The 221,134-nt window shown below is 41.1% G+C and overlaps 5 protein-coding genes across 21 annotated transcripts; 3 read left to right on the top strand and 2 right to left on the bottom strand.

Annotated features, from left to right (window-relative positions):
• Window positions 1–3,036: 3,036 nt before the first annotated feature.
• On the bottom strand, window positions 3,037–36,967 carry LOC110989609 (GRAM domain-containing protein 4-like). 2 transcript variants are annotated; one of them, XM_087135861.1, is made up of 17 exons: window positions 36,797–36,967; window positions 35,884–36,146; window positions 34,230–34,401; window positions 33,683–33,818; window positions 32,720–32,808; window positions 31,681–31,828; window positions 25,992–26,017; window positions 24,355–24,446; window positions 23,778–23,869; window positions 20,838–20,886; window positions 20,398–20,516; window positions 18,957–19,066; window positions 17,704–17,858; window positions 15,430–15,529; window positions 13,698–13,782; window positions 12,852–12,939; window positions 3,037–11,137 (listed from the first exon to the last, which is right to left on the bottom strand). In XM_087135861.1, exons 2-17 carry the CDS (start codon window positions 36,133–36,135, stop codon window positions 10,898–10,900), a joined length of 1,953 nt encoding a protein of 650 aa, XP_086991987.1. In that variant the 5' UTR covers window positions 36,136–36,146; window positions 36,797–36,967; the 3' UTR covers window positions 3,037–10,897. The 2 variants fall into 2 exon arrangements, with proteins under 2 accessions (XP_086991987.1, XP_086991986.1); XM_087135860.1 differs by having other exon boundaries at window positions 36,791–36,967.
• A 2,279-nt stretch (window positions 36,968–39,246) lies between these two features.
• Window positions 39,247–82,346, top strand: LOC110988869 (inosine-5'-monophosphate dehydrogenase 2-like). 10 transcript variants are annotated; one of them, XM_087135679.1, is made up of 17 exons: window positions 39,247–39,540; window positions 40,400–40,498; window positions 43,123–43,171; window positions 46,081–46,182; window positions 50,542–50,616; window positions 51,491–51,587; window positions 53,731–53,769; window positions 55,821–56,018; window positions 57,292–57,491; window positions 58,988–59,078; window positions 60,484–60,579; window positions 67,711–67,776; window positions 72,261–72,404; window positions 74,363–74,507; window positions 74,630–74,773; window positions 76,168–76,251; window positions 80,464–82,346. In XM_087135679.1, the coding sequence occupies exons 1-17, from the start codon at window positions 39,362–39,364 to the stop codon at window positions 80,588–80,590; spliced, it is 1,935 nt and encodes a 644-aa protein (XP_086991805.1). In that variant the 5' UTR covers window positions 39,247–39,361; the 3' UTR covers window positions 80,591–82,346. The 10 variants fall into 10 exon arrangements, with proteins under 10 accessions (XP_086991805.1, XP_086991806.1, XP_086991809.1 ...); XM_087135680.1 differs by having other exon boundaries at window positions 39,255–39,540; window positions 67,717–67,776; XM_087135683.1 differs by having other exon boundaries at window positions 39,266–39,540; window positions 78,242–82,346.
• A 2,693-nt stretch (window positions 82,347–85,039) lies between these two features.
• LOC110988872 (testin-like) lies at window positions 85,040–128,959 on the top strand. Of its 2 annotated transcripts, none has more exons than XM_022252791.2 (8): window positions 85,040–85,498; window positions 99,524–99,609; window positions 101,101–101,344; window positions 114,471–114,677; window positions 118,215–118,409; window positions 120,476–120,691; window positions 122,056–122,214; window positions 123,484–128,959. In XM_022252791.2, exons 1-8 carry the CDS (start codon window positions 85,460–85,462, stop codon window positions 123,676–123,678), a joined length of 1,341 nt encoding a protein of 446 aa, XP_022108483.1. In that variant the 5' UTR covers window positions 85,040–85,459; the 3' UTR covers window positions 123,679–128,959. The 2 variants fall into 2 exon arrangements, with proteins under 2 accessions (XP_022108483.1, XP_022108482.1); XM_022252790.2 differs by lacking the exon at window positions 85,040–85,498 and adding an exon at window positions 91,627–91,968.
• Window positions 128,960–132,316: 3,357 nt separating this feature from the next.
• Window positions 132,317–194,235, top strand: LOC110988870 (calcium-dependent secretion activator 1-like). 5 transcript variants are annotated; one of them, XM_022252782.2, is made up of 26 exons: window positions 132,317–133,299; window positions 151,396–151,476; window positions 152,874–153,028; window positions 154,435–154,528; window positions 154,950–155,071; window positions 155,677–155,788; window positions 158,037–158,173; window positions 160,892–160,958; window positions 163,566–163,674; window positions 164,204–164,407; window positions 165,536–165,672; window positions 166,328–166,515; window positions 167,465–167,566; window positions 167,976–168,039; window positions 168,789–168,912; window positions 169,820–169,849; window positions 171,545–171,654; window positions 174,531–174,554; window positions 179,753–179,909; window positions 181,019–181,160; window positions 181,782–181,937; window positions 182,937–183,087; window positions 183,862–184,020; window positions 185,581–185,688; window positions 186,420–186,524; window positions 187,780–194,235. In XM_022252782.2, the coding sequence occupies exons 1-26, from the start codon at window positions 132,496–132,498 to the stop codon at window positions 187,954–187,956; spliced, it is 3,819 nt and encodes a 1,272-aa protein (XP_022108474.1). In that variant the 5' UTR covers window positions 132,317–132,495; the 3' UTR covers window positions 187,957–194,235. The 5 variants fall into 5 exon arrangements, with proteins under 5 accessions (XP_022108474.1, XP_022108475.1, XP_022108476.1 ...); XM_022252783.2 differs by having other exon boundaries at window positions 169,823–169,849; XM_022252784.2 differs by lacking the exon at window positions 174,531–174,554.
• A 176-nt stretch (window positions 194,236–194,411) lies between these two features.
• On the bottom strand, window positions 194,412–214,332 carry LOC110988871 (uncharacterized). Of its 2 annotated transcripts, none has more exons than XM_022252788.2 (14): window positions 214,238–214,332; window positions 211,190–211,319; window positions 210,650–210,760; window positions 209,861–209,980; window positions 208,878–209,119; window positions 208,059–208,254; window positions 206,964–207,107; window positions 205,749–205,949; window positions 205,026–205,142; window positions 204,303–204,419; window positions 203,842–203,958; window positions 203,143–203,256; window positions 201,204–201,383; window positions 194,412–199,949 (listed from the first exon to the last, which is right to left on the bottom strand). In XM_022252788.2, the coding sequence occupies exons 2-14, from the start codon at window positions 211,251–211,253 to the stop codon at window positions 199,447–199,449; spliced, it is 2,226 nt and encodes a 741-aa protein (XP_022108480.2). In that variant the 5' UTR covers window positions 211,254–211,319; window positions 214,238–214,332; the 3' UTR covers window positions 194,412–199,446. The 2 variants fall into 2 exon arrangements, with proteins under 2 accessions (XP_022108480.2, XP_022108481.2); XM_022252789.2 differs by having other exon boundaries at window positions 214,147–214,283.
• Window positions 214,333–221,134: the final 6,802 nt, after the last annotated feature.

Here is a 221,134-nt window from a genome sequence, read left to right on the forward strand (position 1 = left end):
AATACACTGAAACCTAAAACCGGTACTTTTTTCTCGGTTGAATAATAATATCAGACATCGTTTTTGACGATTAAACTTATCAGTTTTAGAAACCAGTAAGTACTGTTATCAGTTTAATCAATGGAAATGCATGTTGTGTTAAACTTGGTGTTCATTTAAAAGATTTAAGTTTTAAATACAAATTAATGAATTTCACAGACAAAAATGGGTCAAATTCGGAAGTTTTTTCTTCTATCAGACGTCTTGGAACCGTGTACGTTCTGCTTTACCTTAGATTTACAGTCTGTGAATTCGCTGGGAATTCTTCGTACGCTTCATTCATACAGGGTTACTGTTACAAATGAGAATGAATGGGCAAAGTAAGCCCAATGGGTTTGGTGAACATTTTAGTATTAGGGATCATCAGAAAAGGTTATTAACGGTTTGCTCTCCACCGATGTATTGAGGAGTAACATGCCTACGTGGGCTTTGCTCAACGTTTGGCGGCACAACACCGTGTGAAGCAGCGAACGTTAGCCATGAGTCCCACTTCGTTTTACCCGTGTTTCGGGGCTTCTTTGTTTTCGAATGCTGATTGAGTTTCCACAATCATGAGCAAAACAGTGGTATCATCTTCTGCTGAATTTTTACATTCTTTCAGGGTTTCACTGTCGAAATACATCAAGTTATAGGAATTCAGAAAAAAAAGGAAATTTCAATACGACAAACCATTAATCTTTTTGTTTTGTCCTTAAACAAGCTAATAGAACCCTCTTGCGGATCCGCGTCTGTTTCAAGGGCTGTTGCAAGAGGATGTTAAACTTGCAATGCAAGTTTGCGGTGATATGAAAAAGCCCATTTAATTGCACGTTTTTGGGTGAAGAAAAATTGATAATCATTGAAGCTTGTTTCTTGTCGTAAGCACCTGGTATTAAGGCCAAATAAGGTGATATTATACTTGTTTCGGCGCCTCTTTTCCAGTGCCCAGGTCAGGTTTGAGATTTGAGGGTTTTGGGTTGGGTTGTCTTCACCGCATGCCTTGTCTTCTTATCGTGACGTCAAAATCTTCTGGGTGCGTTGCTGTCAAGACCCCTTGTGTAGTGTAGACTGTACAAATAACAAACCCTTCCACAGCATTAAAACCGCCACCGAACTGTAATACTGGCAGCGAAAGATTGGGGTTTTACCAAGTTTCCTAAATTCACAGCAAAATGTCTGTACAGTATTCAACAGCCTGATGCGAACATTGTATACAGTGTACTTGCAGTCAATTTGGGTTTATTGATTATTTGCCAGCGCACCACGGCCAGCTAAAATAGCCATCCACGATGCACAAGGCTGAATCGCGTGTTGGACAAACACCATTTTCAACTTGACTAGCTTTCACGTACACGTAGGTTACAATCCATTTGGCTAACAGTGTTGAAATTCACGCTTCTCTGCAAGTCAATTAACGGTATCGGACTGTTGATGTTTGGCTCAGCCAATATCGCCAACGGGCACCCTGAAGGCCAGAAAAGCATGTATTATACAAGAATAAAGGGTAGAGATAAGGTTGAACAACCACGTCTTCAGAGAGATACAGTAGCGACAGAAATTAACGGGAAATTTGTATTGGAAGAGGATTTCTCTAGATTTCTTTCTCACGAAAACCTTACCTTTTGCTTAGCTGTTAAAAACCAAGTTTTACACGGCTACAATATATTATTTCTCTTTTCAACATTCGTGGTTGTACTACACAGTTTAGTAAACTGGTCTGACAAGAAAGCGTTAACACATCAGTAAGCTGTCAAAACCGGTCAATGAGGTTGCTAAGCGACAGCCAAGGGTGATGAGCTAGCTTTCAACCAGTACCGATAGAGAGATAAGTCTTGGTCAAGTTGTATCACAATGAAATCAACCCACCGTCGCTCGGGAAACAGCAATATTGCATGTCACAGCCCAAAAATAATCGGATTTTAAAGAAGGAAGAAAGAAAATCAGTATTCTTCGACGAGCATAATATAAAACCCTGAAGGTCAGATTTTATTGCTGAGCATAATGGCAAAGCCTTTTAGACCAAACTGCTGGTGAAACTGGACTAAATCAAGAAGATAGGAATGTGCCACGATGATTTTTACCAGCACCTGGACAATTTATACGCCTACGGATTCTCTGTGAGCTGGGTGCAATCAAACTTTCTACCGAAGGCCGCGGCTTCGTTGGTTATTTCTGCTTCTACAAGCACAATAAAAATGTTAGAATTAAAGGGTCTCTACGAGAAGCGTTGGATTTATGCCGTTTAAAACAATCATGAAATATTTAAACACTAAATTTATGGCAGCAGCGGGATTTCTGATACAACATCCCCGAAGCCTTCGCTGCTAAAGGGACCTTGAATATTTACGGGAAGCAATTTTTTTTTTACACAACACAAACATGTCTATACAGGAAAATGCAACAAAATAGATTACAGCGTCAAAATACACCCGCAGTGAAAAAAATTCAACCAGCTGGCAAGTTACGTTGGTACAGTAAAAACTTTCGTCTTCCACCACGACTCAAACTCGAATCTCAACTAGGCCGACGAGTGGATTCGATTTAAGTCCCCGCATACCCTCGCTTTCTACGTCATAATCGCAGTTTCTGCCTACGAGGTTGAAAACTGTGTCTGACCTCCAATATAGGCCTACAAAAGCAAAAGGATGATTCACAAAAGTGTAAAATTTTTACACAGCTACCAGAACAGCATACCTCTGATTACAAAATAAAAACACTTCCCTCTCCAACACGAATGCGACAAGGGTGCATTTTCCAGGCAGAACTATAAGCAAGGATGGACAGTTCTCACATTTTGGCCACTCTTTCAAAATAGGAAACATAAAAAGAGTTTACACGTGATTCTGAATCTGAACTCTTAGTCTGAACATTTCATAGAAAAAGCTCTCTCAATTCTGGCAGCTTTCAAAGCAGAAGCAATCACCATTTTTCTGACGCCCGTGGAAAAAAAAGAATTGTTAATTTGCATTTCAAGGATCTCATTAAAAGAAATTAAATGCTACAATACAAGACACAGCATTTCAATTGAACAGTATTTAATATCCTTTCCGTTGGTGTACATACTCCAACGATAAACTGAAACAAAACTAACATGGTACATTAATGGAATCTAATTCAATCTCAGAGTCATTATATGACTTTCTTATCAATCACGGTTAATCTTACAGGACATTAATATTTGAATTTTACAAAATACTGCTATTAAATGTACAGAAATAAAAACGGTTCCAAGAAACGAATAAAGTAATTCGATAACTAAGATTAGAAGCCGTTACTGCAATGGCACACTGCTCGTGGACGGGTGGTACGCGCGCGTTACTTGCCTCTTTAACCCATACGTTGTCGTGATTTGCCAAATACACGCGCGCGTCAGGCTGAAGAAGGTAACTGTGAGTGCGGTGTCACCGCAGTTATGGCGTCTATACAATGAATTAAGAATTCTTTTCAAATACAAATAGCATAAAATAGCAATTGTCTCACGTTGAAAATCGAAGTTGAAAATGATTAGTCCAACACAGAGTACAAATTATTATGTAAATATATAAATATATTCCATATATACTCCTACAAAATACTGATGTGCAGCAAAAATATACAAATGACAGAAATGAGCATTACACATAAACATTAAACGGTCCAAAAACAGACTACCGCCGAATAGTCCAGCATATTCAAATATCCCGCTGAATGAACACTAATTGTTTGACAGGTTGTAACCACAACTTGGTTGCACTCAATGTACACGTAAGAATACCAAGCCTTGGTATGGTGAACGGGGATGCCCGACAGTATTCTGCAGCTGAGACTCCTGGCTCAGGCATAATTATGGTCGTGCTTCTCTAATCACCACTTAAAACATAATCATGACAATGCCACTTGATTCCGTTTTAATAAAATGCTGCCGGGGAAATGTAATTTGAAAATTGTGAGATTTGAATCATAATTGTGACACTGGCACCCCATTTGAATTACCAGACTTTATCGTAAGAGAAAGTAGAACGAATTCCAAAATCAAGGATGTTTATAACTCAAAGCCGTGGTGCGCAAAATAATAGACAGAGAGAAAATGTGAGTGGCTATATCAAATATAAGCGTCTGGGATTATACTGTGATCTAATAGAAAACCTTGAATAATCGTCACGTCAAATTCACACAAGTATTCGTATGTATGGGAGATGGGATTCAATTCTGAGCTTTTTCATGACGTTCAAGCGCGGGTGTAGGGCGGAAATGGATATACGATGGCACAGGCGACAAAGAGAGGCTAATTTGTATTCGTCGAGGAATTGAAATGGGCTTAACACAAACAATTACTGGATGCGCTGTAAAATGCTAAAGGCACGTGCTCAATGGTCCTTTCTCCCCTTCCCCCCGTCACTGTTGTTTTTCTCTCCCACTCCCTTGCTCAAGTGTCGAATGTTTATTTAGATCGGTGCACGCAAACCAATCTCGTTTTGAATTGATCAAGAGGACAAATATACGGCTGCCTCATATTTGCCTCCACTCCGGGCATAAAATTAGACTCCGGGGAGACGGTGGGTCGGATCCGCAACCTTGGCGACTTATCCTGTTGTGGACTTGCTAAGCATCCATACTGTGCGGGTAAATCCAGCACTGTTATCAAAGGGTCCCAACTGGCCCGGTCATCCAAGATACTTTGGCGTACAATTATTATTTTTCCAGTCCCAAGACTCTCGGTGACCCCGTGTACAGTGAAATAATGACGTGAATTCTTAGACTGGCTCCGCTTATTACATCCGAAGTAAACATAAAAAACAAGAGTTCTGCACAAAAGACTTTTTTTTCATGTTTGCCGCCACCGATGCCGCTGGGAGCCTATTCAATATAGACTCGCCAATATAATTATGAACTGTGGCAAGGTTGTTCGATTTTCTTTTAAAAACGAGCATACATTTTTCAGATCTAATCAATTAAGCTGTGTGTATAAGTTGCATGTATGTTGGTGTAAATAAACTATGGCGACCTCAACCCTAAACCTGACATTTTATTTTTCAAATATTGAACTCCTAAAAACGAAAAAATGAATGTCAAATATGTAACACTCGGGAATCCATTTTGATAAGCGTTAGGTAGCTGCAATACTGTATCTGCAATTTCATGGCGAATAAAGTGAATTTTGTCGAGTTCTTTCATATCTCCACTTTTCAATATTGACACATTTCAACTTGTCGAACTTCCGCTAAATAATGATGCCACCGGGGCAGTACAAATTTCAATTATGGAGCTATTAAAACTTTCAAGTTAAGTAAAATTAACAAGAAGTAATATAACAACCATTGAACGAGTGGGTTTCAAGAGAAACCTTGAAGTCAGTGATGGAGAAGATGGTGTGAATATCTGGAGGCAGTGTGCTCCACACAATGTTGGTCCGCATTAGAGCAGATCTCCCTCTAGAGAATTATGCATCCCACCCAGTCCATTCTGTCGAGTTTTCCCATTGAGTTGAGTTTCGACATTCCCAACTCATAAAACACAGAAGAAACAATGATTTGATCTCAAGGGGCAGCAGACTGTTTTCAAATTCAAACCTAAAGATACTCGATCAGGTGTTATTTGAAAATAAGAAACTGAGAGGGTGGTCAGTTTCTGTAAGAGAGGTCTGGTCAATCCATTCATTCTCCCACGTGCACCCCTATCCACTGGCAGAGAGCTTCCAAGCACGTCAAAGCTTATAGAGCTCTATCTGCACAGTCTCCTAACACAATGGCGCTAATTCATAAGAACTTCCGTCGATACCTGGCTTGACACTGACGTCAAACTAAGCCAATACTTCAGTTAACTGGATCAAAATAAATTTTTGTTCAATTAACCCCAATCCCAAGCTCAACCAAATAAGATTTTGCAGTACGTTTCCTATGAAATGTCAAATGAAATGTTGAAGTGAACTTCCCACGTACAAGCAAAAGAACATCGGGTGCAATCTGATGTATATTTGTTTATCGGCAGCCTCCTCCGCCCCGCAGTCGACACTGAGCCATGTGCATTCGATGTCAAGCGATTTTTTCAAGAGAGTTCACTTTCAGGCTCTGATCGGGTGTTTCAATCCTCAAGTAGAAATTCGCATCCAACTACTTTCCAATATAACACTTCAAAAGATACGCAGTACTATGGTATCTGTTACATTTCCCAGAGTTACCAAAACACTTGACATGTAATAGTCACAGTCAAGCATTTTACCTTGGAATATATTTGCAATTTGTAGATCTTCAGTCGTCGAATTGGCAGAAGTGGACCGGCTATGGAAATCCGTACCACTTCACATTCTCTGCACAGGTATATAAAATACTATTTACCACTTATACTGAAACAACACCATTGTCAAAGTGCATGAACCGTTTCATCTTGTAACAGGGGCTTAGCGGAAGCCTCATCCTGAGTTTTGCAGGCTACACCAGTGTCCCACAACCAGTCCATGGATGGATGGCAAAGACAAGAAAATTAAACGAAACTGGTAAAGGTCTGTACAGGACAAAGGGTCGTCCGTAACAGTCGTTCTTTGATCCCCCCTCCCCATGGCTCCACACACAGCCGAGAAAAACATCACTACGGCCATTAATCCAGATGGCCAAGACTCCCAATGAAAATCAAGCGATGAAGATGGTTACTCCACCAGTGACAATAACAGTCTTCTTATTTTCAGAAATAGTGCATTTCGCGCTCAATCCTGAAACTCCGTATCCACCGCAGCTGTGAAACCTGAATTTTTGTAGGCGGGCTTCAGAGAGGCACAAGCATCCGGGGTGATGGTGGGGCTTTTTTTCTGGCTTCTGTAGGAGTTCATTGATCATGTTGGGGTGGGCACTTTTAGGTACTGATGCAGCAATTTTGCAAAAGGGTGGTCAGGCATAATTTTGCCAAGATGGACAGTTGGATCTACGATGTTTCTGGCCCAAGAAAGTTTGGGGAACACTGAAATTTTCTATACAATGTGCGAGGAAAGCTGCATGTAAAAAACTTCCATTTTTCCCCAACACTTTTTACTTTTACAGCAATACAAGCAAACATAATATACATGGAATGTACATGGAAGAGGGTTTCGGAGCCCCTGGGGACCCCAACCACCTCCTCTTCCCAAGTATGAATTTGAATTTTGGAGAGTACCTGGAAAAATAAAAATGGGTGAGGTGCTTACCAGAGCTATAGAATTGGTGCTGGTGCCTTGGGTGGAGTAGGTCCTACAGAGCAAGTTATTGTTGTATTTGAGTCCATCAAAAGTCCCTGCAAGTACCTGTAAGTCTATTACAAGACAATAACAAGCTATTCAAATGAGGTGTGACAAAAGCATTCTTTGTCATTATTCACCCTGTTACTTGTGACTGGCCTTGTGAAAGGACTTGTGAAGTACTCGAATACAACACTGGAACAAGGGGTCTGGGACCTACGTTACAATTAATCAGACCCTATTTATAGGGACTCTTGATCCTCCCCCGGTAATACATTGCGCTATACAACATAATTGCATATTACAAGCTGTGTGCCGTTGTTGGAAGTTTGAAGCTTTCCCAAGATTGAAAACTGACTAGGGCTGGGTCAATTCGAATAATTCACTATTTGAATATTTGACCTTCAATTTGATCAAATAGCCAAATCTTCGGTCGCACCCACTGGCAGATTGTTGATGAACAAACCATATCAAAAATCAGTTGCAATGACGTACCCAATTGTACATTATAATCAATATAATAGCTTCTCACATCTAGCCGTATCTCCAGCCACAATTTAGAAAGATTTAAGAGATGAACAATCTTCATGCCCTGTTGAAAATTTCTATTCCTTTTAAATTGTTTAATGAATAATTTACTTTTGAATCGTAAGATTTCTGTCGCTTTTCATTTGAATCTGCTCGAAACAAGCCTCCACAGTGCAATTTTTTTCATTTAAAACAAAAGAAAATTGTCCATTCTTTTTCATGAATTTTGAATTCAAATATTCAAATTCTGAAAATATTTGAATATTCGATAATCGATCTAATATTCGGTTATTCATATATTCAGCACAGCCCTAAAACTGAAGGAGGGACACTTTAACACTTAAAAAGCCAAGCTTTCATGTGAGTGGTTGGCACAGGCACGAAAGTTGTACGGCATACTGGTATTTTCGCAGGCCATGAAATTTTTCGTAGGATAGGCATAGTACCTGCTACACCTATTGGACAATCAGGCACATTCCCAAAGACTGCTAGCCTTGTGGATAGGATAAACTGTACATACAAAATGCCCAAATGGCTGCTGCACACTCACTTTCAATTTAGAAACATTGCTTCTGCCCACTGAGAAAACTACCGGTAGACCATTTAATTATGTGAAAGCAACAACTATTATGAAGCCGGAAGATCAAAGGCGCATTAGCAAAGACCAATAAGCCATTTGTGAGTTAAATTTGAATAAAATCTGGTACACTGAGCTCTTTAAATTCACGTGAACATAACAACTTGAATTCTCCATACTAACACCACTGTTGCTATACCTCATGATTTGGGGCATGCTTTTGCATAGTGACCACCATCTCTGGAATAGACTGGTTCCTTTGTGCCATTCTTATCCATTGAGAACAGAGTATTGTTGCAAGGCTCAATATGTAACTAAGCAAAAGCAACAGTGTCTTTAGTCTGGAGAATTCAAATCGTTATGTTTCTATGTTATCAGATAACACAGCGTACCAGATTTTATTCAAATTTAACTCACAAGTGGCTTATTAGCTGTATGCCGATTCACATCTCGTACAAGTAACTGGCATCACATTCAAACAGTGTGGGCTTATAACTTGACAGGGAATGAATTCCCTGTGACCAGCCACGTAATGATCAACTGGATTTCTAGCAAGAGGATCGGGCCGTTGTAAGCTTCCCTTTGCAGGCTTGTCATCATTAATACCTGTAGGCGCGCTCAAAATTTGCACACTAAGCCGAGGACATGTTTGCATTATGCACCACGGGCTTGCTCGCACAAAGCTAACGAACTCTGTCAACCCCCCAAACGTGCCTCTCACTATATTTCAGGCCCAAGGCCAAGGTACTGCGAAATACTGATATCTCTACTTAAGAAATGCTGTAATTTGCAATTTGTTTTCAAATTTGATATTTCTGCCTGAAAAACACGCTAAAATTAGACACTCCACATAAACTCACATAAAAAGTTTCTTTTTCAACATTTTTTTCCTAAACTTTCAAATCATCTCATCTCTTATCAGAATGAACGACACTTGTGTTACAAATAGAATGACTAAAGATGTTGATCTTCAACACTGATTTTTAAAAAGTTCCACAGCAAACTATTGCATTGAACATTTCTGAGCTGACAGTAAGTACAAAATTGAAATTGATATAAACGACCCAATAGACAAGTCAGTTTGATTTGTCAGTGCAGTCAAGCCCACCTTCTTGGTCAACTCTGTTAGACAAAGAGCACCTGATTGGTCAACTGTAGTGAACAAGTCGACCAGATTGGGCAACTCACTCAGCCGAGGCCACTTGATTGGTTGACTTAATGAGCCAATTCCACGTGATTGGTCAAACTCAATAAGATGCATACACTTGACTAGCCACCTTATTTGAACAAGCTTAGTCCTGACTAGCCGACCGGATGAGACAAGTCTACTGGACCGACGCACTTGGACAAGTCAACATTCCCAGTCAACTCAATTTGGAAAATCAACTCAGGTCATCTGGGCGAATCAACACAGCAGTTCAACTCAATTAGAAAAGTCAATTCAATCAGATGTGCCAACTTGTCCAAACTGACAAATTTTCAGCTGCATGGCATGTACACCTATACAGTCTAGTGTATTTCCTTGAATAACTGCATACGTACAAGTACTGTAACTACAGATGCATTGGCTAGAAACAGTGTCTAGAGACAGCTCAACAATAGCAATCAATGGTAAAAACCCTCAAAATGTGGAGCTCAAAGTACTGCAGGCACATGTATGAATTCCAAAGACAAAAGAATACGTGCAAATACAAAAAAGGCCATCTAATTGACATCGAAAACAACCAGTTGTAGATCAGTACAACACAAGGAAATGTGAGTTCAATACATCTAGTACCCAGTCCCTATCTGAGCATACATTGCATACCCTCAAGAACTTAAGCCACCAGACCAATGAGTGGTTCGTTATAAGTTGTTAAACATCTGCCCACTGATAAAAATCAATATTAACAAATGCCTAAAAAGAAGTTTTTCATCCTACAACTAAGCCAGCAGACTGAATTCTCATGAAGAACTCATCTCAACAAGTGGAGATTTGGAGAAATAGAGGAAAGTTCACTTGCTTTGTTTTCATCTTAGTATCTATAATATGAAAGTCTATCTCTAGATTCAGTGTAGAAACACTGATTTTGTTTTACATGTACACACACAAATGAAATGGCCTTACCCTAACTTATCCCTACATTCCCTCAACACAATCTAACTATTTGTTTGTGTGACCTTTCAGTACAAATTAAAGTCAATAATCGTATTTTGAAGTAATCAAAAATAAATTGAATCCAACAATTTTAGAAGTCACGTATGGTCACCTTTGAGGCGGAATGTCTACATCTTGACCTATTTATCCCCATACATTTATACTCTGTCCAAAAAAACACAAGCTTTTTATGGCAATTTCAGTGTTGACTTTACATGATGGTTTGTCAACCTTCAACAAGAACACGTTTTTTAAAATTCTATTTATTTTGCCCTGTTGACAATTATGATGCATTTTTCCTAACAAAGATTTGACAACCAATATACAGTCTATATTGCTTATTCCCGATATGATTACAAAGCCATCAACACGTATGAATATTTCATGCTAATTTCATGATCAGCATGCCATGTGACTATGGGCACATGAATATTCAATATTTTATGAGTAGCTTTTACTGATCACTGCTAGTGCTGGTACTTGCTATTCTGCTGTCCCTGGCAGTGGGTGTTTCCTTGCGTTTGGCCTTGCCGTTCGTCATTCGCACATCTCGCACGGAACAGACTTGCCTCAGGATGACCGCGTAGACCTCGTCTCTGTTCAGGATGGCACCAAAGACGTACGGCTTCTCCTCCGAGACCAGACGGACTTCAATGGACATCCCCGGGCCCGGGAGAAGAAAGAAAGGCTTCACCTGGACAGGGCGGGATCAAACATGGTTTAAGCACCAACACAGCGCAGAGAGCTTACGGGTCATTCTATAAAGGGTCCAAAATGGGGGCCACAGGCTAAAAATTTGAAAATTGTTTTTCTCCCCTATAGCAAGCTGATTTACATTCAAAGACATGTGAAGATTACACAAATACAAGAAGACTGTGTGTCATTTCTTTTTTTTACATGTAGCAGAAGTGAAACATTTCAAAAACAAATTTTTTACACTGTAACAAATCCATTAGACACACGTCATGCGTAATGATGCACAACTGTGAATGAAGTACTAAATCTGGCTTAATAACTTAGTCGATTCTGCCATTCTACTGAAATTGGAAAGTACCATGTTTTGTGGATAAACAGTGATATGTTTTAATTTACTGCCAATGGTGGTTGAATTTCTATTTTTTTTTTCATCTGACAAACTGGGGTGCAAATAGTGTTCTAGCCACGGTGGGTGGCGCCGCCCAGTACTGTAACTTTCCGCCCGGCTCTTGAGTTCAAATTGGCTGTGCCACCCAGCATGGATTTTCCCAAAATTTAACTGAAATATTGCTGAAAATGTACCAATTTGATCATATTTGAAGCTTACAAAGTCGGAGTTTTGCACTATTTTACAATTTTAAACAAGTACAGACAAGTAACAACCTAAGAAATATATCTCTCATTTTCTTTGTATCATATCAGCCGCTGATTGCAAAAGCATTATTGTAAACATGCCTTCACGATGACGTAGGGGGAAACCTCTTCTTGTATTCCCCTAAAAACGCTGGTATGGGCTGCGACAGCTGCGCTCACTGCGCTAGCTATGCTTGATAATCCACAAAATTTATCCGGCACTAAATTGTCCTAGCTAGAACACTGGGCACAAGTTACCGAGTTCAAGCTAGCAGTTTGACTGGAAAGTCTTCTCAGAGGACTTCTTTAACACATTTGTGAAGGGGGAATAATCAAAGCTAAAGTCTTTTTAGCAAAAACAAATTAATCATTTAAATACCCCTCAATTCAGAAACCTAAAATCTTGGTATTTTGTTCCACTTTTTTCTGTAAAAAAATCACTATGAAAAATATAAATGTGTAGCTTTTTACTACAAGTAATTACAAACTTAACATGTTGACTTTACAGTTTACTAAAACCCTTCAAAGCGTACCACTGTGGGTATTTCCCACTGGACCCCTTAAAAAAGAATAGACCCTTATCCAATGTTTAGTAGTCCTATGTACTGTTGAAGTCATGCTTTGTTTAAAATGTACATTAATGCTTTTCTGTAGAAGCTGGGCAGGGATGATGGATTTGAAGCTCCATAAAGAGATGCGTGAACACAAGATGATGTCATCAGTACATTGGCCTGTAAGTATGAGTTCAAGGGTCAGTTTCCAAGGTGTATGACAGCTGTGATCAATCATAGATTCATTCCTGTATTTTGGATACAGAAAAGTTTTTTGTTCCCTTTCTAACAACATGGCAAAAAGGAAACAATACGTTCAACTTGAAAGTAAGTCTACATTTGACACATTTCCTTTATCAGAGTGATTTTTTTCACTTTCAGGGTAAACCAGTTCCCTATTAGTGAATTCTTTAGTTATAAAAAGGACACTTTTTGGCTTGTTCTCGTTATAGTGAATTAATCCACATGGACCAGAGAAGACAGTCCAAGTTTGTTAAATGCTCTGTACACTTTCACAAACCATCTTACCTTTTCAATGGTGATAATGTCAGCTAGCGGGAGAACGATGTGTTTGTCCACCCGATTCTTCAATCGAGTTCGCTCAAAACAAAGAAAGCTGGAAAAGTAGAAGGAGAAAAAGAAAAATAGATCAACTCAACTTTCACTGCTCTTAAATCATTCATATCTCCTTCTTTTGGACCTTGATTTGCATTAATTGCATTAATGAACATTATTAGTTACTGTTGATTGAGATCATAGACCCTTCAGATCATTTAACCTTGATGTATTTTTGGACTCCTGAAGTTTCAGACTGTTGAATTTGTGAACTATTGTGTGTTAAATTGTCATGATTACCTGTGTCAAGTTCTATGTCCAAACACTCATCTTCTCACTCACTCACTCACTCACTCAAAGAACTTGTCAGTCACGGCATGGCTCTGGCACATGTGGTTTGAATTTTACCTTATCATCTCCTAATGAAATGCACTTGGGGCCTCATAAAAGGACCTAACTACAGATCTGAGCATTAGGTTTCCCTTGGCTTTCACTAACAGGGTAATGCAAGACGCTGTAATGTCTTTTGGGAGACACTTTATCAGGGAGGCAATCTGATTTTGATGTGTCCCTAATGCCTCAGCTCTTAGAAGATCACATTTTTTTTATTTTGTGGGAAAGTTCAGAGTGTAATATAATAAAAGTGGATAACAGTTGCTTCAAGGGGTTTTAGCATTTAGGATTGCCAGGTTGTCAAACTTTGTACACAAGACTATGAATATGCCCCCTAAACGTACCATTTGGGATTAAAATTATTACATTTCATAGCATCTACTGGTATACGGATAAAACTGGCAAAGTGCGAATGTACGTGCATACCTTCTTGTAAGATACAGTCTGCCATTTTTGAAGGAGACCGTTTTATCTCGGACAATCTGTGTGCATCGTTTTCCTGACTGCCATCCTGATCAAGACAAAAAAGGAGGGAACAAAATGTAGGAAAATATCTGTATCAAATACAACTGTGTTTAACAATTGGATTCAATTTATCACAATGGCGTTGGGGAAATTGTGAATTTAATTTTCAATCAAGGAAGATGAGCGAGTAAACCTTGTTGAGACCAAACCAATTTACAATTGATTGAAAAAGGAAATTGCAATTTCTAACATGAATTTTTAAAAGATAGGAGGAGAAATTCATATAAATCTTTAAAAACAATTCCAATGCCCACTTAATAAAAGGCATTTTTTAGGGACCTGTGTTATTTCTAATTACAAAATAGTTTTGACCATCCTATGCAAATGCCAAATAGTGCAGAACACAAAGTTTGATAAATCTGGGTTAGTCCTAAGAATATCACAGCCCAATTTCATAGCACTGCTGATAGGAGTTGTGGGCACTAAAGTATGTGCATATGGACTGGTTATGAGGTCACTAGTGCACGTCTCTGCACCCAAGGGTCTTATTGAGCCTCTTCAGCTCACTCACAAGAGTGGGGGGGGGCACAGATGTGCACAAATGGCTAAATAATGCCTGACTTTTTGTGTTAAACAACACATCTCTGTCCAAAACGTAAAATAAGAAAATGAAATTTTTCAGGGTTTTGTGACTGAACTGTTGCAATACAGGCATTAACTACAATAACAAAATAAAACTAATTCAACAATCAAAGGAATGCTTTTAGTTTTCCCTAGTTTCCATTTTTTCAAATGTTTTTCACTGTTTTCATAATGTGAGGGCACTGTAACCAGTCAACAATTTTTGAGTATTGGCTTGGACCCAAAAAACTGCACCAGTGTTGGCTATAAAGCCAACACCTGTTGAAAAGTACCACCTCCCACAAAAAACATAAACTCCTCAAAATATTCAGTGACTCCCCACCCCCCATCAAAATCTCAATACGAATGAAATTTAACATCAGTTATTTGTAAATGGTGCACGGCACAGTACATTAGCCAACTTGTGTATTTTGCACCATTTGCCAATGTTTACACCAGGAGATGCAAGCGTATGGGGAAAAGTTGTAATAAAGAATTTAACTTCAACAGAAAAACTGGCATTTGACTAGGTCAAAAGCATCTAAGTGCAGGAGGCCCCAGAGAGAGTTAGGTTTGCAGTAGCATAACTGGGGGGAGGGAAGAAATTCGCATGGATGGGGAGACAGAAATCAACACCACCGAGACCCCCTCAATTTTTAAATCTTGATACAGCCTGTATAAAGCCTATGTACAGTTTATATGCTTTCAGTAACCCCTTGAAAAAAATGCATGTAACCCAAGGTGCCCCCTCAGAAATATCATCTAGTTATTATGCCACTGCAAGTTTGACCATATTATAGCTATGATGAAAAGGCTATATAAGAGGATTTTTAACATACTTACATGTATTTTGTCTCTCATATCTTTATTTTCTATCTCTGCATTAACATTTCGAGAGCATTTTTTTAAAATTTCCCTATTCACGAGCAAGTAATAATGCCATCTGCGACACAAGCTTGAGTGCTATGCCTGAAACTGGTATCAAAAGGTTACAAGTCTTTAAAAATTTGGGACACGGTCCAGTTTTGTGATTCTTTTGTCTGGCTTTATCATCGCCGATTCATTGCATTACCTGGCAACGGCAGTTCCTCTGGTGGCAGGGAGAACATCTCCAGAAAGTCCCCTTGACCCTCAGCGGGGGTTGTTTCCGTGGCAACAGCTGGTATGACATACTGGCATCAATGAATAAAGAACTTGATTGTTATTACAGAGAACACAAAGTTACTACATGTACTTCTTTCAGTAGTGTATATAAAGATACAGACTTCAGATCAAAATTTGGAAGTGTCCTCTTTCAGGTACTTTGTAAGGAGATAACCATCACTTTTATAAAATTGAAAACACCACAGCATGAAGGCCTCAATGACATCAGTTTAATAAGGACTGAAACAAAGATAGCCCTTTGCTTTTGCTTGTGTTAATTTCCTGCAAAGAGTCATTCAGTTGTTCAGCGTGCTCAAGTCAAAGCTGTAGTTTCGTCGCTCGGTTGCATGCGAGTATAAAGTCCCGAGAAGCTCAGATCGAGTACAGCTCTCAGTTTCTCACGAGCCAAGTGTTTAAGTCATTAGATTACGGTGAGTGCCACTCTCTGAACTGAATGAATACAAGTATATTCATGCATCAAACGTGACGCATGCAATAAAATAAACAAATAAGACAATGACAAATACATTTTTTTCAGAACTTCAGTAGATCAGCCCGTTAACTACAGCTGTTGAATACCAATAAAGAGGTGAGCTTAGGTGTCCCTGAATGCCATCCTAGTCATGAACAGGCACGTTTGATTTGAGATCTGAGTTTTTGGCAAATGTGCCAGCCGTCTCAACAGGTGAGTTTAATTTATCTCTTACTGGCAGGATGAGACACAGGGTGCACCTGAATCTTGAGTCTACAGCAAGGTTCTGGCTGTTATTTAATGTTTTGAGTAACTAAAGACACCAAAATAATAACATTCTTCCTCTGAATGCTGAAGGTCAAAGGTTAATAACTTGAAAATGGTTATGCATGCTATGACATCATGCATACGTAACAACATTCCCAATTGCTCTTGTACATGTACACATGATATGCACAACTAGTACGGGTGTGTGAACTAATCAGCACTGACTGAGCAGCGTCTGGACAGAGTAAAGCTTCTCTGATAATTCCTGGGGTAGGTTGAGCAAATGGACAACACTGTGTTTTGGATCCAGATTGTGTGTGTGAGCGCCCTCTATCAGCGGTATGTTACTTAGTTCGATGCCTGTGTGCACAGGTCAGCTGGGAACACAGCATGGAAACAGTTCAGGCAGTGGACTAGGTCTAAGTCTTTGACAACTGCACATGTGTGGGCAAATGCTGACAACAGATGTAGTCGCAGCTCTGGAAGTTTATTTCAGATGCAGCCGTATCATGTATTCATTGTTGGTAAATTAAAATGACACTAAAACCCTACGATGGCCACTAAAGTACACCATCTACAAGGTAACCAGGCTGAGGTTCACTGCCTACACTGTCAGCTATCAAAAGCTTTGTGCAGTGTTATACTATTTAACAAATCATATTTGTTATTGGTGCACTTAATGTTTAATGCTCTATGCATGACAGCATATGATGGCGGAAGTACTCAGGCCGTTTCCTGCTTACAATGTAAGTACTTGTGAAGAGGCACAATCACTTCAACACTGAAGAGGTCCTCCACTGATGAAAAGTACAAACAGGAATCACTATGAAATCCAAGAGACTTGAGGAAAGGATGGTGTAAGTATGAGGCCTTAATTCCTGCAGGAAGAGCACACTACACACCATAAAGCAGAGAAGCACATCCATTTCAAGTTATTTTGTGACTTTATATCCTGGTGTATTAAGGGCTCAAAATCCAGCAGTTTGTAACTTGTGTGACCTCGGGCAAGTTGCTTTACCCTTCTTGCCTCTCTCCATCCAGATATGCATTGTACTGATGGGTACCTTTGTGAGTGGAGATAGCACACATGCCCATACATTGGCAGATCGGGGGGGGGACATGGGCCATACCCTCCCCCAGAATTTTTTTTGGGGGGAGGGGTCATTTTGCGAGCAATGAAAGATCTTCTTGATTTTCTTCTATGTGGAGGGACTGTGTCATTTCCTTTTGCTCGAAAAAGTGTGTGCTGGAGAGCCCCAACATTTAGCTTTGTGTTTCAGAAGAGCCATCTAAGGACACCTTCTGCCCAGTCTCATTGGAGTACCGCAATAAGCGGTGTATTACTGAATTCGTACCCCAGTGAAATTTGTACCCCTCTACTTACTGAAGTCTTCCAGAGCAAGTTTGACTATCACAACACATGAAGACAAACACTGCAACTCTTTTGGCCGACAGATTTCTCACCTTTCTTCTTCTTTCCAGAGTGTTCTTCCTCTGTTTCTGGGCGTGAGTGGGTAGTGATTGCCACATGATGTAGGAGGAGTCATACTTAGCTTTCACACGCGGGAACCTGCTGAATATGTTGTCTGTGATGAAAAGCTTCACCCCAAGGAATATTCCTGAATTTTTATCATTTTTTTTTTTTTTAGAGGAAAAAAGGAGAAAAAGATTTGTTGAACCCGACCCTCAATGATGCAATGAAATGGAGGATCGGTTGGAAGCAGCCACACACTGTCAAGGCTGGTGTTTGTGAAGTATCATACTTTGCAGCAAAAAAAAAATGCTGTATATGCTTTTGCTTGTTTGCTGCATTCAGCAGCAGGTTCTGGACCTTTCAGCTTTGTTTGAGTTCTGTTGTATTTGGCAGGCGGCGCAGCCACAAATGTAACTGCAGCATTGTGTGGTAGGGCGCTTGGGGCAATATGGCTCTAGCTCTATTGGGGGCAAGTTGGCCAAAGGTCAGGAGCAAGTGTCATCAAGCAGCACACCAGAGGTTGAGCTTTCATCAGTGATTTATTCTTTCTTGGGGTCAACTCCCGTGTTTCAAAAAGGAAAAATGGTGAGGGAAGCGGCCAGTCGCCAAGACCAGACTACAGGGTACATAAATCTAGCCTCAATTTTTGGGCCAACACAGTGAGCAACTCATGCAGGTAATCCGTGGTGGTCAATATGACCAACACAAATTCACCTTCCTCAAGTGCACGGAGCTCCTTGTACAGCTCCAGTATTCAATCTTGACAACTGTCGCCCCAAGCCTTGTTCCCACTGTCTAGGCTACTTGCACCCTTCCCATTGTCACAAGCTTCAGGGTCCATGTATCAACCCAGAACTTCCCAAAAAACAACTGGGTTATTCCACGAAGTTGAGGAGCGTTGGTGACATTTGGACATGAGTAAAACTCTATTGTTTTTTATGTTTTGTAATGCTTGTAATGATTCTCATAGGTTTAAAAGTATTTTGAAATCATTCAGTTGGACATTTTAAAGAAAAAGTGGATGGGAGAGGGAGTGGACACCACATTATTTTCGTCAAGTTTGGTTAAACTAAAGTTTTTGGCATTAGATTTCACCAAATGACTAGCGCAGACCATAGCTCATCATTCTGAATTTGAATTTTGGAAATTTAATCTGAAGTTTTCCTGTCACTCCATGGGCGCAACCTCCCTTCACCCCCTTTGATTCCGTCAATGACTACAACATGGCCCGATTGACACACACCTGCACCGATGAAGAACCATTCCCCGGGCAGGATCACAGATGCAATAAACGCGCAGAGCAGGCTTGTGTAGAGCTTCTGGGTAGCTTCTGGGTTGCCCCACAAGACAAGACTATAGCAACATGATAAGCAAATTGAAAAAAAAAAAAAAGCTTAATTGTTGCCGGTGAATCAGCGGCATACTTCATCCTCTCTGTAATAGAAACACTGAACATCACTGTTAATGTTAATGAGATTCATGTGGGAGAACTTAATTTAAATATTTGGTTACTTGTCTCTGCGTATGAAATTCATGAAGCACTACGTACTTAGTGTTCGGAACTTGGAGAAAAATTCACTCAGGTGGGACTTGTTGATTTTCTACCTGTCTTTTCCACTTCATATTTGCTTTGTTTGAGGAGGGGGTCTTCGTGTGGTAGGATGGCTCTGTAGAGGTGCTGGTCACCTGTTCCATCTTGCCATTCACTGGCTTTTTAGGCATATTCTTTTTTGCATCTGTCATCTGTTTGTTGTTGTGCCATGTTGATTGTTTTATGTACATGTTTTAACTTCCAATATTTAATTTTTGGTTCAATAGACAGTGGAAAAGTGTTATACAAAAAAATTAAATTAAACCTTGAACCCTTGATCTCCGGCTTCACTATGCAGTTTGAATCCAAACCAAGCAAGCTTGTGGATTTTCTCTTTCACAAGCTTCTTCAGAAATCACTGGGTGAGCAAGCAGTACTTAATCTTTCACATTAGCAATGGGGGAAAAATCAAATAATGTATCAAATTGCTGTTACTTATGTATACTTTGACATCATTTGTTTCAGTGGTCTGGTAAAAAACTGAGGCCTTGCTCTTCAATTTACATCTCCTTTTTGATCTGTGAATTACAGCTACCCAGGTTTATCTGCTTTTCTTGTTGGAAGAGAGCCACAGTAAAAAAGCAGGCCAACCCAGAGCAGACTGGATAACGGCCTTTAAACCAAAGATGATGATGAGCAGAAGCACTCCCTCATTGGTTAAACAGATCCAGGTTGGTCTGTCAGGGGTATTCATTTTGCTGCTAACAATGCAACCACAATGCAATAGTCATTTGTGAACCAGCAAAGTGCAGTTCCAACCAAAGGAGCCTCCGTTGCTAGCCTCCGTTGCTAGGAAAACTTGGTCAAGCTCTGGGCTCATTAAAAATAACGGGTTTCAAAGAGAAGTCCTGCAGTGTTAAGTTTCTTCAACTTCCTCAAGCAGAATGCCAATTTTAGGAAATACTTTCATCCTGAATGTTGTCCTGTAGATTTCTGAAATATTTCTGCACTATTTCTAAAAAGTACTTCAGCAAAATATCTCAACTTTGTCTTTAGCAGTTATCTTCCCCAAAATTTCCAATTTTCAGAATACAAGTTGAGAAAGTTGTCCACAGCCTTTTAGCAGAGGTCTGTCATTGGCTGACATACTCACTTTTGTATTTTTTCTAAGCCGTCTGCCAGCCAACCCAAGTAATTCTGGACTCGTCTTGCAACCAGGAGAACCAGCTGGAACTTGTCCGACAGCCCCAGCTGCTTGTCCATGTCATTATTCTATGGCGGAGAAAAACAAGCTTAATCATCAAATCAGGGCAGAGCAGCAGCATGCATACTTTCTGTCATTTGTTTTGATCACTAATTAAATTCAAGCCAAGATTAATCAAAAGCCTTCACCTGTTGCAGAGGCTGAACAAAACAGTCTTTGCATATGGTCTTCTAAAATCTGGTTTGTATATTTAATAACTGGATTAAGATACGTTTATGTTTTATCACATTCAGATTTAACGATTCTCTGTTTCAAAAAAAATGTGCATGCACTGGTGTTTTAATTTTGGCCAATTTGTTTGGATAATTTGATTGAGTTCAAAACATTACCTCTTCCTCTTCAGAGTAGGGTAACAGTGAAAACTTGATTGCAAAGCCCCTGTGTACAAGGAAAAGAGACAACAAAATAAATAGCTGCCACACACTGCTGAACCAACTGCAATGATGTAAAAAAATACACACCGTTGAGTAACAGGCTTGTCATGTCAATCCTGACAGAATCTTTGCCAAAACAGACATCATATTGACGCATTGCACCACAGATTTTCCACAGAAATTTTGGACTGACCTCAATATCGTTCGACGTGGCACAGAACACAAAAACATGCTTAAACCTACACTGCAACTGGCAGAGTTACAAACATGAACTTTACATCCATGTCTTTGTTTAATTGGTCGGTTACCCTACATTTGTAGCTGGGCAAGGATGACCATAGATGCTCATAAAACAATGGTTGAGGTTTGAATGGAATTAGATGCCATGCTTTGGCACCTGCTCAACTACAGCCTACAGCTACATCACATTGAGGTACTTCTTACTGACAAGACAAGCCATGTACACATGTATTTGCAATGGTAATGTCTTTTACAGCATTCCTTAATCACAGTGCAATACTGGTATTTGGGGACTATGAACAATACACAGCCCTCAAAAAGAATCTTGCTCAAAGAAACTAAGAAACCATCTTCATTTTTACACGGAAAATTTCTGTGCATTAGGATGACAATTTGTTGGTATCTACTGAGCACTTACACTATGTGCATATCTCTCTTTTGTTTTTCTTCTTGGAACAGAATTTGGACAAAGTTCTTGCCTTCTCTTCATTTGTTCCCTTAGCCCTTGTCGTTGGTTCTCTTCCCATCTCCGTCCCATCTCCGTCCCCATCCCATCCATGCCAACCCGTGCCGTTCAGAGTTTGTTTTTCACCAGTGCATAAAATACATACAGGATATTGCCACATCTCCTTATCATTTGTCTTCATGGCAAAGCGTCACTGAGTTTGCTGTATTCAACGATGCCTGTGACAGCTACATCATGTAATAACCCGGCCAAGCTGTGCTCAACAAATATTAAACAATATGAAGAGAAATAAGACTCTCATTGTGATCGCCATACTCAGCGAGTACTTGATGATATTTACCATCGTGACTTCCACTGGTTAAGGTGGATGGATAAGGCAAACACGGATAATCCTAGAACTATTGACTGTTCTTCACATGTTCACTGTGACTGATTACTTCCAGTCAGTGTGTGAGTCCTTCATTGTCAAGCAATTCAGTGTAATCGATGATCTGACGGTGACAAGACTACAAGTAAATGTACGAGGACACTGTCTCCATGCACGGGTCACTGTGCTCTCCATCACAAATTCTAGTTGCGTGTCCAAGACTTCATCTATTTTCCAACCGCACTGTTCTCTTCACATACTGATGCTTTTCATTCCATGCATGGTAGACATGTCCCCTTGAGGTGTGACTGCATGTTGATTATCCATGCATGGGTGATTTCTCATCACCCAGAATGCAGTCTGTGTATTATGGAGAGGGAATGTGTTTTCATTGCTACAGCTGGGTGTCAAACCATCCATAGGCTGTGTTCAGACAGAACAGTATAAGGGCTGGTGTCACCTACACTGAGAGCCAACTGTGGCATTGCTTTGCCCAAGTTAGCCCCATTAGGGAATGGTAAATAATGTCAACTTCTGAAACCCTGGGTGCAAACTCAAGAGAGTATCAGCTGGCTCACCGGTTCCTCCATTACAATTTAGGTATTATCATTTCCAACAGTAATCCAACAGAACCATGACCCAATTGACTTCATGTGCAAACGGCCCAATGCAAAGTTCAATTCAGTGCTGTATGTTATACAGAGAACTTTCAGCTCTAGCTTTCTCTTGCGCCTAGCACTTTGCAAGGTTATGATCCAGACTATTATGACTAGAAGTGCCAAACTGGCAAAAGATGATAGGGGCTGGTAGGGAAGTTTTTAACCTGGCTTGTGCACATGTGAGGACTTTACATTCCAACACCAATTTGGTCCCACATGCTAAGCGCGACCCACCCCAAGCGTGGATGAACCTGTGCGTGCAAACGGTTGGGCATCAAACTCAAATGCCTCTCAACCTCGTACAGCACCCCTGCAGGTCATCAAGGCTCACCATTATATCCCACAATGGCCACTGCCGGCCACAAACGTGACAGAATGCAATGCCGGTGCACTGTGGTAGTGTTACCCATCATCATTCTCTACTGCTTGGCATTACTCATCACTGGGCCTTCAGTCACAGGAAATGGGCCCTATTTATGGTCACTCACTGTTCAATACTAGGGACATACATAATTATAACTTATTCTTAACACAGCATTGTAAATTAAAATCTTTAAAAGATCCAAACTACATAAAAGGAAAAGAATTTGACTTAAAAAATTACATATAACAATTGTTACAAATTATATGCTTTGAAGAAAAAAATGTTTAAAGCTGACTTTTTAATATTTGTGTGAACCTGGTAGTCCATAGTTCCATAGAAAAGACAGACAGGAAGGTAAATGCACAGACACCATAGGCCTCACAAGACTTTGGATGAATTGTAAGATGATGGATGTTGGATGGTCCCAGGTTCGATTCCCCTCTTGGGCCATACAAGAGTCGAGTACTCCATGGCTTCTCTCTTGTGCCATGAGGATTTCTCTCGAGCTTTCCTGGTTCCCTCTCCTCTGCAAAAATCAATACTTTTGATCTCTGGCAATGCTCCATGGTCATAAGAGAGTCGCTTGGTGGTTACTTGAGGCATCTATGCATGCCTCAGGCTTGACCGTATAGTGGCGGCAGCATTCATTATTTAGCCTTGCTGCTGTTAGGACGCTTAATCCCCAAAATTACACAGAATCAAATCCAACCAAATTCACATAAGAACATCTAATTCATGTCACTTTATTCATGTTCCATGTAGTTTCGTGGACATCAATGTGTCATTTCAGCATACTCACTTTGATATCAAGTAGGTCTTGGTAAGGTGCCAGAGAGCTAGTGCCAACATTAATGATACCAGCCAACCTTTCATGACTGCATACATGTAGATCTATGGGTGAAACAGAGATAGCCTCGTTTTAACATTCACCTTATCTTAGCTAGATGGCAAGTGTGCTACTCGTAAATTGAATGAGAAGTGGTCATGTTCGCATCAGCTGAATCTGCTCCGCAAGAAGAAAAATCCATAAATTATGGAGGAGAGATTTTTCTTTAGTTCAACTGATTTTAAGATTTTGGGAAGGTATTAAATTTGCCCGACCCCCTCCCCCCAAAAATGTTGACATTCCCTCTCACTGAACTTGGCCATGACTTTGATCAGCCCAGTACCATTGGTAACAAAAAATTTGCCTTTTGTTATTTTGCAAAAAAATGGGGAGGGGTCATGGCCCCCATGGGCCCCCCTGAATCCAGCCTTAGCCCCCTTCCCTCTCATCTTTAAAAATGACAGATGAGTCACTGACATACAAACGGACATTGCTAAAATAAAAAACACTAAATGTTAACTATGACCCTGAACTGGCTCAACAAACTTACGGTAAATGCAAGGAAGGAGGCGGGTGCTGATTTCCACCCAAACAGGTTACCAACTGCCTTCAGCCACTGGATGATTGGCTGGTAGCCTGCCTCTGACAAAGACCAATCACAAACAATGAATGGCTGGGATTTTCAATGTCTTGCAGCTCATTTGTTGCTGTTACTTTTTAACATTTTCAAATGGCATTTATGTCTGCGGTAAATATTTTGATTGTTTTTGACGTTGGGTCATTCTATAAATTAGGGGTCCACGTTTTTCCATGTCCCTGTCACGCCTGACATGATTTTTGTAAGTTCAAAACGTATTTTCTCATTTTAGGAGTGATGACTTTAATGCAAATTACCTGCCAAATAAATAGAAAAATTTTGAAATCAACTTCAGTGATATTTCCATGTCAAATGACACAGGTCAGGTGTATGCGGGACACAAATATGTCACATTTTTGGGCCCCGAATTTATAGAATGACCCACTGGTAAGTTTTGTATGTGGGACCCAAGTAGAGATATGCTTGTGTAATTAGGTGTAATTAGTATTTGGGGCTCTCCCAGACTAAATCGATTGTCTTTCCCTTTTTATTTCGACTCTATCATTTTTTACAAGCCGTTTTGGTCACTGCTGATCTCATCTCAAATAATAATCACAACACACCTTACATGTAGTTAGCCCCAACTTGCACTCATAAAAAAGAAAGCCACATTTTGAAATTTCTCAAGTCCACTTCAACCAATCTGAAGCCTCTGCATCACAACCCAGCCAAATGCATGACAACAGACTGGTACCACTAACAAACTGACTTGAGATCAGAGCAGTTGCCTGATTGGAAGTCCAGGAGCTAACATTGAAGCAATGTACACTATGCACTACGCACTACCAGCCAGCTACGATTGGTTACTTGTGCTTTCACACTACACTGACACAATGGCCAATGGCACGTAATACAGTCAAGAGAGATCAGATAATAAGTTACCGTTGCATCCACAGTGTTCCTCTGACGGTTTTTTACATTTTACATGCTTTGAGCACTTCACAACCCGTTCTTTATGTGTACCAATGTGGAAGCTACATACATGTAACTGAATTGAGACCAGAGAGTGATGTTTTGAGTTTAAAGGCAGTATCTATTTTAATGTCAAAACTGACCAGTCAAGTTTGGTCCATCCATCGACTGCAAAAGAGGATAACAACTTTTAACAACACAAGTTGGTCTATCCTTTCAGTCAAAGTACAGTGTGGATGCTCATTTTCAAGTGTAAAATGTTTTTTGGCAGGGAAACACTGTCAGTGTGACTGGCCCCTTTACCATGTTTTTGTGTCCAATGAAAAATGTGCCTAGCTCATGAATATGTAACAAGTTTGCCTTTTGTTGGAAGTGGCTGGTTATTATAGCTACTAATACAGATGGTTGTGGCACATACTTCCTCAACCAATCAGCAAGTTCCTCTTTCAAGATGACAAATTTTACATACGTTTCAATTGTTTGCCTGAAAGCAAAGCATTGACTATGGTACAACTTTAAACTTTTTCCCGCAAACATCATTAAGCTTTGATTGCTGCTGTTTTTCAAATTGTGCTGTTCTTTTTCAATTTTTAATCAGAAAAGAGGCTTTAATTCAAAGGTAGTTTTGTTCTACTTACTAAAGCGCTTGATGTTTGTCTTTAATCTGTAAACAAGAAATCAGTAACAAAGTTTCAGAACAGCACTGATGAATATGCAATTTGAACTCTATACACCCATGCCACAACTTCATGGCTTTTACAAAGAGTCCTTTTAAAACTTATTGAACTGCACACATTGTTTATCTTCAGGCAAACTTGAGTTCTTGATTCTGATTGGTTGGTCCATGGCAACAAACAGTGTGACATATAACTGTGTTGTACGAACCATGTCAAACCCTGTGCATTGTGCTGTTATACCTCAATGCACTGTGCTGTTTTTACACAAGAAGCAAATGCATATCTGCATGACTGTAAATTCAAAAGTGGTGAGTTTGCCTGTGCTTATTGTAACATGCGCTTAAATGCACGTACACTCATTACATCATGTTTCTTGGCCCTTTTCAATTATCGGGGGTTGTTTTCTGGATGGTGTACATAAAGAGGACGATTGATAAAGTTACACTAAAATGGCAGAATTGTGGTACATAATAATAATAATAATAATGCAGCATTTATAAGGCGCCTGTATCTGGTGACCATTCAAAGGCGCCGGTCTGATGAAAGAGCCTCGGTCTCAAGAAGGAAAAGCTAGGACATAAAGGTGGGTTTTTAATCTCTGGGCAAAGAGTGTGGGGTTATGTGTTTCGGTTTTTAATCTCTGGGCAAAGAGTGTGGGGTTATGTGTTTCTCTCAGATCTACCGGGAGGGAGTTCCAAAGACGGGGGGCGGCACTTGAAAAGGCCCTGTCACCATAACTGCTCAGGCGGGTTCGAGGAACAAATAGTGACTTTCCTGATGACCTCAAGCCCGACCTGGAGCTGCGAACCTGTAAGAGTGATTGTAGATAGTCTAGGGCGGAACCGTGAAGTGCTTTGAATGTGAGCAAAATGATCTTGTATTGTATTCTATACTGGATAGGCAGCCAGTGAAGGGCTTGAAAAATAGGGGTGATGTGCATGGATTTCTTATGGCCAGTAAGCAGGCGTGCAGCAGCATTCTGAACCAGTTGGAGGCGACGGAGCATGTTATTAGAGAGACCAGAAAGTAAGCTGTTGCAGAAGTCGAGTCTGGAAGTTATGAAAGCACGAATGAGCTGTTCGGCTGTCTGATTTGTAAGCATTCGCCGGATAGTAGCGATGCGCCGGAGATGAGTGTATGATGTTTGACAAATGTGTGAGACGTGTTTCTCGAAGGTGATGTGCTGATCGAACAAAACGCCAAGATTACGTGCATCTGAACACGGTACTACCTGGGCATCACCAACCTGCATGTTTGGAATGTGGAATTTATTTCTGAGCTATGGAGAACAGATAATTAGAAATTTCGTTTTTTGGGAGTTGAACTTCAGGAAGTTTGCAGCCATCCACTCTTGTATATCATGTAAACAAAATGTCATGGAGTGGAGTGCATTACAGTCGTCGCCACTGATAGTCGGGCAAAATGTTGTGTACAATTGTGTGTCGTCGGCGTAGAAATGTGACTGTACACCGTGTTTGCGAGAAATGTGTCCAAGTGGAGAAGTGTAAAGGGTAAAGAGTACAGGACCGAGGACAGAGCCCTGGGGTACGCCATATGGGACACCAGTTTCTGCTGATGATGCTCCCAGAATCTGCACAGCCTGACGGCGATTACTAAGATACGATTGGAGCCAGGTCAAAGCCAATCCCTTTATACCAAAATTAACATTCAATCTTTCAAGAAGTACAGCATGATCGATTGTGTCGAATGCAGCAGAGAGGTCAAGCAGGACGAGCAGCACCGCTTTTTTGGCATCCACAGCACACATGATATCGTTGTGAACACTCACTAGAGCCGTTTCAACACTGTGGAGTTTTCTATAAGCAGATTGTAGGTTCTCCCGTAGGCGATGCTTAGTCAGATGTGCGTTTAACCTGTCCGCCACAGCCCTCTCTACTACCTTCGACACAAAAGAAAGGTTAGATATGGGTCTGTAATTGTTCATGTCGTTACAGTCTAGATTGTCTTTCTTGATGAATGGGGTAACTAGAGCAGCTTTGAAAGAGCTAGGAAACTGCCCGTCTTCAAATGACATGTTGATAAGTCGAGTTATTGGCCCAGCTAGTGTGTCCAAGCAGTTCTTGACCAGTTGTGTTGGAAGAGGGTCCAGTGGGCTTGACTTGGGCGGGGACATCTTGATGGTTTTGATGATTTCCTCTTCGGATGCAGGTGCAAAAGTTGTGAGGGAGGACTGGCACGCGGAGTCATGATGAACTACTGCAGGTGGAAGATTAATTGCCACCGCCTGTAAGTTGTCTCTAATGTTGTGTATTTTGCCGACAAAATGGGCTGAGAAGCGACTAGCTAGTTCCTCGTGGGATGAGCAGGTCGGAAGTTTTGGAGTAGAACTTCGATGCATGAGATGATTTGTTATTTTAAAAAGGGCTTTTTGGTCCCCTGCGCAGCCCTGAATTTTCTTATGGTAGTAGTCAGACTTAGCTTGATGAAACATGAATTTGACTAAGTCTCGTTGTGCCTTGAAATTGTCATGATCTATTTGGTTCTTAGTATTTCGCCATTTCCTTTCCAACTGACGACGTCGGCGTTTTTCTTTGGTAAGGCTTTCATTATACCAAGGGACAGCAGGTCGGTCCGTTATTGCATGTTTCTTGAGGGGTGCATGGTTATTTAGAAGTTGCCCCAGTACTCTATTGTACTGATCGGCTAAGGAATCCAGGGAAGTTGCAGGATTAGTTATCAGGGGGCGATGCAATAAGGTCATGGTGAAATTCACTGAGGTCAATAGACTTCAATTTCCGATAGCTGACTTGTCTTTTTGTGAATTTGGGTTTCTGTAAGTTCAAGATGCAGTGGATGACGCAGTGACCGGAAACAAACTCAGAGGGGTAGACCGATTTCAATAGAGTCTCTGATCGGCTAGTGATAATGAGGTCGATGGTATGGCCAGACTTGTGCGTTTCACAGTCGAACATTTGCTGTAAATTGAATTGTTGGATGACTGCACTGAGGAGTTTGGCTTCAGCTGTGTTTTCATTCCAGTGAACATTGAAGTCTCCAAGCACAATGAGAGTGCCAGTGAACAGCACTTGCTGGTTGAGTAGTTTGGAGAATTTATCAATGAACGGACTGAATGGGACCCGGTGTTTCGGTGAAGGTGGAGGACAATATACCACAATGAGACGGAAGTGCCGATTGTCATGCATAATATCGACTTGGATGTATTCAAAGGATGTGGACAATGGCATCTGGTTGCTAAATGGTTGCTCGGTAGTCAATGACGCCTTAAGTGCCGAATTGTAAACTAATGCAACCCCGCCACCTCTCCGACCCTTTCTGGGGGCGTGGATGAGCTGATATCCATTGGGGGTGGTGGCTGCAACATTATGGTCAGTTTGTGATCGGAACCAGGTCTCGGTGAGGGCTAATATGTCAATTCCATGGTCGAGGATATGATCCCTTATTAAATCAGATTTGTTGCAGGCTGACTGACAATTTATCAAACTGAGTTTCATTGTACTGTTTACAAGGGAAGGGTGCGGCATGTTCTGGGATTGCAGATTACTTGCCTGTTCCTTTTTTCGCTTTCCGGCCCTGCAACCTCTGTGTACGTGGCGCCGTCTACCAATTCCAAGGGACAAGATGTGGTTGAATGTCTCCCTGGGCAGTCTAGGCTGTGGGGATGGGATGCCTATGTGTATTTCTTTAAGACGATCGCTGCTGTACCGCGCCATGTTGCAAGTCTGGATGGCACATTTGGTTGGGCACAAAGAGATGAGTATTGTGCAGATCAATGCAAGCACAAGCAGGCAGTAGCACCAATGATGTATCATGGTGGTCATCACATCGCTGGTGGGGTGATCGAGATCGACATGGAGAATCCGGTTATTCTGGCAAAGTCCGAAATCCGCGGTAGTTATCACTTGCCCAGCTTAATCTTAATCAGAGACCAGGTGTACAGGCTGCTTCAGTTTCCTCATCGAAGATCTTTCCGATGGAAAATTGAGGAATAGCGAAGACCAACTCGCAAGGGGCAGCCATTCAGGCGCACGCCATAGATCGCTGATAGGTGTTACTGTTTTTTCTGTGCAAACATCTGACACCTTTTGTCTTCTTTTTTTTATGTAAAGTGTGTAAAGGTCCCTTTACCATCCTTACTACTACAAATCAAGTTTACGGGACACAGACACACAACATTATTCCATGTTCTACTCACGCTCGTATCATGCCTCTGAAGTACATGTATACAGGTGCATGTTCTTACATGAGCATGGTTGTTATGGTGTCAGATAAAACAGCCAAAATCAGTGAAACAAAAACGATTCCTTGCCAAGGCCTGAAGAACAAACTGTAAAGTTCTGGGGATATTGCTCCATTTGAAATAGCAAGTAGATATCAATGATGCCCTGCGTGTCCAACTACATGCACATGGACTTGAAGTTCAGACAGATTGTACACATGACAGATGTATACACGCTACATAGGGGCGCAGAACAAGTGTTGCATTTAATGGAAAGGCTTTCAAATTGTGAAACCAATTTGTGCGCATGTGCCAAGGAAAAGGGCAAATCTGTAACCACGGTTCAGAGTAGTCAATGGAGCGTGCTAAGGTTCAGGTAGCTATCAATTTGTCTACCTCGATCCTGTCAGGTAAACTCAATTTCCAAAGTTATTGTGGATCTCAATGCACTGGGGTAGCCAATGTAAAGTAACGTTCGAATGTTGTTTCCACAGGAATACTTCTTATTGGAACTCTACGTGTTCCCAGTAGACATTCACTGTATTCCTATTAAGAGAACACACAGTTCCCTAGTCAGTGTGCACAAAGACAACCAGTATTTCCATTCAGGAATATGTGCCAACCTTATACACGCCTAGCGTGGACCCGTGAATGGAAGAGGTTAACATACTTGTACTGCAGGTTGTGCAAACCTTGTGTGGACCAAAGATCGTATAGCACCACTAAGCGGAGCAAGATGGAGAACTTCACCATGAATACACAAAAAACGTTGTTATTGCATAGGCGCCATTTGGGTGGGAATACGCTATGTTAATGCAACAGGTGCAGGCACCGTGACAGGCACACACACCTGGTATGCCTGCGCCAACGTACACACTCAAATGGCGCCCATGATGATAACACCTTTTTGGCAGAGTTCTCCATTTTGCGCCGCGTAGCAGTGCTATACCATTTTTGCTGTGGACAAAGCTACATGTAAATCCATACAGGATAAATCTCCTTTCTGGAAACCAGTTTTAGAGGCTACTTTTAGGGTTGAGTTTTCTGTAGCCAAAAGAAGAACAGTCAAGGAGCCAACTACAGAAATCCAACTTAAAAGAGCGTTCACAGTGCCTGAAAAACGAGTATCTTCACCGACTTTTCATAACACGCCAAAAACAAAGGAATGTCTACACTGGGTGAGTAACATAAACATGCATGCATTGTTCTAAATTGAAATATATAAGCGAGTGTTCCTAATTGGAGTAAGCAGTGTTCTCCAAGGAATATTCTGACTTATAAGATACTTCTTTTATGAGCTGGGAGAAAAGCTTATGGTTGGTTTGTGCAATGCGCAATGCCGGAAACCATTCCCCACTGATTTCAGCCTGGAAACCTGCCCAGCCTAAGGACATTTGAGCCCCCTGTTCAACAGCAAAAAAACCTGGTGATTTCAGTCAAATTTCCACCCACTTCTTGACGGCCAACTCCTCTCCCTCGTCATTCTCGGCTGTCTTCTCGTCCTCCGGATCCTCCGTGAAGTCGGACATCACTTCGTACACTTTATTCACCACCCATTCCTGCACTTGGTACTTCAAGGTGGGCTTCTTCGGTAGCGGCTCTGGAGAAAAAATATCACCAACACAACTGATAATCCGTGGTAGATCCTCAATCACATCAATTACTTATTCATTCTGTAAACACTTCATGCCAGATGACGTCTAAACGCCCAGGGAAAATAAATGCGGTGGATCTTTAAACACGTCCCAGCAAATTCTGTACGTGGTGCCCTGTGACGTCTTCACACTCAAATGATTCCCAATGAGTCTGCACACACACAGATGTTCGAAATAGTCAGTGGCGGTTGAGCACGTGTGGAGCCCTTAACCCCTTCGCTACGGAGGACTGCTACTACCGTACCATTGTGTGAGCATTAGTGCATACCACACATACAGTCTATTCACCATGCAGCTGGTGGTTCAATGGGGCCTGCTGCTGGACAAAGCCCTCCATTCAGGGCATACCACAGCCCAGCAGGCGCAGTCAAAATAATCCCGCCTTGAAGGGGTTAAGCGTCTATGAACCACAGCTTGGCATTGAAGCAACTCTCCCTAGTTGACACAGTCTCAATGTTTTCAGAAGCAACAATGCGGTAAGCAATGTTGCACAAATCTTGAACAAATGACCAACAAGGTGTCAGCATTTACGAAGTTCACAAATTGACTGTGGGTGTTGAAGAAACCTTGTTAAATTGTAAATCAACCCCTAACCATTTGGGGCCCACATAATGTCCATACGTATTTCATCACAAAGTATAACAACTCACTCGGCAGGCTTTTGGTAACACAAACTAAAACAGAATTACATGCGCAAAAAAAACGGCCTTCAGTTCCACTCTAAGGATCCAGTCTCATTTACTTTCTTATCAAAAACAAATTGACTCAGAAAAGCTGCAAATTCACTGACACCATTATGAAGTATTACTACCCAAAGAAACTTGACAGTAACCTACGGATATCAGAGCTTGAAGGCAGGTCCGCAGAATCAGCTTCCACACCAAGTTCAACGGATGAAGGGTGCTCTTCAACACTGTAACTTTTCCTGGAAAATGAGAAAAAAAGTCAAACCATGCCGATACATCTCTGAGGGCATTTATAAAAATAAACATATTTAGCCTTTCGTAGTGTGTCCTCTCTTCAGAGACACAAAAGTTACACACTAAATAATCCAAGAGAATGGAACTTATTTGAAGTTTGCTTGTTGAGTTTGTAATTTTGTTATTGTAATTAGCGTGGTTTAACAGAATTCAAAACCACTGAATTCAAAAATGAAAAACCACTTCCACGGGCAAGTGTGCAAATGGCAGCCAGAACCAAGTATTTGGCCACAAGAAGCCATGTCTTGAGACAACAAGGTTGACTTCATCATGTGGTGAAGTGGCTGACAGAGTTGACAATAAGAGGTTCCAACTCTCAATGTTTAGATTTTCTTTCTGCTTTTGAACTTGAGGACTGTCCTGGTGATGTCCGGAACAGCTACACGGAATTTGGTTCAGTGGAACAAACTATGCTGGGCAAAACAGGCAGCAAATCAGAGAGTTGATGGATCATTCACATTTTAAATATTTGCCACTTCCATCTTTTCCTATGATTAAAAATCAAAACTAAATCCAGGGGGCCTCCAAAAAAAGGAGGGGCGGGGACGCTAAACAAGATGTTTTATTACTTCAGCCTACTGCAGTGTTGTAGTTAAGTCCCTTACAAGGCCCTGCAAGTTACTGCAAGTCCATTTTTAAGCAAAGTAGAGAGCCATCCTGTCTTCAAACTAGATCGCAAACTAATTCAATTCAACTGTGACAGAAGAATTCCTTTTTCATAGTTTGCTTCCTGCCTATGACCGGCCTTATTGATGGACTTGGGAGTGGACTTGAGGCAGGGCTCGCTGTGGAATGCAATGGACTGCTTTCTGTGGGTACCTCTCGATGTTTTCCAGCTGTTGGTGTAGTTCGTCGCATTCCTGGGACAGCTTGGTACACCGGTCCTTCTCTCGGTCCAGCATCTGCAGCACCTGAGTCATGTCACTGTTGGCCTTGAATTTGCCCAGTTCAGATTCTGTGGGTCAAAGAAAGGGGTCAGTGGTCAATGAAAAGGAAGCATAACATCCCCAGTTTGTGAACAATAATATGTTGTCTGATATCAAAAAAATCACATTTGGGTTCACTTTTGCACCAAATATGAACCGGCCTCAAATGGTCCCAGAGGAAACCACTGTGTTACATATTTTTGCATCGTGCGGAATACGGCCGTTTCACAATAGTGCACCACCAAGAGTTTGCAACGCATTGGCCAATCACAATGCGCAAAATTTGTCAACTCAATGTGGGTTTGGAAAGGGTCGACAAATTTTGCGCGTTATGATTGGCCAACGAGTCGCAAACTCTTGGTGGCGCAATACTGTGAATCGCCGGTATTCCATTACGGTGTAAAATAAGCCCGAGACAACAGACTTAAAAGCCTTCCTACGTAGTGTCTGGTTCTGTATCATGGTGTCCACTAGCTGCTCTTGGAGTGTCCTCAACTGCGTCTCATAAATACTCTTCTCATTCTCATCCCATTGGCTTGTCTTGGAGGTGACCGCCCCCGACCTCTGATGGGACTCCTCAGGCTGCCGACCCTGACTGTTTCTTCTCTCCTTCTGGAATGAAGACCAAAATTTAAGAAATTGGAGCTTGAGCAGTGAATTAACTTTGAGCAGTCCAAAATAACTTGGTCCCAGTACAATGTTTGCTGCAAGTTTTAAGTGAGTTCACAGGTTTGTTAACATGGCCTCTCACCAGCCAATGGGGGATATTTGTAAATTTGGCTGTCATTCTCATCAGCTAGCAAGAAGGGGAAGGAAAAAAAAGACGTCTCTTATGCAGACCTTTCAGTTAGTTTTTTACGCATTTTGCAACAACTTTGACAATTGTGATCTGCTCTATGGAGATAATTCACAAGTCACCGATATCACTTTTGAATACGAGTCTTTAAAGTATCTCGCACCCTGGAAACCAATAGGAATAAGTGATATATCAAAACAAAGAGCTAAGCTTGTACTTTCTAATGCAAACTGAAACAATATTTCCCAAGAATTGACCTTATGACTCATTTTCACAGAGCAGGAACAGTTATTAAACATTTGCTGGAACCCAAATGTATTGATTTAAAATTGAGCATTAACGTCTATTCTTGGCATGTACAATACTAAGAGTCCTATACTCTTAGAGAACTCTAACTCTGGGTCATTCTATGACCCAATTTTTGTGACGGTGTCAATTGTTACATGGGTTCTGAAAAAATGAACAGCTATTTCCCTGCATGTGGATTCCAAAATGACATTGTTATACATCTTGCAAGGCTGCATACAGAGGTGTGTGTTATTTTTACAGAGTAAATGACCTGCTCTACAGGTCATGACAGGTGGTAAAAGTTTTGGATGTGACAAGGACACCGTCACAAATTGTGCCCCAGCCTCAATGAATGACCCAGTTAACACCAAGGGAAATGCTGACATAAGGAGGAACTTGATGGACGGATTCACGCATGACATAAATCTTGCGGAGTACACTGACATGGCACACTTCAACATTTCCCTTAACTTTCCTCATGCATCTTTGAAAAAACCTCTTTGTTGAACCTTCATGAACAATTTCAGTGCCATGAAATTTCTTGTGAAATTCGAAAAAATGTGGCATCAAGAAATTAGGCACAAATTCAGCTATCAAAGTGTGATCTAAATGCGCAATTAGAAATACCAAAACCATTACCATTAAAGAAATTCTTCGAAAATAAATTGATAAATCATTATTACCTCCACTCACATACCTACCGACGAGTTTGAAAGAAAGTTACTTTCTTATTTTTTGGCACATTTTAAAAGAGTTCATTGTGCAGTTAAAAAATATTGGAAAATCAGGTGAAAATAAAATTTCATTGGAAGTTTGTGGCAGGTTCATTAACTCAAAATTTATGAACAAGAATGTTGAGAACTTGATGAAATTTCGGACACATTGAAAAACTTGAGGTAAAAATATTGCTCTCGCAGGGCACTGGAGGCAAAAAATCAGACTGCACCACCTACCACGTAGGGGCTGTGCTACATTAGGGTACATAAACAATCATTTTGGATTAGGCCTACCTTCCTCTTGGTTCCTGGTGATGAAGGGTCCCCGGATGCCCCTTCTCTGTCATACTTTTTCCTGCTGGCTGATGGCGACCCTCCCTCTGCTGCATGATCGCTCAGTGACTGCTCTTCCGTACTGGAATTGATGTCGTCCGACCCCGAGGAGGCGAGAACCTCGGACGAGGTGGAGCCCCGCTTCTGGAGGGCTCCCTCGGTGGGAGGAGCCTGCTTCTGGAAACGACTGCGGAGGTGGGCCCTTAATGACATGGCCCTGATAACTGCTCAGTTGCATGTTTAAAAAAATGGAAATGTAGGTGGGTGAACTCAAGGGTCATCACAGACACATGATCAACAGGTGATCAGGATACATCTTGGCTCTAATCTCATTTGGGTAGCTTGGACCCGACAAATCATTAAAAATTCTAACGTATAGGCCTACAAGTATTAAAATGATCTAAAATTCTAATGAGGGTGACAGTGACATGAGGGTCACACAGCAAGTTACTGCTTTTCAACAAAAGTAGGGCTGTATTCAAATAGGCCTATTTCTTTCCAAATTCAAATATTCGAAGACACAACAGCGTAGGCCTCTCTATGGCCTCTCTCAAAATCAAACTGCAAAATCAGGTCAAAATAGAATTTCATTAGAACTTTGAAGTGCTAGTAGTAGTACTGCCAGGCAGGCCTGCATAACCCAAAATTTATTAGGCTTAATGAAATGTCACTTATTGTGAGATTTGAGGTTAAAATATTGCTCTCAGTGTAGAAATAACATCATGCGGCCACGGCTAGGCTGGGTAAGCCACCTGACGCGCGTTCATGCCTGAGTGACGTCCTGACATGCCACTTTTGCCAGATTACAGGCCTTATAAGTTACGTTAATCATTGCTAATAATTTGAGAAATTGAGGCACTAGACACACCCAAACCTGGCAAGTTACAGTCGGAACTAGTTTATCTTTCTGGTTCCGAGAGAGAAGCCTCATCAAGAATGTCCGCAAGGTGCTAGTGTAGGGCGGGTAGGGGCCACTTGTATGTAAACATGTTTTGGTACTTATATTGTACAAGTACAGTACATGCGATGCGTTTTACGTTTGACCAGTAATGCTAAGTTTTAATAGCGCCACCCAGAGTGGCATAGGGACAGGACGTGATCGTGACGTTATCGTGTATTTTTGGAATGTCTCAAACATGGGTGTTGGCAGCTTATTACCGGGATCCAAAGCACTTTGTTAAGGTAGACAAAGGTCCAGGGCAAAGAACTCACCTGCAGAAGACTGATGAAAGCGAATTGGTGACAACCCGCATGGTCCCTTTCGTTTGGTTTTTCAATATTTTCCGGGGGACGCGGGCCTTGCCCCCCTCCTCGCAACCCAAATGGTCTCAAGTTACTTTTCCTTTATTACCCGCCCGGCCGGTTCCAGGTTTATAAAGTTGAGCATAGCACTTTTACCTCAACGTGGATAACTTATTTGAAGTTCAGTAGTTATTTTCAATATCCTGCAATATGAACAATTTTGAAGGTTATTAAAACAAAGTGCTATTGCGGTTTCACTTTCTCACTCCGAGTCTGAACTGAGAAACGGTGACCGTGTTCCAAGTCCAGTGAACATGTCATGGCGTGCGACACATTCTCACGAATAGGTATTTTTGAAAGAAGCCTTCAACTATAATTACATTTCCGAACAACAACTGTCTCCACACAGGATTAGTTAATAATTTTATGCACATGTTTATATACTGCATGGAACTGCAGGGACGGAGAAAACAGGAGCAGGTTTCAGATCCATGAACGAAACTTACAAAGACGTCACAGTCAGTCTTTTCGACCACATTGATTTACTGTGTATTAATTGCTTCACTTTTTATGCCTTATTCAAATGGCAGAACGCATATCAGCAACGTTTCGTCCCCCTGTCCGTTTCTTTCAGTTCTTTTATGCATTTTTAATGTCCATATAGCAAACTGATATTCACCGTGGTTGGGGCCAGTGTACCGAGATCGCAAGACAAATGCTGTGATTCTAAATTCTTAAAGTGGCACTTGATACCAATATCCTCTACTCTGTGTATACAGAAAATAGAAAAGTTCTTGGGAGGCAGCGTAAAATTAAAATGTAGCATTTCAGCGGTCAATATTTCCCTCGAAAAATATGATCTGAACTCAATTTTTTAAATTATTATTATCTATACATTCTCCTAAATCGAGAACCTATAAAAAGTCAGTATCATTTTTATATATGTTTATTCTTTTGCACAGAATGTAACTGCCATCCCCCTAAACAAAACAAAGGAAAGGAAAGGAAAGGAAAGGAAAGGAAAGGAAAGGAAAGGAAAGGAAAGGAAAGGTAAGGAAAAAGGAAAGGAAAGGAAAGGAAAGGAAAGGAAAGGAAAGGAAAGGAAAGGAAAGGAAAGGAAAGGAAAGGAAAGGAAAGGAAAGGAAAGGAAAGGAAAGGAAAGGAAAGGAAAGGAAAGGAAAGGAAAGGAAAGGAAAGGAAAGGAAAGGTGAGAAATATAATACATCTATACACAGTGGCGTAGCCACGGGGTGGGGGGCTGGGGCACGTGCCCCCACAAATTCCCAAGGTCAGAGTGTCCGGTGGCCCCTCCCCCACAAAAATAAAATCCTGGCTACGCACCAGACCGTCAGAGGGCCCTCTGTGGCATGAACTTGCCGTGACATTATTGCTCTGGCCATGTGTATAACTCTTTAACTCGCATAAATAAACCATTGTTCATTAATACAGCCCCTCAGGTTCATTAGTGCCGAATTTAAAGGGGGGAGGAAGGTCACTGCTCCCCGACCAGATCGTTTAGGAGCGAAAAACAAGTTAAAATTGAGCTGTTTGATCCTATAGGACAATGAAACTCCGACCAATCGAAGACGAGTGTCCCATCGAGAAAAGGAGAACGCCTCCCCCTCCCCGGCGTGCGCGTAGCCAGGGTTTTACTTTCCCATTGCAAAATTCGCGTACTCGTTCTTTTCAAGCCATTTTCACCGTCCCAATTTTGCTTCTGAAATCTCCATCCCGTTGCATCCCCCGCTACGCTGCATGCCTAGCCAGGAATCCAGCAATGCGATGTGCTGACGTAGGCTTATCTATAGCTGTGCTCTGAAAAAGAGCAGCATCTTCCCACGTGGCATACAAACCATATAGGAAATTGCCGCGAAATTACATGGAACGATCCATCAATATAATGCAGGGAAGGAAATAAACCCACCCTTGCAACCCTGAACAGGTCTCACCTGACTTGCGTTTGCATCAGGAAAACAATCGGGTGTACATTTAGAGATGTAATTTTTTTCTGTATAAATTGGGGAGGGCCTAGGGAGAGTTAATCTACCACTGTCGTTTTGAGAACACGCGCATCATTTTAAATGAGATGATGACAAGGGCGCGTATATAATAAATGTCCGTCTTTGCGTACTCTGCAACACACAGTGCAGTTGCAAGCTGAGGTGCTGTCATCCGTCCAACGTGCGGCTGCATCATCATGAATGACATGCTAAACGTGTGCATCAGTAGCGGCGACGCGGCCGGTGTTGGCGTTGCGGGAAACGGCCCAGTCGTGCCCTTGTCTACACCAGGTTTACGGGATGGTGAGGCATTGGATGGGAAATCAGTGACGGGAGATGTGGAGACCAACGAAACAGTCCATGCAGACAGAAAGAGGTAGGGTGTGTGTAAAAAAAGAAAAGCAGCTCAACATCATATCACAATGAATCACTGAGGAATTACAGGTTGGAGGAGGAACTCATTTACATGGGACACGCAGGTGTCGTGTGGACTTTGTGCATTCCAGAATTGTCGCATAGGCCTACTCTGAAATACTGCGGGAAAGGGGTAGAAATGCAATCATTCTAAGTAGCTTATGAACGTACCGTCGTCCGATTTGCTATTAAAATCCGCAAAAAGGTTTAACTGGAAATGGTACAGCAGGCCTAATTATATTTTTTGCACCATTAAGAATCTAGACAAAGGCATTATTTGCCTGTGGTCTCCTTCTCAAATTGTAAATAGCACGGATCACAGGAGCCGCTCCCACCACACCCTGTCTTTCTAGAGCAGCTTTGTCCGATTTATACATTTATTTTTTTTCCCCAAGAATAAAAGATTTGCCACATCACAGTTATCTTTGTGGTTCAGTGTGCCCGGTGTGTGGTACATCAACATGTACGCAAATTTCCCAACGTCCTCAAGCGAGCACAGTATCGACTACTCAAAACCTTGAAATCTGTCTTTGTATTCGGTTTTCGAAATGTGCGCCGAGTAAGCTAATGAGTGATTGTGCGGTACTGGACTATCGATCGCGATCGTTACTTTACCCGCTCTTTTCGTGGCGCGAAATGCGCAGGCGCTTGTTTTCTCACAGTCCAGCCAGGCCTATAGCCTGCGCCTGTTAACGTACTGCATGCGACGTCGCGTAACACATCACAGCACGTGTCAAATGGCCTCGAATGTTACCATTTGTTTTTAGTCTTGCGAACGCCTAAAAAATCGTCTTTTTTCGTTTTCTCTTATATTAAATTAGAAAAATGGCTGACTACGTTGGTGAAACGCCACATCCCGCCATCGACGATGGACTCCCAGGATCAACGCTATTTGCATCGGGTGATGGACTGACATACAAGTAAGAAAGAATCACGCCACATGTAATGTACATGTATGATGTAGGCCTACTATAGCATACATGTAGGCCATGTACATGTACGTGGCACACTTCAACTTTCACTTGACTTTCCTCTCACAGCATTGCCAAACCTTTTCGCTGAAAAACTCAAAAAGTCATTTGGTTGAATGCTCGTACTATTACCCTCATGATACATGGTGTTGAATCTCTGTTAACAATTCCAGTGTCATGAAGTTTCGGCTGAAATCCAAAAATCTCAGCGTCCGGAAATTGGGCATGTTGGGCTCACATTCAGCTGAGTGTTCCGTCATGTGGCCCACTTGGAAAAATCTCAGAAAATTCTACACAAACACTTTTGAATTTCTTTAAAGTTGATAAATTCTTGTAGAGCAACATTCCGCCCACTCATGTACCCATGCACAAGTTTGTCAGAAAATTAGTTTTGTACTTTTGAACAGTTTTGTGCACATCTTGAAATAATGAAAGCCTTCATGTTGCCATCGAAACAATAGGAAAATCGGGGCGAAAATAAAAATTTCATCAAAATTTTGTAGCATGTATATAAATCAAGATTTTGGAAGTAGAAATTAGAACTTTGATAGTTCGATGAAGATTCATTTATTGTGGAATTTGAGCTAAAAATAGGCCTATTGCTCCAGTCAGACACAAGAGGCAAAAAATGAAAATGCGCCACATTTGGGGCCGTGCCATGTAAGGGTACATCAACTATACAATGTAGGACCTACATCTGTTAAGCTCAATCTGGTGCATATTTTTTGTTTTCCATCCTGAGTTGCTTTGCCTTTGAATAACATCCATTCATAGGATAATCAACTCAGATGGAGTACAATAAATTTGAAAAAGGTTAAAGATTGCGCTTAACACCTCCATGGAATGAACTGCAACTAGGCGCACCACACACAGTGGGCCCGTGGTCTGGAAACGACACACCGCTACACATGTAAATCCCCATTCATAAAAATGTACGCGCAGGGAAACTTTCCATGCAAGACATTTGTCTCAATACGCTTTTGCGATTGGAAAATCAGCCTGAAATATCCAAAGCTTTCAAACAAACGCTGTCTCCTTCCTCCGTGCAGCTGTTACTATGGTGAAGTGCAAGGAAAGAGTTCCATATACAGACATCACTTGACACCCTGTGCACAAACCCTATGAGATTGGTCTTAAAAATTCCAATTCTAGTTAACCACTCTTAGGGGAAAGTACATGTAGTGATGTGCGTATATGGAACTCTGATCGGTTAATCAGCTCAGGAAGGAGTAGAGTAAATTTGCACAATTGTCAAGATTGCGCTTGACACAGCTATTGACTAATTTTTTTTTTGTTTTCCTTAGGCCCTATTTTTCAATTGATTCCATCATTTAATTACAGAGTCTTACATTTTCTTTTTCTGATTCGTGGCTCTGGAAGAACCGGTCCTCAATTCTGTTTGAAAATTTGCTAGCATGGCACTGAACATGCACATGTGTTTTGTCAGACTTTAACATTAAGGAGACAAATCTCCATTAACCTGGGGTCAAAATGTGCAAGGCATTATCCCCTCCTCTGTCTCAGAATAATTTAGATGGCCTTACACATATGTATGGGTGTGTACAATCAGGATAAGGATCTGTGTAGGAACTGCCTGGCCAAGATATATGTCGGGCACAGTGAGAGACTTTGATATGCTTGATGGCGGCAAACATACAGGTCCCACACGGCCAGTCCACTTGTGTTTACAGTGTGCTTTAACCCCTTCGCGCCGGGACGCAGCTAGAAATGCCGTAAAAATTGAGATCCTCAGCCCGCTTTTCAGCTATTATTCTCGGCTCACGCTCGAGCGAACTCGGTGAAAGAAGGCAGACCCTGGCTCTTTGTATATATGGTAATTGGCCTTTGTGTGTGGCCCAGAAATGAAAAGAACGAATTTGCATCATAATCACCAGCTTCACAATAGTCCCCACTTTGAAAAGAGGCAACGGGAATGTGGAAGCGTGAGTAGAGCTGCCGAACAATCAGCCTTTTCAGCGTGTAATTCAAAGCGTGCAGAGCACGCAGGGTCACAAACTGAGAATTTGCGGTTTGGCAGGTGGCCTTCGTGGCCAAGCAAGGCTGGAATTCTTGGAGTCGGCTTTCGGGAAGAAATTCCCAGCGCGAAGGGGTTAATTGATGCACTTGCTCAAAATGGTTGTGTGTACACTAATCATACATTGCTGCCGGTACTTTTCGGTCTTGTTAAAAAAACTAGCAATTCAGCTGTCATCAGTCTATCACCCTTTTTTTCTGATTTACAGCTGAAGAAGTTTGTGTTGAAATGATGTGACAGGCAGCAGCAAGTTAGAGATTCTTCAAGGATTGTTACCGTTACAGGCGGCTTGTGTCACATGCATATGTACATGTAGAATAGTGCAATTAAGCAAGAGCACATGTCTACCAATTGAGCCCAACCAAATATGGCAGGGATGTACATGTACTTGTATGGTTCTAAATGGAGCCACCAAGATACACTTTGTACCGTACTGCAAACCATTTAAGTAGCATTGCTGTCCACTCAGATCAGCCTACAGTCCTGATAAGTTTGTTAATGGTTCTCACACATTTGTTGGTATGTGCTTTTTCCCCAGTGACTTTCTGATCTTACCAGGGTATATTGACTTCACAGCAGATGAAGTGGTAAGTACTAAAAAAGCAGCAACCTCAATGTTCACTTACATGTATGCGTTGTCCCATGGCCTGCAGCTCCAGCCATCGGACTTTATCCTCCTTAAAATCCTTTTTTCAAGGGGGGGGAGAATTTATGTTTTTGAGCTTCAAAAATACAAACAAAATGAGGAAAGGTGGTTCAGGACCTGGTGGGGAGGTTCTAAAATGTAGGAGAACTATATATAACGGGTTTGCCCTTACCCAACGTATATTTATAAGCACTGTATGCTCAGTGCTTGTCCGAGAGCTTGCGAAAAAACCTCACAAGCTTACTCGGGTGGGACTCGAACCTCCGACCTCCTGCTTACGAGTCCCACCCGAGTAAGCTTGTGAGGTTTTTTCGCAAGCTCTCGGACAAGCACTGAGCATACAGTGCTTATAAATATACGTTGGGTAAGGGCAAACCCGTTATATATAATTAACATCTCCCCAACGCAAAAAAAAAAAATACATCTTGATAAATGTAGGAGAATGTTGAAACAAAAAAGTAGGGTAAAGGTGTTGATGTTACTGGCACTCATAAATTGGGATGGTCCGATATGGAATTCTTGGCCTTTTCTATTGTTTCTGTGTACATAACTCTGTACATTTTGGCCAATCTTAAGCTCTTGAATTAGCATAGAATTTCTGTTCTATCACCTTGGGCAAGTACAGAATGCTGTAATTAGGCAACGCTTTTATTTTTCAGGTGAAAGATTTTTTTCTTCTAAAGGAAACAGTATTGGAGAAGAGAGGAAATGTAAAAAACAAAATTCACCTGACACAGTATTTTTCAGTTTTTGCTCTCAGCAAAATCTTTCAGATGTAGGGGAAGTAAAAACATGAGGACATATTTTAAAGCCACATGCAGTAAGATAAAAACCAGCTGGGAAAAAATTATTTCACTGTCTTGCACTTGTGCTGATGGAATTCAGACTTCCATGTAATTTCTCTTCTGGTACCTTTCTCATGTGAAACAACATGAAGCACATGTGAAGACAAAGGCAAAAACCATCTGATCTTGAAGCCTGTCATGAGTTGGCTCAAATATCCCACTCCACAATGCCTCAACGCTAACTTCCACTGCTTGTCCAATAATGCTACCTACATGTACATACATGTACATGCAGATGTGCATACTGTGATCCGCTCCAGGAAAAGGTGATATACAAGTCGCACCGTGCATTTATGAGCAATGACCCTCTCAACGTTGGATTCAAAAATTCCTTTTTCCGACAAAGTCATTGAAAATACTAATTCCTTAGTCCTTGTGCGATTTTTGAAGGTGGTTGTAACACAAGAACATGTTGGTTGCTAAGTAAGATTTAAATGCCTACAACCCACATCAGAGCCAGATATTTCAAAGCCTGTTTCCTCGGTTTTGCAATGTCAATTGCCTAGAACTAATTGATATGCAAATGTGTCATAACTCCGGAACGGGAAAGGCTACTGAGCTCTATCATATATCAAATGGAAGCTTACAACGTGGGCTTTCCATTCATGTAAATAACTTTTTACATTTTTTTTTTGCAACTTACATCACCTTTTTCTGGAGCGGGTCACAGTACATGTATGTGAAGTGATGCTTACACACATGGCTATTGGAATTGGTTTCATCCCAAGCTAGTGCCAAGATTAATTTTCATTTGCACAAGCTCAGTTCTGTGCCATATTGCTACATGTAGCCTCTCATGTTGTCCACACCACAGCTACGGGGAGGGGGGGTACAGGTATACAGTGTATTGTTTATTTGTAATGAAACAAGGACAGTATGTGGCCTGAGGAGCTCCAGAGCATCTGCCTCTTGTAATATTTTGCTTGCCTGGTTGTATTTTAAATTTTACTTGTTAAATATTTTTGGACAGTGCAGTAAGATCACTGGTTTGGCAGAAATGCACGGAGAAAAAAAGAAATTGTGAGCAAGGAAGTTTTTTTTTTAATTTTGCAATTCAAAGCAACAAATTCAAAAGTCCAACAGTAAAACAAAACAATTCATGGCCCTGTCAGGGCTCTTTATATACATGTACATACGTGTACCTGTATGTGTACTGTACTACCAACCTCCATGTACATGTAGACGTATGGGAGATGTTGTAACTTTCATGCTGTCTGCAGAAATTTTGAGCCGTTCCCTGTGAAGTTGATTAGTTGCCGTGGCACCAAACTGGCAGCATTTACAGCCATGTACAGTCATGTTGCATGGTACTGTATGGCATTTTCAGTTGTCGATGATGTACCTAGGCAAGTGAAATTCATTGAGCAGTCATAAAAGCCACACACTCTTCTCACTCGAAAGCCTTACTTTGTGGCTCTTCGTTGTATTGGTTTTTCAAATTTTCATTTGATTAATGAAATGGCAGTCAGTGTAGAGGCCACAAATATTCAGCAACTGGCCACTGAAAAGAGTTGCTCTTTTGAAAAAAGATATTGTCTTTGAACAGGTACAAAAGAGATAATTAGATCTGGTCTAAACGCGTGCATGCATGTAAAGTCCATGGGGATTTGTCAATGCCGATCCTGCTGAAAAGTCATTTTGAAAACCCACAAAGATTGGCTCAGTCTATTTCACTCAAATCAGCTTCAGGAAGGTATAACCAAAGAGTTTCTTAATGCATTTCTAAAGGGCATTAAAGCTTGACACAAGGGAATACTTGCATGTGTTATGTGAGATAAATGGTCATACATGTACATGTAAGTGTGCATGTACATGTATGCATTTCAAGATTTAATTCACGTGTATTCCACATTTTCTTAATTCATACATTCATAATTCATTATCCTCAGTGCATTTCTCCATTAAAATGTACTTGTCTAGAACACTAGGTGATGACAATTTTCTAATGGTTTGCATGCTATCTGTAATTATAAAGAGAGTAAATTATATCTGAACTTTGTTGTAGGATCTGACCTCAGCGCTGACCAAAAAGATCATCTTGAAAGCTCCCCTTGTGTCCTCGCCCATGGATACAGTGACGGAGTCTTCGATGGCCATTGCAATGGCGGTAAGCATGCATGATATGTACATTGAGCACGTGTTCTGCAAATTTACATATTAACTCCAGTAACCAGTATTTCAGGGGGAAGCGACCTGGCTTTTATACAAATTCAGTGGTTGAGAGGTCCGTATAGGCATGCCTCGGCATTTTCAGCATACCATAACTACAGCTTGCATGTATTTTAAAAGTACAATCGCCCATTTGTCATTTATGCATCATGTTCCTTTGAGGCAACAGCATTTTAGTCAAAATCTTAAGAGGGTGCCTATCGCAGGAACGAACCTGGTGAAGTTTCAGCTCGGTTAATGCTGTATATTCCGGGAAAAACAGTATTCTAAGATTTTGATTTCAGATCAAAAGTTGATGAGACATGTTGTGAATTTCACCTGAGTGTAGTGTCTCAGACACATTCTCATGTTCAAAGGCAGCAATGTGATGTTGTGCACTGAACCAACGAATGATAGTTTTTGCACACACGTGTGTCATGTCAAAACTTGCGCGTGCATTTAACAGCAATTTTCAGAATGTGGTGCCCTCAAACATACATGCATTGTTGGAAACGGTCTTTTGTTGTTTTCTTCAAAATGACAGCTTGCCAGAAAGAATAATTTCATTGGGAGTTTAGTCCCATAACCATCTTTAAACAAATTATGCTTTTCAACAATAATTTCGTCAGTTACTTATTGGATAACAGCCAAGGATGGACTGTACTGTACCACTAATGGTTTTTGGGTCCAATTTTGACAAGGATGGACAGGACCATTAATGCATTTTTGTCCAATATATACTGTAGTATTTAAGCAGCTTAAATAAAACCTGCACTTGCCTTCCTTCATACGTGTACATAAATTACGTAAAAGATGCATGCAGCGTGCGCGTGTGTGTGTACATGTAGCTCTGGTACACTACATGTACATGTACTTTTGTCTGATACTGGTTGGCAGAGTAGTCCATTGTCACACTGATTATGCCATAAAATATGCTCAACTCTAAATGAGCCGTCACGTACAGTAGATGCACGTAAACCATATGAACAGAGTCCTTTTGATACTACACAAAGAAGTGTTTCATGTACATTGTACATATCTTCATATGTATGTATTATGCATGTACACAAGTTTAAATACAGTATTCCCCATCTTTAAGGTTGAATGCGGTGTAATTTGTGCATTGAATTAATTAATGCATCTTATTTATGAAGGTACTCTTCACACGGCTTTATGTCAATTCGCAGAAATGATGAGCGCAAGAACTGGTAACAGTTCTGTGGAACATGCAACTTTTATACACCCTAGTGGCATGTGACACCTTGGGAAAAGCCAAAGGTCTGATGCGTCCTTAAGGGGGTGAGAAAAAGGCCACGCACATGTGCAGTGTAAAGCAGTTTGGCAATTGTTAACACCACGGTAGTTAAAGAGATAGGGGTTTGGCTTAGTTGGCCAGAAACTACCGGTGCATGCAAGGGTGACCTTTACATTTAGTTCCTGTCAACTTTCCTGCAAAACATGATGAGATACAGAGATTGAAGAAATGTTCCTTTGTGCCGGGAATCGTGTAGCACCCGCACACTGAGCTCAACAACTCAGGCTGTGCCGTGGTGATTTTATCAAGTGATACAAGGCCCCGTGTGATTGAATAATGTGCATGTAAATGATACAAATGTGCCAATTTCCCATGTGATCATTTAAGCCTGTTCTATATGATGATATTTGACGATATTTCGATATGATGTTGATATTGTATTGTTCGTAAAAACACGTAGCGGGATATCGTGTAAATCGATATGCCGAAAATTATCGCGATAAGCTCCAAATGATGTTCTGGTACTGTACATGACCATAGGGAAGTCAGTGCACCTTGTGTTGAGCCCTGCATTACTGCATTTGGGCCACACGAATGCTCCACTGAAAACCTCAAACCACAAAGTCACTGTTGGCCCCAATCACCTGCAAGGGTCTCACAAATATTAGCAGGCCCTTCGATTTTTTTTTTTACCTTGCCTGATTGGGCAGGCCATGCCATAAATTTGCTTGCCCCAATTAGATCAACACTTGCCCAAGATTTCTCGGAATCCACGATTATTATGGTTAATTAACTTAGGCTTACTGCATGCATGCAGTCTTTTATTAGGTCCCCAAAATAGTTGTGCTTCCAATTACATGCCTCTTAGAATAGGGTCGGTATGTTGGAATTTTATTTTTTTTGTGTGAATTTTTTTGGTCCTGATTGAATGGCATTAACGGACACGACAGCTTCCAAAATTATCTCAAAAAGTAATGAACACCAGTCTTAATCTATGTAAAAATTTCTACAAGCGACAATTCACAAGAATTATGGGCAATTCACACAGTGTGACTCAGGCAATCACAACGGCAAACTGGCCAACAATGTATCGTGTGGTAAGCATACGTGAGGCATCCAGACCAGTGGGCGAAAAACCTTGTGCTGCAGGAGGAAATTTGTTGAAAGACGCTCGCTTCAAGTACGAGCAAAACAAACTCAAATTAAACTCATGAACACAGAAAATACACACATAAATAAGAGAAGGAACTTATAGAAAACCCCTTGCAACATCGATTTTTTTTAACCTGTGGCTTTAGGGTTGCGTGCATGTATGGCCGATGTAGAGTAATCAACCGGAACATACAGTACATATGTAGACTGGTTCTGGTTGCTACTTTTTTTTGCATGGGCGCGGCGCAGCGAACCAGAGCAGCTTCGTTGAATGCATTGAGCTGTGGGCACATGTTTTCACCACAGCGACAGTGAAACGTGAATGAGAACTTGTGAAAAAACAGAAGTTTCTTTCCAAAAATTGCAAACATAAGTACGAAAACATACAAAACAAGCATTTTAATGTGAGAAAAAGTTATTGAAAGATATTTTGTCAAGACAGAAAAGACATCAGCTCTTCTGGACTTGCCCGAACGGGCATACCTAGTAAGAATTTTAATTGCCCGAATGAGAATTTGATTGCCCCGGGCTATCGGACAGGCGATTCGTCGCAGGTTGAATATAAGGGGGCAGAACCAAACTAAGACTGTATGCACGTGTAATGTACTGTACAGTAAACTCCGGCTAAGTCGGCTCTCTCGCTCGGGACCCGAGATAGTGTGCAATGGTTAAGTTATTCAATAAGGCGACCCCCAAAATCGACAGCGCATGCGTGTAGCACTAGAGGGGTCACTGGTATTGATGTGCTCAACCACTTGCTGTTAATAAACAGACATCAGTCAAGCAGTGTGGGGCGGGGCTTGTCACTTGACGCTTCTTGGCAACCGTGGGGAAGGAAAGCAATACCGAAGCGCAATTTTTTTTAATGCCGACTTATCACGAAGGATTTTATTGTGGTCTTGTTGAAAAGGGACCGAGTGAAACATGCCAACTTATGAGAAATGAATGACGACTTAGAAATGCTGACTCAGAAATGAGGTGTGGGTATCAATCCAAGTAGCCCCTCTAGTAGCATGCATGTGCTCCGTCCATTTTGGGGGGTTGCCTTATTGAGCGACCTTTACCGCTAATGTATGCGTGGAATGGCTTTTTCTGTACGGTGCCAAGATATGATATGATAATTTAATGTTCACAATTTTTATGTGGAAATTCACTTCCCACCATCATTAGAGTCATAACTATAGAGATAATATCGATAAATATACATGCTTTTTTCCTGGCTCTCAAGACATACATGTAGTGGTGATTTCAGTCATGTTTATTTTATGAATGGAAAATGACATCATCACGATAATATCGGATATCACGATATTTTTTCATGATATTGCGATATAAGAAATGAGTATCAAACAGGCATGGTCATTTCACTCCAATGAAGCAGAACCTCCGGTTTGTGAAACCTGTCTTCTGTAGAGCAGGTGTTATGTTTGCAGCAGCTGGCCTGTAATAAATTGGTTTCTTCCAAAAAAAATCATGTAGTGGTACATTCTTCAGTGTATTGTTTCAAACATCTGACATGCATCTTGGCACATGCTTAAATTATATACATGTATTGTTCTTGCCATCAGACATGTACGGGTACTAGTATTCCATCCATGAAACCATGTGTGAAAGAGAACACTGGTCAGAAATAATGATGTGTCAAATATGTGATCTGCGGAAGCCATTGTGATGTTATATGTATTGAAATGCCCCTGTGCTGCATTGCGATAATTAATCACCACATTTACGTCACTCCTGTCAGTTCAGTCCAGTTGAATCATTTGTAGTTCCTACTGTTTGAGTCGCTTAAAAAAAAATTCATGTTTTACTTGCATTGAACATTCAGTTTTGTGCCCAAGCGGTGTTCATTTTTTATTGTGAATAATTTGGTTACTTTTTTTTTAATTACACGTATTCTTTTCCCTGTAGTTATGCGGCGGTATTGGTTTAATACACCATAACTGCACTCCAGAATTTCAAGCCAATGAAGTCCGCAAAGTGAAGGTGAGTGTATAGTATAATGGTGATGTAAGATTGTTGTGAGTAGCAATGGACTCTCACACAGATTAGGATTCATGTAGTCTTTACAAATAACTTTATGAGTAAACGGCAGATATTTAGCCATCGCCAGCAGATTGAACTAAACGATATCAAATTACCACCAGATTCCTAGTATTATCTATGGTGTAATGGATATAAGCGTATCTTGACATCACATGATACTCTCCCAGCTTGGGTCGATCCCAGCTGTTTTTTTTCTCCCCTCCCACCCCCCCCAAATTAAGAATATTCATCTTTTGGTATGTTTGTATTGACTCAAACATGTGCATTTCATTTTTTGATTTGTGGCCCTGGGTTTATTTTTTTAGGGGAAAAATGACCCAGATTGTAAAATGGTCTCATTCCTACCTTGTGAATACGAAGTCACGACTACATTGTATGTTGATGCAGAACAAGACTAAGATATTAAATTAGATTTGCCAGCAATGGCTAAAAATCCACTGCCTTATGAATGGGATTTAACACACAGATACAGCGAAGTATTAAAGCAGTGAAGTGAATACATTTTATGTAGGCCTGTGCACATTCTACATGCTGACTGTAGACAAGAGTGCAAAGCAACCACATAGGGCTCATGATTGTCCTCAAGTGCAAAGCCATGTCCAGAAGTACAGGTAGTCCTCTAACCTACAGAATGTTTGTCAACACGTTGGGAAAGCTGATCAGGAAGCTGTGAACATGACTGTTTGCGCATTGGTATAAGAGAAGGTGTGATAAAAAGGGGCCAGTCGTGGTTGATTGCCGATACATCTAAACCTGTTTGAAGGAGTACAGATAGTGGTTGATGTCCCGCGGGCTTTTCTGTGCTCGTTTCTAGAAATACGAACAGGGCTTCATCATGGATCCTGTCTGCATGGGGCCAGACGACACTGTGGGCTGCGTCTTCTCTGCCAAGGTGACCCACGGCTTCTCTGGTAAGATGTTGATCTCTTGGTTTTCATATTCCTTTGTTAGACACAAACACCGAATGTGAACAGATTCCTGGTTCTTTGACTCAGTCACTCTGACAGGGATTAGATTTTTTTATGTATGGGACAGTCTTTTGTTGAAGGACGTGTGTTAAACGCAGTGATGGTGTAATGGTACAATTTGAATTTCATGTTACTGAAGTCGAGGAAGAACATTCGTCATGGTATTGGTTGACATTGGAAAGTTTACATTCTTTGCCTCGGGGTGCCATGCATCCCCCGGGTGTTCAAAACGTCATGTTCCACACCACAGCAGTCAACAATTGTTTTATAACAGTTCAGAAATTCCATCAGGGTGGCATATCGCTGATTTTCTGTACTGCAGTTATTGTTACATCCTTGAGTCGCGACATCCTTACTGTACAGGTGATATTGTGGACTACAAAATGCATGTGTACATTGTACTTGGCCCAATCGCTCTCTACAGAAGGTGTTTTTAACATACACAAACAGAATAGATAGGCCTGTATACTGCGAATGTACATGCCCTGACCAGCCTCTTGTCAATGGGACAGGTTCTTTTGTCTGGAAATGAAAGACAGAGTTGTTGGAAGAAAAATGTGTCCTCCCTCTAACTATCATTGAACATGTGTGTATTCCCCACAACTAAAGTACCAATAAATACGATTAGGCCTTCCCAAGGGGAACAAATTCTATTGTAAGGGGAAGTCAAACCACGCCGAAGCGACAGAAAGTTGTCCTCATAGGGTTTTGGTCCCCACAGCATCAATTTTTCAACGCATGTGTAGTTCCCACAACCTGGTAACAAATAAATGTGTGTCGGCCTGCCTTGTGATTGAGAAGACAATTTCATTTGTTACACATGTAGGAAAGTCGGAACCATGTTGGAAAAAACTTGCTCCCACAATGTCTATATTTCAACATGGGTGTGATTCCCATAACCCAGTAACAACCACATGTGCGCATACTCTACTTTTTAAAAAAAAGGTAATCCTGAAACAATGGGTTCATTCGGGTACATGTAGGCTGAAGTTATGAGAACAGTGTCGGCGTGGAAATTTATTCATGTTAAAAACTGCTTACCTTTCAAAAGACATGCACGTCTCGGCATCATTTGTTTAAAAGCAAAAGGCACTTCCCCCCCCAAAAAAATAGGCCTCATTTAGTAGTCGCTGTGTGTGCCTGCCCTTTTGCTGCATCGTCCACCAGTGACAATGATACATGTATGGCAGTAGTGTTTCATAAATGTATGGCTCCAGAGAGATTATCATTGAAAGAAAGAGCTCAGCCACTCCAAACCGCACTGAAAGCATACTGTGGGTTTGGCAAGTATTAACCTACATTATTGAGCATACACGCTGCATATTTTTAAGCTATTGTTCAGAGATGAGTGGGTTTTCGGTCATCATGACAGCAGGAATTGGGATAAATTTTTAATGCAGAATTGACAAGCCCTCTTTTTAAAAAAATTTAACACCAGTATTCTTCATCTTCATAGCATATCTGCCAACCGTTCCAATTTAATCAGAATTGTCGCAAGTATTAAGTTTTCAGACCGCAAATAATCAGAACATTCAGGTTTCCGTAAAAAGAAAAAACTTGTGAAAATAATAAGTCTCTGCGAAAGTGGGCGCTATTGCAGAAAAAAGAGGGCGCTATTTGCTATGTCAAAATGGTAGTTGTTACATGTGCATGCGTGAACATGTTTGTAAGAAAATGGCTTCTCTCGCGCAGCTGTTTGTTTTGCTATGGCCTCGGAGAATGGGTTTTCCAGTCCTTTTTTTTTTCTGACTTTTCAGTGTTGGCAGGTGTGTCATACACGTAGGTGTAAGGCACAACTCATTATTTTGGATTACGTTTTATGGTGCGTACAGGGGAACTAGGTAATCCCTTGTCACTCCATACGGTGCAGTGTGAAGTGCCACCAGCTGACAGAAATTGGAGTGCAGTGTTGGTGCGCACATCATGTACATTTTGCTTCACTAGGCAGTGCCGTCATTTGCAGGGATCTAGTCTGGTGCCTCAACAGTTCAAAAAGTTGTCAGTCGTACATACATGTGTGTCTATAGTGGTGCCTTTGTGTTCCAATTAACATAATGTATACACTGATTTTATGCTCTGTTTGCAGATGACGAAAACTCTCAAAAGAAATCCAAATCCATATTTGGTGGGTTATAATCACACACCTCATGAATCTTGGCTTTCTGAGTTTTTTGTACTCGTATTTGGAGTGTTGTTAACAACTCTTCCATCTTCTCGGGTGACTGTGTTAATTCCCTTCATCTGTGTGGCAACCTTGCAAAAAAAACCTCATGCAGTCATATGAGTCTTCTTAAAAGTCATTCTCTTCACGGTTGCTCAGACAAAAATACCAGTAAATTAAAAACTAAATGTACAATCTCCTAATGCTCCCTTTCAGTTCCTTTCCCCCCACCTCGAAGAAATATTTGTTGAATATTTGTTAAGCACTGTTTGTGACATTTATTGTCAAAATTTAAAAAATCATATGTTGACAAGGAAGTCATACAGTACCAGTATGACTCATTTGCCTGTTTCACAAGCTTACTATGGTGATTTTCTGTTTGGAACTTTGTCCAATTAAGTTATCAAGAAATCCAAAAATGTCAAAAGATTCTTTCTTGAGATCTGAGAAAATCCCGCTGTGTGCGTGGAAATGCTTAAAACTCCGTTCTGAAAGCAAAAATGGAAAAAAGTACCTTCTCAGCCACGTGCAATTTATCATTTCATCCTTTGCTTAACATGTATTTTTGTCTATACATGTACATTTATGTTCATCATACCATACTGATAAGTACTTACATGTACATAATGAGTACAGTGTATGTCTTTGGTCTTACATGCAACATAATACGTGTACATGTACCTTTGAATTTGCCTAAATCTCTGATATTCATTAAACTAACCTCATCTGTGTCTTAAGATTGCATAATCATTTTTCAGTTCAAGATACATGTACATGTCAATATAAGACACATGTTATAAGGTTTTTTAATACACGTGTGCTTGCACCCTTGTCAAGTGCTAATGTAGTTTGCTGTGTGCAGTATCAAAAGCACCCTTCAATCTTGGTTCTTGTGTCTATTTAATAGTCTTTGGGGGGTGTTGAACTCACATACATATGCTATGGGCTTTTTATTAACCAAAAGGCAGTTGGATTCTTGTGCAGACAGAGACGCTATTTTTTTGTTGTCATTATCCATTGTGGACAAATTAGATGTGCTTTAACGGGAGTCCTGAGCACAAGACTTAAAGACGGTGGTTCTGCCAGGCTACTTGTATTACATGGTCTTCTGCGGTCTACAGCTATTCCTGGATGCAGCCTTCTCTCAAGGTGTCGACGCACCTTAATGTGAACAATCATACATGCACCTAGCAGCAAGAAATTTTAACCTGGGAATTTAACCTGTTATTATACTTGTGACTGTCTCCTCAAAGAAAGGGGAAAAAGGTCCGTCACAACTTAGCGCTTCTGGGCCAAGTTTCAATTTCACACGTAAAAAAAGTATTGCTTCAGTTTTACAAGTGCAAAATGAAAAGCAGTTGGAAACCAGCTTTTAACAGTGTCAGGTCGAGTAAGTACGTGTAACTTTCTTGGTACTCGTCAAATTTGTGAGCTCAACCAAAAAAAAAAGGAAGGCAGTTCACAGCCTCGGTGGCTTCCTTGGCCTGAAATGTCGGAGATTATTTCTTTTCCCTCCTGGATGGAGTGCTAGTCCATTGCAGCTTGCTCTTTAGCTGACAATGTTGACTTGTAGTCAGGTCCATCCGTACTCCTTTCACCAGTCCATAACAATAGTTCAGTCCCAGGCCATTTCATATGACCAGTCACCAGGGCTCAAAAAGAAATGACTTTGTCACAGTTTATTGTGATTTGGCTCATAAGACTTCATCTATATGACTCATGACAGACTCGTGGTAGGCTCAACTACATCACTGCCAGAGAGTGCTGACACCCATTCACATATACCGGTACATGTACACTCCAAAATGGAAAGGCGTAAGGAAGGTTGTACCGGCTTGCCAAAGCATGCAACACATGAAAAACTGTTTGTCATGTTATGGATTTTAATGTTAAACCATTGTACATGCACATGCACAGGTAGTTGTTGAGCTTTGCAAATACCAAATTTTCCTTGAGACGTGTTCTGTGTAGAATTCTGTTTGACAGTGACAGCTTTCACTCACATCTTATTGCAGGCATACCGATCACAGACACCGGTACATTGGGCGGCAAGCTCCTGGGTATTGTCACCGCCCGCGACATTGACTTCCTGAAGGCAGACTCTTACAGCACCTCCTTGAAGGAGGTGATGACCAAGCGTGACGATCTGGTGGTTGCATCCGCCAACATCACGCTCAGGGAGGCCAACGTCCTGCTGCAGAAATCCAAGAAGGGTAAGTGGAGGAGGGCATGTAGCCATTCCATGGTGGAAGTGGGATAACAGTCACACTCAAAACTGTGTTTATTTTACCTTGGAATGTAGGCCTCACTCCTGGATCCAGGACTACATGCTCTTGCAGAGGATGATCATCTTGTGGGAAAAGTATCCGCCCAAAATCTTAGCCTCCCCCCAAAAAGAAAACTTGAACAGAAGGTCATTGATGGTGCTATAACTTTTGATGTGTGTCTCAAACACCTGACCTCACTTCCAAACATCACCCCCAAACTTCTGATGTTTTGAAACGAGATTGCCCTTAGTTGTTCATCTCAGGCCTACAGCCAGCATCATTGTGCAGGCTATTCCATAAAAAGTTAATTTTAACATGAAAAGTGGCCAACTTTTGCGCCGCTGTAGTACCCCTATGATTAGGCCTCAGAGACGTGCAACAATTCATCTGTGTATTTTACTGGTGCATAAGCTCGAATTTTTACCCTACCAAAAGTAGCAGTGTTACATGTACCGAGGGAGCAACAAAGTTTAGCAATGTTCCACCGCTGCGGTTGGCCCTGTAATCAATAATTTTGTGAGGGAGTCTTCAATCACTCAAGCCTGAGAAGTTGAGAACAGGTGTATTGAGGATGGATGGGATTCATAATTCATGTTGGAAAGGTATTACAAGCATATGTGCACCTGCTCAATTGTGAGGTGTTCTGGTGACTGGTACTGATTCAGCGTAGGACTTAGTAATTTGACTCTTTTTTGTCTTTTGTGGCCTTTTGGTTATGCATGTCGTGAAAACAAATGTAGATGGTGAAATATATTTTGCATTCTTTTTTTGTCATAATGAACATCACTTTTGAAGGACATACAATCTCCCAGCTGTGCTTTTCATCAATAATTTAATTGCAAATGCCATTTCAGTAAATTGGAAGTTGTTACCGTTATTATTACTGCATGTACTGATGTGACTTCAACCGTACAAATGCCCCAAAGGTGTGCAAGATTAAAAGGCACCTGTAAACAGGAAGCACAATGCGAGTATGATGAGAATTTCTTACTGATCATTACTGATCATTGAAGGGCTTATGTTGTTTTTTTTCCCCCCGTCACTTTTAAAGTTGGGAAGTGCACATGTCATTATTATTCACTACGAGGTTTGTCAAGAATTAAGTTGACTTATCAAATAATTCCTCTGAATTTGTAGAGTAAAACTTTCATTGAAGAGACTGTAGGATTAAAGTCACACCTCTCACAGTTTTACCACGTTTTGAATGCGTTCTTCACAGGTAAGCTACCTATCGTCAATGAGAAAGACGAGCTGGTGTCGCTGATCTCACGAACAGATCTGAAGAAGCATCGAGAGTTTCCGCTGGCCTCCAAGGACGCCCACAAACAGCTTCTTGTCGGGGCAGCCATCGGGACGAGAGAGGAGGATAAGGCCAGACTAGAGTTGCTGGCCCAGGCCGGTGTGGATGTGGTTGTCCTGGTGAGCAAGAGAGCCTTTGGAATCGGTGGTTTATGAGTTGGAGATATTGTAGTCTTAGTAAGATATGGTGATGTACTCTGATTAAGCAAGATCAAAATTTGGGGCGGATACAGAGATGAAATGTTTCCAATGTCAATTCCAAATTTTGTTCATGTTTTTTTGTCCAAACCTCTGATTTGCACTCAATTCTTTTTATTGCGGAGTCTCATCTTTTGATTTAAAGTTTGACGAATTTGGCTTAAACGGCTTTGTGCCAGCTGCATTCTGGACGCAACTTGAGTCTGTAATCAGTGCACAGATTACATGATGGATGCACACTGAGCTACGGTTGGATTATAGCTCAGCTGAAAATAAATTGAAGCCTAAACATGTGACCTCCTGCTAGTACAAAGCTTAATGAAAGTCACACATGTTCCCACTTGCCGCACAAATTGCTATAAAAAATCTACCCCAACATTGGCCAGAATTTTAATGTAATGCAGTAGTTCTTATGGCTGATAGTTCATCAGGAAAGATTTCCATGAGGAACTCTCTGAATCTCACTTGGTTACCCTGTTGGCTCATGGGGTTTATAATAGTGTTTTGGTGGTGCTATTTTGAATCACCTCCTTTTATTGGAGTTTGGCTTGTAGGGTGACTTCCCCGTATGGATCTCTTTCTCTTCTTCTTGCTTTTATACTCTTATTTTTATATCTGGATTTTTTTTTTGTAAGTAATGTTGTAATGTAAAGTTTAATTGATATAATTGTTAATCGTAATGTAAATTTGAATTGTTTTTGGCCTTTGGCCACCGTGATTCAAATTTAACAAACCATAATAAATAAGTAAATAGATAAAAAACACATGGGGCTGAATCTGTAAAATCATGTTGTTCAGCACAGAGACTGCCAACAATAGTTTCACAGGCCCACTCTCCAACAATGTATGTACATGTACATACATGCACTTATTGTGTAGATGTTTAGTCCCCAGTGCCTTATATATGCATTCGGAACTGGCTGCAACCCGTACAGTAAGTGCACCGGTCAAATTGTGGAAACTTACAAAGCACTAGGATGAGTGGCTCTGTGTCTGTAGTGAGGTATTGTGAGAGATGAACACTTCGGGAAAACTCTCACTTGCATGAATGTCTGTCAAGGGTATGGTGAAAGATTTTTATCAGATGAAATCTTTTGTTCAACCAAGCGGATCGATTTGTTCACAGAAATTTTTCATTACATTTTCCAAATCAGTTTTCACTGAGAGTGTGTAGTGATGAAAATTATTTTTGCGGTAATATTATGGACATGCATGTACATGCTCAAAGCTTTCTTTGTGCCCAGATGATATCAGTGAAGATTCGTTGCTTTTTTTTCAAAGCAGTTCCATGTTGAAGTGATTTATTCTGCCAACACAACAGTTACGAAAGAACCAGAATCTTGGCCACTTTGGCTTTTTGTTTCTCTTGATGTTCCCAACATGCTTACTTCCATTTCTTCACCTTTTTTGACTGGCAGGATTCTTCACAGGGCAATTCCTCCTTCCAAATCAACATGGTCAAATACATCAAGCAGACCTACCCAGACATCCAAGTTGTAGGAGGCAATGGTACGTACAGTGCTTTAGGGAGGCCAAAGAGTCTACATGAATCCAGTTACATCACTGAACTAGTGGACTTCCTCAGTGGCCCTGTCAAAGGATGAAAAGTATCAACCTTTTGAAGCATGGCAGACACAGTAGGAAGATGGGTTCATTTGGATTTAACACGAGATTTTGTCCCATAGTACCCTCCTATTGTGTCCACCATACTTCAGATACTAGTAGGCTAATTGTTGGGTTTTCGGAGAACTTGCCGCAGAACATTAGCTACATATTCATTGATGTAATGTACTGAAATGTGATGTCATTGCGAACCAGAAAGTGCGTTGCAAACGAATGGAGTATGTGAGCTTAGTGGTTCATGCGCTGGTTCTCTCTCACTAACGCCTTTAACGCATAATTGTGTGCGCGACGTATTCATAGAGCAGGCCTCGCACGTCTGAGTGGAATCTCGGATGCACTTCTTGTTAGGCATGCATTGTGTTGTTGGAATACTGAACCGGCCGATTCACTTTTCTGCTGAAGGTCGGCATCAGGAATGTCTGATCGTGTAACCATGGCTACTGCACTGGCCTGTATCTGTCAGGCATTTTTGCTCAGAAAACTTCCCGGAATTGTCCCATTAACTGAAAAATCCATTGCGCTTAATCCAGTACTGCCAACTTCATAACTGAATAAAATACTAACATGAGGAATCCAAAGGAAAAACAATTGTACAATTGCCAAATCCTTTAATGCTCCTCTGGCCAACTGTTGACAAGAGAAATCAGTGAACTTGTGAAAATTAAATGTTGATGTCCAAAATTAATGGAAAGCAGTCGGTGTAAAGTTGGTTCATGTATCATTCGTAACTGATGCTCAGAAGTTAAAGTAACAGCATTAATTGTTTTGTTTCACCAATATTAGAACATGGGCCATCCATAAAATCTGTAGGCATGTGGGGGGGTTGGCTTATGTTTCTTTGCATGGGAATAGGGAGGTAATAAGAACATATGAAGAAAATTCATTAACAAAACTAAGTCATGAAGAAACAGTCACGGAATGGGGCGGGGGGTGTAATGTGCACACGCAAAGACTACTAATCCCTCTTTAATTATGAAATTAATGCAATTTTTTTTAATGCAGTCTCTCCACATTTCATTTACCAGGACCAGCTTCATACATTACAAATCACAACAAAGACGTGCCTTTCGTCCTACCTTGTAGTATCGCAGCACTCGGTGTAACGAGTCACAGGGAAACATCGCATGTGCATGCCTGGGGGAGGGTCAAAAAGTTGGCGTTTTTGTACTTTTGTTGACCGGCCAGAACGGTCTGATGAATAAGAAATGCCAGGTGAACTTTTACCACAAGAGAAGTGTGTCAGTGTGTCGTCCTGGCCTGTAATGTCCTGTTTTTGTTGATATCAATGCAGTTGTGACGGCGTCCCAAGCACAGAACCTTATAGATGGTGGAGTTGACGCCTTGAGAGTGGGCATGGGTAGCGGCTCCATCTGCATCACGCAGGAAGGTAAGAACAGAGTGGATTTTTGTAATGCCGGGGGAAACCGGCCGGGAGAACTGCACAAGCAGAAATAAAACACCACTTGAGCATGGCTGTTGAGGAGGGGGCGGGGATACACCCTCCCGATTAAAAAAAAACAGAATCCTCAGTTGACGAGAGCTAAAGTAGGGCTATTCCGAATATCTGGATATTCGATCGATTATCAAATACTATTTTCCAAATTTGAATATTTGAATTCAAAATTCATGAAAAGGAGAGGGGAATTTTCTTTGTTTTAACGAGAAAAATTGCACTATGGAGGCTTGTCTCAAGCAGATTGAAATGCAAAATGATTCAAAAAGTAAATTATTCATTAAACAATTTAAAAGGAATAGAAATTTTCAACAGGGCAAGAAGTATTGTTCATCTCTTAAATCTTGCTAAATCGTGGCTGGAGATACTCCTAGACTTGAGAAGTTATTACAGTGATCAAAATGTACCATTGTGTGCATTATTACAACTGATTTTGTATATGGTGTGTTCAACAATCTGCCTGTCTGTACTGCGTTCTTATTCCTCCATGGTACAACCGAATATTCAGATATTCGATCGAATTGAAGGTTGAATATTCGACTGGTGAATTATTCGACTTGACTCGGCCCTAAGCTAAATTGCAGTCACAAAAATTTGAGGCTTTGTATTTTTACTCCAGTGGGCAATGTATGGTAACTAATGACAAAAATATCTTGCTGACTTGTCAGAGCAGACAATAAATTGGCCAATCACAATGCGCAAAATCTGTCGACTCGGTGCACGTTTGGAAAAGGTCGACAAATTTCACACGTTGTGATTGGCCGATGTGTTGCAGACTGTTGGGGGCACACTTTTGTGAATCAACGGTATTTCAATTGGGTAAGTGAAACCACATTTTTTTATACCCCACATTTTTTCAAATCTGAAAATTGGGCCCTTTATATATACATTGACCTGTGGGTGAGCATTCTTGAATTGTCCAAAGCCAGACAAGAATTTCATCCTTACACTTTGATACCTCTGTGCCTGCATAGTAGCCTGGCTTCACTTGAGTCATTACGAATGGTTCATGGGTGTCTTCAGTGTGAAAACATAACCCCTTTGACTTGAAGCATTCAACATGCAATGTAGAGTACCGAAGTGAATGCGTCGCACGCACAGGTATGTATGTGTGTGCAAGAACCAGGACGTGAACCAATGCGTGCGCGTACTCCATTCATTTGCATTACACTTTCTAGTTCAAAATAGCATCACACATCACACCTCACCATATATATATATATATATTTATATACTTGTACATGTGAACCTTGAAACTTTTGAACTTGAAAACTTTTGCTTTTCCTTTGCAACATTATAATTCCCAAAATGACTACCGTCTGGATATCTGTTTGGTTTAGGATGGTTTAAATTCTAGGACTGTTGAGTTCAGTTTGTTTTGCTTGCTTCTTTTGGCTGGTTTTGTCTACAGTTTTTTTTATTTACATGTATTTTATAATTTTGTTTACCGGTATATGTGCTTTATGATTTCATTGTATATTATTTGCTTGTTTGTACAACAAAATTTGGGTTGAAATAATTAAAATGCATGTGTTTATAACTGGCAATCCCTTCATGTCTCCGGAACCATCTGAAGCTCTGTGACTAGAGTTGCTATGATAGATCCAGTGATTTTCCGTTTAAAAAATGGGTATTTTCCGTTTCTCCAAATCCTGAATTCTGCTTCAGAAATTTATTTTCCGTTTCATACCTTAGTAAGCATGAAATAAGAGAGCAAGTTTCAAACTACATGTATGCATGGAAACCATTTGCCCAACCATACATATCGTCCCTCCCCCCAAAAAAGTAACGATTATTGTTTTGAAATACTCTGCAATGTTCCAACTTTTTTATAATTTTCTGCAGTGAATATTTTTTTAAACTCCACCCATAAATATGGCTTCCCCTACCCCTTGATTTCCCACCGGCGTGCAATCGTGCTCGTCTCAAACTTGCTACGCTTAATCAACAGACATTTCATGTGCCAGTCCTCGAGTATAAAATCAGTTTACATTTAAATACATACATGTACAGTGAAGTCATAGAGTAGGTCTTGCATGCAACAGTCGTTGATCAAAATATGTTAATGTTGGACATCGACCCACCTGTTTATTAGGCAGTGGTGCAACAAAATTCAAAAAGTTTACGTTAAATCTGAGCCTTAAAATGTATGTTTGTGGCTGAAAACTTCACTCTCCATCAAGCACTTCCGAGGGCCCATTTAGCTATGGTACACCAAGCTTACTACATGTAGGTTTCATTTAAATTCAAGAAATACGCAATTAGTCTTTCGTTTCACTGCCAAGGTTTTATCTTTTCGCCTTGCGATACTAGCCTTGTCTCAAGGCATGTATATGGATTCACAGACTGAATTCCCCACTTGTGCAATAATCATATGTGTGAGTATGAACCTGTTTGCACCTTGATTTCATTGCTAGTGCAGTGCACGTGTGAACGGCCAATGTGTATACCATACCGCGCAGCTGCACTGTACCGCTTGCTGCTGCACAGTTGGGCCTCACGCACGCCATAGCGCTTGCAAGTATCGGTACCAGGGCGGACGACCACGATCATGTGGTGGAGTGGTGCCATTAAGCATGTTTCCAGCATAATTCATTCATTAAAAGAAACATTTTAAAAGGGTTGGGCAGGCATTTACAGTGTATTTGTAGTACTTTGCAGAAAAGCTTTCTTTACTTCTTAAGCCATTCTTTGTGGGAAATTTTGCAAGTTCCATTACAAGCAGTGGATTCCAAAGTGTTGATTCCGTGAAAACCGTGTGTTTTCCACCATCGCTGAAAATCACTGGCTGTCCTGTGAGTCAAGTAATCAAAACTTCTTGTGTTGATTGATCAAAATGGGTCAACTGGCCAAACAGATTGACTTACTAAAGACAATGCCAGACAAACACCGTAATATTGAATATAGCGTAGATGATGTGCTCCCCTCCCTCCCTCCCCCCCCAGGGGTTTCATCTAGGGTTGAAATACCTGCCGGTCTAAAGTTAAAAAGTGCCTGCCCTCTCCCAGGAGAACTTGTAAAATTGGCACCCCTTCCTGCAGTCTGAGATTATGTTTCCGCTGCACCCAGAATTTTGTAAGGAAATGAAGGCTTGCTCGCCAGTGTTAAAAATTGGTGTTAAAAAAAGGGAGTTTGTAAATTTGACCAAATTTATTTATCTTGATGAGACACTATCCAATATAACATTTGTGGCCCTTACAATATCTGTATTTCACAACAGAACAAATTTTGTGCTTAACATGTCCTTCATTAATTTCCCTCCCCCGGCTGTAAGGTTACCCCCACTGGAACGTCAGTGGTTTTGCTTTCCAATTATGTGTGTTGTTTTCCTTGCATTGTATGGATGCTTTTCTAATGACTTACCCCACCTAGCCATTTTCTGAAAATGTGAAGGCTATTTCGTGGGCAAGTGTTGTAAAAATAGATCTCAACAGAATTCCCCCCCCCAGCTATCAGTAGGGGGGAACGGTTTCAAAATATGTGAACGTCCATGGTAAGGATATAAATTTATGAAATGAACTTTTCAGCTTTGTTAAACTTTATTTATTTCTTTATTCTGGCAAAAAGACAATTTATAATAACAGTCACATTACAAAACACAAAAATACTAAGAATAGTAAAAGGCAGAAGCCAAGAATAGCCCAAGAAAGCTGTAACAAATAGCCTATTTCCATTGGGGTCCTCACAAAAAAGAAAAACATTTATACAATACTAAAAATATTTAAAAATACACAGGTGGTTAACATAGATTTTGTTGAAAATGTGTAAGATTTTGAAAAATAAACCATTTAAAATTTAAATTTTAAAATTCGAATTTTGATGACAGGTATATTAGGGCTGCTTTTTTAAATTTCAGAGAGTATTACAACTTTTTACTTCATTGGAAAGCGAATTTCAAAAGTGTACTCCAGTATAGAAGAAAGTGTTGCATTCAGGCCCCTTTATACAGGGAACAACAACATTGGTTGTACTACTCCTCATGGAACAACTGTGCGTATTTGAAACTCTTGAAATTCTCACAAAGATAGTCTGGTGCCATATCATGAAAAATTTTATGATTCTGATTCAATTCAGCTGTATTACCCGATCATTTACATTTTATAAAAAACTCAACCTAGTCAATGCTGCTTGTCCAATATGAGATCTAGGTACCCCACAAGGCCCGTTTTGATCCTTGGGGGTACTAACACTAACCCTCTAGGGTGTATGTAAAATCGTATCGAAATTGGAGGATTTGGGACTGTTAGGGTTAAAGTGGTACCCCACAAGAATTTCACGAAATAGATATTTTAAATTTACTCAAAAAGGAGGAATTTTCAGAGCCCAATTTTTTTTAGGGGGAGGGGACTGGACCGGACCCTTTGCACGGGACATCACGTTTTTTACTCCTGCTAACCACTGATCTTTCACTTTCGGATTTAAAAACCCTATTGCATCGGGGGGGGGCTAGACAAAAGGGTTTTTAGGGGTGTGGGGTCAGGCACTAAAGTAAAGCCATCCCATTTTGGTTAAAGAGGGGTTTGGGGGAAGGGGGTTAAGGTATACCTTGTGTGTGGTTTCAACCAGTCTGATGCTGAGATTTTAGTAGTGTCCACAAGCCTCTTGAAACCCATCACAGACGGTCGCCATCAGTGGATAAATACACACATGTACAGTCTACATGTCCATACATGTACATGTACACATGGATAGACAAGGATCTGTTTATGCGTATATTCCTACCAGTTTATTTATTTTAATATTCCTGTCGAGACCTTGGTGCTGATGCATTTTACTTTTCCTTGCTTTGACTTAGTGCTGCAGCCAAACCGCCGAACCAAACAAAAATTGTCGAACATGGCACTTCCGAATCGAACTGGTTGGTTTGGATGTTTGGCTTTGATATGGCATGGCATTGACAGCGCACGGAATGCATGCAAGAAAATGTGATAAAAAGCAAAAACAACAAAATATTGATAACGAATTGTGCTGCACCAGCTCTCGGCACATGTGCACATGATTTGGTTGGTGTGGTGGCCCAACTTACCTTTCATTGATCGTGTTTGATCAAAGTACATGAAGTAGTGTGAATACGTTGTAATGGAGTTTTGCCATATCTCTCTGTAAGTGCTACGCAAATCTCAAATAACAAAATGGCGTTATTCGTTCGAAAAAGACTGATGGAAAATCACCCCTTTGGCCTCATGGGCGCCGTCCTGGGAAGGAATGCTGACTTGATACCAAGGTTATTCTAATACATCGAAAGCCATGATTTAGCAGTTGGATTTGTTTCATGAAAAATTACCAAAACAAAATTCACTCAAAATCTAATTCGATATTGTATCTTGTAAAGGAGGAAACTCCCATTTGAGCATGCTGTACGATTGTAGTATGATCGTTAAGTTGAGTCAAGCGTGGTCCATCGCTTTTGGTTGGCAAAACACGGTCGGAAACTGTCACACCTCCAACGGTAACTTTCTGTGGAATTTTAACTTTGTGTGATTTCGGGCAGCCCAGCTATGGATACAAAGCCACAGAGCCTGGTACCGTAAATCCCGGCACCAGGTGGTTAAAGTACATCTACACTGTATCACAAAACCACAAAATATGAACTTACATAGAGAGTTGTCTTCAAAAAGTATTGTACTTGTTTCTCCAGGCCCTGCGAAAAGAAAGACTGAAGCACATTTCCTTCTACGTTACAAAGGAGATTTGTGGAACAGTTTGACTTCCATGAATGGCATAATTTTTCAAACAGCATCATAACGTACCTTTGCATTCACATGCATGTTACTTCTAGTTTTGAATAGATATATTAGCCAGAAGATCCGTACTTGCATTACCTAAAATATACCTGATTGTTTATTGTACATTTTACACATACCATGAGTTACATGTAGCAAATTCTGTCACTATTAAATCCAATTGTCTCATCTCCCAAAAGTGGGTTGTTATGGCAAATGCTCAGTTGAAGGCGTCTGCTATATATCCCAAGAGCGATAAACATGTTGGCCTCACTAAATGCAGTGACAAGTGGAAATGCGATATACGTGTGTGCATGTACATTCTGAAGGGGGGGTTGCATGGGTTATAACTGAAATGTACCTGTTGGTACATGTACATGTACATGTACTTCTGAATTCTTGAAATATGGTCAAGCTGCTTGAAGCAACTTCCCACATAGAGTGCTTGTACTTTTTTCTTCTTTTCTCTTTTGACTACACATGCATGTAGTTACAGCTTTTACTTTCGTGCGGAAAATGTAAAAAAGATGCTATTGTAATTTGTACACATGAAAAAATTGTCTACCATGCAAATTTTGGTTGCATAATTGATTTGGCATTGCTAATTCATTGACTAAGTTTTTACTGATTGCTTGGTCCTCAGTTGTCCAGTTAAAAAGCATCCATGCCAGAATTTAGCAGTGTAGTCTTTGACCTTGCTATGTTCCCTTTTGCAAGTGGCAATCCTCAGTTGTCCAAATGGACAGTGCCACAGTCTGACAGTGACGATGTACTGTCTCTGTCCTTCACAGTGCTTGTGCATTCGGTGTGCAGGTGAACTCAGAAACATTGATATCTTCCTCGTGGCAAAAATATTACATTTAGTACAGGCATATTAAAAAAAGGCCATTTTTCATATTGACAAAGCAGGGGGAAAAAAAATAAATGTTCAGGGATTTGATTTTTTTTTAACCTGAAAATGAGCGGCAGTTTAAAAAGTCTCGATGCCAGAATGCAGAGGAGTGCAATGATATCTCACTGATTTGTATGAGGGCGCTATCTTAGTCTAGTGCACGTGCAGTCTACATGTTTTCCTCAACATCGCAGATACATGCAGGTAGAAAAGAAATTTATACTGTTCGTCCCATTGATGAGCTGTTCATGGACACTTGTACATGAATGACTGTACAGCACTCTAGGTTGTATAGTACAAGTACATGGGTATGTACAAGTGCATTATTTAGAGACACATTTAACGCGTTGAACCAGTGCCAAATCTGGAGAATGCCATTTCAGTAAAAAAAAAAAATGTAAATTTTGAATTTGTCAAATTGACCTAAGTTCATTATTTTGTGGTTTTGAGTTACAGCCATCCCAAGCATCAGCAAAAATCCATTGACCGTTCAGGAGGGCCCTCGGGCCAATGTCTGTAAGTTGTAAATAAAATCAGTGTTGGTCAATGTATCCCACTGCTGCCACCTCTTCTGATGCATTGCACAATACTGGTAGTTACATATGTGCTCTTTTGTGCAAATAGTGTATTTTTGTCCTTGGTTCTGTACACTTAATACAGGCGATTCACAATAGCACACCTCCAAGAGTTTACACCGCATTGGCCAATCACAATGTGCAAAATCTGTCGACCTTTTCCAAATGTGCATTGGGTCGATAGATTTTGAGCATTGTGATTGGTCATCACATCGCGAACTCTCGGAGGCGCGCTATTGTGAAGCGCCCTTTATTGTCATTGTTCTGTGTACTGGTACATGTATAGACTAGTCTGAACAGTTGGCGTCGCTGCGGTTGGCGCTACAATCACACGTACATTTTGGCAAATCATGATGCCCCGTTGGTGTAAGAGGCATGTGATGTTATGCACCCCTTGCTCACCAGCATATTCCTACCACATTTATGGCTTCTAATTCCACTATTCAGATTAGTCTGCATCCATTATCCAACTTTTTATTGGTTTATTTTATTTTGATTATTTTATTTTGATTATTTTATTTTGATTTACCATTTCAATGCATTTTTTCAGAGCTCTGCTTGGATAAAAGTCGAGTCGAACAAACTAGGAGATTTTTGCATGATTTTTGTATTGTGTGTAATTGTTTCTGTATGCGAGCATACATTTATTGGCAGACCTGTTGTCATTACTGTGCTTTTGCCAGATGTGTCCATTTTGATTGTATCTAAAAATTTGTGGAAATATTTTAAAGGCAGTCAGCATGCATATACTATACCATTATGGATGTGCACATGTACATCACTTGACAATTTCCCTCACTTCTTTCTATTCGTATTGTATTTAAGCATACATAAATCTATTTCTTATCAAGCCATGTCACACAGAGCAACAGGCTTCAGTCAGTCCTTGGAAAATGATGTGCCAAATTTTGTTTCTTTCTCTGAGGAATTTTAACTGAATTGTCAGACATACATGTACATGCAGTTCACTCTACCTGAGGGACCCTTCAGCCAGTTGCTGAGCGTTCAGTTGTCGACAAGTTTAAAACTTTTTTTGGTGTGACCTGGACCAAAGCTGAATGTTTCCCTTTTTGTTGATTTTTGCCTGATGTCAAAGCTACACTTGACACAAACAATGTTGTGCGTAACTGTTAGTGTAACATAGCCACAATCAACTTGGAAACTTGCTCTGGCAACACAGGGAATACTTGGGTACGTGTACGGTAGCATGTATCCTCTAACGAGTTGGTCTTCGAGGAATGAATCCCGCAGGTGGCTACAGTTGGTAAAGCATTTGCCTCTCACCATTGTAAACCATGGTTCAATACCCAGCTTGTACCACATGTGAGTAGAGTTGGTGACTACGGGTACCTGAACTTTGGAGGTGGGTCATCTTCAGACTTACCAGGAATGACCAGGAATCAACCTGAGGAACTTGTATTGACGACTAGAAAGAGTCAGTTCCTTGAAATGATACAAAACAAAGCAGAACCAACAAAGGAGTCATTGCCTTTCAAACATCAGAATTTTGTATTTTATTGCAGAGTTGCACAGAAAGCCTAGTGCATTATTTAATGTACATGTAAGCTCAGAACACTATAACAATAACATTAACCGGTGATGTGATTTGAATTTCCAGGCTTGCACTGTAGTCGTAAGTCGGTGCAAAAGTAGATCAACTTTTCAGAGTAATCTGGCTTTATTTTCTGTTTTTTTTTCTATACTTCTTTTTTTATGTTTTTTCAGTCATGTGTATAAGTTGCATTTTTGTTGCTTTGGCATGCACTGTGTTGCACTTTATATGCTGGTACATGGGTTGGTGTAGTATTGATTTGGTGGTGGCATCCTTCCCAACACTTTGTATTATTTCCTTCAACTGTCACATTACTGACATTTCCAGAAAGATCTGCTGGACTGTGTTTGCATGGAGGTCCTTTTCAAATGTCATCGTCGTTGGGGTTTGCATGTTCGGTAAAGTATCATTAAAAACAAGAAGGTTAAAAGACAAGAAGGGGTGCACAAGACACCCAAAGATAACCTCACAAAGACAAGAAGGGGTGCACGAGACACCCAAAGATAACCTCACAAAGACAAGAAGGGGTGCACGAGACACCCAAAGAGAACCTCACAAAGACAAGAAGGGGTGCACGAGACACCCAAAGAGAACCTCACAAAGACAAGAAGGGGTGCACGAGACACCCAAAGAGAACCTCACAAAGACAAGAAGGGGTGCACGAGACACCCAAAGAGAACCTCACAAAGACAAGAAGGGGTGCACGAGACACCCAAAGAGAACCTCACAAGGAGAAGGGGTGCACAAGACACCCAAAGAGAACCTCACAAAGACAAGAAGGGGTGCACAAAACACCCAAAGATAACCTCACAAAGACAAGAAGGGGTGCACGAGACACCCAAAGAGAACCTCACAAGGAGAAGGGGTGCACAAGACACCCAAAGAGAACCTCACAAAGACAAGAAGGGGTGCACGAGACACCCAAAGATAACCTCACAAAGACAAGAAGGGGTGTACGAGACACCCAAAGAGAACCTCACCAAGACAAGAAGGGGTGTACGAGACACCCAAAGAGAACCTCACAAAGACAAGAAGGGGTGCACGAGACACCCAAAGATAACCTCACAAAGACAAGAAGGGGTGTACGAGACACCCAAAGAGAACCTCACCAAGACAAGAAGGGGTGTACGAGACACCCAAAGAGAACCTCACAAAGACAAGAAGGGGTGCACGAGACACCCAAAGATAAGCTCACAAGGGCAATTTTTCACCTGTAGTACATTTGGAAAAGTTATCATGTGCTCAACAAATCGTACATGTGCCAGTATTTGATATACATGTGTATGTACGCAACAGTAGGAAAGGCTTGGCAGTGTTCGTTTTTGGATTTGTGATCTAATCGGGAATATTTGATGCCACGGCAAGTGTACTACATACATGTACATTTGTACATATATGTACAAAGTTTTGAGTAACCTGCTTACATTTGTGTTTGCATGGTTCCACATGTAAACAAAGGAGTTTCACCGACTGCACTGTGCTAGATGTCAACTCTTCATTTGAAAAGTGACCTCAATGAGTCTCAAACCAAACATCGGTTCCAATGCCACAGAGAAAAGTCAGTGATACAGGTTTGGTTCGTGGTTTGATGTTACAGCAAAAGCAGATTGAATTTCATGAAATCAACCTTTGTTTTTGCCGTGTTGTTACATGTAGCTGCCGTCCTGACAGATATGTTCTGCACTCAAATTTGAGGAAATCTGCTTGTGTGCCAGGACAGTTGATGTCAATCGCATAAGGCTATAGCGATGCTGTTACATAGATTTGTATGCAAGGAATTTGTTCAATAGAACATCTGTCTGACAAGTGCCATCAGGGAACTGAGATGGTTTTAGAAATGTTTGTGGCATACTGAGCAGGAGTAGCCAGAGTCTTGTATCCTCTGCCATATCAATACATGTGTACAGTCATGGTTATTCATTAGGGGGAATACACGTACTGAAAGGTATGGTTTTAATTAGGATAGAGAATTCCTGGAATGTCGGGGCAATGCCTGAAATTCAGATGGACATTACGGAGACTGAAATCTTACTGTTCCTTGCATGTTAATCGTGTTTGATTTTAAGCACTTGTTTTTGAAGCATTCCTGGTAGAAGTGTAATTCCAGAAAACTTGATTGCAATACCCTCTGGCAAGCACGATAGGCCCGAAAAACCCCTCGTTTCCGACGTGCTCAGAAATTCTGTATTTTTGAACTTGTTGTAATCCTATCAAAATCGTTCTACAATCTTCAGGGCATTGATGGAAACTTGTGCAGTTTGGTTTAAGAATCAGACCTTTCACTTTCTTGGTGAAATTGACCAGTGTTCATGTTTCGGACAAACCTTCTGTTGATATTGGATGGACAGGTGTACACCTTGGATGTATTTCATTTTATGTGTCTGAAGCCAAGAAATCAGGTCATCTTTTTAATACACCACTCAGATTGAAAATAAAACGAGTTTTAAGCAAAAGATTTACTCATCAACTTTTTAATTATGGGAGTTTTTATTTGTTTCAATCAAGAAAGAACTTCAGCTGGATGGTAAATATGGCAGTTTTGGGAAGCGTATGTCTGAAACTAAAATATGGTATTTTGGTATTTCTAACACATTTTTGAAATTTTATTTCAGAATTACAACTCACTTGGCTTGTTTGCAGTAGTTGCCCCAAAATGCCAGAGTTTTCTCTTCTTTCAAGATCGTTGCAATCTTAAGTCAGTAAGAAAATTAGTGTAAAAAAACACCCACCCCCCCCAATAAAAAGCCCAAGGCTGCTGCGCTTTGAGAGGTAATTGAAAAAGCCATTGGATTTATCAGTCCACCAATCAAATGAGTCCTGGAGCCCTTGGTAATGCCTGTTGACTTATCTTCCAATTATTATCCTTTCTGCAGTGATGGCAGTAGGGCGCCCTCAAGGCACAGCGGTGTACAAGGTATCGGAGTATGCCCGTCACTTCGGCGTACCAGTGATTGCTGATGGTGGCATTACATCAGTGGGTCACATAACGAAGGCCTTGGCACTGGGGGCATCAACAGGTGAGTGTTGCTAGGGAGCAAGACTGGTTTTGTTGATATGCCAGAGGACATGTCAACACAATCAGGCAGTCTGCATTGGCAGGGACGGCCAATGGATGAAACTTCCACGCTTGCCCTGAGTCAGTGCCAGTGGGCATGAGTACACGCAAAGCCCCATTTGTTTTGCACACATACACAAAGTCTGAGAAGTCTGCAGCAGTGCTTTAGCCAGGATATGAAAACTGCGAGTGCAATCTTGTGGGTGAAGCACGCAATATTAGTGCGCGGCGCAAAGTCCCTTACAGCCGGGATCCAGGGCCTACGTAAGGGCCCTGGAAGCTCTGGCTATTTTAGATTCTCTCTGGTGGTCTCTGATGAATTTCTGACATTTTTTCATTAGATTTTTGCCTTTTCGAACAAAAACCAGCTTTTAGAAAAAAATTAAATTGTAAAACCTGTGTGCAATTGTTGCTTTATATAGTGTGATTAAACAGCCCTACAACAAAGAAGCGAACACCTTTGAACAGATCTCTCATTACCACTTTCTTTTGTTTTTGCAAAAATGGTATGCAGGTTATAATGCAGGTCAGTACTTGTCTCAAGTTTCTGTGCCTTTTTGTTTGCAACACATTACATTCAGATTATTACGTGATAAGCAAACAAAAATATAAAGTGAATCCCAGTATTCCTACATGCATGTTTCCTTCGGCAGTTTGGCTCAGAACAAGCAAATTGAGTTCAAGACTTGACTTCAATATGGATGAAAAAATACATGTCGTACATGCATACATGTAGTTCGTGTACATGCACACTGAACACGCACCTACGTACACCACAGGCAGGCCACATGCCCGCGCTCACTTGTGCATGAGTCTGAACATAGCATCGGAAGAGATCAACAGTTTTTTTCCATCGTTAAGGTAGAAGAGCTTTATGCTGATTATTGGCAATAACAAAGATTATGTGTAGGTCAACCCTCAGCTTTGAAAAGAATCTGTTATTTTTCATTTCATTCTGGATGATAGAGTGAGCTAGCAGCGCAAGCCCCGAAATGATTATATGTCAACCTTGTCCCCATGGACTACCTCATGTGATAGTGGGCGCAATATGGTGGCTAACGATCCCCATGGAACGAGGTTGATTACATGTATGATCAATCGCCGGTGAACAAGTATGGCTCCCTGTGTTCATTTTGTTATGAGTTGATAGATATGGTGCTGTGGTTCATTAGTTATAAGTAAGGGAACCTGCCTGCCGGCGTTGATACATGTAAATGTCAAAACCGTATCGTGCAGTTCCAGCATACATTTACTGCAGCGTATTTTCTATTTTGGATTGGTTGAGTGGGGGGGAAGCATGAGGAAAAGACTGAATTTTAGCTCAGATTTTAATTTCACATTCTTCGGGATTTAGATCACACAAGTATTGAACTAAGTAGTGTACGGCTTGATTTGCCCCGCCAGGCCGGGCTTGAAAAAATGGGCCGTGATTTCACAAAACTGGCCGTGCAAAACATGGCTGAACGGTTCACTAGCAAAAACGCTGGTCTGCAGACACACCATATGCTGAAATCGGCAGATGCAACTTTGTGTATATATGCTGAACCTGTAGCAAATATCACGCAATCGTGTCAATGGTGGGGCCCAGAAAGTGTTGCAAAATATGAGATTGGGGTAACAAATAGCTAGAATTACTCTCGATTAGACTGAAAGTGCTTATTTCAAGATTTCAGAAAGGTAAACATTTACCACTCGCACAATGTGACATGAAAATAATGCACCTGCAACATTTTTATGCATCCGCGACTATCATGAATAACACAAGCCAAAACAGCCTTTGTTGGATAGAGTCACAGGTGCACGGTTTCCTCTTGAAATAAGGAGTTGCAAAGGAATATTGGCTGTTAGTGTCAGTTTTTCAAGTTGGCTTGAATCTTATGTTCACTTTTCCTTGGTTCCCCCCCCCCCTCTTCTTTGCAGTAATGATGGGCAGTCTACTAGCGGGCACCAGCGAAGCGCCCGGGGAGTATTTTTTCTCTGACGGAGTGAGGCTGAAGAAGTACCGAGGAATGGGTTCCCTGGACGCCATGGAGTCTAACAAATCCAGCGCACAGAGATACTTCAGGTTAGTTAGACTCAGCCTCAGGGACTGTGAACAGAATTTGACTCTTAAATTAAAGAGTGATGCGTGCTTGATGTTTGTGGAACAGGGAAAAAAATGATCTGTCCTTCTCACTCACCCTACAGCGAGCGAGACAAGCTGAAGGTAGCCCAGGGTGTTTCTGGCAACATCGTGGACAAGGGCTCCATTCACAAGTTTGTCCCGTACCTCATAGCCGGGGTCCAGCACGGCTGCCAGGACATTGGTGCTAGGAGTCTGACACAACTCAGGTTGGTTTGGCAAGGATTCACCTGCTCGCATCCTAAATATTTATGTTACATCGTAAAAAGACACTTTTGAAGCCCCTTAGGGAGACATTTTGAATGTTTCTCTAACACCAAATTAATTTGTATTTTTCATTTAGTGGTTTATTGGGGTTAGGGTTACTGTTCAAGATAAGTCTGCATCCAAGCCTATGCAATGTCTCCCTGAAGGGCAATTCCTGGGAATTGTTACCACCATTATTTGTTCCCAACTGGGAGATCATGTTAGGAGCCCTCAAACACTACACCCTTGCAGATTTTCCTGCTATCAGTTTTCCCCTTCGACGTTGTGCATAAATTAGCCCATAGCAGTGAAATGTGAAACATGTATGCTGTGGAAGAGCTTTCAAGTGCCATTGCCACCATTCGTGCTCACCCAGGGCAGTTATGTCATATTGTGACATATTTGTGCTCATTCTGTTAAAAATTGAAGTAAAATGGTTCACGGAAAGTATAGCACAGTGTGTGCACACAGTGAGCCTTTTGTGAGCATGCCATCAGTGCCATGGTGCCGTCTGTATAGTTTCCATGTACAGCGTGTGGTAAGCGCACATACATGTACATGAAAACCATGAGATGTTCATGTATACTGCTACAGAAAGTGTTGCCTAATACTGGCCAAAGATCGCATAGCGCTGCGAAGCGGCGCAAGATGGCGAACTTTACGTTGAATACACGTAAAACGATGTAATTGCATAGGTACCATTTGAGCAAGCGATACGTCTGCGCAATGCACATGAATGCAAAGGCGCAGGCGCCGCAGCAGGCACGTGCACCCGGTGAGCCTGCGCCCAAGCATTACCGTAAACTGCACAGGTCGTATCGCTTACTCTAATGGCGCTCACAGTAATTACATCTTTTGGGTAGAGTTATCCATCTTGCGCCTTCGGCGCTATACGATCTTCAATACTGGCCTACAACTTGGACAAAGAAAAAGAGGAAATTCCAAACTTTACAAGACTTTGTACAGTGTTTTTCAATTTTCAGTGGTGTGAGTGTTAAGTGAAAAACAAGGAAATCAGCTGATCCGAGAAAAAGTTGCATGCCCGTTTATAGAGCTGTAAATTTGCAAGATGTGCAAAGACATCAAGTCCTGCTGGCCTAGCGTTTAGACAGCACCCCACCCAAATGTATACTGACCTCATTAAACCTTGCAGTGGGCACCGACAGAGGTATAGTTAGGACTGCTTCTGGTACATGATTGGTGCATCAAAAAATTTATGGTGATAGGGTCTTGCCGTTGAAAACGTGCCAAGGCAAGATAGATACGGTCATTATCCATTGCCAACCAGCCCCCACCCCCCGGGCTAGGTGGAGTTGTAGCTGTACTCAAATATGGAATGGACATTTTTTTTGACCAGAGAAAAAATGTATTCGGGGGAGCTGCGGTTCGAAAGAAGAACGACCTCCGCCCAGATCGAAGGGAACGTCCATGGATTGCATTCGTAAGTTGTATCCAAAACTGTAAAATTTCAAAGATTTTGTGGTATCTGCAGTAATGACTTTTGGAGGGGGCACGCAAAGTGGGATAGAAGGTACTTTTTTAGTACAGAAGTTCCCTTTGTCATGGAACATCCTGAATAATCCAGGGAAAATATGTCCTTAAAAGTCGTGGAAAAATCATGGGAAATGAGGTGTCCTGCAAACCTTTTGTCAGAGGAAAAGTCATGGAAATTAAGATTATTGAAGGGTTAATTTTGACAGGCCGCTTTGGACATGATAATGGATTAATGATGAATGTACAGGCTATCCTTGTTAGTCTATACGTGAGGCTCAGCTAGTCTTCCAGTTCATAATACAAAACAACTTTTCTCTGCAAAATCAGGTTGAAATGTTTGTTATAAACCAGTAATAACTGTTAAACGTTCAATGAAATTTGGTTTCTAAAGTTTTCATGAAAAAGAGAAAATATGCAAATGAGTGTAGGGTAATTCCAGAAATTAGGGGTCCAAAAGTGTGACATTTTTTGTCCCTGTTACATCCGACTTTTTATTTGGAAATATCACTGGAATTGATTTCAAACTATTGCTATTTGTTCGGCAGGGAATTTGCATTAATTCATCTCTTTTTGAAATTACAAAATGTGTTCTGAACTTACAAAATCATAAGTCAGATGTGACAGAGACATGAACTCCTAATTTCTGGAATTAGCCTGTAGTGTGTGTTAACTTGTGCCTTAAGCCAGTCTATCTGCAACCAAATATTCTAGCCACCTGCTCCTTTGGACATTCAAGGCCACAACTTTCTAAGGAGGCTAGACCTGGCTATGTTTCAGTCTACTGCATATTATTTAAGACAACATGCTTTCAGTCGTTATAGCTTTTCTAATCTACTGGACATAATTTCATGAAAGTGCACACCTGGGCTCCTTGCCATCATTTCTGTTGTGCTTGTTTCCTAACCGTTCAGATTGCCAATTTCTCATTTAGCCATTGCATTATTTGACTCCCCATGATTGATTTTTTTTTTTTTCTGTACCAAAGTGGGATTCTTGGCGCTTTCCAAGAAAGGAATTTGAACTGAGCTTCCTAGATGGAAGTAATGCTTAGATGTTGTAATGCCTTTTGCGCTGCTTGAGGCATATTCTGAACCAGGGATACACATGCGTTCATGTTGACACTGCCTGAATTTTGGGCAGGGATGTTAAATGGGGAAAACTTGCTGTCATTTACAAAATTTCATTTTAAATAATTCCAATGGTTACCTCTTATCGGCCGAAGTTTTCACTTGAAGTCATACAATGGCATAACAATGTACTTACTTGTCAGAGAAATGGTTCAGGGTTTCTTTGCACCCCTTGGGAAAATAGCTCCTTTTGCACTGCCGTGGGTGGTGGTTTCCTCCAGGGTTGTAAAAAAATGCTATGGATTACACCTCGGTGGCTGCACCAAAGGTGTGACTAAACGATTTGTCACACCTCTGTCTTGAATACTGTTTTTCCATTGGCCCAGAAGGATATGTGACAGGGCAACATAACCACAAGTCCCACTTGCCAATAGACATGACATCAGCTAGTGTTGTGTGATATGACACGCAGGCATGCAGTCACCCCGCGGTGTAAAGGATAATGCAGGGACTGCTGATCACTAATGTGCAAAGATTCCGTTGTTGTTTCAATTTCCCTCGGAAAAACAAGTAAAAACATCAAGGCATAGATATATTACAAAACAATTACTGACTGCAATGATGTGGGATATGACAATTGGAAAACCCAAACAATGCATAGCACCCCAGGCGAAGGGTGCGATGCGTCCCTTCAGTTTTGAAAACAACATATCCCACATCACAGCAGTCAGCGTCAACAATTGTACAGTGAACCCTTTCTGTGAAGAATGCGCACACAAATTGTAGTTGCACAGAGACAGTGTAGTTGCAATGCGCCAGCCGTCTCCACATAGTTCACTTCTTCTTTTTGTCTTGTCATTTTTGTTGCAGATATGAGAAAAGACTTTTCTGAGCTGCAAGCCCCACCCTCCGTGGTCGCTCCTCACTTACCTTTCCACTTTTTCGTTTGGCACACCAATGATTTCCTTCCTTGTCACGCTGTAGTATTTGCACATTTTAGTGCCCTTTTGTTGTTCACTAGTATCGCGTGCTGTACACCGGTCATGAGTCTGTCATGGACAAAACACTTGAAAATCCTGGAGGTGGTGAGTCTTGATGTGCAAAATGTGGCTGATAACTAGTGAACCGAAGAGACTTGTATTGTGTGAATCAACTGGTGACCAGGGGCCAATTTCACAGTGCCACCAAGCAAAAGTATTGCTTAATAACACATTCATGTGCTGAGCAATAGTAGTCAGCAGATGACTAGTCCAAAAATATACGGAACGCGTAGCATTTTGGTTGGTAACTTGCTCTTGCTAGGCTGCAGCCAACTTGACAAAACTTTAGGCAGTGGTGTAACTCCACTTATGCCACAGTTTATTCTGTAAGTTACTCAACAAATTGATTGATTGATTTCATGAAACTTATGTTCTGCGTGAGTCTGCGACTTACCGAACAAATTGATGGTGTGACTCGCGCAGTCATTTTAGGTGGCGTAAGTTGTGCTGGACGAAGCAAAAATGAACAATTTGTCTAGCTTATCAAATTCAGTGAAGCCTCATCATTGCTGAACTTAAGGTTTGTATGAGAAATGCACAGCTCTGTTGTCGAAGGCAATGAGAAACATTTTCGGTTGTGAGAAAACTGCAAGATATTTTTGTCCAGTTCCGATGAAGAAAAGATGAAAACTTTTTCAAAATGGTGAGCAGAAGTGATTCAACGACTGTTTGACGACTGCTGTTGTACTGGAAAAGAACAGCCATCGTAAAAGGCGTTTTTGTCCTGTCCAAGAAATTTGATATTGTTAAAAGTTGGCACAGCTATGCAACTATTCATGAAATCAAACTTGAGTATATCACGCAGCTATGGCATAGATTTGTGGCACAAGGCTTACACATGGTTCAAAGTTGCGCCATGTTTCGTGAAATTGGCTGCAGAAAATTTCTTGGCTAAGCAGATTTCTGTGTTTGGTGACTCAATGAAGCTCGCCCTAGTGAAAAATGCAATCAATAATTGAGACTTAGCGAAGAAGTTAACCGTTACATAGTTCATGCAAGGCAGAATCCTTGCCAATTGATATTGTTCTGAATGCCGAGTTCCAGTCAAGTTGTCACAGGTCAGTACATAAGTCCTTGACTCGCAAGTCGCGTGGCAGGCTTTGAGACAAACTCTGATGGAGGCGTTGTCTGTTATGGTCCATTCACATTATGTATGACCTGGACTGACCAGCACAAATGTCAGTAAAACTTTGCTGCATGTGGAAACCTCAAGTAAACCAAAATACAGTCAACCACCTTTCTATTGGTCATTGTGACTTAACGGATTACCTCCATATAATGGACCTTGTATTATAACTATTGGAAAACAGAATACAGAAACTTGGGGACCTAACATCTATGTTGCTGTAAACAGGATGTTGTATTGTAGCGTCAGAATACTGCAGATTGTGGCCTCTGACAATGTTTGTTTAAAACGGAATACTTTAACTTGGCTCATGTCTTGATGCAGAAAGGACAATTTTTCCAAAATGTCCAAAACATCAGCAGACACCTCTGTAGGACAAATGCAGATTACCATTTGAAATGTTATTGGACCACACACAGCCGGTTCCATGTGTGCCGACACAGGCCAATATTAGCAGTGTTCGCCAGAAGTGGACTGCTTCTGATCTGACTCATGAGCAGCATAGACTGGGTTAAACACTCCGCCTAAAAGAAGAATATAGGGGAAATAAACTCCACACGATTGTTTCAGTATTTGCAGAAATTAGGGCTGTAGTTGAGACATTTGCAAGCCCAGGCAAGACACCAGTCTCAAGGAATAGTTTGAACAGTGACAAGGTCTGCTTTTGTTGCAGTTTATGTGAATTGTTGATGACATAAATTCAGAGAAGAAGCCTTGTAATGGTCTCAAGAGATCCTGACTACAACACCAACAGAAAAAACAATCTGGATGAGCTTTCCAAACAGTTTGGCCACACAAGGAAGGGGTCCCATTCACAGTACTATTTCTGTCTTAGTCATTGTTTAAGTTGCTTGAGCTAAACATGTAAACACCCTGTCATCTAAAAGAGAGGTTGTATTTTTCTATCCTAAACTGCTCATCATCAGACCGGAACACTTTCCAGTAACTCTGGGAGTACTGGCCCTGAACACTATCAACAGAGGGCCTGCCATGCCGATGGTTGGCCAAGACTTCACACACCGGAGGGCACATTGCGTGGACTGCCGAAACTAATTACAGTGCCTGGGGCTCTCTGCCGGGATTGGCTATCGCACAAGGCACAGAATGAGTGGTTGATGGGGGTTTATTCATGTGGACTGATTCTGATATATCCTTGCTCTCCTTGGTTTTGTGGGTGGACTTGCCAGAACTTAATGAAGTTTTTTGAAAATGTTTTTATTTCACCTCTGATGTAATGCTTGTTTTCTGTTTTGTTTCAAGTGGAAACCTCATTATTTTCCTTCAGTACCTTGTCTGCGCACAATCTTTCAAGGTGTACATTAATGAAGACCAACATGAACATTCGCCAAAAGTATTTACAGTCTATGAAGGAAACACGAGGGTTACCTCAGTAGTTTTGTTGAAACTGAAGTATTTTGTATTTTTGAAAAAGTACTATAGTTTGAGTGGGAAACACTGAAATTTCACCATTGGTTGGTCAGACTCTTTGAGGACCTGTATTTACAGTGTACAAGATGCCTTATTCTCGGAATGGGATGCTGGCTTTGTTGAAGGAGCTTCCTAATAAGGATGACTGTTTACTCCAAAGAAATCTAGACGGTATTTCTTTTTTAAATTTGAATTGGGGTGTCAGATTTGTCGACGTTGCAGACTGAATATGAATAGAAGCTTGTAGATTTGAGAAGTGCATTATGTTTTCCATTGAGGAGAAAATCCACCCTTGCTGCATAATTGTCATTTCTTCTGCTTTTCTTGGTATAGTTTTTGTTCCTCATAAGTGTTGCATTGCCCAACTCTTATTGCCCTAAATCTCCAACAGGTAAAAGATTTAGGACCGTAAGGATTAATTTGTGATGCAATAGAATAGACCATTTTTTTTTGTTATATGACCAAGGTCGCAGACTTCTTTGTATCAGATCTTCTCAAGTTATTGTGAAGAACTTACCTTGCTGGTTATTGATTGTGTAACAGCGTAAGAACTGAAACCAGATTAAAATGGCAATGAAAAGACAACTAAATGTCTTTGATCGAAAGAAACAGTTCCGTTAAGTCCAGTGCGGGATATCTTGTTAATAAATTAGTGAGGAGATTGCATTGTCGTCTACAAATGAAGATGATGCAAATTGTATGTTGTTTCAATAGGTTGAGAAGGGTACACGTCAGGTTTTCGCTGATTATCAGTGTGGATGTTTGGGGGCAAAAACGCATGAAAACTCACCTTAATTGTGAGCAGTATTGATAACCGCACAAGGAGGGTCGGTGCAAGTGATTGTTAGCTTGTTTATGAAAAAATGATATTTTTATAGGAAAACGTTTTGGGCTCGTGTCGAAAAAGTGTTTACATTTTCTGTTTTGGTGACGTGGCGTTGCCCATCAGTGAGGCATGTTAGTTAGGTTGGAAATAAAAATTGATGCCTCAACAATGTCGGGAAACAGGTTCTTTTTTTTTTTTTTTTTGGCAAGTAATATCTATGAAGAATTTGTTTAATACAGAAGCGCAAGGCCTTGCCGATATTTCGTAAATATTTATTGTTCCTACACAGAATTGCGATTTCCTTTTCCTAAACGCCACTGAGAAAAAAGAATCGTCGACAGAAACAGATGTAAAAAAAAATAATTTGATTTCTTAGTTTTTGTGTTGCGTGCAGTAAAGGGTACAAATTGTGTTGTTTAAACTTGGTTGTGGACTGGATTAAATCGTCGTTGACTTGTTATGTTAATCGGTATTATTCTGATCGGCACTGTTAGTACTATTAATGCAATCATTGCGTGGTAACACTCCCATAAAACCAAATTCGTCAAAGGAAAAGTGGCTGGGCTCTAGTTATTTTTGTCGTGTTAAAACAGGAAAAGTTATAAATAAACGCGCATTCTACATTCCCCGACATCGTCGAAGGGAAATACAACGCGCAACTGACAATGTCCAATGCCGAGAAGAAACATCAGACATTCACTGTACAAACTAATAGGAATGTCCAATGTCAACAGAAAATCAGACATTCGCTGTACAAACCAATGGGAATGTCCAATATCTAACTTTATACTGTCGTACCTCATACGTGTACTCTGAAAACATGTTCATAATATGACTTGTGTTTTCGGTTTTCACGTAATTCACCTGAGTATTGTCCATATTTGCCTTTTCCAAGGGTCACATTAATTGGGGGAGGGGAGTACATGTACATGAAATACTAGGATAACGTCATGCAGTCTATATGGCCTTATGTGTGAGGTTAAATTTAGTGGCCTTTTACACGCTGTATAGAAAATGAAATGTAGAAGTCCCGCTAACACCCGTATTTCTGCATTTCAAAAAAAGAAGTTCGTGATCGATCATTGGTAGGCCTAATTCCATGAAATGTTGGAAGTGAATTTTGCGTTTACACACCACCAATATATAATACGGCAACACTCCCAAAGAACGATGGATGCAAGTTGTACCACCCTGTCAAAAATGTGGTCACCCCGATTGAAAAGAAATCCACGTTTTCCGGTTATTTTTTCCTGAGGTAGAGGAAATCCGACAGTTCCAGCATCCGCCCCAGATGTGGCCAACTTAAAACCTCCACCTGAAAAAAAAATATGTAATATTTTGAGCCTCCAATTTTAACACTACATTTGACTTCTCAAAAGCCATACAAACTTTTAGCTGGTTGTTTTCAATATTGAAATATCGACGTGGAAAGATTCGTTTCATGCCGCAAGTGGGATTGTAAGAGAAACGGTATTTAAAGTAGAGGCGCACCATTGTAGTCTTAAGGGCGGGTCCTAAAGACAGATTTTTGGTTCATGGAGTATTTATTATTTATTTGATTATCATATTAACTAAACGTTATTTACACTTTATAGTATTTGTCGTGGAACGAACAAAAGCCAACTGGCTTCACTATATTACAACATGTGTAATTGATCTGATTAGTTGAAAATGTTGTAAGTTGGTATCAAGCGTACGCTTGTCTCTCCAAATTTGAATGCCCCTCCTGGTAGTTCAGTTCAGTCAGGGCAAATAAAAGGCACATTTTGGTGAATCTGTAAACTGTATCGTGTCAGCCACCTCTCTGGAACTGCTACTCACCGCGCGCATGATGTTGGACATCCAATAACACGGGCTCCTTAAAGGTAGAGTATAAATGACGCTTATAATGAGTAGTTACGGTACTTAGCACCCCCCCCCATCGGGTAATGTGAGGGCCGGGGCCCACACACGTCGCTCCGTGCACCATGTAAAGCAAGCCTGGTTTCCACATCGACGTGAGAAATGCAGAGAGCAACGCCATCAAGACGCAGACTGCAACGCAGACAAATGGGAACATGTCAAACCGAAGTGTCGCCACAAACGCAAACCAGCCCCAGACGGATCGGAAAAGTTGAGCCCGGTTCAGCTCTGCCGACTGTCTGCGGTGTCAAGTGGGCCGATACAAACACGCATGCTGGCATGACGGGCGTACAACGATGTTTCTCTCGCTTAGTACCTCTCAATTTTGTCAGTTTTTTCCCTATTGCTAGCATATGCAGCCTCAATCGTTAACAAAATAGCTGACCATTAACAAATGACATCAAACTAGAGTATCAGTTTGGCTTCAAGAGGCAACATTGCCACCTAAAGAAAGGCATTTTGAGCGAAATTTTCCGAGTTTCGGGCGCCCTTTTGTTTAATTTTTTGGGTGGAATGACGTCGCACCGCGTCTCTTCCGCGACTGTCTGCGTCTTGACGTCTTGCGAACCGTCTGCGTTACAAAAGACCATGAGGAAACCAGGCTTTACAAAATAAGGCGCGTAGAAAATTAAGGAAAGTTTCTCAAAATGTGTAAATAAAACCCAGGCGTCTGCCATATCTCTCAGCCAGTGGTGTAAGGGGGGGGCATCCACCAGCAGACGTTGTTCATCCGGATGCCCCCATGTAAAATTTTGAAATGTATCCAACCCATACATAAACCATTTTGCTTCTACCAGTTTAACAGTACACCTGGTTGCGCCCTCTGAAAAGTCGCCCTAGTTAACTTACTGCTCTCAGAAAAACTTTTAGGAGACGGGGCGCCAGTCCTCAACTACCCCTTTTTGGGTGGAACCACACTGCATGACACCCCCCATCACTACTTCCAAATGTGGGGAGTGCTCACCGCATCGTGAACAATCTGGCGCTGGAGGAAAAATATGCTATCAAATCGGGCTTCTTGTCTGAAAAGATAGCTTTTCAGTGAGAATAAAAGTTCCCTCCGCAGATGTTAGATACATCAATTCCCTGGAGATTGCTAATTTCCTATGAGGTTCAAAACGCTAGTAATTATCGAGGCTTTTGCTCGCATAATAACACTGCGGCGTTACACACGCTTGATATTTTAATCCTGCGCGGATTGAACCCGCCATTTATAATCGCACAGTGTTTGTCTTTAATTGGTGGAAATGTTTCGCTGACGTCAAAAAATACCCGGTTGTGCTTGTCAAACCAGCGGAAGAGATACCCCCGCGTGTGGGATCCGGGAATACAGGAGGGAAGGTCATAGCGTGCGGTCCCTCCGACATGCGTGCAGCTCGCATGTGAGAAAACATTCCGCGAACGCATTTCGTGTGTATATGCTTCGCGTGGGTTGGCTGTGGCTGTTTCCTACGGCCGAATTAGGAGACAACGGAGGCCTCGCGACTCAAAACACATAGGCCTACAGACCAACATAGTCATCATTCAAAAACCAAAGAAGTGCATGTCGTCATGTATTATTCACGGAGCTTTTGAGCGGTGAGGCGCTCTGGTTTTGAGTTTCCTTGTCACATAGTAGAGGCACTCCTGCTCAGGAAAGGTTGTTGATCACAAACCTGTTCGGATACGTGAAATCAAGAGCGCTGACGAGGGAAGGTCCAAGTCGACTAGCTTAATTCGTTGGCCTTGGAGTTCGGAACCGTGACATAGTTACTAACAACACAAGGATGCCGACGGACAAGGAGGTAGAAAGTGAAGACAGGCAGGTAAGCAGGCGTCAGTTTCAGGTTTGAAATTCCAGCCATTTTAATTCCCCCATTTACGCTGCAGGGAAAAAAAGGAAATATATGACGGTGTAACATCGTGTAATCGGCATTTTTACTTTTAGTGCGGTGGTCTTTGAAATTTGGAAGATGACTTCGTATGTCAAACTGTCATTCATGAAGAGTTGGGGGGGTATGATGAAGGATCATGGAGACAAGGCCTCGTATGTACTGCGCCATTTGAAATAAATCTCTCGTTGACTTCTGCACAAGTCATCAATGCACGTATCTCCCGAAGAACGTAGCTCTGTATATCCTATAGAAAGACTTCATTGATTTTTAATTTTATCGCGAAAAAAGGTGTATGACACACTTATCAAATTGAGTCATGTCCCTAAATTTTAATCGAGTCGCGTGACATTTCATTATTCATCACTTTCATTTCAGCGTTTTGAAAAGAAAGAAAAAAATTTCACTTTCTTATTTTGACAGAAAGACATCCTGCCACCCTCGCTTGGGGTGTAAATGACTGTAGCCCTATGGTCCTATATTCCACTTCCACGATCTGATGAAATTGATGTACCAAAAATGTCATTTGCAGATAAAACTATGAAACTTTCCCATGTGTTGATTTTTGGCGACCAAGTGAATAAAGCACATGCATAGGCCCTATGTGCATCTAAAGGGGTTTGTAAATTAGGTTTAATTTAGGACGGACTATAAAAGATGTCGGCTTGTAGAGTCTAGCACGGGCCTACCCTCACATCAATGTTCATGTAGCCCAAGCTTGATGGCAGCTTGTGGTGGATATCTTTCAACAGGGTAAGTTTCACAATAAGCACTCACCGATGACAAGTTCCTGGATTGAAACTCAATGGCATGATGGCATGATGTAGTGTCACAACCAAAGTCCCAGAAAAATGAAACTGTGAGCTTCAAGCACCGTACCTGTGTCGGTATGTTAATGTTCAGATTAGATAGCAGTATATACATATATGTATGCAGCAACTAGTTTCGCATACTCAGCTGTAACAGTTGTAGTGCAGAAAAGGGACATCCCGGTTTGTATAATGTTACATGAGGTGTCAAAACATATACAATAAACGAATCGTGAGCAAAAATATACAATCAAAATCGAGACTTCAAAATCAAGCACCATCGCACATGCGCCGTGCAGAATGTTGTCATCACTATTGGCCGTTTATTTATCTTTAAATAAAGAATGAGACAAATTCAAACGATGAAAGGCATGTAATAAAATTGTCTAAATGGTGAACAGACCGTTTACATTTCGAAATATTTTAGCTGTCTGGAGTTTGAATAATGTGTCTTCTGTGGACCAGTACCGGTAATAAAAAACGAGAAACTAAGAAAGTTAAGTAATTATCAGAGACGAGTTGACTCGGGCGACATAGCTTCGATCGAATTAAAATGTCTGGAGGGTTCAGAAATCCTTTCGTCCTTACATTTTTCATGTTGTAACAACGCTTAGACAACCTCATCCAGGCTCCATAGGCATTTTAAGACACGTTTTTATATCGCGTGAGCTCTATGTCTCAGCAGTGTAAATCACTGTGGAATAAGTAGACGGTGAATCAGACAAGCTAACGATAGTGACTTGACCTAGACATCTAGCACGCCTGAAGTTTTTTTTGCAAGGTGGGTCATTGATATACATAAGCAGCACGAAAAAGAAGGCTCATTCTCCTCGTGTTTTTGAGAAAATTGCAAAATGTTCTAGTACTGGTCACTGCAGCAGTGGACACAGTTTAACCACATGCTCTTTGTGTTATTTTAATGTGCCATGTTAACGTTGTTCCTCCCTTTAAAATGTTAAAGTTCACTTCTTAAATTAACAGGATCCATAAGTGCGTCAACGAGAGAATTAATTTTACAGTAAAAATCCAGTTTTCCTCGAAATAGAGAATTAATGTAACAGTAATAATCCAGTTTTCCTCGAAATATGAAGAGACGGAAATCGCCAGCGTTCATGAAAAAGTTTGCGCATCCTGCATCAGGATGGAGCTATTCCTTATCACTTCCACGCAAGAGCATGCCGACTGTATTTCTGTGTGGCGGAGATGAGTTTTGTTTCTGATCATTAAAACCACCCAACTTCCATCGGGGAGGAATTTTGGCATGATTACTTTCTCATGCCGTAATCACATAATACGCAAGATGAATTATGTCAACAGAAAGGCAGCCTGGTTTTTATTATGCATCAAGCCAATGGATTTTCACGTTCATTAACCTGATCAGCCTCCTCAGAGATAGGAAGTGATCAATTATTCGTACGTAAGAACGTGTAGAGGAATAACCGGTGTCCTCAAACTTCCTTCAATCTCCGGATAACCCTAGGCCGTTCCGGCAAATGTACACCCACTGATCCCATAGGCCCGAACGCACCTGTGCGTCAGACTGGGCCAAGACCCTAATTGAATTATGCACACAAATTTTATCTACCTGGGTGTTTGTACGTTTAGTATTGAGAATCTGTTTCAGTTGAGCGACAGTTGGTATGGATTTTTTCGAAGAGAGATTAAGGGGGCAGAAAGACACGATCAGATTTTGGATGGCCGAATGCGATGCAAATTGCAATTCTTCGAGGTTGTCCTCTTGCTAGCGGAGCCTGACCTGCCGGACGGTGGTTGGTAACCCCCAGTGGCGTAACTAGGTTTTGAGTCCGGGACTGATAAAATGGTGGTCATTGTTTTATAACTCGTAAAGAATCCTCACCCTCGTGAAGCATGGGTTCTTAAGTAGCCTTTTATCTTGTTCAATCCCTCATAAAAGGGCCTCTTTTCTCTCTGCCCACTCACTATATCCGCCGGACACGCCCATTGGATGATATGATTTCATTTTTAATCATCCGTTGAATTTTGATATAAGGCGCCTTTTTATATGCACCTTTTCTAGTGTTTTGAGCATATACACGATGGGGTTCACTTTCCCGGACACCCACCCACACGTGTGCGTTACGTTTGGCAGTCAAAATCGCCTCGAGAGCGATTTTGGCGGATATAGGCAATGCTTGGCGCAAGTATTGACGCGCATATGGAAGGCGCCTTTAAAGTGAATCAACAACGTTACTTTCCGTTCACTGTTCGTGTACTTACACATTTTTCAACACTTCCTTCTGACTGCAGAATTTTGGTTTATGATAGCTATGGTTTTGGTTAGCAAAAAGGTTTCCCCTCCCAGAAGTGGGGAAATCCGGTGCGTAGCGGATGCGAGTCACGGGAGAGTTCTTTGTTTCAGTGATAGTTGGAGATGGGACTGGGGATGGAGATGGAAGAGGGCGCTGGGAAGGGCTAATGGCCTTGTGCAGATTTTAGTGAAGGAAATACCTCACAGGGGCGTCACAGTTAACGACGCGCAAAGCATTGTGGGTTATTTCTGCCAAGCGCGCGAGCTCGCTCAGTGCGTTAGACAACCGGCGGTTATCAATTCGATATTTTTTTCTGTCTCTTCCTCATTGCAAAAAACATTCTCACTACACTTTATTGGTTCATCCAAAATTGATCAAGATAACTAATGATTTGAAATATATCGCCAAAAGACACGTGATCAGTGAAACTGAGAAGATAAATTACCACATTGTGATGGTACCAAGGTCATGTTTTTATGATATACCGGCTTTTGCCAGTGCCAAAGCATTACCATTGGCGAACGAAAAAAAAAATTAAATAACGCTTCACGAACAGGAAGTGTTAACCTCGCGGTTACAGCCTTCGTGCACAATTTAGCCAATCACAGTGCAAAGCCAGAAGCACTTCCCGGTGCCCTGTTCGGGCGCAGGGCGACGAGCGAACCTGATGTCGTGCCCGACGAATTTTGAACAGCGCCCCCATCGCAAACAGGAAAATTGGCATAGACCAATTGACTTCAGCGCAGCCATGCATTTCGAACTCCAAATGGACTTTTCACGAACAAATTCCTTATTATGAATGCAAGGCATAGCCTAAATAGTCATGGTGGAAAACAGCGTGAGCGACCCATTGAAATGTAACAGTGAATCTGTTCTGCGGCATTTGGCTTATCAGGCCGGTGGTTTATCTGTTAATCCCCTGCATGGTATGAAACAACTGGCTATTCCCCAAACCTGCTGCATGGGTGAGATACCAGTCCATTGCAGGTTTCTCCCTAGCTGATATCGGTACCCATTTATCTTCGTGGATAGGAGCATGGAGCTATTAAACACACATAGCTCCATGATAGGAGAGGGGCAAGCTGGGGTTGAGTGGCTGTCAAAGGCCACAACTTATGGCCAGTAGGTGGATTCGAACCCCTAACCGTCTGGTGAGAAGTCACAAACCTTATATACCACTTGACCACCTGAAATACAGGGTACAGACTTCGTGGTCATTTCCTTCAGATTCTCCAAGTTTCAGTCTTTTCCACTAACTCAGGAAACCAGGCCTGTTTGTTTCACACGGATCTGGATCGCGGTCAGTGATCCCAGAGCTGGTTCGCTCTATCCATTATACGACAGTTGAGGTGTACGACTGATCCCCATCCAGATCCGCGTGAAACACACACGCCCAATACGTTTCCCTACGGCACAATATGGTTAAGTTTTGCTGTAGCAATAATAACAATAATAATAACTTACTTAATAATATTACTGTTTGGTAATTCCGTACTTATAAGGAACATTACTTTCTATTCGGCTTAACACGTCACATTCAGAGAGTAGAAACCAGTCGGAGCGAGGAACGGATTAAAGCCGGGATTTGGGAACAAATTAGCCCTCGATTCAGCTCACGTGAGAATGGTTCATGGTGATGGTGCCCAAAAACGCTAAATTTGTTATCACTGAAGCTCAGGACAAGAGAGCTCTGCTAATTTCTGTCGACCCTGTGCGCTTGGAACGAAAGAAATTTCGTCTTTTTTTTCCCTTTCATATTTGGACATATTATGATAAAGTCAGGCATGCACGTTAATCTGTTGGACCACACGCCTGTTGATCAATAGTTATTTTATACAAAGACAAATGGTGTGCGACTCACCAAATTCCCAAAATCTAGCCCGTCCAACTTTCCTAACAGCGGTAATTGCCTCCTCACGCTACTACTTTGCGTTCGTGAAGGAAAAACTTGGGAGGAGTTTTTCAGTTTTCTCTCGTTGTTGTGTGAACGCTATTAAAGCTGGATTTTTTTCGATAGAACAACTGTTCTTAAATTTTGCGTGGGATAACCCTTACCTCTAAGTGACTCAAAAACTTTTACCAGACAGGATATTAAAGTCGTCATTATGTGAATTTTTATGTGCATTAGGAGAAACTGTTTTTCTCTTGGGTCCAGACTAGGTACGTAAAATGAATTAAAATAAACGTTGAACACAACCTTCCATACCTAGCGGGGAATGTCTGCACAAGGTATTAAAGGGAAGGGTGTGTGGACACGTACGAGTTTACACAATTAACGTCTTCTAACGTTAGAAAGAAGGAATTCTTTTGTGCGGAGGTCCACGCTATGGCATATGCCACACTTTTACTTGTGCACTTATACACTGCCACCTCAACACACTCAGAAACGGCCTGCGTCCGCCACACATAAAGAATGCTGCAATTTTCAAGTTCATCTTTTAAACTCGGCAGGCCTTAGCAAGCCATTTTTTGGTCAAATCAAAATATTGAAGTGTGCATCCTGTCAGCTGATTAGGTTGGTTTTTGATCTTGTTCACAACGTGGTCTTCGGTTTCATGTTGTGGCGTTGTGGGCGGATGAGGCGGCCGTCACGCCCTCAACCCAGACTCGGTCGGGCGCGCCCCACTTTGGACTATTCTTCTTGACATTTTCTAGCTGTCTAGTAATTGGCCTCTAGTTGGGCCTCATAATGCATGTATTACAAAAGGGTCACTGACTAGTATGTAGAAAGCGACGCGCGTCGAGAATAAAATACTACGGTGGCTTGGCGTGTGTGATTGCGCTCATCAAGACTGATGCTGTTGGGAAAACGTCCGAGTCATTTTCCCGTGTAGTTTGAACATGCTTACCATGGTTTTAAATGTTTATGTAGTTTATGCAGCTGGTGGATGTCAATTTGTAGAAATCAAATGAGATGATTTTCTTCTTTGAAGTATGCCTTTTAAGGCTTCTTCGGGCCCCCGTAGTCTAGTTTGACGCGGCGCGGCGGCACGTACGTGATGTTGCGAAGCTGTCCGGTAGCGTGCAGCTGGATCAGCGAGCATACGCAATGTGCTGGCTGGGCGTTGGGACAACTTCCTAAGATAGTTAGGCCTGTAGACAAACTTGTTAATTCATATCGGAAATAACCACTTGAAACCTCTGTCCGGAAGTTTAAACCGCGTTGAGTGATAGCTGGGTTCACGGTAATTCGACTTTAGCAATAAAGTACATCACAGGTCAAGGAGGGAAAAAGAGTTCTCCAGTTAAAATGGGAGAAGTCCAACACGACGCGGGAGATTCACCGTACGAGTCGATAGCAAAGATCGACACCAGCAAGAAAGAGGTTTGCATTAGCAGTTGCAGTTTCATAATTAGGATTATTATTAGCCTGGGTTGGATCGATTGGTCAGATCATGCCCTGCTGTCTGGCAACCCTTACTTTCACTCCTCTGCTTGTAAGTTGTATTTGTTTCTTAAGCTGTTGAATGTAATCATCCTCGTACAAGTTAAAACATTGGCCTTATGTTTGCAGCCTCGGAAGTGTTTTTTTTCTCACATCTGCCAAGGCCTTCCTCTTTGTAAAATGATGCATCCTGACTCCACTTTTCTCATCATATATCATCTCAATAAAAGTCAGTCATTACAGAAATGCTGGAAAGACACGAATTCTGGACTGAGAAACATTTATCGATGTTGTTGGGAAATACTCTTCACTCCCCATAGACTTTGTACACAACTGCTGAAGTGGAGTCAAGATGCAACTTTTTTCCCCAAGTACCAAGTAATGTAAAGAAAAATGTGACATTCTTACCAAGCATGCCAAGGGGTGCCTTCAGTTTCGCAGGAGCACAGCGAATGGCGAACCCCATAATTCTGGGGTAAAAAAAGCAGATTTTCCACTATCGAACTACATACATCATGTTTTATTTTTGAGTGTCATACATGTACATGTAAACAACTTTAGGGGTGCTTGTTAATTTTGGGAGATTTTAGTGAGGATCAGGAAAGGGGGTTCTGTTTAGTACTCAGAGAACTCTGAGTCACTACACGGAGTAGTACCGGTACGTGACAGTTCTCGTTCTTGAAGTACTGTACATTCCTACATGTAACAGTACATGCAACTTGAACCAATGTAAAAGGTAAGGCCAACTTGTTGATGTTTATGACAATCAAAATTTGTCATGGTTTGGCCTGAAAGTCTTTCTGCCATGAACACCTATACCGGTAATCCACATTCACTTGTGATTCAGTGTACAGTGATTGGGTGCAGAGAGATCACGCCATTTCACCATCATGACCGTCCATACATATTACGCCAGATTCTGCATATGGCCCAGATGGAAATATTCACTTTTAGGACACCTCTGCAGTTGTTTCATTCTTTTTAAAGGGTTTACAGATTGCCACTGACATGTGCAATTGGAACTTCCAATTTGCGTGACAGAGTTATGGATTAACACCTGTGCGTGTACAGAACATTTGTATACTACATGCACATGCCACTGACGGTACTGAATACACAGGTGTAATTTTCCTACGAAGATGGGATCCTACATGTGTGATAGAAATCTATGGGAGCAGTATCAAATACACCTTAGAAAGAATGTCAGTTACTGGACTATCACAGTTTTCAAGCATCTTAAACACTGACAACTTTACTTCTCTCTATAAAACTGCTCCCCCAGGGTATGTACTGAACCCACCTTCTTAGTCTAAAACCCTGTAAAATTTTACAGCAAAATTATAACCATGTTGATGTTTATAACACTTGGAAATTACATACATGTAGTATAGTCCAGTAAAAGCAATTCATAAGAAAATTCAATCCCCCTGATTCACTGACAAAATGTGCATGTATAACTTTGATCCTTAATAGCATTCACAGGTCTGTTGTAAGGGCAGAATTGTTTACAGTCTGAGTTGGTGAGGTGTTTAGATACAGAGTTATAATGTTTGACTCCCTGTAGACTTTGTACACAACCAACACATTAGCATTTTAAAAAATATATCACATACCGGTACATGTACGTGTATACAAAGTATAACCCCACTGTTGTGTTGCCTGTGACTTAACAGACAGGCAAAGCACACCTAGGAAAATTGGGGGATTGGCTCGATCATTTCTTTTCCTCTCTTGGGATCTATGAAATCTAAATAACATTCCCTAAATATTTCCCCAATGGAGAATTACAACAAAAGATGGAGCATGCACACCTGTCTGATAATCTTGTCTCCACGATGTCAAGCAAACCCTAACAGTCCACAATCCTTCACCTGTTGGAAGAGGACAGTTACGACTGGTTCTTGCTTTGTGCAAAGCGAACACAACCATTTAACGTGACTTCAAATAAAATATTTTGCAGTGAATTCACAAATGTTGACTGTGAATTTCACCGCAAATGTTCCATGGCATCGCGTTCGCCTCACTAAAACTGCATTTGTCTTAAGTACTAGCCTTTGAGGTGAAAGTACATCTACCTTATATAATTGCTTGTCTTTTCCAATGACTGGATTATGTTCAAGTAAGTGGAACCCTAATTAACGATAAATGTACATAGGGTCCCAGATACCCTGACTAGGATTATTGGCAGGTCAGAGAATGGTGGATAATCTGCCGTTATGTGCATACAATTTACCTCTTAATTATTGTTCAACGTTCCCCGAGGAACGGTTGGTTTCTTCTGGGCATGGGGCCTCGAGAACAACCATACAGGTAGATGTAGACATAAGAAGTTTCTTACACTCGTACATGTATGGCTCCTTGACATTGCAACTTTTAATCATCTTTTCAGGGTTTCAAGTTGACAAGTCAAAAACCTGCATTGCATTGCTGAAAATGATACGAAGTTTGGAAGTATACATGTACATGAATTGGATAGTGTACTGTATTTTTTTCCCACTGGTGTCAATGTATGACTGCAATTGTAGCATTGAATGTACATGTACTAGTATGCAAGAAATTGTGTCATGTATCATTAAAACTTCATCGGATCAAGATTTATAATTTTTTCTTAGCAATTAACAGAGAGAGCTACATGTATGTACATGTGTACTGGGACACCATGAGAACTGAATCATTTCACAAGGACTTGCACAGTGCGCAGGGTGTGTTCAATGCCCATGAATTCCGCGGTAGCATCAGGTGCACAGTTTCCCATCAAGTGTAACAAATATAATGAAATTCTCCCGTGGGCTGTCAGTGGTGGTGGAAGTAGGATTTGGTAGCAAGCTGTTGTGTATGCTCAATACTGTATAGCTTTTCTTGGATAGTCCTGGGCTGTTGAAGGTCAAACTCACTGGGGTAACACAGCTGAACCCAGAGTGAGGAGAATCTAGCATTACATAACCTGATATTATGAACTATCTTGGGCTGATTATTTGTTTTTTTCTCCCCTGACCGTTGGCTGTTCCAAGTACTAAACAGTGATACCAAAACTTCCAAAAGCCACTTTGATATCAACAAACAAATTGTGCATCATGAAACATGACGGCCACTGCCACTCGCATAATTTTGCACGGCATGTCATTTGTACATTTCCAACCTCAATCAAGTCAACATCCATGAAACAAGAATATTCATAATTGCTGTTGCAGAGTGACGTTCATGTAAAACAGACATGACTGAGTCACAGTCACATAGAAATTTATGGAAATTGCCAACACACTGAATTTCAGACAAGTATCCTATTTTTAACTAACCTTTTGCTTTCATTATTCCTTGAGCTTTTCTGTGCTCCCATTCAATTTGGTCAACAAATATGTTATCCATTAGAAACAATTACAGCATTACAGAGAGACAGTTTGCCGGATTGAATCTTCTCCCTGCCTTTACATTAGGTGTTGACATTGTGGTGACTATGGGGACATCAACTGCAACTGTTTGTATGATTGTCCATAATTTCAGGGAATGATAGCAATGAATTTCAAAGCACAAGAAACCTATATTTCCCACTGAATGGAAAATTGTGTCATATGTACATGTACTTTGTCAGCTAGAACTTGTTGACTATCATTTTTCTGTAACAGTTTTGCTGGAGCCTCTAAAGAACTCCCCGATTACTAGATACACATACATGTACATGCAAATACCAGTAAATGCACAAACATGGAATTGAAAAATTGAAGAATTTTAATTCTTCAGTCTGTTTGCAAAATATCGGTATTTGTACTTGGAGTTTCCTCACGAGCGGAATTTCCCATTTCACAAGCAGTGTTAATTTCATTCCGTATGCTAGTGAAGCAGAAAATCATCGGTTCCAGTCACAGAGCAAAGAGCACAAGAGTGCTACAGTATGCATTACTCATGTTTCATGTACTGGTACTCTGTACAAGTGCATGTATGTAAAAATCATGTATTCTACAATGAGCACATGGCGTAAGTTGTGCATACCGGTATGTACCTGCATACATGTACTCAACACATGTACATGTATGTGTTACATTATGATAGCCCCTGCAGGTACTGTATGTACATTGTACCAGTTGATGTACTGCCATGCTCATTGTACATACTATAGTAATGTACAGTACATGTATTGGGTACACATACATGTACAGTACACTGTTGTCACAATGTCCTTTCATTGTAAAGAGAGCTTGTTGTTAATATCAGTTGATGCACAAAAGCCTGAAAGCATCACCTGTCATGTATGCAAATTTAACATCTATTTGCCCACTGGGTCCTGGAATACAAATCTGAATGTATGACCTTGAGAAATCATTTACTTGTATGATCTTTCAAAGGTCTCAGGACATGTTTAACACATCCATGTTACATTATAGTATACTCCCATGGTTTGGGGGGAAATATTGGCTCAATGTCTGGTTTTTCATTTCATATTCCTGGTTCTCCAATTTCTCTTTGAGGAATACTGTAGTAAGATGTCAAGCGCTTTGTAATATATCCACACAGTGTGGGGCATACATGTACATGTACAGTGTACATGTAACGGTATATATACAGTACATGTACATGTACATCATGCACATGCAATGTACATGTACACTGTACTGCATGTACATGTACTGTTGTACAGTATACATGTACACATGTGTCAGAGTGATTCAAATTCATCGTTACTTTTTGTCATATGTATGCATGTACATGTATGTACCGGTATATGTACATGTACATGTATACCACACTTGTACATGTATCATGGTTTGAATTTGTGCTAAACTGTGGGACAATGTCAAATTCAATTTAATTATTTCATTTCATCACAATTAAAAAGACTATAAATGTGAATTTGATTTTCCTGATGTGCACATAAAACTACAGAAAACATCACCCTTACACTGTCCAAATAGATACATGGATGTACATGTACCAGGTATCAATGAACAATAAAAAGAAGTTACATGTACCATAGTTGAATTTAAAATATGATAAATAAAAAAAAACCATAATACAATTTGTGGAAATGGTAATAAAATCACAGTATCATGTCAATGTACTGTAGTTGGCATTGTAAAATCACAGTTGCACAGGTTAGGTAGCGCTGAGTTGCACAGAGGGGAGTGTACATTCATGTACACTGTATGTACAGTATTGTTGAATAAGAGGATGAGTTGAATTAAGAATAATGGGCCCCAACGTCTGAGAGAATAAATGTAACATACTGTCCTTGGGTACATGTACAGTATAGTGTAAACAGTGTAATGCGTGACCATATGCACCACAATGCAACTGATTTTTAGTACTTTATTCACCATTCGTTCTCAATCCTCCAAAATCCACCAGCCTTTAAAATACTATTCATCCTCAATCCTCCAAAATCCTTCAATGTTCAAATCATCATTCATCCAGAATCCTCCAAAACCACCCGGAGGATTTTGGAGGATTGAGATGGGTTAGGATTAAGTTCTTGAACCCATTATATGGTACTCGGCAGTCGATTGGTCTGAGGCGTATACATGTAAAGCGTGCATACTATTTGTCCACGATAGTTGCCACCGCAGTAATGACTTTTAGTTCTTTTGTCAAATTACACTCTGAACTGACGTTTCCCTTGAGAGGATGCTCAGCGTGTAGCCACCTCTTTTCAGGTATAAAAAGGCCATGGCTCACATGAGCTGTGTGTATTGCGATAGACTGATAGTACACATAAATTGGGGTTGGAAACCGTCTGCAGGGTGTAAAAAGTGCCATGTCCAAGTGCCCCCCAACAAGAGTACAGTACAATGTTACATGTACCTGCCACTATGAATTCCCCTCTCAGTTAAAAATAAGGCACAACTTTGCAGTGTGGACATGTAATTCAGACATGTTCTACTCTAGTTTCTTTTTCTTTTTTACTTTTTTTCATGTGATACAATGCAACTCTGTAGTCTGTACCTTTCATGTTCATGTACACTGTATGTCATCGCTAAATTTTTAACTCTGGGTTTTGCCCTTACGCCACCATACACATGTATAAAAAATTCACAAGTTTATTCGGGTGTAACTCAAATCGAATACCTCCTGCTTACTAGTGAAGACATCTAACCACTTGACCACCAAGCTTGCCGAGGTTGGCAGACCAGTCTGAGTCAGTGTAGCAGAGAGTACCATAAACTTGTATTTTGTGTCTGGAGATGGCAAGTTTTAATAACATTTTTTGCCTTCACACTGACACACTGGTATATATACATGTAACCCTGTACGGTATATTCAGTGTTTGTCCAAGAGCTTGCGGAAAACATGTACAAGGTTGGTCACTTGAACTCAAACCCACTATCTCTTGCTTACTAGACATCTAACCACTCGACCACTGAGCTTGCCGCGGTCTGCTGGCCGGTCAAGCAAGTCAGCTGTGTAGCCGAGGGCACTGCAAACTATTACAAGATGTACTTTGCATCGGGGAGATGCACTAAAATTGAAAGAGGAACTTTTGTTAAACATGCATTACATGTCGGCATTAGCATCCGGAAATGAATACTGGTACCCTGAAATTGGAAGTCTTTGGAGGAAGTTTAGTCATGTTAGAACTGTCAATTCTTTACTCACGATTCAAACATGAAGCCATTTGATACAAGCATTCATATACATGTACGACGTACATACACGTAAATAAAAGCAAGAATGACCAAATGAATTGAAATTGATTTGAATGTGCAGTGTACATGTATATGTACATGTATTCATGTACATGCATGGGCACTGAGCAGACCATTCCTACAATCAGTTGTACATACATGTACACGTACCATCTGTAAGCAAAAGTTCACAAACAATGCACATTTTGGGATCAAGTTTTGCGTTTCAAGTTTCATCTTTTTTTGGTTGTCTGTGTACAATGTATACAACAATATTGCATGTATGAACATGAATTTGTGTTGAAAAAATTCTCCTCGCAGGAGTTCCCCCGAACCAATGTCACCCCCGCATTCAGCATACTGGTACACACGTTTACCTTGTGTACAGTATGTGGGTGTGATTTGACAACCTTAGTTCACCAGGGTCAGTCTATGCGGTAGAGGTGGGCTCTATCCACATGCCACTAACTGTTTGGCAGCTTTTGACAGCATACAACGTACATGTACCGGAACATGTACTGCACATGTACGGTACATGGCATATTTGATTTGTTTCTTTGTATATAACCATACAGCAGCCTCAGCGTGTCACACAAGGCCAGAAAAATTGTTCATTTGTTGGAAGAGGGAATGGTGTTTCGTGTTAAGTGTTATCATCTGCCATTGTGTGCTCAGTGTGCTCATAGCATACATACACATCTGTGTCTACCAAGGATAAATATTCTACATATATTGGCATCATCTGTTCTATTGTGTATGTGTTGGGATGAATAATTCATCACACATGATCCTCAATCCACCAATCAGATGATGGGGATTTATTCAGGTGTTAAGGGTGAAGAATAAATGACAGATGCTTTCTTTTGATTTCCATCATGCAGGTGGTCCTTGGACATGAAATAGGGTCGGGGTCAAAGTGCCTGAAGTGTGGCGATGCCTGCACTGGCCTTGAACTTCATTTTTGGAGGTGAGATTACTATTTTTTCAGCTTAATATGGGGCACATGGAATATTGAATTGGACTCATGGAGACCTTAGAATAGTCAGATGCTAATTGAGACCAGAGATTGTATAGCGTCGCATAGCAGAGCAAGATGGAGAACTTCACCGTGAATACACATAAAATGTTGTTGTCGCACAGATGCCATTGGGTGTGAATACGCTATGTTAATCCAACAGGTGCAAGCACCGCCACAGGCACGCACACCTGGTATGCCTGCGCCTTTGCATTAACTTTTACACTCAAATGGCGCCCTGATGATAACACCTTCTTGGCCGAGTTCTCCATCTTGCGCCACTACGCATTAAGATCAACACCTGTGATACCAGTACTGATACCCATACCGTGACATTGCTAAACTTTTACACACAATTGAAAGGAACTTGACATCTTGGCATAAGTTGCACTTTCAGAAGTTCAGTATAACACCCAGTTTCACAGACAGGGTGCTACACACATTATGATAAGATGATCTGGGAAACCTGCATTCAATTTACCTTCTGTCATATGATTAATGCATAATTCTAGGGATTTCCTTGAAGTTTTGAACAGTCAGAAGTTCACTACATGTATAGAGGGATTTCACATTAGCGCCGTCTGCGCATATCTGCATCGAAACCAAGGCTCTCTGTGTTGAACTGCGTCGCGTGCGCCCGCGAAGTCGACAAAGTAATTGTGACTCCACTTCAGTTTTAACCACGCCCACTGCACAAGATACACGGCCATCGCAGGTACGTCAGTTCGCGGTCAGATGTCATTATTTTTCTTTTGATTTTACGTGTCGAGTCATCGTGAATGACTCTTCCATAAAAATTTTCAGCCTGAAAAGTCTGAATTAAACATACCTTTATGTATTTGTGTCTTGACTCCTTACTTTCAATCGTCTGATCGTATTAAGAATTGAAGCTGACACGTACAGCCTCGTTTTCAAACGCAGAAGTGCGCAGATCGACGCTAAAAGCATCATATTGGGATCCCTCTATAAGGCCCAATTTCTTGGACTATGCTGGATGCAGAATTGTAAGGACCTTCCAGATATCCACTGTGTTAGTATGTATCAGGCTCACTGTCATGGCTGTATTGGAATCCTGGAATCGTCCGAAGTTTATCATATGGCTCACCATCACGGCTATAGTTAATGTGGAATTTTGTAACTATCTAGTGCAAAAATTAGACCTACAACCAGTAATGATACATGTACCAGTAGATTTGTGACATTACAGGAAAGCCACCTGCAAACAGGCAATTTGCAATACTTGTGAAGTATTTTGCCATGGAGCAAAAAATTGTCAGAGACATTCATTCAAGATCCCAGTGAATACACTTGATGTACTCTGGTACATTTGACTTGAACTTCAAACTGAAAGAGCAGATGAGTTCTGGTACGCATCCATCTTAAAAAGTCTCTCATAGTGTAGGGGAGCGAGTGCCATTTATGCCGCATCTTCCCAATTCACAGGAGAATCTGTAAGATCTGCAAGTGTTCCCCTGAGGACCATGCTGTCCAGATAAAGGAGCACGAGACGGTGCGCAAGGTAGGCCGGCTCTTTGACTCCACCAATTACAAGAAGTACACGGTGGACAAGATGACCATTGAGCACACCGAGATGATGGCCAAGCCCGAGGCCCCCGTGATTGGCAACGCCGAGCCTTCCAAGAACATCACCTTTGAGTGGATACCACAGGGAGCCACTGAGAAAATGGTGAGCTACATGTACTAATCCAAGTCTGTCCCTTTTGCCCCCGGTTGTGAACACGAAGTAGGATCCAAATGTGCATGAACAAATATGATTGCCAGAGGGAGCATTTCAGATGCCATTTCCTATGGATCACAGTCACCAATGTTATTGAGGATCTGAATGTTGCATGCATTTGACTGATAAAAATATGTTGCTTGTCATCTTAAGGAGTAGTAACTTGTTTTTGAATTAAGGCAAACAAGCCATGTCCTGTAAAAATGAGCTAACAGGTATGTGTGAATGAATATTGTTTTTCGAAATTAAGTTTTGTTCGGTACATGTATATAAATATCCAGTACGCGTCTGTGCGCATGTACATGTGTATGGAGTGACTGGATTGTGTCTTGTAAAAATAGTGCACTAGTTTTGTGTATTTTTGTTGTTACAAATAAGCATTGTGTCACCGTGATCAAGTCTGAATTTGATTCTGGTTGAGTTTTTATATGTGATACAAACATGACAAGTAATTCTTTAAGACAAATTATTTGAAAATCATTTGGCGGCAAAAGGTATAGGTGCGCACATACACTCCTAAAAGGACTGCCTAGAGTGTATAAACTCTCGTGAGAAAAATGCGCCATACTCTCAGCCATTAAGGAATCACCCCCACTGAGAGTGCAATTAGATTCACCCCTGAGGAAACCCAGAATCCATGCCAACCTCAAGGGAGGTAGAGTTGAACCAATCCAATTTTCACATGAGAAATATTCCCCTCCCCCCCAAAAAAGATTGTAATACACTTTATTGGTCAGCAGGGAATTGCCAAAGTATTTGTTCCCCAGGGATGGTAGATTGCCAGAGTTTGCTTAGGTGCATTTCAGCAGCAATTGTGACCTGAAGATTGAGCATCATTGCAGCAGGATGCATTCACAGTGTACACTACATGTAGATTATCCTCTACCGATGCAGTACATGTTTGCTATTTAGCCAAAGAGCCTGTGGGCAACTGAACTCGCCCTCCGACACAGACTTCAACTGACAACAGGTCATGTACAATTTGGATAGGGATGGCCTAGTTCCTTTTGTAATGTGCAGGTGTATGTGGGCATTTCCCTTCAAATCCCAGATTGCCAAGTGAGAACAGAAATGCCCCTGCCAAACACCGACGTCACTTTGTCGGAAGGCTACGAAAGTCTCATCGAACATGCATCATAGGCTTGCTTGTCTGAGTGCACCAGATCAGACATTTGGCGTCACTAAACATTGGTGGGGTTTGCCAGCATGCTCTCAGTTTGAATATTTGCCTTGATGTGATGTGAGAACTTTGACTTCGTGCATTTACACTTAACCAGACCTGTCCTTTCCTGCTTCTCATGTAAGGTCACCTTAAAAACAAAGCTTTATTCAAGTCCAAGGACTCCATTCATATTTTTTCTTCTTGGAAGAAAATAACTCCTCTCCAGTGCATAGCCAGGTCTTGGGTCCCGTGGCAAAATACACCGTAGGATTTTTTTCTCTGAAAAAGTAATCTCATATTTATCCATAAAAGAATCCTCCTGTCCCCCAGGCGGTAGTATTGTTTTTCACATGCCGGTGCATGCAATTCCTTGGAGAAAACTATGGGCAACATGTCTCGGGGGAGGGGGAGGAGGGGAGGGGTATTGAAAGTTGGAAGACAATTTGTTTCCCTCCACCACCACCGCCCCCCTAATGAGTTTGTTTTGCGCTGTCAACTTGTACAGAACATGGGTACGTATGTACATGTATTATGAACAGCATGGAAGTCAAGGTCTTGTACAAATCTTGTCCTCAATCCTCCAATTTAATATATCTGTACGTGGAATTTTACATACACTCAAGGGGTTTACATTTGTGCGTACACACATGTATATGTGCCATACACAAACTCGCTTGTAGTGCAGTGAATTAATTGCAGCTGTACGTGTACAGGTTGCGTACAAGTGACTACCCAGACTGCCACCAATTCAGCCTGACTGAGCACAACTGGCAGAAATGAGATTAGTCGTGTACAAAAGCTGGCGCGATCTGATCACTCTGCCGCTAGCAATCGGTGTAACGCAGCGTGCAGTTTTCCAATCAGCGGGGCCGAAATTTCACGCCTAGAGGAAAATTATTTCTAGTTGCGCTTTTTTTTTTTTCAAGAAAGCCATACTCGTGAGCCACAGGCATCCAGCTTGACTCCAGTGATCGCTGTGTGGTGCTTCTTTGGAGCAGTCGTTGGATTGTTCACACAAGCCTCATGCTTGCATGCCGCACATATGTATTTGTCAATTTGATATGAACTGGTACATGTACCTGTATGAGTGATTTCATTGCATTATACTCGACAGTGTCTTGCTCAAACCATGCACATTATGTTTAAATGCATGCACAGAGAGAACATACGTGTACATCATGTCAACAAACCAAATGAGCCTTTTGTTGACCCTGCCCAATTTATGGGTACATGTATTTCCACACATGCAATGCACACATTATCAATTTTGTCTTGGATGTGGATGCGTCATTTGGTTCAAACGTTATAGAATACAAAACACTGAAATAATTTTTTTAGTTTAAACCATGCCTACTGCACATGCACTGCAGATAGAGTCAATTTTCACCGCGGTCACCGCGGCCATGGCGGTCGGTGCCCTTTCATTTGGCTGGGGTGCCTTGAAAATGGTACTCTGTCCGCGGCCAAAAGTGGCTGTGTGCCCCTTTCATTCCGGCCATGGTGCCCCTGAAACTGTACCTTTTATTTCCCATAAGTTTCCAATCTTAAATCCATGCAAAGAATTAGTTTGGTGGTGCGGCCGAACGACGGACAATCATCTTCGTGCTACAAGCTTCACGAAATTCACTTCACGCAAAGTCGCGTCCATTCCATAACGGACATGCTGTACAGGGCTACGTCTGCATATTGCAATGTACATAATCCAGCCATAGCCGATAAATTCCCAGAAAGCGAAACACAAGAGGGCGCCATGTCATGCAGAGCCAGAGGTGTGCACACGACTCATAAGTAAAGCATGTGAGACAGATAGTATTTATCCAAAGAGGAGGAAATTTTATTTCTTTTGCATTTTAAAACTTGTTTACAGCTTTGCTTTTTTATTCTTTGGTCAGAGGAGATGAGGTGATTCCCCCTCTCCAGATCTGTTCTTGTCACTTCACAGGAGTTTTAAGGCGATTCTTTATTTGAAGGCCCCAACACAGTGTTTGGCCTTGGTGCCTTTCCTTTATCAAAAAAATGGCCTCGTTGCTCATGCTTTTGGCCACGGTGCCCCTTAAAATGTCCACTTACCTGAGGCCAAAATGGCAGTGCCCTAAAATCATTGAAATTCGAGGCCTGGATCACCGTCTACATGGAACCACGGAACCGGAAGTTAACGCGCAACTTCAGCTATCGTCCAATGGCCCTTGGAGTCTGCAAATCATGAGGCATCCAGCTTTGTGACTAAGTCACCTACGAACCGGACAGTGTAAATTATGCATAAATTTGTGCAGGTTCATATGTAAGTTAGTGAATGTGCATATTTAAATGGTCATACATATGTACATGTATTACTGATGTTCTTTGCATCCATTTGATTATTGTACACCTGTACTGGTATATTTGGATTGTGAATTTTACACATGCACCATACCAATACCTGCATCGTATGTGCACTATAAGCAGCATACATGTATGTGCACGCACTGTACATCATGCACATGTACGTACCTGTATCGTGTAGCAATGAACACACTCGCATAAGTACCATACAGTATGTGTGGAGTTCACATGAATAATGTACCATACATGTACTTGTACATACGGTACAGATATGAAGAGGGTGTACACGGGTTTGAATGTGACGCACAGTATGTTACACTCGTGAAGACAACAGCAGCATGTAAATACCTACATGTACATGTATAATATACATGTACACACAGTCTGTTCTATTGTGGAAACAAAGGCACCTGTATACATGTAATCGTCAACTGAGATTATTCACATGCATTGTTGTGTACCTGGTGTACATAATGTACATTACTTGTACATACTGTACCGGCACATGTGCAAATGTATGTTATAGATACACACACACCAAGGTCAACTTGCTTGTAAAAGCTGAATGTTATACATGCAATTCTAGTAGAACTGTACATAAACCTAAATGTACATGTCATATGAGCATAAGTGGAACACAGAATAATGTAGTGTTTCTGTGTCCCGCATACCACGAGGGACAGGGCACAGACTCACTCCATTATTCTGTACATGTTCCGCAAGCGTGATAACAAATTCATATTCAAGCAAACTTGACACGCAGTAAAGATGTTATAGTGGCCTACCTGTATGCACCACCTTTGATTTTACCGTAAATTTCGTAGTTGTGCGGTTTGCTTTCAGCGTAGAAATAGTGCAGTGTATTGAGTTAGAACCTTCTTTGCAGTATTCCGAACTACCTTCTGAAAAGAGAGCGTGATATTTCATCACAGGGAAAGCTGGTTTGCATTCTCTTGCACGAGCATCATCTGTGGTACATGCACCCGTACAGCGCATTGACATGAAGGAAAACATGGCATACAAACGCAATCCTTACAATTTCATGTACATGCCACACCCTTCAGACTGGTTCAGCCTGTGTATAAGTTGTTGGGCTGAAGTTCGTTTGTTTTTGTTGTGGTGTGCACGGTGTACTCGCAGTTACCACCCAAAAACTACAGAATTCAGAAAAGGCACATATTTTCCAGGTCTGAAACTTTCTCAGACGCACCTCTCATGGAGCTCACCTACCGTACATGTACAATGTATGTAAACCTGGTTTCCAAACAAATCTGTCGCCTGACAAAGTTTGGTCAGCTGATACCTACCGTACATGTACATGTACCTACCAATCAACAGCCTTTAGTGAATTTCTGCTCAGAATGACTCTTACTGGTGAGCACACACATTGCCATTTGCATTATTTGAGATTTTGAAATTAACATACATCATTCCATGTCTATCAAACTGCACAATTGTACAATACTACATGTAGCTGTGATAGAAAGCTTTTGTACATGTCAAACAATTGAGGATCCACCTTGTCAGCAGACTTACATGTACCGGTACGTATTGTACGTACATGTATGACAAGTCTACCTCATATCTCCATAAAAATACGCACCTGACATGTAGACAGGAAATTGTCACTTCCTGAATTGGCTATTAAAGTGAAGATACTGCATCACTGCAGGTATTGATACTAGAACACGTAATGACTTTTTAAGACATTTACTGCCCAAACATTTGCCCTGCTGGTTTCCATGAGAGAAACTGCACAAGTTAAGTGCAAGGCTCTGCTAGGAGTGCAGAGAAAACCAATCATACAATACATCCAAATGTAGCTTGGGCATGTTCTAAGTGAGATCAGAAATTGTACAGGTTTTTGAAAGAGGCAGAAAAGCAAAAATTGGGAAATTGAGAAGGTTTTCATATTGAATATTTATGCACATTTTAGATAATGGCAGAAATGCTTTTTTTCTCTGAAAAATGACATGTAGTGTTTGTGTACAAACCTTCAAAAAGTAAATTGCTGAAATAAAGGCCTTTTAAAATTAACTTTATGAACTTAATTAAAAAATCACACAGCTAAAGAAAAATTATGAATAGAGTTGAGTATGGTATCTGTCCATTGGTATTCAATTATTCTGCATACATGTACATGTAACATGCATGTACGGTACGGTACATTGCACGTGCAGACCTTGTCATGTTTTTTTATTGGAAAAAAATTTGTTTGAACGTGTGAAAGGCAGTGTCATACTCTAGTGTATGGTCTCTTGTTTCGCATAGAAAGTTTTAAACAAAATTTCAAAATGGAAGTTAAAAAAGTTTGTACGTAATTATGTCATGCGTGTACATGTACATGTATTTGATTTGAAAGATCCACTGCTGTCCTGCAATATTCAACCAGTGGTGGCTGAGTGCAGGCCACGCACAGCAGATTAACTCAGCTCAATCAGTTTGCTCTGTGCACTAGGCTGGATTTGCTCTGCTTTTATGGTACATGTACTTACACCCTGAGATTAATCATAGTTCCAGATGCTGTGCAGAAATGGCATCATATTTCTTGTGACAGAATCAATTGTCTTTCCTGTCCCATTGCTTACCATACAAAATACTATCTTTCACTATTTTGTACATGTATGTACAATGTACATTGTGTGGGCACATACATTTTAATTTATTTATACATTTAACCTTGGTTTGGTTCAGATATCACATTCCAGTTTTGTCACTTTTGGTTTTTATATCGTACAGTGTTTTAATAGATTGATTTTTTTGAAAGGAAGAAGCCTCAGCTTAATTAATGAAATTAATTAATTAATTTTGAAAAAGTGTCACAAGTGTGGTGATTCTCTTCTGTAATCTGACAACAGCAGCAGTAGTGCCCCCCAAAAAACTACATTTATTCTAAATCCAGGCCTTCAAGAGGTGGAACATTTCCGGCATCCGCCACACCCCACGCATGGCAGACCACAATACATGTATGCGTATTAAATTATTAGGGGGAAGTTTTTGGACTAGTTGTTTTGGTTAGGTTTAGGAAACTTTGGGTCATATTTCTGGGCTGGGCTAGATATCTGATAGGTTCAATTTATTTATGTTTTACCAAGCTCTTATCTGATTTCATTCCACTAATGTTTTGAATCGGTTTGGGCATGGCTAATTTTAAGGCACAACTTCAATAAAAACCAAATAAGGGGTTCCGTTCACCTTGACACATATGCATGTAAGTTTATAAATACATGCATACCAAACCGCAGAAGTTTGAAAAGAATGCTTACATGTAGGTTCGGCTCAAGATTTGCCCAGTTTTTCAACCATGTTGACAGAATTAAAATGCTGGTACCCCATATGCTGTCTGTGTGTATGTGGATGGTGTACATGTAGAGTATGTACATGTATATGTAGGTACTATACAATTAACATGTAATGTATCCTGCGTATGCAGCTGGAAAGTATTTCATCTTTTTGGTGATTGTCACAATGTACACATGTACATAATTTACGCTTACATATACAGGGCCTACTCATAAACAATGAAATATACATGTAAACACCACCAGCAAAAGTGGGTTGGAATAAGCATTATACTAATGATTTGTGTATCTGACAGGTTGGGCACGTGAGATGATTCACAGAATATGCTTTTACAAGAGATCTCTAGAGATTTGAGAATGGATACGAAGCATGATGTTTCCATGATACCTTGCTTTTTTTCAATTTTTCAGAGCGTTTTGTGTTTGTGTGACAAATAGGCAGGTTGGAGATTATTGAGAGATATTTACATTTTGTTTTTCAACATACAAGAGATTAATTAACTGCATGTACATGTACGAGGGGTTGGTATGTACATGTACGATGTACATGAACATTTCGCAGTAGTGCAAAGCATTAAGCATTACATTTATCAATCATGTACATGTAGGTCAGTTTAGAGACCCTTAAATGGGCCCCGGGAAATTTCGGACCACTGACAATTTATTTCATTTGTAAAATGGAGTTTTTATCTTTGAAAATTTTATGTAAGTTTGGAACCATTTTGTTTGTCATTCTCACTTATTCCTGCATAAGAAGAAAGATGTACCAGTAGCGTATATGACAAGCCAATCTGGATTATGTGCATGTGTATTTATCAAATGTAGAAGAAAAGGGGAAGGACAAACCATATGATATCCCCCTCACTTTGATACCTGGAGAGGGGTATACATGTAGGTCACCCCCCCTCCCCCATGGATTTGATACCCCTGTGTACATGGATGCAGATGTTCAGAATGAACCCTGCAATTTCTGCATGTCAGCGCCAACATGTTGTGAACTTGGAGCGATGAGTTCCTCTGCATGGGCCGATTCTATTTGATCAAAACCTTTGAATGGATTCAGCATTCATGCAATTCCCTGGGCTTTGCTGGGATGTTTTTTGTTATCAGGCAGTGGGTTTTGTGATATTCAAGCTACGAAATATTTGTGGAAACCCCAGTGCCATTGTCCGACTGTTTGCATTTACTTGAAAAGCTAGCAAAGCCGATCAATTTAACACCCAAACCCCCCATCACAATACCGATTACTTGACAACTAAACTATTTACCCCCCTCAGAACTCGATTGTCCCAGAACCCCAAAATAGAATTTGTTGGTGATGGTTCAGTCTGTTTTCTCTGAGGCAAATTTACTTTGTATGTGTGAAGTCTGCAGAGAAAGTTCAGGAATTTCATTCCTTCCATTTTCCATGGGGACTTTCCAAGGTCAAGTATGAAAGCCAAACCCAAGGCAACACAGGTCATATGACCCCTCAGTTCAGTTCACTTCAAACTGGTGCAGGTACATGTAGCCATGTGGTCAGTGCACCGTACATTATACTCACCAAAGGACAGGAGGCAAAATCTGATAGGAAGAACAGCACTCTTAAAAAAAGGAAGAATACATTTAGCATCTTTTAGCCAACTTCACAACAAATCTTCACCTTTAATGGGTGGAAATTGGAATTGTACATGTATATCTCATGCATTGTACTCCGTAAATCTGTACAAGCGTGCATTGGGCTATTTTTGATGAAATGGCCGATGGACTTGTAATGGCATACCGGTAGATGTACTGTTATTGGCAGTGCTCGCCCAATATTGGGTATAAATACAAAGAGAGATGAGTTAAGAATATATTTATATGTATTTATGTATTTCCCAAGCATTACACTGCCCAAACCAGATTGGTCTATTGGCAGTAGACTTGTAACATTAATGACCTCATGCTTTGGTTACATGTGTGCTTTCCTATGGCAGTGAGGTGAGAAGCGATCTATCGAGTCCCCATAGGAAAATGCACATGTAAGCAAAGCGCGATGTCATTTTGTTTTAGGTCTTCTTGCAAAGGAGAGAATGGAATAACGGGTACATACTGCTGTTTCTTGGAGTAGTGTTTCAAATAAACCACTACTGACTTGGGAAAGCAGTTCTGTGTTGGAAAAATTGGCATGCTTTTATCTCGCAGTGCATGGGCATCCCTTTGGTGGGTCACCGCATGGGTGCACTGGTTCGTGCATACCTGACACTTGGATTGCACTTGGATTGCGACCAATTTCTGTTATTGTGTACAATCACAGAGCCATGACACACAATACAGGGTACATTCTGTGCACGTTCTTGTCCTGTTGAAAACTTCCCACCAGCCCGTCTTTTCTTTGCCAATCAGTCTCCTCTTTTGGCATTTGTGAAGATTTGTTTTGGGGGGGATAAAATATTCTTACATGCACTGGTATATGTAGATAGGAGAGCGTACCACATCCATAGTGAGGCACTTTTTGCCTCTGGCTCGATGCCAAAGACTACATTGGTCCATGGTGAGATGGAATCCAGACAAGGAATAGGAAAGCAATTACTTTGACCTGGACTGACATTTTTCAGGCATAAAATGTACTGATGTGTGACTTGGTGCACAAAGTTATGTACATGTACCGGTAGGCCTAAATGTACATGTACGTGATATGTACTACATGTATGTACAATACTGAACATGCATGTACATGTATTCATTTACATTATGATCTATGTACATGTAAAAGTAACACTGTATCATGCATGCACAATGTTTGAGGTACAGTAGTTTTTTTTCCCCACGATGAACCAGTTTGGCACTACCGGTACATATGCACACTAACAGTACTTAGAAATTTGTTCACTTCATGTCGTTTATGTAATTTTGCCAGGTACTACATGAGTCTGTGGTTTGGTATGAATACAGGTAAAGAAAACCATGTTGAAACAGTGGCCTGTACTTATGCAAAAATATTTGCAGGTGCCGTTTCGTATACCATAGAAATGGTCTTGGAGGATATTATTCCCTGGTGAACTTATCCCGAGGGTGGTGTTATTTACACCAAAATTTGAACTGCTTAAAGCAAGAAGATACAACTACATGTACAGTGCTTTGCAGTGTTTACAAATGCTGAGCCTCTCGGTGGTCTCACTCAGTTTGGCAAGAATTGTCTGACATTCCTTACTGCATCATTGCTTACATACGTATGTTTCTTACACTACGAGAAAGTGTCACAGAGAAGTATTTGCTACAACGGCCCACGCTGGTACCCGGACACTCTACAACTCATCATCTATGGACTGCCGGTATTTCCAGCCCTGTAATTAAAACACAATGGGAGTCACTCAAACGTTTGGATGATTAAAGTCATCCACGACTGAATACAGGACTGCCTGGATGTGTTTAAACATTTGCCCACGTACCGTGCCGGTATCTGGCTCAAAAAGCCCCTCACTCAGCCTAAAGAGATCAATGAATTTCATTCTGAGTTAAATAGCAACTGGTGCACACTACCTTGTTTGTGACGTGTCAACAAACTAGATTTTTTTTTTTTTTTGCTTACGAACAAAGGGTCAGGCAGAACATTTATCAGAGGGACAACTCATATTGCACCCAAGACACCACTCATCCAGTTCATCAAATTGACCCTTGCTTCTCGATTTCATTCCATTCCTATTTGCACCTCGGGACAAAAAACAGAGTTTATCTTATCGTATCCCAAATACCAAGACCACGGATGCATTCCTTGCGTGCGTACTTGCCAGAAATATCCCTCTTGTTGGGAGTGTCAAGTTAAACTGAATATGAAGCACTCTGAGTTTTCTTGGAGCCTGCGGCAGTTTGTGACAGTCTTTGTTCGAGGTACATGTATGTATGGACCGCATGTGATCCAATGTGCTGTTCTCACCTGCTCTCAGTTTTTGGTCTAAGGTAAGTGTGCACTTGCAACATGTACCGTACATGTACATCTACATCTGCATTTACCGGTACATGTACTTGTGTGTACTGTATTCTTTTGAAGAAAGTGCTGTGAATAGACAGGCTATGGCATGGTGCCAGTACATGTTCCAGTGAATAAAGTTGTGGAGTTTGATTTTGGACTTTCGTTGCCATGTGCACAGAGTCTTGTATATGTTTCACGGTATTCAGTCTCCTTGCGGGATTACGCATGCAATATACAGGTAGATGTACTGATGCTTGGGTAGGCCTTCATGCCACTGAGGGAACAGTTTCTGTTAGGAAAGTCAGGACCTCGTTGTGGGGACCAAATTTGCCCTGATAACAGCTTTGGTTCCCATTGTACATGCAAGGGCATCAGTCCATTTGAAAATTGGGGGGAGGGGGGCATAGCCCTGATCAGAACAAATGCGGAGTATACGGTAGCTGCTCCGTGATGTGATCTGATACAATGTCTGGCTATTTCAGCCAGTTTTTTTTAACAAATGCCTTTGCAAGGTATACATTTTCATTTAGATTTTGGAAAAAAGTGAGGGGGACAATTGATATAGTATCCCCCACTTGGAAAAGTGGGGAGAGGGGACATGTCCCTCCGTCCCCCACCAATTGACGCAAATGTGTACATGTACTGTACAACATGTACTGTGTGTTTCATTATGTGTAGTCCCAACAGCTATGGAACAGCTGTGTACGTGTATGTGAGTGCAAATACGTGCATACATGTGTGTATGTTCAGCTGCCGAAACCAACCCATCCTTAAGTTTCAGTAGTGCTTGTTTTAATTACAGAACATGTGTGCACATGTGTACCTTCTGGTACCTCTACATGTACCAGTTGGTTTCTTTAGCTCATCAATCAAGTACAAGCAGTCCTCAACTTTAAGACGGTCAAAGAGCTGCCCGCTCTCTTGAGTGTGACCGGAGAGGGTTCATCCTGACCTTTGGGCTGTCTCCCTAGGGTCCCCACAATGTCGTCACTTCCTATGAAATCACATCCTGTCTGAATTTCACCCAATTCGCAAGGATCTTCAAGATGTCAGGTTTGCTGCCTTGAGTGATGGTTAGCCCAAGAAATGTCCAGACTTGAACCTTTCACATACATGCACCATTATGTGTGCACCGTAATATTTGTCAGCTTGGACGGACTCAACAAGTGGGTGCGGATGTGTTGAGCATCTTTATTTTCCAGCACCATATGTTTGGAATCAACTACAAATTGGTTGGTTCTCCTAGACTCTTTGTGTGCAAGGCAAAGTTTGGATTCCAAGATGGATTCTTCGTGGGACAGTGTACAGCTTCAGCATCGGATGTCACTAGCCTTGGACAGCGTATTTGGCATGCTACATGCAAGTGTCTTGAATTTCTCCTTTTATATCATTTGTGTTTCAGTATTTCAGAGCCAGGAAAAAAGTTACAGCCGGCTGAGAAGTAAATGACTTCTCATGTACGGAGGTGTCTTAACTGCACAAAATTTTAATTGAGTCTTTGAGTATCACATTACTGTCTGCTCTGTTTTGTCCAGCAATTCATTTGCAGAAACAAATTTGTCGCAAACAGTTTTGCAAAGTATTTTATAAATGCAGTTTTCCTTTTTGTTTAATAGTCCAGTCAGTGTTTGTATGCAGTAGTACAGTGAGATACAGGTGTGTTTAGACCATTCCTGTACTGTAGAGCATCAAGGCAATGTTTGATTTTTGTAAGATGGGATGTGGCTTTTTTTTTTTTTGCACTCCCGAAGGAACATGCTGGTGCAGTATCCCAAGGTGCCAGGCATGCTCATGTGGGTCCCATATGACAGGCACTGTAGCCAACAGTTGCTTTGTTGCGTTGTGCCAGTACATTTACCTGTACCTGCAAAGCCAACACTTAAGATGCGACTTGTGGCAACAATCCTGGCAAAATCATCTTGGGCCCCCCAACCCCGGGCGGCACCATCTGTGCTACAGCTGGAGATGAAAACATTGACCGGGGGAAGCGGAGGGCCTGGGTGGGGAGGGTGTGGCCACTGACACGTGGCCCAACAATTTTGGCCAAGATTTGTAGCTTCCATGTTACTGAACTTTAGTTTAACTTTTAGAATATTTGGCCTATATGTAAGTGGACGAATGGCATCTTTAGCTTTGCCAAGGCCATGGTTGGTCCCCTGAGGTACTGTACTAGTGTACATGCATGAACAAGAAGACGAAGACCACATCACAGCAGGCAGCATTTGTGGAGGGTATAAAGAGGCCAGAGTACAGATTCATCAGTAGGTTTTGCTTGTTTGCCATGCTTTTTTCCCCATTCAATGTCATCCCCTTTCTCTTTTTCATTTCTTCTCACCTTCTCCCCCTTCCCTTCAGGTCAAGCGCTACATGGAGATGATCCCCATTGAGAATCAGCCTGTGGAGGGCACAGAGGGGGCCCAGCGCCGGGCCCAGCAGATGCAGAAGCAGCTGCCGGACCATGACCAGCAGCCCGAGCTGTGCCAGCAGCTCAACACCGAGGAGGCCGAGAGGATGCTAGACTTTGTCAAGGACTACAAGGAGAAGGCCGTGGGCATTGGACAGGTACGGGTGTGTCCATGTTTCCATTTCACTGAAGTGAAACGGGAAGTGAAGAGTTTGGTTGAATCATGCCAATGATCTGGCTTTGGGTAGTTTATAGGGGTCGAGGAGTTGAGTGTTCCGGTTAGGAAGGCTATGAAGATAAACCCTTCCTGTTTACAGTTCGCTTGGCCCCTTGCACATCTTACAGGGCACAGTGGATGGGCTAACATCCTTCAGAAAATTTTGCAAAGGAAGTGCTTTGTTGCAAAGCCTTTTGGGATAAACTTACAACCGACACCTTAATGGGCATACATCCTGCTTTGCAGTAGTGCACGTGGGAGTTTTGACCTATAATATTGTTCTATTGACCTGTACTATAAATTCCATCGAGTGAGGCTTTGAAGAAGTCGCATCACAGAGCTCAAGGAAATTGCCCCATCCCACTAGCACCCTGAAAGGGCAATGGGTTCAAACGAAAATTTGGAGTGGCACTAGAAGGCGCTTTGCAAACAACTGCGTCCTGTGGAACTAACACATGATGCATATACAGTCCTATTTTACTGTGCCAGGGAGGAGAGGACATGATGCTTCCCATTTTTCATGCTGTGTACCTCTCTCCCACAGACTAGGCACAGGCACTAAGTACCGAGGACAAAACTTTGATCACTGAGGACAGGGGAAGGAAACGTGATTGTTATAGTAGGACAGGAAGAACTTACAGCTGTTGCTTTTTAAAAAAGGACAATTACATTCATTTTAAACTTTTTTTAAATCATTAATACGAGTATATTTTCTTCAGTTTGGTTTAAGGTACAGTATTTCTTAGTGTGTAAAAAAGCATGTGTATATGTTGTGTTAATATCTTGGCAAGCGTTATGGTTTATGGTACTGGAATGCTGCCTCTTGAATATACATGTACTTGCCTGACATGCACTGCTCCGTCTTTGTGCATTAGGCAAAGTGGTTTATCTAAGAGCTATTGAGTTACGATACGATGTACATGTATGTAAGCCATTCATGCACAAAGGAAATACGTGCATAACACAGTGCCTGTTTACTCAGTGACAGTTATCGGCTTTTGTGATGGTACTTTGGGAGCGTGCCGGGGTTCAACCGTAATTCCACGAGTCACATAGCTGAAAATCTCCCAGGCCTAGGCACAGTTTGTTTCAAGTGGATCTGGATCACGATCAGTGATCCGTCATTAGTTCGCTGACAACAGAACTTGCCTAATGGATAGAGTGAACCATCGATGGGATCTCTGATCGAGATCGGTTTGAAACAAACAGGCCCTTACGGGTGTACTTCGTGTAATCACAATCAATCAATGCTACGGGGACTTTTTCCCTTTTTTTTCTATCTTTCAATGTTTGCTTTGCTGGGGTACAAGTATTTGTTGCCCTCATAAATTAAGCCCTCACCAACTCAACTCCCAGATGGTCATTTACGTGCATTTTTACTGGCAGTCAATTTCAATTCAACAAGAAAAGTGCCATTGCAGTGTACATTGCATACTCGGAATGCCGTTTGATTCTTGCTAAATAATACATGTCAAAGGTGCATTACCGCGTACTTCACATGTTCATGCAAGACAAATCCCAGGAGATGCCATTACTGTGGGTGCACTAGGTGTACATGTGTACTCCCTAGTGTGTTCTTAGCCCTAAAAGCGTTAACTGGATGGCCCTTTTTCCAATATCAGTGCAGTACATTTTTTTTTCGTGCACTGAGCCTCCAGGAGTTTTTGCAGTCACTTCTTACCGTCATTTTGACTCCAATTCTTTGAAAGTTGGATACGAACCGGTATACCATCTTGGCACAAAAATATGTACTATACCATTGACACGCGAGTGATCTTGAACTTCACACTGCGGTAACATTTATATTGAAAATGAGAGTTTTTTACATGCGTGCCAAACTTGAAAAAGATCAGGTATGAACACGCGAGTTGTGGCTTTCACTCACAGTTTGTTATTTAGTGGAGGAATGCTTTCTAAATGTACTACGTAAATCCATACAGCTAAAGACATATGCATGTACTGGTGCTTGTACATTTGAAGGATTTGGTCTGTGTCTTCGACATGCTACGTGAAGGCTCTGCTAAAAAACAGCTACTATTTTGAATGTACCTTTTCCATGCTTGTGGCACAGGCACAGAGTTTTTGCCGCCACCCAGTGAGCAGAGGATCCTTGGTCACAGTAGGCAGTAAACTCACAACAAAGGTGGTGGCAGTCAGAAATTTGGAGTTCGGACAACATTGGCAACTCATATCACTGAAAACTTAATAGCTTGATGAGTAGTCCTCACCTCTCATGGTCGGTCAACTCTCTTCAAATCCTTCTTTACAGGAGGAACAGTTGTTAGAGGCAGATTATTACTTGCTAATTCTGTCAAATCTGTTTGAAAAGGAAGTGGGGGCTGCAGGTGTAATTGACATATTCAGATAAATCTCAGTTGTAATCTTCTTTAAGCTGCTGTGTATCCATTGTGAAGAACCAACTGACCTGTGGACAGCCGAAGGTTCTCCACCTCAAGAACTGTATTGACAGTTTCTGGAGGCACCTCTAGGAGAGAGATTCCAACTTCAAACAAATGTTCAGATGAAGACAAAATGAAAAGTTCGCTTTGGTTTAATACTTTTAATGATCATTTTTTTGGGCATATTTCTCTGCCCAGTCTACTGAAGTTTCAGACGGATTGATGAATTTTTTTTTTTAATAATTAAGAAAGGATTAAAGTTGAGAGGAAGTCAATTCCTGTAATGGCCCCTGGATAATTTTTAGTTCACCTGACACCTGAACTCTAAGAGTTCCGTCAGGTGCAAGAAGTTTTAGGCCAAATTCAACCATCTCCAACACTAGGAGCATTATGGATTGTGCTTGCAAACGATTGACTACATATGCAGTGTCGTCAAATCTTTTGGAATTTTTTCAACATCAAGTTTGTCTTTCGATAACAATTTCAAAAACCATTAGTCCTCAATGTCTGAGAGTTTCTCCAAGAATTGGTGGTTAAGCCAGTGGTTGAGGTTGAGGAGGCCAAGAGGTGACTGGTTCCAACCTCACCCACGTATGTTCATGCGCTAACTCTCAACTAAGTGGTGCACAAATGCATGGAAGTGAACATATATGCAGCCAACCAAGCTTCTGGAATTTTCCGTCCTTTTTTTGGCGAGCTCTTGGAAAGCACCATAACCATACAGTATTAGAAGTTAATGTAAGTTGGTGAAGAACAAAATCCGGTAGGGAAACTTAACATCACCCGCACAAACGTTCCATCCCAAGTTATTTTGGGGCTAGCCATGTGAGGAGCATTTTATGAATGACTTTCTCCATCAACATGTATAGCATTTCGCTGCAGGGCACCAGTACCGAAAAATATCATGATGACATTCACAGACATTCACCTCCTTCTAGGAGGGAACATTCACAGACTATTAGCACTGTAGGTTTAGTATTTAAGTAAATGCATATTACAAACCAACCTCTGGTCAACTAGTGTTTGAACATGCTTTTGTTTCATAACGAGGCTTGTCTTTCCTTTCACTTCATGCACAGGTGCAGCCTGTGGTCCCCCATAAGGTACCCCAGCTCCAGATGCAGAGTTTGTCCCTGGAGGAGTCCGCTCCTGCACCCCAGGGCCACCCAGGGGCACCAGACGGGGTCCAGGGCATGGATCATGAGCCAGAGAAGACCTCCGTAGGGGTGGGGGAAGACACAGTGCCGCCCAAGGCTGTCGGAGAGGCCAAATGGGTAGGTTGGTCAGCCGCAAGGCCAAGTCATGCCAGGGGGTGAGATTTGTCCGGCTCTTTCCAGATTTCTGGAAAAATAGATGCAGGACTTGTGGATTTTTTCTCCTTGGCATGGCATTGCCAGAACTAGAAGTGGTATTTTCCAAATTTTGCATGATAGTGAATGAAGGACTTGTGCAAGTTGACTTTTTGATAGCACGCGCACTCTTGTGTTGTTACTCCCGCTGGAATGCAATAGAATACTTCTGAATGGGGGACATATGGTATTAAACTGTAAGGACTCGGCACAGCTTTCTAACTCAACCTTGACTCCGTGGGCTGTGTGTGTGAGGCATGGTGGGAACCAATACAGCATGGCACCCATGGACCCATTGGAACGAGGTTGCTTTTAACCATGTTAACTGTACGAGTGCCATGCAGTACTGTACCGGCTGCGCTTACAGAAAACTCAGGTGCCACTTTGTTCATTACTTGTGGTTCTTTATTGTTGCTTTGATTGATCAAAATGGCTCTCCATTCCCCTAAAGTTATCAATCATGGTGATTTTTTCACTTCATAAAGGCTTGAAAAATCCATGGAAATTTTTGCGGCTCGAAAGTCAGGTGGGAAAAAAAGGCTTGGAAGGGGAAGACAAATATAATTGGAAATTAATCGGAAAAATCAACGAGCAAGGATACTGCAGAAGTGCAGGTACATGTGGTGCAAGAAATTGTTGAAATGGAGGATTGAGGGACATACGTAAGGAGGCATTTTTTCGCCAGTTTTTTCAGTTTCCTCAAATCTGACCCCTGGCCATGCTCAGCACAAGAGAAAGCGCAGTATTTTGCGTCAAGAGGCATGCGTTTGCCAGAGTTTGAATGTAATTCCAAAGAAACAAGTCTTACCACATTTCTGGTTTACTGCACAGCTTATATTGCTGGCACTGTAACTTTGAGCATAATCCCTGGCTTCGTGGTGTGCGAGTACTCTGTCAATTCTGACAAGCGCTGCTAGTTCAACAAAGATATGGACAAATAAGAGGAACCACCCACACAGGGCTGGGTAGGAAGTAGAGCATCAGCATGGTGTTCTTGGAGGTAACAAGTCGCTCAACGTCACAGAGGGAAGCTAATATTGACCGTCTGCCTCAAACTGTGCATTGTGTTTTACTACACCTTGATCATTGAGCACAGGAAAATCGGACCAACATTTTGTGTGTGTACTCACAGCACACGTGCTTATTTGACCTACATGTATACATGGATCCTCATATGGGCGCCTGCTAATCGGCAAAAAAGTTAGGACAGACATTTGATGTTGAATGGAGCGGTGAGAATTAAGCTCCTACTCGTGAATATGCATAAGTGTGGTAATGAAGTTTACTCATTACTGGAACAGGGGAAATTGTTACTGTAAGTTCTACATTCCTAACAAATCTTAGCAATTGGCACAATGTGAAACCGTGCCAGCCATAACAAAAAAACCAATAAGTATTGTTGAAATTTAACCAATAGGGTACCAAATATAAATAGACCACTGATCCATATATCAAACTATGACACGACTTACGCTTCCCCTCCCGAGGCCTGATCTGTTTTCAAATTGAAAAGTCAACTGCAAAGCACCCTCATGAAATTCTGAAAGAATAAGTCGGCTAAACACGAATCACTTTAAATAACTTGGGTTGAAATTAATTCAGTTGCAGAGACTCTGAAAGAAATTCCCTTCCAATTATATTTGATCACTGCCTGAAGAGTTGCAGAAATACATGTGACAGAAATTGTTTATGGCATATTAAATAAGATACCCATAGAAATAGAACAATGTGTCAAGTTTGACTTTCAGAGGGAGTGGTTCAAGTCACAGCAGAGCACACATGTCCGCCAACTTCATCTTGGTCGTGGTACTTGTATCTGTCAAGTAATTTCCTAATCAGATCATATTTTGCATATGAGAAGCCCCAAGGGACAGTTTTTTCCCAAGTTCTCTTGACACTCCTTAATTGGATCATTTCCTTCCACTTGTCTTCCATCCTTCCTCTTCCTCCCCACCCTCCTTGCCCTACGGACCCTGACATCTGCCTTGCAGAAGTGTTGCCGCTGCAACCAGGGCATGACAGGCGGTGACGTGGCTGTGTTTGCCGAGCGGGCTGGCAACGACAAGTGCTGGCACCCGGGCTGTTTCCGCTGCCGCACCTGCAACGAGCTGCTGGTGGATCTGATCTACTTTTACAAGGATGACGACATCTTCTGTGGCCGCCACTATGCCGACCTTCTGAAGCCCCGCTGTGCTGCCTGTGATGAGGTACTCACATAGAGAAATCTTCGGGGTGGGTGGCCATGGGGTCCATGGGCTTCCCCCAAGGAGTAAAAATGTGGAACTTCAGTTTCAGAAGATCAGTTTACAGTAATTTTTAAACTGTGTACCTTGATATTCATAATTAAGCTTCAAAAATCGAATTCCTTGTCCGAAAAAAGAGAGAGACGTACTTCAAAATTTTACAGTTGTGATCTCCATTTTACTGAAAGTAGGTCATGGATTTCCATCAGTTGGGGGCCACCAAAAAGTCTTGGCCTTTTTTGTCCAAAAGTGCATGAACCTTGTTCAGTTCTGTTGGATTTCAGCTGGTCGCATGCTTTACTGTAATTGGATTCTGTTCCATTCAGTAGGGTCAAGAGTCATTAGGTTAGGGAGGCTAAGGGAGGGAGATTACCCGCCTGGCAAACTTTGCCCAGTTTTGGTGAAAGACCAAAATCAATAAATTAGCATCAATCTGTTGGGTGAAATTGTGCCGTGATTCCATCAAGAGACAGTCTTCAAGCACACATCAGTGTGAACTCCCCTAAGTGTCCAGATGTGTTTGGGAACCAACTCGTCATGGGCTCAGTTGTAGCAGAACAAAAATATAAATCTGGCTCAAAAGTAGGATTTTCCATGCAAATCAAAAAGATCATTTTGAAGCAAGTTGCCTTCCCTGGCTCCCTTGCTAGTATTTAATCTTCCCCCATGTCTAATCCCCTTAATAAACCATGTTGGCTTTGCAGTTAAGCCAGGCAAGCAGTTGTTCCTTATCTTACACGTTACCAACTTCCCTCTCTCTTGCTCGCCTGCTATTCAGTGGGACAGATGCAGTACCCACATTACGGCTCGTTAATTCACCTCATGCCCTGTTGAATTTGCTCATTCCATTTTTGTTACACTCCATCCCCATGTATGTACCTGTTAGTACATGTATGCACAACTTGGAATTGCGCTACAATACCAAATGGCTATAATAGACTTAACCACAAAAAGAGTCATTCTTTTGTCGTCAAATATTGAAAGGAGATGATTGTATGACCACCTTCAAATCTCCTCCAGTGTAAGATGGTAGGCTTGCCTGCAAGTTCGTTAGCATTTTGAGAGCTGATGTTTAGTGTTTGCAAAGTTGCATTCCAAGGTACACATTACAGTATGTGCAGAGCACTTTTTATTTTGCGCCCTCCGAGGGAGGAGTTTTCTTACATTCACTTCAACATTTTGCAAGATACAGGTAAGTATCTTCAGCTGCGGTGTTGGGAAAATAAGACATGTACAGTTATTGAAGCTGTTTTGAAGATCAAAAGCACAGGGTTATTAAGAGAGAGTCTGAACATTGATTTTTGTTTTGGATACCCTCCCCCCCACAGCTGATCTTCTCAGAGAAGTACACTCTTGCCGAGGAGCTGAGCTGGCACATTGACCACTTCTGCTGCTGGAACTGCGACACTGTCCTGGGGGGCAGGCGCTATGTGGCCCGGGAGAGTCACCCCTACTGCTTGCCATGCTACGACAAGCTGTTTGCAAAGGTACCCCCTCAAGTTAATTACAGTTCTGTGGGGCTTCACGGTACAGAGCTGCATCTGTTACATCTCAACCACAGACTCTGTCTCGGTTGATGGAGAGGTTGACGTGTGGTACCACCTGTCCTTTTCGATCATTTCTATGGAATACTCTTGAAGAGACTACACAATGGCAGGGTGGGCTGACGTAGCTCATACCTTATGTGGACCCACGAACAAAAGAGGTCCTCATAGTACAGGTTTTTGTGAAGTTTTTGAGGACTAAGCCGGGTCAGCACAGGGCTACCCCCTGTCTGGAAACATTGTTAGACTCAATTTGGGTTTAGGGTTATTTGCAGCAGAGGGAATAGGAACAGTCAAGGCAACCAACAAAAGTCCAGCTTGAAAGAGTGCTCACACACACAAAATATTTTCACTAAGTTTTTCTTGAAATGAAAATAAAGGATAATTCATACTAAAAAGGCAATGTAAACGTGAGTGATGTTGCTAAATCAACCAAAGTAGTTTGTGTGCAGCTGGGGTCTGCATGCATGACTGCATATTTTTCTTTGGCAATGCAGAATTTGGTTGAAACTTTTTCATCCAGGGCAAGTTTGCTGATACACTGAATATTTTCCACTTCCTTTGGAAAATGAAATAAGATTCCATCTGCATGGTGGTTTTGTGGTTTAACTAGCGTATGTGTCGCTCAAAGAGTTCAATGTACGGGTGAGGCATTGTAAAAGATCTGTTGACCTCTAAAATTCCTGGCACAGTGAAATTTACATCCCAAAGTGGTCATCCAGTGTTCTGATTCAGCTTCACCTCAGGAAAATAAGCACTCGGCAAAATTAGCATGGGAGGCTGGTTTTACTGTGCCACTCAAAGTAGTCAGTTTATCAACAGGCTGTGATTCCAAGTTCTTGTGCCAATGTTTTGGGTTTCATCTAACAAAACTTCCTGGTCTCTGGGCCCATGCTCAACAGCATTGTGCTGTATTCAACTGTACCTGCGCATATTTGACTCAAAACTTGACTTGATCACAACTCTGAAAATTATGAGAATACGGTGCGTGCTAGGGACATGTTTGTAGACGTCAGGATCAAACGTAATAAGGGAGTCATTTGTTTTTTCAAAGTAAATGACCTTTGCGTTTAGCTACATGTCCATGTTGCTTCATGTTTAAGTCAGACTACTGACAGAAGGCTGGATAGCTCAATTAATGGAACACTGATACGGTTGCCTTGATGTCCCAGTTTCCGATCTGGTAAATGTCTCCCCTTTTTTCACCACCAGTACTGTGGCACCTGCAATCAGAAGATTGAGGCCGACAGCAAGCGGCTGAACCACGAGAACAACTTCTGGCACGCTGACGCTGCCTGCTTCAAGTGCTCCTCCTGCGCCGTCTCACTTGTGGGCCGCTCCTTCCTGCCCAAGGATCGCAACATCTTCTGCTCTGTGCAGTGCAAACGAAAGTACTTCAACCAGTGAGGGAAGTAGGCGTGGCAGCTTTTACGCCAGTTGTCTCCAGAGAGCGCTGTTTATAATTGTTGATCTTGATCTGGGGGTTTTATTTTATTTTTTATTTTTTTGGGGTAGGTTTGAGGGGAGTCGTGTTTTCAAGTCTACTTTCCTGTAACAACTCCCCTGCTGCTGACTTCATGTATTCCATAGTGTTTGAAAGTGGGATGAATCAAGGGCAAGCTGTTAAAACGTCGGCCTCAGCTTTGGGTTGCAGCATTGTTACTTGTGGTTCCCAGCTTGCTTAAGTTGGGCTCTTTATGGGGTACATTTAGTCACAAGGCCTGTGTGCAACCCTCACCTTTTTTGCCCCAGGGCTTTTTACTTTCCCAAAATAGCGCTGCACTGTCATTGCTGGATGTCAGAAAATACACAGAGACAAGGCTTTAAGTGGCATCCTGTTTGCAAATCTTTGTGCAGTGCATGCTGTTATTATCAGATAAAAACCTTCCCAGTTAAAGAGTACCGAAGTGTGACGTCATTGTGAACCAGAAAGTGCAATGCAAACGAATGGAGTACGTGCACGTGTTGGTTCGCGCACTGGTTCTCACCTTAATGCCTTTTACACACATTAATTGTGCGTGTGACGTATTCACTTTGGTACTCTGTAGGTGGCAACATCTGGGAAGTCATGTGCCAGCCATGGAAATGAAGTGAACAGACTTATATTTTGCTCCATTGTATCTAGTTACACTGCAATGCACTTTCTCCTTTCACTTTTGGAAGTATGCCTCAGACACGTGTGCATGAGATCCCCATTGTATCGCCCAAACGTGGAGCCCTCAAACTGATTTAGCCATTTTGGGCAGCTAGAGACTTCCCTCACTTCTACTTCCATTCAGATGGCACAGGAAACTCGACCCCACACATTTGTTACAGTTTTGATTTGCAGTCTCTTGCAGGCGCCACAGAGCTGTATATTGAGAGAGTTGTGCCAACGTCAAACTTGGGGAACCAAAATGGCTGTTCATTATGTATGCGGTACAGCATGCAGCAATTGTGTGCTAATTATCCATTTGCACCGACGCATAATTCACCATTTTGGTTCCAACAATTGAGACACTTATGTCGGAACTCTCTATAAACAGCTCTAACTTGCCAGTACCGGCGGCAAGTTGTCGTAAGCCAGTGACACGTCATCCAGGTCCCAAGTCATGTTGCAATGTTATTCAAATGAAGTGTGACAGAGGTATTCCTTCGTCAGTGTTCACCCACTTTGATCAGATTTGTTATTTGACCTGACGGGCAGTGTGTCTTTTTTACATGCTAATGTTACGGTACTCTATATTATGCAACAAAAATGGACAAGTAAGCTCATTATGTACATGCTGTAAAGGAGGTCATTGTTACTAATGAGTTGTAATAATGTTTCCATTTTTTCATTTTGTAGTACATGTATTCTGCAGTTCTGTGTATGTGTGTGTGAACAAGTCAGTCATAGTTTACTGTGTGCCTTCATTGAAACCTGCTCATTCATGCTAGTCACTTGCCATGTGTTTCCATTCTTGTCACAGTTGGGGTTGGGGTTTTCACTATAATTATACCAGGCACGAAATGGGACAGAAGGGTGCCCCCCCCCAAATAAGTCCAATCCCTATACACGCTCTAGACTATTGTTTCTTAACACATCCCCCTAGGTGTGTGAAAAGAATTCCTGAGATACCAGTGTAACAATGACCAGCACAAAGGCGGGGGGGGTGCTCTCTGTCCCATAGTTTGCATCATATGTTTCACTAAGTAGGTCTCTGAGTTTTCCGTATTTTTAGCTTTGTCTCCATCTTAGGCCTCACCTGACATTCCCTGGCTTTCTAATTTTTAGTTTTAAAAAATCTCCTTTGGCAAGAGGACGTGTGGAATTGTATGTCATAACCTGAAGATGGAAGTGTTTTCATTTTGTGTGTAAATAATACACACCCACTACGAATTTGCAAATCAAAGACCAAGCCTGAGATAAAGACAAAAATGAGATTCAGAAAACCATCAATTTCTCTCACAACACTTTGAGGATTAAGACATAAATCACCCTCTGTATGCTTGCGTTCTATATGTCTAGAAAAGCACTTTTGTGGCCTTTGTGCTTGAAGGCCCCCCTCAGCTTTCTGATAAAGTGTGTTTCAGAGACTCTTATTGGTCCTAGTCTGAGCTGTGTGTAGTTGGCAACATCTGATTGGACACAGCATGCACACTGTAAGATTCTTCATATTCAATAAAACGGTTGCTTCACCCAGTGGTTGTCAAACAGTCATAGGATGGACCATGCAGTGGCGTTCATTTCTGTTGAAACTATTTAATTGAGGAAGAGGTTTTTGTTTTGATCACTTCATATGAGCCAGTCACAAGTGCTGTCCGAAACCCACCAGTTTGACACTTACATTGTGCATATTTGATGGAAAGACATTTACTTTTTTCCCAAAATGAAATCGGGTTTGAATGTGAAATTCAATTTCAAATTCACACCACTGGATTTCATTTCATGTTTACAGTGTAATTTGTGATCACATTGTGCTACGTATAATTCATTCTACGTCCATCTCATGTGGCCAGTGTTGTCATAAAAGCAAATTCATCTTATACAGTTGTCACTGAAATTCAGTGATTGGACATTTAAGTCAGTAAGCCTTTTGTGAGTTAAATTTGAATAAAATCTGATACACTGAGTTCTTTAAATTCACGTGAACATAATTTGAATTCTCCATACTAAAGACACTGTTGCTATACCTTGTGATTCAAGGCAAGCTTTTGCTCAGTAACACAAAGAGACATCTTGCACAAGACACTATTTTCAATGGATAAGAAGGGCACAAAGGACCAGTCTTTTCCAGAGATGGTGGTTGCTATGAAAAAGCTTGCCCCAAATCACGAGGTATAGCAACAGTGATTTAGTCTAGGGAATTCAATTTGTTATGTTTATATGCAATCAGATAACGCAGTATACCAGATTTTATTCAAATTTAACTCGCAAGAGGCTTATTAGTGTATGTGAATATGTGTATGATAAAAATGTTGAATTAACTCGAAAGCCTGTATCTTTGTAGATCATTCCAAATAGACTGGATTGAAGACACAGTTTAATATATCGTGGCTAAAGTAGGTTTCCTACAATTATTTTGGTATAGAGATGATTGGTTTTACCATTGTGTAATGGGTACTTTTGTTTTGGCTTTTTGGGGTAGGATGTCATGTACATTGCGGTGTCATTCTTGAATGCATGTCGTTGTATGACACTCTAACTTAAATCCGTGTACCAAAGCAGTTTCTACTTTTACCACATGTAGAATTGTTGTAAACATTAGTCAATTTGATCTCAGCAGTGCCTGTTAGGGGATAACCTGTAACTATTCACTGCAGTGAATGCCAAATGCTAATACACCCTGTTCAGTTGTTGCAAACCAATTGGATTCTTTTTGTGTGTGTGTGTTCCAGTGAATCACGGGCTTTCCTAATCTGACCAAATACAGCACATCTTGGTAAGAGTGGATGTGTTAGACTCCAAAACCTTTTTTTACCGTATATTAACTTTTTGAGGATGCAGTACCTCTGAAGTGATGAGAGACTTGAATCCTTGTTTCTTTGAACTGTTAAACTAAATGATTTATTTCACTTTCTGCTTGAATTTGAGAGGTCAAACCGTCATGGGCATATCTCATTGGTGGTTGCTCAAAGTTAGGCCAGATCACATTGAAAACTGGTGACTGTTGATGTCATGATAACATGGGACCAAATTTAAGTCACAGGGTTTCCAAGTTGTTCTATGGGGGACAGGCCTAAGCCTGGCAAGTGCCACAGTTCTGTGTACAGAAAAAAATTAGAGAGCAGCATCAAAAGAGCAGGAAAATGCTGGAGAAGAGAAATCAGAATGCTCAGCTGGAAATGTGTTCTGGGGCAACTTTCGGAAGGGTCCTCTGCGCAGGTAATTTGGAGAACAAATCTGCTTTTTTTTTCTTGTGACCTGCTCTGCAAAAAAGAGTCTGAAGTCACTGGAGCCACTTTTGGAGTCTTACTTTGTATGAGATTGAGGAATTTGAGCTTTTTGGGTTTTTATGTGTTACCCAGTTTGGTGTGATGAAAGTGGATGTTGTGTAGATGTCAAAACGTTGAGGATTCCTATGCCATGAACACTGTGCAAGATTCTTTCAGAAACCCAACTCAGAAGTTACTCTGGTGGCATGTGACTCATATTTACATTTCGGGTCACATTTGGGTTGAGTTGAAAAAGCATTAATGAGCAATAAATGGAAAAGCTTTGGGGGAAAAATATTCCCAGTAAGTTTAATATCTATAGAACTTTCAGTTCAGAATTAAACAAATGTTGGAATATGAAGCACCTTGTTTGTAAAGATTGTAAAACTTTTCAATTTTATAAGTAGGTAATCATTTTGCTGGAGATTTGCTTGTGCTGTTAATATTGTATGCAGATTGATCCCTAGAATCACCAGAAGTAGCCTTGTTATATACTTATTTATGCATTTTGGTGTAATGCAGACTAGGAAAATGAAGTACTGGTCACTTTCTAAAGCATCATGATGTAAATTTCTTATTTTGCTTGGTAAGTGCTTTGTAGTAACTGTGCTGTTTACAAGTCATGTTGTTGGTAGAATGGAAATCATGTACTTTCTGTGCTTATGAAGGTTTGTGGCCCAGCTCAGCAGCCTGTGACCTCAAAGAGTGGTGCCATTGCTGAGGCCACTTACTCAATCGGTACTGTTTCCAAGCAGTCAGGGATAAAGACAAACTTGCGGCTGCTGAGATGGCTCCACTCTCCGTGGATAGCAAGGGAGGAGAATTTAACTCCAGGAAACAGTAAAACTTTATTTCATTTTGTATCGTTAATGGTCAATCTATTTTTCGGATGGTGGAAGGTCCATTCCTGATTTTGCACTTAGCTATAAGTGGTTTAGATTTAGGATGTCATTGTACAAAATCAAAGCTTTTTGTGGTGTTTGGTGGTACATTTTTTAAACTCTGTGTCCAGAAGTTAAGACATCTAATTGTTACTTTGATATGCTTTAATTCACAGTTTATCTAGAGTTTTATCTGTGATGTCGAAATGTTTTGATTAATATTTGAAATTAAGTCCCCTCTCCTCTAATAATTTTGGTTACCCTCTCTATTACCAGATTAATTGGACCCCCCCTTCACACCACCACCACCACTACCAAAAAAATATTACAGTAATAATTGATATGTTCAGTTTTACGTGCAGAAATGATTTTTTGTGTGAATGAATAAACCAGAATTGAAGATATCGACAGTGGGATTGAAGAAAGTCTCATTACGGTGGGGGAAATGAGCCTTAAGAGAGAAACAGAGACGTGTTCATTCAGAAGAAAAAAATTAGCTTCGAGAATTACCGTGCTGCTTTACCCGCCGGGCTGTTTTGGTGGCAGAAGAACACAGTCATGTTTTACTACACCACAGATAACGAGGAAATTAGTTTTTCTTTTTTGCATTTTGTACTTGAATACGGAGGACTGAACCACAGGTAACAATTTCGTTTGATGTCATTGGTCAGTCTTTCATTCAGTTCTGTCCCCAGCGGTACATATATGTGCCCAAGTTCAGGTTGCATTGTTACATAACAGACGAACACATACTCATTCCATAGTTCCAATTTGTCTCCACAACGAAAATTAACCCAATCCCAACTTTCCTATCAAAAGAAATCGTCCCCACAATGAGATGGAGGCCCACCCACTGCTACCGTCTCCGGCACTGCGTTGTCCAGGATCCAACCTGGCAACTGCTCTTGTAGATCAACCTTGTCCTCGAGGGCAAAATTGGCATTTTTAAGCCCTAATTCCTCAAGTTCTCTTCCTGGAACAATTGTGTCGGCGATGCTGTTTTGGACACCACCTCTCCTGCATACAAAGTAAGAGCCCACCTTTTCTGTCAACATCCACTTCAAAAATGTTACATAAAAACAGGGCTATGTAAAATGGCAGACCACCAAGGTTGCATGGGTAATTAGCAACTGATTCTGTGAGAAAAAAAAGTAGAGGTGTCCTGTAAGTAAAGATTGGCCTTTCCTAAGTCTTTGAAGAATATTCCCTACAGAAGGAAAGCAAAGACATCCGTTCTGCTCATTGGAGGGACATCAAGGTCAAGTCCAACTAAAGTAGTTGTACTGAACACAAATTAAAAATACTTCAACAACGTGGTAGATTTGGGAATATAAGAGAGAAAGAGATGTGCTATAGACAGCACCACCAAACCCACCGCCCAAGCAAATTGTGTCCCCTGGGACTAACCGAGAACTACGAACGACAGTGGAGAATCAATGCTGTGGAACAGTGGCCGTGAAATTGTTTTATCCAATGCGAACAAAATTGTGTTCGGTTGCACAACTTTTGGTGACTGGTTTTAATTGGTGTAATTCCCGGGGGTGGGGTTATATATCTGAATCATCCACTCACTACATGTGCAGTCTGCCTAATTTTTTTCACCATTACATATGGTGAAAAAATAGGTAGACTGTGAAGAACTTTTTCTGACTTGCCAACAACTAAAATGTATTCAATAGCAACAGCCCCGTCGCCAGCTTCAAGCATTCAGGAGGCCACAGTATCAACTAGGTGGGCCACATCACAAAAACAAACAATATAGCACACAGATTATTCACATATTCAGATTCTGATGTTAGTTGCTCATTTAGAGATTGTTTAAAGATATTTTTATGCTTGTGCTTTTTTCTGATGGGGGGCCTGCAGCTTCCCGCTGGGGGTGCCCTAAAGTCCTCAAAGACAATGTTTATGAACTGAGTGGATTTGATGCACTTTAATAATAAGGGGGCAAAACCATTTTCCTACTGAATTAATTGCCTCAGTTATTTCCTTTGTCTTGATTTTATTTTTAACAGACCCCCTCCCGTGTTTTTAATAGCAGATAAAGTTTTTTTTAAGCAGGCTACAGAAGCACCTGCACTTTACCTGAGCCCTGCACGTTATTGCACCAGCGCGCCCTCTGTTGGCGGATTGTATTTGTAAGTTGACCGTGTGCTCCTCATTTAGGGGTGCACCACTACAAATAAATTCCCATAGACAGCAATGATAAATCCCCACACTTTTGCAATAATTTTAAAAATACTCACAGCTCTCACAGGTGTCCAGGCTGCACAGAAATACGATGATCGACATGTCCCCTTTCATTTTCCTTTCAATTTTCGGGGGGTTGACCATGAATTTTTGAGAAATTTTCACCAGAAGCAGACCACCCCTAAAATGAAGAAAATATCCCTGCCCAGTAAAGTAGCCATTTTGAAAAACCACCCCTCTGCAGAACGGCCAAACAGTGCCATTTTCTGACCCGACTGCATCCAAATTGCTCAGAATTTGAAGCCCAAAATCCGGGCCAGGGGTCCAGTGCCATATTTCTCCAATTCCTCAATTTCATGGCTCTCAGGACTCTCTAATATAGAATATTTTGAGTCTATAACTTTGATTAATTAGCTCAGCGGACATATTTAGGGCCTTTTTGCGAGGGTGCACCCTTAGCCGATGCTCACCATGCTGTTCGTAGTCTCTTTGTCAACCATCCACAAAAGACCACCCAAAAAGCAATTATCTGCTAATTCGGAAAATTCGGTTTATCCCGGCCAATTGTCGCACCTCATATGATATGCTTAGCGATACTCTTACTATCAGAACTATACACTCTGAAGATGTAGCCGCATGTTCTGTGTCAATGGACTCGAAAACTGAATCTTACTTGTAGAATCTAAGCTTGAAAACAGTTGATTTCCCCGAGTTCCTTCAAAGTGGGCCCAAGAGCCTGGTTATGCGTTTCTTGACTCAAAGCAGTGCCTTTCTCCCCATTAATTTCTGCTAAAAGTTACATTTGAATTTGATTGACATAAAAATGTAATTCACTCAATTAGCTCCAACGCAGACCAAATACCCAGCTTTTATCTTACAGTACTCATGGATCTAATTCCCAAGAATTAGGAGAGAAAACTTAGCTGCGGCGAGACTCGTGGAAACTGGAAAGTATGGGATCTACCTTGAACTATGATCATAGAGTTTGGGACTACTTGAAGAAACAACGGGAAGAAAATGGCAACACTCTGAATTCTGACATGAATCAACGGAATTATTAAAGTTAAGTACTAAAAAGTGCCCATCTTCTCTCAAAAACTATCTATACCTGTACATGCATAGGCTGCCGTTGACATTACGCTGGCAGTGACACGATAAGTACGTTTTCTTGGGCAGTTTCTGTACTCACAAGTCTGCTTTCATTCAGTAACAGAGTAGCAACCGGTGATTGCTGTGGTCAAATGCTCTACTAGTTCATAACAAAAAAGAAAACTAAATCTAACATTATTAACACTGCATAAGTGAGCACTCGATTGTTTCCATTACGAAGATCATCAATGCTTTTTAGGATGCATCAGAGCAAAGAAAATTAATCTGACACAGTCTTTAGAAATCCACGCGCCTTGGATCACTGCCGTGGTAGCTGTGAGAAATGCACACGGAAAAACTGCATCTTGCAGAGATCCGTATGGTTTTCTCATTAATTTTTGTAAACAATTTGCCACGCCCACCTGTCTTGACACGGTACGCACATAAAAAATACGTCAAATGTTACAAGCGCATGCGCTGGCGCTTGGATAAGAAATTGATAGCAGACGTATCAAACATGGCGATCGGTCAAGATGCACTCTGATGTGTCTGTCGACAATCCCAAATTTAACAGGATACTGGTCATGACAGCGCGAATATTTGGACCACAGAAGTAGCTGGAGGCAATCAGTAAACTCTGAAGGGACGCTAGACTACTGCAGGGACCATGTTGGACCCATCTTCGAGCGAAGAGGAGTCGGAAAATGACACATACGAGGATGAAACGGATGCGCTTTCCGTGCCGAGCCAGGCCGGGCTGCGAACGAGCGCGTCTAGCAATGACAGCCTGCAGACCAGCAGCGGGGCTGTCCCCGGGGCTGGCGGCCATCGGGCGTCTGTGGTACGGCCAGCAAGTCCCAGTCCATCCTTGATCAGTGAGAAAGAGCGGGAGGAAACGGAGAGGTTGCAGCGGGAGGAGGAAGAACACAAGAAGCGTCTCCAGCTGTATGTGTTTGTCATGCGATGCATTGCATACCCGTTCAATGCCAAGCAGCCGACCGATATGGCCCGGCGGCAGACCAAAGTCACCCGCCAGCAACTGACCACCATCAAAGAACGATTCCAGGCCTTCATCAACGGAGAAACTCAAATAGTGGCTGACGAAGCCTTCTGCAACGCCGTGCAGAACTATTATCAGGTGTTCCTAAAGAGTGACCGGGTCTTGAAGATGGTTTTAAGTGGTGGATGCTCGTCCCACGACTTTAGGGAAGTGTTCAAGAACAATGTGGAAAAACGGGTCCGGAGTTTGCCCGAGATTGACGGCTTGAGCAAGGATACTGTGCTGAGTTCCTGGATGGCCAAATTTGATGCCATTTACCGAGGGGAAGAGGACCCACGGAAGCAGCCACAGAGGTTGTCCACGGCCGCCGCATCAGAGCTCATCCTCAGTAAGGAACAGTTGTACGAGATGTTCCAGAACATCCTTGGCATCAAGAAGTTTGAGCACCAGTTGTTATATAATGCGTGCCAGGTGAGATTCATTGTGATGTCATGATACATAGGACTGTGCATGTACATGTACACGTATATGATGCAATGTAAGAAAGAATTCCATAAACAAAATTCACTTTTTAGGAGAAATTTTTGCTCCAGGACAGATTTAAAAAGGGGCGACATTTATTTTTGGGGGATAGAGATGTGAAAGGGGGTTCAGTAACTTAGGGGGACAGGTTTAAAAAGAAGGGGCCCCACGCAATAAAACAGCAAAAAAGTGAGTCCTTTTGCCATTCTTTTTTTCCCCTACTATATCCTCTACCGTTTCCTTTTCCCTTCATTATCCCGTCCTTTTATTTCTCCACAGTTTTCCTGTCATTAGTACAAGGATTATTACAGTTAGTATACACATTTAATACATTTAATCCAAATTATGTCGTAAAGGGGAATCAAACCTGCAATGAAGAGAACTGTTATGTATAGAAATACAGCAGTCTAACTGACCATGCCACACAAGCGCTTGTTGCCGGAGAAAGTTGATATGTTCCAAAGTTACGGTTGAATTAAGGAGAGGTCACGATGAGGTCAAGATGAATATTTAAAAAAATTAAATATTTATGAAACTAAATATGTAATTATTCACGAATATTTGTATAAATAAGAATATTTAAATATAAATAAATGTGGTATCCGTTGTTAATATAAGTAGGTTGTGCCAAAGGAAATCAACTAGGTAAGGTACATGTCCGAGCACAATTGACTGTATGACGTGAGTTATCTCCGTCGTATTAAATAAACCAAGAGAGAAAGAACAAGTAGAAATGCAGTCGGCCGTACGAAAGAAGGAATTTCAGTCCAATGCTGTATAAGAACTCAGGTGGAGTCTTGCTTCATCCATTAGCAATACATGCACTATGAGCGAGAATTGGAGTCTTACGTGCAATTGGTGAGAGAGGTGACTATCCACACCAGTGGAAGCGACCAGTTTGGGTTCTACCTGGCCGAATACATGTGGCGCTGCCGACATGCAGGAGTAGACCACTTCAATCAAATCCTTAAGGATGTTCTTCTCCTGCACAAGCCTCCCCTCACATTTTAGAGCGCAGATAGCCACACAATAATCTAAAGACAGGTTTCAGCTCCCTTTTCCCCTTCCCTCTGTATAAATATAGAAAAAAACTCCTCCAACTGACAAGCACTCTCTAAAAGAAATTTGCCCCTTTTTTCCTTCTAAACAAATTGTCCAACTTACAAACTGTCTGTAAAAGAAATTGGGCCCATTTTTTCCTTCTAACCAAATCCTCCAACTTAAAAATTGTCGCAAAACACGCACTATTTTCCCCCAAGTAAAAATTGTACATGTACAGTAGGGCACGTTGCGCGGTATTTGGTGAACTGTGTAGATCCATCAAGACAGATGACGGCCCTCTGCACTCCTCGTGTTGCGGATTCATGCATAAAATTACCTCAATGCTTGTGGCAGCCCAACCCCTGTTACATAATGGTTCTTTCCGGATATGATTCGGTTCATGCGCACATGTCGTGCGCATTCGCCATGTTCTTCAGAAGCAAAGATGGCCGCCTGTCGATGTAAATCTGGTCCATGTGTAGCTCCAAAAGTGTGCCCAAAACTCCACATTTCTGTCCTATGATGTTCAGCTCTTCAATGCCTATTGGAATCGTCTTCATTCAGCGATCAAAGTAAGGATACTTTTGTAGTAATTACGCGATATTACAGTGAACTTCGTGTATGGAATTCTTCCCGCAATGTATTTGTGACTTTAAAAATTTTGAGGATAACGTGTCAAAAATGCAGTAGGGACCTACATGTACATGTAGGCTTAGCCTACCTGTTCATTACACTCGTTTATGGCAAGATGTTGTGATACTAAGCCTATCGGCTTGCTAGTCCAAGTAACTGAGACCCTACAAATCACCTCTTAACATTTGGGCATGATGACCATCCATGTCCAAATGTTAAAAGAGGTGATTCTTAGAGTTGTTACTCAGATGACCGGCCTGTGTGGTTACTATATCCAACTGTAGCATCTGTCCTTGTTACAACTATAATGTGCCTGCATGTGCCATCGTCATTTTGTATTGACAAAACATGCTGGCAGAATCACCAATGTGAAGTTACTTCCTCATTCAGCGTTCAGCATTCACTGTTCGATATTCAACATTGAAGAAGTACATGTAACCTGGTAACAGTTTGATATTTAGGATGCACTCTCCTAGAAATGATGGAGTATAAAAGGGACAAAAAAACCAAGGCAACCGTGGGCATGAGATTTTTTTGGGTCAAACAAGCCCTTAAATGTAGGTGATGGTTTTTTTTAGAGTAACATAATTATTTGAGGGAAAAACAAGCAGTTGTATCCCCTATTTTCATTCAAACTATTTCAGTCAATGGAAATAATATACATCAAGTCGATGTCCCAGGCTAAACTTACTTTCAAAGTGTTTCTGTGCACTTTAGGCCTCCCCTGCTCCCATTTCAACCGGGGAAACGTGGTTTCCACAGTTGAAATGGCTTAAAGTCTTGTTGGTGGAGTTCTTCATTTGCAACTACAGTAGGAAAGTGAATGCATCACACCAAACTTTTCTCAAATCAAAATAAAATACAAACACATGCCCCGTCTCCAGATTACATTGAAACTGATCTCACTGTTCTCCCCAATCACCCAGGACTCCTTACAGTCCGGGGTATGGGGTTTTTCGAGGTCAAACATGCCCTCAAATGTAGGTGATGCAGTTTGTTTTTTGTCCCATTTGCACTTTGTTTCTACATGTAGGGATGTGCATCCTGAGCACTTGCCAAATCTCAAACTGTTGCTTATTCAAAGTTGAATGTCAAATGGTTACAGGTACATGTTGAACATCGAATATCAAAATGTCAAACATCAAACACTGCGGGCAGAATCCAGTTTTTGTTCGCATCATGGTTGAAATGTTACATTACAGTAGGTTGCCTAGTTTGGATGAATTCCATTAGGTGTGAGCCGCAAAAGCCTGGAGAAGGTTGAGAAATTTCCCATAGAAATTTGCTGACTTTAGTTGGGCTAGCCGAACTGCAAAACTATAGTTGGAACATCATGTCACACTAGTAGCAAGAGTCAGTGTTAGGTGCCAAAAGAGTAACCTTTGGGAAAGTGTCAAGTCTCCAGCCACCACAATTCTGGAGTTTTATCAACAAGTTTTGAAAATACTGGTATTTATTCATTTATTTATTTATTTTATATATCCAGGGTATGCCCAGTGTACTAAAACTGGTTTCCATTGAGGCCAGGCAAAAACACTCATAAAAATGATACATACTGTATATACTGTAGAAACAAAAGTTTAAAATTAGACACCTTCACAATTACATACAAACACTAACTCTAACAGGGGACACCAAAACACACGGAACATCAACATGGTGAAATTTGCTAGAAAGGCAAAGCACATGCAAAGTGCACAATAAACGAAAAACAATAAGTACATGTATAATACTGCAACAACGACACTCATGCCTTGTTGGGGCGAGCGAAAATCCCACAAAAAACAAAACATTTTTTTGATAAATAAACAGGAGAATTCCCTTCCAAGTCCTGAATGGAAACTTGATTTAAAGCTACCAAGTTGTACAACTCCCCAGATTCAACTTCTCTCCCTTAAATTTGTAATCCATAAATGTTATGTACCCGGGACATATACATGTACAATGTATGTACCATATGTTTGATGAAGTGCTGATTTGAATAGGCTCAAAGAAGACATAACTAAGTCGAGCATTCAGATTATTCCAGATAATGAGGCCAGATACAGCAAAGCTCGAAGCATAAGAATCCTTTCATGCAAAAGGAATTTTCAGTTTCTTCTCAGGAGATTGACAAGTTTCTCGACCTTAAGCACGTGGCATGTCAAAGAATTACTTTTAAAAACAAGATACAGCTTTCGTATTATTAACTCTCGCTGGATAAGGAAGCCAATCAAGTTTTTTAAACATATCAGCTGGAAAGTCGCCATTTAGGTACAGTAGACCTAACCACATCCACAACTTCACAGAGACAATTTCAGCTTTTCCAAAGTTGAATGGTCAAGTCTTTAACCCTAAAAGAGTTGCTCCCCTCAACATTTTTTCCCGATATTGCGGCAGTGCCTTTTTTTCTTTTAAGTTTAGCCTTTAGGAGTTTTAGAGCAACTCTTTGTGGTCATTTTACACCAATTTTCCCCCTTATGAAATGGAACATTTCATGTGTCATCCCATGAAATTATTCTTACCACTGCTTGAGTGTAAGAAATTAATTATGTATATTTTATTTCAACTGCTATGCAGAGGAAATCCACAGGAATCATCATTAAGTTAATCTTAAAAAAAAATCAAAGATTGGAGTTCATACATGTGGAGGTTTGCCTGCAGAAAATTCAATGAAATGTTTTCCCCTTGCTCCATATGCATGTATAATTTGTGTAACTCATTATGTGGTTTGATTCCGTCCGACATGCAGAACTTTACAAGTACATGTACATGTACCAATCTCATAGTGATTACATGCAGTTCACATTGAACGTGGCCGTTGGATCTGTATGCTCGGCACCATCTGTTTTTCCACTGGCCCATTGGCTGCAAGCATTGCATTAGGCCTACTTTATTTTATCAGATCAGAGGGTTGTCCTGCCATTTACAAGAAGGAGGTTCATTGTTTGATGTACTGTACCAGTACATGTGCATTGGCAAGCAAAGAATGTGGTAGACATGCTAGAGTACAAAGTTCACCTTTACCGAATCTTTGCCCTGCCTCCTTTATTCCGCCCCTTGAGTGGATTGTACACAGAATCACACATTCGGGACATTGCCCCAGTAAACTGGGGCAAAGTAAACTTTTACACGAATGTTCTGGGCCTTTCCCTGTGTATTCTGCTTTTCCCTGGCCTGCCACCCTTCGTTTTCTGAATTTCAAGTAGGCACATGTACTTTATATGTATGTACAATTTACATCAATCACAAACTTACTGTATGTAAATGTATGTACAGTTATGTCCAAGTGTGTTTGAATTATATACATAAAATCCACAGATTTATTAGCTAGTCCCAATGCATTTAATTAATACATGTACATGTACAATTATGTACATATGTTGTAAATCCTTCCTATAGATACTAGTACATAAAGTTTTGTGGTACCCTGTAGTTACATGTATTATTTCATGTGTGTAAGGGAACGAGTGAAGTACATATATCAGCCTGAATTCTGGTACATAGCTTGCTATCCATGGCCTGTTTTTTTGCAAATCCAGATTTTGTCCAACAATTTTTGCAGTTCATGCAAGCTATGTGTCAGTGTACATGTACCAGTACATGTACATACACATGTAGGTTAGGCTACATGTACCAACAGGATGAGTAAATTTATGATGGATGCCACAACCTACAACAGGGTTTGTGTATCCACTGAGGCACCTGATGAAGTCATGTACCAGCAATTTTGCTGTCATTATAAATCTATTGGTCTTATGGTTTTTGTCTGTCAAGTGTCATTCTTGTGCATGATAGCCTGAACACGTACCAGGTATACATACATATGGAGTCACTTAGTGTCCAGAGTGATTGAAAAAATTGTACAAATGTATGGGTGCTGACTGAGATCTCACGTGCTATGATAGCTGCTAGTATCAATCAAATCAAATCTTTGTGCCAATAAAAGGTGCTAGTAGAAATGTACTGTCATGTACATTGTACACTGTGCAGGCACCGTTACATGTACACGTACATGTATGCACAGCACTTGCACGTCTGGTCCTTTCCATGAAATCCAATTCCTTCAGTTGCAGCCAGATTTTCAGTGTGAATATGTTATGAAGACATGTACCTGTTAGATTTTCGTTCCCTTGCTTCCCAGTTGGTGAAACAAAAGCTCTGTTCTTGATTTCTGAACTGCTGTACGCAACACTCAGATTAACAAAAATTAAACTGCAAATGTACCGGTATATATATACATGTACCTACATACCATGCAAGGAAAAGGTAAAGAAAACAAGATCTAAAATTGAACAGGTTTTAGAAGAGAAAGACTCAGTGTCGGAAGCAACCTTAAATTTAATTTTAAAGGTCAAGACTTTTACACATGTACTGGTACATATGTACATGTAGCCAGTGTTTTTATCTGCATGATTTTATGCAACAGCAAAATTAAATCTCACACACATTTATAATTTGAAACTACAGCTAGAGTGAGGTTGTGATTTGTTCAGGTTTCCAATACACATGTATTGGTACTTATTTCAATGTGTTCATGTACGGTATTTCTCCACACGTATTGTGCCATAAATTTGTATGGGAGAGGGGACCAGTCATTTGCATTGGTGTACAGTTACATGTACATGTAAGTCAGAAAAACTTTCTCGCAAGGGAGAAAACGTTGATGATAAAACTTCATATGAATTGACGTGTGTGATGAATGCAGCCATTTCACAATAGTGCACCATTAAGAGTTTGCAGTGCGTTGGCCAATCACAATGCAGGAAATGTGTCAACCCTTTCCAAATGCGCATTGCCAGTCGACACGTCCGGATGTACATGTATCAACCCATTCAAACACACATTGCGTACAGTGGCTACTGCATTGCAAACTCTTGGCGGCACACTATTGGGAATCACACACATTACAGAGGTAACACTTGCAGACAGATTTACAAAACAGGTACATTGTACATGCAGCTTCATTTTCTTAGACATTAGAAATTCGCAAGACAATGACACTAATTAAATTCCTAAACAAGCTTCAAAACTAACAAAAGATTTCCAGGGAATGGTACATGAACTTCAGAAGTCAACTTTGTGTCTATTTGACTAAAACAAAACTTGTGGTTTTAGAATGATATATATATGTAAGTTGTAAGCATTATAAAACATATCTGAAAATCAAGCTTTTTGTTTAGTTTCAACTTTGGCATTCTGTTATAGTCAGTCGCAAGTATTGTTAGATCACATGCAGGCATACATGTATTTGTACATGTACATGTACAAACACATACATATGTATACACGTATATGTATTATAATAATGCACTGTGAGTCACCTGAATTGGAAACATAAAGCAAATGGAATACATTGTACAATGAAGTATGGAGGGTGTGTTTCGTACATGTACATGTAAGTACAGTTTACATGTACGGAATATGGTGTGAACGTTTTGCTTCGTTATGCAAAGTACAGAGTAGCACAGCCCACACACGACAGCATATGGTAAATACAACTGCTAGTTATTTGCAGTATTGAATGTGTGTAAATTAAATGAGGTAGCCCACTAACCCACTCATCTCACTGCTGGCTGGAAAATGTCAAAGTGTGTCCCGCCTCAGAATGACCATTCATGTGTAAATTGGGCGCCGGACAATACCTGTACACGTAAGCCCCGGTCGTTTACATGTTATCCAAGAGACGGCGCTTGCAATCGGAAAATTGAAGTTAATTTGGAGATTGCCAGGATTCTGTAATATTTGCTACTTCATTTGTCATGCATATGCTGTCATGTTCCAAAAGGCTTATAAACAGGGTCAGAATAGATTTTTTTCCGAGCACATACATGTATCATTTTGGTATTGTACATACTTGTATACAGTAACATGTGTATGGCTTTTCGATCTTTAAGCACATTTTTTTGGGATAGCACTGCTTTGAGCAGGCTTAAACTTTCAAGGCACAAACATCAGAGTAGATGTTTAGATATTTTTATAGGGTTCACATGACATGATTTTTGTTTGTTTATGTACCAGTACATGTAGTTAACTGGTTAATTTGGTTTTGGGTACTTTTCATGCCAAACAATTCAAGCAATGAAAAGCAAGGAGCAGCCTACTCAAGCCGTATAGACAATTTGTGTACATGTTTCAGAGAGACGATGCATCATACATTGTACATGTATAGTGGTACGTGTATGTACAGTACATGTACAAACAGTTAACCTTTACTGACTTTTTAAAGTGATAATTTAACTCCATAGCCTGGGGTGTACAGGTATCTTCCCCTACTTGGCCTCATCTTCATAATCCTTGGTTGCTAGGAACCCTCATTCACTAGTCAGATTAACTTAGCTTTCAACTGCAGTTGTATCAATTGTAAATCGTGCAGTCATCGTCGAAAAACTACGCTACATTTAGGTAATGCATTGGCACTTGGAATTCAAGTGTAATCTACAAAATAAAAGTTGAATTCAAGTATACACTTGGCATGCATTCGCACTTACCGGTACATGTACATAGACCAGTACACGTGTACATGTGCCATGCGTGGGCTTGGTCATTAGTGTTCCAGATGTTGATCATGACTCCCCTAATTTCATCAGGCATTGTGAATTAATTCTGTGCTGTTCACTTCAGGAAATAAGAACCTCCCCAAGTTCATCATTAACAAATGGCCCGTATTTCCTAGAACCTGCCACATACTGTATACATTCGTAATAAACTCTATTTGAAACCTGTATAATGGTGCGGTGTCGCAAATGAAATATTCACTTGCCAGAAGTCTTGTCTCTGGTGAAGGGTTTTGATGAATCATGCCCAACACACAGTCAGACGTTCCTCTACAGTATGTGGAGGTGTGTCACTGCTTTAACTGTCTTGTACTGTACTTGTACATCTTTAGCTGAAACACAAATTGGAGACGCACTCGTACAGTAATGTACATATACATGTACTGTACCTGTATAGGGAATGCACATACAGGGAAGTGTATACACTGGAATGTACCGTGTTTAGTGAAACAGTATTCTAGGAAAATTCTGTTAATTTGATCCCACCGGTACATATAAATGCCACCCATTGAAAGTTGGTGCCTGTTACCGATAACTGCCCATTACCGGTAATTGTCAGCTTTCCCCCAAAATGTTGTGTTACGGCATTACAGTACATGTAGGTGTGTAGGTTAGTGGTTTGTACTGTTCTCAGCTTCATGCATTTTTGAGGGGAACTACACTGTCGTTGAAAAAAACTGTAATTCAGCCCAACTTTATATCGAGTACCGAAGTGGAACGTCATTTGAACCAGAAAGCGTAGTGTGGATAAATGGAATAGGAGCGTGCTGGTTCATGTAAATGCCACCCTTTGAAAGTTGGTGCCTGTTACCGATAACTGCCCATTACCGGTAATTGTCAGCTTTCCCCCAAAATGTTGTGTTACGGCATTACAGTACATGTAGGTGTGTAAGTTAGTGGTTTGTATTGTTCTCAGCTTCATGCATTTTTGAGGGGAACTACACTGTCGTTGAAAAAACTGTTATTCAGCCCAACTTTATATCGAGTACCGAAGTAGAACGTCATTTGAACCAGAAAGCGTAGTGTGGATAAATGGAATAGGAGCGTGCTGGTTCATGTAAATGCCACCCTTTGAAAGTTGGTGCCTGTTACCGATAACTGCCCATTACCGGTAATTGTCAGCTTTCCCCCAAAATGTTGTGTTACGGCGTTACAGTACATGTAGGTGTGTAAGTTAGTGGTTTGTACTGTTCTCAGCTTCATGCATTTTTGAGGGGAACTACACTGTCGTTGAAAAAAACTGTAATTCAGCCCAACTTTATATCGAGTACCGAAGTGGAACGTCATTTGAACCAGAAAGCGTAGTGTGGATAAATGGAATAGGAGCATGCTGGTTCATGTGCTATTCTGGCGCAAATGCCTTTGACAGGCATAATTTGTGCGTGACGCGTTCACTTCAGTACTCTATAAAAACACACTAGAACCCTCCATGGTGTAACGTACATGTACATGTATGCACTACCATTACATGTACATGTATTTCATCACAAGTAATATTTTAAGTGTTCTACTGAATGGAAATGCTCTGAAATATTCCAGAAACGTCACAAATGGCATTACATGTACATACTGTACCAGTATTCTGAGTTACCCCTTACACATGTACTGGCACTTGACTTAAATTTACTGTATGTGTACATGTACATGTATGGTACAGTACCTTATGTGTATCAGCCAATAAATATCCAAATGTTGCTAGACACCCTTCATCTTCTTGGAAAAACCCATTTTTAATGTAGGTTTTCCCGACTAATTTCTGAAAATGCGCTGATTAATTCATAAAATAAAAATTCAATTTGTTGTGGATTTTTAAAACGACTTAAAACCTGGTCTCATTTTTGCAATACCAGCATTTGACTTTGTTTTTGCATCCTTCAAATGAATGAATGTGCATTACATTTCATTTAAGAGGTTACAAATAAGTGATCAGGATTTCAATTTGAAGTTTTTCGTTGCCAGTTGTAACCAACGTGCAATCTTATTCACTGAAAATTTGTTTTTCACCGTAAACTGTTGGTTTTGAATATTCATTTTCATTTGTTGTAATTGAAATTCACAAAATTTGAGTTCAAATATACAAGGTTACAGAAATCATGACACCACTTCCATAACGGATGTAATGTTACTCATGGAGAATTATAGTGTGTTTGTTATCAAACTGTACACCAATTATCTTCCCATTCAGCCATTGCAAGAAGGTTATGTGTCAATTTCTGGGTGATTGTGGCAAAAACGTAGCATGAAAAGGAAAGGTTACCTCAGCGTCGGTGTTTGTATAGGATTCATACAATAGTCAGTATGTTTTTAAAGACAACAAGAATGGGCTATTTCAGTCATGAATATTCAAACATATAACCATTCAACTAAACACTTTTAAGAATATAACTTCAGTTAGCACACAAATTCCAATTCTTGACCAGGCATACCTTAAATAACACTTTCGCATGAAACCGCCTGCACATTTTGCGAAATAGATTGAGTTCAAATCAAGATGAATGCAGGAATGCAAAGGTGCATTTGATTTTGGGCAAAAATGAATGTTGACATTCTACACCAGTGCAGTATCGAGAAATTGAACGCTGACTTTATACGACTGAATGCACCCTCACTAGAATAGAAGTTTTATTTGTTAAATAGAAACGGTGCAAAAACGAAAGCTGCCATTACTAATTCATTTACACATTTTCTGAAATTGGCCGGGAAAACCTATATTTCAGTGTCATGTGAATGTACACGTCCAACCATGTGTAAATCGAAATGGTTTCTTAATTGAAGCACTGCACTGCATGCTTAATATGCTGTTTGTTCACGTACATGTGCCATACAGTGCACCATATACATGTACATGTACATGTATGCATCTATAGTCTCTTTGCATAATACATGTACATGTACATGATGCAACTACAAATACAAACATGTGCTTCGGTAATTACTGCTGACACATTGAAATGCTTTCAATTGATTTTGGTCCCAACCAAGCTGTCTCAAGCTGTGCATGGTGCTTTGTCAATACTGGTACAAGTAACCTGTTCTTGTTTATTTGTTAGTATTTAGCATGATATTGTGGACACCAAGCAAAATACATGTAAAACTTTGCACCGTAATCAGCTCTTTTTCCAGTGCACTGTGAATGTCTTTGCAACAATTGACAATTTTGCATCATTTTGTGGGAAATAACATCATATTTTCAGTGACTGGTGCATCCAAATTTTCTGAAACTGGTGTTAAAAGTTGTGCAAGACATCTGTCTACGTAATCATGATGGCTTGGAAATAAGTTTGTGTAGAGTGTGAAGAACCAATCAGTGCTCATGACTAGTGATGTCGGTTCTAAAGGTAATACTTTATGATGTGGAAATGTGGATAGACTGAAACTCCAGAATAAAAGCTTGGTAAAAGTCACAATAACTGCCAGTAAGTAAACAAACCACTGGCCAGTTTGGTTATGTACGTATGCATACATACGATATAAAACATTTGCTAAAATTGTACATGTACAATGTATGTACATGGGTAGGTACATGTTTCGTACATGTACATGTATTCATTTAGGCCTATACATGTACATGTGTACATACGTGTGCAAGGAAGGATTCAGCACTCAGAAAAAGGCGACTTTGTGTAGACGAGGAGACGTTGCCAAATTGCAGTAATCAACATTAGTTATTCTGCCATAGGTTGTTCGGGTTTTTAATTAATGCTTCACAACTTCTTTGTCGATAGGTGCCCAGTGTACACGTTCCATACACCGGGGAGAATGACTGTCTAGTAATCAATGTAGACTCATTCCAGTTGTAGCTGAGCTCAGCTTGTATTGATTCAATCATGCAATAATGAGAATCATTTGTCTGAATTGACGCACATACATGAACACATAAATTAAATGTACATCATACATGTACAGTACAGTGTACTATACAAGTAGATGTACATTGTATTTGCATTGTGTCTCATTTTGAAGTGCACTGCATTTGCACGTGTTCATATTTCCCTCATGTGACTTACTTTTTGAACAGCAATTATCGAGGGGAACCTGATGGTGCAATGTGTCTTTGAGGGAATAAAGACCATCAATGATCAACAACCGTTGTTACGCTGACAATTTAAACCGAGGTTAAAGGTTAAATGGTGGCAATAAATGGACCAACAATCATAAAATACCGAAGCTGCAGGCTTTGTTATGAGCATGTGAATGAACTGTTTGGCAAAGTTGCCATACCTGTTTGATGGTAGCAACTAGACTCCTGATATTGGTGAGAGGAGCCTTGTCAGTTGGAAGGGTTAACTCCGAGGCATTTTTTCCCCACCCTAGACAAATTATTGTGTGAGTTTTGCACCAGTTTTGCAATTACATGTAAATACAGTTGTGATCAATAGTATCACAAGTTTTCAACTACTGTCAGACTGTACCCAAATTGCTCTTGTCAGTGCAAGACTTGGTATGCATGTACATAAAACTCTGCAGACTTTGAAATTGATCAGCTCAACAAAAAGGAAATAAGATTGCTTGGCAAAGATATACAGTCAATTCTGGTTATACCAGGGAGCAAAGTTGCTGGGGCCAGACAGATTGCTCGTTATTACCAAGAATTTCTTATCAAGGAACGAAAAAACAAAGCAAAGCATAAAGGTTTGAGACATTGGGATAATTTGTAAACTTAAGTCTTTGTCATATTTTTGTTATAACAGTGTTCTTCATATTGAGAGTGGACTGTACATACCAATGTACATGTCTGCTATCAAGGATATCAGTAGTGTCTTACCCTAGTTTCATGTACTGCATGTTATCTGCTTCTTTCTTACTGCAATGGTTACAGTACCTGTACACTCTGCACATCCTCACATCAACCTGGAGTATCACTGTCCTCAAATTGATTTAAACTGTGCCATCAAAGGTAATAACCAGTGTGGAGTCTGCCTTTTGAGCTACAAAGCAATATGCAATACCTGTACGTTTGCATGCAGTACATGGAGACCAAACTGTACAGCACTGTGATATCACTGACCTTTTTCCCCAAAGCTTCATATATTATACCAATCCATAATTTCTTGTAGTCTCAATTGTATGTGTACACGTATGTACATGTACATTGTACATGTACATATACAGTGTAGAGACCAGCACATGTACAGTATGTATCGGTATGCATGTGCACCACACACAAACTTAACACAGTGCAGTAACAGCTCACATGCATTTGTGTGGCGATGCATGCATGAATGAGAAAATGTATTCTTAATCCACCAAAGCTAATGATGCATGTGTCATTAGGGACTGCATGAGCTAGTCGAGCCAGGAAATGGTGGCTGTAGGCTCTCTCCAGCATCCACAGGATGAAAAATGTACCGGTACATGTAAGATGTACAATGTTCGGCAGATTTCTGGTGGTTAAGTATTGTTCTGAAAAAAAAAAGAGTGTTTCAGAACAAAATTTGAATTAAATATAAGCTATAAAGTGTCAAATGTTGACATCGATTGCACATGAAATGGCCGGGGAACAGTATTCAAAAAGATTTTGCCAGCACAACTTTAGGAATTAAGAACACATCTTGTGTTGTGTAGCATGGCACGTTAATCGCAATTTGAATACGTCATACATGTACCTGCACCCTGTTCAAGCATGGTAGTACACATGTATGTGTATATAGAATCTGTTTTGAAGGGATGTACACGTAACGCACCAGCACGCACCTATCTGTACATGTATGTACATGTACCGAGTCTGTATGTGAAGCAGCAGGTACAGTATTGTGTGTCACTACAGTAAGAACAGTAATGGCATTACTGGCCATGAGCAGCGACTCTGGTGGTGTCTTGTCTGATTCACCGCACACTGCTAATGGTGGTTTAATTGATGACTTGGAAGTTTATCTTCATAAATAATGCCTGCTAGGTTGTGTGTGTGTGCTGTGTATGATACTGTAAATTTATGTTGTGCTCGCTGTGTGCACAAAATAGTTTATATCAAATTCTCACCTTATCACAAGCGTAAAAACACCGTGTACACGTTGAAGTGCTCAATTTTAATTAAATGCTGAATTAGAGTGTGGTTTGTGTACTTTCAGCTAAATTGCTCTGGATTGCTACGTAATTGAAAAGAAAGTCAGACTCAGGCACGCTTTCACACCCAAGGTTTGCTGGAGCTGGAAATCAAGGCTTTATATTTCATGTTCATGCTCAGTCACTAGTATGCAGTGGATGACATCATGGGATGAGCAGATCCATTCACAGATTCCCAGAAGGTTGCGGAAGATGCACATCTGCATCCATTTCATCGCTTCCGGCCTTCTTCCTCCCCCTCTCCCCATGGTCAGACAGACACAGACTGACAGAAATGATGGGACGGTCGGTGTGGCGATACATGAAACTCTGTGTAACCATTGGGGAAATAGGGAGGACTACATGTACAATGTACAACACCGTGTTGATTTGAGGGATGCTTTTGGGATTGGCATCACATAGGATGGTGGACCTCCATGCAAGAGCATGGAGGTCTGATACGCATGTTGGCCAGGAACAGGCTCTATTGGATGGGATATGTTGCATTAGATTTAATGTGTGTATAGTGAAGACTCATGAGGCGGCAACAACGGACTGTATTTAGCAATATCCCAGGTATAAAGGTACAGTTTGAAGCTCTTGCATATACACGTAAATATTAACAGAAGATAGGCAGACTGATGTGAAGATGGAAACATTTTATCTGGAGAAGTACACCACACACACATACATGTATTCATGTATGTACATGTACATGCACGTATACATGTACGTGTGTCCTACTAAATACATACATGTAAGCTGCCTTTTTTGCTTATCTGACAGACAAGATTTGAGCCAGATTCAAGTTGTTCCAACTTGTCTAACCAATGTGTATGTACATGTAGCGGTAGATCTTCATTTGCCACACTGGTGGGGCTCCCGGTACTATATACCCCTTTGGCATACAGGTACTTTCAGCTTTGCTGATTACATGTACCTTTGCTCATGACACAAAACACTGTAAAGGTGCCAATCACATAAGCAGTGTGTACCCTTATTATAAAGTTTTGCAAGTGTTCCAACACCCAGAAGAAACCTTTTAAATACTTACAGGTGCAGTGTATGAATAGGCATGAAATGCATCAAACAGTGAGCACTTTATGCCCTTGCAACTAAGTTCCCTTTTGTCATAAATGGAGGGAACAAAATGTACCTGTCAATTTTGAAATTTAAATGGACACTGATTTTCATTTCAGAACAGATCTTAATTCTTGTTCTCAGTCCTAATACTGGTAGATTCCTCACTGATACCCATGAAGAACAGGTTGTGGGGTGCTCATTTACATGTGTATGACAATAAAAAAAATTGAAAAAAAAAATATAAAACCTTCAGTAAAACCTATGAATGTGGCAGAATGTTACTGGTCCCAATTAACCATATTTGCTGCACTACATATGTATAGATATGTATGCATTTTTGCAGTAGATAAATAAACAGGTCCACTGCCAAATCATTCCCACACTGTTTATATGTAACGGTAATTGCAGTGCCGAAAGCATCACTTTAATTATGCCGAGAGCATGGTCATTCGAGACTGTGGTCATACCAATAAATGTACATCGTGAATGGTCAGCTGCTGTACATGTATATGTGTACATGTGTGGAACCATGCACGAAACCACTGACTGATAATGAGGATGTACATGTACCAGTGCATTTACGTAGATGTAATCTACATGCTTGAATGGTTGTCCATGATCCTGACATCTCAGACATCACATGCATGACCTGTGCAACAGTTGACACTTGTGTGGACTTTCCTCATTTGTTCCAGTCATATGAAAACTACGCATAGTCTTAAAGGATCAGTGCAATGAATTTTTCATCGAATCACCTTCTGTACATGAACTCTTTCTTCAATGTATGAAGACTAGTTGAAGTCTTTTTAGCGTGAAGTGAACTTTGAAGTGCGCTTTCTAGACATTTCAAATTCAGACCAGTTTTTTTTTCCCCAGACAAGTGAGGAGGCTGTTGTGTGATGCCAGTTTTTTCCCAGACAAGTGAGGAGGCTGTTGTGTGATGCCAGTTTTTTCCCCAGACAAGTGAGGAGGCTGTTGTGTGATGCCAGTTTTTTTTTTTCCCAGACAAGTGAGGAGGCTGTTGTGTGATGCAAATCCAGGACGACACCATTTGCATATTGTTCAAATTGTGAATCCCAAATTTGTTCTTGGAAAAATGTCTGAGTAAAGGTTGCTCGCTGGCTTATTGCCATGAACCTGTACAACAATAAATAGCCAATGGAAAGGAAGTCTATCTGGCAATCTGTTGTATAAATCAATGCAGCATTGATCTGCAGTGCCTCAGATTACATTACAGTTTTGCTCATGAAAATTGGTTTAAGCATAAACCCAAAGAGGACCCAAAATATACATGTACAGATACAATTAGCAAAAAAAATGGAAACTAATTTTAGTGGGAGACTTTGAGACACTTGGCGACAAACATACTGGTCCTTTTTATCAGGTCTGAACATGTGGGCATTGTTCTGAGCAGGCGCGCATAGTTCTGAGCACATGCAATACCTTTAAAAGACAGGTATGTCTGCTGCCACCAGTATCTCATATTCTCCCATTGAAACTCAAAGATGCAATTTCAAGGCATTTAGTAAAATACTTCTAATACAGCACATGGTCCCTTTTGTAATGTTCTTCACCACAGTAGTGCTTTCTGTTAAAAACACTATTACATGTACACATTTACATGTACATACATGTACACACGCGTGCTGCACTTACTTACCTGTACATGTAACATGTACATGTAACATGTAATTGGTTTAATTGCAACACCACAGTGCACTACATGAAACGTGTGCCAAATTGTGTTGACATTTATACCACTCTCACGACAGAAAGTAATAACCTGACCCTGCAGACATCAGTGACACAAACAGGAACAAGTAAAATGCACCCATGTAATGCATCACATTGATTTACTGGTACATGTACAGTATCTTTGCTTCAAGAGTTAATATCATTGCATGTGTCTAATGATAAATAGCAAAATCTGTGGTACATGTATGTGTAAACCCTGCGCAAAATGTCAAGTTGCTTTCACTGGTACTGTGTCAACTAGTGTGTTGTTAATTAAAATGGCATACATGTACTGTATATGGAGGCAGCAAATAATGAAATGCCATGTGCAATAATACCGTTATATGAACTGTGTTGGCTACTTAGCATTTTTCATTGCTCTTTCTTGCAAATATGCTTATTTTGCTACTTGTAAATGTAGTGTCGGAAAAAAGTAATTAGGAAATTGCTTTTTAATAAAGCATGTACCTTTTACCCGTGTGACTTGATTGCACTAAACGTAAACAATATTACCAGGTGTGAACCTCCGTGGCCCCAGTGATCGCATATAATCCTACAGGCAGCTTCATATAACCACGTACAAGTGCACGTACAAACGCTGCATGCTTGACAAGTTTATCTTGAATACATGTACATGCAAGTAGATTACCATCACAACACTATCCACTCATTACTGTCAAAACACATCACAATCCTGCATGATTGTGGCATCACAGGAAAAAGGTCTATATGGTTTTGGGGGAATCAAAGGCATCTTTTGTCTTCCAGTTTTTAGTTGTTGGCCATCTACAACATGTTCTCCTTGTCAACCAACTCTTAACAGCCTAGTCTTAGAACCTCCAAAGGGCTAGTGACGTGACATCCCTGCTAAAGACCCACAGGCACCATATGCTGGCCACAGTCTCACAGTCTTTCTGTTACACAGACCTCAAGCATTTTTGTTCCTTAATATGGATTTTTTTTGATGTCTTTGCAGTTGGACAATGCCGATGAGCAGGCAGCGCAGATTCGTAGGGAGCTGGACGGGAGACTGAAACAGGCTGAAGAAATTGCAAGGGTAAGTCAACACAGTGGCTGGAGTGGGAGTCTAACTATGAACTTCCATGCCTAAGGACGAGATGCCCTCTTTGTAGGAAAATTACTGCTGCCTATTCATTGCCACTAAGTGTTTGTGCATGCAATGTGCAAAATGTTCTATACACGCGTGTATGTTAATCAAAATGTCTTCAAAATGCAATGCAGCTGATTCACATCACGAATAATTGACCTCCAAAACGCCAGTGCTTATGGCAACCTGTAGGAAGGGACTTCATTTGAGAGAGACCTATTTTGAATGTTACATCAGATTGTATGTACTGCTTCAGACTGTTGAGTACAAAGCTACTGTACATAATTTCCACAGATTTGCCGTTCTTAATGAAATTTTATGAACATTGTCTACTTAGCATTGACCAAATTGTGGTACATGTAGCTCATTCTCAGAAAAAAGGAGGATGCACCAGTTTTCTTACATGTATGTATTATTCAGACTTACAATCTTCTGATGGAGATTAAGAACATCCATTTGGAACAAATTCCATCTGTAATCACTGCATCAATTGTGAAGGAAAAAGTTGCACATTGTAGACAGAATTTCTGAAAAACTCCATTTGAAAAAAAAAAAGCAAGAGACAGATTTGAAGTGTCAGAAATCTGATTGAAGTGTAAGTTTGGAGAAAATGTTGGAAAATGGACTTTGAAAAGAAATGCACGCTTCTTAATTGATTGGGAATGAACTCTGAAATGTAACTGAGGTAAACTCATGTTCTTTGCAGACTTACCAGTTTTCTTGAGTTTTGTATTGGGAAAAGAATTATACATGTAGTTGCATTTTTTGATTGTGTTAAAGTGTGATTTTTGGAACTGAATGGGCAGAACTGAAACTTACATTTTATTCTTTGATAGTGTGTAATGATACAGTATACATTGCACAAAAAGCAAATGTTGTGTTTTCAGAAACTTATTTACCATACATGTGCCTTTCAAAATGGCAGACGTCTGATCAGATGTTCTGTGTACAATGTTACTCTTTGGGGATCTTCTCCAGGGTAGCAGATCAGAAGATTTACATTGTAAAGAGTCAGGATGTTCTCACATCAGTGTAAAGTGAGACCTTCAGGGTTTGAGTTTCATACATGTAAGTGCAACCCTTTGCTTTCCAGAGCAGTGCCTAAGAAATGGTGAGACATTGTTAACTGTGATGAATGGAAACATTGAAATGATACTGACCACAGAAGAGAAGCCATGTATGTTGAATAAAACAAAATGAGATCAGATTCTGAAAATCAATAGAAATGCCTTCATGTACTTGTACTTCTGATAGATAAGTGATAAATCCCTTCAAAACATGCACTGTGGACTTCTATTTGCAAGCATGCACTGAGCTATTCCCTTCCCTCTCATTTCTTTTGTCAGACGAAGAAAGGTCCGCGGTTCATTGTCAAAGAGATGGAGAGCCTATTTGTGGAGGAGCTGCGGTCGGCTGTCAACTTGCTCATGGCCAATCTGGAGAGCTTGCCAGTCTCCAAGGGCAACACCGACTCCAAGTATTCACTGCAGAAACTCAAGAGGTAGAAGTGACGGAGGTTATAAATTTGTGTTTGCCTGCGCGGGCATCCTGTGGGGGTGCCTCGTGGGCACTGTGTGGGTCGGGGAGCAAATTGTTTGAACTGTCGCGGAAACTGATTCTTGGCATTTAGTTTCTGGCCACACGCCACACTGCACTTTCTATTCATTTGGCTAGGATTGAAAGTCGGTGGGCGTCATAATGTTTAAATTTTCACAGATGCATTCACATAATCAGACGGGATTTTCAAACCACTCAGAACTAATGAGTTCAATGTGATTCAGTCTCATTATCTGTGAGGGGTACAGTCCCCTCTGAAAAATACTGAAGTAATTGAAAAAGATCCTGCTACCCTTGATTGAGATAATCCATTACCTTGGTGTCTGAACAGCATGAATTATAGATATGAATTACTGTCCTGTTTGTAGACTGTCTTTGCCCAAACTTGATGGTTGTACTGTACCTGCACATGCAGTCAAAGATTCTATACCTATTCAACTGTGAGGTGGAACGCGTCACTGATTTCTGTGACTGCATCACTGATTTCAGTGACCAGCCGAGTCTTTTGGGGCCACTTTTGCCACCTCACGCTCAATCACAATTATCAAAGAAAATAAATAACAGAAATCCGAGCAGTTTTGGAACTATTTCACCTTTCCATTGTTCTGACTAGAGATGACGGTCACACATTATTTTCTTAAGAGGAAATTCCTGAAGAAATTTCCTGATAGAACTTAGGTTAGGCCCTGTCGGCACAGTTGGCAAACCTCACATTCACTGCACCCATTTCTATTTTGGGGAGGAGGGGAGGGCTGCTTTATCAGCACCTTTTAGAAAACCTTGAACCTGGTGATAAGGATGTTGTGGAGAAACCGTGTTTAGCCGAGAGCTTGAAAAAAAATTCACAAGCTCACTCGGGTAGGACTCGAACCCACAACCTCCTGCTTACTGGTGCAGACGTCTCAACCACTCGACCACCGAGCTTGCCGGGGTCAGCTGGCCAGTCCGAGTCAGATGTAGCACTGGGTGGAGAAACTGTTGTTGGCATTATGAGGCAAGCCTTGATGCTTGTTGCTAATTTCTGTCTGAATGTGCACAAAGTTTACAGTCACCTGAGTTGCAGCCTGACTTTGAGGATGCTTGGCATTGGTAGCTTGAAAAGAAGGCACCGACATGCAGCCATCAGAACATAGAAGAAATGGCCTTCTCGTGTTTACAGTGAAACTACAATTTTGTTTCAAGTCCATAATCGTGCATCTCATAATCCTCACATCCTTTTGCATAAGGCACTCGTGAGAAAAGCTATACAAACTGGCTGCTCAATCCTTGAATTCGTGATCCTTTGTTAGGCTCTTCTTTGCAGGAACTGTGCATGCTGACCATGTGATGTTAATTGTTGTTTCCCGGCAGAGCTCAGAATACAGCAGTGTCCATGATGGAAGTAACTGAGGACTCAGAGCCAACACTGTCTAAATCGGATGTTGTCCTTTCATTCACCCTAGAGGTACAGTGATGGCATTCAAGATTCCATGCAGTGCAATTTATTTCAGAGTGTACTGGTATTGCGGAACTCTTTTTTTTCTGTGTCTTGTTTTTTCTGTATTGATGAGCAAAACTGTAATTTTTCATTCCTGCAGGGAACCTTTATGATGCATTGATTTGTGCACAGAAAAAGTGCTTTTTAAAATTTTATTCAGTTTAAGTTCCTTTTCTTGTTGATTCATTTTGTAAGTTCATGGCAAGAAGCGAACAAGCAACCCTTTTTCAGAATTGTTTTCAATGAGCATGTTTTAGGTTCATAATTTGAACAGTAAACTTGTAAATTGAACACTGTCTGTGAATGTCATCTGAGCCATGTAACTCTCAGTTGTTCATAACAGTGTGGACAGTTTTAATTGCCAATCCATTTATTCTCCCATGGCCAGGTTCTTGTGATGGAGGTACAGGGGTTGAAGTTCCTGGCACCAAACAGAATCGTATATTGCACCATGGAGGTGGACGGTGGGGAGAAATTGCAGACAGACCAAGCCGAGGCCAGCAAACCTGCGTATGCTTGCTCTTCAAATTCTCCCAAACATTTCAAGTGTTACTTTTTTGTCCCTATATGGCTAACAACATGAGGGGGTTGATGATCTTTCCAGCATCAAGTGTGGTTCATGTACATGTGCATCAAACCTGTAACTGGGACCTTTCGTGGGAGGGGGTGCAAATCCTCAACAAAGTGGACCAAGCATAGATCTTTTGCTTGTTTCATTTTGAAAAACAGTAGGATTCTTTAGGTTTTACCAATTGTTTTGGGGGTTACAAGTAAACTCCTGAAGAGGGAATTGACTGAGGAAAAAATACTGAAACGCACAGCTTTTTCCTTTAGCGCAAAATGTTCTACTGTAGCTCAAACTTGTTTTTTTGCCCCAAAGCAGACATTTTATTCGTGTGGGGGGTGCAGGCACACTCCCTGCACCCCCCTAGTTACAGTGTGGGGGGTGCAGGCACACTCCCTGCACCCCCCTAGTTACAGGCTTGTACGTGTATATTTCATGTTCTCTTCAGCATCCTTAAAGGACTTAACCTTTCTGTGTGAAGATGTGGCATTCTGCTTCTTGGCCAGCCTGACGGGTTTGTTGTTATTGTTGTCTTTCCACTTACATGTAGATGGGACACTCAGGGTGACTTCTCAACAACACACCCCCTACCCGTTGTCAAGATCAAACTGTACACAGAGAACACAGGAGTCCTCAGCATAGACGACACCCTCCTTGGCAAGGTAAAGCTGTGTTGCTGTGCATAGCTCGCTGTGCAGCAATGGGATCTGTATTTTGGACTGGAACTGGTTAATATTGAATAATTCATGCCTGACTTGTGGCACTGGCGGCGTGGACTTGGTGCATATATACATTGTATTCAAGTACTTGGTGGTGTGTAATACAGCAGCACGTGGGCAGTAAACTTTCTTTCATAATTGTTGAGTGAAGATTCGGTACCAGGTGCTTGTTGAGGGCAGACAATAAACTTTCTTTCATAATTGTTGAGTGAAGATTCGGCACCAGGTGCTTGTTGAGGGCAGACTTGCCTGTACTCTTGCACAGGAATGCAATAAGCCATATGCGAGTTCAATTTGAATAAAATCTGGTGCAACGAGTCATCTGATTGCACATAAACATAATGATTTGAATTCCTCAGACTAAAGACACTGTTGCTATACCTTGTGATTTGGGGCAAGCTTTTGCATACTGACCACCATCTCTGGAATGGACTGGTTCCTTTATGCCCTTCTTATCCATTAAGAACAGTGTATTGTTGCAAGGCGTCTCTTAGGTAACTAAGCAAAAGCTTGCCCCGAATCACGAGGTATAAGCAACAGTGGTTTTAGTAAGGAGAATTCAAATTGTTATGTTCACATGAATTTAAAGAACTCAGTGTACCAGATTTGGGTCAAAGTTAACTTGCAAAGGCTTATTCCACGCAGTAGAAAACAGCAAATGCAGTGGTTTCCTATGGGACTGTTTACACTGAGACAAACCCCAGGCAACACGGTAAGGAACAGCAGTGCTTAGAAATCTGGGTAATTTTGCAAAAGATGCCCCAGCTGTGACAGCTGCTGAACAAGAGAGGGCGCATTGATACATGCACGAGTACCCACAAGGAGTGTGATGTACATGTACATGTAAGATAAGGTACGTGTAGGCATACTGCGCATTCGCACTGGTGCTGCGTGGAACAGGGACGAGACATTTTTTGTCACAATGTGCACAAAATTAATGGACAGGATCTTTGCGTGGGTGCAGAGTACATGTCACTAATGGTATTCAAGTATTGACCCACACTCACAATTCTTGTTGAGGGGCATTTGTACACAACATCGAGTCCTAATGTCTCCTTTACCAAAAGACACTGTCAAAGCCAGAACACCTCCCGTTGAGTTACTTGATAATATGCTTCTGCCAGCAGCACCATTTTATCAAGTGATCCTTTTATTGTTCAGAGTCATTTTTGGAAGTTCAGCATGCCTGATACTCTAAGACTATCTCTGTTGAGGGAAAACTTAAGCCGTACAGTTCTTCACATGCTCATTTTTTGGTCCCAGCAAATGCAAAGCGAAATTTGCTTCTTCTTTTTTTTCTAATTTGGTATTAACACAAAAAGTATTTGATGGTCTTCTTGGTGGAATTGGAACGAAATTCTTCTCAGCAGGACTCAAGTACTTGTGTATGTTAGAGAAATCTGAACATGTAGCTTAAGTTAATCGCCATAAAATGCATGTTTTGTCTTGAAGTGGGTCACATAGTAGTTACAGTTGCTATTTTGATGATACGTTGTAATTCGTGACATGATTTAGGATTCCAACGAGATAATCTCCGGCACCTGCATTAACATCACATTGTCTCATAAACAGATTATTAAACTTTCTTTGAAATTATATGTACATGTAGTATCATATAAGGTGTACAGTACCGTATATCAGCCGTATGTTTCAAATTCAAGACAACTTATATTTGCTTTGACAATTTGATTCCAATTGTTAAGTGGAGATAATAAGAGAACCGTACATGTAACTGATTATGTTTCTCATGCTAAGCAACTGACATTTTGACTGAATGCGACACTGAACAAGGCACATTGCATTATGGCTCGGTACTGGTAGTCTGCTCAGCTGCAGTACATGAGCAATGCACTTATTGATATGGTCGAGGGATCAACTGCTAGACATCATTGGATGAATCTTTTGTTTTCTAGCCCATGCTAACAGGCCATCGATTTACATGCTGACATGACTGTGTACATTTCAAATGTTGAAGATTTTAACAAGGGTTGTTGAAACAGGTACATGTAACACGAGAATAGATGCTGCACTGTACACCTGCATTTTAATGCTGTCACCCTCAGCTTCAGTTTTCTAAGGAAAAATCTCTGTTTACACATACATTCTGCTTTTAAGTTCAAAGTGAAGATGAAAAAGGCCCTTTGAAACACACACGTACGCGTCTGACTGTTTCAATGTTGTGTTTTGGCAGATTGTTATCCGGCCGACACCCAACAGTCCCAAGACACCAGAATGGTACAAGATGAACACGCCCAAGCAGTTTCAGGACCCAATCAAGATCAAGCTGGCTATCCGCATGGACAAGCCACAGAACATGAAACATTGCGGGTGAGCTCTACTTGTTATGGTTGATTGGTTGTTATTTTGAATCAATGCAACAAACCACTTGGTTATGGTGGAGCTGTTTTGAATAGGACCGGGGTTAGACTTTAGCACTGGAGCATTGGACAGTATGCATTGAATGTGATGTCGGGCTTGTGTAGCCTAGGCTATACCAGTCCGGGGGTTCTGGTATTTTTTACTTTTGGGGAGCCAGTGTTAATCTGCTGGGTATTACTGTGGAACCCCCTCACTTCAAATTAAGTGGCGCAAAATAAAACTTTCTGGTACATGTAGCACCCATGCATGGCCAGTGTTGCTGGTATTTGTTTTCTCGTGTGAGGGCACGTTAAGACAGACATTCTTAACCCATCCAGTGTAATAAAAAGGAGGCTAGCAACTGCATAGCTGATGTACTGTGGTCGTCTTGTAAAACTGGCTTCTTTTCAGTAAATTTTATGGGCCAATGGCCCTGCAGTCTACACGTAGTTACTGTTTAAATGGAATTCCAACCCTGGTGTGGCTAAAATAACGAGTGAGCGAATGATCGTAGTGCCTCATTGCATGCAGCATAATAACACTTAAGTAGCCACACACTGCTATCTACAGTCAAGTACAGTACCAGTAGATAGGTGTACATGTTATGATGTTGTTGCTGTTATGATAATGATTTCCACATCTGAAGCATTATTTTTACATGCATTTTAATGATATTTTTCTCTTCAAATGGTGATTTGATGTCGTCTGTTGACATTGTCTCAAGTTGATCACAGTTACAAATACAGTTTGTCACCAAACACAGTTGTAGACATCATGGATATTTTGCCACCTCTGTGACTTCACCTGTACAAAAGTGTGTAAAATGCATACGTTTAAAGAAAAAGCAAAAGCAGAAACAGGTGCCTCGGACAGATTTCAGTATCTCACTTTGAAAGATTTACATGTGTTTCCTTGCACTGGGTACATGTACATGTACACTATATGTTTGGAATCAAGAGGAGTAGGCACAACTGCATGCATATGGACATATGAAGACTTTTCCCACCTTTTCGGGGCAAGTTGGAACATAGACAATCTTGTCAATTTGTCTGAAAGTAGTTCTGAAATTTGAAACCTTTTGTTTGAAAACCAACCCCATGTGGAGTTCAATAGTTTTGCATCTGGCCCCGTTTACAGATCTATTATCCATAACACATGACCGGAGATAATATTATAACTCTGCCGTAGTATGCAGGAGATGCTGGTTGTCATAAAAACCATCATGTGATCTCAGAAATCCCAGGGGCCTATGATGCACCGTCATTTTTCAATTTCATCTGAATCCAGGCACGTGTGCAGGATACATGTATGTGCGTGGCTTTTTTCATGTACTTGTAGCAAGGTCCCTTATGCAGTTTCACCACCATTTTAATTGTAGAGTTCCACACAGAAACTTCAGTTTGCACAACCCATGTGTTTTGTTCACTGAAAGCTCATCATTAATATAAGTATACGTGTACATGTACTTAAAAAAAATACAGAGTATGAGGTTGTAATGACTATGAGAAGAGGATTTTTGGTGCTTCAAATTCTGACTGAATGCCTGTGTCAACAGCAGCCTTGTATGGAGGGCCGCAGTTGAGTTCATCACAAGTTACATGTATCTCTCATGTCCAGTGACAAGACTGGTCACAAACATGATGAACACTGACAGAAGAATGCTTTTGTCTCAGTTCATTAATTACATGTACCTGAGGCTTGGCTATCTTGTCAGGACTTGTGATAGGCTTAACTAAATTGCCTTATGTTTCCCCAGAATGTTTGTGGGTTTTCCTACCACCTCTAACACTGAACGTTTCTTCATTGTTTTGTTCCCCCAGGGTCCCTAGGGAGAACAGTTTACAACTGATACGGCTTTATCCTAGTTAAATAAATTGGCTCTGCCGAATATCTGCATAATTGAACATTAGATCGATTATCAAATATTCAAATATTATTTTCTTAATTTGAATATTCAAATGCAAAATTCATGAAAAAAGAAGGGAAAATTTTGTTTCAGATGAGAAAAATTGCACTATGAAGGCTTGTTTCAAGCAGACTCAAATGAAAAATAACAGAAATCTTACAATAATTCAGAAAGTAAATTATTCATTAAACAGTTTACAAGGAATAGAAATTTTCAACATGGCAAGAAGTATTGTTCATCTCTTAATTCTTGCTAAATCATGGTTCAAGAATAACCCTAAGTAGATTCGAGAAGCTATTACATGAATATTGATTATAATGTACATTTGTGTGTATTATTGCAACTGATTTTGTATGGTTTGTTCATTAACAATCTGCCAGTCAGCATGACCGAGTATTAGGATATTTGATCAAATTGAACTTTGACTATTAAAATAGTGAAGTATTCAAATTGACTCAGCCCTGAAATAAAGAACAAATACCATATAACACATACCAAGTACATATAGACTGTTAGTATCTTATGTTCATGTATACACTGTACCTGCAGCACCCCGGCTCAAAAAGCCTATACAGCATGAGCATCAAATGATCAGCTGATATGGTCGTACATTTGAAGATACTATGTAAGTTCAGTGTTACACATCCCACAGAACTCAGAAAATGTATGACTCCATCCTTGCGCCAGTCAGCCGTTGACCTTGTGGCATACAGAGTATGCTGTCATGTGTTCCGCTCACTCAGTGATATAACAAATATTTTGTCCCCTTGTTTTCCTCCCAGATGGATGTACTGCATGGGAAAAACAGTCTGGAAGAAGTGGAAGAAGAGATTCTTTGTGCTGGTCCAGGTAGAGCCCAATGGAAAAGAAACTGTAGTCTGTGTCAGGGTTTGGATCAGGATTGGGAAATTAGGATACTGAAATGTCCAGAAGATTGAAAGGAAAATAAGATGACTGTGCTGGTTTTTGAAGTGTGCCTGGTCATCATTGTCGGTTGCCCAAATTCAGAGTAGGACGAAAATCTACCGAGACTCCTTGAGGGACTGGGTTGCATTTCGTGGGTGTGCTTGCTGTTAAGGAAATCACTGGAAATTATGGCAGAGAAATCCACATGTAGGGCCCATTTACACACAGAGGGATCATAGGTAATTTGCATAATAAAAGAAAGCGGACACATTGGTTTCCTATGGGACTGTTTAATCTGAGGGCAGACAAACTGCGCCGTTGGCCAAAACACTGCTGTTTGTTGAAATTTGAGCAGTTTTCCACACATTTCAGGATAGTGCATTCTAGGCAATCTGCGGTCTCACTAGGTACATGTATGACATCACAGATTAACTGGCATGGTCGAATGCTTCCTTGTCACGCCTTCAATTCTTCCTGGGAGACATTATTGTTAATGTGGAGAGTCAGTAAATGGTGCACAGAGCAGTGTCTGCCACGTGTAGTGTACAATATTGTGCTGCATACAGATTCTGTCATTTCATTCAGTTGTTGTTCATCATTGTAAATGGGCCCTAACTTTCACTTTGCTTTCATGCACGTCCTGCTTCTTCAGATTTCGTGCCTGAAGTGTCTGTACTCTACTTACAGAGTATATATTTTTTAAAAACCCCTGACACAAAAACACATAACGGTGATCTTCATGTAGAAATTTGTGGTCAGCGGACCTTTGAGATCACGTTTTGTATCAGTGGTCCAGCAGCAGAAAGCTTTGTTGATGACAAAAGTGAGTTTTCATTGCTGAACACCGCCATGCCAGAACCTTCATGTGCATGGCACATGTACCTGTAGCAGTTGGAATAAGACCAGACTTGGCATTGTTCTACTCAAATGAAGTCTTATTTCACTCACGTTTTAAATCTCCAAACTCTAGTGTATTAATTGTACATGTCAAATGGTCACTCAACAGCTGCCAGTGTATCCTGACCGATGTGAGTGTCATGTCCTCAGTGGTTTGTAAGTTCCTGTTTGGACCAGTTGCAGTGCGGCTCTGCAGTTTGGGGGAAACTCGCTTGGAGTATCTTGCTTTGAATTAACACAGTTCTCATTGCTCTAAAGGCCAGCTTTGCTCTTGTTTATGGTGGTATCTCATAACAAAAACCAAGGCTAAAACCATTCTTTTAACTTGCTGTTTGTCTGTCCGTTTCCGGTTGTGCTTGATGGATCAAAGGTTGTAGATATTTCATACAGGGTTTGAAATACACAATACCCAAGTTATCTTTTGTGGAAAACTTCATCTTTGGTATCATTGTAACCTCTGTTCTTGGTCACAAGCCTTTATGAGTATTTTTGAGAAGGTGTGAAGCATATATTTGATACCAGTTTTATAAAAATTAGTTGTGCCATTTTGCAAACTGTCACAATTTCTCTTGTTCCACTGCCTGTGCAGAGTCAGAAGTGCTGGTGCATTGATTGTAAACCATGAAAAGCAATAACATCATTTTGTCACATTGGATTTTGTATCCATACCTAGTCTTCTGAAAAATCTGTCACCAGACAAGTAAATACTTGCATAATTATGGCACAAAGAGGCAAGAAAGAGTCAAGTGACTTGCCTCCCCCTCCACAAAGTATGTCTCATTGGAAGCGGTTTCAAGTTCCAATTTTTTTGTCGAAGGGTATTTTTGCCATCAATAAGTGGATAAGCATTAGTTTCAACCCCTGTTGAAAATATGTTTATGTTGACAATGAATGTAACCATTTGCTCTGGAGCATTTTAATCAGTTTTTTGGGGGAGGGATGTGGTGTAATGGTTTGCTGGCTCCCTGATAAATAAAATGCTTAACTTTCTACTGCGTATAATTCTGCTAACTCTACTGGTTAATATGAATCTCATTTGTGATTGTGGCCCTTGCCCCCAAAAGTCTAGTTTCATTCAGATTTGGAATTCAGCAAAAGCATTCTCCGCAGAGGTGTTTTTTCAATAATCATATTACAAATGTAAACTTTGGGTTCTGTCCTTCACTGACTGATGTTACTGGTACAGTTTATCACGGTGTTTTCTGACATCCCTGACGGACAACTAGGAGGGGTTCAAACCCATGACTTCTTGCTTGTCAAGCTGAAGATTGGGGTGTGAAACCCACGCAATTTCTTTTGGCAACAGTCTCTTACAAAGCCTGAATAAATAGTATAGGATAAAACCCAAATGTTACAATTGCATGTTTGAAAATGGAATTCCTGTGCAGTATTTTTTATACATTAATTCCTTCCCAGAGTGTATTGAACTACTAACCTAATTTTGAATACCCAACACAGTGTGAATGATGGACACTGCTGTGTTAGCACAAAACCTCAGTTGCCAAAAAAAAAGAACTCAAGCTCACGCCAACTTTGTTTTGCAGTAGATGACATCATAGGCGCGGCAAAAGCCAGTTGTAAACTGAAACTAGAACCAGACTGCAAAATATTGAATAATTCACAGCTCACTTCTGCATCACCCTACGTCAACAGGTGAGCCAGTACACATTTGCCCTGTGCAGTTACCGCGAGAAGAAGGCAGACCCTAATGAAATGATGCAGCTGGATGGCTACACAGTCACCTACACCGACCCTGAACCAGGTCAGCTCAGATAGTCTCATTTACAGATATGATTAGTTCAGTTTAATTGGTTCTTTACATTGGATCATAGTCATATGTACATGTATGTAATTCTGCATTCTGTTTGGAAACTCTCTTATGTTTAAGTTAACATTTTAAAAATGTTTTATAGACTGACAAGACTTAGCAGTTGAATCAAAACTAAAATCTATGTTTTTATTTTAGGTGACAGTATGAAATGTGTCTGGGGAAAAAAAATTTATGATAAAGACTACAAAAAATATGATGACAATTTTGGAGGATTTTTCTCTATCGATTTTTCCAAATGTGTTTTAAGAATTACCAGAATTACAAAACAGGCTTGTTTTGAAAAGTTCTCTTGACCACATGGATGTGAATTTTGTTGGAAAAGTAAATTGTCAGAAAATGAATAGTTTCTACTTCTGAAGCAAGATTTATGTATGCATTTACACATGAAGTCGCATTCTTTTTGATTACTGCTAGTAATTCCCTTGTGTTTTGATTGCATCCAACCCTTTCCATTCTTCAGATCTGGAGAGTCAAGGTGGGCGATTCTTCTTCAAAGCTCTGAAGGAAGGGGACGACATTGTCCTGGCCTGTGACGAGGAGGTGGACCGGCAGCTGTGGGTGCAGGCCATGTACCGGGCGACCGGCCAAACTCACAAGCCGGTGCCCCCGACTCAAATAGCTGGTGGCAAGGGAGCCAATGCCATCATCTCCAGACTGCAGGGAGGTGAGGATTCAGACCAGACTCAAATGTGACTGGATCCCACAAAATGACATCAAGACCAATTTTGTTGGTGCAGTTCGGTTTTAGTTCCATTAGACTGAGCAAATCAAATTTTTCAGTGTCTTAGTATTCAGCCAGGAAAGTCACAATAGTTCAACTCATTTTAACACCGGTAAATTTTACTGCGATTTTTTTGTGATGTCCCATTCACTTCATCTTTGCATTTGTGTAAAGCATAAATTGGCTTTCATTGTTAATAATAAACAGTTTACCACCTTTTCAACGATGTGCCCATGCACAGAGACATTCCTCATAAGTGATGTTACACTGCTTAACACGTTCATCACTGTGGCTGTTGTGTCTCTGATGCCCAGTCAAGGACACTTTTCCTTTGTGCTCATTCTGACAAAAATTTGTCATGTGTCCTCTGCACTGTAGGCACACTTTCTCTAATGCCCATGCAGTGTGCCCATTACATTAGAATTGGTGTGAGCAGTCACCCAGTACTGTCTGCTGTTCATCACAGTGTCCATAAACATGACTTGCTCTCTCTGGTCTCCTTGGAACTGTGGCCAGTAGTGGATTCTGAATGAAACTGGCAACTACTTGTGAATTAATTCCGACCATAGCCATTAATAACTTACATATATGTCTAATGTTGTGCTTCTCATTGTTAAAGGTAAAATGGACCATTTGCAACTGTTTGGAGAATAATCGTAGTTCAAAGATAGTAATGGTACTAATTTCCTGTGAATAGTTTTTTTATGTCAGGGTAGATGCATTGGGCATGTTGGGCACATGGTTTCAATCCTAAGCCTGCGTTCTTATCCTTATTTGACCAATCCTTTTGGTCAAATAGGTATTTAACGTGCATATACAGCTTGTGTTCTAACTTGTCTTTTGTTGGGGGCAGTGCAGAAAAACATGACATTCAACTATAAGTTGAGTCACGAGCCCCAGAATGATTTTGTGCTTTCTCAAGAAATGCTTTGTTCGCCGAGCCAAAACTTCATTAGTTTAGTTTTGTTGTGCTTCCTTTGCTTACAATGAAAACAAGCAGATGGTCAAATGGTCCATTCCATCATTGAATTTATGTCATGCTTACAAAGTTTGCTGTGCGAAACTCCACAGATGCTGACAGAGCTCGCAAGCATGGCATGGATGAGTTCATTCACAAGAGTCCCTGCGATTTTGACCATGCAGCACTGTTTGAGTTGCAACAAGAGCTGACGCTGGACCACCGACTTAATGACTCCTACTCGTGCCTGGTGAGTTCCAGGCTTCCAAAAAATGAAAAGTCCGTAAATGCACATTTGGAAGGCAGCCATTTGCAACGTATGTTTATTCATGGTTGTAGAAAGTGTCTTACCTTTTGAAGATACGCAAATTATGCCTTTAGTGTCTTGTATATTTGACAAAGGGAGGTTTATCTCCATTACTTTCTGTTCTCACGAGAATGAATTCAGTACCATGACTGTAGTCATCAGTACAAAAACATCACAGAACTCAGAATGCAGTACCATGAATTACTGTCATTCTCAGTGGTGATTGTCATTCTCAGTGGTGAGTTTTGCAAACAAAGTCAAAAAGAGCTGAAATACGTATTCAGCCGAAAGCAATCAAATGCTGTGTAATGCACGAGTAGGTTTTGGCATTATAGAACGTCTTAGAGAGACACCACTCATGGCCTTACATGTAACTTTATGTCCTGCAACTTACGTTTACTGCTGCATGCGTTATCAAAGAGCTGGGACCCACACTGGCATGATTTTGCTGCTTTTGCTAGGTTCAGGATAAATAAGTCGATAAATTTCCATTGCCAGATTTTTGAGTTCCCATAGTTTTGTGAAGTCATCTCCCTGATGCGAAGTTTCCGAGTTACGAACACACTCTGTGAGTGTTGTGTTTTCCCTCACCTATCAGGGATGGTTCAGCCCCGGTCAGATCTTTGTCTTGGATGAGTATGCAGCTCGCTATGGCGTCCGTGGCTGCCATCGTCACCTGTGCTACCTGAACAACCTGCTGGACCGGGCAGAGAAGGGAACCATGATCGACCCTACGCTCATCCACTACAGCTTTGCCTTCTGTGCCTCACATGTCCATGGAAACAGGTGAGGAGAAAAAGGGTAAATTGTTACAGAGATTTTTCATGGACATAACGTGATAAGCAGCCAGGCGTTTCAGAAAGCGTACTATGTCCATGAAGGCACGTACATTTCAGAATCCGTGTATTTCTATTGGCAGTTTTGTGTATGCCAGAATGTCGACAGGCTTCAAAGGTGCACACTTTTCCGCACTCATCTGTGTAAATTGAATGCTGACCATCAGTAATCACGTGACTGATAAACCCCTCTACCTGTGTCTGAAATACGTGTACTGTATTTTCTGTGGCTCACTACAATGACTTAATTGGCGATAAGAATGTACATGTATATTACCCTCATCATTGGATATCACTTATGATGATAGAGACTAGTCCCTGCCCCTGCCCTACAGCCCAAACCATAATACAAGGGACCGCTAACTAGACTATTAATTGGTACTTCTGCAACTTTCACCTGTGTAGAGTCCGTAATGTTAAACACCAGTGGGAGCAGTGAACTGGCATACAGAACAATATTCTTGAAATATTGTTGAAATATTCTTTTCCTTTGAAGTTTTTTTCTTTTGTATACGTGTAAGTGCCTTAACATAATGTCTCCTGAGAGTGAAGACAGGTGTAGATTTTTCAAAAACAGTTTTTACAATGTAAAGATACTGCTGGGATAATTCCAGGGGTCCAAAGGTGTGATATTTTTGTGTCCCTGTTACATCTGACCTTGTTATTTGACATGGAAATATCACCAGCATTGATTTCAAACTATTACTATTTGTTTGGCAGGGAATTTGCATTAATTCATCTCTCTTAGAAATGAGAAAATATGTTCTGAACTTACAAAATCATATGTCAGATGTGACAAGGACACGAAAATAAAAATGATCCCCTAATATCTGGAATTACCCATATACTCTTCATTGAAGCTAGTTTCACAATGTGTGTGTTGTTGTTCCATTGCGTAGGCCTGATGGGATTGGCACTGTCACCATTGAGGAGAAGGAAAAATTTGATGAAATCAAGGACCGCCTGCGAGGCCTGCTTGAACATCAGATCACCCATTTCAGGTACCCCCCAAAATCCCTGTTAAATCAAGGAAACTTGCAGTCATGCTGGGATATGGGCAATAAAATGATTTGTGCACTGACACTGAACGCGTCCAGGTGTTTGCGGCAAAAAAAAACCACTGGAGATCACAAAAAGTGGTGCCGCAATTGAACAAAGGTTGGCATTTAGGCAGTGGTTTGAGAAACTGTGTATTGTCTGTGCCGCTGTTAAAGGTAACAACCAGATATGGCAAAAACGGCAGTGTTTTTAGTCCAGGTAATCCTCTTCATTTCACATTCCCTGGGGACGTTCATTTTCAGTGAAAGTGGCCACATACAACCACATCCCTTAATTGAAAAGTATTCGGGGAACTAGAGCAGTCCAAAATACAAGTCCTTTGTAAATCCTCTCTCTGTTCTGCACACAAAGGTATTGTTTTCCCTTTGGGAGACCAGAAGGCGCTCTGAAGGCTACACTGTCATTACTGGAAAGGGTAAGGCTTACTTGCATCTTGTTACAGTTCTCAGTCTCCTGATTGGCTAAGAGTGTGCTGTTGGATTGGCTAAGTGTGACCCAATCCTACCATGTGAGCCGTTAGACCATAATCTCAGTAATTTTTGCATCAGAGAGCCAAGGGGTGAATTTTTTTTTTTTGGGTGTGTCACACAGTTTGACATCCTGCTGAAAATGGTCAGTATTGGGGGAAAATATTGATGGCCCCTTATTGATTACACCGTGCATGTGTCTTTTGAAGGCCTTTGCCACAAAAGCAGTTCCAGTGACTTAAGACTCATTTTGTTGGGTTGCACCGTAATTATACCACATTATCTCCCAGGATTGAAAGCACTGTACCCATAGCAACCACAGCATCCCCATCTGATTCACAAACAGGCAGCATACTACCTGAGAAAGTTGGGAAAGCATTATCATTGTCAAGTCATTTGGAACCAAAATGAGACAAGAGGTGCCTCTAAGGTTTTATCATGAGGTGTCCCATAAAATGCTGCTCATTCTCGTAACACCTTGAGGTAAACCTCCAATTAGAGCCCATTTAATTTTGCATTCTGCCCTTAGAAGAATGCCAGCTAGGGATATCTGTGTCTAGTGCAACCCTTTGACTATCCGAAACTAAGCCGCATCATGAACTCAGATATTGTAACACCCTTCTCTGGATGAGTGTACAAAATGAGATAAAGGAAAAGACATAAAGCTCATAAATCTAGTCACCGTCTCCTCCTTCAGGTCTTGATGAAAGACATTGTGACCCCGGTGCCCCAGGAGGAGGTTCGTTATACCATCAAGAAATGTCTGGAGAATGCTGCTCTCGTCAATTATGAGCGAATCTCCGCCTACGCTAGGATAGAAGGTAACACCCATCCCCTTTTCATTTGACAACATGCAACCTTTTCACATATCTAAGTAGGCCACTGCAACCACGTCTTGTCAATCGTTTTCTTGCAGTACCCACTGCTCAGTTTTACTCAGGCCCCCAAGCCAGTATCAGCAAATCCGGTGGTCAAGTGGTATTGAAGACATTTGCAAGCAGGAGTTCAACACTGAATACATGTTGTTTAAGATACAAGTCAGAGAACACAGAATTAAGACCTCACCTCAAGAGTTATTTATTTCATAAAGTATGGTACTTTCACGTGCCTTGACTGTAACCATCTACAGCACAGTATTTCTTTGACGATTTCAAAACCGTTTCTACATTAGTTTCAACTACTAGTGGTGCAGTGCTATGGGACTCCCAAAATGTGTGTGCTCACTTTCAGAAACTTGATTGCCTCTGAATATTGAAAGAGGTCTCTTGAAGTTGAATTTCTGCTTGTTTATTACGTTTCTATCAACTAACTGAAAAAAAGTCAATTTCAATGAAACTTGTCAGATGTAAGTTACATGTGCATGTGCTATGAAACGTTCAGCCAAGTATTTTTTTCTTTAGAAGTAGGATTAATAGGATTGTAGGAAGTAGGATTATAAATAACTATAAATTATGGTCCATTCCTTTAAATTTGTTGTTTTTTCCCAATGATCTGCATCTGAAAGTTAGCCCTCACTACAGAAAATCTTCTGGAAATTTTCCCCCGAAGAGCATTTCCTTGGACCTTTTAATGAATTTGTACCAGTCAGTTTGATCATAAGAGAATTTGCTTAACCCCAAACCTTATTCTCGCGTGTTTCTTCTCATCAGTTCAATTCCCCTCCTGAAATCTGCATGTTTGTTTGACCTTGACCTTTAACTCTTAACCTTACCTATTCTAATGACCTAGAAGACGGTGAGGAGGGGCATGTTCGCAAAGGTGACTTTCGGTGTTTCTCTTCTCTCTTGCTGTCAGTTTTTTTTGTGAGAATGTATACGTTGTTGGTGTATTTGTAATTGTAACTGATCTTCAAACACAGTGCAATATACTTGAGTGTTTTACTTGATGCATGAAAATTACTGCTTACACTGTCTTGAGTGCAGCCATATTTGAAGGATGTGAATTTATGTTTCCAATCACTTGGAGGAGGCCCTTAACTCATACTAACCCCTATTTTGTGAGGCTTTGAGACTGGCAGAAGTGTTGTGCATGTGTTAGATCTTGAAGCGACACAAATATTCAACTTTCTGGAAATTATCAAAGCACGTCCATTATTGAGTGGTTAGCAGTTTCATCTTTTGATTGATTAGTTCTGGGTTCAGTGCGTGTTGGAATCTTTTGTTTTCTTTCTTCAAAATGTCTGTGTTCTTTCTTCAATCAATTTCAACCCAGTCCTGCCCCTCAGCCAGTGAAACTCCACTTATTTTCTTGATAATTTGTTAAAAATGAAGTGTTGTCCAAGAACCATTTCCAGTGGAAATGCATATTGTTGTTTGCTGTCTATTCTGTAGCTTTCCTCAAAATCTGCTTGACACTAGCCCAGCCATATTCTGCATGCATCTCTCGCACACATTTCCAAATGTCTTGGATGCTGAATGTACATATATTTCTGACAGCTGTGCTATTGGTCTTGTTCAGCCCCATGCAAACAATGCATCCTGTTGCTTGTCTTGCTGTCCCTAAGTTGTGCAATAGAAAATAGCAAATAAGGAGCGTCTTTTTGTTTGGTTTTTGTTTTTTGCTAATCTTCATGTAAGAATACATAGTTCTGTTATCGTACATTCTAACCTGAAAAGTTGATATGTAAACATTCTTAAATTCAAGAAAACTGTTGTCTGCCCTTGTTTATGTGATTACTTTTGTGTCCTTAATTGCACAGTTTGTGTCAGCAAGCATGCACTGTTGTTGTCATTCTCATCTCTGTATCCGTTAACGTTTACATAGTTCAAATGTGCCTGTTATTTAAACTCAATAATCCAGTCAGTGTTTTGACATTAGGTTTACCTTGTGTTGGTCGATAGTTGTGTTTTTCCGTAGTCAGGATCCTAAATAATCATCTAAAAGGACTTCATTGCAGACAGGAATCTGACACTAAGAATTAAATTTGACAGAGGTACCTGATTAAGCCAGCGCAAGGAACCAGATAGAGATACTTACACTAAACATGTGGAATCATATTCAAGTTGTAAATGCACAGACGTCTTTAAATTTCATATCAAGCATAAAAGCTTATTGAATGAACATTCACAAGAACGAAACCATCATTTGCATTTTCAGCTATGAGTCTGCTTTCATTGTTTCCTTTTATCTGAAATGTTTGCACCAAGTGAGGCAATGCTACATGTACGTGTATATGTATTTTATATTTGTAACAGTGCTGCAAACCTGACGTATGCATTTTTACCTCCTCCCAATTTTTTTCTAACAGCAATTATTTCATCTCATTTTTAACATCGCACTTGATGCTGTAACTTAATCTTCACATGGAGTTTAACAACAATGTTTAATATCGGTTCAGATTTATTAGTCATTTGGGTCGACCTGATGTAGAAGTCAGTAGTGTAGATTTGTCAACGGATGGATTGATAAATTGATTATTAAATTGATTGATCAATTACTTGATTGATTGAACAGAAAGTCTAAACAGTGAGGATCTGCCTCCAGAGAAGCGACTAGAAGACGTACTCCATCTCGCCGAGCTATGCATTGATGTCCTCCAGCAGAATGAAGAGCATCACGCAGAGGTTAGTAAGCAGGGGAGGGAGGGATGACCACTCAGCCAGATCACCGGTAGCTTCAGAGCTGACAATACAACTGATTTGATGGCCAGTGCCATTGGTAGTCCCACTGACCCTCTTCCCCTGACCCAACACACCTGCCCTTCTTGTAGGCAAAGATCCTGGCGCCGAACATGGTGTGAAGGTAGTGGACAAGCCTTTGAAGCTTTAAAAATGTTAAGAATGTGCGAAAAAACATGGAGCCGGTGCCTCCAAGTAGACCGGCGTGGTGTATGGCATGGACAGAGACCATAACGCCATTCAGTGAAATATGTCACCTGAAAATAAGCATCACTATCTAGTTTGCAACATAATTATACAGTGGTTAAAAGAGCACTCACTGACTGCAATGATCACTAATCTCACGAAAACTATGTGGTCACGTAGTACTTTATTGTCTTTTAATCAGACCCTATTTCTGTCCAAACAAAGCAAAGATTTGGGGGGGGGGAATAGTATTTGAAGACTGTTCTCTAATGATATGAAAAAAATATTTGTTGCGCTGTGTTGAAGAGTTAAGATTAGACATACAGACTTTTTTTTTTGGGTCTGAACTAGACTTGAGTCAATGAATATATAGAAGCATCCTCTTAAGTTTTCCCTGCATGCTTTGGGGCTGATATTTGCATATTATGATAATGATGATGATATTGAATGGTTGTCGACAGCATAATGAAGATGCTTGTCTTGGCCTTCGAAACTGTAGATGCCTAGATGCAAATGAGGGCTGTTAATATGCATGACATGCGCATGCTTATAGTGCATATGCATCAGGTGGGCAGGTCATTGGCAGGTCACAGCCTTTACCCCTCCCCTTGCGCAAACCACAAGAGTGTTTGCATATAAGCTGTCTCCCAAGCATTTGTTGTAGTGTTGTCAGTGGTGCATCCGATGCCACATGTTCCAAAAGCCAGCCCAACACGCCGAGATATGTGTCTTGAGTCTCTTATTCTTTCCTTGTGCCTCAGTCTTAATGTCAGATGGGCCTGGCATCTACTCCCAAAGTCGTTCCCACATTCCATTGTCTCATTCTTCCCCTATTCCCTGTCTTACCCAACTGGAGAAGCAGGTTTATATCCAACATCATATCACTAAAGAATAATGCAGCAGAGTCAAGTGACGGCTTTTGGTTTTCCAAGGCCATTGCTGGACTTGTTTATTTTTTTTTTTACTGAATACACATAATCATCCCTGGTAGATCTGTTGATTTATAACCAAATTTTGGGAATCATGTGAAATATATATAACTTCTAAGATTTTGCTTGTAGAGTTATATTCAGTTTCAAAGAATGGTCTGAATAGCTGTGTGAAATTGTTGGAGATGATTGAAGGGGATTTTACAATTGGTCTTTCAGCTCTATGCAAAGCCATTATCCTTAAGCATTGAGTATAAACCTGCTTCCATTCCTGCAATACTGACTGTGAGCCATACCCACAGAGCGTATCACCAGGCTAGCGTTTGTGTTTGACACAAGGAAAAGTCTGAACTCACTCAAATTTTAGCCTGGTTGAAGTGGTTCTCATGAAGTGTAAGGAGCGAAATGCGTCATATCCCTGCACTTATTTGCCGCAGTGCACAGAGCAGTTCTTTGGCATTGGCTCAGGGTCGGAAATCTCTTGAACCAAATGTTTCCTCTACCAGTCTGTCACTGCCTTGTCCTTCTTCCTTGAAAAGTCTCATTGTTTATCCGTTATGCTCTCGTTCCTGCTTGGGAACCTGACCACAGATAAACTTTTCCCCCCCAAGATTAAGAATAGGTCAACAGTGTTGTTCCGTACGGAAAAAATCTTGGTTTAGAGAAATAGATGCACCACCAAAATGAAAATAAAGTCTACTCAGCGCTTTACCTCTGATGACATCAGGTAGATGTTCCTATTTTGTTGTGATTCCTCAGTGTGTACTTTCTGGCATTTCTACCTTATTGTCACCAAGTGACATGTTAGTCCCACAAAGGTTGAAAAAAATCTGTTATTTGAATATACAGCAAGACATTTTTTATGCAGTTGACTCGTTTATGGTTTTGCATTTGATACTTGAAGTGATTTGAGAAAAGCCTTCACAGAAATCAGACTTTGGAAAATTCAAATGCCAGAACACCTGATGGCCCCCCAAAATGTTGATAGGTCACCCTGAGCAAGATGAAGCTTATGATACAAATGCCAAGTTTTCATTCATATCAGAAGAATCTGTCTGCAGTAACTCTTAAAGTTAGTTTTTATTGGAGGAAAAGATGACTCTGTGCTGATGATATTAGATTGATCCCTCAACTCGAGAATTAAATTAATTGCCGAATTTTTTTAAGCAACTGGTTCATTGTTCCCTGAATAGTTTGTTCTCCACGATCTCCGGTGTCCTCTCTCCCAGTATCCCTGACAAGTCCTGTTGTCTCAAGCCTTTCCAGTGTCCTCTCTCCCAGTATCTCTGACAAGTTCTGTTGTCTCAAGCCTTTCCAGTGTCCTCTCTCCCAGTATCCCTGACAAGTCCTGTTGTCTCAAGCCTTTCCAGTGTCCTCTCTCCCAGTATCCCTGACAAGTTCTGTTGTCTCAAGCCTTTCCAGTGTCCGCTCTCCCAGTATCCCTGACAAGTTCTGTTGTCTCAAGCCTTTCTTCGTGTCTCACTCTCTCAATCTAGGACAGTCATTACCATTGTCCCATCCCTCTGTCTTCAAGCCCCACCCACTCCTTTTCCCACACTTCCCCACCAAGTATTCACGTTTTGGATCCATCATTTTTGACCTTCATCTCTTTTTTGTTTTTTTTTCCCTTTTCTAATCCATTTCTCCCCAACTCTTCACCCGTTGGCCATCACCTTTTCCCCCGTTTTGTAATGCATTTCGATACAGCGCGACAAACACAAAGAGTCTCAGGTACAAAGGACGGTATATGTTTTTTGCTATCCATCTTTTTCTGTTCTTTTTTTTTTTAATTGATGTGAGCAGGCTGACTTCACCCGAAATGAAACACTTTGTCTTTTGTGCCTCTAACTCCAGATTCCTGCATCTTATTTAGATTGTTTATTCTGAGACCTTGGTTGTTGTGTTTTTACCTCACACTATTTAAAAGTATTCCTATGTGTTTAATTGTGTTTGGTTGTTTTTCTTTCCGTCCTACTTTGGTTCCCAGTTTTGTGTTAATGCTGGTCTCGTTCTTGCTCTTACGCTTTACATGTAAAAAAGTGTCCATTAACCTTAACCAATTGACTGCATGCACTGCTTAAACCTGAGTTATTAGCTTTATGAATCTATTCAACATGCCTTTGTTTCTCATCACGCCAACACTCAATTTCAGAAAAGCAAATTCCAGTTCACTTCCAGTTCCTTTCGATTGACAAATCCGTAGTTGGTTGCAGTAACCGCAAAGTTGTAATTTAGTTGTGACAAATCACGTTCAGTCAAAGGCCAATCCAATGTTTATGCATTGTCCAGCGGAGTCACTAGTTACTCTTTGAACTGTGACATGGACGTGCTTTGTCGGAGTTCATCGCCAGCTCAGTTGTTGTGATCTGACTTGTGACTGATTCATCTACATGTATGACCAGTGGTTGACTCGGTCACAACTCTGGTCTTACAGGGCTGCTACTTCTCAAGGACTGAGCTTGAGACTGATGCAGTACGGGTTATTCTTATGCTTCCAACCCATAAAGGATTCCTCACACAGAAAATAAAAGAAACAACTCAAGTTCTTTCTGTGTCCTGTCCTGACCATAGAATGAAAAATGTTCCTGATCGGTAAGCTCGTTTCTGGTAAAGGAAATGAAAAATAAAAAAGGATGACTTCCCGAGCTTCAGCTACACCTATTTTTAGTTGCAATAGCCCACTACAAAGTTTGGAAGGCCTTACTTAGCATAAGCCTCATTGGTGTCTCTTCAAACTGTGAGTAAGATACCACACAGATACACACGCAAATAAAAGATGTAATGTACAAAAGCCAATCCTAGTTGACTGTCTTTGGAATGGTTACACTGAGATGCTCCCTGGCTGAACATCGTCACATACATCTTCCGTGTGATCCTTTCACCTTCAATGATGCATTTTTAGACTTCAGAGATTTTACAGGCTGTGTGGTTAGAGTAAACTGTCTAAGCACTGGGGAATGCCCCAGTGTAGTGTGGATAAAAGGTCATCCTGACAAACCTGGGGAAGTATCATCTAAGCGATCCAAGCGGTGATTGGCTCTCTGCCAACATCCTTAGCTCTTTCCTGGCTGTGCACCGTTCTCCTTTCCTGAATTCCCTCACGTATTTCTGTCCAAATCAATCTGTGCTTTGCCTGGGGTGGGAGGGCACATGAATTGCATCCGAATCTCACCAATTAACCACAACTAGCCGGGGACTCCGGGATCGGAGCCGTATGGTTTATATGTGTGGCCGGGGTCTCCGAACTCGGACAAAGGAAACAGGGCCCTGTAACAAAAGACCGTACTCCGAACAAAAGACCAGGCTGCTGGGCATTACCGGCATTTTTCACTCTCAAAAGTGGTGATAATCCAGCGTTATTTAGAAACCGTATACCAGGGTTTGGGGTATTTAGAGCACGCGGATTACCACCGGGGACAAAAGCTCTCCACCACTGCAGCGATGAGCCACACAGCACCGCTGCATGCTAATCTGGCCCCTATTGAAAAGAGGTCAGCAGTGCACTGAGCCAGGTTCGTGAACAAAAGACAGTTATATAACACCGCACAATCTGGGCTCTGTTTACAAGGCTGCAGGCCTGGCTGAAATATTCGGGCGTCAATGAAGGTCACCTGTCAACTTAGAGTAGTGCCTGAAGATTACTCCGTGCGGCTATAAACGACTGTTAAATTGAATGATGAATTTTTGAAGGATTTTGAAAACGGAAAAAATGATAGTCATGCCGGCCCAGCATCCTCAACGTTGAAAAATGCCCCGGTCCGAAGTGGTTAAAAGGGAATAAGCATGCTCCATTTGACAAGCTTTTGAGTTGCTAATTATTTATTCATGTATTGTTTTTTTGCCAGCTGCTCATTAGTTCTTCACAGAAACTTGGTCTTTGATCAAACCTGCAGTAAATCTTGAATTTGTGGTTCCCATTCCTGGTTGGTCTGAGTTGAATAGTCTGATTGAATAGTCTGGCGTTCTAGTGCCCTATCGTGGTAGAATCGCACCAATGCAGCTTTTGAAATACCAATCAATTACGTGATGTACAAAATGGATGTGGGACATGCCAAATCTGAGACCAACAGAACTCAAGTGAAAAAATTCCATAGGGTTGCCCAAGGGGTATGGCTAACTCGCAGTAGATCCATTGGATATTATGACAATTGAGCAGATTTCAAAAATGCCAACAAATCAAACAGTGAATTTAAGGATAACTACATGTAGAACACCACCAGAACACTGTTCCATAAAATTCATTGAGGATTTGAAGGTAAATGCATTTAAGGCTCAGAGATATCTGTCTTAAATGTCATCTTTTAGTTTTCACTTTCAACTCTTCTTGATTCTTTAGACTTACACATTGCCATAGATTTACAATTGTTCCTTTGTTCTTTTGGTTTTTAATTATGATACTTCTGTACATCTTTGCAGTGAACTCGTTGATATCCTTTTGTGTGGCTTAGATGGCGTTGTTAAAGGTTTTTTGAAGTAAGGATGGACATTCAAAGATGGTAATCACAAGCTAGTGTGTGTCCCAATAATTTGGCTGTGGCTAACACTCAAACACAAGTCTATGACAGCAGCTGTAGCCACTGTCATAATCATGTGTTATTTCAAGTCACAGCCAGTTCATTCAAACTCAGCCGTAGCAATCTGGTATGAAACAAACATTGGTTACCTGAAGCAAAGTGCAAATTTTGTGATGAACAAGTTGGTTTTTCATTTAATGAGAAATTAATTCCGTGCCCACAGCAGGAATTTTGCTGTTGTCAAATTATGCCACAGACAAGATATGCTGTCAAACGGTAAAGAAAAGAGATTTCGGCTCAATGTATTGTTACACCTTAATTGTAGCATTTGTCCCAGTTATAGTTGAGACTGTGGTATAGCATACTGGGTTGTCCAGCTGTTGAGTGATGCTATATAACAGTGTCATTGGACTAAGAGAATGCATTTAGGACCTGATCACACACAGTTTTCCTGAAAATGTTCTCTGCCAAGTTATTCAGAAAACTAGCCTGGACTAAAAATAGCGCATTCTAAAAAACAACCATAGGGAAAAATCCCATCTTATGTTTTGTTGTTTTGAAGATGTTTCAGACTGGCCAAGCTCATATTTATTCCCATTCATAAATACCTTTTTAGTCAGAGAGTCAAAAGAAGTCAACAGGTGGTGGATTTCCAGCAATTTTGTTCTTGAATTTTACTTTCATTTTCCCGAACACCCCCATCCATTTTATGGAATATTCCGCGTTGCAAATTGTACAATTGGCGCACGCTTGGCGAGCCGCATGCACACAGACTCTTGATCAATCAGAACTGATTAAACTGTCTTGTATCTAGGTGCCAGTGCGTGATTTACGCAGCGGGCATTATCACATCTCAGCAGGCATTATCAAATGTTAATACATGGTCAAGTTGCACATTGTTGAATAGGGAGACTGTCGGAGGTATTTGGGAATCTTAAATTATATCAGCAGTTTAATGATTTAAACATTGGACCACTCTGATTGTGGGTAAACTTTTTTGTTGCAAGTACATCCTGTTGATAATAGGTTCGTATTTATGAGTGCTCTAGCTATACCAGTCAAATGTAAGAAAACATTTGTGAATGAAACTCCAATGTCAACCTTTTGCCAGTTGCAATTCTGGTATTTCTTCATTGGATGTGTTCTTCTGTCTCGTCCTATTCACTTTCTTCTTTTTTATATAAAAGTAGATTGTTTTCTGTTATTTAAGTTTTTTCTTTATCTTTGTGTTAGGAATGTGTGTTTGAAATGTTCTACTAATAATGATGTTTATTGCATGAGCGAGCTAAGCTAATCCCAAATTGCATAGAACAAGAAACCATATTCCTCTTGAATGACATTTCAGAGGAAAGTATTCATTTTGACCTTAATTACTTCGGCTGCTGTCCCACTGTGGACTGGATACTACACTTTTACTTGGCCAAAGTGCAGATGTTGACACCCTGCTGTGCCCGCGGTTGCTTGAATGACGTGACGTGTTACTTTAACACCACACTTCCTTTCTGTCATCTGATATGTTAGTTTGCATTTCTTGGGATCGGTGTGTAGCACTCTCAGTCTGGCAAAGGGCGGTGCATGTTTCACAGTATTAAACACAGATCCGACTTTGTTTGAATCCCTGTCACATTGCCAGAGGTTTTGGTTCAAGACGCTCGGAAGAATGTTGCTGCATTGCACTGAGGAGTGAAGACTTGACTGCATTTGTGTTCACGTGAAGCATGAACCGGTCTTTGACACGATTAAATTTCTTTGTTTACATAATGTAGATGTGGGTTTCATTTCTTCCCACTAACAGCATACTTGTTTGATGCTATGTATCAGTAAGTATGGGAATAAACAGGTGCTTGGCCGGTTTAAGACCACCTTAGGAGAATGGATGCGACTTATGCTCGAGCCGTATCATCAATATTAAGTCTCCTGAGCTGGTCTTAAACATTAGTTTGTGACCAGCCAAGCATATGTTTATTCCCATTCATAAATACCTTTTTAGTCAGAGAGTCAAAAGAAGTCAATAGATTATGGATTTCCAGTGATTTTGTTCTAGAATTTCACTTTCATTTTCCAACACCCCCATCAATTTTATGGAATATTCCTCGTTGCAAGTTGTCCAATTGGTGTGGGTGGGGCGTGCCGCATGCACACAGACTCTTGACCAATCAAGGTTTGATTAAACTGTCTTGTATCCAAGGTGCCGGCATGTGATTCACGCAGAGGGCATTATCACATCTCAGCAGGCATTATCAAATGTTAAAACACGGTCAAGTTGCACGTTGTTGAATAGGGAGACTGTCTGAGGTATTTATGAATGTTCTCTCATTTTAATCTGAATCCAGCTGTCACTGGTATGAAATGATTTACAGTTGCCATGTTAAACGACTAATTTGCTTTGTTTGTTTTAACCCATATTTTCACCAGGCCTTTGCATGGTTCAGCGATTTACTGGTGGAGCATGCTGAAATCTTCTGGTCGCTGTTTGCTGTCGACATGGACAGCGCCCTCGAGGTTCAGCCGCCTGACACCTGGGACAGTTTCCCATTGTTTCAGCTACTCAACGACTACTTGCGCATGGACAGTAGGTGGTTTCAGTTTCTTCCTCCATTTTCGTGGGTATCAAAAGTAGAGAGAAAAGTCAGATTAAAAATATTCACTCTTCCGTTCAGGTCTGTGGGCTAGCCGTGGCAGGTATACCTATATGGGTGACCAGCAGTGGTAGACTACCGGCATATCATTACACTCTTACTCTTTCTGTCTTTAGAAACCCCACCACACTTGTTCCATGGGGTGGTATTTGGGGCCAAACTAGCCACTTTTTGTAGATGTCAGGATGCCACGACCACAGTCTGCAGTTGGACCTTGCAAATACTGACCTTTGGCCATGTAGGTGGCCATTTGTTCAAGATTTGTGTAACATATGTTGCTACCCTGTAGCATGTTGAAATTCCATGACAGTGTCACGGTGTGACATTTGCTACAGAGCCTGTTTGTAGCCCACGGCTGCTGGAGGGCTCCACACACACACACACACTCCACCTCCTATAACTAGTTTGAGTTCTTGTGTGCATACAAACTCAGTGGGAATCATTCAAGCATGGCAAGAAGTCTTTTGATACTTCATACAGAATTGGCCAGAATGTACCTCACCATCCTGTCTGTTAGAACCCAAGACATCCCTGCATATTAATATGTCATCTGGCATGGAGCGGTTAAGCCTAACCGTCCTGACTCTTCCAATTTCAGTACAATTTCCACACATGGGGGGATCTCGGATTTGCCCATAGAAACCATGGACATGCTTTGGAAACAGTCAAAGTTGAATATATATCTTTGTCTTTTACGACGTAGAATCTGATTATTTGCCAGCATGTTACAAGTTTTAATAGGTCACTTTTCTTCAAATCTCAGCTTTGTTTAGCATTTGTGGCGTCATCCAACATTTATCACACTAAATGTCAATCTGTATGCTGCCAGATAGGATGAACATAGAGTATTTGGAAGAGTTCCCATGTTAGAGATGAAGTGAGAGACACAGACAGAGTGAAGTTTCCATCACTGGCTTTGAGTCGTGAGACTGGTCATTGTCCAGTCAACACAATGCCCAATCAGTTGGCTCCTCGTTGCGCATGGGCAGCTCGTGGTGGTTCCGTGTATGTCATCTCAAGCTGCTGTTGTTCTTTCCAACAGCCAATCTGAATGGTGGTCGATTCCACCAGCATCTGCAGGACACGTTTGCCCCCCAGGTGATTCGCTACGTGGACCTCATGGAGTCCTCTATCGCTCAGTCCATCCACCGCGGATTCGAGCGGGAAAAGTGGGAACCCAAGGGGTAAGTTGACAAGGGGTCACTAGCGGAGACATCACAGAGTTATGGTCACGTCCTCACATGTCAATCACGGGCCAGTTTTAAGTCATTCAGTTTCAAGTCACAAGCTAGTCAGTTTAACTGTTGGAAACTTGCCATTCTTACTTCACCGCTAGCGATCAGACTTGATTTCTAGGCTTCGGTCATTCATGTTTACCGAGATATGCATCGAAACATCCTGGGAAACATTCTTGCATCTGAAACTTTGAAATTGAGGTTTGTTGAATTTGTGCTGGTGGACTCTTTTGGTGACACTGACATTTGGGCGTGATGCATAAAACCGTCATTACCATTGAAGCTTGTAAATGTGTAGTAAGTGTGATGTTGGTGTCAAGGTTGCCTGGAATGGGGATTTGGGGGGGTCTTGTTCCTAGAATGTTTATATTCACTTTCTGTATTATAATATTTTGCCATCATTCTCTGGGTTATGAAGTAATCACTTGCCCATGTACTTCCTAGGAATGACAAGAAGCAGTTGTAAATAACAGGGATATCCTTTCGACTAACGTTTGTCCCATTCAAGGCCATGTGAAGTACATGGACACTTGTAGCCAGATTAATAACCACTGCTCTCTGTTTGGACAGTAATGGAACAGAAACCTCCGAGGACCTGTTTTGGAAGCTGGACGCCTTGCAGACGTTCATCCGAGACTTGCACTGGCCCCAGGAGGAGTTTGCCAAGCACCTGGACCATCGCCTGAAACTGATGGCCGCTGACATGATTGAGTCTTGCGTCAACAGGTCAGTCTTGGGGCTGGTCAGTGGTCTGTGATTTGTGTCTTTGTCAGCCAAGCCTCAAATAGCTTCGGTGTACGATCATTGGAATATGTTTTATTTTAGAAATCTGGGGCAGGCAAAAGGAACAGGTATCCCTTGTCTTTTTTTAATTTAAACACACTGCTATCGTTTTGAACGCACCTGAATCCCAATGCTAGCGTGCCATCTGGTGTCTCATGAGACTTTGGACGGTGTCATGAAAGCCCATCTCTGTTGAGCTGTGCATGATGTCAAGTCTTGGCAGTACAGGTACTTGGCAGTACTGAGGCAGTCTGTGTTGGCCAATCAGCCATCTCGTTAGGTAAAATTTCACAGCCTGACTGGGCATGATTGAGCATAGTGCTGCAAGTAAGTGCCACGGTTTGGTTTGGACACGGTTCAGAAATTTTTTGCCGAACTGTTGGTTCAGTTTGGGTTTAGACATGTACAGACTCGCAGTTAGGTATGTACACGTTTGTGTACAATGGTCAGTGCATATTTGCTATTAATGCAATGCCATAATAAAGGCCAATATCCGAACCAACCAGTTTAGTTCGGTTTGGTTCGAAAGTGCCATGTTCGATGATTTTTGGTTTGGTTCGGCGGTCCGGCTGCAGAACTAGTTGACCGCTTTGTCACAGAGCTACAATTCTTGTGGGGCACTACATGTTTTGTTGAGTGAAGTCAGTAACTTACACACAGAACAGGTTTCCACCTTTGTAAATGGATGATATTGTTCTTCCTAGCTTTTTTTTTTCCTTCGCTGCATTTGGTTTCCCACTTGCCTGTGTGATATGGACCATCACTGTACATCACTTCTTTCATTCTGACTGGAAGAGCAGTCATTGAGTCATTTCAGTCTTTGAAGATAGATTCTTTTGTTGCATTTTGTGGGGTGGTTTTCTTGTTTCTCTCTTTTGTAAATGGTTCATGGTTCCTTTTAGAACATAAATTCTTCTTAGTGTTGTTGTCTTTCCTGTTCAGGACAATGAAAGCATTTGAGGTGTGGATCAAGAAAGGTCGAAGTAACTCTGATTATCGTGTGCCCTCTGAGCTGTGTGTCATGATGAATGTACTGACCGATGCCAAGGTCCAGTCGTCAAAGCTCTGCCCCGTCTCTAAGGACCAGGAGAATGTAAGCTTTCACTACAGCAACTAGGCCTGGCCGTACATGTTTCGCTGTACGATTTTTACAAATGCAAAAGGACCCCTGAGCATTAGTTGTGGTGTCAGTGACATATGTGACCCACTCTGTGAAAATGAGTCTTAAGTCACCAGAGCCACTTTTTGAGTTTTCATTTGTATTGGAAAGAGCAAATGGAGCTTTTTATGTTGATGTATCACTTAGTGTGGCATCCTGGTAAAAGTGGATACTCCGTGGTGACAAATGCTGTGGGTTCCTATTGATTTACACTGTGCAAAATTATTCTAAAGGACTTTTTACTCCAAAGTGGCTCTGGCGACCTAAGACTCATTTTCACAGAGTGGGTCACAAATGTGTGCAAAAAATTAGTGGGAAAAGTAGTGTATTGAGTGACAGGTTCTCCCCTCTTCCAAGTCCAGGGCCCAATGTCACGGAGCTGCTTTAACAGTTAGCAGAAAAGTCATGCTTACTGTAGCAGAAAAATTGGCAAACCTTAAATTCTTTCATGGCAATGCTTGGTGTGGTTGTGGTAATGGTTAGACTCACATAGAGATTTCTATTTTTACATCACTAATTTATAAAGCATATTATTCCTCCGAGGTTAGCATGCCTTTTGCCGTGCTTACAGCTTGCAGTCTCCATGAAATACACGGAGCCTCTGTACTTGTAAAATCATGTGCTTAGCAGCACCATGAAATTGGGCCCAAGTCGTTCAGTGTTCAAACTCACTCTCACTGTAGCCCTGTTTTCCTGTGGTGTTGACAGCACCAGTATCACACCAAGATTGACGAAGTTGTGAGCCGAGCAAGCGCCAACCTGATACAGAGCCTAGTAAGCAAGCTACGGACTGTCCTGGAGAACATGCTGTCCAAGCTGGCTCGCTATGATGAGGGCACATTCATGGCCTCCATCCTGTCCTTCACGGTATGTACTAGGTTGACACCATCGTGGCAGATACATGGCGCAAAAAATCAGGCCAACTTTGCTCACTCTTACAGCCAACAAAAATCTTGAACTTAGTCAGAGGTAGGGGCTGCCTAGTTCAGTGTAAGGCAGTTTCAAGTTTAACCACTTCCTTCCAGGGAGCCCAGTACCAGAGACCTTGGCCGTATACCCATGGCCGTATACCCATGGCCGTATACCCATGGCCGTATACCCATGGCCGTATACCCATGGCCGTATACCTATGGCCGTATACCCATGGCCGTATACCCATGGCAGTATACCCATGGCCATATACCCATGGCCGTATACCCATGGCAGTATACCCATGGCAGTATACCCATGGCCGTATGCCCATGGCCATATACCCATGGCCGTATACCCATGGCCGTATACCCATGGCCATATACCCATGGCCGTATACCCATGGCAGTATACCCATGGCCGTATACCCATGGCAGTATACCCATGGCCGTATACCCATGGCCGTATACCCATGGGCGTATACCCATGGCCGTATACCCATGGCCGTATACCCATGGCAGTATACCCATGGCCAGAGTGCCCGAAATCAGAACTTCCTTTATTTTAGAAAAAAAAATGCTCGGCATTTTTAGAAAAAGTTTACTTGCTGTCAATCAGCTGCTGGGACTTGCCAATCAAGGCTCATATGCTGTCTGCTGAGTGCTGGCCCTTTTTAGCGGAGGTAATCTGTCATTGTTTTGAAACAGTACCATTGTTTGCTGCTGCCAGCACCCACGGATTATCAGTTTGGACAAAAGCGCTCCAACACTCCAGCAATGAGTGATACAATACCACTGGGTGCATTAGTACAGATAACACCGCCGTCCACCAATGTACTTGGCCAATTTCCAGAACGAAGAGGAAATTACACAACACCTCACAATGGAGCCTCTTACTGGGCTGTAGGCGTGGCTGCAGTACTCACACATCAATGGAGGTTGCCTGTCAGATAAGACTCGCCACAAGACAGTCATTTGTTTGGGTGTACGCGTCCAGTTAATGAAGATGTGAATTTTTGAAGAATTTTGAAAATGGAAAAAAAAAATGAAAAAATGCCTTGCAGAGGGTGATGCATGCCGCTAACTCCACCCAACAGGGATTGGTTAATCAAACTTTTAACAGATTTTTCTTTCTGTCTTACTGCGTAGTGTGAAATCTAGTGATTTTATTTTGCAGTGTAAGACCGGTCTTGTACTTAAGCAACTTTTTGAACCATGGATTAGTCAGTATGGTTGCGATAGTTTGAGTGCGAATGGAGACTAGGTACCAGTGGTTTCTTTTCACATGCTAGCCATCTCATGCTGTTTTGGACAGGTTGTTTTCAAGCCACTATATTGTCTTGTCGTCAACATCTTAATAGTTAAGACTTCCGTCGTCATTTTGGGAGTCCTTGATTTTTGGACGAGCTATCCCCAACATTCTAATGGTGAATTAAAATACAAAAAAATCAGTGCTTGATTGGTAACAAAAAAATGTGAGTGCAAATGTCAATTCTTGTTAGCCTGGTTATAATTGCAGAATCCAGGTTCTGAAGTGGCTGACGACTACGCTTCCTTTGTGAGCGAAAACCTGGATGAGGTTCGAGAGTGCCTGCATGATGAGGAGTTCATCTACTCCCTGTTTGATGTGAGTCAGCAACTCTTAACCTGCCCTCACCTGTAAGCCAGTGAGAACACTCCACATGTTGAGTTCTGATCTATTGGCTTTACCCATTGGCAGTCCAGTAATACAGCCTGACCATTCTCTGCAAATCAGTGATGCATGAAGTGAATAAATTACCCTAGCGTATGTTCAATCCTCTCTCCTTAACAACTCACAGTGAGAAGCGGGAGAGTTTTTACTTTTTTGAGCACCAATCTCCAGAATTATTTGTGCATTTTCAGCGACTGTTTTGACTTGGCAACTTGTGATCTAAAATCCAAATCCTAAAATACTGTTTTCTCAGCTGAAAAGTTCAGCAGGATTCTTCCTACACACCCTTCTTTAATAGATTTGGGGGAATTTTGTCGCCTCACAGGGATGGATTGTACCTTGAAGCACCACCTGGATTTCCTAAATGCTTTTCAAGAGAACTGGTGGTACAACTGTTGATTCAGATTTCATTGGCCTGTTTGCAATTTTTTGGAAAGGCATGGCTGTTGATAACTGGATCATTCAAACTGTGACGATTTGCAGAATAGGATATTTAATGGGTAATCACTTGATAGGTGTGGGGGCCCAGCACTGAAAAAACTGAAATTCTGGATTGTGGCGGGGCATCACTCACATGAACGTCCAGGAATGACATGTGGACAAAGACTTGCCTTGAAGTGTCTTGTAAACCCTGTGTTTGTTGGTTTCACGTTGATCGTCTGCAGGCTTTTTATACGGCCAACATGAATCTGCTTTGTGACTGGCTGTCAGACCGTATGGACCTGCAACTCCACGTGCATCAGCTCAGCACCCTGCTACGGATTACTAATGTATGTGCTGCTAGTTCAGACCATTAGCAGTTTCAAAGGCGAGGGGGAATATAAATCAGTGACAGAGGCAAAACAAAGAGCTTCAATAAGCCCCACCTCGTGGCCTTTTGGACAATTACAGCGGTGATTTGTCTGACATTCATGCACCAAAGTCCAACATTTGTGCACATGCAGGCACATGCGCATGACGCATGCGGTAACAAAATACAGTTTGGCACCAGAGAGCTGGGCAGGCCTAACCAGATATTGTCTGCTCACCAGAGTTCATGCTGAGCATGAACCAATATGCAATCACAGAGAAACATTGCACTGTGCTCTGCATTCAGGCCTTCTGTCACATTACATTTTAGGTTGAAGCATCAACATTTGAAAAAATCGTACGTGTTTGTTTGGGACATTCATTCTGGGGGTTTAAATTTGACATAATAAACCCTGATGGGCATGTCATGATAAGGTCCCCTCTTCTTGCCTCTGCGTTATGGTCCATAGAGCAAACAAGCACGTCTTTCCCAAGTCATTTGGCTCATTAAGCCAGTGTTTATCTCCCGTTTCCTAGGCCTGAAATGACTGAGAATATTTCTATTCTCCTTCTGACTGGTCCATCTCAGGTTGCTCCCTGGTTAATGCTGGTACCCATTTGTGACCTGTCACCACAAAATGAGCTGAAAGTCGGAATTTTCAAAAACTTGAGAGATTTTGTTATTTTTTAAATCAGCAGAAAGAGAGCTTTTCAATGGTATGTACATGGAACATTTAGGTTAAGAGGTGAAACTGTGGCATTATTCTGGCAGTTTCTGACATTGACATTGAAAATGACATTTAAATACCTGATCCTGCTAACAAAATTGGAATGAAATGGAGGGGTTACTCGTTCAAGATATTACAAAATGCCAAACTTGACCTCCACATCAATATTTGACTTTGAACCCTCAAAACAGGAAAGAGCAGAGTGTGACTTTACGCTCATTTTGTTGGGCCAGGTCACACTTACACTTTATACTCCTTGATTGGGAGAGGCATGTTGCTGTGAGCTGGCTTGCCTAAGGACATAACATATTGCTAGGAGCTGGATGCAAACCCCTGACTGTCTGGTCATGAGTCTCAAATCTTAATCAGTAAGGTCATTTGGAAACCGTGGAACAGTGATAACCAGTGTTCAATATGTAGTAGGCACATTCCTCATGATCGCATTCGTAAAGACCTGTTTAGCAGAGTCACTCATCCCAATTCTCACCCGTTTCCTCGGCACACACAGAAAATGTACAAGGATTTTGAGCTGCACGGCGTGTCCAGCAAGAGCTTGAACAGCAAGACGTACGAGGCGGTACGACACCGGCTGCAGGTGGAGGAGGCCACCGCCTCAGTCACCCACGGCAACCTGGCCTTGACCAACGGCAGCACGGAGGATGAGGAAGATGAGGAGGAGGATTAAGGAGAACACTTTGAAGACAAATACGACCACAACAAAAGCCACACCCAGCTAGGAGGAGATTGCCAGGAAGAGATAAGCTACGTATGTACGTGTGAATCAAGTCAGACCTCACTGGCCTAAGTCTGTGAAATTTGGGATTGTGTACCAAGGCTTAATTTGTTTGTTTGTGCTGGTCATCACAGGCCAATCACGGGTCACCACTTACAAGTCATCTACTCTCAGATGTTGTTGAAATGAAGTGTCACAAAGACTTTCTTCTGAAGCATCGGTCACTGTGAGGGGGAGCGTCTCAGAAACATGTAACTGTCATAACGTTCTCAGTGAAATGGTGTATACCTCCCTTCCGTTGGGAACAGTCATTCACAAACACACTTCATGCACATTTCAGTTGGCCATTCCAGCTGATGATGGTACGTAGACCATCTCTGCTCGTTTCCAAGAGAAGATGAAGTAAACAACAGGTAAACAGGGAAGTAAACTGCAGTGATTGTGAACATGATTCCCTGTAACTTCTCAATATTAGCCTTGATGAATTCCCCGTTACACCGCTTCATGAGATTACCAGTGTGAACATCAGTCACAATACAGCACCCTTGTAAATTTCTTACCAGCCAAAATGATATGTGATTAAAAGTAGTGTTTGTAATATGGGGAATATTCTGTTTATGAACACAATGTTTAGAATATCGCAACGTGTCACCTGTGAAATGGAACTTTGCTGTAATTTGGGCAAAAACATTTGAACATTTCAAAGGATCGCAGCATTATCATATTCCTTACCTAGAGAGATTCACCCGCAGACCTCTGTGACTTGTGAGTTGACTTGTGATGGGCGTGTGATGTGACCAGATTATGTCTATGGCTGACCATTGGTTGATTTTTGCCCTTCTAAGCGCAAGGCACTGCTCCGATGGTTTTCCATAGTAATGAAATTCCACTGTCTTTCTTGGAGGCTTTGTTAACAACACAGAACTAAACATTCCAGCCAATTTGTGGAATAACTCCAGTTTCAAATTCAACATTTCCAAGTCTGGAGGTTTTTTGGTAAATTCCTGAACAAAAGAGTTGAATGTGGCCAAGGAATGTACAAAACTTGGTCTTACACAAGGCTTGAAAAATGTCAGAATGATTGTAAATTTTTCTGAAGATTCATTCAGAAACCAAATGAATAAAACTACTGTAATAAAGAATGCTGCATGAGATGCAGTACTAAATTTCCAGTACTGCAGAAAAATTTTCATTGCTAGTAGCATTTTCGAAGTAGTAACAATGTGCCCAAGTTAGTGACAGTACTTGCGTTGAACTCCTTAGTAGTATTTGGAATGTCAAAGTCCATTATGTGACCAGTTCTCACAAAATGCCCAAGAAGAATTGATTTTGAAGATCCTCAAAAGTAACGAGATAGAGCATTGCACTGCTTCCTAGCACTGCTGAAATGACCTGGTGGTATGCTTTGAAAAGTGGGAGAATAAAATGGCAACCGTCAGGGGTTTATTGCAAAATATGAAATACACAAAAGTTCTTCAGTTCGACTCGGCTCATTCTGTAGGAACAGGTCACTTGGAGTGTGCTTCAGCAGCCAATTTCACAAAACTCTTGCCAATCCAATTTGTGTCAAACTGTGAAAGTTGCACAGCAGGCGACAGCATGTTCAAAGAAATGATTCATGCAGTGTCTTTTCTTCAGGAGTTAACTGTAAATTGTAACATCCATCATTAGTCCACTGTGCAGCTGCATGTGTGTTTGGTTAATCTCTTAGCATTGTGTAAGTGATGTGAAACTGGCCGCTGATAAACATTTTGTGCAGGCGAACAGAACAAGTTAAAAACGCAGCACCTAACAAAAGTCGCACCGGGCTACCGCCAAGCTGAACCCCTTCCCAAATTGGCTAGATAACCCCCCCGTAGATCAGCCTCAAAAAGACAAGCCTAACCACAAGCATGAACAGTGAAAAGTGGGTGTGACCTCTTCGTTAGCCCTGAATCCAGGCTTGAACTCCTAGCTAGTCTTGATTCCAGGCTGCATGCACAACGGTTTCTCCTAATTGCTAAAGTGTTACTCCTGAGATAGCCTCCTCCTCATCCCCCTCATCCTCTGCTGCTGTTGCCAAGGCTAGGGAGAATGCAAGACCTCTCCCCTTTGCCCCAACAAAAAGGAGACCATTGTGTGTGCAGTCATTGGAATCACTGAAGATTAATTGTAAGGATTTCATTTTTTTCCTCTCAACACTATTTCAAGCATTTTAGAAATCTCTGTTTTATAATTTGATTTAATTATTCAGCATTATGAAAGATAAATTAATACTCTTTGAGAATGTTTTGCACAATCAAAAACATCAAAAGAAATTGGACTATCTTCCTTAAGCACGCAATATCACTTGGTACAGTTTTTGTATGAAGCTGAGAAAGGGGACTCTTTGTCAAAATAATGACATGGTAGGTTCTAATTTGCACTCTCATAACTTGGGCTCAGTGTAAGGATTGGCTAAGCAGCCTGTAGCATTATTTGCTTTGCGATCCTGTTGAGGCCCAGGTTGGAAACTTGGCCCAGGTGAAGACTTTGCCTGACTTTGTTGAAGTTGTGCCCGAATGGAAAATTATGCCAAGTTCAAAATTGAGCCCTGCCAAAAATATACGATGGTAAATATGTTTCTCTGTTTGCCAAAAGTTGATTATTTGTTTACTTCCTGGAAAAAAAACTACAAGCCGTAATCACTTCTTGGAGTTATCATTCCATTGTGTTAAATTAATGTAGATGCCAGATTTGATTAAGTTTTACCAATCATTGTAAAAGATGTGTTCATTTCAAAGCTGTTTACCGCTTCAGTGAGTGGGCTGTAGGTTAAGTTACATGAGTTATGGAAAGCAGTAGTTCATGTTGGTTTAGTTGTATCTATATCTGTGTTTATATTTTGTCTTCTTCTGAAGCTTAGCTAACTACATGTAGTCTCAAGAGGAGTGTGCAAAGTGTAGTTTTTGTAATGCATAGGATATGTTTTCTTTAAACAGGAATGACTGGGATGAACTCACTTCCATTGTCTAATAACTTCCAGTAAATTTGGTTTAGTTGGGTATTTCTTAGATTCCTAATTCACTCGTATATTAATATTATCCCGGAAGCTGGATTTTCCCCTGCTAAGTTTACTAGTAACTTATTGCTCTTCACATTACTGAGTACCGGTGTAATTATGTGTATGCATTGTATATATTATATGTTGTCATATCAGCTGGTAACACTTCTAAACATTTTGACCTTTGATTCATAATTTTGGTTAAAGGCATTCATCAATGTAAAACACAAACATTGGAACTTTGAAAATCTGGAGTTCGCCTGTCCATATTTGACATTTGTTGCGAACTTTATCTAACTGCAACTACCAAATTTATTCATTCTAATAATTTGGTCATGATTACGTAAAACAAATTTACATCAATTTACTGTGGCAATCATTCATGAATAAATATATATTCACTGAGATTAATTTTCTCAAGATTAAATAACTTGTAGAATTGAAGAGTAGATATGGCTGTAGAGGTCGATTGCCTTTTAATATAAGAACTAGTGAAGTAATTTTTTTACTTTGATATTTCAGTTACATTTCTTCTACAGAGTAAGTGTTGCATCTGTTTGATCGCTAGCATTTATTTGGCTTTTATTTGTGAACAGTAGATCATGTTGTTGAAATAACTTGGTATTTGGAATGCTTATTGTCAGTTCTATTCAGGTTGTGCTTGGCTAAAACAAAAGATTAACCTATTTGAAAGCAATTCCTAGGATGTCTTTCTGAAGGAGAAGTTCTTCTTTGTCAGAAGTAATTTTGAAAATGCCCAAATATGAGCATTTTCAAATGATTTGAATGCGGTCCTCCAAGTACATATACATGTATCTTATTTTGTGATGAGAATGCCACGGCAACATTCCTGTGTGCCTCCTTTAGTTTGAAAGGGCATGGTTGGATTCGGAGGCCCTGTTTGATCAACACTCACATGATATCACTTATGCTGCGTGCCCCCTCCTTCACTTCTTAAGTAGAGTTTAGTGTAGCTATGAGCTTTCGCATGCATGTTATTACACGGCTGTATTGCAATCATACATTTGCAGTTGATGACACAAAACACAGTAAGGAGGGCCAGTCATGTTAGCAGTGTAACTTCCTATGGTTATTAATTTCTGCAAGTGTTTCAACAACCAGAAACATTTTATACTCGTGAATCGGCAATGAAGGCTATAGTTTGCATGAAACATTAGAGCACTTCATGGTTTTACAAAAGTTGTCACTTTTTTGGCAGTCGAAAAAATGGACAGAACAAAATTTATGTCAATTTTGACATTAAAATGGACTCTGGAATTTTTTCTGTTCAAAACAGAAATGACTCTCTGGTCTTAATCCAGTTATACCCCCCCCACTGATACACAGGAACAGGTTGTGACATGCTCAGGCCAAAAGTGGCAAAAAAATGTAAAAACCATCAGGGAAACACTTCTAACATGAACTTACTAGCCCCCTTTTCGGTGTTTTGTGCCTTATTCGATACTGGGGGACAAATTTTGAATATGAAACAAAGTATGTAGATATACTATAAAGTACAGACTATACCTGGACATGTACGTTTACTTTTGATCAAAATATTGTGCAATAATAAATATATAGCAACTGGGTTGAAACACATCTATACTTATATCTAGAGTCTATTAGATGAGTATATGAGGTTATTTGCGTAAGATCTATTCATAACGGAGTTATTGCTAGCTTATATTTTAAGAATTTTAAAAACAAAAACATGGTAGAATTTTATGGGATATGTGTCCGGAATGCGTAGGAATCCTCCATTTGTTTGTATAAATACTAGCCTTTTGTAGCTCAACAAATGATTGATTCAAAGGATGGACTGAACTGGAGTGTATTTCTAGGATGTGGAACCACGAAGGTGTCTTGTGCTGTTATACCTGTATATATCAATGTAGGAATTCAGTACCCTACAACACCCTGAACAGAAAAGTAGGACAAACCCAATTGATACATCTTGGTGACATTGAATTTCATGACATTATTCCCAGGAAGGTTGCAGTGTGCAGTGAGGCACAATTTTACCCACATGTTCCTCAAGACTTTTGGTTATCCAGTGTTGATTTGTGTATCTTCACCGTCATAGGTGTCTTGTATCTTAAGGTTGACTTGAGAAGAGAATGGCGGTGTGCAGATTGTTTTTTTTATATAAATTTGGGTAATTGTGTTTGAGCGAGGGACAGCAAAAATCCAGTGGTTGTCTGACATTGCGCAATACCTGAAGCCTGCTGTTTCTTGGAAGAAGAATTTGTCCACAGGAACAGCAAACTTAAACTGTGCCTCTTCAACTGTGGTTGTATACATATGCCTGACTTCTTTCAAATGTTACACGTACTGTCATCAGTGTAAAATATAAAAGAAAAAATGTGGAATTAGGATGCAAAAAAAATTGTTTTCTGCACACAGGCCAATTTCAGTGAGCTGATTATGGAAAAAGCTTTGCTTTATTTGTGTCATGGAAAAGTCGTGCCAAAGTCAAAGCGCATTCTCACGGCAGAGACACGTTGATGCTTTCATGCGGTCAGAGATGTCTGTTGTTTGCTACTGTTCGAAGCCAATTCTGCCTCTGATGTTATGTGTCCTGTCTACTGTGCTGTCGTCATGAAATGGACGAAGGTCTTGATTGCAGAAAACTTTGCACTTAACAGCGGCAACATGAAATTGGCCTGAGCGAGGATACTGCAGAACCTGGATCTTGTGAAAGTTGGGAAGGGTTGTTTGTGGGAGACTTGAAGAGCCAAAGTAAATACATCATGTCTTGTCACTTGCAGTGGTGATGGCTTCTACACAAAACATTACTAAACCATTTCTCTGTGCTTTCACAATGAGCGTTTCAGCTGACTAGTTAAATGTGTAGAACAAACACCACGGCAAATGTCATGCTACAATCATCCACTTATCAGCAGATCATAAAATCTTTAAGTAGTCCCTTCGTAAATTTCATCTGGACAGAAACAAGTCTACCCACAATGCCTTGACCAGTATTCTCACAGTGGTCTAGGATTTTGAATACGAATTTATGGAGATACATTTGGAGATTATTCCTATAATTCCAAACATCTTTTTCCAAAATACAGTCCGAATACTTTATCCAAGCCCATGCCTAGCTTTGGTGTTATTTCATACCAGTTCCATTCTTTTGCCTAGCAGTTGGGTAGTGTCATCTCCCCAGTATTTTAATAAATGTCAAAACAAGTCAGTTGTTCAATGTATGTCCATTGCTATAGTCTTTGCCCTTTTGTTGCATTCATTTATTTAATATTTATCTTTAAAGTCCATAGATCAATAAAATTTGACCTAAGCATTACGTGAAAGCATATCATTTGAAATTATTAGAGGAAATCTTACTCAAAGTTAAGATACAACTGGTACAGGAAGGCAACTAACGTGGTGTCCTTGGTGAAGTTGCATTGTACTGCACTCCACATCAAGCATCAGTCATACTTTTATTCAAATAACTCTGAATGCACTGCATTACAACCAAAACATCTGCTGGTACTAAATGCAGACCTAGACTACAGGTAAGTACAGTTCCATGCTGCGCTCGTCAAGTACGCAGCGCTGAAGAAACTTACATCAATCCTGGTTTATACAACAGGCGAAAGTGAAAGCCAAGCCAAGCAAATGTGATGTTGCGAAAGATTTGCAACCAAACTTCACACCGGTTGAAATGTGTTCAACTTTTGCAAAGTCGCAGCGCGAATATTTGATCTGACGTCCCCAATTTGCATTTATGTTTGCTTTTGCGGCAACTATGAAGTTGCTATACTTTGTTGCAGCACCTTTTCTAAGAGTAGATCCCCATCTAATATAGTTCTGTAGTTTTACATGCATCAACTACTGAATGTCATGATTACAGTTTGTGCAATGGGAAATGTACAATGTGCAGCTTTCATCTTGGGGGGTATTCCTTTCCCACTAAATGGTTCTCATTTTATGGCCTGGGAGGGTCAGTCAAACCAAATGAAAGTTCCTGGGTGAAAACATCCTCATGTGGAAAGCACATAAGGCTACACAAAACGCAAAGTTGTCAATGTATGATTGGATAATGTTGAAATAAGAATATTACGCACATCTCTGATGACTTTTGGTTTTTGCTACATAAAATGAACTCAATTTGAACCTGGCATCAACTAATGTTTGATGCCATCTTATAAATACATAGTTATTCATTGCTTGTAGTTTCAGATTCAGTCACCGATAAAGTCCTGAAAGGACTTGAATGATTTGAATACATGTTAGTCATCAATGTGGCATGAACCAGTACTGCTGCACAGGTGTATGTAATCCTCATAGAAAAATGCGAATGTCCAAATATAATGTAATATTGAACATTACTGTCCAGTTTTCACCACAAAGCTGGACAGAATATCCTTTTTGTTACATATAAACAAATCTTTTTCTTCCTCGGTTGAAAATGAGAACCTCAGTTAAAAAGGAATGCCCTAATATCACCATCAAAGATTTTCAAATATCTCCAAAACCTCTGGCTACACACGTTTATAAAACTGGAAGTCTATATATTTCTTTAATGCCAAAGAAGGGTAACTTTACATCTTAAACCACACTGACGCTTCACATGAAATGTGAGGCAAATATGTTACAGTAATGTAAATTTATGCATAGCAAAGATCACTGATTGGGCTAGCCTTTGATCAAGGCACCTGGGGCCAAATGGATAGTCGCTCAAGAGTGAGGAGCTGGAGGAGACTAGTTTAAGCACCAAACCAATTCGCAAAGAAAGACTACACGATGGACCACACCCACGCCTGAAATTAACCATGCAGTAGCCGAGCTGAGTGCATCATGGACTGTGTAGTCTTTCTTTGTACGTCGGTTTGGTGCTTAAACTAGTCTCCTCCAGCTCCTCGCTCTTGAGTGACTATCCATTTTGCCGCAAGCGCCTTGATCAAAGGCTAACATTGGGCCTGTTTGAGATTTGATCGAGATCTGATCACTGATCTCTATCAGTGGTCCCAAAGCTGGTTCACACCATTCACTATGCGGCTTTTGGTGTTTGTAAACCAATGACAGTTTACTGATCGTGATCCAGGTCCTTGTGAAATAAATCGTGTGCCCCCTCCCCAGATACAGGCAAGAAAATGATCAAAGCTTGTTTTCACAGCCAAGATTCTCCAACAATGAAGTGCGTTGGATGCTACTACAGTAGATGTAATAATGCATGCAAAAGTACATCAGGCAAAACACTTCGTATATCTGCTTGCAAGTGCTATCTCAGCAAAGAAAATATCCAGAATAGAGCGCTCCACTGTGAAACAACTTGGAGTTGCTCTTTGCATGTATTTTATTGCTGGTGTGTGTCTGTGTATTTGTTCCAATGCATAAGTAGCTTTGAGATCAAAAGCACTTCCAGGTAAGTTACGAGTAGATCTTAAATGTTATCCTCCACCTGGATAAACTTTTCAAAGTATAAACTGAATACTTTTCTTGGCCCAAATGACCAAGTAAGAGGAAACCAGTCAGTATTAATACCATGTGACCATCTTTAAAAATGCTAGACTTAGGTGCAGATGATGGTTATTTTGTTCTGGTTTAGTGAACCCCATTACAAATCCTGGTTCAACAAGATAGGCAAACTACTTATAGCTTGATAAATCTTACAGGAAACCTTGTACTGGTTTAGCAAACCTAGCAGGAGCCCCGATGAAAGTTTGTAAATACGGCAGGAACCAGGGTTAAGGATTGGTTAATTCAGTGGAATATCCCATTAAGGTTTGGCAGCGAAATCAAGTTGACCCGATTAAAAACCTAGTTAAACTACTGCAAACCAGGCAGGAAACTTAGTTAATTGGGAAACTATCCATTGTAAATCTTCTTACGTGGCTCTCTGAGCATGATAACATTCTCCAGTGTTTCCGAAGGGTTCCAAAACCACTTAAAGGAGCAACAGTACTTTCTTACACTTTTACACTTTAGCAAACTTTCCCACAATTCCATGCAACCTAAATCCAAGCCTAAATACAGCATTTGTTCTTTACATCTGGCAAGAATGCAATAAGGGATTGGCAAACGAGCTAAAAGCATTAAAAACTTTAAACACAACCCTTCACAAATTAGTCAAAAATACATGCTTCAGTCTCCAAAAAAATTTAACAGTATTGGTAATCAGCACACAATACCATTATAAACTGTCAAGATATTGCTAAAATACAAGACAGTGACTGGGTACAATAGTGGAATTATATAAAAAACTTAGAAAATACAGAAATTGCACTACTGTTTACACAAATTCAAGTCACAAACTAGTGAATAATAAGGTGTTGTCTGGTTGAAATACATGGGTACGCATTCTCTGCATTCAGGGGACAAGTTCTTTTGTTGGGGAAATTTGAACCAAGTGGTAGGGACATTTCTGAGTCCCCACAACGTGTTCGGTCCACACAAAATAGGTGAAATGTCGAGTGTGTGTCCCCACAACTACGGTGCCGGCGCTCATGTACATCTGACACTCTCCCCTCACTGAGACTCAAGCTGTGTCCGAATTAAATCAATAATGGCTTGAACAACGTGTATGTGTGGAAAATGCACAAAGCCACTAGCCGATTCCAAATTGGCTAGTGGCTTCCAGGTGGAGACCCAGCAGAATAGGTTGAAAAGATCTCCACAGAGAGATTCCATGGATGAAATAGAAATTTGGAAAGAAGAATTTGGAAATTACTCAAAGAGGAGGAATTTTCAACGTGTAAGTATCTGTAGCAAATTGAAGTAATTTACAAGGGACATTTGGTTGAAATTCCAGCCGGGAGCATTTTGAAAACAGCATTTTACATCCAATGTTTTCGTACATGAGAACAAAAGCACTGTCTCCACAAGGATACCTATTTCAGTCTGTGTGTTGGCTTCCACAGGTGTGTGGTGCTGTGCCTAGCCCCACACGTATTACTAAGACACGACCTCGCATACTTTGCATCCTGGGTTAAAACCTTTCAACTGTGAAGTAACCTCAGCACTCAATTAAACTCGTTAGTACCCGACAACTGGTCTTCTCTGGATCAAGCACTGTGGGCAAAATTTTGAACCTTCAAGGCTGAAAAATACTACACAAAAAATTTCTGCACTGAACAAAAAGAAAATTCAATTGAGACACCACATAATGTGTGACTTGCTGGTTGGTAATAATTCCACAGTTTCACCCAAGACTGGCAGTAGGCAACCATTCAGATAGCAACAGTACAGCGTACACTAAACTGGGCAGCGAGTCTTACTTTCACATGAAATAACTCGGACAATTCGATCATAATGGTCACCACCTATGCCACATTAGGTTGCCCATTATTTATTGGGCTAATCCAGCACTGGGTACTTGCTCCATGCTTTTCTTATACTTTTTCCAGTTTATCAGTACTCTGAAAGCTTGCCTCTACCTAAATACTGTGTGCAGTGCCACAGGGTCCTAGCTTCTGCTTTACGACAATGATCAGTAGCTGCCTGCTGTGATGTGGGAAATGACATTTTGAACACCCAAGGGATGCGCAGCGCCCTAGGCAAAGCATAGGGTGCAGAGGGAAAGTTAAGGCGACAAAGGAATCTTTGAACCTTAGCGACCAGCGGTTCCTGCATTATTCTGTACACTGCAGGGCACATGCATGTGTGCAAATCATATCATACAACGCTTGCTGATGTGATATCTAACAGGGAGTGTGACATGCCGTTATGTCATCCTGTCATGACATCATCCTGGGCCAATGAAAAACAGTATCCAAGACAGAGGTATGATGTACATTAGGTCGCATTACTTGGTGAGAATGCTCTACACATGTATTCTGCATAAGGGGACCAATTCTAGTGTCATGTTGTGCTTATGGCACCAAGCTGTGCTTATCACATCATGCAGCTTTCCTATGAGACTATATCATTAATAATACTAATAGTCATGAGTCTAACATATTGTTTTTTAGTACTTCTATTTTTGATTCTCTTGTTTCAAGAATCAATCTTGTGCTTAAAAGTTGTGCAAGAAATGAACTTTTTAAGTCAAAGAATGCACAGAATGTTTGCCAAAACGACAGGGCTCTGGGAGCAAAAAGATCACGTCCAAAGGACTAAACATACATGAACAGGCTGTGGTCTCTTCTTGGAATGAGCCTCGCAGCTAAAGTCGTACATCTTGCTTATGGTTCATGGCACAAACATCCATGATGTAATCATGGATGTTGCTGAATTGTTATTGATGTAAGTAGCTGGACATTATGTTCCATACGCAGCATACAATGAAGGGCTTCTGTACTTCACTCTTTGGGCAAGTCTTACAGTAAAAATACGATGAGGAAACCATACCACTCCAAGCACTGGGTTTCCACAATGCTTCGCTTCCTGTAGGGAGCTGGGTCCCTAAAACAGCATCCCAAGACCTCCAATGATACACGTGTCATTACAGACACTGGATGTGCACAGGAGAGGTCCTAGAGAGAATGTGAAACATCACATGACGATGAGGGCTCTCCGGATGATAGCAGGGAGTTCTGTTCCACCAAGCTGCCAGTATCGCTCGCTCCCTCTCTGCTCAGGCCAGCCTGACCTGCAGACGACCCCTGACCCTGTTCCCCTGATCCGTCCCCGCCAGTAGCCCCCGTCAGCACACCGTCCAATAGTGGGGACGTGGTTTCCTGCAGCTCAATGACAGTCTGCGGCAAGTCCAGGGACCGCCGGGGTCCCCTAGCGTGTGAGCACTGCAGGACGTGGATGTATGGCGGTGGGTCCATCTGGGCTATGACGATGCTTTCGTACGATGGCGGGGGTTGTTCGGAGCACGTGTGTGTGGGCCCCGGCACGGTATGGTGCCTGCGGAGTTTGCGTCGCTGGTTACGCACCACAATGTTGTAAGGAGGTGGTTCATCACTGTACATACTTCCTGCACTCATGCGAGACAAGCTCCTGCTAACTGAGGAAGGATGATCTGTTGAGACTGTAAACCAGGTCAAATAATTACTTTTTTTCTTTCTTTTTTCAGAAAACAAGGCTTTCTTTTCAAATGAACTTTTCTCAGTTACTAACAGAAAAGCAGAGAACGCATCAGCAGACCACAAAATGTGTCCTTGTGCTCTACTAGTCTTGAGGAGATCAGTAACAATGTGATATACATCTTGGCAGGTGAAGAGCTGGAAATGTTTGCTTTATGTCAATTCAAATATGACTTGAGCAAGTGTTCTCATTTAAATTTCACAGAAGTTGCCTTTCTGTTTGATGATCTGAATCTGATGTATCAGCCAATCAAGTTTCCAAAACACAAGGTAAGCCGATTGGCAGCCAGGAAGTAATGCCTTGGAACCTTACTGCGATAATGGTTGTGTTTTTAACTTGAATGCAATAAATTCATTGTTCATCCAAATATCAAGTTTATGAAAACCAAAAGGCCATCAATCCATAGTCTGTGTCGCAAAGTCACAATTTGTACATACGGTGGCCTGCGACAGCAATGACATCTTAGTCTACCTTTCAATCTTCTATTGATATAGTTGACATCGTTGACATGCTTGCATCGCCGGTTATTAGAGGATCAGCGTAACAAGAGATCCAACCAACAGTAAAATGTTACAACTGATTTTTTTCAAAATGGTTTGACTAGGGTTGTTTGAGTGGCACTGTATTGTACATGTACATTGGTAAGAAGCCATTACAGTGGAACGTCGCTGTACCGAACACCGCTATACCGAACATTCGGCTGTACCGAACATCGTCCTTGGCTCCCAATATTTTGTGCACAAAACCTACCGAACATTATGCAGTTGCAAATCAAGATTGCAAACCGAGATTCGCCACAGCATGCATCAGAGATCGATCCTGAGCAGTAGATTCACGACTTAACTGAATATCAATGTTGTAACTCAAGATTTAATAAAAAACAAACTAATTAACAGACACATTTCTAGAAACCTCAAACATGAATGCAACGGCAAAACATCACGAAAACAGCAAATCATAGTATCACAAAAGGGTGCACTTCAGTTAGACAAGAGAGGGTGCTATTCAACATGGCAACGAAACGTTCAGCAGTTAATTTCGCTATACCGAATGACCGCAGTACCAAACATTTAGCGTGGACCCCGTTGTGTTTGTTTAGCGGCGTTCCACTGTATACCAATGATCAAATTATAGTTCACACCTCAACGTGCCCTAGGCTGCAAGCTGGTGCATGAACAATATCTGGGATTCCACTTACCTGAGCTGCCATCTCGGGATCTTTGCCCAAACATCTCAGGGTATTGTCTGGTGTACAGCGGGTTACGGCAGCGTCTCATTCTGCAGCATACCCAGATGCTCACTAGTAGCAAAGAGGCTGGTATGACCGTTATCAAGGTGTAGGTTAGACTGTTGTGAAAGCCATCTTCCTCATAGGTTTCTGCATGGACACAAAAGATACAGGCTTTGTGACATTGCTTCAGATGGACGAGTGTTGAGGGAATATCAAGATGATCTCGTTACTTCTCCCGTTTCATCCAACCAGTGTTTAACGTGTTCCCTCCCAATAAGCCTTTTACGAGTTAAATTTGAGTAAAATCTGGTACTCTTGAGTTCTTTCAATTCACCTGAACATGACAATTTGAATTCTCTGTACAATTTGAATTCTGGGGAATTCAAATCATTACGTTATGTACTAACAGATAACTCAACGTACGAGAGTTTATTTAATAATGTTTAACTCGCAAAAGGCTGACCGGAACCCACAACATTTTTCACCCACTGTATGTCAATTTTCATGTTGTAGCGTGCGATATGAAAAACAAAAGGTCAAAACAGCTCAGGTTCCTCTTCCTAAGGCACACTAAAATAAATACTGAAAATAGGGCCCTGAGATTCAATTTGTGGAATATGGTCATATGTGACTGCAATCATTTTCAGGGTAATTTATCTGCCAGAAATAAGACAAATTTCTAAATTATGTATGTGATACAGGTGAACATGAATGCGCTCTGTGAGGGAACAAGACATGGCAAGCTTTTACACAGCAATGACAATCCTTTGATGGGAACTCATCGCATATACACACAGGTGTAGATGAATCTGGTCACCATGGTAACACCATCACTGGTGGTAGGCATTATGAAAACAATTATATGATATATATACCAAACCCAACATGCTGCTTTCCACCATTAACCACTTCGTGCCGGGGTGCCCGGTACTGGAGATGTTGGCTTTATACCCAAAGCCGGGGTGCCTGAAATCGGACAAAGGAGCTTCGCCTTGTAACAAAAGACCGTACTCAAAACAAAAGACCGGGCTGCTGGGAATTGCAAACATTTTTTCAGTTGTCAGCAGCGGAGGAAATTCGTTCATTATTTTGAAAGATTATACCACTGTTTGCGGCATTCAACATGAGCAGATTACCACCGGGGACAAGAGCGCTCCAGTGATGAGCGATACAATACCGCTGTACGCTAATCTGGCCCCTATTGACAAGACGCCAGCAGTGCACTGGGCCAGTTTCGGGAACAAAAGAAAATTACGTAACACCACACAATCTGGGCTCTCTTTACAAGGCGGCAGGCCTGGCTAAAATACTCGAGCGTCAATAGATGTTGTCTGTCAGATTAGAGTGGCCACCAGACAGTCATTCGTGTGGGTGTAAACATCCAGTATATGAAGTTATTAATTTTTGAAGAATTTTGAAAATTGAAAATCTTGAAAATCCCCCTGGAATATGTCATGCAACTTCAAATTAAACCCGGCAGCATATGGTTAAAGGGGACCATCACAAAATGTCCAGTAACAGGTGGCTGCATTCGTTGATACATTTGACACACGACATATTGAATGTACAATCTTTGCATGCACGCTAGGCACAAAGACAGAACGATTCCCCCACCAATCTAGCTCTTCTTTACCGGTACGGGGGTGTTTGGAGTCACAGTGCATATTGACACTCTAACAAGGCCCTGTCTGTGCATGATGACAGTCATCTCAGCAAGCAGAAGAGTTCAACCAACTCAACATCAGCCCAAATGAAAAAGACTAGATAATAATCTGGTCACATGACCTGCACTGACTGCATTGGCAGTAAGTGCCTAGTGTTGCTACTGTTCTTAACTAGCAATGCTGACTGCTTACAACACCATCAACTAGAGGACATGAAGGTTGGTCGGCTCTGGCCAACTTACCCACGATCTTCATTTCACAGTACATGCCGGTGTATTCTGGGGAGCATTTACAGTGGTACCTATCATGGGTTCCCACACAACTACCTCCATTTTGGCAGTAGTACTGTGGACAACCTGATTGGTATAAGAACAGACATCAAAGTGCATTATGGAGACTGCAACATTGGAAGAAAGATATCCTCAGTTTCCACCACTGAATTCTGACTAACAAAAAGCAGTGGATTCCATCATAATTGCTGATGGCACTAAGGCCTACAAGCTTTTCAAAAACTGGACTCGGAATGTAAAAGAAAAAACAAAACCTAAAATACTAAAACACATATTGGAAAGTGTTTGTGTAATTCTCAAAACATTCCACACTGACAAGATCACAGAGAAGAAAAGTTTAGAGTCAGAACACCTACAATTTAGAGATTGAAAAAAGCCCATTTCAGTCTTCATTAACTAGTGAGATAAGTTTAAATGCTGAGAATGAAGTGAATAACTGACTTTGTTGTGATATAGATTTTATTCATTTCTTTATACATTTGCATTCTCTTTTTTTAAGCTAAGCATAACCAATGTGTACATTAAATACAAATGACATCGTACCAGTTTTTTAATTGTACAATGTAAATAATTTCAGACACTTCTAAAATAAGCCACAAAACAAATCCCTAACAGAATGTGTTGACAGTCGGCTACTCGCACCACCATTACCTGAGTTATCTTGCTCACAGCGTAGTCCTGAATAGGGTCGCTGACACAGGCAATATCGTGTGGACACTGAGTGGCCCAGGCATATACCACCATTCATGCAGTAATCCTTGGGACACACTGCAGCCGAGAGAAATGTGGGTTTCTCCAATTAGAGGGGAAAGACAAACCAGATAAGTTCCTATAGGCTGTAGTGTGTCAAAATGCATGAGTCATGCAGGCCATTGTGAGTACAGGAAAGCCAGTTGCCTGTGCAAACAAATGATGACTCTCCTTTGGAAGTGGCAAAGAATATGAAAGAGCTGGCAACCAATACATCAAAGAAAACTCAATGTTTCAAGTATTTGGAGTTGTAACAAGTTGCCTAACTACAAACTTTCTGGAAATTCCACTACGCCCCACCGTTACAGATGCAGACAATAGTTTGGTTTGGTACCCTGTCTCCCTGCCCTCTACCAACCTACCTTCTTCTTCCAGGCACCTGTCCCCTGAGAAGTGCGGCTTGCAAGTACAGCGTGGGTAGCCAGTTGTCACCTGATGACACTGCCCCCCGTTAGCACACCATTTATCTGGGCACAAGCCTAGTAATTTGTACAAAGAAAGTACTAAAGTAAGAAAAGCGTGATGGGGGGTTTGACTACTGTGGTTAATAAGGTAAGAATCAAGCCGGGAACCATGGACGTTGGATGGTTCTGGCTTTCTTCACACCTAACCCTTTTAAATTTAGTAGTAAACTTGGTACCTGAAAGGTACTCAACTAAAATACCAAGCTGCACCTGCTTGAAGTGAGATTTTCACAATAAAATGTGGACTCGGAGTTCATTGGCTGTAGTGCACAACCCATCGTGGCCATGATGACTGTCATGTATGACCGCTAGAGGCTGAAAAACAGGTGCCCAAATTTCAATTGAACTCAGTTGATGCCATAATCACCTGTTTAAACCATGCATGCGGTAGGTGTTTGAACAATACGAATGGGTACACTGTCTTCATTACATCTGAATTTAAAAAAATCAAAAATGGGAGGTTCACTGTCCACTAGCACATTTGCTCTGTCACCGAACAAAGCGATTTGCCATTCAGAAATGATCACATGATAATAAAAGTGTTCATAGATGAAATTTATCCCGGTGGGCAAGTGGCTCCAGTCAACAGACCAAGCCAAAATGGGGAAGGGGGGGCCTCACCAAGACACGGTTTCTCATCAGAATCATCCCCGCAATGGTTGACGCCGTCGCACTCAAAGTAGTTGGGGATGCAACGGTTGTTGGCACACAAGAATTCAGAACAGGATTCCCTGGTAGCTGCAAGTTGAAAAACCAAGGATGAGCAGCATATGAAGGGATAACGGAGAATGCAAGCGTTATCACCAATGGGGACGATAGACAGAAATATTTATCGTGCAACATTTGGGGTCTCTCTGTGGCGTGAGGCTAAATTTGGGAGGTATTTCACACATGATGGGTCGAAAGGAGATGAAATGGTACCAAGTCCTCCTTCCCTATTTATATTTAAAACTCAAAAAAAACCCAAAAAAACGCTTCCTAATATTTTATTGTACTTTAATGTATCCTGTTGTTTTAGCTCTTTCCTTTATTTCTGAAATATTTTCTCAATTGTATACAATTGTAATTTTTATGAATTTTAATGTAATTGCTGGACACCTCTGAAAAACAGTTTTCAACCGAGATGCTCCCCAGGATAAAGACGAAATAGAGAAAATGAAGAAATGAATAGATCTTTCCAAAGATGCACTGAGAGTTGAGGAGATGCTCATCTTTTTTTCAATAACAGGTTTTGATCTTATACAGACGTAAGTTTAGTTTATAATAATGTATGCTAAACCTTGGTTCTTTCCCCTGCAATCCAGCAGTGTCTACTATCATAGTAAATGGGATGATTTTATTTACCAGCGTCTGAATAGAAAGCAAACACTCCTGCCACAGTAATGTTCTGGTGCAGCAGCTGTCCCGTGTGGCAGCGTACATACAGCCCATTGCTGGTGGATGTGATCTGTATGGCAGGGAAGTGATAGCTGCGATGTATTGACTCCACCTTGGGAGCGTAGGACGTGATGCCGTCATGAACGTCCAGGATGATGCCTACATTCTCTGAGGCAAGAAATAAAACGAGACGGGGGAAAACAGGAGTGAGGGTGGAAGCCGAGAGGGGGTTCTCCAATATTCAGCTTTGTCTCTGTCCGAGGCTTGGGCTGATTTTTAACCCTTTGACTTTGAATTTATTAGCTCAATAATAAGTCAACAAAACGTCAAACTACATGCCAGTGACTCAACTACTGATGCAGTTTGATTTAATTTGAACAATGTTAGCCTTAAGTTGGTGATTATTTCAGAGATAAAGCCTAAGTGCAAACAGAACCCAGGTTCATGTATTAATAAAACCCCTCATGGTTGAAAGTAAGGCCTTTACCCTAAAAGAGCCAGGCTTTGGGGGATCATCTCACACCGGGGGAGGGGGAGGACATCTCAGCTGTCTCATGCCTGATTTGGGGGACACTTGGTATGTACGTGAAGGCACTCATTATGAGTACATCTTTGCAATTTTCCTCCAATCTGATGTATGGGCTTTTGTTGTGGTCATTCACAGTTCATAGCCAGAAACGCATCACCCACGTGCACTGAGCACATCAACGGCATAAGTTGACATGTTTAAGTGACCTCTCTCAAATAGATTAGCATTCTGAGAGAATGCTATGTCAGATCTTCACAAACGATTGTACAACATTACTGCAAAACTACTGCACTGCAGTGACATCTCCCCCCCCCAAAAAAAAATTAAGGGGAGAGTAACGGCGACACTTCAGAGGTAGCCAGGACAAAAACCTAGCTAATCTTCTCAAATTTAAAAAGTCAGGCACTGATTTGAAGGTTAGGCATCCGCTCGTCGAAGTGCGCCCTCACGGGCAAAGAAGAGACAGGCTAGTGGGAAGTTTTGACACTACAAGGTGCTCATATATTGACTATCACTGGTGCTCAAGCCACCATGTTATCACTTCACTCCAGACTCACTGGACATAAGATTTAGTCTATCTCGTGCATCTTTTCATTTCAGGGGGATGTTTTCCTTCATTTTCATGAAAATGATTGAGATTTGATCCTACGTACTTGATATGTAGATAGGATTGAGGGATAAGTACACATGCTTCTTCTTTGGTGCTACGAACAGCCACAATATATCATGGGAGTCTGGGCGCCACAATGTTGTAGAGAACTGACTGATACGATCCTCAAAGAAAGTAATTGTCTCCACTGAAAGAAAAAAAACCAAACATGTCATAAATTAAAGGACATTTAAAAGAAAAATCACATACAAATATATACGCCTAAAGCAAGATCCGACAGATGATTCCTTCATCTACTGAAATCTACAATTCACTGCTTGCCGTCAACAGCAATTGTCAAGAGTCAAGTCAAGAGTTATGGTTACAGTTGTATAACTGTATTAACATAAATGTACATGTACAGTACATGTATCTATTTGAACAATGAAAATTGGAATCTTCATTCCCAGAATTACTATGGTACTCAATATCACTGGCAACTTGCCAGGAAAGCATCATTCCAGAACTTTCTCTGACACGCTGTAAATCCAGAACAATCAATAATAAGTTTGTTGATCTGAAAAATCAATTCTCTAAACAACAAATATTTCAGAACTCAGCAAACTTAAAATCCTGGTATTTGTGTCCCCTTTTTTTCTCAAAATGATACATTTTAGACCAGATGCCTTTTGTCGTTTTTCTGTAAATACAGTAACAATGTTTTATAAACTTATAATGACAAACTTCAATCCATGACCTTGCAGTTTACTAAACAACCCCTTCAAAGTGTACCACTGTGCATATTTCTCACCAGACCCCTTTAAAAACCTGAGAGACCTGCATGTGCAAATGCATTAGTTAGGGTGCTGAGTGGAGGTAACACTCAAATAGATCGGGTATCCCTTGCAGGGCTGCAATAGGAATCTGCATGTATCGTACACCTGAAAAATCACATACAAATAAATACACCTAAAGCAAGATTCAACGGACATAGTTTGAAAATCACAGTGCAGATGTAAAGGAGAAGTCACAATTTACATACACCAGGATGCCACCCTGCTGTACACCACAGGTATTCTTCTAGGTCAAAGGGCACCCTAAAACAGAAATGCACTTGGAGAATAGATGGCTCACATTGAATAACATAATTTATCTTTACCTCTGGGCTTAACAGCGGGCTCTTTGGAGCCCAAAAAGCGATAGTGAGCTCGGAAGACAGGGAACTGGTAAGAGATGCTCTGCTGGTGCTTGAAGTCAATGCGAAGGGAATTCCCCGAGGACACAATTGCACTGGGCCGCTTATTTGAAGCAAAGCACTGGTTTAAAATAGGAGTTGAAGACTGGCCCTCATAGATCTGCATGTTAATTTATAAATTCAGTCAACCTTACTACAACATATCTCACTTTTTTTCAATCACTTGTAAAAATAATGATTTAAATTTGATTCAATCTCTCCCCAGAGATACAAGTGGAAACATCTTCATTCTTTGCCCACAAGTTTTCAGCATTATAAATTTTAGAGGAACAAAAATCCAGAATTCTATGCGACTTGGTTTTTAATAGTGGTAACTTCGTGAAAGTATTTATCAAGACTAATTTCTTTGTCGCTTTTAAAAGTCAGTGTACAAGAGAATGATGTTTTGATCACACACATAGATCAACCGATCATGCAGTCCATCTGATCCAGCTATTTGGGCCAATTCACTCACAATAACCATCTCTGCCCTCACTGCTCCCCTGACTGGAGAGAAGCACTGAGCAGCAAAGTAGGATCCCTGGGACCCATGCTTGACAAGCCAACAGTGGAATGTACGACTACCCACAAAACCCCCATGGGCATTGACATGCAACATTATCTGGGATATTTACGTCATGTTAAAAAACAAGCCACTACAATAGGTAAAAATCCGATGTCTTCTTCATTCATCTACCCTTTTCAAATATTTCCACTAATGCAGCAAAGAGTAAAACCACTGACCTCTATAACGTTTTTCGAATAGATCCATGAACAGGGGAACTTTCTCCTGCTCCCAAACATTAGGAAATCATCAAAGATGAGCTGAACCTTGCCCGTGACCTCCTGATTGGTGATGGTGTAACTGCAGGTGTAAGGCACAATGGTGTCGGTGAAGTTGGCGGGTGTGAATGGTGGGCCCGAGATGCTCCCCAGTTGAACACTGGGCCAACCGGTGTACAGCTGTGGTCCACATTCTGTCGTTTCTGCACAATGGAAAATGAATCTCCTAAATAAATGAATCTGAAACACGGATAACTGGTGGAGATTTTTCATCCTTCATCTACTGAAATCTACAATTCACAGCTTGCCGTCAACAGCAATTGTCAAGAGTCAAGTCAAGAGCTACGGTTACAGTTGTATTAACATAAATGTACATGTATAGTACATGTATCTATTTGAACAATGAAAATTGGAATCTTCATTCCCAGAATTACTGTGATACTCAATATCACTGGCAACTTGCCAGGAAAGCATCATTCCAGAACTTGCTCTGACACGCTGTAAATCCAGAACAATCAATAATAAGTTTGTTGAGCTGAAAAATTAATTCTCTAAACAACAAATATTTCAGAACTCAGCAAACTTAAAATCCTGGTATTTGTGTCCCCTTTTTTTCTCAAAATGATACATTTTAGACCAGATGCCTTTTGTCGTTTTCTGTAAATACAGTAACAATGTTTTATAAACTTATAATGACAAACTTCAATCCATGACCTTGCAGTTTACTAAACAACCCCTTCAAAGTGTACCACTGTGCATATTTCTCACCAGACCCCTTTAAAAACCATGAGAGACCTGCATGTGCAAATGCATTAGTTAGGGTGCTGATGCATTAGTTAGGGTAATGCATTAGTTAGGGTAACACTCAAATAGGTCGGGCACCCCTTGCAAGTCTGCAATAGGAATCCGCATGTATCGTACACCTGAAATCTCTCGTTACTCACGGGAAGGTCTGTCACAGGTCGGTCCTGTCCATTCTTGTTGGCAGTCACAATCAAAGCCTTCTTCTCGGTTGATGCAATGCCCCATGTTCTTGCACGGGCTGCTGCTGCATTCGTCCACATCTGAAGCAATTACAAACCCATTCAGGCTTCAATTCCAATGCCATCATTTCCTTTTAATTCAGTCTCGGTATGCAAAAGCATTTCTTTGTTCTCAAGGAGAAGGAAAAAAGTCACAAATGTGATATGAAATATGTGCAATTGGGTAGAGTAATGGAAACTTTGAGCACTGGCCCTGACCATGTTAAATATGAAGGTACTGAATATACATCATTCCTCCTAATATCAGAAAAGAACATTACAATATAACGATAATACAGACCTGCAGACAATTGAGATCATGCCAAAATAAAATGTATAAATTTATAAAGAACAGATTCCTGTTGGTTGGGAATCCTACTCCTGACAGTGCATTAGTTAACCGTTACAGTTACTTGGACAGTGGTCACTGGTCAAGTTTATAAATCAAAGCAATGTCATTTATGTAATCATCTCTCAAATGATGCCTTGCACATCTTCAAAAAATAATGACGGCACGGCAAGCAATAGCATGCAGTGTGTGCAAATCATCTGACCTCTCTTAATGGATGGTGTGTGGATTTCAGTCTGCAGGAAACAGCACCGGTACAAGCACAAGTTTATAATGTACACAGCCAACTTAGTCAATCCAACAGAAAGACATGCTAGACTTGGCAGTGGTACAGGTACACTGACGTGTAACTTCCATTTTACCTTGTTCACAGTTTTTGCCTGTCCACTCCGGAGGGCAATTGCAACTGTAGGTGTTGAGAGTGTCCTGACATAGACCACCATGCAGGCAGGGATAACTGGCACACATTAGATCTGTGTGGGAGTGAAGTGACCCAAGACAAATGGCAACTTCTGAGACGCTTAGTGGCAGTACAACATACTGGTCCCATGTGACCAGTCCACTAAAATACAAAGACTGCTACAAGCTACATGTACATGCAATTATAGACTGCAGTGACCCGAACATTACTTAAAAAGTAACAGGGCCAGACAATTTAATCTAACATGTACCAGCTTTTCTTGTACAAATACGTATTTAACTTTGCAACAAACTTCACAAGCTAGCGTAGGTGGGACTCCAACCAAGGACCTCTTGGTTAGTACTGCAGAGTCTGATAAGTAGCAAGTGGGCCAAGCTAACTTTTTTGGGGGGGGGATATGGGAGAGTCGGAGACAAAACACCCAATATACATGTAAACTGATGTATGTATTTTGTTTTGAACACAGACTACATGCATTTACCTTTGTCTTGTGGCTGAACTCTCTGCAGCATGACAAGCAGAATGATAACAAGATGGCCTCGCATGGTGACACTAACCCACTCAGCGTAGTAGAGATGTGACCCAAGATCCGTTACAAAGCCACGCCCATCCTGCCACGGAACAACTCAAATACTCAAATAGGGTTTAATCTTAAAACGAGTTGATCAGTTGGAAAGGATCCAAAAGCGTGTCCTTTTCATCATTTTGATCTTAAATTACACCTCATAGCATTCAACAGGTGCTGGATGTAGTTAATTTAAGTACCCTAGAGGACCTCTGCAAAGATCTGTGTTAAATCTGCCACTGAACTTAAAAAGTCCAGTAGGTTTAAGATTGGCTGCCTAAACACTGCTGTGATTAGGTGGAACCATGGAGAAATAAAACATCTCCATGGTGCAACATAACTCGAGAGACAAACAGTAATAATTAAGAGTGAAGTATGAGACAAGCAGACACACAAATAGTCCCATTCTGTCATTAATTAGTAACCTACACAGTATAAAAACATAATAATTAATTATTTTTCAACTTCAATGTTTCTTGGGGGTGGTATTTGTTTTACATTTTTTTATAAATCTGTTAACGTTCTATGGTCTGCTACTGTAGAACATGTGACGGTGTTTTAGGTGATCTTTTCGTTAAGTACGTGTACATTATATCTGCTGTGGTCTTCTGTCATGTAAAACTTCGAGCAATTTTTAAATTTGTTTGGCCCGATTTCCATTTTTATCCAATTTCACACGGTTTTACTCATTTAATCTACAGATTATAATCAACACTGTATTTTAAAAGGGGCTGCTTGGTGCAGACTTGCAAGCCTTCTGTCGGTTGGATAGTTGGTCCTTCTATTTGTCTTATATTCTTTTACATACTGTCAGTAATTTTAAAAAGCTATTTATCGTTTTTTTTTTAAATCAAACTTTTGAGGTACACAATGCAGCAGCTTTAACTCCACTTCTTCCATCAAATTTTTCCATGAGAGCAACCTTGAGGTACCTGTAGCTCTTGAAAAGGGTGTAACAGTGGGTCTCAAGCCATGAGACAGAGTGTTTTTTGAAAAATCTGAGATGCCTACTCACCAATGACATTGTTCATGCTGTTTGTGTTTATCACACTGCACATGCGTCGGGCCGACCAATGGCCAAGCTTGCTCCACATCTCGGTTCAAACATTTTCAGAGAAAGGGAGGGACATCTTGTTTTCATTGCTATGTGAACTGCCCGTGTACTGTGACAGGTTGCAAGATGTTAGAAATCCCCCCTCCCCCGTCTTTGAAAATGGTTGAACCGAGCCAGCTTGGCCATTGGCTGATGCATATGCAATAACACCAACACCATGAACAGTGTGATCGTCATCAGGTGGAAAGAGAGATTGGAGAGCACAAAATCTCATCAGTTTAAAAAAATACTCGGTCTCATGCTCTGAAACCCTCTGTTACACCCTCTTCGAGGGCTACAGGCAGGCCAACCTCAACATGCTAAAGGTTGCTCTCACAGGAAAATTTGATTGAATAAGTGGAGTTTACCTCAAAAGTTTGTTCACAAAACCCCTTACGTTACGACCCCGTGTAAACAACATTGGCTCAAAGTCACATGGAGTTGTGACTATGATTGAGTTCTCAAAGTAAGGAACATTCAGCTGAATTCGACATGTTTGAGCCCAATTTCCAGATGCAGACACTCTTGGATTTCGAATGAAATTTCATGACACTGAAATTGTTCACAAAGGTTCAACACCATCCATGTAACATGAAGGTGGTAATAGGAGTTTTCAACCAGATGAGTTTTACGTTTTCACAATTTTGGCAATGGTGTGTGAGAAAAATCAAATAACCCAAAGGTCGAAGTGTGCCACATACATGGGAACTCTACCATGTTAGTACATCCATAGAGGAAGGACACAGGAGTTAGAACTGCACAGGCTATAACATCTGACCAATTGCCGCTTTCTTGTATGCCCGGTATGTCCGTAGCCAGAGTGCAGCGAGAGCTTGCTACGCACTATCTGTTGTTTCACAACCACGAAACCCCTTTGTACCCTATGATCGCCACGGCAATTTTCGTTGGTAATCTGTATTCTGGAAACTCTGTACACTGAGGAATAGGAAATTGAATATTCCTTGCTTTGTTGGTGCTTGGTATGATCTCATGACAACATCAAATTTAATGTTTGCCCAGTTGCTTACGTTACGCTGTGTGCCCTAAATCTATATGTGCAGTCATTGCCCTTAATGAATGCTTTCTTCTGGAGTTAGGGCCTATTTTGGGAATAAATTGCCCCGTTGTTTACAAGATTTTGTGTTTTTTTAAGACATATTTGTACAAAAGCCTATTTTACAAGATTTCATGACTGTGACAAAATAGCACATTTTGTTCTTTGTGATCTTAGCTTTCCAGCAGTAGTCAACATTTTTTTGGCCAGTCTTAGCCAAATTCTCGCCAAGTCTGAAACTGATGTATTAGGGGAGGTGAATAAAAACGGAACAGTGTATCAACATTAGAAAAGTTTATTCAAGATGGCAAAAGTAAGTCTACTAAGTACTATCAGGGATTTTTCTCTATTTCCTGGTCACAGCACTAATTTATTTGCAAGCAAAACGCTACAACTTTAAGTATTGCCAGGACATTACTGGCCCCGTTTGTCCGGCTAAGATGCAGGCAGAACTCGCGCATTCTTGGAATATTTTCTATCATTCGTCTGACTGACTCAGCGGCGACGATCACTGGACACTTTGAAGTACACTGCATGTACCACTAATGCACAACCAGACAGTTACAACTCCTGTGTCCGTCCTCTATAGCGCATGTACATATACAGTCATAGCCTACGTCGCCGTTCACTATTCACTGCCAACGCTCAACAACAATTAACATGTTCATGTTATCCAATGATTGTTTAAACTGACCACTTTCGTTTCAGTATGTCATTGATATTCACCTAATATGGCTAGGTACATGTAGGGTGGGATCGAATCCATGACATGTCCTAGAACATGTAGAAATGGTTAAATTCACGAAATTTCTCTCACCAGTTCAGTCCAGCTGCAACACTTCCATGTAATAACGCGACTCGTCAATAGTATTTGGAGGGCGTTTCAACTGCCTTGGCCAACCACAGCGCAGTTTTCAGTTTCATCACTTTTTGCTTGGGCCACCCTACATACAGACATTAGTACATAAAACAGCAGTCTGAAACCTACACGCGTACACGGTCACCCTTCTTGGTATCACAATCATATACCTACCTTGTGTGAATATTCCTTTGTTTTCGTTTTATCAAGAAATTTCGCGAGCATTTTTTTTCGAAATAGATTTTTGATGATGATTTCCTTCATTGGTCCTCTCAGTCTTCATTTTCGGCAGATGACTCGATCCCTAAATGCCTCTAAACCTGTTTTCCAGAAAAGAGCAACCTTTTGTGGACTCCTCTTAGTCCATATACAGTACACCAGGCAAGAAATGGGACAGAGGGGTACCCCCTCCCACAAGTCCAACCCCTATACACAATCTAGCCTATTGTTACCTAACACATCCCCCCCCCGAAGTCTGGAAACGAATTCCTGAGATACCAGCATAACAATGACCAACACAAAGGCGGGCTGGGGGGGCCGGGGTGCTCTCTGTCCCATAGTTTGCTTCATATGGTGTACATGTACAAGGTTCAAACAACCTGGCATTACGTGGACCTCTTTGTTCACAGGTCCACACTAGGTATGTAAGGTTTGCACACAATTTTTAATCTCTCCAAATGAAAGTTGTAAGCCTAGTATGATAATTTGATTAAGTCAGGGCTGATGTAACAGGTATAACTGTCCCCCCTGGTAAATTCATCACCCGGACACTTTTACCATGGAGGTAGAATCACATGCTTTTACCGAACGTCGACCGCACACCGATAAAAACTGTCTGAGGTAAATCTGTCCCCTCCAGATAATTTGTCCCCATGCCCAACGGTAAGTTTGTCCCCCTGATAAATGTGTCTCCTGTGCAACGTCATAAGTCTATCGATTTACAGTCTATCGCCCAGGCTTCATCACTCTATTTCAACTGTTTTCGCACAGCGTTTGAATACAGGCGTTTCCATAGAGTTGGATGTAATACTCTACTGCTCTATGCGCTATGAAACAAGAAAGTCTGAAACGTTTTTGTTGTTATCAAAATGTCGATCCAAAGTGCGTTTGGAAAGGGTCGACAGATTTCGCGCCTTGTGATTGGTCAACACGTTGCAAGCTCTTGGAGGCGCACCGTTGTGAATCGCCCGTATTGGACTGGTTCCCTTCATTTTTTTTCGTCAGGCAAATAGCATTGCTTTAAAACGAATCACGTTTCAGCGGGGAGGCGAATAAAACACAAATACATTGTACCTATCCCTACTAAGCCTCTGTTGATGACAGTATGGTAATTTATGTTAATTGCACGTCTTGCTCGAAAGTATGGAAGCAATACCTTTATTTATTGTATTTTATTGTCTTTAAAACCATTTTGCGCGTTGTAAGTCTTAATATTAGTATTATTATTAACACGAAGGCAAAGGTGGTGTGCAAGGAATTTCTGTTCCAAATGATATTTTGCACACACACCCCGGACAGAATGTCCCGGTATTACTTCTCCAGAAGGCGCGCGCGCGCGGCCGACCCATACGAAAATCTTCTATCCGTCCCGATCTGAAGTGCACCCCGAGCGGCGAAATAAAGACAGGTGGTTACAAGCAGGTTCTTGCACGCGTTCTGCGTGTACGCAAAGACCATGGCAGGAAAAAATTAGTTGAGAAACTGAAAGAAAGTTCAGTTAGTTGCGAAGAAACGACTTTCAAACGAAAAATTAACTTCAACCTTTGACAAAAATTGCAGTGCTCCAACGGCTGATCGCACTATCATCATCGTGAAAGTACAGCAGAGGTGTAAGCAGCTCTCACATTATGGTATCATTAGTTTGGACTGTGGGGCGGGGACTGGTCTTATCATAGGGGTGCCTTCGTTCTTTCGTTCGAGCGAGCTACTCATGTTAACAAGAGTATAATCTTGTGGCTCGAACGGCTGGAGTACAACCCGCGGATACTATTGCTTGAGGGGAGTATGCTCCTGCTCCCGAGTGTAATAATGCGGCTAAATGCACACGCATCCTACTGTGTTAACAGCAGTAACCGCGTGAACGCAACCATGATGTGATGTCCAAAGATGAAGGTGACATGCGTGGTTGTCGCCCGGTCTTATAATCCTTCCAAGCCAATGAAAATACAGCATTGAAGCTTAAGACAGGCTTATACCAAGGTTGACAGCTTGTATTGTGTGTCCATCAACGTCGCTCTCGGGGAAAATATTGAGTTCTTGTATACTGCATCAGAATGCACCTAGACTAGATTTTCTTAAGATGCAAGATCACTTTACCAATAGGCCTACACTGAACATTGCTTTAGGGCGTTGTGGCACTATCCCTCAAAACGTGCTGCAGTGTTAATTATTAAGCATGTTTTTACCAATAAATGACCACGACACGCGACAGACGGCCTGTAAATCAAGTTCTCAGCATAAAAGGTAAATTATGAACCATCCAATCAAACTGAAGAACATTTGAAACCGTGGATTATTGCACTTTCCCCAAAGCCTAGCGCATGAGCAAGATTCGTTAATGCTTTTTAGACGACTGTTTCCCGTGTCCAAGCAGCTCGTCTTTTCTCACGCAACGTATATTTACATATAATGGAAACCGTGCTGTGATTGGGCAAAAGGAGTTGAGGCGCCCTCAGCTACATGACAACTGTACAGCATGTATGTTTTTATACGTGCATCGAATCTCCGTTGAGTCGTGGAGGAAGGACGAGTTCAGCCATAATTATACCCAGCAAGAAATGAGACCGAGGGGTACCCCCCCAACATGTCCAATCCCTATACACATTCCAGACTATTGTTACTTAACACATCCCCCCAAGATGTCTGAAAGGAATTCCCCAGATTCCTGCGAGACAATGACCAACACAAAGCAGGAGGGGTTCTCTCCGTCTCATACCTTGCTGCATATGGCCATAATGCAGCTACATTGTAAATGTATTTCTTGTGATGCCCCTTTGAAAAGAATGGGTTCACCCCAGGTGCTCCCGGACATTTAGCCCTAGTTTACACCACTAGCACTACATAGGTTTCAAACAGGTGGGCGTGCCCCAGTAGTTATGCCTGTACAGAGGCGGAGATGCGGGCTGATGATCGACGTGACCTAAAGACGTTTTATAAGGGAAGCACATTTGAACAAGGTGGTTCTGTGCACAGTGCCACAGTGCAACACGGTAATTCCTCAAACAGTTAATTAATGATGCTACGTCCGAGTCTATGCTACCGAGGGAGTTTGCGCAGTACGTATCCACGTATACGCAGAGCAGATGATAATAATTAAGGCATTCAGATTTTAATCCCCAAACTAGTGTCTACATGTATTTTTACCTGCAAAGAGCCGACAGGCAAATGTTTTTTATACAACACGCTGGGGAAAACCAACACGAATAAAGGCTATAATCTAGGCTCTGGAGGGTTTTCTTTAATGAAAGTCTGCCATTTCAACAGGGGAAGCTTCCGCGAGGCATGCAGATAGACTAGTCTCCTCTCAAGAAACATTTTCCCGTAAGAAAGTACATGGGTGTTGGACTAGCTGGTTTACGTCCCATACTAGTCTCCAGACGTCCTCCGAACGTAGGGACTGGTAGCGGGTAATGAATCCGGCAGAATACAGCTGGATGCATGTATGGGGAAACGATGTCCACTCACTGATGTAAAACTCAGGCAGGGGCTTTTTCTTATTCGTTGCAGAAAATAATTTCACCATAAATTGTTCAGTTATCTATAAATTTTAATACAATAAGTACTGATTTGAAATAAATTGCCTCAAAATTATTTATTGACGACAATCATTAAAAGTAAGTTAGCATGCATGCACTCTGATCAACAGAAGATAGGATAGGTATTTGTGTTTTTTCGCGACCCTGCTGAAACATGCTTCATACTAAATCGTTGTTATTGGCATGATAAAACACAAAAAAATTCAGCATCCAAATTGACAGAGCTAATCGCACACTTTAAATCGCAGCTAGTAGCTAGCTACCGGTCCCTATATAACAAGGACAGGGACCAGTCCAACATGTCCTCGGGCAGTTGCGTTATGAAACGCACGCAACCGGGAGCCTCATTAGCATTGTCTCAGATTTCATTGACGTTTTGTTTTGCACGAAGTCTGTACGTTTTTTGGTTGATATGTTTTACAATTTTATTTTTTAAATTAACACACAGTTTTCGAGAAATACCCGAATTCTTTTCCTGAGTAAACCCATAGAGCAAGCTTTGCCCTATGGTCATCACAGGCAGTACACGAGAGGGCGCCGTTCAAAGTATAAAATGCCAACTTCTAAATAAGCTAAATTTGTGAGTTAAATTTGAATAAAATCTGATGCACTGAGTTATCTGACTGCACATAAACGTAACAATTTGAATTCCCCACAATAAAGACATGTTACCTCGTGATTTGCGACAAGCTTTGTATCTGCATAGCGACCACCATCTCTGGAATGGCCGGACTGGTTCCTTTGTGCCCTTCTTATCCGTTGAGACACGTACATATCATGCAGTGTATCGTTGCAAAGCGCCTGTTAATTAATTAACTAAGCAAAAGCTTGCCCCGAATCACTGTGGTATAGCAACAGTTTTAGTAAGGAGAATTCAAGTTGTTATGTTCACTGTGAATTTAAAGAACTCCGTGTACCAGATTTGGGTCAATTAAAGCTACTCGCAAACAGCTTACTGGAACGGCCGAAGAAAGCAAAGGCCTCCTCTTGTACAGCATTTGTATAGATTTGGTTCTAAAGGATCCTATAGAGTTTCTACAGAAAATGTACAATAATTCTTTAAATTTTCTATAGACTTTCTTTTAGACTTTCTATAGGGGGCCTACAGTTCTTTAGAGCCCTCAAAAGATTCTATAGCGAATCAATATATATTTTCTATAGATTTTCTAAGACATTTAAAGAATTTTTCTAAAGACCCCTGTGGTGCATCAGTATAGAGTGTATATACATGTAGTCAGTCTATGGGCTTATTTAAAGACATAAACATAACTATCAAATTTGTGTATCCCGTGTTTTAAACGATCCATCCTGAGCAAATTCAAAAGTCCCCTGCTATCACCATCAGAGTCGAATTTAGTAACCTGTTACAAATATAATAATTATTACTGTATTTAAAGACAACCAATAAACTGACACACTGGAATTTTGTGCATGTATTATATGTGCATGTACATGTATTTTATTATGCTCACGAGGCAGAAATAGAAATAATGGAAACTTCTGTACAGAAATGACTTCTATATATCCTCTCTATCAACCTCTGTAAAGTGGTATTTCTATATGGAATGAAGTTCTAAAGAACTTCAGTAAAGTTCTTTAGGAAAAGAAAGATTCTATAGAATATCCTTAGAGGTTTCTATAGAAAGTTTAAAGTGTTCTATAAATACACGTAGGTCTATAGAGGTCTATAAACCATTCTACAGAATTCTATCTGCTCCGAGCGGAACAAAAGAGGGCGTGTTTTGGGTACTCACATTGATCTCCATTGGTACTGCATTGATCTACATTATAGAATACTCACCCATTGATCTTCATGATGGAGATCAATGTACTCACCACATAGTTGCGCCTTGAGGCGCGCGAGTATATGCGCGTTTGACGCGCCACACTGAGTACGCGTAACCAATTTATTCCGGCTATGGCCACAGGATTATACTCGTGTTAACATGAGTAGCTCGCTCGAAAGAACGAACGAACGCACCCAATTAATGATACAGACCAGTCCCCGCCCCACAGTCCAAACCAATGATACCATAATCTGAGAGCCGCTTACACCTCTGCTGTACTTTCACGATGATGATAGTACGATCAGCCGTTGGAGAACTGCAATTTTTGTCAAAGGTTGAAGTTCGTGTGAAATTTGTTTCTTCGCAACTAACTGAACTTTCTTAACTTTCTTTTAGTTTAACAAGTTTATCCCGGCTATGGTCTTTTCGTACACGCAGAACGCGTGCAAGAACCTGCTTGTAACCACCTGTCTTTCTGTCGCCGATTGGGGGTGCACTTCAGGTCGGGACTTTTTCCAATACTCAACTTCGGCCCCGTCTCAGGCTTCAACTTTTTTTTAGCTGACTTTGAAGCTTTAAGCGCAGTGATCAGTCTAATAGTGCCACAGAACATCAAATAAGATGCAAGAAAGCCAAAAATTAGAGTAATCCAATGTAATTTAAACGCTTCAGGTCCACAGTTGGGGATTGGTTTTGGGAACGAAGCCTGAGATGGAGACGAAGTTGAGTATTGGAAAACGGCCAAGATTTTCGTATGGGCCGGCCACGCGCGCCCACCCACGCATTGTTTGGAGAATCAACGTCCCTGACATTCTGTACTGTCCGGATGTGTGCAAAATATCCTTTGGAACAGAAATTCCTTGCACACCACCTTTGCCTTCGTGTTAATAATAATAATACTAAGACTAAGTTATAACGCGCATTTTCGCAAGTTACAATGCGCGAGTTAATTATCCTGTGCAATATGCTAAAAAAATCGTGTTGCTCATTCCGTCTCCTGTCGATTGGCATCATTTTTTCAAAATTTCATCAGACAGAGCCAAAACTTTTCCCTGTTAAGAAGTAGGCTCGTAGAAAATACGTAAGGAAAAGGGTGACAGTCACTATAGGACAAAGAATTTCGATCAATTATACAAATGTATAAGTACATGTATATATACATGTATTAACTTTGCAAGTGGGTTAAATTATTAAGCCTTGTTGAAGCAGGGCAGACATAACAGGAGGGTACTAAGATTTTACCCGAATTATATAGCGCCCTCTTATCTTACGATACGCGTACCCGGCGCTGTATAATCCTAGATTTAAACCCT

Source organism: Acanthaster planci, linkage group LG04, assembly GCF_054643075.1.
Source record: "Acanthaster planci isolate LZ-2023a linkage group LG04, COTS_SCS, whole genome shotgun sequence".
Classification (NCBI taxonomy): domain Eukaryota; kingdom Metazoa; phylum Echinodermata; class Asteroidea; order Valvatida; family Acanthasteridae; genus Acanthaster; species Acanthaster planci.

Coding starts and splice junctions, on each gene's coding strand:
- LOC110989609 (XM_087135861.1), bottom strand. CDS start 36,135: ATGTCATTAAGGGCCCACCTCCGCAGTCGTTTCCAGAAGCAGGCTCCT. Junction 31,829..32,719: donor GCCTTCAAGCTCTGATATCC/GTAGGTTACTGT, acceptor TTTTTTCTCCAG/AGCCGCTACCGAAGAAGCCC. Junction 19,067..20,397: donor GGCTTAGAAAAAATACAAAA/GTGAGTATGTCA, acceptor ATGTTGCTATAG/TCTTGTCTTGTGGGGCAACC.
- LOC110988869 (XM_087135679.1), top strand. CDS start 39,362: ATGAATGACATGCTAAACGTGTGCATCAGTAGCGGCGACGCGGCCGGT. Junction 60,580..67,710: donor CATCTGCATCACGCAGGAAG/GTAAGAACAGAG, acceptor TGTGGTTTTGAG/TTACAGCCATCCCAAGCATC. Junction 72,405..74,362: donor GGCACTGGGGGCATCAACAG/GTGAGTGTTGCT, acceptor TCTTCTTTGCAG/TAATGATGGGCAGTCTACTA.
- LOC110988872 (XM_022252790.2), top strand. CDS start 91,894: ATGGGAGAAGTCCAACACGACGCGGGAGATTCACCGTACGAGTCGATA. Junction 91,969..99,523: donor TCGACACCAGCAAGAAAGAG/GTTTGCATTAGC, acceptor TCCATCATGCAG/GTGGTCCTTGGACATGAAAT. Junction 114,678..118,214: donor AGGCCGTGGGCATTGGACAG/GTACGGGTGTGT, acceptor CTTCATGCACAG/GTGCAGCCTGTGGTCCCCCA.
- LOC110988870 (XM_022252782.2), top strand. CDS start 132,496: ATGTTGGACCCATCTTCGAGCGAAGAGGAGTCGGAAAATGACACATAC. Junction 168,913..169,819: donor CGCCTACGCTAGGATAGAAG/GTAACACCCATC, acceptor CTAATGACCTAG/AAGACGGTGAGGAGGGGCAT. Junction 181,161..181,781: donor GAAAAGTGGGAACCCAAGGG/GTAAGTTGACAA, acceptor CTGTTTGGACAG/TAATGGAACAGAAACCTCCG.
- LOC110988871 (XM_022252788.2), bottom strand. CDS start 211,253: ATGCGAGGCCATCTTGTTATCATTCTGCTTGTCATGCTGCAGAGAGTT. Junction 205,950..206,963: donor CAATCCTATCTACATATCAA/GTACGTAGGATC, acceptor TTCTTGCCTCAG/AGAATGTAGGCATCATCCTG. Junction 203,257..203,841: donor CTGTGAGCAAGATAACTCAG/GTAATGGTGGTG, acceptor TATACCAATCAG/GTTGTCCACAGTACTACTGC.